The 288358-nt window shown below is 38.5% G+C and overlaps 1 protein-coding gene and 2 long non-coding RNA genes across 3 annotated transcripts; 1 reads left to right on the forward strand and 2 right to left on the reverse strand.

Moving 5' to 3' along the window:
* Window positions 1–41901: 41901 nt before the first annotated feature.
* SPTLC3 (serine palmitoyltransferase long chain base subunit 3) lies at window positions 41902–201577 on the reverse strand. The gene is made up of 12 exons (XM_028524597.2): window positions 200791–201577; window positions 166472–166654; window positions 139590–139744; window positions 138830–138978; window positions 112887–113011; window positions 109723–109816; window positions 92689–92794; window positions 82542–82761; window positions 74674–74800; window positions 53077–53212; window positions 47781–47910; window positions 41902–45942 (listed from the first exon to the last, which is right to left on the reverse strand). The coding sequence occupies exons 1-12, from the start codon at window positions 200905–200907 to the stop codon at window positions 45829–45831; spliced, it is 1656 nt and encodes a 551-aa protein (XP_028380398.1). The 5' UTR covers window positions 200908–201577; the 3' UTR covers window positions 41902–45828.
* On the forward strand, window positions 134391–146212 carry LOC118496789. Its single transcript, XR_004899341.1, has 3 exons — window positions 134391–137154; window positions 138899–138993; window positions 144840–146212. It is a non-coding gene; the product is annotated as an uncharacterized LOC118496789 (long non-coding RNA).
* Window positions 201578–221869: 20292 nt separating the features above from the next.
* On the reverse strand, window positions 221870–229933 carry LOC118496790. Its single transcript, XR_004899342.1, has 3 exons — window positions 229557–229933; window positions 228637–228641; window positions 221870–221882 (listed from the first exon to the last, which is right to left on the reverse strand). It is a non-coding gene; the product is annotated as an uncharacterized LOC118496790 (long non-coding RNA).
* Between the last annotated feature and the right edge of the window lie 58425 nt (window positions 229934–288358).

Below are 288358 nucleotides of genomic sequence, written 5' to 3' on the forward strand. Positions count from 1 at the left end.
GATCTAAAGGCATATTAGAGAAAATATTACTGCATGAAGTATCTAAGATTTTCTGGCCTATTTTTTCCCCTAGGACTTTTATGGTATTGCGACTTGTATTTAAGTCTTTTATCCATCTTGAGTTTATTTTTGTGTATGGTGTAAGTTGGTGGTTGAGTTTCAGTTTTTTACATGTAGTTTTCCACATCTCCCAACACAGGGAGGACATACAGAGGGCCTGAAGACATATGAAATGATTCTCAGCATCACTAGCCATCAGAGAAAGGCAAATTAAAACCACAATGAGATACTAGTTCATTCTGGTCAGAATGGCCATCATAAACAAATCAACAAACAACAAGTGCTGGTGAGGCTGTGGAGAACATGGAACTCTAGTACACTGTTGGTGGGAATGCAGACTGGTGCAGCCACTGTGGCAAACAGTATGGGATTTCCTCAGAAAACTAAAAAGGAAATTGCTTTTTCATCTGGCAATTCCACTGCTGGGATTATATCCTAAGAATCCTGAAACACCAATTCAAAAAACCTATGCACCCCAATGTTTATAGCAGCACAATTCATAATAGGCAAATGTTGGAAGCAACCTAATTTCCCCTCAGTAAATGAATGAATCAAAAAACAATGGCATATTTATATAATGGAATACCATGCAGCAGAAAGAAAGAAGGAGCTCCTACCCTTCACAAGAGCATGGACGGATCTGGACAGCATTATGCTAAGTGAAATAAGCCAGAAGATGAAAGACAAATATGATCTCACCTATAAGTGGAACCTAATCAACAAAACAAACAAGCAAGCAAAATATAACCAGGGACATTGAAATAAAGAATAAACTGACAGTAATCAGAGGGGAGGGGAAAGGGATAATGGGGAAAATGGGAAGGGTCATCAAAGAACATGTATAAGGGACACATAGACAAAGCCAAAGCAGGGTACGATCGAGGGTGGGAGGTGGGGATGTGTAGGGCAGAGGGGAATCATGGAGGAAAAATGGAGACAACTGTATTTGAACAACAATAAAAAATAAAATAAACACATAAAAAAAGACTCAGATGTTACCTTTTTCTTTGCTCTTCCCTTTCTCTTTGTTTTGGAATGGTTACTTTTCCTGGATATTGTATAACTGGGTAATAATATTAAGCAGAAACTAGAATCATGTAATAGTCCAGGCAAAGCCACATAAGAGGGTGTCTGTTTGGTCTGACCATATCAATCCTGACTCATGCTATGGCGAGGGGTGAGATTTTATATATCATTTAGATGAAGTAAAGATAATAAGTAAAAGGAAGCATTGCAAAATGTGGTTTATAAGACTTTATTAATGAATAGAAGATATCTATTGTGGCTTTTAATCTCTTTACTAAGTATTTTTGTGATTGAGCAGTATGTTTTCACTGTTAAAAATATAGAAAATTATAAAAAAAAGAAAATTGAAATTATACATATATTTATCATTAAAGATGATCACTGTTAGCCTTCTGGCATAGGTCTTTCCTGTTTATATACATACATGAGTGTACCAAACACATATACATAGTTCACATACCTATTTAGGCATTTTTACATAGTTTGAAGACATAATAGAAACCATATTGTACATGGTGATTAAGAATCTTCTAAAAGAAAACTTCTAATGGCTGCAATATATGATCTTATATAAATATATCATAATGTATTTAGCCTAACATCTGTATTTGAACACTTACATTGTACAAAATTTCCTTAATTAAAATAACATTAAGAGAGGTATACCCAATGAAATGAGTGCTTATATCAACAAAAAGATGTGTAAGAATATTCACAGAAGCTTTATTCCTAATAGTCTACAGCTGGAAACATTCTGAATGTCTATCAAATTTAGAATGGATAAACAGATTTTGATATATCCATACTAATCATCAATGGGAAAGAACAAATCACTGGCTGCTGCATGTTAACAATACAGATGATTCACACAGATATAATGTTTAATATAAAAAGTAGATACAAAGGAATACAATCCGTATCATTCCATTTATATCAACAAGCACAAATACTCTAAGGTGATGAAAGATCTTGGGAGGGGTGTAGACTAGGATAGGGCCCAAGGAAATCTTCAGAGTACTAGAAGTGTTCTATATTTTGAACTGTGTGCTGGTACATAAATATGTAAAGTTTAATTGAGCTGCACACTTCATTTAAGACTTGTGTGCTTTCTGTAACTTGTACCTCAATAAACAGGTATGAGAATAACAATATTCCGTGATACATCTTTGAAGATAGGTTTTGACCACATCACTTATAAATTCCTTACTATAAGGAATTCCTTACTTAGTACCCATGTGTGGCAGACAAAAAGTTGGAAGGGATATCTAGGAGTCAGGGATCCCAGCCCCACACGAGATGCCAACCCCACAACCCAAGATTTCAGTTCCAGGAAGAGAAGTCTCCATGGCTTCTGGTTGTAAAAACCAGCAGGGATTGAGGCTGTGGAAAACAGAAACTTCTGGAGTCCCAGGAAGTTCCTCTTAAAGCCACCCTGTCCCCCATACCCACACCCACACACACTTATTCAGACTCACTCCCTCTGAGCCTCAGTGCCAGGGCAGGAGATTGAAAAGTGCCAGAAGCATATAGGGAGGAACTGAATTTTCTGGCATCAGGGCAAGAGCTGGTGGCAGCTTTCTCCCAGAGAGAAGTGCTGGCAGAGGCTGTTGTTCCTTTTCCTGAGCCCTCCCCCCACAGAACCAGCAGGTTGGCACCATATCTGAGACTCCATCAACCTGACTCACACTGTTTGCTCTGCCCTGGTAATTCCCTGAGGCCCTGCCCACCAAAGTTTCAGGCCCACCCAAGCTGTTTCCAGTGGTTATTCCATATGAATGTCTTGTGTTAGCCCATGCTTCAGATTTTTTAAAATTCTCTCAAGCAGCAACTGGCTTTGGCAAGCTCCATACCTCTTGCTAAGTTGCCCCAGATCCAGCACAAGTAGCGGCCATCTGCATATCGCTTTGTAGCTAATGCTGTGTGACCCTGGACAGAATACAGGCAGTGGCTGACCTTGGATGTGCCAACAACAATCAGGTCTCAACGATAGGAAGAGGGTATACACAGCCCACACAGTGGGCACACATTGAGTATCCACTGGGGTAGTAGGTGAGGATGTGCCAATGGGCCCTACAGGACATCTACTACATGTAGTCCTTATGTCAAGCCTGGAAGACATAGTAGCTCTACATAATCCATAAAAACAAACACAGGGAGGATGCCAAAATGAGGAAACAAAGAAACATGGCCCAAATGAAAGAATAGATCCAAACTCCAGAACTAAACAAAATGGAGAAAGGCAATCTATCAGATGCAGAGTTCAAAACACTGGTTATTGTTGTGCGTTGGTCACCAGCCAGCAGTGACCACGGAACGCTGTGGATGGCTCGCCAAAAAACACGCGAGAAACAAACACACATGCACAGAGACAGACCAGTTTCTGTGGGGAAGTAGGGACGAGATGGCCAACCCCCTAGCGGGGAGGGCCCTGATTTACCGTCCACACTTGCTTTTATTGGGCTCATTTTGTATAATAATTCAGGTAAAGTACAGTACTTATCAGGGGGAAGTAAGGAACTATAGAAAACAAGGAACTCTGCTGGTCTATTGAGTTGGGGTCAAAGAGCTAGCTGTAAGACTTTGAGGAACAAACTTCCTCCTTGGACCCCTCTCATTCAACTGAGAGCATTCTTAAACAAAGAAGGTTTCACAGTAATTTACATTTTCTTTCTTAGGCCTGATCACCCCGGGAATCCGCCCCTTTTCAGCACAGAGCTGTACCACCCTGTCATTGTTTCAGGCTTAGGTGGGAACTAAGGCAATAAGGAGATTTTCTCCCAGACGATGAGAACTCAGGCTATGTCAAAGCCAAGGAGCGAGGGTCCATCACCCTCTTACGCTGCAGCCCCCAAGTCCTTCCTTTGGGGGGCCTCCCAAAGTGATCGTGCCTGGCTTAGGTCATTCCCCCCATGGGGAATCTTACCCGTCTTTGGCTAACTGACCAAGCTTTTTGGGGTTCAGCAGCAGAAGCAGCATTCCTGCCAGGGAGACAAGCCCTTGTCTCCTTGCTGGCTTACGGTTCCAAGGGCGTTCCCTTAGCCTTAGCCTAGGCGGGGGTTTCAGCTTCTGATACCAGTCAGGGCGGTTCCCAACAGGTTATAAGGATGTTCCAGGAACTTAGTGAGGACCTCAACAGCACAAAAAAGATCCAGGTAATCAACAGTAGAGTGGATGAAGCCTAGAATCAAATCAGCAATTTGAAACATAAGGAAACAAAAAACAACCAATCAGAACAGCAAGAAGAAAAAGAAGCTAAAGAATGAGGACACTGTAAGGAGCCTTTAGGACATCTTTAAGCATAGCAACATTTGCATCAAAGGGGTGCTGGAAGGAGAACAGAAAAAGCAAGAAATTGGAAATATATTTGAAAAAAATAATGAAAGAAAACTTCCTCAATTTGGCAAAGGGAATAGACATGCAAGTCAAGGAAGCACAGAGAATCCCAAATAAGATGTACCCAAAGAGGCCTACTCCAAGACACATCGTAATTAAAATGCTAAAGGTTAAAAATAAAGAGAGAATCTTAAAAGCAGCAAGAGAAAAGCAGTTATTTACATGAAAGGGAGCCCCCATAAGACTTCTAGCTGATTTCTCAAAAAAACCTTTGCAGGCTGGAAAGGATAGTCAAGAAATATTCAAATTATTGAAAAGCAAGGACCTACAAACAAGATTATTCTACCCAACACAGCTATCATTTAGAATCAAAGGATAGATAAAGAGCTTCCTAGACAAGAAAAAGCTAAAGGAGTTCATCATCATCAAACCAGTGTTATATGAAATGTTAAAGGGTCTCCTTTAAGAAGAAGAAGAAAAAATATGAACACTAAAATGGCTATAAATAAATATCTGTCAACAAGTGAATCTAAAAAATGAAATAAATAAGCAGAACAGAAATAGAATCATAGATACAGGGAACATTTTGATGATTGCCAGATGGGAGGGGAGCTTGGGGAAATGGGTGGAAAAGGTGAAGGGACCAAGAAATACAAATTGATAGTTACAGAATAGTCATGGGAATGTAGTAAAGTACAGCATAGGGAATAGAGTAGCCAAAGAACATGTATGCAGGATCCATGGACATGGACAATGGTATGGGGATTGCCTGAGGGAGTGGGGGGTGTTGGGTAGAGGGAGACAATGGGGGAAAAATTGGGACAACTGTAATAGCATAATAAAAAAATACAATTAAAAATACTTCTTTACTTTCTGTAACTTGTACTTCAATAAGCAGAAATGAGAATAAGAATACTCTGTGATACATCTTTGAAGATAGGTTTTGACCCTATAATTCCTTATAAGTTTCTTATAAATTCCTTTGTGTAATCTCATACATCCTAAGAAAATGATATTTGGAATTAAACAGCATATTTTTTTCCAGAAGTCTTCTTTGGACTTCATATAAGTTTCAACTTAATCTAGTGTTGAATATTTGAAACCTGAATTCAAAAGTCATTGTAATTAAAGATGATGTTCCAAGACTGAAGTTTATAGAAAGGATTCACAGTACAATTCTTCATCTTGTAAAATTTTCTAGTACAACTGAGTTATGATACAATTAATAAGCAATTGTTTTATGTATCCAAAGATGTTGTTAATTTATGGAGTGAGATAATATGCATCCCATAATATATTAACTTTATATGTAAATACTCCATATATTAGGCTTTTGCTGTGATAATGTTGCTTAACAAAAACACCAAAATTTCAGTGGATTACCACAACAAACATTTTAATTCACACTCACAAACCTGCAGATAAGCACTGATGAGACTAATTTTGGCAGGTCCAAGATGGACTATGGTCAGTTGCAGGTCTGTTCCCCATGTCTGCATTCAAAGACTAAAGCTAACAGAACAACTACATGAAGTTCATGGTGGAAAGAGGAAACTCCAAAAGGCCTGCCCCAGCCACACAGACACATTTAAAGCTTCAGCTCATGCCACATCCACTTACATCCTACGGGCCAAAGCACTATGGGTAAGCTCAACATCAGTGCATTGGGGATGTGGAAGACTGGGGTGAGTACACTCCATCTTGTATTAGTTATTACTGCTGTGTAATAAATAACCCTAAAACTCATTGCTATAAAACTATTCAAATTTATGATTTCTCACAAGTCTGTAAGTTGATTTGGGTGGCTTTACTCATCTAGGCTGATCTTATTCATGCACCTGTGGTCAGTTGGCAGATGGGCTGGGGACTGGTTTATCCAGGGTCACCTTAACTCTTTTCCGTGTGGTGTCTCATTCCCAGCACGCTAGCTGGGACTTGTTCTCATAATTGTGGCAGGGTCCAAAAGAGAATGGAAACCTACAAGCTCTTGAGCCTAGGCTCAGAACATGTACAATGTCACTTTTGCTGCATTCTGTTGTCTAAAGACTGAGCTGGGCTCAAAATGTGAGCAAAGTGGCTGCACCACCTGATGGGAAGAGCTGCAAAGGCACATTGCAGAGGGTATAGATAAAGGGAAGAACAGGAAATTGTGACTGGCTTGGTAATTTACCATATTGACTATAGTGCAGTTTGTAAGGGTAAAGAGGGAGAGAAAAATCTGGATTTTAAATAGAAGAAAAAATATTTCAACTTTGTTAAATCGGTTTCAACTTAGCTTTCTTCTAACAGGGGGAAAAAACTATACTGCATTGCTTGTCTTATTTTAGGATCCTACTGTGTGCTTTTCAAAACCATTAAGTTTTCACCAGATTATAGGTTTCTTCTACTTAAGGCCTTAGGCTCATACTGAGATCTTGAGGAATTTGTTCACCAGTGTTCCTTATGATAGCAGAGGAAGATGGCACATAATACTTTGTCTAATTTGTTTCTCCGTATTTTCAGTGCCCATTATTCAATTAACTGTAGAAGGAAACTGCATGATCAGAGAAACTGATACTAGAGTAAGTTTTGATAATGAATAAAATTGTGTAAATAGGGTGTGATTTTAGTATCATTGTTACAGAACAAACAAGGGGGGCCTGGGACAATATACTATCACTGAAAGAAGCCCCTGGGTCCGTTATGTCTGCCACCGGAGGAAAGACGTCTCTCAATGCCAGAGATTTGTGAAAAGGAAAGGAAATGTTTATTTAATGCTATACAAACTTAAAGTAGTGACCTAATGTCTTTATCAAAAATCCTAAAGTCCCTTTTAAAACCCCCACAAACAGACACAGTCCTTCCTTCCTTTCCCCTTTGCCCAGTCCAGAGTACCGTATCTCAGGAAAGGAAATAGAAGTCCATGGCTCAGGCAGTCCTCTGGTTATTCCCATCCTGACTGGGAGACCTCCCTGGGTTCCTGGCACCCTCAGCTGAGTCGCCGGGATCTCTGCTAAAGCCAGGTGGTGGTTCCCCCTTCTAAAGCTGTGTGGGTCCCCACTCTGGCAAAGGCATGTGGTCCTCTCTCCCAATGCTACGGAAGAGTCCCCAGTCTGTCCAGGCCGCATGGTTCTCTCTCCCAGGGCCACGGGAGTCCCCACTCTGTCCAGGTTGCGTGGTTCTCCCTCTCTCAGGGCTGCAGGAGTCTCCACTCTGCTAAAACTGCATGGTTCTCCCCTCAATGCTGCATGAAGGGAGAGTCCCCACTGTATCAAGGCCGCGTGGTTCTCCCTCTCTCAGGGCTGCGGGAGTCTCCAGTCTGTCAAGGCCATGTGGTTCTCTCTCACCAATGGCTGTGATCCTCTCTGCACTTCCACAGCCGCATAGTTCTCCCTCTCAATGGCTGCTGCCTCTGGGTTTTAAATCCCCGTGCCTGCCTTCCTCTGCAGCCCCATTTCTGACTCCTCCTACACTCGGCTTCACATGCTAGAACTCACATCCTTTCAGCTTTACTGGACTGCCATCATGAGTCTGGGCAGGTGTGGCCCCAAGTCCTGGAGCCAATCATCTCCAAGCTCCCATGCAGGCGCTGTAACTCGGGGGGCCTGCCCCCCAGTTACATCTTGGTGGGGAAGTTACTTCCATCCCCCTGGCTCAGAGCCTGGCCATAGCTATTTAGCATATTTAAGCAACCAGCCAAAGGCTACAGGTATGCTAAATGACCATGCCATGGATTAGCTGCAAAGCTGCTGCTATGCGAAACAGCTTTCAAAGGCCCTGCACCACATGTCCCTTCCCCCAACCCACACCTGGGGAATGAGGGTGAAGACATCTTAAAATCTCCTGGACACCTTAAGTTCTGGACCCCATTCCAAATGCCTATTTGTGGTTCCCCCTTTTGGCTGCACCCTATAACATCATTCCTTCCATTTCCTTCCCAAGTCTCTCATTTCTCCCTTAGTTGTCTTTGTGGGGACCTTTTGTGGATTGCATTGTTTTTCCCAGTTCTTCAGTGAAGTATATTTTACTACCCCATTGATATTAGGTTTAGCCATGTGGCTTGTTTGGGCTTATGGCATATGGGTCAGCAATGATGTGGTCGTTCTAAGGCTGGGCCTTAAGAGATATTGTGTGTTTCTTCTCACTCTCTTGTGCCTCTGCCCCGGTCAGCTACTTTTCTGAGAAGGATGACAGGTGTGTGGGAAAGAACTGGACCCAATTGCCAGCCTGGGTCCAAGGCTAGCAGGGTCTGGCCTATGTCAGCCAATCCCCCACCTGCTCCACAGATGTGAAAAAATGATTACTGTTTTAAGCCACTGAGTTTTAGGGTGATTATTGTTAGCTACTGTTAACTGATTCCTAAAATTTCCAGAGTGACCTGAATTGTTTGTCTGTGACTCAGGTTCACATTTACAGACACAAACCTGAGTAAATAAATTCTATGTGAAACTATATAGTTAGAAGATATTCTTGTCTCATCTTTACAATTTGCCATAGCTATACAATTTCTTCATTATTATTAACTTAATCTTTTTGACTTAATTTTAAATCAATTATTTAAATCGACATTTCCACTGATCTTTATCTAAGCAATTATGTTCATGAAATCAAAAGTTTGATGTGTTGTTATATTTTTCACATCTGTATACCTGTGTCTATCTGTCTGCATCTGTATCTATCTCTGTGTTAAGCCTTCCTCCCACATGCCCAAATCTGAATCTACTTTAGCCTGGTAAACTCCACTAGCTGTGTCCTGATGACTCCCTGAAACCCTGCCCCACCAAAAGTTTCTTCAGGCCCTGGAAAGGTGGCAGCTGGCTTTGGTATACCACAAGACTTTTGCCAAATGTCCCCAGGCCCAGCGTTGATGCCAATATAAATCTGTATCAGCCTGGTGAACACCACTTGCCCCACCCTGGCAACTCCATAAGACCTCATCACTCAAGTCACATACAGCCCAGTGCTCTTTCAGTAGCTGAGCCTTATGGGAAGCTGGCAGGTGACAGCTTCTGTGTGCCTTTGGTCATTTGCTTACTTGCTCTGGCCCTGGTACTAGTGGTAGCCAGCTTTGGTTGGCTCTTCCCACATGCATTCAGGCCCAGAAAAGGCAGCTAACAAATGTGGATTGCTTTGTAATTCCTAACAGGTAGCCCTGGGCCAGTCACAAGCAACACCTGACATTTACCTCCACCGGTCCCTCCCAAGAGGCACCTGAACCAACACACCTGGTGGTTGATTTAAGACTACAATACACTGCCACCTGTTTAGCTCCATAAGTGGCATACCCAAGGGGAGGTATCAACAGAAACCAGACCTTGCTGGGGCAAATCCCCCTCCATGGGGTCAGCTCCAGCACAGCAGCTTGTATGCTGTGGGCATAGCCTAGCTTTGGAGCCAGAAAGCCTGAGGTTCAAATCTACCCACTGGCATGGCAACAGCAATCAAGCCTCAACTACAATAGGAGGGCACACACAGACCACACAAGAGATACTCTTGAAGCACCTGGCTCATTTTATACAAAAAGAGAAATTAAGAAAACTCCTTATACCATTGAATAAAAAACACTCAGGAATAAATTTTCCAAAATACAAAAGACCTGTACTCAGGAAATTATGACATTGAAGAAATAAATTGAAGAAGGTAAAAATAAATGGAAGCATCTACCATGCTCATGGATAGAAACAACATTGTTAAAATGTCCATACTACCCAAAGCAATATATAGATTCAATGCAATTCCTATCAAAATAGTAATGGCATCTTTCAAAAAACTAGAACAAATAATCCTAAAATTTATATGGAACCACAAAGATGCCTCATAGCCACAACAATCTTGAGAAAGAAAAACAAAGTTGGAGGTGTTATGCTACCTGATATTAAACTACACCATAAGTCACAGTAATGAAGACAGTATGGTACTAACATAAAAACAGACACATAGATCAATGGGAGAGACGAGAGATCCCAGAAATAAATTTATGCCTATATGGTCAATTAATATATGACAAAGCAGACAAAAATATACAAGGGGGTAAAGAAAGTTTTTTCAATAAATGATATTAGAAAAATTGGACAGATACATGCAAAAAAATGAAACTAGACCACTTTATTACACCACACACAATAATAAACTCAAAATGGATTAAAGACAAGTATAAAACGTGAAATCATAAAACTCCTGGAAGAAAACCTATGCAGTAAAATCTCTGGCATTTCTCTTAGCAATATTGTTTTCTGATATATCTTCTCAGGCAAGGGAAACAAAAAAAAACAACAAATGGGATTACATCAAACTAAAAAGTTTTTGCAAAGCAAGGGTACCCTTCCACAAAATGAAAAGACAAACTACTGAATGGGAGAACATATTTGCCCATGATACAACTGATAAGGGATTAATGTGAAAAATATACAGAGCTCATACAACTCAACTACAAAAAAAATGAACAATCCATTTAAAAAATGGGCAGAGGACCTGAATAGACACTTTGCCAAAGAAATAATGACACTTCTTTGAAAAGATATATGCACTGCTATGCTTATTGCATAATTATTTATAATAGCTAAGATATGAAAGCAATCAAGTGCCCATCAATAGGTGACTGGATAAAGAAGATGTACATATAAACAACATAATTTTACTGAGCTATAAAAAATGAAATCTTATCATTTGCAACAACAGGGATGGACTATAGGGCATTGCACTAAGTAAAATAAATCAAACAGAGAAAGACAAAAGCCATATGGTTTCACTTATATATGGAATCTAAAGAACAGAATAAATGAACAAACAAAACAGACTCATAGATACAGAGAACAAACTGAGGGTTGCCAGAAGGGATGGGGTTTGGGGATCTGGGCTTTAAGAAACACAAATTGGTAGTCACAAAATAGTCATGCTGATGTAAAGTACAGGATAGGGGATATGGTCAATAATATGATGATAACTATATATGGTGCCAGGTGGGTACTAGAATAATGGGAAAGGGGTCACTTCATAAATTATATAATTGTTTAACCACTATGCTGTACACCTGAAATTAATATAAAATAACACTGAATGTCAACTGTAATTGAAACAAAAAGAGAATGGTTAGAATCAGCGGTACTGGTTTACTTATTTCTAGATATGGTTCCTGAAATCTGCACTATGCCTCTCTCTCTCTTTCCCTGTCTACTGACTGCATGCAAAGAATATAGCTTAGGATTCCAAGGTTCTTGAAAGTGGCAGAGTCAGTAGAAGGTTGATTTTTAAACCTCCCTGTATATCGGAGGCCTCCTCCTCTGCCGTCTGCATCCTCTCCTACTACCACAACCAGCACTTGACTGTTCATGAGTGAGAAATCACTGCTTACTCTGTTAAGCTACTGAGAATTCAGGAGGTATTTGTTTTAGCATTTAGAGTTACCTGTCTAATAAAAATGTACCACCCTTAAAATTAGAGCATATCCATCTATTTATTCACTAAGCTTACCTTTGTACCTCCTGTGATCTATTTGCCACACTTTGGAAACACAGAAATGATGCAAATTCCCTTTTTACAGTCAAAGAAACTGAGTTCTAGAGAAGGAGCACCTGCCACCCAAGTATGCAGTGAGTTAGAGCAGGGGCTGAAGACTGAACCCAAGATGCTCAAGCTCTACCTCAGACTGGCCATATTCTAGAGATGCTGTCCCCATATTTAGTCCCCTCAGGATTACAAAATAGGAACAGACACTGCCAATGTCCCGTGTTGCTTTGACACCAGTGATAAATGATAAGGACTCTCCATTGTGATCATTTGTGACTCTGCTTGAGGGTGTTCTTTGGTCACAGGGGTACATCCTGCATGCATGCAGGGATGGGTGCCCTGACATCTGCCTCCACCAGTGCACACACAGGAGTTGGTGAGAACATACCCCAATTCTCTTCCTTCAGTGCCTGTTCTATAGTCTCGCAGCAGGTCTTCGGAGAGACTCCACCCCCATTGTCCACAGTGGTAACTTGCCTGCTAATACTCCTCTTGGCTCCTTGCCTCTCACTCTCACTTCCCCCTTCTTTATATGACACGCAGAGAGCTTGACGGAATGCATCTCCAAGAAGGTAAACTCTGAACAGAAACCTGGATTGGAGGAGGGACAGACTAGAAGAGTGTTGTAGGCAAAAGATTCAAGTCTTGGAGGTGGGAAAGGGCTTGGTATGCTCATGTCATAGAAATGAGACCTGTATGGCTGCCACGAAGGGTTAAATGGTGGGGGAAGATCCTAGAGAGGTAAGAAGGCCCAGATCCTTAAATTGTTTGACTTTATCCTGAAAAAAAAAAAAATAAAATGGAAAACCATCTTCCCCATTCCTCAAAGCCTAGCAGTTTTTGTCCTTTAGGTTTTAGCTAACATGTCACCTTCTTAGAAAGGGTCTTAAGCAGAAAAGCCATTAAATCTGATTTATGTTTTTGGAGTTCAATAACAGACTTTTCAGTAAAATGAAAAAAAAAAAAACAAGGCACTGGTCCTTCTGGGCAGGAGACAGCATGGGTACCCAACAGGTTCAACTTTTGAACTCTCTGTGAGGAGAGGAGGGTCCTGATGGTGTCCAGTGCCTCGGTACTTGGTGGGCAACCACCTGCCCTCTGCCTTCTATTTTCACCATGGTCTGTCTGTCCTTCTTCTAGTCAGAAGGGGTTGATGGAGTTGGCCCTGGATGGGAAGGTAACCCCACTGCTTTCTAAACTGACACCTTGGGCCCTCGTCTGTCTTAAAACCTTTAAACTGCCAGCAAATTCATACCAAATCCAAAGTGGAGTTAATTCAACTGGGAAGAAAATGTGAGTCAGGATTAAACAGGCAATGCCCCCACACTTTGTCCCACACAAAATAAATATCTTTTGCTTTACACCCCATTAAAATTATTAAAAGAGGCTCCAGCAATATTTCCAAACCCAGGGGAAGAATTCTATTACAAAGGTGGATAAAATGGGCTCTTGAAAACTCCAACAAGGGACCCTGGAAATGGCAGGGAAACTGTGAGCTGTGGATGTAAAATAATTGACAATAAGTGGTCCAGACAAGCCCAACAGCTCAGCTCTCTGAGGGGAGTCTCTGTCACCCCATTCCCTTCAAAGGTGGGGGATTCTGTTGTGAAAGCAATTAGGTTGTTTGAGACTTGGAACTAAGACGTCTCAAAATTAAAATAAAACTATGGAAATCCAAAACCAATCAGTACTCAAAAGACTGATTAAATCTGTCTTTGAATGTGTAGATGCTTGAGTAATATTATTTGAGTTATTATATTCATGAGGATTCTGAGAAGTCTTATGGTGTTATTAAAGTTTTATGTGAAACGATTTTGCAAAGCTGTTTTGGTGTGAGCCAATGTGACAAGCACTTGGATAAACAGTGTTTTTCCTCTGAAAGGCAGATTTATTGTAGTTTCAAAATGGATGTAAAGGTTAGGTCAGAAAGTGTTTTAAAAGGGGAGCTTAATCTTGTAGGTTTTTGCATTTCTCAGCTTGAAGCTCCCAGCCCCCACCCCAACTCTAAAGTTTGAAAAGATGGTGTGACAGTACAAATTACTTTGTTTTCCATGTAACAGAGTTTGAGGTTTTTATAGTTGTATAAACTATTTTTTAACTCAATCTTTACAAGTTGTGGCATTGAGAGAAATAGTCAATGGATGTAAAAATTGTGTGATAAATCACTACTAATAAAAATGTAAGGATTGACCATGTTAACTGAATCAAATAATTGCTTTTCATATCATTTAAATTAATTCTCCTTTAATCTATAAAGGCATATTTTATTAAACTATACCATTATCTCAAGTGCAATTGAAAATGTAAAGAACTTTTCTGTATAGAAACACAATACAAAAGTATTGTGCATTAAGTATTGATCTGCGCATTAAGGAGAGTGTGAATGAAATGGATACATATGCACATGTATCTTCACAGAATTGCTGACGGAGAGATTTTACTTCATTTTTCTTTATTTATTTCAACCTTAGGGAAAAGGTTGAAATTGTCACATTATCAACCTACTAACCTTTCCTATACTCCAATTTTCCTCATAAAATGTGGGTAATAATGGTAGCTACTTGTAGAGTTGTTACAGGTGTTAATTTAGTTAATAAAGAATCTAAACAGTGACAGACATTCAATACATGCTTCTTATATTTTCCAACCCCCAGCATCTAGTTATTGAGCATGTAGTGAATGCTTAAGAATTGCTTCTCTTTTAATGATTTTTAAAAAAATATATTTTATTGATTATGCTATTACAGTTGTTCCATTATCCCCCTTCATTCTCCTCCACCCTGCACACCCTCTCCCACCCATATTCCCCCCCTTCAGTTCATGTTCATGTGTCATAAGTTCTTTAGCTTCTACATTTCCCATACTATTCTTGCCCTCCCCCTGTTTATTTTCTACCTACCATCTATGCTCCTTATTCTCTGTACCTTTTCCCTCTTTCTCCTCTTCCCACTCCCCTGTTGCTAACCCTCCATGTGATCTCCATTTCTGTGGTTCTGTTCCTGTTCTAGTTGTTTGTTTGGTTTGATTTTGTTTTTGTTTTAGGTGTGGTTGTTAATAATTGTGGGTTTGCTGTCATTTTACTATAATGTTTTTTACCTTCTTTTTCTTAGATAAGTCCCTTTAACATTTCCTATAATAAGGGCTTGGTGATGATGAACTCCTTGAACTTGACCTTGTCTGAGAAGTACTTTATATGCCCTTCTGTTCTAAATGAAAGCTTTGCTGGATAGAGCAATCTGGGACGTAGGTCCTTGCCTTTCATGACTTGGAATACTTCTTTCCAGTCCCTTCTTGTCTGCAAGGTCTCTTTTGAGAAATCAGCTGACAGTCTGATGGGAACTCCTTTGTAGGTGACTATCTCCTTATCTCTTGCTGCTTCTAGGATTCTCTCACTCACTTTTACCTTGGCTAATGTAATTATGATGTGCCTTGGTGTGTTCCTCCTTGGGTCAAACTTCTTTGGGACTCTATGAACTTCCTGGACTTCCTAGAAGTCTATTTCCTTTGCCAGATTGGGGAAGTTCTCCTTCATTATTTGTTCAAATACCTTTTCCACTTGTTGCTCTTCCTCTTCCTCTTCCCCTTCTGGTACCCCTATAATTTGGATGTTGGAACATTTGAAGATGTCCTGGAGGTTCCTAAGCCTCTCCTCATTTTTTTGAATTCTTATTTCTTCATTCTTTTCTGTTTGGTTGTTTTTTTTTCTCCTTCTGGTCCACTCCATTGATTTGAGTCCCAGTTTCCTTCCCATCACTATTGGTTCCCTGTGCATTTTTCTTCATTTAACTTAGCATAGCCTTCATTTTTTTCATTTAATTTGTGGCCAAATTCAACCAATTCTGTGAGCATCCTGATCACCAGTGCTTTGAAATTGTGCATCTGATAGGTTGGCTATCTCTTAGTCCCTTAGTTGTATTTGCTGTGGAGCTTTGATCTGTTCTTCCGTTTGGGCCATTTTTTTTTGTCTTGTCATGCCTGTTATGTATGAGGGGCGGAGCCTTAGGTGTTCACCAGGGCTGGGCAACCCAGTCACTGGGTTGTGACCTGTATGTGGGGGAGGGGTCTGAGAGGGAACAGTGGTGCTTGCTCTGCTCTCCTTTGGGCCTCAGTCCCTTCCAATGCTTCCCCCAAGCAAACTGGGCCTTTCTGGTGCTAATTTCCATGTGGGTGGGCTTGTGCACCTTCTAGGACCCCGTGGGTCTCTCCAACGAACTCTCCTGTGAGGATGGGAGTATCTCCCTGCGCCTCAACCCCCACAGGTGTTTTCAATCAGTGCCCTGAGGCTCCATTTCCCAGTGCTGGGACCCTGGGTTGCGTGCAGTGCCTTGCTTCACAATCGCCACCTTCCTGGGTCTGCCAGTTGCCAGCCCTCGCCCAGGGTCTGCCAGCCACTGCCTGCACACCCAGGGTCCACCCGCTGAAGTCTTGCATGCGCGGGATGCCTTAGGTGCTGGAGTCCACCACTCTTTGTGCCTTGACCCCTCTCTGCCTGGCTGCTCGACTCTGTCCCTCCTACCAGTCTGGATGAACATGTTTATTTTAACTCCTTGGTTGTCTGACTTCCATACAGTTCAATTTTCTGTCAGTTCTTGTTGTTATTCTGTTTCTAAATTGTTGTTGTCCCTAACTTGGTTGTGTGAGGAGGCACAGTGTGTCTACCTACGCCTCCATCTTGGCCAGAAGTACCTTTTAATAATTTTTAATTGTTCTATTACAGTTATCCCAGTTTTTCCCGCTTTGCCCTTCTCTGCCCATCCCAACCCTCCATTCCCACAGTTAATTTCAGTGCTGTTGTCTATCTGTGTCCATGGGTCATTCATACATGTTCTTTGACTAGTCCCTCCCTTCTTTCCACCATTATCCCCCTCCCATTGTCCCCCTCCCCGCTCCCCTCTGGGGACTGGCAGTGAAAACAATTGCTTCTTAATGAATATTAAGAGAAGAGATCTAGAATTTGAATAAGATATGCTGCTTCTGGGAGCATATGAGTAGCATTGTAGGAATTCTTATGAGAACTACGTTTATTTCTTTTTTAATTGATGACAATGTTTAAAAATGTGTAGTAACATAAGTAGCTATGGCATGGAAAATCCAAATGGCATCAAATTAAGTGCTGCCATCCACCTAGTTACTCAAATTTTTCCTTTCCCTTTCCCTCCACTGCCTACCCATTAGCAAAGCCTACTGATTTTCTACCTTCAAAATACAGATGAAATTTACCAACTTCTCATCCCTGGCATCAGCCCCTCAGCAAGACCTCCAACAGTTGTCATCAAGGCACTTCCAGCAGTCATTACTTCATTTTCACTCTTGCCCTTTTTTAATCCTTTTCTTCCATAGTAGTAGGAGTGATTTTTTTTTCAGAACACACTAACTTAATTTTTTCCTATTCTATTATCAAAAATTACTTTATGCCCTGGCTGGTGTAGCTCAGTGGAGGGAAGTGTGAGCTGCAAGCCAAGGGGTTGCCGGTTGGGTTTCCAGTTGAGGCACATGCCTGGGTTGTAGGCTGGGTCCCAGTGGGGGCCACGTGGCAGGGGCAGCCACACATTGATGTTTCTCTCCCTCTATTTTTCCCACCATTCCCCTCTCTTTAAGAATAAATAAATAAAATCTTTTAAAAATTACTTTGTTAAGTTATGATTGACAAATGGAAAGCTGTACATATTTAATGTATATAACTTAATGAGTTTGGAGATAAGTGTATGTTTGTAAAGCCATCACCACAATCTATGCCATGAATGTATCCATCATCTCTGAACATTCCCTCCCACCTTCTTTATTTACTATTATTGTAATAAGAACACTTATACAGTTTAAATTATACAATATAGTATTATTAACTATAGGTACTATATTGTATAATGGATCTCTGAGACTTATTCATAGGAATGATTTTTTTTAAAGAGCAAATGAGGTCATGCCATGCCCATCTTAAAAAACTATTCAGGGTTGTGCATCGTGCTTAGAAAAAAATGCAAATTCCTTGCTATAGCCCTTAATACTCTATTAGAACTGGTCTTTGTCTGTTTGTCCTACTTCATCTTGGGCCGTTCTCCCATTGACTTCCTAAACACCAGGCTCATGGTTCTTCTGACAGCTCCTGGATCACAACTATGCTTTTCTGTTTTGGGCTCTTTGCACAAAAGTCTGTTGTGTAAATCATTCCCATCTTCCCCATTCCCCAAAGCCTAGCTGCTTTTTGTCCTTCAGATTTTAGCTAATGTGTAACCTTCTCAGAAAAGTATTCCTTGATTGCTCTACAGAAAAAAGGTCTGTATCTTTTTTTTTCACTTATTTAATTTTTTGTCATTTGTAAATGTATATTAGTTAATTATTTACTTGTCTTTGTCTGGTTCCCCTGATCCATGAGCTCAGGGGCCATATCTGTCTTGTCTCGTCAGAACATGCCCAATGCCTAGCTCAGTGCCGGATACACAGTGGGCACTCAGTGACATTTACTGAATGAAAGGTGGAAGTGGGGCTATGCTAGAGTTACGTTTTTCAATGAAATGCAAATGAAAATAATACTTACTTTTTTCTTTTGACAGGATAACAAGAATCTGTTTCCCAACTCTCTCATGTATGCCTTTCTACTTTTATGCCTTCACTTGTTCATTTCCTTTACCCTATTATACCTGCTGCCTCACTAATTTCCTTTGTAGATGAGGTCCCATGTCAAGGCTACCCCTTCCATGAACTTTCTTCTGATCTTTCCAGATGGATACGCCCTTTGTTGAATCTCCCTCCTTGTCTCTGGTGCCTTCCTGCATGCTCTTACCTTGCTGAATGTGATGTGAATATGGGCTGTAAACTTTTCAGGGCCCATACAACCCTTCATCCCTGAGGAACTTAGCAGCACGCTTTACAGATAACCCTGCTCTCTGTAAAAGTTGCTCAATTAATTTACTTATTATGAAAAAACTGAAAAATGAGCTAATTATACAAATGTTTCCAAATGTCCAGATGTTTAGTTTCATGTAGAAAAAGCAAAATCCTGAATGACTAATCAAATGTCTTCCTTTTCATCTTTGTGGTTTAGAATTGTTTCAGTGCAGTTTGGTTCATTCCTTATCAGCTTGACCATGTTCTCTCCCTTGCTCAAATAGTCCAAATTTGTCTCCATCTAGGGCTTCCTCTTTAAAAATATATTTAAAAAATTTAGTGCTTCTTTTTCAAGGAAAGGCTGAGAAACATTAAAAATACTAATACTGAATAATAAATATAATGAGGTGGAATTTGTTTTGAGCATATTGTAGGAAGAGCCAAGGCAGACCTCAAAGAACTGGCAGTCTCTCTCTGCTGGGATCAAAGGGCAGGTGACCTAGATTCCAGCCTGATACTTACAACAAAATGTGTTTGCAGCTTTGCCTCTAAATTCCAAAGAAGGTCACAATGAAATGAGTGGGGTTGGTGATGATGACCTTTTATTAACTTAAAAGGCTAAGAGAAGTAATATGCCTCCCATTTTAGAAGTTAACCAACATCCTGTTTTTATTTTTACTATATATATAGTTAAAAATAAAAGATATGTATAATATCTTATATATATAGTAAGTCAAAAATATAAAAGATATATGTATCTTATAATCTGGCTGCACAAAATGGGAGCTGTAAACTTTCTGGGGTGGTGGCAATGATCTCTATCTTGAGAGAGTTCTGGATTATCTATGTGCATACATTTATATGAACTCAAGAACTCATAGAACCAAGCACTTAAAACTTGTGTGTTTCCCCCACTAAGTATACAATGATTTTAAAAAGAAAAGACAAAATAACACATAGGTACTAAAAAAAGTCAAAAAGTCAAGTAGCACAGGATTGGCTAAAGAAAAAATTAACAATAAAACAGTTACACAGGCAATTATCGTACAATGTGGTCCATGGTGAGCGGCATCTATATCATCTGAGAGCTCGTTTAGCCACAAAGACCCTCAGGCTTCACCAGGGAATGTTGAAGCAGAATCCATAGTGTAGCACGGTTCCTCAGGCTATTTGGCCACATATTAAAGTTTGAAAGTTCTGTCCTAAAACAAACAAAACCCACAAAACAAAACAAAAAAATAAAACAGAGGATCACAGTTATGTACATGCCGAGGGTCCATCTTATCAACTGTGCCGCACTGTTTACTTGTTATTTTGGTTAAAATTTAGTCATTTTCTTACCTTCTCTCACTTTGCAGTATCTCTGTTTGCTGTCCCTGGAAACTGCTTAGGTGTCAGACTAGAGCTGGGAACTGTCATTCAGACCTGATTTTGTTCACAGCTATGCACTGGGCAGGCAGAATGAAAGTAGTAAAACCACTTAACTTCTGTTTACTCTTCTTTACAAAAGACATAATGGCACTGGGCTACCTAGAGCTTAAATTAATTAATGTTTATGGAGCACTTTAAGCCTTAGGGATAAAAGCCTCTTTGAAAGTGCCCGTAATCATCATTATGGCTAATGAAGCTCAGTCTAGCCCCTCCCCCTCACTGAGGGGCAGAGAGCTGCCCTGTAGAACATTATCCAGAAAAGGTGGAAATTTAACTCAAATGTCATTTTCCTTCTTTGGTCACTCTATGGATAGTTTTTTTCCCCTTATAAAACTGGATATAGATGAATTAAGTGGGTCAAATCAAGTGGGTTGATAGTAAAATAAGCAAAGCATGTTCCAAATGCAGTGTGTTCCTTCAGCTTCAGACTTCTTTGGTTTGGAAGTGAGATCCAAATTCTTTGATTTGAAAGTGAGATCCAAATTAGCCAGGGAGAGAGGAGTGGGGGTGAAGACAAGTGACTTAAGAGTTTATAGTGTTGGTTCTCATGATGCTGAGGTTCATTATTTAGTCTTGGGGTTGACCAACTTTCAGGAACATAGTTACTGCTCATTGCATAGAGAAGACACCCTCAATAGGTTCTCTACTCTGGGAAAATTACAATTGAAAGAATAGATACACCTCCAAATGGCAAACTGAACAAACTCAACAACTGACAGTGTTCAAAAAAGGACCTGTTTCCTTAACACAGATTTTGTTGCAAATGACATTTAGCAATGACAATTTTAAATTACTCTTCATTTATTTCTATGGTTCTTGTCTTAGATTGTTACTGTTATCTGATTTGAGATCATAAAGAGAGCAGATGGAGAAACTCAATGAAGTAGCCACGGTGCCTTTGGAAATTTATTGTGAAATGATTAATTTGAGTTTTGGGAAATCAACTCATTTTGGTGTATACAAGAGAAATTTGCTACTTTATCTACAGGAATCGTTTTGAAGAGGGACACTTTAGTTTGCAAGGATCTTGTAAGAGCCGATTCACATGTTTGTTAACTAAGCATTATCACTGCCAATAAAGCTATCTAAATGTAAGAGTTCCTGAATCAGGTCTTGGGACTGGTCTGACAGAAAGAGTGAAGTCCGCATATTAGCTGAAGGAGTCAGACTATAGTACAGGCCATCCTTGGAAGAGGAAGAATCACTGACTTGAAGTGCAAGCAATGTCTTGACTTTTAAATCTCTAGATTTGGGTACTATCTTATCTACTTCTTAAGACAGGCTTCACTCCTTAACATTCTTTGAATCCCACAGAAAGTTTTAGGACCCTGCCTTGGGGATGGTGAGCAACTGTTCGCTGCATTCAAGAATCAGAGTCCTAGAGGGAAATGCCTCTAGGCATCATAATATTTAATATAAATGTTAAATTCAGTTATAGGGCATTGGTCAATTCAAGAGGCATATCTGAGAACCTCCTTTGTGCTACAGAATGAAAAGGGTGCCTTGCCCTCAAAGGGCTTGTGAGTTAGGTATAGAGTCAAACATGTTCACAATTGCCTGTTACACTAGAGGAGCTTTAAGAGGGCAGGAGCTGGGTCTGCTTCACTTTGTTTTGGTCTTAGTGAATGGTGAAGCACAGTACATGTTTTTTGAATTCATGGAAGGAGGGAGGGAAGAATGAAGGGAGGAAGGAAAAGGAAGACTGGAAGAAGGGAGGAAAAAAGGCAGGAAGAGAGAAAGAAAATGAAATAAACTATCCATGTTGTTATTCAAATAGAAGCCAATTATGGGCAGGTTTCTGGGAGGAGGAAGGCATTGAATAAACATTCAATTGTAGGAAGGACTTGGAGAAATACACAGTAAAAGAAAGAACATTCTAGTGGAGGGAAATAACAACAATAACAATGGGAATGAATATGTAGGTTTGTGCAATGAAGTGGGGGTTTAATAACAGCAAAAAAAGAAAATAGATGAACAAAGAGTGGGGCCAACTTATAGGCATTTAGATAAGAGGTAGAAAAATAAAATTGCTTTGTATCTTGTCATGTTCACATAGTAATGATAATCTAATTAAAACTGAAAAAAATATAGCCCTGACTAGTATGGCTCAGTTGGTTGGATGCCATCCCACAAACAGTAAAGTGAAGGGTTGCTGGTTCAGTTAGGTTGTGGGTTCAGTACCTGGCCAGGGGCATATAAGAGGTCACTGCTCTCTGTTTCTCTCTCACATTGATGTTTCCCTCCCTCTCCTTCTCTCTCCCTTCCCCTCTCTCTAAAAATAAATAAATAAAATATCTTAAAAAACTGAAAATATATAAATCCAGACATTTCCAAATAACTGAGCATTTGTGGTACATGGAGAATAATATTGTCACCTAACAAAAGGGGGTTTAGCTGTCCATTGTCAAAGAGAGGCATATTCTGAAGACAAATGTAGATAAGGAAGAAAAAATGTCTTTATTAAGATGTTGCACAATTTGGGAATACTGGAAACTTCCGGCTCTGGGCTCATTTTTTCCACAAAACACAGAAAAAAATCCATTTGTTCCCCAAAAGACTGAAACATAAAACCATGCCCAGAAATCCCGCTCCATCCTTATCTGTCCTTCAGAGCACAATGCTGCTAGGCAGACTGCTCTCTGGCTTTAGGCTCCCTGGAGTCTGTGCTGGGGTGCTGGAGCCTGCTTCTTGGCTACATGGCTTCCAGGTCCCACTGGGTCCCATGAGTGCTCCAGCCCACAAATCTGTGCTGCAAATTCCAAAAGAAGTGAAGCTGGAGTCTCTGCCTTCCTTCCATTTAAATTTCCTGGCCCAAACTTCATGCAACTGGGAAGCATCCAGCCCTGCAGCAAATCCCATCCTCTTCCCAGGGCTTTCCTCGCATAGCAGCTCCCCCTTCCGCCATGTACCACAGTGACTAGGAGTGCTTTTCACTAGCCTTGCTCTGTGCAAGGCTTCCTCCTGACACATTCTGATAGGGGGTAGGGAAATGTGTCATCATGTGCCATGCTAAGTTGTTTACCATTGCTTCAGGCATCCTCCTCCTATGGCCTTTCCCCTCTCTGGACACTGTGCCAGAATCAATATCAAGATATTAATTAGGCTGAAATTTACCAAGCTTTTGATAAAGACTGGTGGGGAATCCTAGAGAGGTTTTGCTATTTATATATCAATGCTAGATGACAAGTTTTAAGTTAATTTTTGAAGTAATTTGTGTCTTACAAAAGCTATCACTAATATGTGCATGAAAATCAAACTCCTTTTTTAATGGCAACTAAAGTATTTTTCAGTGGGCATATCCAAAATAAGGAAACAGAAACAGAAAGGGGTTAAAAATTTGTTTAAAACCTTTCTGTAAATCATTGGCCAGAAGAGAATTTGACCTGTAAGTTCCCTGGATGTGACTTGAAAACCACACACCCTCTCTGCTCTTTGAATTTAGAAATTTCTATTCTAGGATAATAAAGTGAAAAGCACAATTTATCACAAAAGCACTGTGGTTGCCTAACCCCAGACTCTTGAATGTCTGTACAAGACAGAGCCTCAGTGAGAAAAGTATAAGTAAGTTTCGACCAGTGTGGACAACATCTTTGAGTCTTCAGAAAGGTAAATCTAAAAATAATAGTAGCGAGTAAAGTGTGAACTGTCCCATTCATCTTAATGGGGTTGTCAACTATGACGTTTAATTATATCGCTGGTACCCATTTGATGGCAGTTATGGGACTCAGAGGCCAGCAATTAATGGTGACTTCTAGCCCAAAGAAGTGCCTCCGGTTTCTTGATTGTTGTAATGATTGTTTGCTAAGCAGAAGGTCAGTTCAAGTCTTTTTGATCCCAGTCAATCACCTTAGTTACTGAGTCATTAGCCTTCTAATAACAGGCAAATCCTATGCTCAGCTAAATCTGTCTTAGGTGTATTGGTCATTCTTACCAATAAGTCAAAGAGCCTTGTATATCTGATTGTGATTTCATAAAGAAAACCACAGAATATAATTAAGAAATGGACAGTGAGCAGGTTCTGTTTCTTTCATGTGATGGCAGTTTCTCTCCCTCTGGAGGATTCTAGTCCAGCTCCTCAAACTGGTGAACACTCTTTAAGGTTGAGTCACTACTGACATGAGGAACTCTCAGGGAAAGGGAGTGCAGAGTTCACTCAGTCCTTTATACTTTCATCAATTCATTTCATAAGGTAGGTTTTTACCTTTATTATTGGCCAAACACTGGTGCAGAGTAAGCTTGACCAACAAGATGTTGGAATTTACAATATACAAGTGATAATTTGGAATTTACTAGTATAATTCAGGTATACAAGTAAATAGTTTAGAATTTACTTGTGTAGGAGTGATAAAGTGCTATGATGACAATAAAGAAGTGTTTTGAGGTCGTTCGGCATTGCATGATAGAAATATCATGTAAGCCAAAATATACCATATATGCCATTTTAAATTTCCTGGTAGTCACATTAAGAAAAGTAGAGAGAAACAAAAGTAAAGAGAAAAAATTGATTTTGTAACATACATTGTAACTCAATATATTCAAAATAAAATTTCAACATGTAGGCAATATAAAAGATTATTGAGGCCCTGGTTGGTGTGGCTTAGTGGATTGAGTGCTGGCCTGTGAACCAAAGGGTTGCCAATTTGATTCCCAGTCAGGGCACATGCCTGAATTGAGGGCCAGATCCCCAGTAGGGGGTGTGTGAGAGGCAACCGCATATTGATGATTCCTCTTTCTCCCTCCCTTCCTCTCTTCCTAAAAATAAGTAAATAAAATTTTTAAAAAGTTATTGAAGTGTTTTACATTCTTTTATTCACAATAAGTCTTCAAAATCCAGTGTCTATTTTATACATATATAGAGTACTTCAGAAATGATTAAATATATAACTATATGTAAATGTGGCTATTATATTGGATGAAGTTTTAAATAGTGGATGAAGAGGGACTTTCTACCACCTAAAAATGAAAAAGAGCCAGCCATGCAGAGATGTGACCACTTGAGAGAGGAATAAGGAAGTGCAAAGGCCCTGAGGCAGGGTCCAGTTTAACCAAATTTGAATTCATCGTAAAATAAGAAAAGCAATATAGCTAAACATTCAAGTTATACTCTATACTCATATGGAGCCTTGCTAAATAGCTTAAAACCAAACTATTCTTTTAAAATGCCCACTTAACACAACAGGCCATCATTACTTACGAGCCTAAATGAAATGATCTGTTCAGTTCAGCTTAATGGCTTGGTTATAATGGAAATAAACTCAGGGTAGAACAGAACTTAAAAAAAAATTATTGCTAAGTGAATGCATCTTGAATATATATTTTTTTCTTTTTGCCTTCAAACATGCAAATCCATCACATTCTGGTGTGTATTTTACTGGAAAATATACTAATTGTATACTCTAGGTTCTAATAGCATTATCTATCTTCAGGACAGGACTTGGTGAAAAATACATCTGGGTACCATTGCTTGTGTTTCATCTTTGTCTGGAGGCAGGCCATGTTTGACCCCTCACTTAGCCTAGCAACATAATGAATTAATTAGAAACAAAGGTATGCTATACATAGAAAATGAAAACTCACACAGAAAACACTTAAAAAGAATCATTAAATACACATTAAAATAAAATGTCTGGCATATACCCTATATGCCAAATAAGCATTTCCATATTCATATGATACTAGTTTGATATATGTCTTCACTGGGATTCCTCCAAAAGCTGACTCTGAGACAAGGATATGAGTGCAAGAAGTTTATTTCAAGAGGATTCCAGGAAGCAGGGAGGAATGAGACAGGGAGGGGAGGAAACCAGTACAAGGTGCTTTGGCAAGCTGGTCACCATAGTGGATAACTGGAGCCTCTTTTAACTGGAATTATGCCACTCTGGAATTTGTGTAGACCCTGCTTCAGAATTATCTCACTACAGGAGCAAGAGATTTATCCCTCAACTCTGTCAGTCATAGGCTGCCTTGCTCCTGTGCTGGGGAGAAAGATTTTAACAACCTAGCATACCCTAACACTTGTGACCTAACTCCTATGTGGGTAGAGAGGGCTCCAATGTCCAGAGAAAATCCTCAGGCAAAGCGATATAGATGTTGGAAGTTAGAAGTTCAATGGTGTGAACAGGATGGGAAAGGCCAAGTGAACATGGGCAAGTCCATAATAGTCTCTGATCAACGTGTATAATGGAAATTCATTCAGTACTTAACTTCAGCATTTAGTAACTTAAGTGTACTTTGCATTGTTGGGCATTTTACTGTTTACAAAGGACCTTCATTTATGTTGTTTTCCTCAGTCCTTACAAGGACTCTGAGGAATAGGTTGAGCAGGTTTTACTATTCATATATTATAGAGGAAGGATCTGAGGTTCATGAGGACACATGGTGACAGAAGGTTAAGAAGCAAAGCAAAGCAGGGATCCGGCTCTGGTGGAAATTGTGATTGCCTCTTCAGTACCCCCATTTATTCTCTATCCCACCGGATGCAACTATGCACTTTGCACTTTGCATGAAGTTGATCCCAATCCCAGCTATAAGGGATGGATGGACCTTGATTGACCAAAGCCAATCAGATCTTTGTGATTTTTTAAATTTAATTTTTATTGTATTTTTCCCATTACCATTGATTCCCCTTATACTCCCCTCCCCCTAACAATCACCACACTGTTGTCCATATCCATGAGTCCTTTTCCCTTTTTGCTCAATCCCTCCACCCCCTAATCTCCCCACCACCACCCACAGCTGTCATCTTGCTCTCCATCTATGAGTCTGTCCCAATCTTTGTGTTCTTACTGATAACTGATTGGTTCAGTTCAGTCAAGGCAAAGTGAAGAACTGCAAATTAATGTCTTGGATAAGATAAAGATATCTCTTGATCTCTTTTTTAATTATGCAAGTGTATGAAAAAATATGTAGCCCTGTATTTATTGACAGCCATCATGTGAGCATGAGGAACCTGGCCTTAGGGTGAAGCTGATGTCATCAATGGCAGAAAAGACATTAAATTTACACAATGGAATACTATGCAGCAGAAATACAGAAGGAGCACCTACCCTCTGTGACAGTATGGATGGAACTGGAGAGTATTATGCTAAGTGAAATAAGCCAGGTTGTGAAAGACAAATACCACATGATCTCACCTATAAGTGGAAACTAATCAACAAAACAAATAAGCAAGGAAAATATAACCAGAGATATTGAAATAAAGAACAAACTGACAGTAACCAAAGGGGAGGTGGGAGGGGATAAGTGGACAGGGAAGGGGGAATGGATTTCAGGAACATCTGTAAGGAATACATGGACGAAACCAAAGGGGGGTAGGATCGAGGGTGGGCAGTGGGGATGGCTAGTGTGGGGAGGAGTGGTGATGTGGGGGAATAAAGACAACTGTACTTAAACAACAATAAGAAAAGTGGAAAAGCCCAAAAGCAAAAACAAACAAACAAAAAAACAGAAAGGGGGCCTTGGTGACATTATTGACTCACTGGGTAAAACTCTGCTGAAATGAAGAAATATTGTTTAAGCAAGCTCTTTGGACTTGGTTCTCAAATGCTTGCAGCTGAGAACATTCTACCTGACTCCTTGCTTGCTGCTCTACACTAAATACCCCAAGTCATCCTAGAATGAAAGAATTTAAACCTGTATGCAAAACTCAGAGGGATTTTACATATCATTTGCATGACATGTTCATATAACTTTAAAGTTTTCCACTTTCACTTGAAATGTATTGATAATTTGTGGAAGCATACATAAGGTCCAGGTTAGAGCTTGAAGACCAGCTTTGTGTAAGGGATTAAAGAGCAAAGTGTTAACTAGATGAAGAAGAAAACTTGTTTCAGTTTTAAGTGAATTTGTGGCTGGTATGCAAAACATTTTTTTATGAGAAATCACAAGTTCAGACAATAAAGGAAGAAAAAGCAGAACTTATGATAACTGGAGAATCAGATTTTCTCTTTTTATTTGGACATGCACTGCTACCACTATAGGGAGTTGGTGTACTTTCTTCTCTTTCATCTATCTCAATTACATAGGTTGGAAAGTAAAATACTCATTTTCCTAGCCTGTCTTGCAACTACAGGTGGTTGTGTGATACAGTTCTGGCCAAAGAGATGTAAATAGGTGTCTTCTGAGGGGATTTCAAGGAAAGCATTTGCTTTCTTGATGAAATAGAACATACACAACCAGCATTTCTCATCTTCTTTTTTGTCTACCTTGAATGATGATATAAAGTCCAGAACTATGGTGGCCATTTTGTGATAATGAGGCAAGAGACATGAAGACAAAAGCCAAGGACAGTAGTATGGAAAGGCAGAAGCAGTCTAGCTCCCTGATGGCACTGGTGAGCAGCAGAGCGCATGCCAGAAATTGCTGTCTCTGGCCTTTCTCTTAAGTGAGAAATCTAAACTCCTATTTGTTTAAGCCAATGTTACTGAGTATGATCTTATTTGAAGTCTAACACATTCCTAATGTCTGTGTGCAACCACCTTAACAACTTTTTGACTATCAAGGGTTACTTCAGACTTTTTACTCTGTGTGATTTTTGATGTTTTGATGGATGTAACTTAAGTCAGGGGATATTCATATATCAAATGTATCAGTGACTTAGTCCTTAAAAAATTAAAAAAAAAATGGAAACACCCAGCTGCTCTAGTTAAGCAGAAAGATCTTTTATTGTGAACTCAAATCATCTTGGGAGCATATCTGGGTTCTTCCACATAACTGGTGTATTTACACCATCCACATTTAAAGTGATTATTGATGTAATTGGATTAATATCTGCCCTGTTTGTAATCATTGTCTTCTCACTGTATTGTTCTTTACCTCTTTTCTCCTTTTAACAGAGCATTTTATATAATTGTTTCATTTTACCTCCTCTTTCAGCATATCAATTACACTTAATATTTTAGTGGTTTCCCTAGAGTGTAAAATACCTTTTATTTTTGAATTAAATAAAAAAACAACCTAAGTCCACCTTCAGATAACACTATAGCACTTCACATGGTGTCCAGGTACCTTCTAGCAAAGTATTTCCAATTCATCTATCCCACCCCTACCACATTACTGTCATTTATATCACTTATCCATATGCTATACTCTCTGTAATATGTTGTTACTGTTATTACTTTGAAAAAGTTATTTAAACTAATTTAAGAAAAATAGGAATAAACTATTTTATTTTATCTTTACTTATTTCTTCTGACACTTTTCTGGTCTTTAGGTAGATTCAGATTTCTTACATACACTATTTTTCTTCTGCCTGAAGAATTTCTTTTAATATTTCTTGTAAATCAGGTCTATTGGCAATGAATTCATTGTTTTTGTTTTTACTCTGTTAGAGTAAAAACAGAGTGAAAACAGAGAAAAAAATCATTGTTTTGTTTGTCAGAGAAACTATTTCTCTTTCATTTTTAGAAGATAATTTCACTAGACATAGAATTCTAGGTTGATGGTATTTTTTCTTTTAACGCTTCAAATATTTCACTTCATTTTTTTTTCCTTGCATGGCTTCTGATGAGAAGTCCACCATAATTCCTATTCTTGTCTTATTGATAAGGTGTGTTTTTCACTCTAGCTTCTTTTAAGATTTTTCCCTTTGTCCTTTTTAATCCTTTTAGTGTTCTCTAAGCTTCCTGGATCTATGGTATTTTAGTATTTCTCATTATTTTGGAAAAGTTCTCAGTCATTATTAGTTCAAATATTTCTTCTGCTTCATCATTTTTTTCTTCCCCTAGTAGGTCAATTATTCATATATTACCTTTCAAAACTGTCCTACAGTTCTTGGATATTCTTCCCTGGGAAGTTTCTGTTGACCTATCTTAAAGTTTGCTAATTCTTTCCTCGGTCATATTAAGTCTACTGATGGACCATTTTTCATTTGTGTTACAATGTTTTTTATTTCTAAACAAGAACATCTGAGTCACATCTGAGTCTGCTTCTGATGCTTGCTTTGTTTTTTTAGACTGTGTTCTTTATTTTGAATGTTTTATTGGGTAACAGGAACTAAAATAAATAAGCCTTTAGTGTGAGGTTTCATGTTTGTCTGGTTAGGAGTTTGGCTCTCTTTAAGGCTTATGGTAGCCGTAAGTGCAAGAAGTTTAGGATTCCTCCAGTGTCCTTGTTTTTGTCTTGACTTCGGGCTTCCCTAAGTATTTCTCCTCAGGGAGAGTCTATTTTGGCTTTCAGATATAATCCACTGTTATTATATCGGAGCCCTATAAATGTGGTGATAAGATGTGGGGGAGGAAAAGTGTTTTATATTTTATATTCTTTCAATTAAACCTCAGTGTTTTAGTCCACCTATGTCTTTGGGCTGTGCCCTTTACAAGTATTTTACTATAATATAGCTATTTTCTGCTTTGCTCCCTGCTTCCTTCCTTGGCTGCAGCATTCCCAATCTATTTCTTTGGAACCCTGCCCCCTGTTGACTATGTCCCCCCTGCTCCATTAGATGAAACAAGAAGTCTAGAGGGGACTGGTGTGGAAGGAATGCCCCTTCCCTAGTTGGTATAGGATCTGCCAGTGTTTTTCTCCCTAGAAAGTATGTTTATGCTCTGGAAAATGTTTTGGACATATTTTTACAAGGGTTAGTTCTCCTCTTCCTGTTCAGAGCTGAGAGGGGATCTTTCTTGGGTCTTCACTGTAAGAACCTATTAGGACTCATGGAGGTAAAACTTATGATGAAATTTTGGCTCCTACCCTGCAAGGCAGGGGTCCTCAAAAATTTCTCATTCTCATGTTAGTCCACATTCAGCCTCTAGCAATTCACCAAAGGTACCATTTCAAAGTTCTTACTACTTTATGGCTCTAACAGCTTCTGTTCCAGGTAAGCAGGTCTTGACTGTGATTTTCAGGGTACCCCTGCCTTTCTAGATTTCAAAGTGGCCATTTGCCCTTCCACCTCAGTTCTCTGATGGGTCCAGGAAAAGTCATTAACTTTCAGTTTGTTCAGCCATTTCTTATTGTAAGAATGGGAGCGATAACTTCCAAGCTCTTCACATAGCAGAGAGGAACCCCAAATCCCCATACTTTCCTCTTGAGTCTCTCTCATTTTATATTCTATAAAGTGAGTTTATTTATAACTACCACCCAATGTTATCCCCATAATTTATGAGTCAACACTCTGTAAGAAAGATTCTATAAGCAAGACTCATCGCAGGTGGTCAGTAAAGTGGTATTCTGTGCTTAAATTTTAGAGTGGATTCCATTGTCATAAAGAAACAAAGTGGAGTTAAACCAAGCATACATTTATTTTATGTAAAATAAAAATTTAGTAAATGGAGAGAACATAATTTAAATAATGTGGATGAGTCTGCGTGTCAATCCATAGTATATACATTTGTGTCCACTAAAAGTAAGGAGCAGTGAAGAGCTGGAAAGTGGAAGAGAGGAGGGAGAAGAAGGGAATGTTCCAGGCAGATGGAATAATGTATGGTTGATGCCTGAGGCAGGAAGATGATAAAAAACATTTAAGAAATATGGCATTGGATCTGGAGGAGGTAAGAGGTGGGAGACAGTGCTGAGAGGAGGCCCAGTGATCATTGTAGAGTTCTTGGATTCTGTTTTAAGAGCAGTGAATTAGTTACTTCAAAACTCAATTTTTATCATTCACATATGTAATAGGTAGAAAGTTGGACCTGGTGCTTTACTACAGATTTATGTTATATTTTTTATTGTTATTAAGTTCAATAGTTTTAATGTGTTTATGTGAAATTATTGTCTCATGTCTTTAATTTATTGGTTCTGATAGTATTACTTTTTAAATAAATTTATTGTACATCATATATTTTTTTTCCTTTCATGTTTGAGGAAAAATTCTTCCTGAATCTTTTGTTTTTATTTGAGTTATTACCTTTCAATTATTTAAAATGTATAGATCTTTCCATCTATTGGTCTGGCAACTCAGTGGTTTATAACAATAAGCATTGATTTCTCATGTCTGTCAGTCAGTTGAGATTCAGTTGGCCTAGACTGGGCACTTTCTATATATGTAGTTGGTGATTTCTCTGGAAAGATGGTCCTATGGGAAGGTTAATGTTTGTTTTCTTGGAGAAAGTTATAACAATGTTATAGTTGTTGACTCCAGTAAGACCATAGGCCTCAAGATTAGATGTTTGTGGCTGAAAGGGAAAGAGGTGCCTTTTTGCTTGGGTTTACCCAACAGCAGACTCAGGAAAAACAATTTTTCCAATAGTTCATATGGGAGATGATTCCAAAAGTATGGTGAGAGAATGGAGAAGGAAGACAGGGATGAGCACTGGTGAGCAATGAAGAATTTACTGATGAGCACATTAACACTGTGGGCAGCTAGAGCTCTATCCTACCGAGGACACTCTGAAAGACTGTGTAAAATGTACCTTTAAATTATGCTCCCATATGACAAGAAAGTCAAAGTGCTCATCTGCCAATTTCCATTGCTCTTGGGGTATCATCAACTCTTGGTCTGTGGGGACTGGGGACTACTGAGTCCAGAGAAAACCCTTAAGCAAAGGAATGCAGGTTCTTGCAGAGGGAAGCTATAAGTGTGCAGGAAAATGTCCACTTAGCTGCAAGTAACCTCAAAGGAGGGCTGAGACAACAATACACTACTAGAATGTGGAGGCTGAAATGAGCCTGACAATGCAATGACTCCCTTTATTAAATACTGCTCTGAAATAAGCTGGTCTTCAATAAGCACTTGTTACTGTGAGTGAACACCTTTCAGGTAAGAATAGAAGTGGTATTATTTTCCTTTCCCAATATTTAGTTCAGAGATGGACACATCTGTTACTCAGTAAATGTTGGTGTAGGGAGGCAGATTAGGAGAGTGGAGACAGCTTGGCCCCTGGGACTGGATAGACTGTTTATAGTCTTGTAGCTTGGTGATTTATGCCACTGCATTCCCATTGGCAAGTTACTTGCTCCTTTTAGTCTATTTCCTCATCTTTAACATTGAAATAGTGATGTGTACTCAAATAGTGCTTCTTACACTATTTCTGTATACATGTGCTTCTACATGTATTTCTGATACAATTACTGATAATTTCCTGAAATGCAAATTTTGAATTACAATATGAAAAAATAGTTACTAGCAGAAGATGTTCTAAAATGATTGGAAATTTACTTAAATTAATAAAGAGGGCAGATGAATTAAAAGCTTCATTTGATACTTTATACCATCAACTGATGTCAATATTAAAATTAAACACACAAGAACAAATAATATAAGACTGTACAAGTTGACAACTTCTATCTAATGTCAATCATGATATATATTTTTTCAGCATGGAATATTTTAAGCTTTTCAACAATCATGTTCTAATAAATAACCCTTGGATAACTATGTTACCGCTTTTCCACATTAAGGTTATCACATGCCATGATGGTCAAAGCCTAAAAGAAAAATTAGAGAATGCCAGGAAAATATTAGAATAAGAAGTATTTTCCTACTCTTCTGATAGTTGCCTGAGATATGGTTTGAGTATATGTCATCAGTTGTCAGTACTGGGAATTTGGGGAACACTTCAGAGTCAGCAGTGATCATCTGGGCAAAAGTTTTCTGTAGGAGACTGTTCTGCATGGCGTGGACCCAGCTCCCACTCAGAGATTTATAGGACCCATGCTCATGGATAGGTTCTCCCATGGGGAATCAGGCCTGCAATGTACGTAGGCTGCTATGAGTCTTGCTTTTTGCTAGAACTCCCTCACCCTGAATTGAGGACATTTACTGCAAAGCAACTTCCTAAAATCCATGCTAAACCTTCCAAGGATGAGTATAACAGGGTCCAACCACTTTGCCTTTTCATTTGCAAATATCCCTCTTCTGTAATGTGATTAGCGGCATTGGCTCTTTGTTTTGTGTAAAAGGTAACCACCTAAGGCGAACCTGTGCATAGTAAATGAGGACCAAATGTAATGTGCAGAGAAGAGAAATAAAGGCCTGTCATGGAAGAGGCCGCAGCTTTTGCTCCCCTTGAGAGAAAAGCTATGCTGTCCCTTGTCCTCCACCCGATTTGATAGTCCATGTAAATGTCTCATTTCATCCATAATGACACAGATGCTGCAGGCCCGTGTCTGCATTAGTTTTCAAGTTTCTTTACCCACAAATTTATCTCTATATCCAGAAACAGTAATTTTTAAGGAAAAACATTTCTGAGGAATTGATATCTTGTTGATGTTAAAGATAGATATATTGATAAATATTATATATAGAATAAAAAAAGAAGCAAATGAGTTAACAGATGATCAGTGGCTCTTCTAGAATTTCTGTATTGGGGGAACTGAAAGCAGATATCAGTCAGGGTGGAAGGGAAAGCAGGATATTTGCAAAAGATTGGGAATACATCCTTGATTGAGGAGAGGCTGGTGAAGCTTAAAGAAGCCCCTCCATACACCCCTTTGGTGATGCCATTGTATCTGGTAGGTTTTGAAACAAGGGCTTGGCAGTTAACAAGGGATTTAATGTAATGTAGATTTTATTATGCTTTAATGCATGAGATTGCCCTGTTTGCAAATGTGCAGATAGCATATTGATAGTGTTTGTATCTTATGATATATAATTCTTATTACAATATAGCTATAATGATGTGACACTTGAAACAGTAAACTTACAGTCCAAGCATAATGAAATCACTACTTTTTCTCTGGATTTCTCTCTTGTGAGTATCTAAGTCCTCATGAGTGACTGTCAACACTTGGAATCAGGATTCAGACTGGGGTGAGGAACCCAATCCAAAGACTGGATGAGTGACAACTAAGCAAAGAAGGTCAGGCATTCTACCCTGAGCACCAAGAATGGCCAGTCGTATTGCATAGGGCACAAACTCTGTAGCATGGGGAACTTGATGGATGGTGGTATTGGGGAAATCAACAAATTCATCCTATAAGACAGAATGAGGTCCAGCCATGTCAGTAACTTCACTATGCTTGCTGCCAGGCAATTGGCTGGGTGTCCTGAGAAACTTGTAACAGGCTCCTCCAAGTGGATGTCTGTAAGAGATAAGGGACATGGTGGCCAGGGACTCCTGAACAATTCAGATGCTGATCCTGAGTGATAAACACTCCTTATCTGATATCCAGATTCCAGTGTGAATGGACCCTAAGACTTCTCAAGAGGCCTCTCTACTCTTGTCTCTGCATGCAAAGTCATATCCTGTGAACAACCTTGATCACTTTCTTTAGGGCTCAGTTCCTAGCCAGTGGAGATTTCAGACCAAGCCAGAATGAAGGAAGAATTGTTCATCTAAGAATAACATTATGAGTTAGTCTAGTATGCTATTTCTCCTATAAAATTAAGTTTGTTTTTTAATTTTGAAAGACCATACACACACACACACGCAATTTTTACCCCCCAAAATTGGGTATAGTTTTCAAGATTTTATTTTTTGTGGATCTTTGTATTGTACATACATGTTTAACTATTTAATTAGTTTTCTAAAGTTATTTATACTTTCAGTATCAATAAATACATTTTGCAGTATCATTTAACTTTGGTTAATTAAACTTAAAAAATCTTAAATAAAAAGCTTAAAAATTAGGACATTAAAATTAAATAAATCTCCTATTTATGGACAGTTATGTTATTTCCAATATTTAGATTTTATAAACAATACTCTGATCCTTTTTGCTAAACTGTTGTGGTATTCTTAATTTTTTCTTAAGCTCTTTTTCATATTTTGTATTTCTATCTCTTTAGGATGGATTTTGCATAATTTTCTTTCTTATAGTTCACTATTTTATTCTTAAGGGATGTCTAAACTGCTGTTTAATCTGTATTTTGAGATTTTACTTTAAATTATTATATTTTGATATTTCTAAAAGTTCTATTTTCCAGATCTGTCCCCCCTTTCTCATATTCTCTGTTAATTTTTTTATGCCTTTAATCATTTAAACATGGTTATTGTGCTGGTTATCCAAGCGTGTCTATTGTCATTGTTTCTGATATTGACTTCTGCTCTTGTTCATGTGGACTATTTCCTCAAGAGTTTTATATTTTTGGACTGTGAACTCATCTTCCATGGGACTTCAGCAGGGATCCTGGTGTAAGAATATTCCCCTTCAGAGAGATTTTATGATAATTTCTGCTAAGTACACATGGGAATTATCAGCTCAGAATACATTTTATGTTAATTTCTTGACATGGGAATTCAAGTGTAAATGTGAATGCCAAACCCATGAGGACAATTCTATGGTTATAAATTATCTGAGTAAATCAATTTTTTTCTTCATCTACATTCTAGGCAGAAAACATCATTGTCATTTCTCTCCTCTTTTGGGTAGATTGTTCTCACTGGCCTAAGTTCTCATCTGTGTTCACAAATGAGCATTGAAACCCAAGTCTCTATGATAATGATTATAGAAAACACCATATGGCCACCAGAGTTTCAGCTCAGCATTTACAGGTTAAGATTTCACATTCCTTTTTATTTTGCACCCCTGGGGACTTCCCTAACTTTCTTGCAGGTTTGGCCCTGTATTTAAAAGGATCTTGCATCTTTAGTATTTTCACTTCACAATGAGAGGTTTTCTGGTTATTTAGAGCATAAAGTTGCCAGCAACTAAATTTCTTAACTATTTCTTTAGATGAATAATAAACAACATCAAAAGCAGTTTGTCCTCATTGGTATATCTTATGAGTATAATTCAAAAGCACAATAACACAAGGCAGCTTTTAAATAATTACTTAGCTCTTTAGTTGGCTAAAAGATTCTGTGTTCAACTTGCCTATCTCTCTTTTAAACATTTCTTTATTAAAGCTTTTAATTTTTTTCCGGAAAAAGAAAAAAAAGTTTCAAAGTGTGAAGCTCACTGGTGCTTTTTTCTTTTGTTAGAACATCTGTCTTATCATAACATTTGGAATTGTAAATCCAAAAGACCTGAACATACATGTTCATGGAATTCTGATGAACAGACATTTTCTAAAAGCATGTTCCCAAATTATTATTTTACCAGGTGAGGGCCTACTATATATAAATTCTATTTCATATCACTCACATGTATTCATGTTTAAGGCTAAATGGTGAAAATAATAGAAGCCACTACATGGGGGCGGGGTAGGAATGAATTGCTGTGCATGCTGTTACTTGTAGTGGCTATACCTCTCCTAGTCCTTAAACAGTCTCTGAAGAGTAGCTTTGAACAAGCTGCAAAACCCTTTAAGGTCATAACCCAGGAGGGCAAGAGACTCCAGGAACATGCACCAGGGAAGATACAGATGGATAAACAAGTCATAAAGTGCACCATATTTTCTCTTTTCCAGCATTTCACTGAAGAGGTGACCTCAGGCTATTAGCCTGTGAAAGAGGAATTTTAAGAGTCAGCCCCAAACAAACCTATACTAACCCTGAGTTGGCTGACTTTCCCCATCACTAATGAAACCCAGGAGCGTCCTGATGTGAGGTGTGACAATTTGAGAGGCAGAGTGAAGATCACAGAGGTGAGAAAACTATCACCTCTCTCTTTACATCCTGAGGAGCATATGGGCCAGGCTCAGCATGCCCTAAGTTCTCTTCGTCCACTGCCTGAAAGCTGCACGCAGATGAACACCCATCTCTGTGGTACCCAGTCCTCCAGTCTGGCCCAGCTCAACCTTTTCAAAGGTGCCTTAGCTAAGAGCACTCAGATCTGCTGGCCACCTTGCACGTATCTTTCCCAAGGAACTAGGTGAAGGCCTCCACATGAGATGAAGTGATGAGACTGAGACAGGATAAGTGACTGGTCTGACCTGCTGACAAGGAGGCTGTGGGGTCACAACTCTGGGCTCTTTGACTGGAGTCTGGATAGAGCTTATAAGGTTTTCTCTATCAATGGGAATAAATAGGGTTGGAGTTGGAGCAGTGTTGGGGGAAGAAGCTCTCTAGTAACTGAGATATTAGGGTATTACTTGCAGCAATTCTGCTTCTCATAAATCTCTGGATACTTCCTTTAGATTATGGAATCAGGGCATGCTATTCTCCTCAGAATGTGTCCAAAGAGTCAGAGTTAAGTCAATCATTAGACAGGAATAAGATGTGGGTCTCCTTCACACTCATTTTTGCTTTCTTACAGGTTAAAATCTTCAGTCTCAACTACACATGAAATATCCAAGTCCTAGGGCTTGGTGGAAGTTTAGGCAAGAAATCAGCTTGGGTCCTTGAAATGCCCTGTGGAGGAAGGTGCTAACCAACCACAGACAGTAATTCTGACTTCTATATGAACAAAAACCAGTCTATCACCTTTTGTTATAAAAGTTTAATCTACTTTAACTAATAAATTAGCATTCTGGGATTTCTTTTCATTGTACTCCTTGATTATTTCTGCTCTTTTCTAGATGCTACATCTTCCCTTTGCTTGGTCGTGTTTATTGGAGTATTGGTCAAGTAATTTTTTAAAGAAAGGTACTGAGGAAATAAACTTTTTGAATGTTTCATGTAGAATAAATGTCCCAATTTCACCTTCCCTTTATTAGATAGATTTTAGATTTAAAACTACTTTCCCTCTGAACTCAAAGGCATTGCTTGATTGTCTTTTAGCATCCACTAATGCTAATGAGACATTCAGGGTAGAACAAGTGGTGGCAAGGGATATAAACAAAAAATGTGCAAAAACCAATACAACAGTCAATGCACACAAATATGTTACTATTAAATGGAAATCAGACATGAATGAAAACCCATTTTCTTTATCAGATTGATAAAGACTATGAAAATGGTAATACTCAGTATTGGCACAGATTGGGGAAGCATTTTTATACCCTGCTGAGAGATGTGAAACTTGGAATGAACTTGATGGAGGGAATGTTTATAATTTTCAGAAACAAAATCTGTTATTTTGACCTTTGTAGGTGAGATTGTTTTTTGTTATTTTACAGCTGGAAACTTTTTAGATTTCCTCTCAACCTTCAGTGTAACAAAATTTCATGAAGATGTGTTTAGGTGAAAATCTATTTTTTAGTTAAACGGATTAAGAAATATAGTTGGCAGTTACAAAACAGTCACAGAGATGTAAAGTACAGTATAGGGAATATAGCTGATAATATTGTAATAACTATGTGTGATGCCAGGTGATAAGTCAAAATGATTCCCTGATAAGTCTACCACTAGACTTATATAACTTAGACATTTAAATAACTTATAAAGTCTACCACTAGACTTATCAGGGTAAGTAATATAAATGTCTAACTATTATGTCATACCCCTGACACTAATATAATATTGCATGTTAACTATAATTAAACATAATTAAAAATATATTTTTATTAATCAGCTTAGCACTTATGGGTTATTTCTACTTTCTGTTTTGTTTTAGCTTAGGAAAATAGTTCTTCTGTTATTTCTTTGATTTTTCCCCTGCCTTCATTTTTTTTTCTGATTCTTTATTTCTCAACTTTTTATTAGATAATGATCTTCCTATATGTATCTGACATATCTTTTAAATTTTTGTCATATTTTTATCTTTTTTGTCCTTTGCTTTATATTTTGAGAAAGATTTAAAATTTTTTCTTCTTTGCTTCCTAATATTTTTTTCAAACACTTAAATATTAACTATTTAAAATTTATGAACTCTGGTTCTTTTTCATATCAGCCTATTCTTGTTTTGTGAATGTGAGAGATTCATACAATCAGGTTGACCAACAAGAATGGTAATCAGAATATTTAAAAAGTTCTCTTTCCCATGATTGTTTCTGTTGGTGAAGGTATTTTTGCTTTTTCATCTTGGCCACTCATTTGGTGTTGCTGGTTTTTCTTAAATACCTGGTAATTCCTGATTGACCATTCTTATTCACAGTTGAGGTCCATGTTGATTAATTTGAGTAGCTGACTTGTTTCTCCTCTAGTTGGCTATTATAAATAATAAGTGCACAGTCAAAAATATAATTTTTAAGAGTGTTGACTTCATTATAAATGAATGAAATTTAATAAAATACCTTACAAATGCATATTTTGAAGTTTTATTTAAGTTTTTTGAGTTAAAATTTCTTCATATTTAGTTGAAAACATTTTAAGTGAACTAAATTATATTTCTAAATATTAACACACTATTTTACATATAAAAGAAAAACCATGTTATAGGTGTCTATAATTTGTGACCATGATTTATTGATGCCTTATGTGTGTAGAGATTTTTTAAAAAACTAGTATAAGGTATATGAAGTTGGTATGGACACTAGTAAAATAGTTGTATGACTTAACTATAATTATTTACAAAATAGATACACTATGGGGAAATCGTGTAGGGTTGGCAACAGAGAATATTTTTTTCCCTTTAAAAAAAATTACAGACTGATTGGCTGAATCAGACTGGTGAAAACTTTTCATTCAAAAGATGCCAAGATCTTTTTCCATGATCTCACATTGCTACTCATTTATTTTTCACACAGAGCCTTATTCATGCTGGGGATTATGGTCAAGTTGTAGGCTACATTGAACTCATCACAGTAAAGCCATTACACTTCTTTTGGTCTTCCTTGCACATTTGCTCCATGCATGCTTCAAATCTGGAAAAAAACATACTTACGGGCTGGAGAAACAAAGAAGCAGCAATTTCCCTGCCTTATTCCTTGGACGGTGATGAAGTAGAGAGCATGATGTGGTGATTGGAGCCAGACCTAACCCTGGCCGTGGGCATTGCAGCCGACCCAAACCTAATTAAGAAAGATCCTGAATAAACTTGGGTGAGAGCCAAAATCACTAGCTCCTTCAATCAATATTTTTTGATATAAAAATTAGCATCTGGGCTGAATAAAAAGGAACACTGTTTCATTCCACAGCTAAAAAAAAAATAAACACCCTCTTGCTTCTACTCTGACCTCCTGATGTTGGATATTTTATTGATTTGTATCTGTGATAGCTTTTCAGAGTGTTGGCTGGCAACCATCAGATTTAAGCCTCACATTTGAAGGGATGCAATGGGAATTAGAGTGACAAGTTCTACTTTAACCTCTAACTGTCACAGGCATCAAACTTTTCTAAATGGGTAAGCTGAGCTCACTTATTCTCCTATTTCTGCCTTTGTTATCCTGAAGACTTATTTTTTCATGAAGTTAAAATAAATTAAGGAATAAGTTAAGATATCTCTACCTTTTAGAGATATTCAGTGAAATATTTACTGATTGAATCTTATGATTTCTGGGTCTGCTTCCAAGTTATCTGGTGGAAATGGGAGTGAAATGAGTGGGGCAAACAGATAAACAAATACTGGCCATGAATTGATAATATTTGAAGCTGGTTATAGGTACATGTTGGTTCATTATACTATTCTCTATGTTACTGTATGTTTAAAATTTTCCATTATAAAACATTTTTAAGTAGATGGATTAGAAATATTTTTTTAAAAAAGGGGTTGGACTGCTGTCAGCTCAAAACTGAGTTCCTCCACAGGAACTACCTTCAGCCAAATAGTGTTGTCCAAGGTAATGCCTTTCCCCACACCTAGCTTGCATCTTGTAACTAGTTGATGGCAGGGAAGACATAAAGTTTTGGCTCCCTTGCATCATTTTTGTGATAACACTAAATGACTATGTCAGTTGCATAGCTTCCCCTGGAATTGGCTAAGGTCTTTTTTATGGTATCACAGTTCAAATTCTTCATTTTTCAATCCCGTTCACTCGCTCCATCTTAGATATTGTACCATTGTACATGGTCTCAGTGGTGTGTTCGTGAAGGTTTAACGCCTAGCTCTTCAGATCCTTAACTTGTTCGCCAGTTTCCATGGTTTAAATACTTGCAACACGACCACTTTTAAGCTACTAACGTGAATGCAGAATTGGGAAGAAATAAGCACGACTGGTATTTATGACAAAATACAAGCCAGCACAAGCCACTCTTGCCAGTTTTCCTCAATGAAATTCTGAAATGCAAATCTCTATCTCAGTCTTTTTTAAAGAATAATCCAAACTAAATTAAGGTAAAATGATTAATTACTTTTAGATCATGAATTTTGGTGTTCTGTTTATTAAACTAATATTTCACAGGCAGAATGAAATGAAATTGGTCACCTCAAATGTTTCAGTGAAACACACACACACACACCACAACACTGTAAGGCAATGTCTCACAATAATTGCTTAGAAACCTTTAAAATATAGACCTTTTCACTTGCTAAACATTACACAGCTGCAAAGGGTGTTCTGAGAAAACAGATTTCAAATACGTTGTTATTACTGAGACCAATGAAAATTGCCAAGAAATCACTAGATAAGTTCAAAATAAAATAGTTACAATTGCTGTAAATAAAAAAAATATATTTAAGAATTAAGTTTTTGTCATCAGAGCTTTTAGGTTAGAGTAGGCCACTTATATTTGCTATCTCCGAAGAAAAATACAGAGGAGCATTGCAAGTTTGAAAAAATGTTAAGACTTTCACCCTATTTACAAGTTCTTGTTGTAATAAATAAATAATCAAAGGTTGAAGATTTTTAAAGGGGTAAGAAGAAAATAAAAGAACAAGACACCACATTCAATGAAACAAGGCAATGAAAGGAAAAGGAACATCTTGTAGTGAATGATAGAGTGAGAGAAGGAATACGTTGTCCATATGAATGGTGGTTATTATTCAATATTGGATACATATTTTTGTAGGAAAAGAAGATACCTAAAAAATGGGAACAAAATGTCCAAGTGAGTAGAAAAAGTTGGAGTAATTCACTTTACTTCAGTAGTATAAACACCCTTAACTATAAACAAAGAATCAGAACAGTTTCTGTTATGCTATTAGAGCCAATTGGTCTATCAAAACAAAAGCTCCAATAATCGTTTCAAATTATGATATGGATTAGAATTCCCTGGGAAGACTCAGGAAAATATAGATTCCTGGGCACTACTGCTACTTTGATTCAGTGGAAGTCTGGTGTGGGATCCAGGGATCTGCATTTTATCCTAGTAAATTCTGAAGCCTGTGGTCTCTGTTAGACCAAAACTTGCTGAAAGGCAATCCAGACAGACATCAATGATACCGCAGTTCCGTGATAACATTAGAAATGTGTCCATGTCATTTTATTATGCAAAACATACTTCTTAAAAATATCAATCTGGATCCTTTATCTTCTGTTTCCCTGAAGATCATTTTTAGGACAATACCTTCCTTCTATCTATCAACAAATCAGATTCCTCTCTCTCTACTTTTACATACTTGCTCTATAAAGGAAAAGTGAGTGTATGTGTGTGTGTGTTTGCAAATGGGAAGTTTGTGGGTAGTAACTTTCTAGTTCTGTAAGAAAATTCTCTTTCCAAAAAGAAGCAACCAAAAAGATATTTTTGGTTCTGCTATAGTTATGGAACCTCAGTAATCCTTATTGAATTAAAGTCATGGTCTTATTAACCTAGCAGTAGAAGACAATTTCTTAGTATTCACAATCATACTCTTAACCAACCTCTTTTTACATAATATCTATTAGTGTGTGTTATGTATAAGTGTGTATATGTTACCAGCCCAATGGGACCTGGATCCCTCCTAATGTGCTCAGGAAGCACTCCACTTGGATTACAGTTGTTCTTATAAGTGTATATTCAACATAGACTCTGGCAGAGATAGGTCCTTATCTTGTACACAGAAAGTAATAAATTGCCCCAGAACTCTTGGATCTTGATGGAGAGAGAATAACCTCCCTTTGCCTCCCATGCCAGGTGGCTAAGTAATTAGTTTCCTATTATGAGTTAGAGTCAAGATCCTCCTTGAAGGTATAATGATAGTTGTTCCTGCTCACAAAGACACCCCTCTCTAGAGGCTTAAAACTCAAAGGGTGGGTGTGAAGATCACAGACATTCAGAATGTTTATTGCTTGCTATGCCTTAGGGAAGGCCCAGACCTTCTGCTGCCCTCTTTGTCTTCTGTTGCTTTTACAGGTCTGATGACATTCATGCATTTTGGAAAACTAACTAGGATCAACTTCATTTAAATGCACATTATCCAAAGAAAAGACCTACATGCCTTCTTGTCTTTATACACTTATACAACATATTTTCTTTGCACAAGTAATGCTGTTTTGGTTCACCAAGGAGAACTGAAATTTAAATGATCAAAATCAGCCATTGAATGGGGCAACTGTATCTTAGAACCCACTTTTTCTCCTTTTAAGCTAATAATGCTTAAAGAATGTTCATGAGGATCCTTATAATACTTAAAAATGTTCATGAGAAACTTTCTTCTTCTGCTAACAGTACTTAAAATGTTCATGATTCATTTTTAAACAGTTGTACCTAGTAGGGATTACAATTTCCCCATAAAAACTTTCCATACAGATCACCTTTATCCTTTAATAAGTTTTGAGTATCAGGGCATATTGCTCCATCCAACACTGGTGCTTTGGGTTGAATTTTTATCTCAGTGCACAGCATGAAAGCTTGGGTCCATCTGTGTCACAAAAAGTCAAACCTCTCTTGAAGTGATTTGTTTATAGTGTCATTTGATGGAGTGGAATGTTCTGTGACTCATTCAAACTATTACAGAAGCTTTGCTAAAAGGTCACCACTGCTCTTTAGAATTTCCAAATCTGGGCACCATCTGGGAGCTTGTTAAAGATAAGGTTTTCCACTGGCTTTTTCCATACCAACTAGATCCAATTAGCAAAGGGGTACTATTCTGGAGGAGTTGAGAGAGAGAGAGAGAGAGAGAGGAGAGAGAAGACACTAAAGTAAATTACATTTAGTTGCCAATAGTGTGCAAATTTATACCAAATTAAAGTGCATGTGGCACACAAAAGTACAATTTAATATTAACTGGCCTAAATGGAGGGGGGGGTGTCAGTTTTTAAAAGGTTGAATAGAATTTGCTTTTAGATGCTTTTGAACCAATTTTTCAAGTGTAATCTTGAGAGTCAACTCTAAATAACATTGAATCTCACCTTTTACTAAAAATTCACTAGGAAAATGACAACGCATTCCTTAAAGTCATGAAGACTATACATGCTAAACATTCACTGTGTGTGGCACCAAAACTGTTCAAGTTCTTCTAACTTTATGGTTTTAGTTTAGGTCTAACATTAGCTTGTGCTTGCTTTCTACCCACTTCCTTAAGAAACAAACATCTTGAATTTTTGGAACCTCAAAAGTTCAGCTGTAAAACTGTAGGAGACCAGTGAGAGGAAAAAGGAAGTTTCCTTCAAAGATGTCTCTGGGCCCTGCTGGCTAGTTCTGCTTTATCCCTCAAAACATCAACTATGGCTTTTGACACTTGTCTTTGGAAAAAGTCCAAATGTGGCAAATGGTAGAAGCAACATTTCTTTACCTTCCTGCCTGAACTTCCTGGGATACGAAAGAGTTCTAGCTGGTGCTTTCACACGGTGAACAAGAAGGTCAGCTACTGCCCACCACACTTGCCCACATCTGCAGATGGAGTAAGTAAACACATAGTGAGATCTACTGAATTAAAAACCAAAACCCTTTCGATTAGAATTCCTGAAGGGGTCTGGACTAAAGAGGTTGCACAGTAGCAGCTTAAACACAGGCTCACTCTGCTATTAAAAACATTCTAAGAAGTGTGTGTGTGTACTTGTAGCAGGATACTTGGGAGAGGAGAAACTTAAAATCTGAAACCATATTTTTGTCTCTGCAGTCCTGAGTGGGAGACATTAAGAACACAACAATGTCTCCCTTGGTTCAATTAAACTGGTTTGGAAACCAAACTATCCTTGGAAAGGGAGAGGATCCACTTAAATTCCTTTTGAAGCAAGGAGAAAGTCTTTCCAGCAAAGTCTTAATTAGGTTCTAGTCAGATCCAGGAAACTTAATCGTCGAGTTCAAAGCTTGTCTCGTCGTACAGTTCAGGACGTGCTGACTTCCTGTTCCGGGAATATTTCAGCTGCAGAAGGTCACCCATCTCATCCAGGGCTTCCAATACCTGTAAAGAGATTGCCTTCCATCAGTTATCTAAATCCCGCAAATGGCTCTGCTCTCCAGCACCTCACAGAGAGCCACACTCTTCTTTTGCCAGCCTCTTAGATTTCAGAGAAAAGAAGAAAGATCCAATTCATTAAGGTGTGGCGCATAAGGCAGCCCTAGAGAAATGTTAGGTGCTAATTCACTTTATTTCATATTCTTTATAGTCTAACTCCACGTTATGAATGTTTCACTTATTTGGGGGGTATGAAGAAAAGAATAAAAGCATGTGACCCATGCTTACCCTTTATTTTAAAGCTTAATGACTTATAGATAAACTTGTGGAAGAAAAAGATAAGGTTGTGAATTACATTTGGATTGCATCTTCATGACACAGCAAATCAACCTGACCAAGAACAAAATGGAACATTGTGGGAGCTGATCAGTATCGTCCTTTCTCTCCCATGTTTGCCCCACACCCTCATCTAGGCTCCTCCTCCCCCAGTTTTAAATACTTATCTCTATGTTCCATAGAATAATAGATTTTAAAACCACAAGGGACCCAGAATTCATCTGCTTTAATTCTCTTAATTCAGGCAGGTAAGTATACCCCCAATTTTATAAATGAAACACCTTAGATCCAGAATATACAAAATATATTTTTACTTTTAGTATATCACTAATCCTATAGTATTGGGCATGACTTTTTATTCTGTTTTGAGCCTGTTTTTCTTAACCTGTCAAATAAGAAGGAAGACAATACTAAGGTCTAATGCTTTGAAAAAAGGTGAAATGGAGCTTATGGACCTTTTAGAAGTCATTTTCACCTTCATATATAATAACTCAGTCATATATAATAAGTGAATATATAATCACATATTATGTAATAACTCATTCTCACCTTCATGCTCCTGCAGTCATCTATATTTCTTTTCTTTTTTTTTTTTTAAAGATTTTATTTATTTATTTTTAGGGAGGGAAGAGGGGGAGAGAGAGAGAGAGAAGAGAAGAGAAACATCAATGTGTGGTTGCTGGGGTTATGGCCTGCAACCCAGGAATGTACCCTAGTTGGGAATCGAACCTGGGACACTTTGGTTCCCAGCCCGTGCTCAATCCACTGAGCTATGCCAGCCAGGGCTCTATATTTCTTTTTCAAGATGAATTTATTCTGTCTGGTATTATCATTGGTTGCTTATTTATTAGTATCTCTTCTTAAACTTTTTGCTCCAGGATTTTTCATATAGTAGACACTCAATTAGTGTTTGCTAAATTGCATTGACATTATAAGAAAGTTCCATCAGCTCCAAACTGATTGAGATGGCTTAGTTCTCTGATATTATTCATTCACATAAAGATTTAAATCAAAGGGCAATGAAATGTGATTTTTAAATGATTAACATCTCAGATAAATGTCTGATAGGATAGATCTATCTTTGATATTTGTTTCCCAACAGGTTGTCAAATTGGGTTATATGTTATGATGATGAATTTGGTGGCTATGGAAAATATCATGATGCAGGCAGTTGATGCTGAAATAGCATGCTAGATTAGCTTTTAGAATTTCTTTAGAATTAGTAAATAGCAAAACATTTGGCTACATAGGCAGTCTTTTCCATAAAGCCAAAACACTGACATGATTCAAGTATTAACTGAACTTATTTCCTTTTCTACCTACTGAGTTAATCATATTGTTGGGCAGTGTTGGCATAACTGTTTTTTTAGTGGTGCTTTTCAAATTACCGTTATTTTCCTAAACCTCACAATAGAGACCCAGGGAACCTTAAACTAGTTCAATAAAAGAATGGGTTCAGAATCCAAGGTAGTGGTACTAGAGATTCCACTGGTATGTGCTATACTCACCTTGTCTAACATCTCTCGTGTATGTGCTGCTGAAACACAGAACCGTGCCCTAGCTTCTGCTAGGGGAGTAGCTGGAAATCCTACGACCACCACCCCAATTTTTCTGTTTAGTAGATGCCTTCCAAAAGCCCTAAAGAAAAAAATTTAAAAAGTAGGTTAACTGAAAGATGAAAAATTATAATGCAAAAAAAGAATATGGCTAATTGACTTTTTCTTTTTATATAACAATTAGTAGAAGATAATAGACATTATTAAACATCTGTCAAACACAATTCACAAAGAAATGGGACAATTGATGGCAGCAATAACTGACTTCATATTATGAGGCCTGACCCACTCATTAAATAATCTTGAGTACTGAGCCTCTGACATTGAGAAGAAAATGCTGATGTACTTAACCCTGATTTAACAAGTCTGCATTGTTGATTTTTTTTGTCTGCAGGATTCCTACAAATAAAAACCAAACAGCTAACACAGAGCAATTACATAAAGAAAGAATAGATAATAAATTCACACCTACATGTTTTAAAAACTTAATACCAATAATATAGTATGAAAATTTCAAGAAGTCTGTACTTAATGGTCATATTGTAATTTGAGGACCAGAATCAGAGGGTCTCCAAGAGCCAATCCCAAGTCACATTCTCACTCCAGAGCCAAGATTTTATTTGCAATTAAACCAAAGATAGGAAGTAGCAAGGATTTCCTCATTTCTTTATGTGTGAATGAGTACATCCAGGTATGTTCAGGGATAGTAAAGCCATTGACTGATTAAAAGGGGAATGGGGCAGGAGGGAGACAAAGGGGAGAATGTGTATGCATGGGGAGGCTGGCCAGTAGATGCAGCTTGTAGGACAAAAGTCACAAAACTGCAAAGCTTTCTGATGAAGGGTAAAAGCTTTTAAAATTGTCTCTTCACTTTTACTGCTTCTAGCCTCTTTCCTTTCCAGAGCTAATCTCAGTAAGAATTCTAGAATATCAAGCTGTCAAGATCTGTAAATTAAATGCCCCAAGTGAAACATCCCCCTTTGTGCTCTTTTGTTCTCTGCAGTAAACTTTAATTACTGAGTGGGGTAAACCTCTCATATCTGTTGTTAGCATTAAGAGGTTGCCAGTGTCTTATTTGAGACTGGAAGCTGATAGCATCATAGGAACCCTCCAGTCACAACTCAGGAAGAATTCTTGAACCAGTTGTGAGAGCAAACCTGCCCATTCATTCATTCCTCTGACCCTTTAGCTGTCTGCCTTTTGGTTGCCTCATGAAGGTTATCAAATGAAGCAATGGAGATTACAAGACCTACTGAACATACAGTCTTTCTGGCCCCCTGTCTTGGATAAGGCAAGATTCACCCTTTGATTTGGACAGGGAAGGGGTTACAAGCAGATGAAGCTTTCTAACTGAGAAAGCTTGAAAACAGAGACCATTCTCTTTCTTGATCACCCTATGGAAGGCTGCCCACGGAACTACACAGGATGAGAGCTCACAATTGTCTGAGAAACAAGTCAAGTGCTTTTATTGCAAAAGTACAAACCACCTGACCCATGATCTCAGGCCAGTTGTTGGGACTCCCAAAGGAGCGTTTTTCACTGTCTGCATGTTTCTCTTTGTACCAGAGGAAGTGAGTTTTGCCAAGGAATGTACAGCAAACTATATGACTGTTTATTCATTAGCTAATCGGAGGCCTCCCTGGAGCACTTTTGAGCTTAACTTACACTACTAAATTTTGCTTCTTTCAGTTAATGCATATAATTGCCCTGAACATTTTATATAATAAACCTCTGGGTTTGTACTCCCCAAAGGAAATCAGAGCTTGTGTAGACTGAAAGAAACTAAATTATGCAATAATAATAATAATAATAATAATAATAAATATTAGCACATATTGCATGCAGCATCACTGCATCTTGTGTCCCATCATTTTCTAAATGTGTGACAAGGACCATGAAAGGAAAATGTAAGACCTGTACCAAATAGTAAATACAATACATTTGTTCTTTTTCATTTCATCATTTTTTATTGTTATTCTATTACAGTTGTCCCAATTTTCCTCCTTTGCCCTCCTCCGCCCATCCTACCTCTCACTCTCACAGTCGATTCCCACACTAAATAAAATACATTCTTGATTATTTAAGTGCATGTTGTGTGGGTGAAATCACATCATACTGAACTCCTGAGAGGATTCCAGCTAAAGCTATGACAGGACATTTTTCAAAAGTTCAACTGGCCAGAGATTATATTTTCATCCTGTAGTTCTTTAATGGAATCAAAGGTTTTAAAATGAGCAAATAAAAGGATTGTTGATACACTAGCTTATATAATTAACTCCTTGTCTCAAAATCTTCTCTACATGCAAACTTTACATTGAAGAAATATCAGAGAAAGAAATCAGGCCAGGTGGCAGGGCAAGCTCTTCCCAGCACCTCCTACTAAAAATAGGTGATATGACATTTTTGTAACTAGCCTGTTCAAGTTAGACAACTCAAACAATTATAGTTTTTTTTCATTGCAGTGACTGATGTCTTTGGATTCATCAAAGATGACTTGAAAGATGGTTACATTTATACCCTGCATTACTTTAATGAGATGTGTATTTTTTCCCTTATGGACTAAAGCTTGAGATGCTGTGATGTGCACTGAAAGAAGGTCTGGCTTAGGAAGCAAATGGAACTGGCTTTGAATTCTATGCTCTACTACCTACAATCTGAGCGATCCTTAGAAAGTAGTTGACCTTTGTGAGTGTTGGTGTCCGCATTTGTAAACTAGGGCTAAGTAATCTACCCTCAATGGATGATCACTGGGTCTAAGAGCCTTAAATAACAGATAATTGGCATTTGGCAATGTTAGTTCCTCATTAAAAACCATCTTAAATTGCCCTGCCTGGTGTGGCTCAGTGGACTGAGCGCTGGCCTGTGAACCAAAGGGTTCCCAGTTCAATTCCCAATCAGGGCACACGCATGGGTTGCAGGCCCAGTTGCCAGTAAGGGGATGAGAGAGAGACAACCACACATTGATGTTTCTCTCCTTCTCTTTCTCCCTCCCTTCCCCTCTGTCTAAAAAATCGTCTTAAATTGAAAGACACTAGATAGTTTGCATATCCCCCAGTGTTCAATATAGCATAATTGATGCAGAGCTCTGTAGGATCTTTACCTGCTATTTTTCCTGGAGGTTCTATTTTTATTAATGTAACTAAAGATTACAATAATTATTTTGGAGAGCCATGCAACCACAGTGGTTCAATCTTGCACTCAGTTGAAACTAGTAATAATCATCACTGTAGCAGAATTAGAAGTAGTAGTAATAAAAATGGCTACCACTGACTGATTGCTTACAGGATACCAAAGACTATTAAGTGCATTGTACATACTATTCACATTATTATTAATAATAGCTAACACTGAGTAGCTTCTACATAAGAGTTAGTACCAAATGTGAATAGAACTCATCTTGTTTAATCTTCACAATGGACCTACTTATGAAATAGGTACTAGTATAATTCATTTCAAAAATGAAAAAATTGGGGCTTCAGAAGGTTGGGTAACTTGTCCAAGATTTCCCCAGCTAAATAGAGGCAGAGTCAAAGTTTTTTTCATTCCAAACATCTCACTACACCATAGAGCAGAACTGTCACATGAAGCTCCCTCTCAGTTCTGTTTTTATTTTTCACTTTTACTGCTGTCCAATCAGGACTCCTGGCATATAAAGGAGCAGGGCAACTCTCTATCTGTTGTTGTGTGGTTGAGTCCTTCAATTTAAATACATTTGTTTTTACTCTTCATAAACTCTTCTCATTGGATTGATCCGTTTCCCAACCTATTGAGATTTTAATTCCAGCTTTCATCATCACAATCAGAACTATCCAGCACACCCACTACTGCCACCTGCCAGCATTGTGCATGCCACACTCTTAAAAAATAAAGTAAGTTGATATTTGGTGTCTTCATTTGAACTAATGATAAAATATTTGACATGAGCTAAATGTGGAGCATTCTTTCAGAACACACCATTTCCCCAACTACTCTGAGTAAATGTGGGACTTTCTCCTTCCAAAATCAGATGGTAAAGGGTTTTGGATTATCTGCTACTTTAAATCACCATTGCCACACTTCCCTGCCATTAGCACAGAGCAGTATCCTGTGTGACCCTTCTGTAGCACACTGTCTTCTTGCCAGTCCAGGCACTGATACCCTGATCCAGATCTGTGAACAGAAGGTCTAGTGGTGGGAAAGCCATGCACACTAAAGAATTCACACATGTGTTTTAACTGCTTGGGATTCTGCTGTGGTGAAATGACACAAAAGTGCACTCTAAAGAATCAATCTTTCGGGAACTGCTAACTTTCTCCAACCCATCATGAGGTCTCAACTAATAGTCCTGGAGCCTTTTTTGTACACCTCCAGTACTTTGCTAATCTATTCAGACAGCCAAACAAAGTTCCAACCATGGGGTTATGTTCAAAGAGACTCAGGACCTCTAGAATCTGATGAATGTGTGTTGAATATTACTTTCCACCATGAGCTTGGTTAGACACACAAATATGCATTCACATTCAGGAATAATTTTTATTAACTTCCTTTTAATTACAGAGGCAATTAGTCCCCTAGCAGGTTGGAGAATGGCACACATATAAAATTGTCTTTGACATATTGAGAAAAATTCATTTTTCTTCTTATGCAGTTGCTATTTATGCTCAGCTTCAGAGTTGCAATCAGTGAAAAACAATTCCAAATAAGCTCACAGGAGAGGTATTAAAATTTGGTGTGAAGAGCATGAGTTTAGGAGTGAGACTAGGATTGGACTGGTCCCTTGGTTTTACTATTGCTTGACAAGTATGGCTTCAAGCAAGGTGTTTAACTGCTCTCAGCCTCAGTTTCCCTACACTTAAAGTGAGGCTGCCTTCTGAGAGTGGCCATGAGATGTCAATGGGCGAAAGCACAAAGCCTGGTAGTGCTGTTTCTAAGTATTAGGGGAAATGGTCTTCAGAAATTCTCTCCAAGAAAGATCTTAGGGCAAGAGGAGGCTCAGGACCATCCTTAATTTACTGTTGAAACTTAGAGGAGGTAAGTGATTCCCCTAAATTCACAGAGCTTGAAAATGGTGGGCCCTGGCACCTGTGAAAAGATCCTGCTGTTGGGCTGGCATGTGCCTTCTGAGAAGGTCTACAAGTGAATTCTGAACTTGGCACCCTGTTCAAAGTGCATGATTGATGTCTATGCTGCAAGAGCTTCCTAGTGTCAAAAGCAGGATCTTAGTCAGATCACCTTGGGGCATTACTCTGAGAGTCTGTTGGATACTCACGCTACTTTAGCAGGTAGGTAAAGGAGCAGGGGAACAACGGGAGATTCCTCATTGCCATAGATAATGAATCCCATTTCATGCAGTCTCTGTCTGAAGTATCTTGTGTTTTTTGCAAGTTGCCGTACTCTCTTTAACCCTGAAAAGAGACAGGCATGAAATCCACCAATTCCCACCAGGAAGAGGGAAGCAAAGGTCAGACTGGCTTGACGAGCATTCCTAAGTCTTTCTGCAGGTCTGCTGCATTAGCTGGGGTGAGGTGGAAATAGGGCAGGGACACATCTCCTGGTGAACAGGAGTGGGAAGTAATGCCTGGGAAATTTCCTGAGCCTGGAAGACAAGACCTAAAGACAATGGTGCTGCTAGCAACTAAAGGCAGGCTAGGTGGCAGCACCACAGTGGTGTAGGGTGGTGGGGAGGGTTTCTAGCAGGAAGGGAGGAGATGGACTATCTTTTACTAGGTATCTATTGTATACGGACTCTGCACTAACTGTTTTAAAAATATTAATTCAAGAGAAGGAGCGACACAAGAAGTCACACACACACATATACCATATCATGCTAGTTGTTGTTAGAGGCCTTTTAGCCAAGCTTAGCTGGCCTATTAAATTGCCACTCATCTAAGTCTCTAATTGAAGAACATGTCACCCAACTTCAATTTGAAGGAGCAGCACATCCCTGGACAAGATAGGTCCAGCTGAAACCAGGACTCTTTTGTGAGGTATTTGCAGGTGGTAGAGCAATAGAGAGAAAGGAAGAGGTGGATCTCTGCTTTCCCCAAGCAGAAAAAAAAATGACAGTGTTGATCCCAAACAGAAGATCAAACCAAGGTACATGTGTCCATTTCCAGGTTATTGGTACTTTTGCTCAAAAGCTCATCCTCTGTCCTTAGCATATGTCCAGTGAGATGTGAGATGACAATGGAATAAAGAGCAGAAATAGTTCTGAAGACATCTGTCTACTCCAGTCCTGCTCCTAATCAGGAAAGTCAGTAAATCAGCCACAACTAGTCAATAAATACTCCATATGGAAGGTTGAATGGGATTGGGTGTTTAAACCCCTTAGGAATCAGTTCAATGTTTGCATTTGATTCAGCAGGAATGTGCTGTTACTGCTGACCTCTGTCCTAACCTCTGGTTAGGAGTCCATTCAAACTGATCAGAGCTGGTGTTCTATCAGTTGTTCAATTTTTTAAACCTCACTCCTGGTTCCCTGTAGTTTTCCGGATGGAAAATGGGTGAAATATTCAGTAAACATGTCCTCTTGTTTCTTCTTAGAGACATGGCCATAGATTGTGCCTTGACAATGGGTTAAGCAATGCACATATCCTGTTCAGCATCTTTACTCCAGGGGACCATAGTGTTTGAGTAGAGTTTGCCTTGCCTTTCCATTTTGCTGCAAGGGTAGCATATGATCAATTCCTAAGCAACTGAAATACTTCATTTACGTTACTATTGGTTCATGATGGAACATAGCTGGGACCTATCAAAGTCTTTCAGATCTTCTGAGGAAGAAGTATAAGAATTAGTTCAGTCTCAAGCTATGTCTTTGTCACCATATGGCAGAAACTTGCTTGAGAAGGACGTCAATCCAGAAGAAAGCAAAGATATAAGTCAGCAAGAGTCTTGATGGCATCATAGGAACTCTTGGGTCTATTCATACCTAAGTGACTCTATTTGTTAGGCTAGCCCTGTTGTGTGGACCAATATATTTCTTTTTCTTATTTAAGTTACTTTGAGCTTACTTTCTAAAACCTATAACCAAATGTGTTCTGAATAATACAGATGGACACTAATTGAGTGAGGTTACCTCTAAAGGACAATAACAACATAAACAACAATAATAACTGTAGCTCACAAAGAGGTAATGTCACCATTGTTATAAGCATTTGACATTTAATAATTTATTTAGTACTGTATTCATGTAGTTGTAATCTCATGTTATACAAGAGGAGCCAAACGGATAGTAGTGTCAGAATTTGAACCCAGGATCTAGAGTCTGTGTTGTTAACCTCTATGTTATAGTGCTGTGTGCAATAGTAGCAATGGAAAATGTCTGCCCAGAGAATGGATGGTGGCCATCGCTTCTCCTGAAGCTCAATAAAATTTATCTCTGCCAGCTGTCAGGGTCACTGTTGCACTAAATTTTTCCAGTAGAGGCAGTTGAGAGGTTGAGAGCTGAGCCATCTTTAGACAGATTCATGTTGTGAGGGATGGGGTAGGACATCAAGGACTAGTGTCTGGAACTTACCACAGAGAAGGAATGGTGGAGTCCCTTCACTTAGGGCAGGGCAACTGAAGGGCTACTCCTGAAAAGTAAGGGTGAACCAGAAGTAGACAGCTCCTGAAAGGATACTTTTTTTATTCAAACCTCTGACATTTTTAATTAGGCTCTATCACTTCCAAAATACTTCAGATCTTCTTCTGGGGATTTTTTTTTTGCTCATCAGGCCCAAATCTACTTAACTTCTGTAACATTTTAACTGTGTTAACAGAATATTCTGAGGAATAAAGAGTTAATGAAGTGGAAAACCAACCAAGGAAAAGGATTTTAAATGCTCCAATTGTCTCTATTTATCTTCTGTTATAACCCTTCACCCAATCCCAGTTCTCAAGGAAGATCCCCAAGTCTGCCAGCTCTCAGCAAGCAGGTTGTGATGAAAAAGCATCTGGATTACTGTACTTTCTCAGAAAAGCTGACCTCTTACCCCAGCCATGCTAATAGATGCAGGACAGTCTTGACCCAAGGGCAGTCCATTTGGGTGTTGCCAAAGAGCTATGAATTGGCCTATCACAGGAACTTTGCCAAAGAGATAATACATATGAATCTTATACCAATAAGATTCTCTCACTGGTAAAGTGTGAATATGAAAAATTTAAAGGGAACCAACAATTGGTAGTAAGACTAGATATTGAAGGACATGGAGAGGAAAGCTAATTATCACAATCTATAAAACAGAGGAAGACACTCCTCAGTAGAAGATATGGTAATCCATGAAGAAGAGAAGTGGTCAGGGCAAGGTTAGTTCATAGCAACAGGAAGAAAAGGAATAGAAAAAAAAGAGCTTATAGTCTAGTGGGAGAGACAATCAAGTCATCATAAATGTATATAAAATTGCAATTCTGATGAGTGCTGTAAAGAATGCTACTTGGTTTTATGAGAGCCCATATTAGATTGGACCAAGTCTGAGGAAGTCAATATATGGTAAGTGAGCTTAGATCTCAAGGATGAACAAATGTTAACCTGGCAAAACAAACAAACAAACAAACAAACAAACAAAACCAGAGGAGAGCATTCCAGGCACAGGAAAGAGAACAGATGCAATGATCCTATGGTTTGTAGAACAGAGTGGTTGAGAACCAGGCAAGATGTAGTTGAGTGTGGGGCATGATGAAGGTGAAACTCTGGGTCGATTGTTTTAAAAAAAAAAGTACAGGGATGGAAGAATCCAACATTTAATGGTTTGGAAGTGGAGGATGAACTTAAAAAACAGATAAATAGCAAATGGGGAGAGAGAACATAGATCAAGAGATACAATAGTGTTCACTGGACTTATCAACATGGCCATGATTGATAACGTTTACTTTCAGGTTCCTGATTGGGACTTTGGTTTTAAAAATTAAGGATTTACAAGTATGGTTTACTTTAATTAGCATAGGCTTTTGTTTTCCCACTCAACTCCTTTTTTTTTTAAAGATAGGCCTTCTCCCTCAAAGTTCCAGGTTTGAAACTTGAATACAAGTAAGGGGTTTGGAGAAGTATAGAGTCATTTGTATAAATTTTATAGACACAGCCTCCTTGGGGCTTAAAAAACCTGTTTTGAAACATGCTGAAGCATCCCTTGGAAACATGTTTTGTTTACAGAGAGCAACCTATGTGAAGGAAAGAACTAGAAATTAGGTAGGAGAATATTTGCCTTTACTTTCAAAAAATTTCAACCATACATTGAGTCTGTGTATTTAGGAAGATGGGAACATAAGAAGTAGGGACATATTGTGGACAGGAAGGGGAAAGAAAAGAGGGACAGAGTAAGACTTGTTTCAAAGGAGATGATTGAAATAAAGGCAAAGATATACATCCCAGCCACCAAAATGTATTCCATATGGTCTGTCCCCTCGTGCATTCAGCTCTTTTGTTGATCGTTAGCAGCCCAAAGAATAGATGACTTCATCAGGCTGGGTGGGTCTGATGATTCCTAAATGACCCCCCTCAAAGACTAGAAGGATTTCCTGGCCTGCAAGTACATGAACAACTTAAATTGCTTTTCCCCATGGCATTATCTTTGCACTTGCCCATAATGATTCATCTATCATTGGGCTGCCCAGCTACTTAATTGGCCCCGTCTGTCCCCTCTGCCTTGATTAACCCAAGTAACTGAATCATCAGCTAATGTCATCACTTTACTGCTTCTAGATCCTTTGGAGAGTTGACCAAACAGATCAGAATATCAATCCCAGGGGCAGCTGACTCTTAAGAACTGAATGTTTTATTCTTGCTCTGTCTTTTCTATCTTTGAACCATTTAGCACAGCATGGATTATGAGCCATTATGACACACTTTGTGGTCACCATGTTTCTCATATAGGTCACTATAAATGCTTTTGAGGTCTTTTGAGTTGGCCAAGATACAGCTCCTTTCAATTACTCTATTGCTCACCCTTTAAAATTGGAAACATTCTCTTACTCTTAAAGGGCCTGGGGGCAGAGAGGAATTTGTTCGTATAAAATGCTACTCATCTAGACAGGATGTGGGTGATTTTATTAATTACATTGTGCTTTGAGATCCTTGCCTGAAGAGTGCTTTGTAAAAATAAAAGGAATTTTTAGCACTTGTTCTTTCATAAAGGGACAGCCATGCCAGGACGACACAGAGACTGGCCATTGCAGCCACATTCCCTTCCCAACCAGCGAAGTCCATCCTTAATTTCTGATCCTTTTTCTACCTACTCCAGGGAAGACAGGAAAGATCCCTGTGCAGATAAATAAGTGAATGAGCTGATCTCCTCTGTAGGATTCTGGAGAGTTTATCCAAGTTTTTTCTTTTGCTTTATTCTGGGTTCTCAGAAGAGGCTGAGTGGAAAGGATAGGCTTCAGGGTTAAATGGTCTAAGAATCAAGTTGTACCTGGACAACCTAAAACCTTAAAATTCTCAATTTTACCTGTAAAATAGAGATAAATAATCTTATCTACCAGTAAAATTTGGAAAAATAAAGGAGTTAATGCACGGAAAATGCTTAGTACTGTGCCTGACATATAGTAGGTGCTTGAAAGGTTATTATTACCTTTTTTCATAGGGCAGCACTTCTCAGCAACCTGGCTGCCACCTGAGAATCATCTGGAGAGCTTTGCAAAATCCCATGCCTGGCCTGTACCTCAGGCCATTTAAATGAGTATCCCTTGGGATGGTACCAGGCATGAGTTCTGGTTTTCTCAAGGTATAGGCAAAGAAACTCAGGCATCTTAAAAAAAGCAGCCCTTACCAGTTTACCTCCAAGGCCATGCCTGGCAGTGTGAGGTGCCTGATTGTGTCCTGGCTGAGTTGTGCTCCCTGACTGGACATAGAAACAAAGTAAAAGATGGGTTTATGTCATAGCCCCTCATTTGGCACAATGACATCCCAAGCAGTTGCTAAGTGCTTAGGTGCTCAGATAGTATGAATTTGTGGGTTTATCTGCTCCTTTGACAGCTATTGGCTCAAAGTGCTCACTTAACTCGAGGTTGACCTAGTGCCAGCCTCACCCCTCCCATGAGGGTATATGAAATCAGGGATGAACCCATCCGAGCAGATGACATGTATGTTGCCATTCCATCCTTTCAGATTCCTAGCCCTGCCGACTTGAGAGACGCGCTAGGTTAACAGAGGCCACAAATACTTTAACCTTCCCTCCAATGCTGTTAAAACAAAAACAGCTGGGGCAAGGGAAGGAAAACAAATAAAACACAAAGCATCCCACTACAAAGCTTTGTAGTCCCCTAATAAAAACAATCGTCTGTGGCCTTTCCAAAAATATGTTTGGGACAACTCAGTCTCCAGAGGGCCAGAAGGAATTGTGGACAGTGGTGACTCCCAGAATAACCTGTCAAAAGCTAAAGAAGGAAAATTTCTTTTCTGTTAAACCATCAGCACGAAAGAGAGAGACAGGGAGAGAAAGGCATTTCCCCCTGTGAGACTAAGTAAAAGAGGCGGATTTGAGTAGCTTATGAGCCAACACCAGTGCCTCTCTCTATTTTCTGCAGATTTTGCAAGCTCATTTTCAGACAGAGGAAACATGAATATGCTCAGATGCCATGGGGTGACTTATTGTATTATTTTCCAGGCTTAAAAATGCACAGGCAGAAATGCATGCTACTCTCCCCGCTTAAATTATTTAGCACACCACCACTGTCTGCATGCAGACTGGATGAACTCAAGCACGCTCCTAGTCAGCACTGCTTGGAAAATGTGGTCCTTTTCTTCAGAGATGGGAAGAGTCTTTCCATAAAATATCTCTCACTGAAAAATCAAATAGATATTAAAGAATGCCTGCAGTGTTCTAAGAATGCCTAATCTCCCTGCCTCTACCCGCTTCTTTGTCTGCCAGGCTAGCCTCGCTTCTCCGCCTGGCATGTGGAGGGGGTGGGAGGCGGGGGTGTTGAGGAGAGACCTTGGAGTAAGGTTTCAATGTGGCAGCAGGAACCTAGCGTCTATTATTTTAAGCTCTGGACACCAGACAGGACATTTTGTTTCTAATACACTGGGATAGAGAGATCTCAGTAAAGATCAAGAGGCTACAGAGTGGCAAGAATCATAAGAATCACATTAGCAGTGACAAGCTTCCCAGGAGGATGGAGAAAACAGTGTTTGGAGTGGTTTGCTGAGAGGAACGCACATTTTTATCAGGCACTGAAGCTCTCCTTTTGATGTCAAATTCCAAGGTTATGGCATATTTTATAGTCACACACACATGTTCCAAGGACACTCCAGGCTGCTCAATTCTACCTCTGTGGAATGCATGCAGGAGCAAGCGGGCCGGACATCAAGGGTAGACAGCTGTCTGCATGGCCTGACTTCAAGGGCCCTGGGGAGACACCACCCTCTTCACCTACCCACCCACTGCTCAAATACACCATTAGGGGTTTAATCCATGTGTGTGTGTGTGGGGAGGGGTAAGAGTGTGCCTCCCTTGTGCACCTAGTATGAACCAAGCTGTGTGTTTTTGGGCCCCCTTTACAGATGAGGAAACTGAGCCTGGAAAATCATTAATACACTACCCAGCTGACCCGGAAACTGGCTATGCCTCTGAGTCTAAGTCTGCTCTTTGGAAAGAAGCTGGTAAACTCATTCCTGATGAGGTGCGAATTCCATGATTCATGGATTCATACATTTCACAAATGAAAAGCACTCACTATGTACAGGACCTGGGCTAGCTGCCAAGGTGGAGTAGAAGATGAAAAATTTCTAAGACTGTTTGCAAATAAATGATCTACTAGTAGAGAGGACAGGTATCAGATAAAATACAATTGAGATGAAGAGCCATAAGACAGATGTAGAAGAAGTTAGCAGGCTTTTTACACACTAGTACTTCATGAATACTTACAGAATGAATAATGATTTACTGTTGACTTGTATTAAATAGAGAGCAATATCATTACAAGTCACTAATTATGGAATTTTACACATTAAATGTGGTAATTTGGAAGGCTAGGGTCCCTCTGGGAACCTTGTAAATTAGTGATTCTTATACAGACCACGGAATCTTTTAGATTTTTGTTTGTTTGTTTGTTTTCCTAGAGTACGCATAGCAGGGCCCTCTCTGTAGAGATCCTGCTCCAGAAGGACTGGAGTGGGCCTTTTAGAAAAACCCTCTGGGTAACTGTGGTGTGCACCTCGGTTAAGAACCACAGCTCCAAGGCACAAATTATATTGTGTTTCTTTTTATTCTACAAAGATAGTAAGGCTGATCTTAATTGAAGATACTGGAGATCAATTTAGTTTCAGTATTTTGCCCTCTGTCAACAGGTCTGTGCATTAAGTTCCATCCGACCTTTTCTTTTTTTCTAGGAAGATGAGCAAGTCACTCATTATCTCTGAGCCTCGATTTCCTACTCTGCTAAATGGGGATGATAACAGTAGCTGCTCCACCCATTTCTGAGGACTTTGGGGAGGATGCTATGTAGCAGAGGGTGTGATCAATGGAGGATTAGAAGGTGGGCATATCTACTATTTTCAAGGAGCTTATAGACTAGAAAAAATCATGTAATTATAAAGGAAAGAGGAAAATTAAATGATCCATGGAAGAAATGCTGTGGGAGTTTGGAGCAAAAACCTAGAGGTGATAGGTTAACGTCGTGTACATGTAATTTCAGAGGCAGGGAGGTGGGTGTCACCAGGGAAATGGATAACTCACTTGCAGAGAATGTTTGGATTACAGTCAGGAGAAAGATCAGTGCAGTCAAGCCACTGAGATTTGTGAATGCTGCCCTAAGAGCTGGACGTTTCTGGTGAGCAGTAGGGAACCATGGCAGCACCATGAGCAGGAAACACTATATTCCGAGGTGATTTAGGAAGAGAAATTCATTGTGGATAGCCTGTGGATTAGGATGAGGAAGAAATTACAGGCGGCAAGACAAGGTAGGAAGCCAGAGTGGCAACAACATCTGTGTGTCAGCAACTGTTCTGATTTTTGGCAAGAAGGCAAAGGAGGCAGAAAAGACCCTGGGTTGAATTTGGGGCCTCTGAAGGGGCTCTGAGAAATGATGGAAATGAAGGTGGCCCCCAGGAAACCCCATCTGTGACAGCTGCCTACATGATTCAAACTTCTATTTTTCAAAGTGTTTGCTGTGGGGTGGGGTGCACTGAGGAAGCCTCAGAGAGGGGCATGCAAGGAAAAATTGAGGGACAGACTCAGCAAATGGGAGATCAGACTGCCCCACTCCCTAGTCTGCCCCCACTACAATAGCAGCATCAAGGCCAAGTGCTCAAGGACTATGAGCCCAATGTCTTGGGTTCAAAATCAGCTCTGCCATTTTGGATAAGGTACTTCATCTTTCTGTATCTCAGGTTATTCACCTGTACAATGGACTAATGACAACAATAATAATAGTAATGCTCATTATATACTCTTCATGAGGATTAAATATTAAGTACTTAGAAGAGTATCTGCCACACACTAAGCCCTGTATAAGTATTGTGAAATTTACAAACTATATACATTATATTATAAAATGGACTTCCACATACATTTCATTTCAAAGCAAATTCTATGGCTTAAAAATATTGAAAACCACTCACGTGAACTAGACTAAATGACTTGGATTTGCCCTCTACAACTGGACCCTGTGATCAGTCAAAGTGACCTGCACCACCTATAGCCATCTGGTTGCTCCTGTGCCCTCCTACATGTGTTTTGTTGTCTGGGATGGGTCTTCATGTGTCTTTTTATCTCCCAGGATTCAGTTTTCACCAAGTAATTTTCATTCTTCATATTCAAGTTGAAGCATATGATCACTGGAAATCTAACTACATAAACTTCTCGAATTTACGAAGGTGAAATAAATTTTAAGGACATTAAGACCTAATCAGGTAAGCCGTTAGATGGGACTGGGCTCTTCCTGAAGGAAGAAGAGAGAGGGGTATCTAACATGAAGAAAATTCTCCATCGCTGGCTTCAGATGGATTGGGGCTACATGTTAAGGAATTCAAGCAGTCTCTAGGAGCTGAGAGGAGCCCCTGGCTGACGGCAGGCAAGGAAACAGAGACCTCTGTCCTGCAACCCCAAACAACTGGATTCTGCCACAACCATGTGAGCCTGGAGAGGAGCCTGAGTTCCAGAAAAGAGGGTAGCTGTTGTTATCTTGATATCAGCTCTGTGAGAACCCGAGCAGAGAACAAACTGTGCCTAGACTCTGACCCAAGGAGACTGTGAGATAATAAATGGGCATTGTTTTAAGCCACTTAATTTGTGGTAATCTGTTATACAGAGATAGAAAACAAATACATTCTCTCTAGCCAAGAACACATGCTGGGCTTCTCCAGGCACAAATCCACCTGCCTAATCCTCCCCAGCTGTGGCTGCTAGGGTAGCTGGTTTTCTCCACAAACTTCTCCAGACAAAAGTGGGGCTGGGGTATGGCCCCTGCTGCATTTGGGGCTTTTGCTGCTTAGCTGAAAATGAACCCATGATGGGAAAAACAAAGATCAATGAGGAACAGCAGCTCCCCCTTCACCCTCAAAGATGCTACAGCTGGAATCATGTTCTTTCTTTCTCCAGTTGTACTGAACCAACATGAAATTCCATGTGTGCTACATCACAACTCCCCCATCTCAGAGTCCATCAACGCAGAGGAAACAAAAGCGAAGAGGAAGCTTCTGCAGGGCTCGTGGTGTAAAAGGATATCTTGTTTGTAGGATGGGGGAAGGAAGTGGCCACACTATCCTTTTGCCCCATTGCCGTCTAAAAGACAAACTGTCTTCTCTTTAGACAAGATGGTAAAGACAAACGGATTCTCTTTACCATCTTGGTAAGGGATAGTTTTTTAAGTCCTAAAAGCAAGTGCAGAATTGACAGAGCTGCCATAAAATTCTACCCTTGGCTAATGGTTAAGGTGAAGTAAATAAAGGGACAGAGGTTGTGGAACATTTTGCAAATGATTTCTGCACAACAGACAAACTCCCTCTTTTAGCTAGAATTCAGTTTGCTGGCTAGTTCTGTGTTATGGGGTAAACCCAAGTCATCCTATAGACAAACAAGCAGCAACAGGGAAGAGAGGCAAGGCCTGTCACTTCGCTTGCTAACCGCAACCTTAGGTCCACACACACAAAAAGACCAGGTAGAACTTTTTTACCCCCCAGCACAGGTAATTAATCATGGATGGAGGCAGCCCCTTAGTTGAAGGCCAGCGGAGCGTAGCACCCGCCATCTGTTTTGTATTAGTTATTGCTGAAATGCCAGTGGCCTGAAACCATTTAGAAAACGCAGCTCTCCGTGCCCTGTGTGTCTCTCTCTGCCTCTTTCTGTGTCTCCAGCTGGTAACCAAGTAGCAAATATACTTAGGAAGCAGCAGCTAATTCCTTCCTCAACAATGCCAGGGGCCTTCAGTGCCAGGGCCTCAGACAGTGCATTTGGGTGGAATTCTCTGTGAACTCCTCTTGCATTCATTGAAGGACTTCAGAGAGACAGAACTAACAACACTTGCTGGGTCTGTGGGGGTGTGGGGTGGGAAATAAATTGTAGGAAGCCAATTTTGTATTCACTGAACTCTACGCCAAGGTAGGTAGGTGCTGAGAAATGCAAGGACTTTTAAAACCCCGTGTCTAGTTATCATGGTTTTATCACCCCAATCACAGTCAATTTTGGTTTTCACTGTCTCTTCCTCTCCTTGCAGAAGAGACAGAATTTCAGATGACGAGTAAATCAGCAAGAACAGTTGCAAGAGAAACTTGATGTTGCAGATGGATACGTGTAGTTTGCAGACCCCAAAGAGCCTGTGCTGAAGAGAAGCAACATCTTATGAGAAAAGTTTGTGAGTGTATCTCGTGTCAAATATAAACAGTAGGAAAGTGAGAAAATTCCACTCTTGAGAGCGAACTGCTGTCACCCAGTGTATTCCTTTCTTTCCTCCCTCAAAGCCCTAAATCTTCCCAGTTAGTCACTTCTGTTTTTTAAACCTATCAAACTCAAGTGCAAAAATATGTGTGCCCTGTCTCAGGGACCAGAGCAAAGGTCCAAGGTCACAGCTGGAAGGCACTGGTGCCACTTTCTCCAAGTCCATGTTGGGTTAGAGGCAGGGTTAATGCCTCACCTGCCAATCTCATGATAAAATTTCACAAATGATCAGAATGAATGAAATAATCCAGATGAGATGATTTAAAAATCAGGCATGGTTGTATTTTCCAGTGCTAATGCATTCTATGTCTTACTTCCTGCCCTCTCCTACACCCTTATCTTATATTTCCTCTGTAGAGAGTAAAGAAAAGAAAAATGATGGAACTTCACAAATGAATGAAGTTATTTGAAAGATGTTGCCATTTCATAGAACTTCTCCTAAATAGTTGAATAAGCAACATAAATTAAAGCCTTTGAAAAAAATTAAATGGCTTAGATATGGTACAGAATGAATTATCTGGAGTGAACTTGCCCATGTGAACATAACAACAGAGCAGACAGTGTCAGTGCTCCCTAAAGCAGATGAAATGCTTAAAGTGATATTGATGAGGGTTGTATTTTCATATGAATTTAATTTTGATATGGAGTTACTAGTTTTCTTTCTACTAGGGCTCAGAATTCAGTCTTTTCTTGTGACTGCTTACCTTAACAAGTCAAGTGCTGGGTGCTGACCTGATGAATAGCTGATGAATATCAGAGGTTCAATCCTTGTTGGAGCCTCTTAGCCTCCATTTAGTCCATGGTCCCCCCAAAACCAAAGTGTGGCTGAATAGGAGAGCTGGGGTGACTCAAAACCAACCAATCCAATTCAGATAACTGGCCTAAATGTCTATGTTTTTAAATTGCATGTTTTAAAGTGCAATTTACAATTTTCTGGCAATGATGCAATTCATAATATTCTGTTTTATGACAACCCCCCTTCCCAAAAAAAAAGTCCTGAATGTCTGAGAGTATGGTACTATTTCCAAAATATACATTCTCTCCTGTTTTGGCATTACATCCAGAGCTGTTCCAAATTCATGTTATTTTAATTTCTTCTGGGTAAGCATTATGCCCAGGGTCCATTTTCTCCCTTCAAAAAGTGCACAGTATTGGGAATTTAGCAACATAATAATGATAATGATCTCAATCCCTGCCATGGCCTGGGACTAGGTTCTGTGAAAAAAGAAGCAGAAGTGGTTGTAGTAAAAGCCAGACGAGAAGCCCTGAGAATCCCTATAAAAAGAGAAGGAATTAATCTTCAGTACTTTGGGTTTTATTTTTCTTTTGTCCTTAGCTACTTTTATTCCATTCCAGGTCAAGAGTTTATTTACTAAGTCAACAGAGAAAGATTGGGAAACTGTCTAAAATACAAAATGTCTTTCTACAGTAATACACCCATCAGAAAGTGGAGGGGAAAGAATATGCTGGACTAAAGTTAAGTACTAAAGCAAAGATTGGGGGGCTATTCACCAAACCCATTTCCCTGGCTGAGGCAGATAGCTAACTTTATTTCCCGGGCTCCTTTGTGGTTACGCAAGGACATATGGCTGAGTTATGGTCAATAGAATGTGGACAAAAATAAAATGTGTATTTCTAGTTATGGCCTCTGGAAACATCACACACACATGATCTTCTGTGCTCCTTACCACATTGGTGACAATCTTGGAAGTCATATGTTCAAGCTGGAGGAACCACAAGAACAAAGGAGGTTGGGTTCCTAGAAGAGGAACCCGCTTAACAAAAATACCCATTCTGGGCTTGGTATGAGCAAACATTAAATTTCTATTGTATGAAGCCACAGATATGTTGGGGTTTGTCTGTTACGGCAAATAATTTACTGATATATTTTAAATAATACTGGCCTTATAAAAATATACCATAAAATTCTCAAGGATTCAAAATACTAATGCTCTCTACTTTTCATTGGCTGTATGGTATAAAGGGAAACTCACTTTTTCTGTGGGAATTTTAGATTCTCAGCCTCTCATTACTTGTCACCATATAATGTCATGAAAACATTTCTTGACTGAAGAAAATCCTAAATGCAAATCATCATCAAGATGGGGAAGATGTGGGAAGGAAGTCCCTCCAGCATACTCAGTGGAAAATGGTACTTTCATATACTTAAGAATCCACCTACTCTCCTCTATTTTAGAAAAGTACTTCAACTTGGACAGAGAAGATTAGTTAGTGCCCAGTCTTTGCTGATTACTGTTTATGAAAATATCAAATGCACCTCTGAGTTTTGGATAGTGTCTCCATGGGAAAGCTTAAGTGAGGCATTCGGCTAACTGCTTGGATAACTAAAGGAAAAACTCCATTTTTACTTCTGCTATTTGGGCATTGTTGGCTTGAATTATCCAGCTTAGTCACCTGTCTATTAGACAGTATTTAGACATAGCTTTAGTATATATGTAATAATGTAAAACCATTCATTTATCTAAAAAACAGAAAAGGAACTTTAGATTTTGGCCTATGTGTGTACCCACCAAGGAAGTGATTATAACTGTAGTATTTGAACCACAATAATTCTATAAATAACCTCTGAAGAAATTAAGATCATGATTAGAGTCTAAGCTTTGTCCAGGAAATCTGCTTCAAACACTAAATCAGGTCATTCCATATTCTTTCATTCACTCATTCATATATTTGATTCTTAAGGCATAATTATTTAACTAATCACTGCCTATTTGAAGGGCTAGGGTGGGGTGTGTAAGACTAACATCATAGAAGCAATAGACTGCATGAAAGTGAGAAGAAACAGATTATTTTTTCACTGTGCCCATTGAGACAGGGCTTAGAAAGCTGAACAAGGGCTTAGAAGATAAAGAATAGGTATAGTGGGTTGTGGGGAGAGATAAGGACCATCCAGGTAGAGGAAATACAACGAGCCTGCATACTGGAGGTACCAATACCTGTTGGGTAGCTGATGGGATATGGCCAAAGCTTACAGTGAATGAGGTCATTCACTCAGCCAACATTTGCTGCTTGAGGTTGGAGGTTGAGGACAGTGTCCCCACCTTCATAGCATTTGTATCCTCCTGGAGGAGATAGACAATGACCATGGAAACAAGTACATAACCTCAGGTGATAATAAGTGCTATGAAGAAAAATGGTGAAGAATAAGGGAGTAGATAGAGTAGCCTACAAGGAAAGGGGTGTATTTTAGAAAGGGTAGTGAGGGAAGGTCCCTCTGGGTTGGTGACAGGAGCTAGGAGGGTCACTAGAACATGAAACCCCATTCCAAGCTGTTCTGGCTCCACATGTCATCTGAGCCCCAAGTTTCAGTCTGGGCCTGTTCTAAGAGAGGAGGTCAAGCAGCAGAAAGCACAAGGGCATTTGTGTATGGGGTCAGGAGCAAGAAAGGTCTGTGTGGTGGTGAAGAGGTCAGATATGAGGGAAGTTGACAAGCCACTGGAAAATCAGAGAAGGCCCCAACTGTTTTCTTTGATTTTGTAGAAAATTTGTCTCTTTGTTTTTGGGGCTAAGGAAAATTTTATCAGTGACATTTTTGACTTATCTGTTTTTTAATAGGATTCGAACTTCTTCAGCTACCAGAACACATGCCCCCCTTTCCATTGCTTGTTCTTTGTTTTGCATAGAAACCACAGTCATCTTTAGTACCTCAGATATTCTCAGTTAATAGAACCAGGGAGTTTGCAATGAAGGGACGGAATATTTGGGTTTAATAGGCAACATAACCATAAAATAATGACACCATAGTATAACCAAGTGTGGATTTTAAAGGATGTCCCTTCCCCAGGTCAGGAACAGAGAGTCTTCCTCCTAGAGCCAGATACTTAGAGGAGAAAAGAATAATCCCATTGCTGAGAGCCTTAATTCTCCAGACTTGCCAAAGGCAGTACGTGAAGTGCAAACAGAGATCTAGGGCCAAGGTAACAACTTCTTCACAGATGGAATGTTTTGAATTTGTCCCAAGTCAAGCAAGAACTAAAACCTCAGAAAGATTTAATGTGAGGAGGCCCTCTGTTGGGGAGTGTGTCTGTCTAATACTGCCCCCTCAGATCCTGGCCTGGTCACATTTTTAATTTTCTAAAGGGCGAAGGGAGCTTGGCTTAGGAAGAATTGCTTCTGCTGGGACATGCTGAAGGTACTTAGTTATAATTTTCAGGCTCAGTTTCCTCATCCTTTTCTAATTGACCTTTCTGTAGTTCCTCAAAAGCTGGATTTTTAGACTCTGAAAGGCTTAGTAAGCTTTTCTTTAAATTGAAAGTGGAGAATTGAGGTAATGTATGGGTAATATCCACATTTGATTGATAATACCTAAGATGACTGAGGAATATGAAATTGAAAGTGTAACAAGAATCTTAGTATCTGATCTTCCATAGCGGCATCAGGCAGCATAGACCATTTTTTCTTAGAAAAGTACCAAAACCATCTCAACACTGTGTTATCAAAACTGTAACCATCACAGCAGGAAAAAGAGTAGCCAACAGGAGGGTGATAATTATAGTGTAAAGTCAAGCAGACCCCACATAATTGTAGGAAAAGCCATTCTTTCTAAGTTATGAATTTATCATAATTTAACTTAACTTTAATTTATCATAATTTAAACTTAGCAGTACTGTGCATTGGGGATTTCCTTGCCCACCAGCTGGATTCCACCTGTTAAAGATGCACTGAAGGGAGAAAGAATTTACCAGGAGGCGTGAGGTATCAGAGAAACGGCAGTATCTCTGCCAGATGCCTACTATCAAATCAAATAATATAATCAATATTGTGGCTATAAAATACTAATGACTCTACAAGCTTTAAAAAATGATAAGAAAGCACATGTTTAAGGGGACTCTGTTGTGGGGAACATATACTTCAAGAAGACATAAAGTTCTTGGCTATTCCTGATATCAGAGTGGTCACAAGCACTGGGGAGGCGCAGGGAGGTGCTTGCAGTAACTGAGTGGACTGGATTGAGGAATCAGGGGGGTTAAAAAAAGTAGATCAAAATATGTTTTAAGCTCCCTCTCCACCATGGGTTTTCTCTTATTTTCATCTGTACTTCCTCCTCCTATTCTGCTAGTTCATCTACCCCTGCTTGCATCTGCCAGATTCCATACTCTTTCTCTTTACTTTCTGCTGTGCAATACCCTCACCTGTTTCCTTTCCTTTACATAGAAATATGCTTCTAGAACTTGAGCCTGTATCAGAATCACTTGCAGGGATGGTGAAATGAGACTGCTGACCTACCCTCAACACTTCTGATTCAGGAATGCTTGTTGCAGTTTTCACTGTGAGAACCACTGCTGTTAAAATTTGCAGTCATTTTCTCTTTCCCATCAGGTAATCCCTGCACTTCAGATGGCTGGGAACGCATGGGCAACTTTTTCTGACATCTGTGGCATTGTAATTAGCATATAAATATAATGAACAAAACTAGTCATGAACTTAGGCAAGAATTTTACCCCCTCAAAAAAAGGCTGATCTTGGTGAGCAAGTTTAGTCTCTGAGATGGCGAGTACCAAGTGTTGAGAGATTCTGCTAGAGTCTTTTGATGAAAAGATGACACTAACAGATATTTTATCTGCATCTGAATCATGGCAATGCACAGTTGGGGGCTGGAACATTTCTTTTTAATTCAACTTGAAAATATGTATTGGAGGCCTACTATGCATCAAGCACTATGCTGATCATTGGTGATATGATAATGGTCTCTCTCCATAAGAAATGCACAATCCACTGGTGCCTGACAGGAGAGGATAATTGATTATGAGGTCATCATACAGTAGTGGTTCTCAAAGTGTGGTACCTCAACCAGCAGAAACAACATCACTTGGGAGCTTATAAGAACTGCAACAAGAATTTCTGAATCAGAGGCTCTCCAGAGAAGGGTCTCTCCAGGTGACTCTGATGCATACTCAAGTTCCTGAGTGTTTACTATGTATCAAGCATCATGCTAAGTTCAGTACCTATATGGCATCATTGAATCCTCCTGAAAACCCCAATTTATGATGAATTAACTGAGGCTAAAGAAGGTAAGCACCTTGCCAGTCATGGAGCAAATAGTAAGCAGGGGACTGTGCTTCAAGCAGCCCAGCTACAGAACACACATCCTTAACCCTCCTTGTGATTTGAAAACTGAAAGGGTACCCAGAACTGGGGAAAGGAAGGGTGGAAAGGCAGGGACAAAATTGGGAGCTCATAAAGAACATTGACTTATTAATGGAAAAATATTAATCAATGATTAAATAAATAAGAATTTTTGACAATGCTTGCTTTAGGGGAGTCATTGGTGTGGTTTGGGGCTCACCCTCCTGTGGTTGCTTGTACCATGTCTGTCTAGAAGAAAACAACTGTGCTGCATTCTTTCTGGACCTCTTTGAAAGGTATGCCAATTACTGAGGGGTCCCCTCAGCAGCCACAACTGGTGTGGAATTGATTCCTGGCTCCTAGTCCTATGAGATAAACATCCCCTTGATGTTGTTTAGCATAGCACTGACACTGAAATCGAGTAGGCTGGTGAGTTGGAAGTTGAGTCATGATATATTTATTAAGCTGAGCACTGGCTTTAACACTCAGAAGAACACTAGATTAATTCAAGACATATTTCTAGGCCTCAAGGGGCTTACAGCATTGGTTTTGCTGGTGGACCACCCAACATCCATTAAGATGGAGAAACCAAATCTTCACTTTGGGCTCATTGTGCTGCACAGTGACAGAACTGGAGATGAAAAGGGCCTCGGTGCATGTGGAACGCACGCCCAACGGACCTGCAGCCCCTCAGCCTGTGTGCATTAACCCCACAAGCAGCCTGGCTGCAGGGTGAGGTGCTTGTTTGTGCATAAACACTGTCATTTCACTGGGACTGCTATTTCATCTTTGAACCTTGGCTTCAAAGGAATACTGACCTTATTCCCGTAGCTTGTCTTTCTTTGAAGCGCATGGCTTTGCATTGCAGATTAAAGTGAAGACATTCATCAAAAAAGAGATCTGGCCAACCGCTCCCCAAACTCAACCCCGAAACAAAGCCTTGAAAGGCTCCAATCACAGTGGCAGCGGAGTGGGCCGAGGATGAAGGCTTGGAGCCGGGTTCTCTCTCTTAGATCCTGTAAAGCGGCTCTGGCATGACATAGTGCTTCCCTTTGAGTGTGGGGCAACTTTACCAGGAGAGTCTGTCTACATCAGCAGAAAGGGGTGAGTTACCATAATATTCCTAACCTGTCCTGCTCATTTTATTTAAAGCAGGCATTGTTGTAAATGAGGCCAGCATGATCATTCAGTGCATGCCTTTGAATTCTTCAAAAGAGGCATCAGGCAGAACCATCTGAAACTTGGCTGATGATTCTCTCAATTTTCTTTCCTCCTACTTACTTTTGTTCATTCCTTTGAAAAGAAACTGTCCTTTCTTTCTCTGTGGTTCTCCGATCTTGGCTCTAAGGAGACAGGCTACCCACATAGCCTTCTCTTATATATTTATCTCTTTTCTCTCTTAAAATGGCAAGAGTAGTGAAGGGAGGAACTTTAACTGGGAGGTTAAAATTAATAACCAGATAATTCTTTAACTTTAATGCTAAGAGAGAAAACCAAGGAAATATCTCCAACCTCAGAAGAATAAATATTGATGATAGACAACTATCAAAGGAGAAGTGATTATTGAGTACAATTTTTCTGCAGATCTTCAACTGTGATCAAATACACAGAATGAGTTCTCTCTGGGATGAAGTGGTAAAGCAATCCAGAGGAAAGAAGGAAATGGTTGTCAAGTTGCATACATGTAAATCATCTGACTCTGATAACACATACATAAAAGGGCTTAAGAAATAGGCTAATTTTCAGAGTAACTTTTTTTTTCTAGTTATTCATTTCTAAAATAAGACCAAAGGATAATTCTGGTAATTGTAAGGCAATTCACTTAACTTGTTCTTTAACTTATGTCTCAAATAGTTGTTTTCCATTAGGAGATGCATGAAGTTCAAGATCATTAAATGGCTTCATGAGAAACCAGTGGTGCTAGGCCAGCTTTTTCCACAACATGACAGCTCACGTGGTCATGGAAAGCTCTATTCCTAGCTTTAGTTTTAAGAGATTGAAACAAATCTACTTATCCATATCATATCCAATTTACTACCCTCCTCAAATTTGGGTGTGGCTATGTAACTAGGTTTGGCCAGTAGATTGTGGGCAAGGTGGTAAGTGTCACTTCTGGGCTGATGCTCTCATTCTCTCTAGCCAATGTAGGCTACATGCTGAGATGGCCAGCATGAGTCACTGTCCCCATGGAGGCCAACTGTGCAGAGTTGTCTGATTTGTATCAAATGTGGTACAAACAAGAAATAAACCTTGGTTTTATTAAGCCACTGAGATTTTCAAAGTGTATTTGTTATGTGGCATAAGTTAATTTATCCTGACTAATGCAGGACCTTGGAGTATGTGTAGTCTTATCTCACTTCCATCATAAGAATCTTTCCTATAGCAGCCCTGAGACAATGGTTGAAATACTTCTTGAACACCTCAGGAAAAACAGCAAATAACATGGTAAGCAATTATATAGTACTTACTATATAATTGTTTTCAGACATAATTTTAAGCATTTTATATGTCTCATAAAAACCTTAACTCATCAATAAAATTTCCCTCCTTTTACAGCTGGATGAACTGAAGCACAGAGAAGTAACTTGCTCAGGGTTAAACAGATAAGTCACTTGCCTCAGGCTACCTAGTATCCTAGGTGTCAAAATCAAGCAGCTGCTTTCAGTCTATGCCCTTAACCATCGCACCATGTGGCTTCTCTAGATTGGATTTTCATTTCCTTTTCACACAGACTGTTCAATAAAACACAGAATCATAAAACTCAAAAGACAAGGCTGGACGGGACCTTAGAGATCAATCAATCCCTGCATTTTACATGGAGGAGAAACAAAATCTCTCTGCAAGCCATTTTCCTGCTTTTGTGAGAAAGATCTCCCTTGGGGGTTTTCAAATTAGTGACCTGGGGATTACTAGAACTCAGCAGAAAGGTTACAGGAGCTGTCAGTTTGGAGATTAGAATGACTAACCCTGTTCTAATCTATTTTGTATAGTAGGCTTCTGGGTAAATTTGTATGTGAACATTCTACTGCTTTGATAGATTTTGAAAAAATGATGAGTTTCTCCAGACTTCCCCTTAGGTAGTAGGCTTGTAAGGTTGAACTACTTGTAAGGTAAATAATAGGACCTCATATCAGCTGGGAGGTCGGGTGGGACACAGGGAATGTTTATCCTAGGAGTCAGTTCTGGCCCAGGATAATTTGCTACTTCCACAAAAAGACTCACTAGATTGTCTGGCAGCAAGAACGGACTTATTTACTACTGTTACCTACTCTGTAATATGCAGTAGAAGTTCTATAAACTATATGTGAAAGAGAGAAGGAGGTTCCCAAGGGTTTTGATGAAACAATTTTTCAAAAAGAAGATTAAGTTCATTTGGGTTGAGCAAATCAGCATGTTTTGGCTGTGGTGACCCAATGGTAAAGAAATGGCTAGAAAGCTATTGTGTGCTGTTTTGTCTATATATTCTCAAATGGCCAGTGGTGGATTTCCTCTCCCATGAAAGAAAGAAAGAGAAAGAGAAACAATGAGGTAGATATATAAAAAAAATGTATATTAAATTGACAGCTCTGAGAAAGCACAGGCAAACACACACCTTAGCTTGATTCATTTTAATGCAACTAGTTACACAAAACTAATGAAATGTGCTGATCACATTAAGAGGTAAATGAAAAACTGTTCTTTGCCTTAAAAAAGCATTTCTTTTTTGTGTGTACTGACAGCAGTTTTGGTACATTTATGTACCAGGTATGATGTGTATTAGGGTATGATGTGTATGTGCTATTTATGTACATGTGGCTTGATTTACAAATTCAGATACTTTAACTCAAAGGTATATATTTTAGAAGAGGGAACTTAATGGGGCAAGAGGACACAGGGAAAGGTCTAGGAAAGGATTTTATGGGAGCTGTGCTCACTGCAGGCCCTCTTACCTTGTGTGGTCCCATCCAGTCCCATGATGAATTTCATTGATCTGATGACTTGCTCTGCTATTGGGGGGCTCATGGATGTAGCATAAGCAGCACTATGTGAGTGAACCCGTAAATAATCCACCAGGTCCTTTAATAAAGGAGGAAAATCCAAAAAGAAGGCAATTAAATCTCACTGTTGGTGGTGAAAATCACCTCTTGTCCCAATTTTGTTCATCATAGCATAAGACATTTGATTCTTGAATGTGACCCTGTTTTCAATGGGCATTACCAAACATTTGTCTATCCCTTTTCTTAGTTTCTCTCTCATAAACTAAGAAAGTATCCAGTAGAGGATGTAAATTTGGAGTTGAGGTCTATAAGGCCAAACCAGATGTGTAAAAAAAAATTATTTCCCAAACATTTGTTGAGTACTTAGTGTATACAAACACTGGCTTAGTATTCAGGAGTATCCAAAGAACACAGGATGTGATCTTGTCATTGAGGATATTACATTAAATTGTGCCCATGGAAAAGTAATGGTAGGAAAAGTAACAAGCCATACAAACTAGTATATGCAACAGGGCTACAGTGTGCAGAGGAAAGAGAGTGGGTATGTGCTAGTTGGAATAGATAGGGAAAGTTCCAGGAAGAAAGTGAAATTGATTAAGTCTTGAAGAATAAAGACAAATATAGAGCAAAAGAAAACTTGGGTGGGAGAGCAGAAGGGAGAGCTCGTTATACCTTGGGCAATAGGAAACTACTGCAATTACGTGCAACACTATTTGGGATTCCAACTCACTACAGAAAGCTGGTTTTCAGTGTCAGTGGGAGGAATGATTCTCTACCTGTGTATTTGACTCCTGAAGCTAAATGCAAGGTCCCACATAAGCCTGCTGGGAGCCCAAAGAAGCTCTAATATCCTAATGTCACAGTCAGGAGGGCCTCAGAGCTGGCATCTGGAGGCACTCAGCTCCAGCTGGGAATACCATCTATTTGCCCACTTGTACTGGCTCATTACCTGGGACCTTCAGGGTGTTCTGCAGAAAAGCTAATGGGCTGATGATAGCTCTCTATATTAGCAGTGGGATCTGTAGAGGATCAGTCACCTTCTCTTCTAGGACAACAAGACAATTTAAAATCCCACTTAAGTGTCCTTTCCAATTATTCCCTCTTGTAGGTGAACTGGGATGGGGGTAGCTCTGCAATGGGCAGACCCATCTCTTCCTAATCTTTGCTTCATTGGCTACATCCATTCCCACCTCTGAGCCTGGTACTGTGCCCCACCCTCCACTTTTCTATCTCTCTTGGGGTCTTGATGGCATGGTTGTTCATAAATATTTTGAACATTCATTGCTCATCTTCTTCAGTAAAGAGAGTTACCTGCTTCCCAGCTGGTTGGTGACATGATGCCTATACCTGGCCCATGCAGGGAACCAGTAGCTCCATTTTGTCCTTCCTGTCTTCTTCAACATGTCCTTCATTCTAAATCCCATCTTCCATGCATTCTTCTTCCCTGAAATCCTTTCTTCCCTTTCTCCTTCATTTTACATTCTTTTTTCATTCCTTTTTTGTTTCTTTCCTCCTCTTTGCTTTTACTCAGATTCCCTCCCTCCTTTTAATTTCAAATTCTCCACTTAATGTTTTTCTCTGTTTCTATTTCCTCCTTTCCTCCTTTTTTTCTTTTTCTTTTCTTTCCCCACCCCTGACCCTCTACCTTCTGGCTCTGGGCTATATTCTGGGTGTGGAAGTCCAAGAAGAGAAGAAGAATAGAAAAACTAGTTATTGGCAGCCATTATCTACTTATATTAAAATTAAAATCCGATTCCTGTCTATTCTTTTGTTTGGTGAATCTCTTTTGTTTGGTGGGGGTTTCACCATATTTGAAGAGTGTATGTCTGATGACCTAAGGCACTGGGAACATAATATTTGGGACATTCACTTTGGAGGACAGCAGGGTGGGGGTGTTGCTCAAAGAGAGAGGCAGCCATTTTCCAGAGTAGCTTCAGCAGAGCTGTCCTTCACAGCTCTATGCTCAGTGCTCTCTTTGGGCAGCAGCAAGGGTTTTCTTTCTCAATTAAGAGCCGGTACCTCCCAGTATGATGTTGAAGAAGCCAACTAGGAGACATGGGAGGGGCTCCTGTGGAACTGAGTCAGGAAAGGGCTGTTTCAGGGAGGTAATCTGGCCTTGAAGAATGGGTAAGTTTGGATATACGTAGAAGAGGGGAAAGGCAAGGATGTGCACTAAAACTAGGGATCGAGATGGCATCTTAAGCAGCTAACAATGGAGGAGTCAATTAAGAGTAGAGAGAGAAGCTAGAGCTTCCAAGAAAAAGTGATGAGGGGTTGTCTTCTTGAAGGGAAGTATGACCTTGGAGCTATGGCACAGGCTGTGGATTGTTTGGGTTCAAACTCTGGCTCTGCCACTTACTGGTATGTGACCATATGCAATTTATTAAACCTCTTTGTGCCTTAGTTTTCTTCTGTGGAAAATGAGACAATGATAATATCTCAGAGTCATGAGGACTGAATGGGTTAATACATATATAGTGCTTAGAATAGTATCTGGTAAAATATACAGTGAATAACTGATGCTGTTGGCAGTTATCACTGGGTTTTCAACACAGAGATTCTTAGAACTGGGAGAATGGGTGGAGGGAGGGGACCAAAATATAAAAATTCCTTGGAGTCCCTTTATTCCTCATTTTGCAGAGGGTAATGTTTTAAGTTTATGCAACTACACATTGGACCCAGACACCACACTAAAGATTTTCAGTCCAGTACTTCCTCCATCCTTATTTGAGGGAAAAGAAAGGACAACGGAAACTTTAAAGAAAGGTGTGTACCCAAACCTGACAGATTGCTTGACTCTGAAAAGATGGCATAGCTGATATAATCACTGATATATCTACAGCTGAAAATCATTGGCTGCTTGAGGCTCTATTTTAAGAACTTTATGTGTTATCTCATTTTAGCTTCATAATAACTCTGTGAGGTAGGTACTATTTTTATCTCTATTTTATAGATGGGATTGCTGACTCATAGAAAGGATCAGAAAATTATCCAACCTAATAGTGGTTAGATAATAAGGATATGGACCCAAAGAGCCTGGCTCAAGAGTCTGCACTCTTAACACCACACTTATTACTTCTTCAGACCAGAAGAGGGGGGACCAGGAGGGCAAAGAGAAGACTACCTTCACTTCTACTTTTTCCTAATCCACAGGGATTGTTTCTCTTTTTTAGGGGGGAGGACAGGATAATTCCTTATATACTCAAGTATTTATAGTACTAAGCCATAGATTGAATTGTATGAGTATCGAATGTTTCATGTCTATTAATCTTATATCTCCAAAGAGACTGAAATCTTGAGAGTAGGAAACAGAGTTATACACTTTACTGAAAATGCTGAGTGGTCTGTTAAATACTGATGGTCTAATACTGATGGAGAATGGGGTTGTTTTAAGGATTAAGGAAGGATGGTGAGGGTCCCTGAAGTATATAGGGGGACACTAAACTGCTTTCTTAGGGGAAAAAAAAGTAGCCTTGTGGCATCACTGACAAAGATCAGACAAGGAAACAAAACAAGGCTGCCTTTGATCCCCAAAAGGCTCTTCTCAATGTCCTTACCCCCAATTTTCCTTCAAAAATTTAGAAATTTCATAAAACCAAGGCCATGTGCATTCTTAGTTTGAATTAAATGCCTCATCAGTGCAATATCACTTCCTTTTAAAGTTAAGCTTATCTTGCTCATAATCTTCTTCTTCTAGACTGAGTCCATTTTCTATTGGAGTCTGAGTGTATAGACATGGACTAATTTGCTTGTGTGGTTAGAAAAGTGGGGTTCTTTGAGTAACTTCTGCAGAGCATCAAGGAAAGCCTTGTTTTCTGTTTTCTTTAAAAAAATTCCATTTTAGCATTCCCCCATTGGGTGCCATGAGCCATGAATTAAGAGTTGGCTTTGGTCTTTTGCAAGGCGAGTCTGGGTTGTGTCTTCCTTCAGGGTAGGTTAGAGGTCTTCTCACACTGAAGTTTCCATGTCCATTTGTACGTTCAAAACCCTGATTATTTTCTCTACCCATAGGTCTGGAGTTCAAGGACAAGGGTGGCTTTTCTGAGAAAATCAGATGGGAGACTCTTAGAATAAACATCTTGGCATTCATTCCATGACCCCCATTTACTTCAAAGGGCTGTTAAATACAGCCAGGGCTGAGCATGCGGGGCAGAGCTGGCTTCTGCAAGGGGGCTGCCTTCGTCTGGCACACAGGCTTGTGAGGATAATGCTCACTCCAAACTCGGCTGCTCTGTCCCATATCCCTCCTCCAGAATCCCAGCCCTGCAACCTATCAATCACGAGGGCTACATTTGCTTTATTCATTTGTAAGTCTCTGGTCAGCCAGTGGAGACTGAAAGACAGTGTTAGCATTATCTAGGTCAGCACTAGGCATGCAAGAAAACTCAGGATCATACCTGAGAAAAATGTGGACCGCAAAACTGGGTTTGCAATGTTGACCCATCTCCTCAGCAATTGGATCCATAAAAATTAAAAAATAAAAATAAGAAAACTAGCCACATCATCTCAGACATTCTTTAGAAAGCCATTCATGGCATGGAACTCTGACAGGTGAAGATAATTACCTGACATTTTACTTCAAAAATCTTAAAAGAACAGATTGTTCCAAGTTGGGTTGCTCACAGATTATCTTACAGCCACTCCAAACTCAAGGTGAGCAAAAGAACAAAATCTTGCTGAACTTTGAGAGCCTTTTTGGCAGTTTCTCTGAGGTGGGGAGAGAAGGTTGAGGTCACAGCAGTAAACTCCAATAAGCAGAGATGACTTTGAAGGACACTTTGTCATGGGAATACCCAGGCCAAGATGAAATCTCTACTCTGCGCTAGTATCTTAGCACCAAATCATTTTTTAAATCCTGTCGTTTATTTCCAAATATTTTTTCTTACATGATGCATCTGATTGCTAAGGTATATAGCTCTCACCTTGACCAGCTCCACAAAGATTTCTAGAGCCTTCTAGTAACTGTTAGTGAGAATATGTATAGTCCCCCTATAACTAACCCTAATATTCATATTTAGAAAGAGAGGCAGGAACCAGTAAGTCACCTTTTTCTAGCTTTTTAGACCCAAGTGATATTTTAAAATCTCCCAAGTTTTACTAAGAACTCAATGAACATAGTAAAATTTAAATTATTAGGGTTTCAGAAAAATGCAAAGTTCTAATATGGGCATGCTAACATTTTTTTTATGGTTAATTTTGTTGCCTTTTAACCTATTGGTTTAGAATACTGTATATTTTTGCAGTACCCATCAAATTGAGACATAACCTGAAAAATATTCGGGGAAATTTATATGGTGAAGTCCTGAAAGCTGTACTCTACTTAAGTAGATAAGTAGCAAGATTTTTTTCATGCAAAAGCATTAGTATTTGTCCTACCCTATGTCCCATCAGTTAAAAAAGCAGTTTAAAACAAACAAAAAGTGAAAATTCTTCACAAAGTTATTCAAAGTCTAGGGAAATAAACACAATGATTTAAATTGAAACTATACATAACTTAAAGTTAACATAATTTTAAAAATTGAAGGTAAGAAAAGCTGATATAGAAGTTTCATGAACTTGGGCTCATTAGGCTGGAAGGAAACCACAGTTTATCTGGGTTTGTCACAGTCTGACCAAAAAATACCTTTCCAGACAAGTGTGTATCTGGCTGATTTTTAAATCACCAGGGAATGACACATACATACACCTTCTCAAGTGACCTCCTATCTCCTGCTCACTCTTCATGTCTTGAAAACCTCCTTATGTTTTCTAGGTTTTGCATCTTGCTGTTTCAAGGCAGAGTCTGTACAGGCTAATGGATCTCTGCCAAACACTTTCTAATTCTTGCTGCCATCTAGTGGTAAACTCATAAACTGCAGGGAAACATGAGGGAGGAGAGAGGTAGAGGTAGAGGAGGAAGAAAGGGAGAAGGGGAGAAGAGGGAGGAGGAAAGGGAGGAAGAAAGGGAGGAGGAGGCAGAGGAAGAGGAATGATTCAGTCCTCTGTGTCCAAGTACTGTATGCACAAAATGAGTATTTTAAAGAGCAAGAAAACAAATAGATCTGTATACATTTTCTGCATCCTGATTAATGTAAATAATAATTTTCACAATTGCTCAGTATCTACCCCAGATGAACAGAAGTTACATGGACAAGAGCAAGTACACCTTTAAAATAGTCTACTGACTTTGGGATAGAGAGTGTGAGAGAAAACTGTGAGCTGGTCCTTATTTTGGGGTTCATGAACCTTTGTTTAAAGTGATATCAAATGAAGAAACTCGAAGGGGGAAAATGTGACAACTGGCAAATTTGACAATATTTCAAGGATCTGCTTGCTTCAGTTTATTCAGGTGCCTTCAGTTCAGGAAACAGAGTTATGCCTGGTTAAAATTTCTCTAGCTCAGAACTGCTGCTAAAGTAATCACAAAACCACAAGCTCACAAACTACTGTAGCCTAGAGAAGGGGACTCCTACATCTGAGACCTTCTGATCCCATTGCCTTTTCAGTCAAGGAAGGGAACATTTAACCTTTCACCAGATTTAGCTGAATTTCGTAGGATCCTGGGCATTCCGAATGTTTTTAGCATTACCCAGCTAATTCCCACAGGATGAAAAACAGTGCTTGGAGCTTGGACAAAAAGTAGTACTTATTGAAGGGTAAAGACCACTGAAAACTCTGAACATTTGAAGCATTTGTGCAATTCATGGCAGGGCAAGTGACCACAATGAAATAGTTGTTTTAAATAACAGGATTTCGATGACCACACTGTTTTCAGCTGTCCTCCCTGGTTTTTCCAACTGGCTTACCATGAGTCTGAACTCTTGATCCTGCTGGTCATAGTAAGCAAGGAACTCAGAATTTTAGGTAAGCTGTTGATGCCACCTGCACACATTAGTTTTGGGTGTGCTGTATCTGCCTGGGTGAAGCCAACACCACTGTCACACAGTCTCTTTGGGACAGGCATAGGGCTGTGTGCAATAGCTATCAGGATGTAGATAAAACTGCCATACAATGAGGCAGGCAACTGTCTTCTTTATCTCTCAAACCCAAGTTTTGAATATTTCATTTTCTTTTCTGCTTCCCTCTTCTTTAAAATTTCTTTTAACATTTATTGGCTTATACTGGCAACCCCCTTGGTGATATTGGCATTAGAATGACCCTAGTAACACTCACTTAACAGTCTAATCTCATCAGATCAGAATTTTTAAGGCATATAGGTATTAGAGGATGACAAGATTTGATCCATGAATTATCCAAAACTGTGAGAGAGAACTATTTTTGCAGAGGAAATCCCTTAAAAGGAGGTTTCTAATCTTGTGACTACTATTTTGATCAATACTCTTTAAGCCCACATTGTAGCACAGGTTCGTTCACCTCTTGAATATCTGATCTTTGCCTGCACTGTTGATTTGTATTTTCATGCTACGAAAACCACACTGCTTACAGTTTTGTAACATCTCCTTATCATTTCTGGTTTGGTTTGGTATACAGAAATATAATCCCCCATCATTGGCCTATAGAACTGACATTCATTCTAAGACTTCTTCCATACTGCCTGCAGAGTTCATCATCCCTCTCCTTTGTGCTGTCTTTGCCTGTGTATACCTCTAGTGTAATTTTATAAAAATGTGATTACTCATCACATGTTCCTCTGCATTGTCAGAGAGTGAGCTCGTTGACATTCTGGGGGCCACGTGGCTGTGAACCCCCTGTCATGAGGCTGCAGTGATCAAATGAGGTGTGGTGAACTGAACTGAAGCTCTCATGGAACCCAGTTAAGCCCTTCAAAACATCCCCAGGTTGTTCAAGTTTTAAATAGACACAAGGAGCCCCTCTCTTACCTTCCTTCCAGCTATGTAACCTCCTGAGGCTCCAAAGCTTTTGGTGAATGTGCCCATAAGCACGTCGACATCTCCAGGGTCCATTCCAAAGAATTCCACTACACCTCGGCCAGTTGGACCCACAGACCCAATGCTGTGAGCTTCATCTATGTAGAGGTAAGCCTTGTATTTCTTCTTTAGAGCCACGATCTGGGGCAGATGCACAATGGAACCTTCCATGCTAGGGCATAAGGAGAAATGTTCGTCACTAGTGTGTACCCTCCTAGGAAGCTCTGCGTTACTCTCCCTTTCAATATTTTGCAGACAGCCTCCCCTGACACTAGTCAGGGATGACAGAGATGTTTCACTCTTTTCTTCTTAAGGGATATTTTTTTTCAGTCTGAGACAACCTTCCTTCTCAGGCTAATCTGACAAGGCTAATCTGGCAGTACTTTACAGGAAAAGAATAAGTTACATTTAGTGGGTTTAAGTGCTTTGAGTTGTTGTAGCTAATTCCCAAGTAAACAATTAGCTCACAGTATTGTTGACCAATTTATTTTAAAGATGACAAGTTTAGTTAGACTGACAACTATGGATTTTGGGTATTTGTGAGTTTTAATTAAATTGCTCCATGCGATCCACCCTTATCAGCCTGTCACTCTCTATTTGGCCAGTTCTGGCCCTCTCTGACCTAAACTCAGTGCTTAAACTGCTGGAGATTGAAAGAAGGAATTAAAAACACACAAAATAACTTTATTTTAGGACACATAGTATTAATTAAAGCACAATAGAAAGTTCTTAGGATCTGTTATGCAATACAGTCATCCCCACTCACCTTTGGGGGCCATGTTCCAAGACCCCCAGTAGATGCCTAAAACTAAGTATAGTCCAAACCCTATATATATTGTACTTGTTTTTTCTATACATACATATCTGTAGTAAAGTTGAATTTATAAATTAGCATAGTAATACATTAACAACAATAACCCAATAAAGTACAGTTGTAAGAATATACTGTAATAATTGTTATGTGAACGTGGTCTTTCTCTCTCTCTCTCTCTCTCTCTCTCTCTCTCTCTCTGATAACTGATAGGACCTGATAACTGAGATAACCGCTGAGGGACTAATGGTTCAGGGAGTGTATACAGTGTGGATACTCGGGACAAAGGGATAATTCATGTCCTGAATGGAATGGTGAAATTTCATCACACTACTCAGAATGGTGCATACTTTAAAACTTATGAATTGTTTACTTCTGGAACTTTCAATTTAATATTTTTGGACTGTGGTTTGCCACAGGTAACTGAAATGGTGTAAAGGAACACCACAGATGTGGGAGACCTCTGTACTCACTGGAAATCAAGGGTTCATGTGAGGCATCTGGTGGTGTTCCTTCTTTCTGTTCCTTCAGGGCAATGGTTGTCAGTCTTGAGTGAACACCAGAATCCCTTGAATGGTTTACTAGAGCACAGATGGCTGGGCCCCTGCCCCAGAGTTTCTAATTTAGTAGGTCTGGGATGGGCTGAGAATATGCATTTCTACTAAGTTCCTAGGACATGCCCATGTTGCTGGTTGGGGACAACAGTTGAAGAACCACTGCTGCAGATAAACTGTTTTGTTTTAGCCCTAAGTGCTTACTTTTTCATGATATTATAAATTGCAAAAACACCTCAGGTTCTCCAGTAATGAGAAAAACATGAAATAAATAAATAAGCAAAATTATCATTTATATTTACATGGCAACTCTGAAAGTCAATGACTTCAGTCAGTTCTCAGAACACTTGGTAAGCTGTGTCTGCATCACACACAGTTTTGAGTCCACTGACAGGAGAGTCTTATGAGAACACAGACTCGCACCCTCACCCCACAAAGGAGTTTGTCAAACAATTCAAGCAACCTGTCAATTTAGTTCAAGAACTAATTAACTGACACAAACAGAGTTGAACTTTTCCTTTCTTCCTAATTAGTTTATTTATTAAAGTTAATACATTTAGAAAAATAAACCTAAGTGTTAGGTCAATTCAATCAAAACAGTCCAGCTGGTTGTACAATTACCCAGACCAATGGTGTTGGTTTGGAGGGAGTATGATGATCAAGGGTAGCATGTGTATGTGTGTTTAAAGGACTTTGTTTTTTAGAGCAGTTTTAAGTTCACAGCAAAATTGAGAGGAAAATACAGAGATTTCCCACACGTTCCATGCCTCACACATCTGCATAAACTGCCACCATTGTCAGCTTCTCCCACCACAGCAGCACATTTGATAAAGCTGATGGGCCCACATTGACACATCATCACCTGAAGTCCCTAAATTTACATTAGGGTTTACTCTTGGTGTAGTACATTCATGGGTTTGGACAAATGCATATATAATGACATGCATCACACATATTCATCATACTGCCTATTTTCACTGCCCTAAAAATCCACTGTGCCCTGCTTATTCTTCCTTGCCCCCACCCAACCCCTGGCAACCACTGATCTTTTTATTGTTTCCATACTTTTGTCTTTTCTGAAATGTCAGTAGTTAAAATCATACACTACGTAGCCTTTCTAAATTAGCTTCTTTCATTACTAAAGTGCATTTAGTTTTTTCCATGTATTTTCATGGCCTGATAGCTCATTTCTTTCTAGTGCTGAATAATATTCCACTTTTAGATGTGCCACAGTTTGTCCATATCCATTCACTGACTGAAAGCTTGCTTCCAAGTTTTGACAATTATGAATAAAGATGCTATAAAGATTTATGTGGATGGTTTTGTGTGGACACATCTTTCCCTATTCTTTAGGTAAATATCAAGGAATATGATTGCTGGATTGTAGATAAGAACATATTTCATCTTGTAAGAAATTACCAAACTGTCTCCCAAAGTGGCTGTACCATTTTGCATTCCCACCATCAATGAGTGAGAATTTCTATTGTGACACATCCTTGCCAACATCTATTGTTGGCAATGGTCCAGATTTTGGCCATTCTAATAGATCTGTAGTGGTGCCTCATGGTTGTCTTAGTTTTCATTCTTCTGATGCTATATGATGTGGAACATCTTTTTACATGCATATTTCCATCTGTATATCTCTGTATATCTTCTTTGGTGAGTTATCCATTAAGGTCTTTGGCCAATTTTTTTAATTAATTGATTTGAAAGAGAGAGAGAGATTGATTTGTTGTTCCACATGTTTGCACATTTATTGGTTGCTTCTTGTATGTGCCCTGACTGGGGATTGAACCTTCAACCTTGGCATATCAGGACAATGCTCTAATCAACTGAGCTACTCAGCCAGGGCTTGGGCTCACCTTTTAATCAGGTTGTTTGTTTCTTTATTATTGAATTTTAAGAGTTCTTTTATCTTTTAGATAACAGTTCTTTATCAGGTGTATCTTTTGCAAATATCTTCTCTCCATCTATGGAGAAAAGATATTGTCTCCTAATTCCAATTCTCTTGACATTGCCTTTTGCAAAACTAGAGCTTTTTATTTATCTATTTATTATTATTTTTCATTGTTTAAACTCTTAGTTTTAATGAATCCAGCTTATTGCATTTGTGTTTTACACAAAGTTGTTCTGAATGGCTGTTTTTAGATGTCAATGAAATGAAGACCAAACAGAGTCAACTTCTCTTAAGTTTGTGAGTTAATTCCAACATTTTCTTAGATAAATTGCTTGCTAAAGTTATTTCCATTGAGGAGGAGGTGGTACAGCCATCTAATTACCTAAGCTCAGGTTGTAGCCATACCACTTACTAATTGGGGGTGTGAGTAGCTTACATGATTCTGTGCCTCAGTTTTCTCATATGTAAAATAAGCATGATGGTGAGACCCTCCTTAGAATATCCTTATAAGAATGACTAGAAATAATGCTGATAAAGTATCTCACACATAAATGAGTGCTCATTGGGGTGTTGCTGTTCTTGGGAGAAAGTGGTTGCGATGAGGCCTAACTTGAGAGGTGGGAGCCCTTGACAATGCTCTGTGTTGCATCTTCTAGGAAAGAAGCATATGGGTGTCACACATAATAAATGGCTGGATGCCCTCAAAATTCTAGATTTTCTTCTCATCTTCAAAATGTTTTAAGTTGGTAACACAAATATACTAAAAACATAACATGTCACAAATAACCATTCTTTGTTCTGGAACTGAATTTGGCAGGAGCCAGAGTTAATGTTGAACAATTTGCAGACACTCAGAGCAGCTAATTAGCCATCTGTCACTGCGGCTGGCTTAGCTGATGTTAGGAGTCTGCCCACCTGGTTTATATTTCTCCCTGTAAGATTAATGACTCTACAATACTGCTGATTTCTGGAGTTAATGCAGGGCACACATGAGTCTAGGGAGAGCTCAGCATTTATAAAGAGTTATATTCACTTGCACTAAGTCTTCAATTTCTTATTGTGACCTAATTTGAATTGAACCTTTCCCTATAGTGGGATAATGAGTTTGATGCATGCATACAGACGATCTATGCTATTCTTGCGCATATCTGTCAAAAACAATGTAGACAACAAGGAGGGTGTTTAATTCTTTCTTTCAGAATGGAAAGTTGTGATTTCTTTTGACTTCAATAGAAGAAATCAACTAAAATACAACTGCAGGTAAAGATAATGCCACCAGTTAATTTGAAGCCCTGTGAAGGGATCTGAATTATTCTTAAACCAGTGAGCCAGTGATTAATTTCTTTATGTCTTCTCTATTACATAATGTATTAGCTACGTGACAAGACTTCTTTTTGAAGTCTTCTCACCACCATCTCCTCCACATATAAACCATATTATCCACTAGCAGGATTGGGAATTAAACCAGTGGCTTGCCAACTTACATGGTGGAAAAATCTCCTTGGTGGTCCCAAAGTATAACCCAAGGGAAAAGAAGGTGGAAGGAGAGAACAAAAAGAGCTAAGACTAATTAATAATGGAGTTACTAGTGCTTCTTATTCTTCATCTTTATTTGTTTAAATGCTAAAGGTATAGGTTAGAGATTACCACTGAAGTTTTCAGTGCTTAAACCCACAGTATTTTGAAGAGAATGGCTTATATTTTTAGGGAAAATGGCATTCAGAGACTTCAGAATTTGCCATTCTCTCTCTCTCTCTCTCTCTCTCTCTCTCTCTCTCTCTATATATATATATATATATATATATTTTAAACACTAATGCCAGGTCTTTCATTACTGACTTTCTTTTCTTTTAAGATTTTATTTATTTATTTTTAGAGAGGGAAGGGGGAACGAAAGATAGAGAGAGAGAAACATCAATGAATGTGTGGTTGCTGGGGGCTGTGGCCTGCAACCCAGGTATGTGGCCTGACTGGGAATCGAACCTGCAACACTTTGGTTTGCAGCCCTCACTCAATCCACTGAGCTACACAAGCCAGGGCTTATATATAGATATATTTTATATATCTATCTCTATATTTTTTTTCTTTTGGAAGGGCTGGATGTTATTTTTGGTTAATTTTATTTTAAAAGTTTGTGGTCCAGCTATGCTAGTTTATATTTCATGTTATCTGGGACCCCTCTCTCCTTCTTTAGTCTATTTTTGAATAATTTTGAGATTTCTCAACCACAATGAGTCAAAAACTAGACTTCCCAGAGACATAAAATTAGAAGAGTGTGATTTCAAAGTAATACTTAAAAGAAAATACAAATCAGAACACTAAAAATATTACTATTGTACTCTTAAACCAAAAATCACGGAGTCATGGAACTTTAAGCTTTAAGTTTCAATCTTCCTATTTTACAGATAAAGAAACTAAGCCCTAGTTAGGCTAACGCTGAGAGTCAAATGGATAACCTTACAGTTCCCATGTTTACTTCATTAAATGCGGACACATTAGCTGACTCTCCTGTTTATATTGGGCCTCTGTCTTAACAGGGCTACCTGATTTGAATCCCAGCTCTGTTTTGCCTCAGTTATCTGCCCTGGGGCAAGCTATCCAGGCCTCAGATCCTCAATATCTTCATCTTTACAATAACCTCAAGAGACATAGAGAGGCTTACTACTCAAGATGGCACATGTGAAATGTTTAGCAAGGAAATTAATGTGATTTCCTTCCTCTGACACCTCCTTTGGGGTGGGTGAAGAGCTAATGAAGCCGCTTGGCTACAAGGGTGATTTATTTTCCAAGTTGCAACTTTCTCATCTGAAAATAAATTTAGTGACATTGGGTGCAAGCTTACTATGGGAGGGACTTCGGCAAGCACTGGCTTATATGACCTCATTTATGTAGAAAAGAATGTTACAAAGGGTGGCAGCTGTAGGTGGCAACAACATTTGAATCCAAATCTCAGGTCTCCCTTCAAGTCCTGGCTATTCTACAGTCTATGTGTAAATAATAGTACATAGGTTATTTATAGATGTGACATTGCTATTATTTTTGTTGTAATTATTATTATCTAACTGCGTTTGTGGCACTTACTGACTTCTTGGCTTTGGTATTTAGCCTTTTCTACATTGATACCCGCCTGAAACTATCTAATTTGGTTGACTGTTCTCTCTGGAGTTATAAAAACATTGATTTATGTGAGCTTTCTGTGGTGGGATAATGTTTTCCATGGTGGGAAACCACAAGCAAGAGATAAAAAAAAACCCTGGGGGTGAAAGTTTAATGGATGCTTTGTGTAGATATCAACAAGGTAGGGGTCCATATTACATCTCTAAAAAGTAGAAATGAATTAAACTGTTGATTTTACATTCTTAACCCTGGCCCTTTGGAGAATCTTGTGGGAAAGAATTTCATTTTCTGGTGACAGCATCAAATGAGAACATCCATGTTCCAAAACTCTATCCTAGGCTAGCTGTATTTTACAGTTGGGGAAACTGAAGCTCTAGAAGGTGCTGAGGCCTAAGACATGCTTTGTCTACTGTGTATGAATGAAGCCTGTTAGTCACAGTCTCATTTAAAGACAAGATTCCTGTGCAGGAAAGATAAAAGGAACTTATCTATGACCACACATCATGGGAAGTGGACACTTCACTCTGTATACCTGCGAGGTTAATTGAGCCATTGGGGTAGACCCACCAAAGATGGCTGCCTGCAAGTCTTCCCATCCCTGTCCACTAAGCCAGTTTTCCCATCAGGAGGTGGGCTCTATTTCCCCTCCTTTTGAATAGGGGCTGGCCTTGTAATGTGCTTTGACAAATAGAGTGTGGCAGAAGTGGTACTGCACAAGTTCTGGGCCTGGCCTTTGAAAGGCTATCAGCTTCTGCTTTCCTTCTCTTGGAATCAGCTACCATGCTGTAAGGAAGCTCTGGCTGAATGGGACAAGACTACACATAGAGAAAGCACCCTAGTAAAGAGGAAAGAACAAAACACTTCAGTCAACAGCCAATGCCAAGAGCCCAAATGAGTGAGTAAGGTCATTTTGGATGCTCCAGCCCCTACTGGACTCCCAGCATAATACAGTCCCATGAATGATCCCTAATCAGCACCGTATGGAGCAGAAGGAGAACTGCCCAGGGGGTCCAGACAGCCCAGAGTAGCATGGGAAATAACAACTCATTGCTGCTGTGTGAGCCATTATATTGTGCAGTGGTCTAGAAGGGGGATTGCAAAACATTGGAATGTATTTATAAAAATTGTGGGTTTATTCTTACATGTTTAAACTCCAATCACCTTCAAAGTATTCTCCATTTGATGTAATATACCTATGAAGACATTTTCCACTGCTCAGAACAATTTTTTAACTCATTGATTTTGATGCCTTTTAGTGTTTCTGCCATTTTTTGTTTTACCTCTTCCAAATCAGCAAAATGTTTCCCTTTGAGGTTTTTTTTCATCTGAGGAAACAATAAAAAGTTGCTCTGGGAGAGAGCAAGTGAATGGGGAGGGCAGGGCAGGAGGGTCATATCAGTTTTGGCCAAAAACTGCTTAACATTCAGTGTGGTGTGGGCAGGTGTGCTCATAAATCACCCATCATGAAATGGGTAAATGCATCAAAAGTCTTAAAAACAATCACTGAAGCAGAAAACTGTCTCTAATAACAATGCCAGCTGGTACACTGATACAGATGGATCTCTAGAACACTCACCTGGCAGGGGAGCCTGTACTACAAGGGGCCCACCCTCCAGAAGATAATTCTGTTTTTTTGGGCCCCCCCTCGTATTATGCAGTGATAGATAACAGAACAGTCATCACTACTAGTGAAGCCTAAGTTGTGGTTTGGTGCCATGCTGGTCTAGAGCCAGAAGTCCACACCCAGCTCCCCTGTCCTCCTGAGATCATGGTAGGAGGCAGGTCCTGTGGAGCCATTAACAATGCCTGCTGCTGGAGTGATTTCTTTTATTACTGATGGAATATTTGAGAATAAAACACTGGTGGCCCACTTAATTTCAGCCATGATCAGTGTGCATACAATGCAATTTTACTTTAGTGGAGTCAAGTTTTATTTCTTTTCAGTTGGATTTTGTTTACTCTGGTAAATGGAGATGCCCCATCTGCTCTCCCCCAGGTGATACATCCTCCCGATATTCCAGGGCTGAGTAACAGGTGTTTAGATAAGGGCTCCCCTCCCAGACTGGCAACCGTCGAAAATCACACAGGAAGAAATATCTATGCTTGTGGCATGATAGCCCAGAGGCAATATGCAATTATTTCCTAAAAGTAGCAAGTTCAGGGCCAGTGAATAGTCCAAATATGCTACAGCCAGGGTTTTCCAACCTCAGTCCTGTTGACAATTGAATTGGATAATTCTTTGTTGTAGGGGACTATTCTGTGCATTGTAAGATGTTTAGCAGCACCCCTAGCCTTTGCCCACTAGATGCTAGTCTGTTCTGCAGTTGTGACAATGAAAATTGCCAAATGTGCCTCAGATTGGGGTGAGTTTTGGGTAAGAATTAACCCTGGTTGAGAATGCTGCTCTAGGGTGATCCCAGAGATTTAATAAACAGGACACACTCTCAGGCTGACTGAGGAGTTCCCGATAGGTGATGCAGGGGTAGCCTACTAGAAACTTGAAATGCCAGCTTTGCAACCCCACAGGAGCACTGAGAACACGAAGAACACCAACCATTGGGGCAGTAAGTACTAGATAAAAAGAATAAAGTGATGCTAGGATGATGATGACGATGCTGCTGCTGCTGCTGCTGCTGATGTGATAATTTTAAATTTGGGAGAAGGCACTTCTTTTTTTCCAAAATGGATAGAGACACATTTCATCTGCTGCTTGTTATTTAATTAAGGGAAATAGTGTGCACTCTGGGAACAATTGGATTAGTTGGCTTAAAGAAATGCTACTTCTGTTCTCAAGTCTCCTTTGTGGACACACTCCTCTTTTTTGGGAAGTTGAGCCCTCATTCTCCTCTTTTCATATCTTTCACTTTCTAATAGTTATCTCATAGGAAACATCTTCCTCAATTCCTTTATTATTAGGACTATTTGAGAACTTATTTAGGAGTGAGAAACTTCTGAGATAATGTTTCTTTACTCTAGGACTAGTGTATCTAACAGAAGGAGAGTTTGGAGAACATTTCCACTTCAGTAATAATCAATTCAGACATGGAATGAGGCAAACTCTGTCACAAGCTGCAATATAAAAGTATAGCTCTGAATAGCTTTAATGGGTGTTTTGTCTGCTCAGCTCAAAAAAGGGTAGGAAAACTCAGGCTGGAGCATACCTTCGGAAGCTATGACTGTTCCCTCTCTCACCCTCCCCCAGTTCTGTATGGAGAATTGCACTCTAAATTGGAGAAAATGAGCAGGCCTTTTGTATTTTGATACCAGCTACCAACTACTGGCCAAGTTCAGCAAGCAACTGGAGCTGGATTGCACTATCCAGTTAGAAACATCCAGGTTCCCATGAGCAACATCTACTAGAGTTTTAAAGAAAAGGAACATTCTGATGTTGAATCACCCAGCCGCCAAAGGCCTTTGAAACTGTGAGACAGCCAAAGGTAGAGGGAAAATACAATGCAAGTCAGTAATGCCCTGTGAGGATATTTCTGAAGAAGACTTCACAAGGATGCCAGCCTCCAAGGTGCTCCAACATATGTATAGTCATTAAAAAGACAGGTGACCCAAGGCCTGCCAGCTCACATAAGTAGCTCTAGCTCAGATCCCTCCATAATATCTGTATTTAGCCCATTTTTCTCTTTAGCTAGGAGAGTTCAGCCTTTTTCCATTTGCCAGCTTGCTGTGGGCTTCAGAGTATTCAAATGTCTCTGGTTATTTACATACCTGTAGACGCCCTCCACCAGGATGAGAATCTTTTTCCAAGCTCTGTGGGTTCGAGGCTGGCCGTAGATTACAGCATCTCTCAGGAGCTTCTCTAGGCTTTGCATGTCTTTAAATAATACAAAAACAAAAACAAGAACAAAAAAACAAATCCCTGAGTCATGAAAGGGGTTTTCTTCCTCCCCTATTATCATTTTTGGGGAGGCACCAGATTTTTTAGGATCAGGCTGAAACCTGAACTTTTAGAAAGCAAAGTTAGAATCAGAGAACACTTGGGGGGACACAGGGGTCCCTTTTTTAGTAAAATTGAACTCCGACAAGGTGACTAATTGGGTTTCTGTAACGGAGAGAATAAACCTCTGCTGGAGGCACATGGCTTCATAGGCTCTTAAAAGGCTCTCCTTTCCTGCCTAGGAGATGATGAAATTCTACATTAAACATCTCTTAGGCATAAGGTTTCCAGACAAGTTAACATGAACCATGAGAGGTAAAATGAACTAACACTAGTTTTTAAGACATGAACATGTTAATGTCTAGCTGAGTTTGTGTGGAGTGGCAGCATCGCTGGTAGCTGTCTCACTTCCTATACTTTGGGACTTTTACTTTTGGAATCCCCCAACTTTAGAGCTGTCAATGCTTAAGGGCAGTGGGACAACTTTGCAAAATATCTGGAGACTTCTGGACACATTAATAATAGCTTAGAATTATTGAGCCCTATCTGCATTCCTTCTAAGCACATTCTTTGTAATAACTCATTTACTCCTCTCAAAGACCCTAAGGAGGAGGTATCTGCATTTTATGGTTCAGAAAACTGAGGCCTAGAGGGGTGTGGCAGGTTGCCTGAGGTCTGTGATCGGAAGCAGCAGAGAGCCAGGATTGAAACCCATGCAGTCTACCATGACCCACATTTGTGACCACCACCTTTTCTGTGGGAGCCACTGTCTCTTCTTATTCTCCACAGTGATGTAGAATGAGCAAGAATGAATGTCTGCTAGATTTATCTTGTTAACTTTTGATGTCAAATATAATTAATAGTGACTTTTCATTTATCTCTAGTCAGAGTAGATGACTGGGCTTTGAATGGGAGAGATTTGTCCACCAACCCAGCTGTGTGTGTGTGTTTTACCTGCAAACCTGCATATTTTTCTACTCATATTTCTACTCTATTTCTTTGTACTCCCCAAGCTTTCCCTTTTTTTAGAATCTAAGACTGAAGTCTTTTAGAACTAGAATCCAATCTTAATTTGAAAAGATAGGGATGCTACCGAACTGCTTGCTGACTTGACTATTATATAATGGTCACTGGGCATCAGAGATCCCATTTAAAATACTCGCCAAGAGAAATGTAGCAAAGATAAGCCTAAAACAGCACAGTCAATATTGGTTTTAGCCACTGCATACATGCTCTCATGAGGCAGGTATTCATAGATTCATCACGGGTCTAGGCTCGCTAGCTGAGGTTGTAGGTCTCAGTGGAAAGCCCTTCAACTTTGTCTGGTAGTCCCCAGTCTGTGGTTGGATCTGCTTGAGGGTTACCCCCACAGCTGGGTGAGTGCCTCAGTGGGCACATTTACTTTTCCACACTGCCACTCTGCTATCCCCAATGAGGCCACAAGTATTTCTTTGAATTAAAATTATAGAGGTACCAGTGGCATTTTTTAATTAATCAAGTACATTTGAGTTAACCACATTCACAATGGCACACAATTTAAAACTTGTGAGTTGTTTATTTTTGAATTTTCTATTTAATATTTCAGATCATGGTTGACCAAGGGTAACTGAACCTATGGAAGTGAAACCATGGCTAAGGGGGGACTGCTGGAGTTACCTAATGCAGTCTCCAAGGCTCGTTCTGACCTAGCCCCTGTCTTTCAGCGTTTTCCAACGCACAGCCTCCCAGCTCTCCTTTACATGTTTTTCCTCTTGTCTGTCTGGAGAATTCTAACTCATCACTGAAGCTTCAACTCAAGCCCTACTGGCTGACAATACAGATTTTCTTTCTTCTTGGCATCCCTCATGACTCATCTATTATTTTTTAAAGACATTTATCATGTTTCTCATTATTTGATTTCATGTGTCTCCTCCATGGAAGTCAGGGACATTATTTTATTCATCCTTATAGCCCTAGTCCTAGTGCATAGTATTAGTACATGAAATAAAATGTAGACCAAGGAACAGGAAAGAGAGTAATACTTGGGAACTAACTATGAATTATTAGCAAAGCCTCATGTCTGCAATAATATTTCTTTAATTAACTGTGTTTTTGCTTTTGCTTTGAAGAGTCTGTCTTCACCTATGTAGTGTGTTTTACTGACACTATATCATTAACCACTAGATGGCAGTCAAGGAAACAAAAAGCAGCTTTCTTATTTTGAGAATTTCAGGAGTAATAAATCTCCTGCATTGACATCTGGTTTTCACTTTTGCTTTAGGTTGGGCTCTGAAGATGTTGAAGGAACTTCTGTGGCTGGGGGAGCAGCTCCCTTTTCCATAATCTACCACAAGCCTGTTTGTGATGGAATAAAGAGATGATGAATACAAGCATTCTTGTTTAGTGCTTTTTCTTCTGGGACTTGGAATTTTTAAGTTTTGTATAGAAATGGCACATGATGAGTGTAGTTCCAATGCCAAAGTAAAGAAAAATACCCAAGTGAACAAAATTAGTGGTATTAAGATGAATATTATAAGATTTTGAAAAATCTGTTCATGAAGATTATTGTATTGTTTATGCAATCAAAAAGATCATAGGCATACTACAGACTTAGTCCAGGATTAAATTTAAAATGAACACCTCTAAAAAGAAGAGAAGTCTCTCTCTACTTTTTAAAGAACAAGCAAGACCTGAAAACAAGCCTTTAAATGGCCATGATGTGATTGATGCATTTTCGAAGCCAGAGGAATCCCAGGCCCTTCCTTGGCAGGGGACTCAATGTGTTTGAAGTGAAAGAAGAGTTCACTCTTCTTGTGGGGATAGGCTTTTGGTGGAACTTCACAAAACCCCTGGTATCTACAACCTGGAATCACTGAGCAGAATCTGCCATTTTTTTCTCTGTTGGGGACAAACTCACTGACCTCTTAGAATCACAGACTCTAGACAGGGAAAGGGATAACTTCACTCAGCATGGGATTCTGGACCCATGTCAGCATCTGGTGGTTTCTAATTTTTATGGTCTTGCTGTATCATGCTACAGTATATGGATCACAGGCCTATGGGGTTCAGGAGATTGCGGCTTATGTTCTGCAGGCCTTAATGAGCTTCTACTGTTTTAGTAAGCCACAGACTAACATCTGCAAGGAATTTTTAAATACTGATGTTTACTAAAGCACTTACACTTGCATTATGTTAATTCTCCTGACAGCTTTGAGAAGTAGGCAAGAATGATTAGGTGTTTGTTTTTTCAGATGAATGAACTAATGCTCAAAAGATTTATAAAATCAACAACTACAATGACTCTTTCTCCCCCAAAACAAAAACAAATCTCAAACCCAAACAAACCACTTTCTTGTTGGAATATAAAGAAATCTCTGAAATGGAAATTAAAAGAATAAATTTGATGCGATCAAAGTGCATATACACAGTGCTATTGTATGATAAAGTTATAAATTTATAACGATACACTATGGACTTGTAATCGCCACAAATTTGAGTATGAACAATACCTTAGACATTATTTGCCACTAAATCTGACTCACCCAGGCTGTTTCCTTTAGTATGTGAAGGGCTGAGAGGAGCAAGGAGCAAGTGAATGCACAGCTATCAAAAAGGAAAGCGTGGAGACCACATGTTGGTCCAGAGCTGGTCCTGGTCTGTCACTGGCATGGTTACTGGATTACTGAATTACTAGATACCCAGAATAATCTGACTAAGGGCCAAAACCTAGAATCAGGCTTAGGTGACAAATATACTTTGAGAGCTTATTCTTGGGCCTCCTCTAAATTCAAAGTCTCTGTGATCTAGGAAAGCTACAGATAAGGTCCTATGAAAAAAAGAGCACAAGGAAACAAGGGATCCAGCCTCAGTCTTCTAAGCAGAAAGGTTGGGTGTAGTTTGAAGAGTATCTTCCAGAAGATAAGAACTGGATAATTGGCTTTGTCCTTCCCTTGCTGTACAGTGATAACACTGTTTCTTCTGCCAAGGTTTCTTCCTTCCTATTCTCTTAGGCAACTGAGCTTTTGTTGAGACATGAGCATATCCCTCACTGCCCATCTCTCAACACCCTTTTGCTTCTCTGGATCCAGGGTCTGTGGTTCTCATTGGGATGAATGTCAGCTTCCACTTTCCATATGCTGCCCAATGTCATTCCAAGCTCCACAAACCTTACCCTTAACTGTGTTTAAATACAACCTTTGGTTCTCTATTCCATGTGCTGAGTGCCAAAAAATTTTTCATACTTACACATGAGAAACACTCAACAGCTACTGCTTAAATAAAAATATGATTAGATGATGAAGAAATGCTACTTATTTTTTATAATTATTTGGTCTCCATCTTTTTTCCCATTCCTTTTGTTTCTACAGAGATACTCAGTTTCATCCTTCAATATCGAGTCCAAAGGTAAAATATTAGGCAATAGGTACTTAAATAACTATGGACAATAATACATTTTTTTAAATTTTGAGACTACCCATTGTTTAGCATTTGGGGAAGCCAGTTTTGGCAAGCAAAGCAAATGTTTTTCTCAAAATCATATTTACAGATGCTCTTTTTCACAAAATCAGTGAGGGTATTTCTGATGCATTGAAAATTTGATGCTTTACATTTTGCAAAGCAGTTTGGGCAACTAATTTATGGTTCATATTTCTTTGATAGCTCTATAAATATGTGGACAGGTGTTACATGGCCTTTGGTAGGTCAAAGAAGCAAATGACTTTCTTGGAAGACTGCAAAAAGCAGCTGGGAGCAGAGGAACTAGGCTAAGTTTGAGAGTGAGGCAGGTGCTAGGGCAAGGTATGTGTATCCTGGGGAGGGAGTATGATACCCACAACTTCTGACCTGGGGGACATGAAATGAAGAATAGGCAAAGCCTAAGGCATGGGCACAATGTGTCCCACGCACTTAGACTCTGGGCAGCATTTGAGGCTTTAATCCTCAGAAAGGGGGCTGTATAATTAGACAAAGTACTGGATGGGATCCCTAAGTGAGTGGGGTTAATGCAAGAAGGTAAGATATGATTCAAGAAACAATATGAAAGCTCAGAGGCCAGTGTTGGGATCCTGAGTGTCAGGTCAAGGTCTGAGCAAGGGCAACTTACTGGTCACATCTGCTGGACCCAGCTGTCCTGACTCAAGGACAGTTGCATGGGAGATGGAGGCTACTAAGAATTGTCCATGTCAATTTACCCTCAAGGAGGAGGCAGGGAGTGGAAAAGAGTGAGAAAGGCGGTAAAGTGCCTGGGGCTTAAAAATAGGAATTCTGGAGTCAGAGCTCCTTGGTTTAGATCCCACCTCTGCCTCTTTCTAGCTCTGTGTTTCTAAGGACATCATCACCTCACCACTTTGTGCCTCTGTTTGTTCATCTATAAAAAGTGCATAATTATAGAAATTGCCTACTTGCATATTTTTGAGGCTAAAATCAGTGTGTGTAAAAGGCTCAGATAGCAAGGGTTCAATACCATTAGTTATTGTTAAAATATATAGAGGCAATTGCTGTATTTATTAAAGTAAAGAACATAGTTTGGAACTCAAGTCAGACATGGAGACCTAAAAGGTCATAGCTTATAAAGTAGTCTAAATGTTTATAGATCTGAACTTCTATCCAAACAGCCCTCATGAGCCCTTGTGGTGCACATGAAACTCAGAGTTTTCCCACTAACACTTCACCCTTTGTTCTTCCTCCTCTTGGACTTTAAATGCCTTTAGGGAGAGTCTTGGTTCTTCTTCTCCACCTTTTTTTTTAAACCACTCCAAATTCCTGCACTGACCTCATGGCAACTCTCTTAGCTGAAAAGACTACTTCTCCTCTCCAAGGCTAGCTCAAGAAGCCCTTTGTGGCTCACTTGAGGATGGAGACAGCCTGCAGCCTTGCTGTTTCCTGTGTGGTCCTGCGCCAACAGCATCAGTGTCACCTGGAAACTTGTGAGAATTTCAGAAACTCAGGCCTCAGCCCAGATCTACAGAGTCTGCATTTTAACAAGATCCTCAGTGACTCCTGTGTACATCAAAGTCTGAGAAACAACATTGCTCTAGAATCTAGATCATATGCATTTGCCAGTAAAATAAGCAGATTCAGGGGGGAAAATTACTCAGTCTTGATATAGCCAAATGTCTAACAGAAGATGTTGACCTTTCCAGAGAGTCAAATCTTACCCAAGGGTCTGAAGTCCTGGCATGCTCACAGTGTTAATACACTCAGCCCAGAGTTTGTGTTTACCAAAGCCAGGCAAGTACCCTAAGGGGCTCTGGCCTATTTCCTCTAATACACTAAAATCCTAATGGAAATCAACCTTGATCCCTGGTTGGAGCCAATGCTTTAGCTTAGGGTGTGCAAAGGTTGGAGTATCTGTTTTGTGCCACCAAATGAGTCACAAAAGCTAACTAAGGAATGGCTATTTCATTAAAGCTGCCCATAGTAGAAAATCCAAGGAGATATTCTCAGCACTGAGGAATTCAGAAGTAAAACTTCAGCATTCTGGGTTGAAAATCAGGCTACTAACAGGATATGCCATCACACAAGACTGATTTTTACAAGGACCCACAGCCCTCTGGGTCCTGCACATGGCCTGGCAGTAGCTGGAATTAGCTAGTGGATAAGAGCTTTAGCAAGTGCTGTGCATATCCTGCCTATATCCCTCAGCCCGGCTCTTTATTGCAAACATAGGCCATTCTTGGTCCAAGAACTTTTTTTTCAGGATATGAAAGCAAACTAGGCCTGAGTGGGGACAGCCTTCATCCACAAATGTGAATTGGTGGCTAAATACTCCAGCTCCCTTACCCTAAAATGGGATAACACAGATACACCTACATGGCTTCCCAGAGTTTCCTAGTAGAATTGAGCTCCACAGTCTATTGTGGTAACTTGCTAGACAACGTGCTCTTTACTGACTGCCTTTGCTTCTTTGTCTCCATTCCCTGCTCACCTGCTGGTGCTTCCTGAGATCTCTTCCTGAATAAGCAACTGGGAGAAATGAACCAAGATGAGAGAAACAGACTTGAGTTTGGATTTTGACTTTCATCATTTATCATCTGTATGACCTTGAGTGGGCCATTTAATCAATTTGATGATCAGTTTTCTCTTAATAAGTGTGAATAATGAAGAGAACTACGAATCCGGGTTTTTGTTAAAATTAAGTGAATGAATTATGTACAGGGTTTAATGTATTTCCTGGCAGCAGCAAATACTGAATAAATGACCATTATGATCTCAGTAATTGTTTACATTTGATACAGGGTGCAGCCAAGAGGGGGCCCCGAATAGGGATTTGGAATGGGGTTCAGAACTCAAGGTGTCTAGGAAATATTAGGATGTCCTCACCCCTTTCCCCCTCAGGTGTGAGTTGGGGGAAGGGACACATGGAGCAGGAACACACAGGGCTGTTTTGTACAGCAACAGCTTTACAGCTAATCCATGGCATGGTCATTTAGCATATCTATAACCTTTAAATGGTTGCATAGATACGTTAAATAGTTCTGGCCATGCTCTGAGCCAGGGGGATGGAAGGAACTTCCCCTCAAGATGTAACTGGGGGGCCGGTCCCTGAGTTACAGTGCCTGCGTGGGAGCTTGGAGAAGACTGGCTCCATGACATGGGGCCACACCTGCCTAGACTCATGATGGCAGCCCAGTAAACTTGGAATAATACAGGAATGCTGGCAGATGTAACTGATTGTAGGAGGAGTTGGAAATGGGGGCACAGGGGAAGATTGGCATGGGGATTTAAACCCAGACATCACAGCCATTGAGGGGAGAGTACCATGTGGCTTTGCCAGAGTGGGACCCCCTCCCTGCAGCTTAGGTGAAAAGGGAACCATGAGGTTTCGCCAGAGTGCAAACCCCCGCAGCTTTGGTAGAAGAGGACCATGTGGCTTTGGGGTGCTCCCTTTGACCGCGTGGCCTGGGAAGCAGGAGAGACTTTGCCTGGAAGAAGGGTGAAAGAACTCATGCCAGTAGGCCATGAGAAGGTGCCACATGGCTTTGGATTCATTAGAGATCCTGCCTGGACAGCGACACAGCTGATGGTGCCCGTGGCCTGAAACACGGAAGTTTGCTTCTTTTCCAGAGTTATGGTACCCCGAATTAGGGCAGGGGGAGAAGGAAGTACTGTGGGAGTCTGAGGGTATCCAGAAAGGACTTTGATATTTTAATGAGCATATTAGGTCACTACTTTAATTTGTATAGCTTTAAATAAACATTGCCTTTCCTTTTCACAAATCTCTGGCATTGAGAGATGTCTTTCCTATTGGCGACAGGCAATAAAACCTGGGTGGGGGGGTCTTTTCGGTAGGTAATAGTATATTGGAGTACCCCCTTTGGTCCCTTATTCTGCAACAGTTTTTGGCATTCCTGGGTGGGCCAATAATTGCCCCCCCCCCCCCACCATCCCTGGTCTGTTCTGTAACACATTCTCTATCCAGGAGAGCTAATCCAGAGTGATAAAGGGTTCTGGTACCCAATTTTTAATTTATCACTGCTAAAAATGCACTTCTGAGTTCTTAAAGAGTAGCTTTTAATTGTTCTGATTTTGTTTCATCTCAGAAGTTTTCTGGGAAATAAAGAAAGAGAAATGATGAATAACTTGGTCAAGCCTGTTTACAAAGGACTCAGTTTATTATGGTGGTCTGATTAAATGAACCTTAGGTATATTTTTCTGATGCAGAATTTCAGAATTCAAGGGTTCAGAATTTTGATTTATTTAGAGAGGCTCTAAATAACAAGTTATCTGCTGGTACTGATTCCATGAAATAGAACTCCCTCTCTTCCAAAAGATAAGGGTGTATCTTAAGGTGTAAGCAAAGGACATAAAGTGGACAAAAGTCCAGGGGAGCAGAATGTGTAGAGGCGTATGAAACTCCATGATCCTGACACTTGAGAACGTCATTCTGGTTTAGGTGACCATCCTCAAGAACACGTCTCTCAAGTTATTAACTTCTCTTTGGGCTGGTTGCCTACCTCATACACACACAGGAAGGCAAATTTTCACCTCTGCAGATCCTTACACAATCTCCACTTTATCATTCTGATCTGTGTGGATGCATATTGTGGATTAAAGCATTGTTGTTTACTGAGGTATTTAGTATTTCCTGGCTCCAGCAGAGCAGGAAAGAGAGCCAGCAGCCACTGATGCCATACATTTTGTAACTCAGTTTAATTCTTTCCCCTCCATATACACTCTAACTTCCTAACTTCTTAAGTAACAAGTCTGGAGGTAAGGACCCTGGAGGTACTCCTGCTGTCAAAAGTGGCTGTTTTTGTGGTGTAAATGCAGCAGTAGTGAAAATATGCTCATGTGTAAAAGTCCTATTAAGCACATATGTGAGTGGGAACAGGCTTTGTGTATCTGAGGATGAAAGAGTATTAGTTTTCTATTGCTGCTGTAAGAAATTAGCACAAATTTAGTGGCTTAGAAATAACTTCTTTTTTTTTAAGAGAGAGAGACAGGGGAAGGGAGGCAGAAAGAGAAGGAGCGAAATATTGATGAGAGAGAAACATCAACTGGCTGCCTTTTGTAGGGCACTGAACCTGCGACCTACGTATATGCCCTGACTGGGAATTGAACTGGTGACTTTTTGGTTTGTGGGATGATGCCCAAGCAACTAACCCACACTGGCTGGGGCAACAACACAGATTTATTATCTTACAGCTCTGAAGGCCAGAAATCGAAAATGGGTTTTCCTGGGCTAAAATCAAGGCTACGGGCTGGGCTGCTTTCCTTTCTGGAAGTTCCGGAAGATAACTTGTTTTCTTGCAACTTTTAGAGTACAGGTGGCAAACATAAGGCCCATAGGCTGAATCTGGCCCTCCACCTTGTTTTACCTGGCCTGGCACCTTGTTTCTACCCAGCGGCAGCACTGAGTTCCTTGCCCCTAGTTAAGGAGTAGTTACATTTATACAGTCCTAAAAGTACATTTGGCCCTTTGAAAGCAACTGAGGTTGATATGGCCCCTGGTGAAAATGAGTTAGACACTCCTGTTTTAGAGGCTTCTGGCATTCCTTGGCTTGTGGCTCTCTTCCTTCCATCTACAAAGCCAGCCATTAAAGTCTCTCTCATATCGCATCTCTGACATTCTTCTTCTTCCCTTTTCCACTGGACCCATGCAGATAATCTCTTTACCTTAAGGTTAGCAGAGTAGCAACCTCAATTCCCCTTTGGCCCATAATATATCCAAAGGTTCTGGGGATTAGGATGTAGGAATCTTTGGGGGTCATTATTTTACCCGCCACAGAAGCAAAAGAGTAACAGCATTTCATATCTAATAGTTTCATGGATTAGATGACAGACTTCTGACCCTTGACACACACAGTTCCTCATTAGCTGGGAAGGCCAGAATTTTTACAGGCAGTTCCAGGCTTCACCACTGAGGATTGTATGATTCTGGACAAGTGGTTTAATATCCCTAATCCTAGATCTTTTCATTTTTAAACTAGTACTTACATCATTGGTTTGTCCACAGGGTTAAATAAGTACATGAGAGAAAGCCATTACCTCAGCATCTGGCCCAGAGTACATTCTCAATAAGCACTAGTTGCTGGTATAAAATAACCACAGGTCACATTCATTATAAATATTATCTATTTTCTGAAGTACAAAGGGAGGGCATGAGGCATAAATTATTGAACGTTTTAAGAGCTTTGTAAACTTAGAAGATAATATTAAACTCAAGTTATAATTTTAGCAAAGAACTAAGGATTTACAACAAAATTTTATATGGAAATAATTTTAAACTTATAAGAATAAGAATACTACAAAGAATACTACAAAGAATAGATGACTCTTAGAGTCATCTATTAACACTTTTTATCATTTGCTTTATCATCCTATCATTTATCTATCATCAATTTGTCATCTATCTCTGCGTATAAATATGTGCATGTGTACATTGTTTTTCACATTTTTTTCCTGAATTTGGACTAAATTGCATACACCAAGGCCTTTACTCCTAAACACTGTAGTGTGTCTTCCCTAAGAATGAGGGCATTCTATTACAAGAATCCAGCAGGGGTCAGCAAAATTTTTCCATACAAAGCCATATAGCAAGTAATATTTTAGGCTTTGCGGACCACATATGGTCTCTGTAACACATTCTTTTTTATTCTTTATACAACACTTTAAAAATGTAACAACTATTCTGGGCTCACAGGCCATAGTTTGTCTGCCCTGGACTACAGTGTGGTTATTCACTTCAGTATACTTAACATTGGTACACTACTCTTATCTAGTATTACTAACCTACTGTCCATATTATAATGTTGTAATTTGGCCCAGTAATGGCCTTTATAACATTTCTCTGTCTCCTTCTGAAGCCAGTCTAGGATCATGTATTATACTTAGTTGTCATGGCTGTTGAGTTTTCTTTAATCTGGACCATCTGCTCAGCTTTTCTGTGTATTTTATGGCATTAACATGTTTAGAGAATACATCCCTATTTTATTTTTTAAGGTAGAACACTCCTACTTTGGATTGTCTAATCATAAAATTCAGCATTTTGATCTGAATACTATGTAAGTGATACTGAGTCTTTCTCAGGGTATCACATATAAAGACACACAATGTTCTTCTGCTCCTCAATGATGACATTGGTTTTTACCATTTGTCAAGATGCTATCTGATTTCTCCTTGATATAGTTACTATGTTTTCCTTCGTGTGTAATTTTACTGGAATTTTTTTCCTGAGGTTGGAATCTAAAGGACAAGATAATAAACATAGCTGCATAGGGTGTCATGGGCTAGATCATGAACAGCAGGTTGAACTGAAGCAATTTCTGAGTAGTAGTAATGAATGGAAAGACTCAGTATGTGGCTGAGCTTCATCAGTTTATTTAAATATTTAAAATGAAATTGCTTTGTAGGGCTCTGCTTAAAATATTTTCCCATTATATGGTTTTGGCTAAATTAATTGTATTTTGTATTTGTGTTTGAATACAATGTGGAAATAACCTGCACTGACATGTTCACATTGATGGCATCCACTCCATACATCCACAGATAAGAGCTATATTTTTTATGACTATTTGTAGAACTGGAAGGTGGGTGATGATTATCCCTTGTCTTCATATTTCAGCTTTTGCCAATAGCAAAAGAACTACTTTGAGCCGCTTCTGCCTCATTCCACCCAGAAAAGGGGTGGCTAACATGTTGAGTCAAAGCCTGATGTTTGGCCACAGGAAACTTTGTCTCAGGAAGCAGTAGACAAACCTTATTTCACTTCCTGACCTTTGTGCTGCAGGCTCTTGAGTTTCTTGTCCCATGTAGACCAAGAATGGTTCTGTTCCAATTTGTTTTATTTTGGCTTTTTTGCCAGGGAGCAAGTGGATAAAGGAGTTGGGTTGAAAGGCTCAGGCTTGGCTGAACCATTCATTTTAGAATGAGCTATTTATTCTAGATTCCAAGAAGGGGGAAGTAGAAAGTCATGCTCAGGTGTTCCACTTCTGCCTCAGCAACAGTGGCCAGAGAAGTATATAAGTTATCTATTGTTATGTAACAAATTATTGCAGAACTTAGAGGTTTAAAGCAACAAATGCTTATTATCTTGCAGATTTTGCAGGTCAGGAATTTGGGGACATTTACTGGGTATTGTGGCTTAAGAAACTTCTGCAACATCCTTATAAGTGATCCAAGAAAGGAGAGGCAGAAGCCACAATGTCTTTAAAACATAATATTAAGAGTGACATATAATCTCTTCTGCTATATTCTTCTGATCACACAAACCAATCCTGAGACAATGCAGCAGGGGACTGCACAAAATCATAAATACCAGGAGGTGGTGGATCACTGGTGGCATCTTGGAGGATTGCTACCCAAGCTGGAGGGTAGAGATGCTTGGTTAATAATAGATAAGGCTTTCACTTAGTCGTCCAGTTGGGTATGTGTGCATATATATATGTCCACCTGCCTATCTTGCTGACATATAGATATCTGTAACTATCATCATCATCATCATCTCTACAGACTCTCCAATACTAGTGAATAATAGAATTTAGGCTGAATTTCAAACAACAATAAATGTAGGAGAGAGGAGTTGTAACAGTACAGCTATAAGGACAGCCAATCTTTACAATCCATAAGTAAATGGTCTTTCCATCTGTTGCTGTTTAAAGATTTAATTTAACCCAAAACTTGTACATCGAGTTTCATCTCCACTGAACATATGAGAAGGCTGCCAAATACTTTGAGCAAAGCCAGTTCACCTAGGGAACAGAATAACATAAAGCCGACTGCCCAGGTAACCTTTGTTGCTTCTTGGAGTACATACATCTTAGCTTATTTATACATTGTAGCAGTTCTACACTAACTAGCCAAGGCCTTATTTTTTAGGCTCTTCTCCAGTAGTTCAGCCCTATAGTCAGGTCTCACTGGAAGTCCTGATGCTCTTCTCAAACTCCAGATTATGTTCTGATTGAAACATCCACTCTCTCATTCCTGATTAAAATTCTCTTAATCTTTCAAAGTCTAAGGCAAATACTATTTATGTCATGCAGCCCCCCAAATAAAATGATCCCTACATTGTTCTGAGTCACCATAATATTTTCTATTGTTCTTTAGTGGTACTGGTGATGCAAATGATGAGGATAATAATTATAATAACCCAGCAGGTACAAAAAATTCAGGAGTTTCCATTACCAGCCACTGTGCTAAATAAGCACTTTATATGCTTCCTCCAACATATCAGGAATCAAGTATTGTAATTATTCTCATTTTTGGAATATGTAAATTGAGATCCAAGACAGTTAAGTACTTTGCCTAGAACAACATGCTAACAAGCTCTAGAACAAGAACACAAATGCTTGGGTCAAAACCTATACTTGTTTAAATACCAAATCAATGGTTTTAAATTTATATATGCTGTATGATCATTATATTTTTAGGGCAATTTATTTATAAGGAAATATACAGATGTTGTGTACAATTCAATGAATTTTAATAAGATTGTAAGCATCACCCTATTAAAGTATCAAGCATCTCTATCACAGCAGTTTCTTTATGCCTTCGCTCATCAGTTTCCTCCCCCACAATAAAAGGCAAGCATTGTTATGATTTCTAGTGTCATAGGTTAATTTAGTCTGTTTTTAAATTTCCTATAAACAAACTTGTACAGTATGTACTCTTTTGTGTCTATTTTTTGTTATACAATATTTCTTTAGAGTCATACATGTTATATGTATTAGTAGTTTATTCCTTTTTATTATAGAGTCATATTCTATTATATGAATAAAACATAATTTTTTCCATTCTCTTATTGACAAATTTTGGCTTGTTTCCAGTTTAGGGCTATTATAGAGCTGTTATGAATGTTCTGTACAAGTCTTTTTGTTGACATATGCTTTCATTTCACTTGGAAATTCCAAGGCATGGAATTTCTGGGTCATAGTACACAAATATATTTAGCTTTGTGAGACTTTGCCATTGAGTTTTGCAAAGAAGTTGTACTATTTAATCTTTCAGCAATGGATGACAGTTCTAGTTTCTCCATATTTTTGCCAACATTTGGTGGTATCATCTTTTCTTACTTTGGCTCTTCTAGTGGGTGTATTGGCCAAAGCCTGTACTCTTATTCTGATATCCCCATGGCCTTATTGTTATTTGCTTTAAACCATAATACAGTTACTTTCATACATATCTGTTTCTCCTACTAGATTGTAAACTCTCACATAGCTAGGATATTACCTTATCATTTTTATATCCTCTAAAGGCTGAACACAGTGATTGAATCAGAATAAGTATTCAATAAATTTTGGCTTGGAAAACTTTCTCTGTATTTTTGACCCCCTTTATCAACTTTAGATGAGGAGTGTTAACAGCACTAGCCATGGTGAGAGGAAGAGTGATGATAGTTATTAACATGGCAATGTGTGTGTGGTGATACATCCCAGGATGCACTGGCAAGATCCAGTGTCAGCCTAAACAAAAGGAGGTTAGAAAATAAGATTCTAAGGTTTATAGTCCTCACTGTGCATCGCGATCATATGGGAGAGTTCTGCAAAAATTCATCTGCCTTGATTCCAACAGAGATGTTTGGATTTTATTTATCTGGAGGTGGGTCCTGTCATTGATCTTTTATAGATGATCCCTAGACACCTCTACTGTGAAACTAGGGTCATGAGCCACTGCCCTCAGTAGAATGGAGTGAAGAAATGACAGGTTAATCCTGATCATGATCTGGTTTATTTGTTCCTTATAGATCACAACTGAATATGTATGCTTCCAAGAATAAGATTATTACATTTAACCATACCAATGGATAGAACTACAGTTGAATAACTGTCAACTATGCTTTATCCTTCCCCAAGTAGATGAAATCTTTGATCACCAATCATTTGTCATGCCAAAGAGCCAAAAAAATATAGTATAATTTTGCTAATACCAAAGCATTTTCTGTGGTCTCTTAATAAATTCCTTTCTCTTAATAAATTCCTTTCTTGAACATATGAAATGTTTACTCCAAACATGAATTCCTAACATTGTCAAAATAATTGGAGTCTAGATGTGACAATCAATGGTAAACAAAACAGGGCTGGAGGAATGTAACTTATAGACTAGCCAAGATCAAGTGTTTCATGCAAAATTAAGAAATGGGGTCAACATATTTTGAATTAACACTGAGCTGGCTGTCATAATTGAGCTAGGTCTGAGACACCTGAAGTCTAGTTCTTCCGGAGTATTTGGTTCTGAACTCCACTCCAGAGTATTCATATTTACACAGCTGCTAAAGGCAGTTCAGCAAGTCATGGCAAGACTTTGCCCCATTTGGTGGCAGCAGGAGTTTTTTTAATTAGAAAAAATCTACAATTTAGAAAGCAGATTCACTTTAAAACTCCCCCATTCATTTGATTTTCTTCCCATGTGACAATTATTCTTTGGTTGAGATTCTTGTGAAGTGGACATAACAACTGGAACAATTCCTCTCAGTTCTCTGTTACTTTTCTTCTTCTCACTTTAGTCTTTGTTACTCCCTTGAAGCACAGATAGTAGTGCCAAGGAAGAGGAAAAGAAAACATAGAAAGGAAAGGAAATCAGGAGAGAAAGCTGGAGAAAAAGAAGAGAGAGGAAACAAGAGTGTATGTGTTTGAATGTGTGTGTGCACATGTGCACACACAGAAAGGAGAATTTTGATGATAGTAATGAAGAATTACAATGAGAAAATGAACCAAGAAGATCCTTGCACATCAGGGAGTTCAACACTCTTATTTTACAGATAATAAAACTGAGTAAAGGAATGGTAAAAGGATTTACACAAGGTGATGCGACAAGTCAGAGGCACAGTTGGACAATAGAACACAGTTGTCCCCCACCACCTGTTTTAAAAGTATTCCCTAATATTTACCATGCTGTACCATCAAGTCTTTAAGGGTAAATAGCCTCTGCCTCCTCCTTATAATCCAGCCATATGGCTCAGAGCCTGAAAGAGCATTTTAATACAGTTGAATAGACTGCTTGTGTGTGGGGGGGTGTCTGAGCATATGGTGAACAGGGTAGTGAAAAGAAGCATTATGCTGAGGAAGATCTCTTTTTACTTGACTATGACATGCAACTTAAGTCTTCCTATTTTCCGAAGGCAAGTAATAGAAAAGGAAGAGTTGTAACACTTGTGATAATTAAATGGTAGTTCTAAGAGATCAGTCAGATCTTCAGAGACCATATTGCAAGACCACTAATAACATTAACACTAATGTGTTTGGGTTGCACTTAACAATCTGAGTGTTTAATGCACTTCAACCATTTGTTCTGGGTCAGCAGAGGTTAACAAATCATTAGTGTATATAAACATAATTGTGTTTCACTAGGCCAAGCTCTCAGTTTGAAGAGCAAGAACAAAGCCCCAACAGTCATTTTTACTTTCTTCTAGAAACAAGCAGTACATGTTGGACAAATATATTGACACTCACTGTTGTGTTTGAAGATCCTTATGGTTGCACCTGAGAGTCTGGCTCCAAGCACGAGAGATGCATGGTTTAATTCATCACTTAAAATGAGGCATCCCTGTTAAGAAAACAAGCATGCAAAACACAGATCAATAAATAAAATTAAGGAAGAACAACATGTGGAAGCAGGAAGATGTTTGAAACTTGAAACATAGATCTGCAAACCACTTCAGTTTTAAAAGCTCAAGAGTTTAACCTGGTGTCTATATGAATAAAATACTACATAACATTTAGATGATTGAGATGGGGATTGTTTTAAGGGACTACATCTTTAGTCGTTTGTATATAATTTTCTGCAGAAAAGGTCATTTAAGATCTTTGTTAAGCATCAACTATTGTCTAAAGAATTGATGTTTGACAGGAAAACTGATATACTTTTGAGTGGGTTGTGGACTTGTTGGGGCCCTTCCATCCCATGATGGCTTATTTGGGACCATTTTGGTGTATTTCTTCTGAAAGGCAGGGATCTATTTTATAGGAAAATTCTAACTCTTATTTTTCAATTCTCATTCTTTTTTCCTTTTTATTGAATTTATTGGGGGTGACACTGGTTAACAAAATTATATAGGTTCCAGGTATACAATTCTACAACACATCATCTGTACACTGTATTGTGTGTTCACCACCCCAAGTCAAGTCTCCTTCCATCACCATGAAACAGAATAGAGAGCCCAGAAATAAACCTTTGCCTTTACAGTTAATTAATATTTGACAAAGGAGGCAAAAATATATAATGGGTAAAGATAGTGTAGTATTCAATAAATGGTTTTGGGAAAAATTAGACTGATATGTGCAAAAAATGAAACTAGACCACATTCTTACACCATACACAAGAATAAGCTAAAAAATGGATTAATGACTTAAAAGTTAGACTCAAAATAATAAAAATCCTAGAATAAAACATAGGCAGTAAAATCTTGGACATCTCTCACAGCAATATTTTTTTATGATATATCTCCTCAGGAAAGGGAAACCCAAAGAAAAATAAACAAATGGGGCTACATCAAACTGAAAAGTTTTTACACAGCAAAGGAAATAATCAACAAAATGAAAAGACACCCCATTGAATGGGAGAACACATTTGCCAATGATATATCTGATAAGGGGTTAATATTAAAAGTTTATAAAGAATTTAAACCAAAAAATCAAAACAATCTAATTAAAAAATGGGCAACAGAGGGACCTGAATAGACACTCCTTCAAAGAGGACATATTGACAGTCAATGGACATATGAAAAGATGCTTAATGTCACTAATCATTACAACCACATTAAAACCACAATGAAACATCTTCTCACCCCTGTCACAATGGCTATCATCAATAAATCATCCAGTGTTGGTGAGAACGTGGAATTACTGAATCTCATTCTTCACTGTATGGATCTCCATATAACAACAGTACCACTGCTTTGCAGTTAAAATATACTACATTTGGAAAAATATGAATGGCAATTCACTTGGAGGCAGGTGGAAAATCCCAATTTAATCTACTGCTTATAAATTACAGCTTGTAAAATGATTTTGCATTTTTAATTAAAAATTTTACTTTATGAAATTGCTCAACCATACCAAAACTGAAGATACAAACTATGGTTGCCATTTGTCTTTCATGGCCACCCTGAATCTATGAGTTCTTCCTTATATTTTGGAAACATAACATGTTTTAAGTTTTTGAGGCAGGAGCCAGAAACATTGCATATTCTATATTCCTGATGTGTGCAAATTTATTTTTTTGGTGAACATTTGAGAGTTACTTGTAAACCTCATAATACCTCATCCTGAAGTTCTGCAGCATGTATTGATTAAGAACAAGAACATTCTACTACAAAATCACAATGCAATATGCAATACCCAAGAAATCAAACATTTATATAATGCTATCATTTAATATACTGCTCAAAGTTATATTTCCCTAGCTGTTCTAATGTTGTCTTTATGTCTTTTACAGATGTTTTATTTCCCTATGTTTTTATTCTTAGGTATTTTATTCACTACCAGCATCTGCTAGATAGAAAAGATTTAGATAGAAATTGTGAATCCTATTCACTGCATTGACTCAGTCATTTATAGTGCTTTTTATATATGAGAACCAATCCTTGTGATACCTTAAAAATATTGGTTCTGAAGAACTTAGTCTAGTTCTAATATTTATTTATGTATTTATATGTATGTATAAACTTATTTATGTGTTTATGTGTGTATGTATGTATTTTTACATTATTTTTAAATTTTAAATTTATTTTATTTTTATTGTATTATTTCTTTCTATTTTAAAATGCATAATGCAATAAAAAACCATATACCACAGTTAATTGTCATGAGTCAACTTTTTTTAAAAAAACGTGTCTGGTTATGACACTTGCTTTCACTTGAAGTGAGCCAGCCAACTCCCCATTTTTTCCAGAAGAATTTGGAACATTTTAATGATTTGTACTGCAAGACTTTTTGCAATTTGGCCTCTGCCTTTATTCTGGGCTCTTCTTCATCTACTACCCTATACTCTAGTTTTTCCCAAACTGGGCTTTTATGCATGCTGTTTTTTCTTCCTTGTCAGGAGAAAATAACTTACCTATCTTAACAGATAAGTAAAAGATTCAGTTCTAATGTTACCCACTTTACACAGGCTTTCTCAAGAACAATTTGGGGGCAACTTTTTGTCCTTCCCCATGTATATACATGCCTGTTCTGTTTTAGTCATCCTATTTTATTTGGTGTGTTTTTCTCTCACTAGAATGTAAACTACGTAAATTTACAAGGCACAAGTCCTATTCATCTTTGATGTCCTGTATCTTACCTCACAACTGGTATAGTAGATTCTCAATCAGGGATTTATTAGATGAATTAATAAATAAATTAATGGTACAAGCACAAAGTTTTATTCAAATAAATGCATAATATGTTTTGGCTACATTACAGATGGTCACTTGAGAGCTTAAGAATTTAATTGGGTTTGATAAACCATCATGGAAGATGAAATTTGACTAACATCTGGGCTGTAATTCTGTAACCGGAGTATGTTTTTCCTCAGAAAAGGACCTTCTGAGCCATACCTCTAACAAAGGACCCTCTTAGAGTTATAATTCTTAGGAATAATACAGCAGAAAACAATTATGTTAACAAATTCTTACCTTTCCTACTAGAGCAGGAATATTCATTGAGTTAGTTGCAAATCCCATCCCAAAGACCATGGCGGCTTCTACATTCAGGAACTTAGCCACAAGGTCCTCCAACTCTTTATGCTTATTCAAGGTTCCTGCACATGAAATAATATGATGAGCGAGTCTTCCTTCAACAAGTCCAAGAATGAAAACTCAAATCTCACTACATACCCATCACCAAAATACCTAGATAAGAGTGTGCATGGCAGGTATATTTGCTATAGTTCCAATGTAAAACAACCCAAATGTGTATCTACTATAAAATGGATAAATGCATTGTGGGGGTATTTATATAGTGGAATTCAACATAGCTATGAGAAAGAACAAATTACTGCTCCATACAACAACATAAAAAAGTCTAAGTCTCACAATTTGGTGATTGAGTGAAAGAAGTCAGACACATATACAGGCTGTATGAGTCTATTTATGTAAAATTTACAGATACTACTAACTCTAGTGTTGGAAGTCAGGATGGTGGTTTCTTTTATTGGGAGCATGAGAAGAGCTTTGAGGCTCTCTAAGTATTTTATTTCTAGATGTGGGTGCTCATTTCACAGGTGTGTTTGCTTTGTGAAAATCCATTGAGCAGTATACTTGTGATTGGTGCACTTTTTCTATTAAGTACCTTATAATACAATAAAAATTACAGAAAAATGCCACAATTTCTCTCTCTCTATACTCTACATCCTGCAAATAATTAAATTACTCAAAGGTTCCCCACACTTAAATGTAAACAGATCCGTGACTTGCGTGAATACTAGTAACATTAGTTATACCTTATTGAATCTTTGGAATGTGTCAGATTTCAAAGCTCACTATTTTAAGTTATATCATTTAATCTTAATAGCCCAGTAATGCAGGTAGTATTACTTTATAATTAAGAAAGCTAAAGTGTAAAAAAGGTAAAAGAAAAAAGCAATGTAGATAATCTAGTCTAACTCCAAAGTTCATGTGTTTACCTTCTGCTATCTTTTATATGCTTACTCTCTAACCCTTTTTTACACACAATCCCCTCCTGCCTTGCTGAGAGTAAGCCTAGTGCTCCCAGTTTTCCGTGTGCCACCACTCTGACTTCTAGGTCTGCAGTGCCCCATCTGGTAGCCTCTGATTATGTGTGGTTAGTGAAATAGAAACACTGAGTTTTAAATTTTATTTAACTTAATTTAAATGTTCATACTGAAGCATTATAAAATACAGGGTCCAGCACAAATAACACCCCTTTGTTATTGCAACATCTTTATTACAAAATCATAAGCATGTAATTCTGTAACATAACACTATCATACTCAAGCACACCATATGTCATTTTAGGTGAAATGTTCAAATTAAAACTATAAATTATTATACCCATATTATTACCCTATCAACCACACTCAAGCAGGTCTTCTGCTGGACCCTGTATTTTCCACTAAATGCAACTTTATTATTTTGTTTCACTTTGCTCAATGAAAATGTAATGTCTGAATTGAGATGTGCTATAAGGGTGAAATATACACCATTTTTTAGGGTGTAGTACAACACAAGTAATGTAAAATAGCTCATCAATATTTTTATAGTGATTACATGTTTAAATGATATTATTTCAGATCTTTGGGTAGAGAATATAAAGATGAATTTAAAACTTTTAAAAATGTCTTAAATTTTCTACTAGAAAATTTTAAATTAGAGGCAAATTGCATCATATTTTTATTGGACAGTACTGCTTTAAATGATACTCTTTTTTTAAAAAAATATTTTATTTATTTATTTTTAGAGAGGGAAGGGAGGGAGATATAGAGAGATAGAGAGAAACATCAATGTGTGGTTGCTGGGGGTTATGGCCTGCAACCCAGGAATGTACCCTGGCTGGGAATCGAACCTGGGACACTTTGGTTCCCAGCCCGCGCTCAATCCATTGAGCTATGCCAGCCAGGTAAATGATACTCTTAACAGAACAGAAAAATGTACAAGTGGAGAGATGCTGTAATTTGGAATGTAGGACCAGATTTAACTCAAATTTAAGTTAAAGCAATATTGTTAGCATATTCAGAAATATTATAAACATGCTTCTTTAAACATAATGGTCAACATATTTTACTAAACATAATGTGATATCAGAAATTACTTAAATTGGTAAATTAGCTTGCTTACTATGCTCAAATGGTGAGGTGTTAAACTGTAGAAGGCACTGAATGGTTCAGTTTAATTTTGCAGTTAATATGGAAATTGACATTTGATGTTCAATCTTTGTCTTTCCTGAGAAATCACACTGTCATCTAACAGATGGCTGGAGGTCTTTCTTCTCAAACCATAATTCTTTTTTCAAGTGTCAGAAACATTAGTAAAGCAAGTATTCCAGCAAAGCCCAGCAATTTTACTCAAGTTTTGGGGGGAAATGTTAAAACTTTAAATTGTAATTTGAAACTTTTTTATTATCAAAGATATACTATGGAATAAAAAGAGAAACTGAAATTTAAAGATAAACCATGGTCACATAATTATTTGTCAGATTTGTTTTTATCTAACAGAGAATGCATCCCAAATGAAGTGTCCCCAAGAATACATAATGAAAAGACCACTGTCCTGGACACAAGAAGACTTGGGTTCTTGTTTCAGCTTTTTTACTAAACAGCTGAGTGGACTTGCATTTTCTGGAGAGTTTGGGAAAGGTGCCGTTGTAGGTTTCCCTGACATTGGGCATACTCTTTCCTCCACATCTGTCTTCTTGCAGCACCCACTCACTCTTTGAGGTCCACCAAACAATGACCTCTTCTCTGGGATTCTGTTCTCAGCTTTCCTAGACAAACTTGGTCATTATCTCTTCTGAGATCACATAATGCTTATAGCATTTATTAGGTTGAACTGCAGATGTTCCAGGGGCAATCTTCTTTATTACAGAAGATCCCTCAGGGTATGGACACTGTGTTTAAAATATTCCTTTTGGTGACCACAGTTCCTATGCAATACTGACACATAATAAGTGCTTGTTGAGTTGTATTCTGTCTTCTGATGGAGAATGAAGACCGAACTGAGCCTAGAGTATTTGATGGCACAGGGGAGAAGGCCAAGAACCATGTGACACTAGGGCAACAATGTGGCAAGGCAGTGAGCACCAGTTTGAAAATACCTATACCTGAAAAAGGCCTCCAGCAATGCAGGTCAATAACAGTCAGAGATTGGTAGTGACAAGGGCTCTGCAAATTGCTATGTTGTGCATATATTGACACTTGTTCTCAGCCTGAAGGTTTATCTATCCAATGGGACACTGAATAAAGGAATAAATACAAGCTCGGTGTATTCTCTTGAGAGTTCTCAGCGTTATTTCAGGTGCCAAATACTGAGTTTGCTACTACCAGTCAAATCAATAAAAATCAGATTCAGGATAAAAGTACGAACACTATGCTTATGGATGATGTACTTCTGCTGGATTTTGCTGACATCAACTGGATAATAAATTTTAGTTAGAATGTATAGATTTCTATGTTGACACTTGATTAATAGTAAAGAGTGTGTCTTCATATTGACACAGATTAATAGTAAAGAGTGTGGGTATTACTAACAATCTTGTTTCACAGCCACCATTCTTCCTGTGTGGCACATGTGAGAATTATCTTCAACACTGTGACTGTAGTCACTTTTTGTCCAGAGTATTTTGTTTGTCCCTTAGACTTGACCTAGAAGTGGGTTATTTATCATGGCAACTGGCCAGCTGGATCACCTGGCTGTCCTAGTTACACTGTGATGATCAGCACACATCTGAGCCACTTGTGCTTGAGCTGGTGATTCCTGCTAAAACCAACATCAATGCTTCTACCTAAAGAATCCTACCTTCCAGCTCATCACTCAAAAGCTCTTAGAATACCTTGCTTTCTTTCTTATTCCACTCTGTCCAGTCTGGTGTGGGTTATAGAGCTACCATGCCTCTTTAGTAGCTTTGTTTTTCTGTGAAACATTCAGAATAAGTGTGAAAAAGCCACATGTGGTATCTGAAATGGGTCTAGAACATGCTTTTATACTGTACATAGGCCACTGCTGTGTGGTTAAGAGAACTCCCATTCTTATGAAATAGAATAAACAACTTTTGTCTGCCCACCCAGGCCTTCATTTTAAACAAACCATTTTCCATCTCTTGGCTGGTTAAACCATTAGTAATAATTAGAATCTGATACAAACAAAAAGATTAAGTGAGCCATGGAAATATAATCATTATGACCCTTTCTGCCACAAAAAATCCTGATAAAAGAAGAATTTTTAAATAGACCAAATGATGACCTCTACCTCATCTCTGTTATCATGCTCAATAAATTCATGTTCTTATCCTTCTACTTTCTTTTTTTATGTTTTATTTTCGTGTAATTTCAGACCTACAAAATAGTTGTAACAATAGTACCAATAATCTCTAGATACTTTTCACTCAGATTTCCCAAATGTTATTATTTTACTATATTTTCTTAAATATATCTCCCCCTCTGTGTTTGCACATATGTCATATATAAATGCACACACATATAAATGTACATACATATTACATATATATGTATTTTTTCTGAACTACTTAGTATACTGAAAACATGATGTCCCATTTACCCCTGAATATTTCAGCATATAATTCCTAAAAACAAGAAATTATCTTATGTAATTATAGTACTATTATCATCGATACAGTAGTATTATTTATTGTGTAGAACTAATTCAGATTTGATTCTCTCACTATTAAATCCAGCCCCTAGAACAAAACAGGTAGAAGAAAGTATAATGAAGTAACTTATAATGTGTATCCACTAAGGTACCATGATCGTTTAATTACTGCACCTGCACAAAGTCTATGAAATAGTCATCCTTGTTCTTACTTTATCAATGAGAAAATACATACAGAAGCAATGTCACTCGTCTAAAGGACACAGCTAATAAGTGCAGGCTACCTATTTAATGACATGTCAGCCTACCATGATATATACTTCAAGATTTATCTCAGCTAAATGTCATACAACTTTTTGAGGGTAGTTCTGCTATTATCCCAATTAAGCAGATAAGGACATCAATGATAGAAACTCCCCCAAGGTTACATAGTTAGTAAGCCAGAAACCAAGATTCAGATGCAGCATGCCCAAGTCTAGAGAAAGAACTCTTTGTCACTGTTCCATGGCAGTTTCCAGTCTGGCCTAAGGGGTCCTAAGCATCTGTATGTTTATAAAGATTTATTGCTAAGGAAATCATAGGGCAATTTGAAATAATAACTCATACATGTCCTTCTTAAATATCTCTTTTTCTTCCATTTTTTTTTGTAGGTAACCAGGAACTATTTAACCCTGTGTTTCTGGAGAGGTTCTTGATACAGGGCTCACAGTGAAAATTGCTTCCTTCCTGTCTTTGGAAAAAGCTTACACAAATTGAAGAAGTTAGACTAGGTGTACTTAAAAGAAAGAAAATATGGTATCTGAAAAACAAAGAGGGTAAGAGACATTTGATTAGGACTGGTATTAGTGGATACATCTGCATCTCTTGGTGGCAGCTTGGGGAAATTTGCAAGGTGCATAAAAGTAGCTTGAATGCTGGACACTGGGTTTTCTATCCACACCAGCCATGCCACAGCCCTCATCATGGGACAAAAATATCTAGACTGCTGGAAAATGAGGATTGTGTTCACTGAAACAGCAGGCCTCTCAACAGGAGACCAAAGACAGTGGAGACAGCCCTGATGTTTGGGAGCTGCATAATACCATATAATGGGTGTCCAAACTTTTGGCATCTCTGGGCCACCCTGGAAGAAGAAGAATTGTTTTGGGCCACACATTAAATACACAAATACTAATGAAAACAAAAAAGGCTTCATAATGTTTTAAGTAAATTTATGTTTTGCGTTGAGTTGCACTGATAACCATCCTAGACTGCATGCAGCCTATGGGCTGTGGATTGGACACCCCTGCATGTTTGCTCTCTCCTGATGAATGGGAGCCCCAACATGGACTGAAAATGGAATGGCTAGATTGGGGCCTTAGAGTTAACTTTAGCTTATTTTTATTTGAAAGAACTTGGACACTACTCTCACACTTGAGTTTGTGAATGACCTGGCCTTTTCATTTAAGAGCTATGTGACTGGGAAAGTTATTGAGACTTTTGGATTTTGGTATGCTTTTTTATATAAGGATGTTAACTTAAACACTAGGGTCCTTGTCAACATTCAGTTGTGATCTCATGATCCTTTTTCAATTTTATCTCCATGAAAAAGCAGAGAATTAAATCTGGACATGGTGTATGAAAAAAATGGATAAGTTCCACCTGGTAGCATGGATTTGAAATTAATTTATAAGCTCCTGTGTAGTCTTTCAGTTCCCACTTTTTATTTGTAGAGCTTATCCTACTCCTTCTTGGCTTACTAAAATATACTCACAGTACACAGTGGGCCAAGCTGGTATATAGTTGAAGAAAATATAAACAGGTCTTTGCCCTGAAGAAGTAGGGAAGACACACAAAATAGGTAGAAAAAAACCCAGAAGAAGTCTTCATAAATTTCTTGACTCTGCAACTTGGCTTCTTAATTCTGCTAGTCAGCACTAGGTAAAAAGTTGTATCTAGGTTTTGTCCTGTGCATTAGAAGGAACACGAGTGCCAAGATGATAAAAAATGGCTTTAATAATCCACCATCTAACTCTTTTGCATTCTAAAGAGGGTAAAGAATAAATGGGTTCTGGCTGGCGTAGCTCAGTGGATTGAGTGTGGGCTGCGAACCAAAGCATTGCAGGTTCAATTCCCAGTCAGGGCACATGCCTGGGTTGCAGGCCACGGCCCTCAGCAATTGCACATTGATGTTTCTCTCTCTCTTTCTCCCTCCCTTCCCTCTCTAAAAATAAATAAATAAAATCTTTAAAAAATGAAATATTATTTTTAAAAATAATAAATGGGCAAGTATCATAGTTCTGTCAAGTAGTACTTTTGCCATCTCAAATGCTCCTATTCCCATAGACCATCACCTGAATGTGGGAAGTTAGTAGTCGACATTGACAATATCCCTGGTCTTCCTCAAGTTGATATTAGTGGCTTTCAAGGATATATTCAAGTGCCTATGTCAATGAAAATTAATCCATACCCTTAGTATATTTAGATGGAACAGGATTTTTAGTCTAAATAAAGTCAGTAAAGGAGACTAAAGTTTGATATATGCTGATATGCATTGGATTAGGAAACCTGGGCAATGGTATTAAATCTACAGGACTCTTTTTTACAGGTTGCTGTGATGGTAAGTACTTAATCTATATCAGCAAACTTTGTATGGAGTGACAGACACAAAATATTTGCGGTTTTGTGGGCCATTTGGTCTCTGCTGCAATGATTCGATTGCCATTATAAAGTAAAAGCAGTCATAGACAATACACAAACAAATGGGTGTGGCTGTGCTTCAATGAAACTTTATGGATCCTAAAATTTGAATTTCATAAAATTTTATATGTTTCAAAATATTATTCTTATTTTTATATTTAAGCTACTTAAATCTGTAAAAATTATTTGTAATTTGCAGGCAATACAGGAACAGGGGCAGTTTGGTGAGCCCTGATGTAGATTGCTTCTAGTTTAAACTATGAACAGTAGGGGATAGGGTAGTGAAGACAGCTCTTCAATGAGACTCAAGAGAACTAGTGTCTAGTTTTCACTTCTCAACCTAGTAACTGCATGGGCATTGACTGAAGCCATTAACACATCTCTAGACTTCATGTATATCATTTTATGGTGTTTGTCTGGCTGGAGGGAAGGTGGTAGATGATCTACAAATTCTAAAATTATATGAGATAAAACTTTGTTCAATCAACTCAGGTATTATACTCATGAAAATTGTTGGCATATCTTGTTGAATTCTTATGTTTGCTTGGCTTTGTTGAACTTACAGGGCCAAATTGTACATTTACAAAAATATCCCTGCTAGTTGAAATTTGGCTCGGCTATAATTTCTACCACTGTCAAGAGAAGGGTAATTACCTTGTTAGAACTCTAACAAGTATCAGGAAATTGCCGAAAGGCTTTCAGAAACCAGGATACACTTTCATTTTCTTACTCCCAAACAATTCCTCTGTGAGTCCCTCTCGCCTTACTTATACCCTTAAAGGAAAATAAAAAGGCTTGAGAGAAAAACAATGAAATCTTATTAACCAGATTTTACAATAATTTGGTATGAGAAGAACTGGCTCTGCTTATGAGGAAAGGTTTTTCTGTGCAAATTAAGAAGGTAAAACTGAGGTGGGAGGTTTATAGCCTATTTAATGGAATCTACTGCTTTAAAGCATGTTTATAGCACTGATTTGCATTAAAATGTTACTTAATATTGCTTTTCTTAAAGAAAGCAAGATCTCTACTTGGTAACAGTTTCTTAGAAACTGCTCATTTTCATAAACACTTGAAGGATATGAGCTGATATTTATTTGAAATAGGCTTTAATTTCAACATTTTGCAAATTCAGGTTGGTTCCTTATTTAGTAGTTCAGGTTAGCAAGACACTACATTTCTTGGGTCTAGCTACAAATATCTGAGAGAAAAACATAGTAATCTTGATAATCTGAATTAAATGATAGAGAACTTGTCTAGAAGATAAAGAGGGAGACAAACTATCTAATGATTAAGGACAATGTTCTCAAACTTTGAAAACAAGAGACATTTCAGCAAATTTGCATATTACACATAATATGAAAATCACAGCTGAAACTCAAGAAAGGGAAAAGAGTTTCCTACTGTATTCACTTGCATTGATTCCTAAGTCAATGTGTCCTTTCTGATATTTTCAAGATGAAAATATTTGAAGGCTGCTTCTTGAAATTCAAATTATAGTTTGAAGGAATATTAAGTAGTTTTTAGGCATGCATACTATTCAGGTTTCCTTAACAAATGAATCAAACATAAGGCTTTCCTTCTCCAAGGAAGAAAAATGTACAAGTAGAGGTGGGCTTTCATTGACACAGTGTTAGTCTTGGGGCACTCCATGAGCTCTTTTACTACAAGTGAACTTCTGACAAACAGTTGCTGGGTGAAGTTACGGCTACACAAAGGGCTTACAGAGTATACATACTCAAATAATGTACTGTTACCACATATCTACTGCACACCCTTGTAGAATAAAAGTGGGATGGGGAAAGAAAGGGGAAAAAAAGCTTCTTTTCAGTTTGCTGGAGTTTAACCTGTCTTGATTTTGGAAATTTGGACAACTTGTGTCAGGTAGGCTATGTTCAGACATCAAAACCAGTGTCTTCACCGATTTTCTGGGATGTCTATTACTTTTCAGTTTTTTTGATAGACTCCATCTCCTAAGCATTTATGTATTCACTTCACACAAAGTAAAATACATCTTGAAAATGTTTAGACTAATTTGGTCAAGACAGTTTTCAGAGGTTCCCAAAGTGTGGTCTTTAAAGCAGCAACATCACCTGGGAATGCATTAGGAATGCAAAATCTTGGGTCCTATTCCAGACAAACTGAATGGGACACTCTGTAGGGAAATCCAACAACACGTGTTTTTCTGTGCCATGCAGGTGATTCTGATGTGAGGTAAAGTTTGAGAACCACTAGTTTAAGCTTGAGGAATAGAGTGAAGAAATAAAAAATGAGTCATTACTGTTAAGATGCTGAATCAAGTAGGTTGAGGCTTGTGGATGCAATTCTATTCTTGTTTTAACTAGCCTGAGAACTTAAACTTTTGAACTTGCCATTCTTGTGTCAATGCTTGGATATACATCAGATCTCCAGATAACCCTCTGATTACCCTGAAGGAGTAAGGAAAGAATGGTCACCTATTCAGACCACCTGATATCCATTATCTAGACCACTGGTTGTCTATAGGATTACCATTTTGGATCAATCCAGAGGCTAAGAATGCAGGATTGATTCTTCTCAAGAATGTTTTTTTTTTTTTTTTTTTTGCTATAAGAGTCCTTGGCTTTTTTTTTCTCCTTCAGAATACTCTGGGTATTCCCTGTTACATTTCCAGTTTACAAACCTTAAGACTCTTACATAAATCTTTATCATTTATTTCTAGCCAAAGCCTCCAGACTCTTTTTGAGTTCATTGGACAGGCTAAAGAATCCACACAGCCTGTGTCAGGATCCCCAAAGCAGACTGAAAACTATGGTCAGTCTGATTCAGTGACCTCTCAGAAATACCAGAACTATTTTTTATGATGGTGCCTTTACTTTATGCTCTTGTTGACTTTTAAGAAAATAATTAACCCCCAAAATATGAGTTCATTGTGGAAAAATTAGAATGTGCTACAAAGTAAATCATAACTCCCCTCTCAATGCATATATTCATGTATTTTTTAAAAAATGGTCTCATAATTTACATATTGTTCTATAATTTGTTTTATCCTTTTAACAATGCATTTTCTATTTTAAAGGCCAGAAAATTGGGGACTAGGAAGACATGATATATAGTTTATTTCAAGCCCTAGCTAGTTAAAGGAGTAATTAGGATTTGAACCCAAGCAACTTAATCCCAGAGCCTTTGTTCTCAACCATGGTACAAAGCAATTGCATTATAATTTTTCATGACTAGATAATAACAATGTAATTTCACACAACTAATTAATATACCAAGTAGATCTGTTTAATTTCATATTCCTGGAAACTCACTTATTTCTAAATAATAATAATATTAAACACATTGCAATAGTTATTCTTTATTATATACCTTTCATCACTTATTTAAATCTTTAAGGCACAATTTCTCAAAATGAAACTGTTGAGTTCAATACCTTGCTGTTGATACATTTCAAATTGCCCTCCAATTTACTCTATCAGCAGTCTATAAGGATGCCCTTTTCTTCACTCCTTTGGGATATTATTATTTAACTTTTGCCAATTAGGTGAAAAGTGGTAACTGTGTATCAATAACTCTTTGGCCACAAATGGGGCAGAGCATTTTTCACAGGCCCATTGGCCACTTCCATTTCTTGTTTTCTTAACTGCTCATTTGTGTGCTGGATCTAACTTGTCATAAAAAATTTATTCCACTATAACATACATATAGAAAAAGAAAACAATTATAAGTATAGGGCTCTTAGAAATTTTGTAAAATGAACACACATATAGCTGCATGAAGACAAAAAATAATATAAATAGTAACTGGGAAGTCCCTTTGTGACTCTCACCACCCACCTCCCCCATAAGGTATCCACTATTCTGTGCATTCTCAGTAAGGGTGTTATTGTTCCCAAAGGGTTGAAAATTGTTTTTATGCTGGGATATATTACTCTACTTATTACAAAGCACAAGTATTCATGTACTACATAAACAGATAAACCGTATATCTGTGTTATTAAAACATCATGGGAGGAGGAGATAATAAAAAAAGCTTGAAAAAAAAGATTGAGAAACATCATACTATTCTGACTGTGCAGTTTTGCCTGTATTGAAGTTTATCAAAATCCTGGTCCATTTCTTAAATTGGAATGATCTTTTATTTTGATTTGTAAGTCTTTACACATTAAGAATTTTAATATTTTTCCATATACATTGGAAATAACTTTATCTAATTTTGTTCTTTGACTTTTAACTTTGTTGACATTGTTTTTATGTGTGGAACTTTAAATGTTTGCTTTTACTGACTCTTTCCCCTTAAATTTTCTGGGAGTGCTCTCTCTGGTTCCTTAGAGGACTAGAACACAGTAGATTACTGCCTTGATTAGGCTTGAGAAATCTGAAGGGAAAACAGTCATTAATGGCAGTTAGATTGAAAGCAAGCTGGCTTTCCTGTAACAGGGAATAGTCCCGGTGTTCCATGAACCAGGGTGGCCTGAGTGGTATATAGTCAGCCTGGCGGGCATTTATAATGGCTCTGCTCCCACCTAAGGGGCATTTATAATGGCTCTGCTCCCACCTAAGAGGGATCCTGCTAAGTGAGGTGAGTTCTGCTGCATAAAATTGGAGGTCACTGAGGGATGTACAACTGAGGGGTGGTCATAAGTAACAAACTACAGTAGAGGCTTTTATGGTCTGAATGTTTGCATTTCTCCCCAAAGCCTAAAATTCAGATGTTGAAAACCTAAAGCCCATAGTGATAATATTAGGAGGTAGGGCTTCTGGGAGGATTAAGTCATGAGGATGAAGATCTCATAATTAAAATTATAGCCCATATAAGAGAGGCCCCAGCGAGCTAACTCATTCCTTCAACCATGTCAGGATAAAATGAGAAGTTTGCAACACAGAAAAAGGCCTGCCCCCGACCATGCTGAAAACTTGACTTGGATTTTCAGCCTCTAGAACTGTGAACTTCTGTTGTTGATGAGCACAGTCCATGGTATTTTGTTACAGCAATTCAAACAGGCTAAAAAAGAGGTGTTGCTCGCATCAAGGGAGCACAGTCTGACATTGCCAGCCAGGCACTGGCAAGGAACGCACACAAATGCATTCTGCGTTTGAGTTGTCTGAGTAGTTTTATTCTGCTCATTTGTTCATTCATTCTTCAGTTCATTCATTCACTCAACTTCAATTTTATTTATAGAGTTATTTCTGGTGGTGGTTGCTCTTTTTTTTTATTTCAATTCCAAATACATTTGCAATTTACCTAACTATAATTTACCTAGAGGTAAAATGTGAGGTAGAAATCTAACCTATCTCCTGTATGTTCATGAAGTTATCACAATACTAATTCCGATCGTTTTCCAACTATTTGAGATATTGTTCTTACTATATACAAATAGGAGTTTGTGTCTGTCTCTAGACTTTCAGTTTATACTACCCCTTACCCTGTCTATTTGAGTCACTGGGATTGTATTCAATTTAGATATTCATTTGGGGAAATAATGAGAGAATTACAATACCAAGTCTTTTCCTTCAGAAGATATGATATCTCTCTGTGGTTTTTTTTACATTTTCATTTAAGATTTTTTTAAAGAATTTTATTTTTATTTATTTTTAATTTATTTTTAGAGAGGGAAGGGAGGGAGAAAGAGAGAGAGAGAAACATGAATGTGCGGTTGCTGAGGGCTGTGGCCTGCAACCCAGGTATGTGCCTTGACTGGGAATCGAACCTGCGATGCTTTGGTTCGCAGACCGCGCTCAATCCATTGAGCTATGCCCTCCAGAGCTCTCAGTTAAGATTTTTAAATAAAGTTTTAGCATTTGCTTCAAATAGGTTCTAAATATTTTCAAAATAATTTTATTGCCAAGGTGTTTGCTATTTTTTAGTGGAAGTCTTTATTTAATTCTTTATTGAATATTTATTATTTCTAGTAAATGTTTTGTTGTTTACTTATGGAAAATAGAAGAAATTGGACTAAAACTCTCTCCTGCTCAACTCCCTCTCATCTCTACGGTGGCTCCAAAAAAAGCTCCTTCAGGGGTCCTCGTGCTACTCACAGATGACAGCTTGAAAGCCAGAGAGGTGAACAGTCAGATCATTTACCAATAATGGTTAGTTTACCTTTTATTTTATTATACATATACTTCTTACTCTGTCACATGGCAGTTATTAATAAATATTTATTGACTTAAAATGAAAAATAAGGACCAGGGTGGCTGCAGCCCCAGGCCCTGTGCCTGCTGGGTCTGCCACTGGGCTCTTGGGAGAGAGCTGGGTCGGCTGCTCCCTCCTGGGTCAAACAGGGTTTGAGCAGCACCAGGAGACACCTGGCGGCTTGAAGTTGCAGAGAGGAGAGTAAGGACTAAATGGAAAACACACGAGGCTGTGAGCACCCACACATAGCCGGGGGAAGAGTGAGCAGGAAGAGTGAGCACGGGAACCGTGGGACCGGAGGCAGCCTGGCCAGGGCATGCCCTCAACTAAGTAGACTGTGCTTTGTGGAAAGCCTGGAGCCCATATCCGTGGACCTGGAGGGAGTGTGCTCTCCACAGGAGGCCCGGGGCCCGCCCCTGTAAATTGGGGCGCAGGGGAGCATGCTCTCCCTGGAAAGACCCAAGTCCACACCTGTACACCTGAAGAGAGCGCTCTTAGGAAAGCCTGGATCCCACACCCAGAGCCCTGTAGAGGGGCACCACGCTAGCCCTGGGGAGAGTGCAAATGAGGCTGACTGAGTGCTGAACAGGAAGGGAGATACCAGTTTCCCCTCAGCCAGCAAGTCCAGAAAAACCAGTTTGGCTAGTTTGAAACCAGCAAGAGGTTTGTTGTTGTTTGTTTTTGTTTTGTTTATTTGATTTTTAAAGTAATTTTTATTATTTTTTTATCTCTCAATTCCTTTTGCTTCTCTTTCCTTCTTTCTTGTTTTATTCCTTCTTCCTTTCTTTCCAATTTTATCTTTTCTTCCTTCCTTCTTCTGCTCTCTTTTCCTTTTTTTCTCATTCTTTTTAAATACCCACAAGTGAGACAAAAAAATCTGGAACTGTGAAAAGACCAGAGTTGGACCCAAAGAGGGGGCATCCCAACAGTTGAGACAGTGACATAAATTTCACTTTGCTATTACAGGAAAACTGCAAGTTATTGCACATTTGTATTATTATTTTTTCATTATTCTTACGTCTTTCATTTGAATAGTATTTTTGTATCCCTCTTTTTTCTGTTTAGTCTTCTGTGCTTGGCTGGTTATATTGTATCATTTGACAGGTTTCCCCTATTCTCTCATTCATAGTGTATTGCTAATTTACTGTCCTTCACTTATGTTCCATTAGCACACTACTCAAGATCCTATACTCCCTATTCTTGTTGTCTAGATTTCATAGATTCTATCATATGATTGTTGCTCTAACATGATTGTAAATAAAAGCTGTTCCATACTATCGTAAATACTTCACAACACCCCTCCCAGATCTTGGCCCACTTCATGGTTTTCTGAACTCTATTACTGTAGTAGTTAACTCTATTCTCTCACACACTACACCTACTTACTATCCTTTACTCTCACCCTACCTCAGATTCTGACCTCCCACAATCCTTCCCTCCCCAACAAGAGTCTTATCTTCTTTTCATCCTTTCTAAAAAGTGGCTAGTTGGGCAGAAGATCATGGTTAACACTATACATAGCCAAACGACCTCCTATCTCTTCTCTACTGGCTGCTATTGTAAATATCATAGAATACTCTCTCGCTGTCTTAAACTGTTTTTCCTTATCCCTCCAACTGACCACAAAAAAGCCTAGGTGGAAGCTGTGAGCACCAGAATACCCAAAGGAGACTGCACCACTGAATCTCACAGGTATTCTACCACAGAAGTTCACACCATAAACCCAGGGAGCCAGAACAGATCAATTTAAAAAGCTGAGGCAAACAAGAAGAGTCTCACAAACAATGGGAAGACAAAGAAACAATCCCCAAATGAAATGAAAGGAGGAAGCCTCAGAAAGAATGCTAAATGAAATAGAGGCAACTCAACTATCAGATACGGAGTTCAAAGCAATGGTTATCAGGAAACTCAATGAGTTCTCAGTGAGCTACCAGAAACTACAGGGAAACTACAATGAACTCACTGCAAACTGTATCAACATGAAAAAGGAAATAGAAACTCTCAACAAAGGCCAAGAGGAAAGGAAGAATACAATTTCTGAACTGAAGAACACAGTAGAAGGAATCAAAAGCAGGATCAATGAAGCAGAAGATTGGATCAGTGAGCTGGAGGACAAACTAGAAAAACACACCCAGAAAGAGCAAGAAAAGGAAAAGAGGCTCAGAAAGAATGAAGAGGGATTAAGAGAAATGCAAGACAATATGAAACGTAACAATATCCATATAACAGGGATACCAGAAGGAGAAGAAGAGGAGCAAGGGCTAGAACACCTATTTGAAAAAGGAATGATGGAAAACTTCCCTAATTTGATGAGAGATAAAGTCACACAAATCCAGGAAACACAGAGGGTCCCACTCAAGAAGAACCCAAAGAAGCCTACCTCAAGACACATCATAATTAAAATGGCAAAATTCCAACACAAAGAGAGAATATTAAAGGCAGCAAGGGAGAAACAGGAAGTAACATACAAGGGAGCCCCGATAAGCTTAGCAGCTGACTTCTCAATGGAAACACTCCAAGCCAGAAGAGAATGGCAAGAAATATTCCAAGTAATGAGAACCAGAGGCCTGCAACCAAGGCTACTTTACCCAGCAAGGCTCTCAATCAAGATAGAAGGCCAAGTAAGGAGCTTCCCAGACAAAAGAAGTCTGGAAGAATACACCTCCACCAAACCAGTTCTGCAAGACATGCTAAAGGGACTGCTTTAAGGAAAGGAAGGAAAAGAGGGAGACAGAGAGGAACACAGGTATGAAAATGGCAATGAATAAGTACCTATCAATAATAACCTTAAATGTAAATGGATTAAATGCTCCTATCAAATGACATAGAATATCTGAATGGATAAGAAAGTATGACTCACACATATTGCTACCTACAAGAGACCCACCTCAGGACAAAAGACCTACACAGACTGAAAGTGAAGTGCTGGAAACAAATTTTCCAAGAAAATGAACAGGAAAAAAAATCTGGGGTAGCAAAACTCATATCAGACAAAATAGACTTCAAAAAAGAGGCCATAAAGAGAGACCCAGAGGATCACTTCATAATACTCAAAGGAAGAATCCACCAAGAAGACATAAACATTGTAAATATATATGCACCCAACATCGGAGCACCCAAATACATAAAGAAAATTTTAGAAAACTTCAAGAAAGATACTGACAGCAGCACAATTATAGTAGGGGATTTTAACACTCCACTGTCAAAAATGGACAGATCTTCCAAACAAAATATCAACAAAGATATTGTGGCATTGAACAATGCCCTAGATGAAATGGACTTAACTGATATATATATAGAGCCCTTCATCCCAAAGAAACTAAATACACATTCTTTACAAATGCACATGGAACATTTTCAAAGATAGAACACATGATAGGACACAAAACAAGCCTCAACAAATTCAAGAAAATTGAAATCATACCAAGCATTTTCTCTGACCACAAGGGACTGAAGCTAGAAACCAACCCCAAGGAAAAAATATCCAAAATGCTCAAAATCATGGAGATTGAATAGTGTGCTATTAAACAATGAATGCATCAAGAATGAAATTGGGGAAGAAATCAAGAAGTTTCTGGAAACAAATGAAAATGAACTCATAATAACCCAAAACTTATGGGACACAGTGAAGGCAGTCCTGAGAGGGAAGTTCATAGTGCTCCAGGCCTATCTAAAAAAGAGAAACATTTCAAAGAAACAACCTAACCATATGCCTACAAGAACTCGAGGAACAACAACAAAGGCAGTCCAGAGCAAGTAGAAGGAAGGAAATAACCAAGATCAGAGCAGAATTAAATGACATAGAGACTAAAAGCAGAATTCTAAGGATCAATGAATCCAGGAGCTAGTTCTTTGAAAAGATAAACAAAATTGACAAGCCTTTCAGCAAGGCCATCAAAAAAAGAGGGAGAGGACCAAATAAACACAATCAGAAATGAAAGAGGAGAGATTACAACTGATACCACAGAGACACAAAATGGATAAAAGAGTATAAGAAATTACTATGAAGACCTGTATGCCAAGAAATTTGAAAACCTAGGTGAAATGGACAAATTTCTAGAAAAATATAATCTTCCAAAACTCAATGAAAAAGAAGCAGAAAGCCTGAGCAAACCAATAACAGCAAAAGAAATTGAAGCAGTAATCAAAAAACTCCCAGCACAAAAAAAGCCCCATACTGGATGGTTTCACAGGGGAATTCTACAAAGCATTTAAGGGAGAGCTAACCCCTATCCTTCACAGACTATTCAAAAAATTTCAAAATTATGGAAGACTCCAAACTCTTTTTATGAGGCCAACATCCACCTAATCAAAAATCAGATAAAGATGCAACAAAGAAAGAAAACTTCAGGCCAATATCACTGATGAACATAGATGCTAAAATCCTCAAAAAAATATTGGCAAACTGCATCCAACAATACATTAAAAAGATCATACACCATGACCAAGTAGGATTCATCCCAGGGATGCAAGGATGGTTCAACATTTGCAAATCAGTAAATGTCATACATCACATAAACAAAAACAAAGACAAAAAACACATGATCATATCAATAGATGCAGAAAAAGCATTTGATAAGGTACAGCACCCATTTATGATAAAAACACTCAGCAAAGTGGGAATAGAGGGAGTATTCCTCAACATAATAAAGGCCATATATGAGAGACCTATAGCCAACATCATACTCAATGGGCAAAAACTAAAATCTTTTCCACTATGATCAGGAATAAGACAAGGTTGTCCACTTTCACCACTTCTATTCAATATAGTATTGAAAGTTTTAGCCACAGTGATCAGACAAGAAAGGGAAATAAAAGGCATCCAAATGGGAAAGGAGGAAACAAAACTCATTGTTTGCATATGACATGATAGTGTACATACAAAATCCTATAGACTCCACCCAAAAACTGCTTGACCTAATAAATGAATTTGTGAAAACAGCAGGATACAAAGTCAATATCCAGAAATCAAAGGCATTTTTGTATACCAACAATGAAACAGCAGAAGCAGAAATCAAGAAAAAATCCTATTCGATATAGCAAAAAAAAAAAAACAAAAAACCTAGGAATAAACCTAACCAAGGAGGTAAAAAACCTGTATTCAGAAACACTGAAGAAAGAAATCAAGGAAGACACAAACAAATGGAAACATATACTGTGTTCATGGATTGGAAGAATTAACATAATCAAAATGGCCATACTACCCAAAGCAATTTATAGATTCAATATAATACATATTAAAGTACCAGTGGCATATTTCACAGACATAGAACACATACTTCAAAAATCTATATGGAACCATAAACGACCCTGAATAGCTGCTGAAAGTTTGAAAAAGAAGAGCAAAGTAGGAGGGATCACAATACCTGATACCAAACTGTATCACAAAACCACTGTAATCAAAACAGCCTGGTACTGGCATAAAAACAGGCACATGGACCAGTGGAACAGAACAGAGAGCCAAGAAATAAACCCAAGACTTTACAGTCAATTAATATTCAAGAAAAGGGACAGCAACATAAAATGGAGTAAAAATAACCTCTCCAACAAATGGTGTTGGGAGAATGGGACAGGTATGGGGAAAAAACTGAAACTCGAGCACCAACTTACACCATACACAAAAATAAATTCAAGGTGGATAAAAGATTTAAATATAAGTCGTGACACCATTGAAGTCCTAGAGGAGAACATAGGCAGGAAAATCTCAGATACTTCACGCAGCAACATTTTTACTGATATGTCCCCTACAGCAAGGGACATAAAGGAAAGAATAAACAAATGGGATCTCATCAAATAAAAAGCTTCTGCACTAAAGAAAAAAGTATTGAAAATACTTTTTTTTAGTACTATGTTTTACTAAAAAAGCTGAAGAAAATAGTACTAAAATAAAAAGAGAACGAACCATATGGGAAAACTTATTTGCCAATGATACCTCAGACAAGGGTTTAATCTCCAAAATATATAAAGAACTTACATGACTCCACTCTAAGAAGACAAGTAACCCAATTAAAAAATGAGCGAAGGACTTAAACAGATACTTCTCCAAGGAGGACATACAGAGGATCCAGGGACACATGAAAAGATGCTCAATATCACTGTCAGAGAGATGCAAATTAAAACCACAATGAGATACCACTTCACACTGGTCAGAATGGCCATAATAAACAAAGCAACAAACAACAAGTGTTGGAGAGGTTGTGGAGAAAAGGGGACCCTAGTGCACTGTTGGTGGTACTGCAGACTGGTACAACCACAATGGAAAACAGTATGGAACTTCCTCAGAAAACTAAAAATGTTTTCTTCTTTTGATCTAGAAATTCCACTGCTAGGATTATATCCTAAGAACCCTGAAACAATCCAAAAGAACCTAGGCACCCCAATGTTCATAGGAGCACAAGTTACAATAACCAAGTGCTGGAAGCAACCTAGGTGCCCATCAGTAAATGAATGGATCAAAAAACTATGGTACATTTACACAATGGAATTCTATGCAGAAGAAAAAAAGAAGGAAGGAAGGAAGGAAGGAAGGAAGGAAGGAAGGAAGGAAGGAAGGAGGGAAGGACTCCTACCCTTTGTGACAGCATGGATGTAACTGGAAAGCATTATGCTAAACAGAATAAGCCAGGCAGTGAAAGACAAATACCATATGATCTCACCTTTAACAGGAACTTAAACAACAAAACAAATGAACAAGCGAAATATAACCAAAGACACTGAAACAGAGAACAGACTGACAGTGTACAGAAGTGAGAGGGGAGGGAATTTCAGGGGAAAAGGGGAAGGTTTTAGAGGAACAAGTATAAAGGACACATGGACAAAAACTAGGGAGGGGGTGGAAATGGAAGGGAGATGGGGAGGGCTGGGTGGGTAGGCTAGGATGGGAGTAAAAGATAGAAAACTGTACTTGAACAATAATTAAAATAAAATTAAAAGAAAAAAGAAAAATAAATAATTATATTGTCTAGTATACTTCCAAAGGATATTAAAAATGGTAATAGAAACACATCCATCTTTTTTTCTGACTTTGAAGTGAAAGTTTCTAGTGTTTCATCACAAAACATAGTACAATCTCTTTGTTTGAAGTAGATATTTTTATTTCCCTCAAGAATATCCAATTTTTATTTTATTAAAATTTTATAAGGAATGTATATTGGATTTTATAAATGCTTTAGCAATATCTATCAAGATAATATGTTTTTTCTTGATCTTTCAATGTTGTAAATTCTTATTATTGAACTAACTGGCTAGATTCTGTAGCCCATGGGCCATATGCAGCCCAGGATGGCTGTGAATTCGGTCCAACATAAAAACATAAATTTACTTAAAACATGAGATTTTTGTGTGTGTGATTACATGTCATAATGTATTTCATGTGTGGCCCAAGACAACTCTTCTTCCAGTGTGGTGCAGAGATGCCAAAATTTGGACACCTCTGGACTAAAACTAATTGATCATGCTATCCTGTTATTTGGATACACTGGGATTTGCAGTGCTAATAATAATGTTTTTCTAAGTAATACTGCCTAATAAATTTCCTTTTATTAAATTCTTGTTGGATCAGGGTATGTGAGCTCAGGGGTTGCCAACTCTGGCTGCTTATCAGAATCATCTCTAAGTGACTTATTAACATACAGTTGGCTCAGCCAACAGTAATTATTCTTCTTTAATTCTTAAGTGTGTTTTTATCTTTAATAATCTAAGATTTTTGCTTTCCTTTTATTTCTTACTGCACTGAATGCTTAACTTATTAGCTTCAATCTTTCTTCTTAATAAAGAACATACCTGCTTCTCTGAGTACAAAACTCCCTGGATCCCATGAGGTTCCCACAGCTGTTAGTTTTTTTGTTTTTTTAAAATTTTTTTAAAGATTTTATTTATTTGTTTTTAGAGAGGGAAGGGAGGGAGGGAGGGAGAGGGAGAGGGAGAGAGAGAGAAACATCAATGTGCGGTTGCTGGGGGTTATGGCCTGCAACCCAGGAATGTACCCTGGCTGGGAATCGAACCTGGGACACTTTGGTTCCCAGCCCATGCTCAATCCACTGAGCTACGCCAGCCAGGGCTGTTAGTTTCTAAATATGATGTAATTGTAAATTTTATTCCCTTTTTGATTCAAGGGCCTCTTAGGAAAGGCCTCTTAAATCCTTCAATTGATTTTTTAAAAAGTGTTTGTTTCTAATTTTGTTATTAATTTTTAGCTTTATTTCACTCTGATCCAAAAATCTACTCATGTAGATTCCACTTTTTGAAATTTAATGAGGTTATCTTTGTGGCATAATATATAGTAAATGTTGGTTAAAATTCAGTGATTATTTAAAAATATGCAGTATGCCAGCAATATATTTTAAGGTTCAGCATTTAATACATTTTTAATATTAAACTAAACAATTACACTGTTAATGTCCTCTATGTCTTTCTTTATTTTCTTCTTTATTTTTCAAGGACTAGGAGGTACTTTGTGGTCTCCTTATCACTATTTCATTTTTTTATTTTTCTTGCCTTTTTTCTTATCAGCTTGTGAACCTTGTGAAATTTTAAATTGAGCCACATGATTTTCAGAGCCTCTCATATTCATTATCCTACTAATTTCCAGTTGTACAAAAAAAAAATAAACAGCTATGTATATCTCTGCTGTGTTACTTGATGTATAGAAGATATAGGAGTTATATCTATCTTCATTATGGGCTCTCTGTATAATTTTTCTAGGATGAATATATTTAATAATTAATAACTTAAACTTAACTTCTGCTTTCCTTCTTATTCCCATTTGCACCACACATTTAGGCTGTTGAGTATTTGTTTTTAAGTTTCAGCTTTTTATTTACTTAAGCTTAATTCATATGCAAGAAAAACAAGCAATTATGCATTTAACACTTTGCTCATGGGTTGCTGCGCTATGTCTTTCATCTTTAAACCAATATATTCAAACAAACGTCTTCCACATACAGAAAAATTAAATAGTTTGTTCAGATACAGAAATTCAAAGATCAATGTGGTAATATCTTACATAATAGAGATATTACTGATTATTGTTTGATGTTAATACTCAGACATTATGAATAATTTGTATATGCTTTTCAATCCCAGTGCTGAAAGTCTAAAGATCTGTGTAGTTTTAGAATCATCAGTCATTCTAGTGACTTTCCAACTAAAAATATGGGGACAAGTCACCTTAAAAAGAGAATACCGAGTATCAGTCTCTACCACTTTTGATAAAGTGTTCACTCTAGAATTTATGAATTCACAACACAATGTTACACACACACACACACACAACCCTCAACAATTTCTAATCTTTCACAGTACATTAACCAAGTTATTAGGATAAACTACCCTATAATTACCAAAGATGTCACACATGGCATACCCACAATTTGAAGAAGACAGCCTAGATCAGGGACCATTCTAACAAAAAACAACATGAGTATAGAAGATACAAAATTTAAAATATCAGCCATTTTAAGTGCTTGATTATGACTCCAAATTGCCATTTCACTCTGCTTCATAGTCACAACATAAAAAATGCACAGCCCTCCCAGCACCATCAGCCTGTGGATTGTTATATTGACTGACAAAAGAGTCAAAGCCTCCCTTAATTGTGTACCCCATTACTTTTAGTTGTACCTCAAAATGAACAGTACACATCATTTTGGTTCTTAAATATAGCACTTGCAATTCTGTAATATCTGTCTGGAAATGTGTTGTTTCCAATATATTTTGGGCTTAGTGTGAACATTTGCAGGTACAGATTTGGCAAGCAACCTTACTCTTGGACTCCTTTGTGGCTCCTTCCACTAAATCGACCTCCCTCTCGGGCACTGAGGTCTTTTGCTGGTGGTTGCAGAAGAAAGGCAGGAACCAGGTGCCTGGTTGGGACCTATCTTTCTACTCTTATCCTTTGGAATAACTTTAATTTAATTTCATTGTATTTGTTTGATTACAGCACATAGTTAAATTTAGGTTTTCGGTCAAATCTTAGTTCTTTTCTTTCAACAGGTAAATATGTTCTAGTTACACATTTTTTGTCAAAATAATATGTGTGGTCTTCTATCTCTTTATTATGTTTTAAATATTTCCTCTAGATCTTTATTTTTGCTTAATTTTCCTATTTTGTAATATAATTTCAGTGTTCTTTTTCTCCCCAGGACACTGGAAACTATTTTTAAAGCTATTGGAAGTATTTTTTAAGTTATTAAACACTCTTAAATTTTACTTTTGGTTCCTCAGGAAGTTATTAGGTTACTAAAAATTAAATCTCTGTAGCCCCAATTTTTCATTGTTAATCTGCTGTCACTATTAAACATTTTCTTAAGACTATATAATTTAAGTTTTTCAAAAGTTACTTATGTTTCTTGAAATAAATGGCATTCAAAATTATGCTACTAATTCTTCCATGTTATGTTCAGGTTACTATTTATGGTGCAGAATTATTTTAAATGTACCCTATTTACTCATTTACTTTGGATTGCTTATATCCTTGCTTTTAGTCTTGTTACTTGCCTAAAATTAGTGTGAATAGCTTCTGTTTGGCTTTTTCACTGTTTACTTGAAAGCTATTAAAGTCTTCTTAGAGCTTGAGCTGGAGAGCTCAGTGAAGCAGGTAAGTATTAAAACTGACCTTTTTAGAAGGGCGAGTAGGAAGGGAGAGAACTGAGGTTGCAGGCAGTCCTAACTAGGATCTTCACCTCTGCTTGGTTCTCTGGGTTTGTTGGGCCTGCAGGATCAGGGACCTGTATTCCACATGGGGCTTCCACTGGAAGAAAACCATTGGCTGTGTCAAGCTCCTGCTCTTCAGCTTCTGCGGGCCGTGATGCGGAAGTGTTCTGTCTCAGTAAGTTAAAGCGTGCAGTTCATCATACTCAGGAATGCGTTTTCTGTCTAGTTTGTTAATAGTCCTGGTGTCGGGTGTCACTACCACTAGAGGAAACATCCCCAAATGTTACTGACACCATGTCTCTTATGACCGAGGATCTTCTTCCAGTCTCTGCCCTATTGCTAAATGGGGCATCTTGGGCAACCCAGTTCAACTGAAGTAGAACTTTTTTTTCATATTCAGTTTTTCATACCTCCAGCCCTCATGTCTCAAATGAAGACAAGAAAGATGTCTTTCTTCAAAAATTTGGGCAACCACTTATACATTCTGGAGCTTTAGCTAAATATTTACTGGTTACTTGAATTAAAAATTTACTTTGTTCAATTTGATGTGCTATTTATTGCACAGATCTAAATAATTACATGTTTTTAGAGCCCTTATTCCAACTGGTTACCTAAACTGTGACTCATTTTTCACTAATGGTAAATCTCTTTTTAGCATATTTATGATTCTAGGTCCTGAACTGATCTGGGTGACCCGCATATATTATCCTGGATGGGAAACGGCTGTAGTAACAATCACTGAAGTACACTGGGAATTAAGTAGATTAAAAAGGCATCACTTAATCACTATCATCCTTAGTTTATTTCTGTAGAATATGGGAATAACACCAACTATGCCGCCTACCACAGCACAGGATTTTTGTGAAGAATAAATGAGATGATATGCAAGAAAACCATGTGCCATAAATAGCAAAGAACTCTACAGGGGGAAGCACATATCACTCTTCCTCCCTGAAGTGGTGTAGTAGTTTCCTTCTCTCTGATTTCCCTCCTCTAAATAAGAGAGAAAGTTTCAGGTAAGAAAGAAATAAATAAGCAGTTTGTTGTACCTTGCCTATTTATGGTATTCATCATTCACTCATTTATTCATTCATTCAACCCAACAGTCAACAGGCTACTACTTCTTTCCTTCAGAAGCTGATACTTTAGTAGCAGAGATAGACAATGAACAAATATAAATGCGAAATCAATGATGGACATCATTCAAAAAAGCGGGAGAAAGAGCCAAACCTAAATGAGAAGTTACTGTTTAATGGGTGGAAAGTTTCCGTTATGCAAGTGAGTAAGTTTTAGATATCCGCTGTACAACATAGTGCCTGTAGTTAACAGTACTTTATTATGAACTTAAGAATTTGTTAAAAGGTTATATCTCATGCTAAGTAGTACTCTTTCCACAAAAACAGAACATGAATATACTTTCTGAGGTGATAAATACGTTTACTACCATGATTGTGGTGATGGTTTCATGTTGTCTGCATATGTGCAAACTTAGCAAAGTGTATATATAAAATAAATACAGTTTTTAAGTATCATTGTACCTTAATAAGTCTGTTTTAAAAGAGAAAAAGAAAGGTACCAAGCAAAAGAGGCCATAATTATTATTTTAGACAATAATGGTCAGGAAAGACACATTTTTTATATACTGAAGAACTAAAATCTGTAATTAATCAACTATTTGGTGAAAGCATAACGTGTGAAATTTTCATGAAGACTTTCACATACCTTTTCCCTTTTGCATTTTATAACAGCTTTTTGGGGCACATAGTCTAGATATGATCTAGATTTGAGAAGTAGCCACATGGAATCTCAGACCCAACTAGACAAAATTTCAAAATAATGAACATACATACCCATTTCATGTCTGGTACTGGCCACACCTACACCATACACCTCTAAAACATCCTTCACTGTCTTCATAGTTTCATCGTACCTGGCTGCCAGACCAAGGAAGTTATAGGAGCCCATGTTTATGACATCTTTGATGATTCTTCCAGTGAACCTGCAGCGAGGACAGGTGAGCACACAGGGCTTTGTCATTTAATATCATCCTAGTGCCCCCCAAAAGACTCTCCCAAAGAGATCTTGGGTCTGGTCCAAATCATATATTTTCTTTTAGACTTGTCACCACAAACTGGTCTGCCCTCAGTGGAAAGTATCCCCAATGAGGAAGCTGAATAGAGTATTACAAAAAGGTATCCCAGCCATGCAATATTATTTAGCTCTGATTTGCCTTGAGCACTTGCTTTCATGACACGTGCACTCTGGTTTAAATTCCAGCAAGAACTTTCTAAATGAGAAAAACACAATCATCCCAGTCTCTTTCAGCAAGAAGTAGGAGGGTATAATTTGTCAATAAAGCTAAAAAGGGCTTTTCCTTGCTGGCTCTGTGTATCTTGCACTGTCTGACATGGGTCTCACTTAAACTGCAATATAAACAAGCCACTTTGGCTGCATAATTACTGACTTCCCTCATTAGCATATGAGGGCTTGCAAAAGCTGAATGATGGGAGACCAGTTTCATCCAAGCTTTGGTTTCTCAGATCTGTAATCTGATATCCACAACAGGATTTCCTTGAAAGGATTTTCTTCCAACCAAAGTGGCTGCCTCACCTAAATGTCCAGTTGTAGTCATCCGACACCCTCTCCATCATGTCGAACAGGGGTCCTGGGGCACTGCAAATGGGTCGGTTCCAGTTGTCCCTGACTCTCATGTAAAGGTTCCGTGTGTAAAAATTCTCAAAGTTTTGATACAGCGGCACAAAATCCTGTAAAACAGTAGCAGAAGTTTACCTTTTGTCCACTGCTTTTTGTATCTCATTTGTAAGTGAAGGCTAGGAGAAGCCCTGGAAGAGCCATGGAAATATTCCATCTGCAAACAGTTTTTGAGCAAGGGTTTGTGGGTGAGGGGACAGGTAGGGTCCATACATAACTATGAGAGGACTCCATGCCCAAAGAACTCACATTTTAGTGGGTAAAGTAGACAAATGTAGCAAATAAAGGTAATAAAGATGACAGAGCAATATAAAACAAGTCCCAAAATGTGTGGTGGAGACAATGTATCCCTGCAAAATTTTATCTGAAGAGTGACAATAGGTATTTATGTCCAAAGCAGTTTAGTTGGAAGAAACAGGTTGGGTGATAGTTTTATCTTAACTTTTTAAAACATGAATACCCCCCACTCATTGCGCACGTAGAAATGTGGATGGATTTGAACTTTGGACCTGTTGGCAAAATTGTTTGCTGGTATATGCCTGTCATATAGGCAAGGGCCTAGAAATTGAGTTAAGTTTGTGGAGGTACCTGGCTTCTCTCACAGTTGAAATAATAGCACTGTTTTGCTGCATAAAATATAATCCAAGCCTGAGGGATTTGCAGTTCTGCTGAGGTTCCAAGCAAACGTATCTATTGTTGTTATCTAACTCCTAATAGTTAATACAAGGCAGAAAATGCAAACCTAGGCCTAAGCCAAGTACTTTGGGTATTAGTAAGACTAGAGCACTTGCTAGAGGGAGGGACACATCTTGCTGGAGGAAACAAGGCGGCTCTATGTAGGAGGGACACCAAAGGTAGGTTGTGATTGCTATTGGCAGAGATGCTTGGACTCTGTCAGGGTAAATGGGTCTCTGTGATGGAACTGTACAATGCATTTGAGAAGAATGAATAAGAATAAAATGCTTGCAGGACACTTGGTCATGTCCCAAATGTCCATGGAGACATTTGGTCTAAACCAACCCATCTGGCCTCATCCCATGTGTCATTACCAGCTAGTCTACTGAGGTGAGACAGGCTATTATTTGCACTACAGCTACAGCACAATTTCAGACCAGTAAAACGTGATAGTGTTTTTTATGTATGAATCCAATAAACTAAAAGTAGAAATAAATGTTATGGGCTGTTTGAACCGAGGGTCATTTTCTAGGCATGAATGTTTTGGACAGGACCAAATGATAAGGAAATCTGGCATGGACAAAAAGTCTCTGTAGACTTTTGAACAAGACCAACTGCCTGTTAATTGAATAGCACATAAGGCAGCTCTTGTTACTCTTTCCCCAGAACCTGTAATGGCTCCCACCTCACTGGGAGTCAAAAGCAGGGTCTTGACTGGTCTGGCTCCCTGTTGCCTTTCTGATCCTATCCCTTGCTATTTTCTGTGATGTGGGTGAATCTGTAATGTCAGCTGGTACAGAAATTGGAGCCTTAAGTGTCCAAATGAGGAACTCACATGTTACCGTGGAGGTAATGGGGAGCCACTGAATAATTGGAAATGAGCTTTCTCATCCTCCTGCTCATCCTCTTTTAATTCTTTGTTCTCTTTTCCCTTATGAAATGGAGCTAATTTCCTGAGGGAACAGGAGAAGCATGGGAAAAGGTTTTGTGGAAGACCTGGTACTACTGGTTGGGCCAGTCATCTCCTGACTGGTCCATCCCAAAGGAAAATATATAGAATCTGCAGGTTTTAATGGCTGGTGACTGCATCCAAGCCATGGTCTTTTTTTGTAACTTTACCCTTCATTTTTTCAGTGACAATGGCATCATTTCTGGCTTTTGATTATAAGACAGAATGTTAATTGCCACATACTAGGGCAATCATGTGAACTTGTGAATTTGAAGGATGGTTGAGCTAGTATAATAGTCATGTCTGTTAAGTTGAAAATCTCAAACCAAGTGCATTTGTTCTCAGATAGCTAGGTATCCTGATGTAGGTTTTATTATGACTTAAATATACAAGGTTGTGGTAATCAATCATACTCTTTTATGTTCTAATGGAGAAGTAGACATATTTCTGAGAGAAAAGGAGATTGTGTGTAATTATAGGAAAATCTTTTCCAAAATATTTCCCCTTTGATTTAATAATATTTTTACAGACTGTTTACTGACCTGCAGATTGTGCTATATCCATCCCCAAGTGTTATATCCTTCTATTTCTAATTGTTTAATTTCTTATTTGAACTATATCATATAAACTCATCCTATCTAGAGGAAATAGACAAATAGGTCTTTAAGTAATATTAATGGACTCTGAATGAAATTATGGTTTTAGATTTTATGAGACATTTTACTAAAAATAAAATTAAAGTTGGCTTAGGAGAGAACATAACAGTTGATTAAGGAAAACAGTTGGTATTAGGTCAAAAAGAACCAAAACATTATCTCTTCAAAATTAAAACAAAATTAATTTCAGACATGGAACCACAAGGTGCATAAGATATCAGGGCAGAGGGGTCATGGAAATCATAGTTCAAACATTCATTTGTCAAGTGAGGAAAACAGATCTAGAAAAGTGACTTGAACTCAAGATAAACCTCCCACTTCATCCACTTTCTCAGTCAACACTTTAGGGTAACCTCAGGCTGGCATCTGCCCTAACTTGTCCAAGCTTCCCTAAGCTTCCTTCTAAAACACCAGCAATGACAAAAAAATAACCTACAATGTGGAAAATTAAGGTAAAGAGATCACTGTACTATGAAGGAGTGTCCATTCACCATAAGGAACTTGCCATTGACTTGAGAAAACAACTTGGGGCTTCCCATCATTGATGACTTATAAAGATGTACCATCATGGCCCCAGCAGGGAGGTGGGAAAATACTCCATGCTGTTCCATGCTGCCAAACCTCCCTAGCTTCTGGCTCAGAGATCCAAAATTTCTATGTATGAGTAAACCAGAAGCTAGCTCTTAATTGGGATAAGTGTTCTGAGGGAAAAATACAAGGATTTTACCAATTCTGTAAGATAAAAGTTTCTGCTAGGGAACGATCTTTACATTTAAAAGAACTTTTATTAATGAGGTGCTTAAAAAGCTTCTCTTTCAAAGGCATGGTCTTTCTCTTCTCTTCTCTTCTCTTCTTTTCTTTTTCTTTTTTTTTTCCCACAGAGAGTCATTTCTTTGTGGTGGTATGTGCACTAGCCCAGATCTGAAAATCAAGCTTGGCAGTCTACATGTTCCCAAGAGACACAACTGAACTTGGAAACCGAATTAAAACTCAAAATCTGGTCAAGGGAAGAACTGCTTTGCCTTTGGCACCTCCTCTTCCTCTTCCTCTGTACCTGTGAGGAGTCTTACCACTGTATGGGTGTGTTGTCACCTCACCCCATTCCTTTGAGCATCAATGAGATTTTTTTAGGAGCAATCAACACCTTGTGAAGGTCAATGTCCTCTAGTCTCAGTTAAGCCTCCCACAGCATTTTAAGTATACCAGAAAATGAAACTGGACTAGATATTGCAAAAACAAGCATTGCAATAGGATAACGTTGCAATAGCTTTGCCATATATTTATCCATCTGTAGATTTAACTTGTAATTTGACCTACTCACTCTTTATTTTTCTTCCTGACACAAATGACTAGATGTGAGAGTATATCTCAGTCTACAAGGACAGAATCATTTTAGTGGTAGGGTGCAGGAGGAGTCAGCCAAACAGCAAAACCTAAATGTGCAGCTATGAAAATGGCTTGTTTCTTCTGCAATACAACAATTTTTCTACCTTTAAGCTTGTAAGGCACGTCATAATTTTCCAAGTGTTACAGGTATTACTATTCAAGTTTTATGGATAATTAACTGAAAAGCAGAAAATTTGAGTGGACAAATTGGGAATTGTACTTTGTTCTAAAACCAATGCTTCTTTCAATAGATCATGCTGCAGGGCTAGGTGTTTATAAGGAAGTAAAGAGGACATATCCATGGCCCATTGTAGAAAAACATTAAAAAATTTGGAAGCATATTCCTTCTTATTTGACTTAACTACATGTCCATTCAATAGCAAATCGAATCATGCATTTGGAGAGAGAGAAAGTATCATTATCAAGCACCATTATTCATTTGTTCCTACATTGACACTTCTGGTCTCACCTAATTTAATTTTATATCATTATTTCGTTTTGGGAAATAGCTGTTTCTCTTACCAGGTTTGAGCTCAGAATAAGAATAAAATATGTTTGTGTTTTCTTTTTTGTTGAAAAGGGGTAACTATATTATAAATAGTCCATTGAAGTATGAGAAACACAAAGAAAAATGGCTAACTTTAATTTTTCTTATTAAAAAATTAGAGGGAGATTGAGTAAACATGGTGGACTCAGTGCTTATATGTGTATTCTACTATTCATCTAAAAGTCTTGTGAAATTACAAAAATATGAGTTTAAAAAGAAAATAAATTTATAATTGCCTGACAGAGAGTCAAGAGTATCATAATTCAGAAATATTGAAGTCACAAAATATAGAAAATAAATAAGATCTGATCAGTGGAGAAATAAAACCATAGTGAACTATAGCTCTAAAACATTTTCAGAGAAGACTGGTATGGACATAAGCTACCTGTAGGGGAGCTTCAAGGTATGAGAGTCAGTACCTGGAAGAAGTTAATACTCAGGGTGAATAACTGGGAAGGTAGATCTCTTTGTTCTCCTTGTACTGAGTTAATAAGTAAGAAGCAAGACAAAGCATTGTGGTGGGGAGCAAGAGCTGAACAGAGAAGCAATGCCCCAATATGGGGAGCCCACACAGCAAGAATATAAGCTACTGTTCCTGGCAATTCATTCTATTTCTTTCTACAGTCATTCAAGATAGATGAACACATGGGCAAGTAAGAATTCTAAATACAAAAATGAGCATAAAACAAAGTGTCATGACTACTTAAGGAAAACTAGTGCAAGAGGCACCAAATTTGACAGAAAAATGAACGTCTAGAAAAAAGACAATAGAGCAAAAGGAAGAATTATTTATATACGTGTATATATAAGTATGTGACATCTTTATAGAAACAACAAAACAATGTATTCTGTAAAAAATTAAATATTTAAAAATATAATTGACACAACTGAAGAACAAATTAATAAATTAGAATAATAATCTGACTAATTTTTAGGAATTATTGAGAAAAATCAGAGAAGTGAAAATATGAACAAAAAGTCAAGAGATATGAAGGACAAATTCAGAAGATCTAATAGGACTTACAAGATTGAAGAAAGAAGAGGAAGAAAAGGTGAAGGAGAAGTAGGTGGAGAAGGAGGAGAAAAATTCCTAAGAGGAAGAAAATGTAATGATCTACTAGGAAAGAATGGAACAAGTAAGTAAAAACCAAAATCATTATAAATCCTGTAAAACTTCAGATCTTTAAGGATTAAGGGGAAAATCTCAAAAGTATTCAGAAAAGGGGGAAAGGCAGTTTATATACAATGGAACAAGAATTAGATAGCTTCAGACTTTACTTAGGTAGAAGTTATGGGAAACATTTGAGGGAAAGTTATTTTAAACTTAAAATCTTATACTCATCTAAGCCAGCAATCAAATGAGAAGTCAAATAAAAATGTTCAATATCTAAAAGAAGTCATGAGTTTAATTCCCACAGGACTCTTCTATAATAATTGAGTGTGCAGCTCAACAAAATAAACAATGAAACAACTAAGGAGGAAGACAAGAGATGCCAGGAAAAATAGTGAGTGAAGGCACTGATGGAATGTTGGTTAGCCCGAGGAGTTTTATTTATGTAGTATGAAGAAACAGAAACTAAAAATTAATAAGTAAATGACAACCTGGAGAATGGGTGTCTGGGAAAAGAAGAATGGGTGTCTGAAAGTTTATTAAATTTTTCTTCTGGTAGGGGGAGACTCTAGTTACTGAATAATGATATCTAGATTCTAAATATATGTATTAAATATTCAAAGAGACCCATTAAAAATAGCTGGGGAAATATTATGTAGAACTTCCTAGCAGTGATAAGGAGAAAAATCCAGAAAAAGAAAACTAAATTAAAGGTACCAAAGGTACAAAAGAAGAAATAGTTAAAATTAAAAATGAATAAACAACAGAAAATGTGAATGTCAAATATAGATAGCAGGAATAAGTTGAAACACATGAGTGATTAAAATATTAGGTTTAACTATAGGGAGTTGCCAATGTTTGACGTTTTGGCCTATACAAACATCAATTTCATATGGTTTAAGTAAGTAATTGTTTGTAAATTATATTATCTTATTAAAATACAAAAACTTTCACATTTTTTGACAAACCTATATATTGTTTATATGACACACACATTTTCTGAAAACAATGAAGGGTAAAAATGAAGAGATAGCTGTTGACAAAAAAGCAGATGTACCTGTCAGACAAAATAAATTACAAAATAAAAGCACAATAAAAGAAAAAATCCACCAAGAACTGTAAGAGCCATGGACTTTTAAGTATGTGACAGTTAAATTGGAATACATAAGAAAAAAACCTAACAAATATATAGTCACAGAAGACATTAATACACATTTCTCAGAAACTGTTAAGTTTGAATAAACAAAAATCTTAGAGAACTCAAATAACATAATTAACAAGTTTGTTGTAATAGATTTAAAGGAAAATTTATAGTTTTTCATGGCACACAAGGAAAACATAAGAAATTACAATACCACTCAGAGTTTACCCAGGTCTAGTTCTGTCCCCTGAAAGTAGAAGAAGATTTCGTTTGTCTTTCCTAAACCCTATTAGCTCCTGCCCACCAGAACACTGATCTTAACTAAAAGGGCCTTTGAAACTAGCCAGGAAAATGGCTGTTTTAAAAATAAATTGTTTCTGTGGGACCTAGTTCCAAATAACATACCTATCCACCAACACCTAAGTTCCAGGTATGGGATGTGATTTCAGCACTCAAGAGGCTGATACTCTAATTAGGGGAATAAATTGTACGCATAAACCATGAATGGTCAACCTGTGATATAATCAAGTGCAATTATACCAACATACATACTCAAGATTATGAGAACAGAGGAATCAAGAAAAGTGAGATGAGTTTGACCATCTGTGCTGGTCAGACACGTCTGAAATACTGTGTCCAGGACTGAGTATCCAATTTCAAAAGGCCTTTTGACAAGTTGTGCCCAGAGAAGGGCAGCCAGGATGGGGAAATATCTGCTCGAATGACTCTAACAGGAAACATGTCCTATGATGAAGGGTTATATGATGAAGGTGCTGGGGATATTTGGTCTGCAGAAGAGATTTGTTGGTTTAGGGCAACATATAGTTACAGGGCTTTGGAGTGAGACAGACCTGACATTGAACCCAGCTTCATTTTTTATTTGCTATATGATCATAAACAGGTCAATTAATTTCTCTAGTGTTCATTTCCTCTTTATGGAGATAGTAAGGCCTATCTGTGGTGAAGATGATTGGTTACACATTAAAAAGCACAGTGCCTGACAGATGCTACAGTGCAGACTTAGAGTGAGCATCGTTAACATAGAGGGGGGTGAATCTGGCTCTGCCACTTAATATTCGTATGACCTGTGGCCAGTTTTTCTTAGTCCTCTTGGGTTCAGTTTTTTCATGTTTTAAATGGGAATAATGACTCTTATTTCACAGGTGCCTGGAAATTTCAATGAGAATTCATGTCCAGTACTTTCACAGAGTACTCTGTGAATTCAGGAAAAAAAAAATTCAATTTAAGTATCTGAGAAACTGTGACAACTAAGGAAAGAATTCATTAAGGGTAATAAGACTTGAAATTAATATGAAAATATCAATAGATTTCCTATATGCCATTGATAACTAATTAGAAGATAGGGTAGGGAAAAAGATAGTATTCAAATAGTACCACCATAAAAAAATCATAGCCAAATAGTAATCAAAGGGGAAATGACAGAACTTTAAAGGAAATTTAAAAATGTTATTAAAAAACATAACAAATAGGGATCTAAGATGGCGTCGGAGTAGGAAGGAGCAGATTCCTACTCTGCTCAGGGGAGAAAATCCTGACTGATGTATGGAGTAGAAAGGCAAGCAACCAACATATTTCAGCATTTTTGAAAACAGAGGACCAAGGATTGTGGCAGAACTGAAAGAACAAAGAACAGATCCTAAGGGGAGTGCTGCAGCAAGGTAGGGTCCCAAGGTAGGGTCCCAAGGCTGTAGCCCCAGGCCCGGGGCCTCTGCTGGGTTTACCATAGGGTTCTTGGGAGAGAGCCAGGTCAACTGCTCCCTCCCCAGCTGAGCAAGGTCTGAGCAGCTCTGGGAGGAATCCAGGTGCTGGCAAACACACGGGGGCGGTAAGAACCTTTTGGAGGCGATGGACACCAGAGGGGCTGAGTCGCGCAGCGGACCCGGACTCCCAAGGTCACCGGTCTGGCTGGAGCTTTGGCGGTGGGAGAAGCCAGGCCACTGTGGGGAGTGGCGGGCTTGAAAGGGAGGAACTTCTCAAGAGGAAGGAGTGAATAGGCACAGACACTGTTTGGGGAATTCTCCTAAAGTGATCAGTGGCTACAGCCTGTCTGCTACCCAGCTGTGGGCGCACTGGAGGACCGGGCGCACCAGTGGATGGTGGCACCGGCGGCGGTCGGGCGCACCGGTGGTCGGGAGCGCCTGCAAGGAGAGCATCCTCGCACACCAGCCCACAGCAGTAACACTGGGGAAAGACCTGATTCCCACACCCAGGGCCCAAAGCTGAGGAGCCAGTGCGAACTCCACTGGCCAAGGAAGAAAAGCCAAACAAATCATCCTTCAGCCTGTCTCAACCAGCAAGAGCAGAAAAACCGGTTTGGCCACTTTGAAATCAAGAGACTTTTTAATTTGATTCTATTTTTTTAACAATTTTTAATTTTTTAATTTTTATTGTTTTTATTCTCTTTTGATTTCTTTTTCCTCTCTTATCTGATTTCTTGTTTTATTCCTTCCTCCTTCCTGTCCTCCAATTTTATCTCTTCTTCCTTCCTTCATCTGCCTTTTCTATTTTTTACTTTTTTAAATTTTTTACAAAATACCTACAAGTGAGACAAAATCCTGGATCTGTGAAAAGACCAAAGTTGAACCCAAAGAAGGGGCATCACAACAGATGGGACAGTGAGATAAATGTCACCCTGCTATTACAGAGAACCTGCAAGTTATTGCATATTTGTATTATTATTATTTTTCCAGTGTTCCTACATCTTTTTTAACAGTATTTTTATATCCCTCTTCTTTTTGTATAGCCTGCTTTGTTAGGCTGGATATATTGTATGACCTGACAGCTTTCCCCTGATATCTCTTTCTATACTGTATTACTAACCTACTGTCCTTAAACTCACCTGTGTCCCATCAGCACACTACTCGATGTTCTGTACTCCCTATTCTTGTTACCTAGATCTCATAGACTCTGTCATATGAATGTTGCCATAATATTATTGTAAATAACTGCTATTCCATGCAATTGTAATTACTTCACAACATCCCCCCCACCCAGATCTTAGCCCATTTCAAAGTTTCCTGAAGTCTATTACTGTAGTGGTTAACTCTATTCTCTCACACACTACACCTATTTACTATCCTTTACTCTCACCTTACCCCAGAATCTGACCGCCCACAACCTCCCTGCTTTATAGATCCAGCTCACAATCCTTCCTCCCCCAACAAGAGTCTTATCTTCTTTCCATCCTTTCTAAAAATCAGCTAGCTGGGTGGAAGACCACGGTTAACACTATACATAGTGAAAGGATCTCCTATATCTTCCCTACTTGCTACTACTGTAAATAGCATAGAATTCTCTGTTGCTGTCTTAAACCATTTTGCCTTCCCCCTCCAACTGATGACAAAAAAGAATAGGTGGAGGAGGTGAACACCAGGATACCCACTGGAAGAGGAAACCCAACAACTAAGGAACCACTAACAGATAACAGCAGAAGAAGGTGAAGGAGGGAGTAGTAACCACACAAACCTCAATCCAGGACTTACCTGGAAATACAACTAAACAGTAGAGACAGTACCCAATACAAACCACTGAACAAGATTTCTTTAAACCTTGTACACACAGAAGAACCAGCTTCAACACAACCTGCCCTCACCAGCACAACAAAATACAGGAGGTGGTGGACAGAGTGACCCTCATTTAACCAGCTGGTGGGAAGGAACCACCAAAGAAGGACTCAACAACAATCAAAACCCAAAGGCAAACACAAAGCCACCTTAAATGACAGCCCAAGACCAGAGAACTTGGGAGATCAAGGAAACAGCACCACTGAAACTCACTGCTTTTCTACTAAAGAAGTTGACAACATAAACCCAGGGAGACAGAAGAGATCAATATAAGAAGCTGAGGCGAACAAGAAGAGTCTCACAAACATGGGGAGACAAAGAAATAATCCCCAAATGAAAGGAAAGGAGGAAGCCTCAAAAAGAATGCTAAATGAAACAGAGGCAATTCAACTATCAGATATTGAATTCAAAGCAGTGATTGTCAGGAAGCTCAATGAACTCACAATGAGCTACGAGAAACTACAGGGAAGCTACAATGAACTCAATGAAAACTACATCAGCATAAAAAAGGAAATAGAAACTCTCAACAAGGGCCAAGAGGAAATGAAGAATACAATTTCTGAACTGAACAACACAGTAGAAGGAATGAAAAGCAGGATGAATGAAGCAGAAGATTGGATCAGCGAGCTAGAGGACAAAGTAGAAGAAAACACCCAGAAAGAGCAAGAAAAGGAAAAGAGGCTCAGAAAAAATGAAGAGGGATTAAGAGAAATGCAAGACAATATGAAACGTAATAATATCCATACAATAGGGATACCGGAAGGAGAAGAAGAAAAACAAGGGATAGAAAACCTAGTTGAACAAGTGATGATGGAAACTTCCCTAATTTGATGAGACAAAAAGTCACACAAATCCAGGAAACACAGAGAGTCCCAATCCAGAGGAACCCAAAGAGGCCCACCTCAAGACACATCATAATTAAAATGGCAAAATTCCAACACAAAGAGAGAATCTTAAAGGCAGCAAGGGAGAAACAGGAAGTAACATACAAGGGGGCCCCAATAAGGCTAACAGCTGACTTCTCAATGGAAACACTCCAAGCCAGAAGAGAATGGCAAGAAATAATCCAAGTAATGAGAACCAGAGGTCTGCAACCACGACTACTTTACCCAGCAAGGCTCTCAATTAATATAGATGGCCAAATAAGAAGCTTCTCAGACAAAAGAAGTCTAAAAGAATACACCTCCACTAAACCAGCTCTGCAAGAGATGCTAAAGGGACTGCTTTAAGGAAAGAAAGGAAAAGAGAGAGTGAGAGAGGATCACACGTACATAAAAGGCAATGAATAAGTACCTATCAATAATAACCTTAAACGTAAATGGATTAAATACTCCAATCAAAAGACATAGAATAGCTGATTGGATAAGAAAACATGACCCACACATATGCTGTCTACAAGAGACCCACCTCAGGATAAAAGACCTGCACAGGTTGAAAGTGAAGGGCTGGAAACAAATTTTCCAAGCAAATGGACAGGAAAAAAAAAGCCGGGGTAGCAATACTCATATCTGACAAAATAGACTTCCAAAGAAGGATGATAAAGAGAGACCCAGAAGGTCATTTCATAGTACTGAAGGAAAGAATTCACCAAGAAGACATAAATATTGTAAATATATATGCACCCAACATAGAAGCACCCAAATACATGAAGAAAATCTTAGAGGACTTCAAGAAAGATATGAACAGCAACACAATTATTGTGGGGGATTTTAACACCCCACTATCAAAAATGGACAGATCTTCCAAACAAAATATCAACAAAGATATTGTGGCATTGAACAATACCCTAGACGAAATGGGCTTTACTGATATTTACAGAACCCTCCATCCCAAAGAAGGTAAATACACATTTTTTTCAAATGTACATGGAACATTTTCAAAGATTGACCACATGATAGGACACAAAACAAGCCTCAACAATTTCAAAAAAATTGAAATCATACCAAGCAATTTCTCGGATCACAAGGGACTGAAACTAGAAATCAATCCCAAGGAAAAAAACCCAAAACACTCAAACTCATGGAGATTAAACAGCATGCTATTAAACAATGAATGGGTCAAGAATGATATTAGGGAAGAAATCAAATGGGTTTTGAAAACAAATGAAAACGAACTCACAACAACCCAAAACTTATGTGACACAGCCAAGGCATTCCTGAGAGGGAAGTTCATAGCGATACAGACCCACCTAAAAAAGTTAGGAACATTTCAAACAAACAACCTAACCCTACGTCTACAAGAACTTGAGGAACAACAACAAAGACAGCCCAGGGCAAGCAGAAGGAAGGAAATAACCAAGATCAGAGGAGAATTAAATGACATAGAGACTAAAAGCACAATTCTAAAGATCAATGAATCCAAGAGTTGGTTCTTTGAAAAGATAAACAAAATCGACAAGCCTTTAAGCAGACTCATCAAGAAAAAAAGAGAGAAAACCCAAATAAACACAATCAGAAATGAAAGAGGAGAGATTACAACAGATACCACAGAAATACAACGGATTGTAAGAAATTACTACAAAGAGCTGTATGCCAAGAAATTTGAAAACCTATATGAAATGGACAAATTTCTAGAAAAATATAATCTTCCAAAACTCAATAAAATGGAGGCAGAAAGCCTGAACAAACCAATAACAGCAAAAGAAATTGAAGCAGTAATCAAAAAACTCCCAACACACAAAAGCCCTGGACCAGATGGCTTCACAGGAGAATTCTACAAAGCATTTAAAGAAGAACTAACACCTATCCTTCACAGACTATTTCAAAAAATCCAAAAAGATGGAAGACTCCCAAACTCCTTTTATGAGGCCAACATCATCTTAATTCCAAAACCAGATAAAGACACAACAAAGAAAGAAAACTACAGGCCAATATTGCTGATGAACATTGACGCTAAAATCCTCAACAAGATACTGGCAAACCGCATCCAACAGTACATTAAGAAGATCATACACCATGACCAAGTGGGATTCATTCCAGGTATGCAAGGATGGTACAATATTCGCAAATCAGTAAATGTAATACATCACATGAACAAAAGCAAAGACAAAAACCACATGATCATATCAATAGATGCAGAAAAAGCATTTGATAAGGTACAGCACCCATTCATGATAAAAACACTCAGCAAAGTGGGAATAGAGGGAGCATTCCTCAGCATAATAAAGGCCATATATGAGAAACCTACAGCCAACATTATACTCAATGGGAAAAAATTAAAATCTTTTTCACTAAGAACAGGAACAAGACAAGGATGTCCACTTTCACCACTTCTATTCAATATAGTACTGGAAGATTTAACCACAGTGATCAGACAAGAAAAAGAAGTAAAAGGAATCCAAATCGGAAAGGAGGAAACAAAACTGTCACTGTTTGCAGATAACATGATAGTGTACGTAGAAAATCCTATAGACTCCACCAAAAAACTGCTTGACCTAATAAATGAATTTGGCAAAACAGCGGGATACAAAGTCAATATCCAGAAATCAAAGGCATTTCTGTATACCAACAATGTAACAGCAGAAGCAGAAATCAAGAAAAAAATCCCATTTGAAATAGCAAAAAGAAAAATTAAATACCTAGGAATAAACCTAACCAAAGAGGTAAAAGACCTGTATTCAGAAAACTACATAACACTGAGGAGAGAAATCAAGGAAGACACAAACAAATGGAAACATATACCGTGTTCATGGATTGGAAGAATTAATATCATCAAAATGTCCATACTACCAAAAGCAATTCACACATTCAATGCAATACCTATTAAAGTACCAATGGCATATTTCACAGACATAGAACAAACACTTCAACAATTTATATGGAACCATAAATGACCCCGAATAGCTGCTGCAATTTTGAGAAAGAAGAGTAAAGTAGGAGGGTCTCAGTACCTGACACTAAACTATACTACAAGGCCACTGTAATCAAAACTGCCTGGTACTGGCATAAAAACAGGCACATGGACCAATGGAACAGAACAGAGAGCCCAGAAATAAACCCAAGCTTCTACGGTCAATTAATATTTGACAAAGGAAGCAGCAAGATAAAATGGAATAAAAATAGCCTCTTCAACAAATGGTGTTGGGAGAACTGGACAGCCACATGCAAAAAAATGAAACTCGAGCACCAACTTACACCTTATACAAAAATAGATTCAAGGTGGATAAAAGACTTAAATATAAAGTGTGACACCATTAAAGTCCTAGAAGAGAACGTAGGTAGGAAAATCTCAGATATTTCACGCAGAAACTTTTTTACTGACTTGTCTCCTAGAGCAAGGGACATAAAGGAAAGAATAAACAAATGGGACCTCATCAAAATTAGAAGCTTCTGCACAGCTAAAGAAAACAGTATCAAAATAAAAAGAGAACCAACTGTATGGGAAAACATATTTGCCAATGATACCTCAGACAAGGGTTTAATTTCCAAAATATATAAAGAACTTACACGGCTCCACTCTAAGAAGACAAGTAACCCAATTAAAAAATGGGCAAAGGACTTGAACAGACACTTCTCCAAGGAGGACATACAGAAAATCCAAAGACACATGAAACGATGCTCAATATCGCTAGCCATCAGAGAGATGCAGATTAAAACCACAATGAGATACCACTTCACACCAGTCAGAATGGCCATCATAAACAAAGCAACAAACAACAAGTGTTGGAGAGGCTGTGGAGAAAGGGGGTCCCTAGTGCACTGTTGGTGGGACTGCAGACTGGTACAACCACTATGGAAAGCAGTTTGGAACTTCCTCAGAAAACTAAAAATGGATCTGCCTTTTGACCCGGCAATTCCACTGCTGGGACTCTATCCTAAGAACACTAAAACACCAATTCAAAAGAACCTATGCATCCCAATGTTCATAGCAGCACAATTTACAATAGCTAGGTGCTGGAAGCAACTTAGATGCCCATCAGTAAATGAATGGATCAAAAAACTATGGTACATTTACACAATGGAATTCTATGCAGCAGAAAGAAAGAAGGAGCTCCTACCCTATGCAACAGCATGGATGTAGCTGGAAAGCATTATGCTAAGCGAAACAAGCCAGACAGTGAAAGACAAATACCACATGATATCACCTTTAACAGGAATCTAAACAACAAAACAAAACAAAACAAAACAAAACTAGCAAAATATAACCAAAGACACTGAAATAGGGGATAGTCTGACAGTGACCAGAGGGGAGAGAAGAGGGAATTTCAGGGGGGAATGGGTAGGGTTTACAGGAACAAATTTGGAGGACACATGGACAAAAACTAGGGGTGGGGGATAATGGGGGGGAAGTGGGGAGGGTTGGGTGGGTAGGCTGGAATGGGAGTAGGGGGGAGAAAACTGTACTTGAACAATGATTAAAATTAAAAAAAAAACATAACAAATAGATAAGTAAATAAAGACATCATATTTCTAAATGGAAAGACTAAATATTATTAAAGTGTGAAATATTTCAAAGTTAACGTATAAGCTTAATGTATTGCTAATTAAAATAATTTTTTTCTTATAATACCTGGTAAGCTAATTCTAAAGTATACACAGAGAGAAAAATCTTTAAGAATTACCTAAAACTTGTACACTTACTTAAAAAATAGATAAAATCAGTGGGTAAAAAAACCTATTTAATTAGTGATATTGAGACAATTAAAAACCTTTTAAAAAATAGTCCTCCTCCTACCTCACACAGCAAATATAAATAAAGTCAAAGAGGATTTGTGGATTCAATATATAAATGAACACATGAAATCATATGACTACTCAATTAAATTATAGAAAAATTTGTTATAACTTTGATTAAAAAATGGCTTCCTAAACAAGATTAACTCCTCATCCCAAAAGGAAAATAAGTAACAAAAAAATAACAACACAACAAAGAGAACATAAATGAAATGTATGATACATATGACTTAAAAATTAAAACTGTATGTGTGGCTAAATATAACATAGAAAATGTTAAAAACTGAATTAGATAAAGAAACAGAATTAGATAAATATTTAAAATACATTTAACAGACAAATTATTGGCATAAGGACATATAGAACGAGTTCTTATAAATCTGTAAGAACAAATGATTTAATAAAATATGAGCAAAGGATATGAATAGGCAATTCAAGAGGAGTAAGTATAAATGACTAATAATCATATGAAAAGGAGCTAAGTCTGATTCTTAATCAGGAAATGCAAATTAGACAAGAACAAAAATATGTTCTATCAGACTGGCAAAAAAAATGCTGATAAGGGATAAGGTCAACACATCAAGAACTAGAAAGGAAGCAAGAACTCTCAGGTATTTCTGGTAAGTCTAGCTAAGCAAATTACTTTAAAAGGCAATTTGCCAGACTTTCAAAAGTTAAAATGTACATTTTTTGGACCAGGAAGCTACTTTTAGGCATTATCCTCAAATAAACGTATATGCTATTCATTGAATAATTATATGCAATAATAAAAATATGGTAATATAATAAATAAACACATATCCATATTATGGAACACCATAAGATGCAATTATTAAAAGGAATGATGTAATTCTGTACTGGCATGTAAAGATCTCTAGACACACAGTTAGGTTAAAAAAAGTAAGGCACACATGTGTATAATATGATCTCATTTAAGTTAAGGAAAGGACAGAGTAAGTGCAAATGAACATATGTGTAATTAAGTGCAAGAAAAAGACAGAAAGGATGCACAAAGATACTGTTGTTGTCCATTATTTCTATAATAAGAAAAAGGAAACAAAGACATGAGTTTGAGGAAGGGTTCTTGATTAGTGCCAGTGATATACCACCCATTCTTCATATTGGTTTAGGACTAGTTGGAATACATTAGCAAAGCTCTACCTTATAAAAACCAACCAACTCTGCTTGTTATCATTGATTCTTTCTTGCGAAAGAAAGTATATATACACATATATGTGTGCGTATGTATAATCACTGCATATTCACTGTGGGGAGGCTGTGATCTTCTAATTTTACTTTTATTGATAGTCTTATTCTACAAAATATTTTTTAGAACTTTGATTTTGGAGTTGTTTGGATGACCTATGGGACATAATCTGCTAGATACAATTGTGAAAAAAATTCATCCCTTGTGAAAGTGCATGTGCTTTGTAGAAACAGCCAGAAGGTATTTGCAACCAAGCTTGGTTGAAGAGATTGAAGATTTTACTGGCCAGTGATTCCTCTTATAGTTAAAGCTATTGACTTCTTAGTGATACTGAAGTCAAGGAAGCGAGAGTGAGTCATGCAGAGGAAGGATCTTGCCAACCAGAGGGGAAGGAATGATAAACCCCAGAGGAAGTATAGGTGAGCTCCTCTTGAGGAAGAGTAGGTGGTCCCAATGGTTGAGGCATAGTGAGAGAGCTGAGCTGAGAAGTAGAGGAGATGAAAGTGGAGATTTAGAGGGGGCTGCACTCTGTAGGGCCTTGGCTGGCTCTGGCTCTTACTCTGAGTAAAAAGAGGGCATTAAAGGGTTTTGACTAGTGATGTTCAACTAGGTTTTAAAGAAATCATGTTGATTGTTCGTTGAGAAAAGACTAGAGGGATTGAGCATGTAAAAAAGGTACATCTAGGCAAAAGAAGATGGTTGTTTGGACAAAGTTGGTGGCATCAGGGGTAGTAAGAAATAGTTGAAAACAAATATATTTTAAACATAGCACTAATGGTGTTAGGGGACAGATTTGACTTGGGGAATAAAAGAAAGAGAGACGTCAAGAATGACAGGTTTTTGGCCAGACTACCTGGAATGATAGAGTTGCCATTTACTAATCTGGGAAAGATCGCAAGAAGGACAAGTTTAGAGGGAAAGCTCAAGTGCACAGTTTTGAACATGTCAAGACTGAGTAATTGCTGATAAAAGGCATCTGGTGTATAGGTAGATTGGACAGTGGCCTGGACAAGAGCCCAGGCATCTACTCTATGGTCATGAGAAGTGGTGGGGAGGCCAACTATATCAGCATAAGTTCATGTAAGTGGTGACTGAGGAAGCATATGGAAGTTCTGGTCTTTTTCTATTTCTTCAATGAAATAGGAACAAATTATTAGCTGAAAGTGAGGAGGGACAAAAGTGTTAGAAGTTTGGAAAGAAAGCAGAAAGTATCAAATGGTCATCTAGAGGAGCTAGTGACTAAAGGTACTACGATAATATAATGGGTAGATAGTATCATAATTTAGCTGCATTCTTGGACATCCTGGTCCAAGAATTGTTTGTTGGTGTGGGGGAACACCCCATATTGAAATTGAGTCTCAGGACATTATTTATATCTGAACACAGGTGACAACTGAACTTCAAATTGAGAACCTCTAGAATAGTAATGCTTCTTACACTTACACTCTAATGTGTCCACATCACTTGAAGATCATGATAGAATAAAGACTTTGCTTCAGAAGTTGTGAGCTAGGCCTGAAATTTTGTATTTCTAACAAGCTCTCATATGATATTGGTGAGAAGGATCAACTTGTGGTCCCTAGACCAGCAGCACTGGCATCACCTGGGAGCTTTTTAGAGATGCAGAATCTTGACCCAATCCCAAAGCTATTAAAGGAAAATCTGCATGATCTGTAGACCATTCATATACATAGGAAAAACTGAGAAGCACTGCCCTACAACACTGGTTTCTGCACATGAGAATTACCTGGGAAACTTTTTATGAACCCCATCAAGCAGTGTACACCACAAAACAATTAAATCAGAATATTTGCAGATAAAGCCCACATATTAGCAGCCTTTAAAACTTCTCAAGTGATTCCAATGTGCAGCCAAGACTAAGAAGCTCTGCTCTGATATTGCCATACTACAAGCTGCTGACTAACATGCTATGTTCCCCAAGAAGAACCAATAAAGCTCTCTGAGTTTGGGCCCACCAGATCTAAATAGGAAGACCAGTGCTTGGGCTGTCTGTTTGTATTAGACAAAATCATATCTCACACCCGGTGATCTTAATGGACCCCATACTTCAAATTACTCAGAAGAGGGTGTCTACTGAGAGCATCCGGCCAAGGTGGAGGTGTAGGCAGAAACACTTCACTTCCCTGAACAACCAAAAGAAGGATAACAACCAATTTAAAAACAAAAAACAACCAGAACTGCCAGAAAATCATTTGCATGGAAGTCCAACAACCAAGGAGTTAAAGAAACATTCATCCAGACTGGCAGGAGGGGCAGAGACAGGCAGCCAGGGTGGAGAAGACATGGGGCAAGGCAAGGCAGTGGACAGCACAGGCAATCCCACATTCGAACATAGATTACCCCCTAGGAACAGTGGTGGAGTGAGACAGACTGGGAAACCCAGGTATCAGCACAGGAAACTAAAGCCTCAAAACCCCTAGCTATAAAAAAATCTGTGGGGGTTGTGGTGGCGAGAGAAACTGCCAGCCTCACAGGAGAGTTCATTGGAGAGGCCCACAGGGTCCTAGAATGTGCAAACCCACACACCTGCAAATCAGCACCTGAAAGAACACGATCTGCCTGTGGGAAGCAGCAGAAGTGACTGAAAGCCAGAGGAGATGGGAACAAGCAGCATTGTTCCCTCTTGGACCCCTCCCCTACAGACATTGCCACAACAAAGCAAACAGCATTGCCCCACCCTGGCGAATAGCTAAGGCTCTGCCCCTTAGTACGGAACAGGCATTCTGAGACAAAGAAATATGGCCTAAATGAAAGAACAGGGACAGGTTAAAACTCCAGAAAAAGAACTAAGTGTTAAGGAGCTAGACAACCTATTTGATGCAGAATTCAAAACACTGGTAATCAGGATGCTTACAAAATTGACTGAGCTTGGCTGCAAAATGAAGGAAGAAATGAAGGCTACACGAAATGAAATAAAGCAAAATATACAGGGAACAAACAGTGAAGGGAAGGAAACTGGGACTCAAATCAATGATTTCAAACAAAAGGAAGAAATAAGCATCCAACCAGAACAGAAGGAAGAAAGAAGAATGCAAAAAAAAATAAAGAGATGCTTAGGAGAGGATGGGAAAACTTTAAGTGTTCCAACATCTGAATGATGGGTGTGTCAGAAGGAGAAAAGGAAGAGCAAGAAACTGAAAACTTACTTGAACAAATAATGAAGGAAAACTTCCCCAATCTGGCAAAGGAAATAGACTTCCAGGAAGTCCAGGAAGCCCAGAGAGTCCCAAAGAAATTGGACCCAAGGAGGAACACAACAAGGCACACCATAATTACATTAGCCAAGATTAAAGATAAGGAGAGAATCTTAAAAGCAGCAAGACAAAATGAGAGAGTTACCTACAAAGGAGTTCTCATAAGACTATTAGCTGATTTCTCAAAAGAAACCTTGCAGAGAAGAAGGGGCTGGAAAGAAGTATTCAAAGTCATGAAAGGCAAGGACCTACATCCAAGATTACTCTATCCAGCAAAGCTAACATTTAGAATGGAAGAGCAGATAAAGTGCTTCTCAGATAAGGTCAAATTAAAGGAGTTCATCATCACCAAGCCATTATTATATAAAATGTTAAAGGGACTTATCTAAGAAATAGAAGATCAAAAACTATGAACATTAAAATGACAACAAACTCACAACTATCAACAACTGAGCCTAAAAAACAAAAACAAACTAAGCAAACAACTAGAACAGGAACAGAATCACAGAAATGGAGATCACATGGAGGATGATCAGTGGGGAGGGGGAGAATGGATGGAAAAAGTACAGGGAATAAGAAGCACAATAGATACACACAAAATAGACAGGGCAAGGTTAAGAATAGTATAGGAAATAGAGAAACCGAAGAACATATATGTACAAGCCATGGACATGAACTAAGGGGGGTGGCGAAATGCTGGAGGGTGGAGGGTGGTGCAGGGAGGATGGGGAGAAAGGGGAGAAAAACACTGGGGTAACAGTAATAGCATAATCAATAAAATATACTTTAAAAATTTCTCAGAAGAAAGTCTTTGGGAGAATCAGGCTGTTGCATCAGGATGCAAAACAATAAATTTTTATTCATGTGACCATTTGGAGATGGGTCTTAAAAATTCCTATAGCTACAACTTGTTGAACCCTCTTTCTCTTATGTGGAAGTAAAAATATCTGAGGATGGGCTGGAAATCCCAAGTAAAAAGGGATTTACTTGCTGGGGCACTGAGGTATATCTGGATCTAGTGTGAACACAAAATTCAAATTAAGATGTTTTATAACAACAGTTTGTTGTCATTAGAATGAATCTTGATGAACCTGTTAATAAACCATAAGAACTGAGAAATGTGACTATGCATGAAAGTTTTTTTTAAAAGATTCTATTTATTTATTTTTAGAGAGGGAAGGGAGGGAGAAAGAGAGAGAGAGAGAAACATCAATGTGCAGTTGCTGGGGGCTGTGGCCTGCAACCCAGGCATGTGCCCTGACTGGGAATCGAACCTGCAACACTAGTTCGTAGCCTGCACTCAATCCACTGAGCTACGCCAGCCAGAGAAAGTTTTAAATTTCTGATGACGCTTGATGTTTATTTGATTATATTTGCTAACATCTTTTTGGTTTTGAGAAGTTGGGCCATTACATAATTGAGAGAGTAATCATCTAGGGTAATTTATCATCTTTAATAAATTGCAATTCAACTCTAAAGTTGCCTTTGATTTTTTTAAAAAAGACATGGTTTCCCAAAAATTAAGAGTTAAAAGGAGAAATTAAGCAAACATATTTAAAACTTGTATTGCCCTGGCTGGATGGGTCAATTGGTTGGATTGTTATCCCATGCACCAAAAGGCTGTGGGTTTGATTCCTGGTCAGGGCACATACCTAGGCTTATGGGTTCAATCCCTTGTCAGGGAGTGTACTGGAGGCAACAGATCGATGCTTCTCACATCGAAGCTTCTCTCTTTCTCTCTCTCCCTTCCTCTCTAAAATCAATGAAAACATAGCCTCAGGTGAGGATTAAAAAAAAACAACTAAAAAACCCCCCTTCTATCTGTGTTCTTTTCCTTGCCAGTGCTTTCTGATTGCTGGTGGAGTCTATGGGAGGTACCAGGGCCCTGGGCTGGGGATGTTTTTAGTACTCTCTGGAAAAGAGATTTTGATTTTTGTATTCTTTTCACTTAATTTATGCTAATTAATCAGTAATAAAGTAATTCAGAAAAAGTTTTATCAGAGCCTTCAGGCTTTGGTATCAGTTTCAGGGAGTTCGGGCTAGAAATCAAAACAGAAAAAAGAGATTCTAAATTTGGGGCAACCCTTTAGTTTAAATGGATAACTTTGGTATGCCAGAAGTCATCCCAGTGAGAGAGAAAATAAAGAAACTGGATTAATAAATGCTCATTTCTGATTAAGAAAAAAGAAGGGAGATGGACATGTCCATTAGTTTGACTGCATTTTTATACACATTTTACTATGTGTGTAAAAATATCATGTTGTACACCTTAAGTATATATAATTTTATTAAAAATAAGATTAAAACATTAAAAAATGAACAGATTCAAAGAGTATAATAAAAATAAAAACATCCATTTATGATTTTTTTAAAAAACATAGTAACTCTTGTCCACCACCACTTTCTAGACGTGCTTTCTTTCATGGTGTCATTTTGTGCATGGCTGGTTTGTCTTATGGGACAATCTCTACTCTCAGTGACCAGCTTTTAGAATAGAATAATGCTTATTTCTGCTAAAAGAGCCAGGGGTTGTTGAAAAGCAATATACTCCATGTTTCCAGCCAGGGACTTTAAGATGTGCCTCAGGTAGCTTATTAACACAGAGCAAGAATAGTGCCAGAAGTTCATGGTGGGGGGCAGCATTAAAAGGATGAAGGCCAGACTGGAGATAGAGTGTATAGTGAACTAGTTCCATAAAAAGGTATGTAGTGATTGCAGCCATTGTAGTTTATTAGTACCTGTTATTCTGAAAGCTTCTAAACCTCCAAGGGGGCTCAAAAGGAAGAAAAATTTGAAAAAGTATGCATATAAAAGGAATATCTACTAAGGTGAGTTAATTGACTGATGCTGCCTACTTCAGAGAGATCAAGTGGGTGGGAAATTATTTATTTTGTAAAGAGATACAACACACTGATTTGTTGATGTGATGATGTCTTTCCCCTGAGAATTGGTTCAAGTGGTTTTTGCACTTGACAGGTGTCAAATAGTGATAGACAGGGTATTACAGACAGGCTACTATGCACTGCTCCTCTCCCCTTGTTCAGGACTAAAGCACCCTTTCCGCCCTGCTGCTGGGATTGTTGAAGCTGACAGCTTAATGAAGGTCAAATTCCCCTCTGGTGGCAGTTCCCATCTACCAATCCCCTTGCCTCAATGCTTCTGAAGGGTCCTCCCATCTCCTGAGCACCCTCTGGGATCCACAGAGGCCTCTGCTGGGACTGCATCACAGTTCACCTGCACCATCTTGCTTCTTCACTCTCTACTCCATAGCCTTCCTGCCCTCAACCTGCCCTCTGCATCTCAGTCATCCGCTGCGCTGACAACCCACTTGCATGTATGTAAATATGTTCTGTTTGAAGTGTAAGAAATATTTTATAAAAACCAAAACAACTAGTCACTCTGGGTTGATAGAGCAAAAATATTGAAACAGGTTAGAAAATAGATGGCAGATCTGAAACCTAAGCCTTCCAAGAGATGCCACACCTGAGAAATTTACATTTGACTGACCCTTTTTTCAGCAAATATTCCAGAATATGCTGATTTACTGTGCATATTACATCTACCCAGAGTGCAGGCAGATTGCTGATAAGCCTTTCTAGAACAGACCAGCTGGTATCAGGTGTAGGCTGTGGAGATAGATCCCTGTGAGAGTAGCCAATAAGAATGTGCTTTTTCCCAATTTCCCAGTTTCATTATCAACTCTGCTGGGACCTGGGAAACCTGCATAATTCTCTGGGAGCCTGCTGGACTTTTTCCCGTTTGATTTAACTGCTTCGATCTCCTTTACCATTAAAATCTTTATATTCTCAAAACTGTCTCTGACCATCTTTTTGCCAAAATAAGACCATTTCATTCTGATGGATATGCCACTACTGTCCTCATGTCTGACCAAAGTAGAAATTTGGCATTCTTCCCACTATGTTATTTTCTGTACTTATTTCAAGACTTGCTGATTTTATCTCCTAAATATCTCTATAATTGGTTCCCTTTTTTTCATTCCATCTACCTCTTCCCCAGTTCAAGCACAAATTATCTCTTTCCTAAACCATTATAAGGTTTTTCTATTGTTACTTTGCTTCTAGTCTTCAATTGGAATTCCATCTCTAACATCTATTAAATTCTCTGAAGTTACTTGTTCTCTTCTCACGATTCCTCTTTTTTTTGTCTCTATAAACTTTCCTTGGGAGGTCTCATCTATATCTGTGGGTCTGATTAATGTTGATATGCCCAAGATATACTGAAAATGCCCGAATATCCATCTGAGACTTTTCTCCTGAGGTTTGGACCTCTGTATCTAGCTGCCAATTCTTCAAACTCAACTTGTCAAAAAAAGAGTTGACCACTCACTCTGCCCCTCCAACTGGATTGTCCTCCTCTATTTCCCATTTCAATGAATTGCACCACTTTCTTTCTACTCAGTTGTACAAGTCATAAGCCTAAGTGTGGTCTTCAATCTATAATTTCTCAATTCACATCATTCATCTCTGTCTTCTTAAACATCTCTTGGTCCTGTCTGTTATCACCATGACAATTATTGCTAACACAATCTCAGCCCAAGTACTCATCTAGAATATTTTTTAACCTGGATTTCTGCATCAGCCTTTTAACCAGTTTCTTTGGTCTTTGTGTTATCTTTCTGTAATCCCTTTTTCATAGGATAGTGAACATGATCTTTATAATCTTCAAATCTACATTCCTCTGCCTGAAACCTTTCAATGCCTCACCATTGTTCTTATACCAAATATCCATGGCTTACAAAAACTCATTATGGTTTGGCCCCTACTTGCCTCTCAAACAATCTTCTTGCCATATGCCACCACTCTCACAACACTTCAGTCATTGGAGTATCTTAGTTCTTTGAATGTACAATGTTTTCTCTTACCTCTGGACCATTTTGCACCATGCTTCCTCTCCCTGAAGGCTCCATCACTCCCAGTTTGCCTTCTCCTTTGCTTTACTACTTATTCTTCAGTCTTCCAATCTCAATTTAACTTTCACTTCCTCCCAAAAGCCTTTACTGACCACCAAGTTTGGTTTAGATATTTCTCATTTTTAGCTCTCTTGACATCCTCTTACTACCTCTGTGGTAACTCTTATGAACTTCCATTGCAATTGCTTTTTTATGGTTAGCTCTCTGAGGGTAAAAATCATATCTACCTTTGTTATTCTTGTATCCCTAATTGCAGAACTATATTTGGCACAAAATACATGCTGAAAGAGAATCTGACTTGATTGATGAGTTAATGAATACCTTGGCATGAGCAATGCCCTTTTCTGAGAATGTCATTCTTTGTACTCTTGCTCACTAGGCAAATTCCTGCTAACCATTCAAGCCCCAATATCATGCCTTCTTGACATCCTAGGAGAATCATAGAACCCAAATTTCTGCTTCCCATTATCACACTCCTCCCCATCATCACTTTTTGTCAAATGTTTTGCTCATGAGTCTGTTTTTGCACATCAGACTTCAAATTCTCTGATGGCAGGACCTGTCTTTAATGTTTGTTAGCACCCATTACCTGGTATGGAGCATGTGCTCATATACTCGCTAAAGGTAGAAGTAATTGTAATAATGAACCTGGGCCCAATTTTCTTCTGAAGTTGATACATTTGACAAGGCAATTCCAAAAAAATACCCCACATGATTTGTTCATGGAAGTATTATTATAATGAGTGTTTATCTTATCATAGGTACTGTTGCTAAGTTATAGGATTTGAGGTTCTCTCATTGCATTGAAATTCGTGTCTCACTTAGCTTTGCTTAGATGTGTTTATGGCTCCACCATGTCGAATAATCTATGCCCACACTCATAGTATTCCAAATAAAATTTTAGGCAAAAAAGATTCCTAGCATCATAAATCATTTGAACCAGTTTGAGAATCATGTTAACAAAATGCAGGCTCTTTGCCTATCTCTGAATATTTTTCAGGTTGATTCTGTTAGCTCTATGTGAAAAGAAGATGATATACACTTTTATAGGTTAACTATTGAAAATATTTAGATCAGTGCTTCTAAAACAAAGGTCATTTTGTAGTCCATAAGACATTTGGCAATGTCTGGAGGCATTTTTAATTGCCACAAGTGTGTGGGAGAGAGCTAATGGCATCTAGTGGGTAGAGGCCAGGGATGCTATTAAAAATTCTATGATGCACAGGGCAGCCTCCCACACCAAAAAATTATCCAATCCAAAATATCAATAGCACCTAAGTTGAGAAGCCCTGATCTACATGAAATAAAAATTTCACACTTCATTTAGGTATACTTTTCTCTACAACTAGAAGACCAGAGTATACAGTCCCATCCATGTGCCTTGTTCTTACATTATGATTTGAAAAATTCTCTAAAATGGTATTGTAACATCTATCTCATAGGTTGTTATATAAATTAAATATGGTAATATATGGAAAAAATCTTAGTTCAGTATCTGGTAAATAGTAGGTCACTCAATAAATATTTGTAAAAACAAGTCTGTGAACACATAGCGGGTAGGGTCTAGGAGTGAAAATAAATAACATTTACCCTGAGTTGTTCCTGAGCTCCTCACCCTTTTTAGGATCTGTGCATGTGTCACCGCTTCTGAGGATAGTTTAGAGAGGAATAGCATTGACAAAGATCCAGGGAGATGCGTATACATACTTTTTGTTCTTCTCGCTCTACAGCTGCATTGCATTTTTCTATTCCCCAGTTTCTCAAAAAGTCTCTGAGATAGCCAAAGAGGGTTCCAATTCCATATCCCATGTAAGTGAAAACCATAACGTGAAGAGGTGCTTCCTCAAAGGATTCAACAATTGGCTTGTAAAAATGTGGCTTCCCATTTTGCTGAAAACACAAAAAGAAAATCAAAGGTTAGCACTCTACCAATTACAATAAAGTATGATACTTAAAATTTTGGACTTTTAGCTATTTGGAAATAGATCATCGAAAAGGAAATCAGAATATTTTTTATTCTACAACCCCCTAAAGAAATAATTGATTAATGTAAAAATTCTCATCAGATGTTAAATCCATAAGTGAACAGTTAATGAGGAATTGGGTTTTTATAAGATGACACAGTATCACGCACAGGTTACTACATAATCACAAACCCGGGGTTACTACCTTAACCAGGTGATAAAATTCCATAACAAATGTTGGAACAATTAGACACTTTGCGATCTTATTATATTGTAATATTCAATATATCAATGAAACATTTCGGCAGAATTTAGTCAAGCTCTTATATCTAATTTCCATTTCACAAGTAATATCAGGATAGAGGAACATGGTAAATTGCTTCATGAAGAAACAATCAGATAATCCACAGTATGGAATTCTCTATATGACAATTGGCTTGGCCTTTAAAAGCAAAAATAAATAAGTAGGATTACATCAAACTAAAAACTTCTGCACAGCAAAGAAAACAATCAACAAAATTTAAAAACAACCTAGGAATAAGAGACAATATTTGCAAACCATATACCTGATAAGGGGTTAATATCCAAAATATATAAGAAACTCATACAACTAAAAAACTAAATAACCCAATTAAAAAATGGGCAAAGGATCAGAACAGATAGACATTTTCCCAAAGAAGACATACAAATAGCCAACAGGTACATCAAAGGTACTTAAACATCACTAATCATCAGAGAAATCTAAATTGCATTGAATAATGCAATTGTGAATAATGAGATATCACCTCATGCCTGTTAGGATGGCTATCATAAAAAACAAAAAAACAAGAAATAACAAATGTTAGCAAGTGTGTGGAGAAAAGGAAACTCTTGTGAACTATTGGTGGGAATATAAATTGGTACAATCATTGTGGAAAACAGCATGAAGTTGCTTCAAAAAATTAAAAAATAAAAACCCCATTTCTGAGTATATATCCATACAACATTAAATAAGTATCTTGAGGAAATATTTACATTCCCATATTTATTGCAGCATTATTCACAGTAAACAAGATACAGAAACAATCTAAGTACCCACTGATGGCTGACTTAAAGAAAATGTTATACACAAACACACAAGAATATTATTTATCCATTAAAGAAAGGAAATCCTGCCTTTTGCAACAACATGGATGAATCTAGAGGACATGATAGGATAATGAAATATGGGGGTATGGGAGCAGAGTGAATGTAAATGACCATGATATAGGACAAAAAGTAAATGTCATAAGAGTCACACAGATGGAAGGACCACATCACATCAGGTGATCAGAACTGGAGTCCTGAAAAGTGTAGAATTGGAGCCTAGTCTTGATGGGAGATATAGCATAAAGGTAGAGAGCACTTGCATGGGAGTGAGACTGCCTGGGTTCAAATCCAGGCACTTTCATTTTATGACCCTGCCCTCGAATGCCTCAAGTGTAACATGGAGCTAATAAAGGTTGTTTTGAAAATTAATGGAGCAAGTAATATATGCAAGGCACCTGCCATAGAGTAAGAACTCATGAAATGTTAATGGTCTTCATTGAATCTGAATAGGGATGATAGATGAAACTGTTAGAATGGATTATGCTGCTTTTAAACAAATTTTGGAAAGGAAGAGAAAGAATATGTATAGAGCCCTGGACAATCTTACACATAGAAAGAAATGGGAGAATGAGGGTGCACTAGGAAAGAGCAAGGAGAAGAGAGGAAAAAATGGGAGGTTGAAGAAGAAAGAGTGGTTGGTGATGGCTGAGAAAGACCATTGTATGTGGGAACTCTCACAAGAAAACTGGACTCCTCCTTCACAACATGCACAAAAATGAACTGAGAATACATCATAGACCTCAATGTCAGAGCTAAAGCAGTAAAACTCTCAGAAGAAAATATAGAAGTAAGTATTCATGATCTTGAGTTAGGCAAAACCTTCTTAGATACGACACCAAAAGCACAAATGATAAAACAGATAAGTTGCACTTCACCCAATTTAGAAGTTTTTGTGCTTCAGAGGATACTATTAAGAAAGAGAAAAGATAACTCACAGTACTGGAGAAAATGTTTGCAAATCATATATCTGCTAATAGTTTAGCATCCAGAATACATAATGAACACGTGCAGCTCAATAATAAAAAGACAAAAAACTCAATTAAAAATGAGCAAAGAATCTGAATAAATATTTGTCCAAATATATAAAAATGGCCAACAAGCACATGAACACACAAATTATTATTCTTAAAGGTAGGTAAAATGTAAAGTAGCTCTTTCCTCAGTAGAATTCTCCACTTTTACTCTAAAATGTTTGAATTGCCATTTATTTCTCTTCTAAAATACTTTGGACTGTCATTAGATATGGTTGAAGTTATACAAATAAAGCAATGCCAAAGCTCATGAAAGTGAAGTGATAAAAGAATGATGAGAGTACACAGTTCTTCCTTATTTGGAAGAGTATTCAATATCTTAAAGTTGTCTGGGGATTTTAAAATATAAGTATTTAAACCACAGCCTTGTCATGTATTTAGAAATGCTTTATGAAATATAGATTTTACCCCTGGTATAATTAATATTAACTTATAGGCAGACCCTGGAAAATGATGTTCTACATGATACACTCCAGGTGGAAACCTCCTATCTATGAGATCCCATGATCAGTTAACTCAAATTGTTCAGATTGCTGAGATATACTAATACATGAAAACTTCAATTAAAATTTAGTTTTTTGCATTGTCTTAAAGCTCAAGCATTATATCTATCTAAAATATTTTTATTGTTATTTTATTACTATTTCAACACTAAACCAAACTTTACTGAGTGTCTGTTTTTCCAAATGCTCTGCCAGAAGACAGGGTGTTCTTACAGATAGACTACAGGCTGACAAATAGTAGCAGAGAGACATTTACAGTATTGTGGGTACTGGGAGGAAGATGCATTTAACAGTGGTTGGAAGCAGTGTGAAGCTTTCATGAATAAGAAGTCAGTTGACCAAAGGCTGGAAGTAAGAGGGCTGGAAGGATAAGGGCAGTAGGAATGCATAGAGAGAAAGATCCCAAGATAGACTGAGAGCATCTGGGGCAATGCTCATCAGACTTTCTCCTAGGCCACTGTAACCACCTTCTGGATGGTCTCTTTACTCCATCCCCACTACCCAAATCTTCAGTTGCTAGAGTGCTCCCTAGAGATGCTCATCAACAAACAAGGTTATGGAAAGGCTACATACCTCTGCAACTTTTGGGTATTCTTCACAGTGTACATAATCTAGAATGTGAGAACCAAGGTAAATATCTTTCTTGCTCATCACTCTCTCCTCATTGCAAACATGGTAGGTGCTAAATAAGTATTTGCTGATTGACTCAGTTTATTGACTATTACTAAAATACTGAAGAGAAAATTCACTTAACTTTGGGAAACCCAGCACGTGTATCAAATGTATTTATTACCTTCTATATACATTTACCTAATCCATGACAAATCTCTATTCAGAAGTGTTGGTTTTCAGCATAAAGTTAAGTTTTTTAGCATAGGAGACAATGCTGTCTGAAGTCCTCCGATTTCCTGTTTTCCATTTATAGCTTAAGCAATATCAAACTGCTTTTATTTTGTAATAGGGTACAGCCAGGGTCCCCCAAAGAGGGATTTGTAATGGGGTTCAGAACTTGGGGTGTTGAGAAATCATAAAATATAGGATATCCTCACCCCTACAAGTCTGAACTGGGGGATGGGACACAAGGAGCAGAGCCATTGAGAGTTATTTTGCACATCAACAGTTGGTCAGCTTCATACCTGATATGCAAAAATGGTTATTTTACATATCTATAACAGCTAGTTAGCTTCATAGATTTGGTAAGTAGCTGTGGCCTTGCTTTGAACCAGGGAGATGGGAGTGACTTCTGATGTAACTGGGAGGCAACTTCCCCTGGTTATGACACCTGTGTGAGACCTTGGAGATGGTTGCTCCACACCACAGGGCCATGCCTGCCTGGACTTACTATGGCAGCCTAGAAAAGCTGGAAAAATGGGAATGTTGGCAGGTGTAGCTGATTGTGGGAGGAGTTGGAAATGGGGCTGCAGAGGAAGATTCGTGCCAGGATTTAAACCCAGGTATGGCAACCATGTGGTTTTGTGGTTTGAACATTGCAATTGTGGGGCTCCCTTAACCATGTGGCTTAGGAAACAGGAAAACAAGATTGTAGTAGCCATGCAGAACTCGCTCTTAGCAGTTTGGAAGAGTGCAGGAGAGACATTGTGGGAAGGAAAGGGGTTAAAGGACTCTCGCTGGTGGCCAATGAGAAGGTGACCCGTGGGTTTGGATTCAGAACTATAGATCATGGCCACACAGCTGATGGTGCTGGGAATGGTGGGAGGCCTGCCAGCCAAGCATGGATGACTGAGAAGAACCAGGAGAAGTGAGCTGCAGACTTCTGTTTTTTTCTTCTGGAGGACGAAACTTCTGATTGCCAAGTTCTGAGACTGGCCTGCCAGGGCAAAGGGGAAGGAAGGACTGTGTGTGTTTGTGGGTGTTTTAAGGGACTTTGGGATTTTAACAAAGACATTAAGTCATTACTCTAAGTGTGTATAACTTTTGAATAAATAGTTTCTTTCCTTTTCACCAAACTCTGGCATTGAGAGCCATAATTTCTAAGGGGAGCAGGCAAGGTGAATCTAGTACAGAGGGAACCCAGGAAGAGGGGTCCATTCAGTAACAGTAGCTTACCACATGTCTTTTCTATAACAATTTTACACCCTGATTTTTTACACCCTGATTTTTATCCCCTCAAACCTTTACTCATACTGCCACTTCCGTAATTTCTTCAGTTTTCACTCATTTTGCTAACTCATCTCTCCTCTACTCCACATACATATTAATATATTATTTCCCTGCTTAACATCCACTGTTTAAGACCCAGCTCTGGCTTTAAGTTCCAAAAAAGTCCAGGCTAGATGTCCTCACTGTATAACACTATCATTACATTTACACATGGTATTACAATAATATTTTTAAAAGACAAATCATTTGATAACAGGACAGAAAATAAAGGATCACTTGTAAAAATAATAGCTTTCATTATCTGTCACTCAGGCCTTTCAAATATTTCAAATATTTTAACCTTATTGTCCAGTGTGGCAAAGACTGACTGTTCGTCAAACCCATTTTCCTTTTCCTTTTCTCTCAGCTGGACCACATTTCCCAAAATCCTGGCTGACCAATGTGGCCACATGACTGAGTTCTACCAATGTGAAAGGGGTGGAAGCAAAATGTGCCACACCATGCCTGGCCCATAAAAGCCTTTCTCATGATCCATCTCTTTCTCTTTTTCCTCTGTTGCCTTCTGGAGGCCGATGGCCAAGGTAACCTTAGGAGCCACATATTAAGGATTGCCGAGTTTTTTGTTAGTCTGGTTCCCTGAATAACTGTGTGAGGCCAAGTCCTGACCATCTCACTCTTCAACACTCTATCACTGCCAATTAGACTTAATATAAGTGAGAAATAAACTTCTGTTTGGTGCCTTTTTCTTATGACATCTAGTATTACCTTAAAGAATACATACTACAGTAACTGTGTTAAAATACTTTTACTTCTAATCCTTGCTTAGAAGCCTTTGAAAGAAGTCTGAGAACCTTTTTACCTTCCCAAGGAATCATGTATCAGGACATGTCTGGGCAGACCACAATTCAAATTTGTATCTGGGAAAGTTTACGCCAGAAAATGAACTGAGTCAAAGGTCCAATTCTTGATTTATCAAGCTGTTCTGCAAGTTAGGCAGTGCATGATGAAAAAAAAAAAAGAAGTATATTACAGGCTTTAGTGACCACAGAAGGCAGAAAGAGACATATTATAAACATAGAAATATTGATGGGACCACTTCTTTATATATTAGCTACTCCAACCCTTTTTCCCCCCATTGGTAAACAAGTTCAGATGTTGATAAACAAGTTGGTTTCCAGTTGTGTTGGATCTCTTTACAACCTGAAGAGTTAGCTAATATGTCACAGCAGCTCACGAAGAGAGACACAGCCTTCCACAGGACACACCCAGATTGAGAAGTGAAGGATTAACAGAAAGGACAGGATTGCTTGAACAGGTCTACATAGAGCCCTTAGCAGAGTGCCAATAAATGAATGAGAGATAGGGAGGGAGGGAAGGAGGGAGAGATAGCAAGTGCCAAGATTGAGAAAAGTCAAGAAAGGAGGTGAGGGCTTTTCTAGAAAAAAAAGCATCGACATAAGCACTTGTTAGTGGCATAAAACAAGAAGAACAGGGTCTTTCATGGACCTCTGGCTAGACCTCATGTGTTACCTAATTGGAGATGGGCTGTTTAAAACCCACTGGAACAAAATAGTCTTTCTATGGCAGGTCAGCCAGACTATCTTTTTCAGATAGAAGTGAAGAAATGTGTACTTTTCATTGGGATGCCCCCTCATCAGAACTGCTGGAGGAATGGAAGGTAGAAAGATTTGTAGGATGCTATGATCCTACCTGGGATGACATCTGGGGTGGAGACTCTAAAATCAACTGAACATAATTCAACCTTGGAACAAAGTAGCTGTCTCACCACCCTGCAATGATGGAATTCTTTTGATCTTACTTGCAACTGGCTGACTCACTATAGGATCACAGAGCTTTCAGTAAGTTATCCTGATAAATCAGAGAAAACAATGTACCAATGGTTTAATATCACTGAGAATAACTACATCCTACTATCTTCTTGATCAGTTATAATGTGTCATGTGAAAACAGTGCTCAAAGCTTTTGTGGCCATGATCTTATTTATTTACATAATATTGCTAAGAGGTAGGTGATGAATAGCTGTAATAGAATTAGAATTATCTTCACTTAATAAAACAGACACAAGGCATTAAGCAACTTCCCTAAGGTTGCAAAACAAAAAAAAGGCAGGACTATATTGAATTTCTCACCTCGAGAACACCAGAATTAAAGCAGAAAAGCTTAAAGTTAGATCCCTGAGACAAGATGGGACATATTTCAGAAATAAAATAGACACGAGGCTGAATTTTTCTCCTTTCCAGGTGGATATTGGTGGGACCAAACACTGTGTGGGAAGGCTGACTACCATGTGCATATACCTCTGCTGGTCACTGGAAGGAGCATTCAGGCAGTGTCTCTTATAGCTCTCATCCTCATGGAACTAGTTCATGGGATGATGGGGAGATAAAGTATGCATAAAAAAATATAACATTTTGGCCCTGGCCAGGTTTTTTGGTTGGTACATCATCCCATACACCAAAAGGTTGACGGTTTGATCCCTAGTCAGGGCACATAACTAGGTTGGGGTGTGTATGGGAGGCAACTGATATTTTTTTCTCTCATTTTTTTCCTTCCTCTCTCTCTAAAGTCAATAAACATATTTTAAAATATATAACATTTGAGTCCTAGAGAGCAAGAAGTATCAAGTCGCAATATCTAATTAAATATATAGCAGTGAAAGTTTGATAAGTCACTTCATATTTATACATTTGTTCATTCATTCAACAAACACATTTTGAGCACTTACTCTGTGCTAGCTGCTGTCCTAGGTCCAGGTGACACAGTGGTAACTAAAAGGGACCCAGTTCCTGTCCTCACAATGCTCATGGTCTATATGTATGCTGTTCAATACAGTACTCACAGCCACATGTGACATTTATATTTAAACTTAAATAATTAAAATTAAACAAACTTGGAGATTTATATCCTCAATTGCCCTAGCCACATTTCAAGTGCTCAATGACCATATATGGGTGATGGCTGCATCACTGGAGGAGACAGAAATACAGTATTTCCATTATTACAGGAGTTTCTGTTGTCTGAAGTTGGCAATTTGTGGTGCACAGACCAGATCTTGCTCACCACGTACTTTTGCAAATAGTTTTATTGGAGCACAACTACACCCATTTGTTTTTGTATTGTCTACAGCTGCTTTCACTCTATAATGGCAGAATTGAGTAGTTGTGACAGGGGTGGTATATTTAGCCCAGAGAGAAACAAATATTTACTATCTGGTACATTACAAAAAAAGTTTGCCAATCCCTGGTCTAGACAGAAATACAGATGCAGAACAAATACAAAAAAAAAGTGATGAATAAGTAAGATTGTTGTGGAGTGGACAGGATCTGACCTAATTCAGGAAATGACAAAGGCCTCTCTAAAGAAGATGGCATTTAAAATAAGAATGGAGTAATGAGTGGGGATTTACCAGGCAGAATGTTTCTAGCAGCAGGAAGAAGCTGCAAATCTGTGGGGAGGGGAGGGGGTTGTATGGCTGGGATAGTGAGGGGGCAGGTATGGCCAAATATCAGTTCCAGGAGGGGAACTCCATCTGTGTTGTCTCTTGCTAGTGCTCCAGTGTCTAGGATGGCATCTGATGTGAAGTACATATCCATTAAATGCTTGATGAATGATCGAATAGGTTGGGAGGTTATGCAGAGCTCATAAGCCAAGTTTAGAATTGCAACCTTGATTCTAATAAGGGAAGCCATTGATGGGATTTATGCAAGTGGTTGCTTATAATTTCTGATCAGATGTGTGTTTTCAGAAGGGCTCTTGCAGGGCTGTGTGAACACTATGTCTTCCAGGAGCCCCTACATTCAATGATTCACAGTGATTCAGGGTTGAGTGGTTGGTGATTTTAAAGTCTCTACCATTGTAGAAGGGGATTTGATGAAGCAAACACTTATTCAGTTGATTTTGGACCTACCACCAAAAATCATAAGTATCTTCTAAATGTCTTGAGTGAACAAAAAACAGGCATGCTTTGACATTACAATGAGGTGTGCTCTGTGGCATTTCTTTACCATGTCAGGCAGCTGTGACTCATAGGTGAGTTATAACAAGGTGTGGCTCCTAGAAGCACACAAAATGTGGTTCTGACAGTCACTTAGCTAAACTTAGTGGATTGAACTTGGAATACAAACAATAATTTTTTCTTTGAGTCAAATTGAAACAATTTCTTCTTGCACCTCAATGATCCTGAACTCCACCCAAAACTTTCTATTCTGTAAAGCTAGATCAAACAGTTGCCAGCCATTCAGGAACACGAAGAAGCAGAAAGCTTTCCTACGTAGAAAGAAACTGGCTAAGCATTCAGTTATTGTTCCTTTTTTGTGTCCTTTAAGATTTTGCACATACTTATTCTTTTTGTTTCTCTGCCTGCCACCCTATAAAAACACACACATTCATGCATGTCACGGGCAGTCTAGGAGCCCATACCTTGGTTTATCTTTTGCTTACCTTTCAAGATAGAATGTGTCCATAAAGAAATAATGCTTAATTGGACATATTCATATTTCCTGGCTGGAGTCTTTTGTTTTCATGGAAGGCAGAACATGGCATTTTATTTTCTATAAAAATCTTTTGCTCCTTGGAAAAATAAGCTCCTTGTCTCTGTACAACCAAGTCATCAAGAATATTATATCACAACAATTTATTTCTTTGCTTCCAAAAAAATCTGCAAACATTCATGGTCACAGTCATAATTGTTGGATTAACTTTTATTATGTGGCACATAATATAGAAAAAAAAGTAACTTCTCCAAGAGCAATGCTAATCTTGACTGGTTTTTACCTATAGTTTTGAATCAACCACATTATGGATCCAGACATTCTTTAAAATTTATTTATTTATTTATCTATTTATTTATTTAGCCATTCTAGTTTCTGACCACTAAGTAACGGATGGGTGCAAGACATGAGTCATCTGATGGGTATAATGATTAATGCTACATTTAATAAAAGAAAACTGATGTTTGCAACCTACTTATTTCAGTTTTTGAGTCATTTTCTTAGGTCACCATGTGGAGCACTTCTACTTATTTCTCAGTTTATAGGTACCTGATTAAGCAGTCTTGCTAAGAATGACCAATGGGAAGCATGGCCGGCCCCTTAGAGAAAATACCAGTCTCTCTTTCATAAACTAACAAACCAACTCATGGGGTACCTCAGTTGTGGGATTTTCCCAGGTGTCTCAAATTATTTGGAAGGTTTGGCAAAATGTGTTAGTGTCAACAGCCCTTTTACCTGTTTTTGGTTCCATGGTGTGAGAGGTGGTGCTCTGTAGAAGCGCTAGCAACAGAAACTGGTGGGTCACAGAGTGTGTCTTGCCTATCTCATTTTGAGACCTTGGGAAAATGATGGCACTTATTTGAGTCTCAGTTGCCTATTGATAAATGTGTCACTAAGATCCAAAAGATGAGATAAAATGCTTCTCTGAGATCTGAGATCAGTTCTGCCATTATTATTCAGGTGTTTGAGAAGATCTGGAGCCTAGTTTCTTTAGGCGAACTATAGGATTAAGTGACTGACAAACAGCAAGCTGCAAGAAACCAGGAGTCCCTTATCATGTCATCAATGTTGTTGCCTCTGGCAAGCTCAGCAGAGTAACTAAGAAGTGAATTGACTATGTTCCCCACTAGACCCAGAAGCAAGCATTTATGATGTTATATGTTTGAAAACAGGGTTGAAACTGACCAAGGGCTCACAGAAAGGTGATTCTAAGGAATACTTATGCTACATAACATAAGAAGAATAAAGGCAAACAATTTTTAAACAATGATTAGTAGAAAATTTATGTCATGTAAAAATTACTTTGTCACATGGCTCTGGAAATCTAAGGTAGAAATTAATATTTTTCAAGGCTTTCAGAATCTCATGGATTAAAAATGTTTTTAGTAATACTGGTACCAAAGCTGCTCTTCTGAGCAAGTACAGTAACAAAAATAACATTTTTTTCTCACTGTGAATTAAACTATTGAAGTCAGAGGTCCTGATTTTTTTCATCTCCTACCTGTTCTTGTAAGGAGCAGCTGAAGGGGTTGAATGCACTGAATAAGGGCTTGGGAGGTGTCTAGTGCAGCCAATTCTTTGAGACATTTTTGAACAAAAGAGTCAGAATTTCTGGGAATGTTTTCCCGTTTGTCCCCTTCATCCATGTGGCTTTGGTATCATTATTTTTCTTAGTCCTGGTTTTTTCATCCCTAAAATGGGTAAATAGAAGCTGTTCTGTCTACTTCATAGCAATGCTTTGAGGGTCCAATGAGATCCTGGATATAAGGATCATTGTACAGATAGAAAGATCTTTGTAGTTTATGCTGAAAATGACAGGGGCCGATAATTGGTTAAATTTAAAAGAAATTTTTTTCTTAATTTTAGGTTCCCTAGAAGTAGACCCCGAGTAAAGGATTCAAATGCAAGTTGTTTATTTAGAAGGTGAGCACTGGTAGAGGAGAGAGAGGAAAGGATACAAAACAAGTGCATGTTGTGCTATCACCCATTTACTACTGTGGGCAGCTGGAGCTCACTTCTGGTGGGGACTCTTGGAAACAGTGTAGAACATGCTCAGAGTCACCCACCTGAGGGGTGAGGGGGTGTGGGTGTTTATCCTCCTGCTCCAATCAGTCAATGGTTGAGGGCTATTCTTGGAGGTGTTGATTTTCTGGCACTTGTAGCTTGATGCACACTAGGTCAGAAAAGCTTCAAGGGCCCGGAGAAAGTCCTTGGGCAAAGAACATGAGAGCTGGTCTTTGGAAATAATGCTTTGTACACAGAAATGGTAAAAGCTGACCCTAGCTGGTATGGCTCAGCGGATTGAGTGCTGGCCTGCAAACCAAAGGGTTGCTGGTTCAATTCCCAGTCAGGGCACATGCCTGAGTTGTAGGCCAGGTCCCCCAGTAGGGGGTGTATGAGAGGCAACCACACATTAATGTTTCTCTCCTTCTGTTTCTCTTTCCTTTCCCCTCTCTCTAAAAATAAATATATAAAAATCTTTAGAAAAAAGTAATGGTAAGAGCTGAAAGATGAAGTGAACATGGCGCCAACAGGATCTGCTACTGTCATCATGATTTCATAACTGAATCACCTTAATACTCAGCCTTCACCTCTTCATATTATTATTCGCTAATATTCAGTTCATTTTCATTTCAAGACTTGCTGGTCTTTTACTCAGGTATTTCTGACACTGTATTAAAGGCTGTGACAATATGCATTCCAATATACATCTTCTCTTTGTTTTCTGGCATGGTTTCATCAAAGAAAGGCTAGGGATAGAAATAGGCAGATTCCTGCAAGGGCCAACGTTAACAAGAACTCACATTTATGGAGAGTTTCTTTTGGTCACTGGCACTCTCCTAAGTCTTTGGATGCACTACTGCATGTCACTTACAACAATTCTATTGGGTAGGCACTACTATTATCCTCATCTTCCAAATAGGTAACTGAGGCACAGAGATATTATATCACTTACCCAAGGTCCCAGAGCTACCAATGTAAAGCTGGAATTCAAACTTAGGCACTGCCATGGGGAAGCCCTACCCCCAATTTCTATGTGATGATTTAGTTTATGAGGGCAACAGGACTGTGGGAAGTGACAACAGGTTATATATACTAGGAGAAGGAGAAAATCCCGGTTCCACTACTTTGCAGCCATGTGGGTGACTGACCTCTTTATGATCCTTATGTGTGAAATTTAAAAGCCTATTGTTGATTAACAATTATATTTCAAATAGCACAAACACGTGGTAGTTTTCCATGTGTAGTGGCAATCATCACTTTAATTAATATTGATTTCTCTGACATGGTGTCCTAAGAGATGCAAAAAAGGAAGTTCTCTGCATATGAGCTCTTATTTTGGGAAACAGGAAAGAAGATGCCTTTAGTTCTCACATGAAACAAATGCAATTTTATAATATCAATTTTGAAATCGAGACTAAAGAATTTGTAATAGCAGATACCATGTTGAGTCTTCAAATATGCAGTCCCTGGCTGTTTGCTTTAAAAACGTAGAGTTTTCACAAAAAATGCTACTTCCCAGAGAGAGTCTTGGGATTGGGGACAAGAGGCTAAAGGAGTATCACATTGGTGTGACTTTGGAGGCAGCTACTTAGGTTTACTGAGTTTTATTTCTCTATATGTAAGAAGACAGGAGTTGGAGTGAAGTTCTAAGAATTTCTAAACCAAGTTCCCTTACTGCTAACTGGATTATACTAAAGACCAGAAAGGAAAATAGCTCTTGATCACTTTGGAATTAAATGTGTACAACAGGGAAACTTCTCTGGTGAGTCAGCCTTCCCTTGAGCCCTTCTTTTCCCTCATTTGATGCTAATTTACATATTACTCAGTCCCTTTATCCAGAAATTAAACTCTCCAACATTAAGTGAACAGTTTTGTAATGTCTTTCTGCAGTCAAAACTGTATTATGAAACTCTTTCCAATAAGAATAATGAAAAGGTAGTGCAAGGTCAAAATTCATTGAATAGTATACTTATGATTTGTGCATTTCATAATATGTAAATTTTGCCTCAAAGAAAGAAGAAAGAAACTATAAACAAAAATTGAAGTTTAGTTAATGATATGTATGTGGAAGAGTTTAGGGGCGAAGTGCATTGATTCCATAACTTCCTTTGAAATGCATAAAGCACACGAACTGATGGATGGAAAGAGGGATAGATAGATGGGTAGACATGAGATAACAAATATAGTTAAATGTAGAATTTATAGTTAGAATCCAACTATAGAATTCAGGTGGTAGGTATATGAGTATTCATTGTAGAACTCTCTTAATTTTTCTGTAAGTGTGCATATATTCACAATAAGATATCTGAGGAGAGGCATTTTTTTTTCTAGTGATAAAAACATAGATCCTGGGGCAAGCCTGCAGTACTAACTAAAGATTTAATCTTAGGAAAGAAAATTTATCTAACTTTTTATAATCAGTTGCCTCATCTAAAAAATGGGATAGTAACAGTATCAAATACATAAGGATAATGTGAAGACCACGTAAGTTAGTATTTGTAAAGTTTTTAACATGTAGTGTGATGAAAAAGTTTGTTAAATGACATTTTAAACATCATATCATATACAGGGTGATTGGTGGGAAAGCAGATTGTACTGACTTTACTTGGACATTCAACCCTGAGAATGAAGAATGTTATTAAAACCAGATGACAGGCCTGTATACCTTGAGGTATTAGTCATTTTCTCTCTAATCCAGGCATATTTCATCTCCTGCTAAGAGGTAACAGAATGATCAGGATTAATCAATAACACTTAGTTTCTATTTTCATTTTCTTCAAAAAATTTCACTTGCTTAAAGCATGTTCCTTGACACCAGGCTTGGAGTATACACGATATCTGAATATCAATATAAACTGTGAACTATTGTTGGATTGTAAATTAGTGCAGCCACTATGGAAAACAGTATTGAGGTTTTGCAAAACATTAAAACTAGAACTACCATATTACCCAAGAATTTTACTTCTGGGTATTTATCCAAAGAAAACACAACACTAACTGAAAAAGATATATGCACTGCTATTTTCATTCCAGCAGTATTTACCATGGACAAGGTATGGAAGCAACCTTGGTGTCTATTGACAGATGAGTGGATAAAGAAGATGTGGTGCATATATACAAGGAAATATTATGTGGCCCTAAAATAGAATGAAATATTGCCATTTGCAACAACATGCATGGACCCAGAGGGCATTATGCTAAGTGAAATAAGTCAGAGAACAGCACATAGCTACTGATTGCATAAAATAATCTAGTGCTTTAATGATTTTTAAAAAGAGGGCAGTGAATGTTCTCTAATAAAATTAGGATATCTGTAATTTAAAAGAGGTTATATACTATGAAATTTACAAAGAAGCCTGTGTATCATGTGTGGGGACTTTTTGTCTTTTAAAGATCTAGGCTTGTAGATAGCAAATAGCAATTTGAATAACAAACCAAACCATCTGAAATGAGAGTTGTCACAAGCAATAGATTAATAAAAGCATGGTTTTATCCATTCCACAAATATTACTGAGCACTGACTAAATACAGGCTCTGGCCTATATGCTGGGGATTCAACAGAGGATAATATAGAAATTCTTGCAAATGCAGAGCTTACTTGCTAGACAGATAACAGGAAATAAATTTGTGTGTGTGTGTGTGTGTGTGTGTGTATGTGTTTGTAGAAGGTAAAGTTCTTAAGTACTAAGAAAACAAGCACGAAAGTGAGGCAGGAAGTGAAGTTTGCCAATTTAGGTAAGATTAAGATTACCTTTAATAGAGAAGATAACATTTGAGTAAGCACTTGAAGGGAGGAAGGGCACAGGCACCTGGATACCTGGGAAGTATAAATGGGAGAGGAAGTGCCAATGACCCCAGGTGGATGGATGCATGGCACTTATACCAGTGTGACTGGAATATATTGAACACTGCGAAAAAGAGCAGATGAATCAGGGAGGACCAAACCATGGGGCCTTATGGCCCTTGTAAATTTTGGCTTTTGCTTTGAATGAAGTGGAAGCCACAGGAAATATTTGGGCAGAAGAGTGACATCATGATTTTATTTCATAAGATAATTTTGCAGTTGTGTTGGGGACAGTCTTGCAGTTCTGCTGGTGTGGTCGGTGGAGGGGAGAACAGGGGCAAAAGAAGGGTATGGTGGTTTAAAAATATGTTCATTAATTTTTTGATACTCTTCTCATTGAGAGGTGGGATGGTCCCTTCCTCTTGAATTTAGTGGGCTTGTTTGTGTTGACTTCAAGCTATAAAGCAGGGTGGAAGTGAAGCTGTATTTTGAAGCTAGGTTATAAATGACCATGAGCCTTCTTCATTTACTGGAAAATTCTCTTCAAGTTTCTATTGCTGAAGAGGATGCACGTGGCAATTTGGTCCATAATCCTTGCTTGTCTTGCCTGTCAGCCATCCCAGCCTGGATGCCAGGTATGGGACTGAGGAAGCCATCTGGGAGGCAGATCCTCCTGACCCAGCCGTTTTGGACCCAGCCAACTGGTTCATCCTAGCTGAGGCCCCAGGTGTCATGGAACAGGGAAGAGCAGTCCCCCTGTGTCTGAACTTCTGTGTCTGTTTCTGAATTTCTGACCAGCAGAATCCATGAGCATAGTAAAATGATTGTTGTTTAATGCCACTGAGTGTTGGGATGGTTTGGTATGCAGCAGCAGATAACTGGGACACACAGAGAAGAGAGGAGACTCCTGAAACAATCCAGGTGAGAGATCATGGTAGCTCAGACCCATGTGGTTGCTGTGAGGTGAGTGAAGGGTAGTCAGATTCTGGATACACTGTGAAAGTAAGATTATGAATTTTCTGACTGATTGAATGTAGACTGAAAGAAAAGTCATGATGATGCCCAAGTTGCTGGTTTCAGCCCCTGGAAGGATAGAGTTGTCATTTGCTGTGATGGGAAAAACTATAAGGAGAAAAGGTTTGGGGACTGAGAAAGTGAGTATCAGGAGCTCAGTTTTAGACATGTGAAATTGGAGATGGCTTTTGATTATCCAAGTGGAAGTATCAAGCAGGCAATTGGAAATGATATATACATAGAGAGATGAGACAAGATCAGATGATCATGGTAGATATGCAGTTAGAAAAGAAAAAGAGTATAAAGACTTAGCGTTGGGTCACTCCATTGTTTAAAGGTCAAGGAGATGAGGGGGAACCAGGAATAGAAACTGCAAAGGAATAGCTAATGTTATAGAAGTGTCATATTCTGGAATCTAAGAGAAGAAAGTGCTTTAAGGAGGAGGGAGTGAGTGATTACTTGTGTCATATGCTGCTTACAGGTCAAGTAAAATAAGAACTGAAAAGCCACCATTGGATGAGAGAAGTTGAGGGTTTGAGATGATAATTTATTGAGCCCCTATTACATGTAGACATTGTACTGCATGCACACTATTATAACAGCAGAGAAAGAGATGGCTGCAGGCTAGTATTAGTAGAAAACAGCTATCATTTATTGAATATCTGCTATATATCTGATAGTTATTGGGAGTATTATATATACTATCTCACTTCATTTTCATCTTTGCCTTGTGAGATATATATAGATGAGAGATATGAGGTTACCTGCTTGATGTGACACAGCTAGTAAGCGGCAGAGCTGGGTCGTAAGCCCAGTCCTATCTGATGTCAAAGTGAGTGGTGTTCCTAATATCAGTCTTCCTCAAGTGGTTTTCTGGGAAATCTTGAGGGGTTCTAGGATATGAAAAGTCACTAGGACAGAAATACCTTTCTGGGAGTTCATTTTTACTTAAAGTTCTAAGGGATGGGGCATAAAGTACTTTTATGGTAAAAAATAGAAATATATTTTAGAGTAGAATGCAAAATTCTAATATGTTTTTAAATAAATGAGTAATACATGTTCTCTGCTTGGTGAATCAATTTATGAATACCTTATCTTATCTCCTCTGGAGAGGTTGATGTGCTGGTTTTTCTGGTCAGGTTGTGAGAGCAGATGTAGCCTAATTAGTAAAGGCATTCCATGACTGAGGTTCTTAACCTGGGATCTGAGAAAGTCAGAGAATATATGAACTTTCTACATGAAAAATTTTATGATTATGAACACATTTATTTTTCTATAAAAAGTGTTTATCAGCTTCTCAAAGGTCGTTGGCTTTCAAATGGTTAAGCCCCACATGGCAGAGAAAGAACAGTCAAGTATAACTTGTAGTTAACAGAATAATTATGATTTGCACATAGCCTTCTCTTGGGTAACTCTGAAGGCCCAGTTACACCATATCTAGAGAACAATAATGGTGACCAAACTTTATGATGCATTGTCTAACAAAGGTTTGTGTTCACTTCCTGTGAAGTCTGAGAGATGAAGTTTGACTAGAAAAATACTGTCAGTTTATGACATTTTGATGAATACTTTGGTACTTAATATTTAAAATTAGGCCTAGTCAAGGAAATCTAGTATATGTGGTCGGTAATAATTATTTCTCAAATTTGCACATTCCAGGATCAAGAGTTAATATAACAACTCAAGAGAATGAAGATACATTTTTATATCATCTATTTTTTTTAATATAAAATAAATTTAAATTAAGAGGAGCCAAATTCTCTGAACCATTCTTCTTAAATATGTATGAGAAAATAGCACTTCATCTATCACCTCTTATTTTTCTCACCCTTTTTACCTGTAGTTGAGAGATTACAGATTTGTGGTTGGTAGGACTATTTCCTTGGAATCTACACTATTTGAATTTTTTAAAGGTTAAATGCCAACACTTAAAGATGAGGAGATCGTCTTCTCCTCCCAACTCACTTGGATTTCCAACTAAAGTCTGTCAGCACAGGACCTAATCTCCCTCAGGCCAACAAAGAGCTTTATTAGGTAAACCACTTCTTACCACTTCTTATTGTTCCATTCCAGGCCCTGCCGCCCTTCCAGGCATTTGCAATCTCTGTGTCTGCTGTAATCAAATGATCTTCAATGTGACAAAACTATTGAGTGGAGTAGGATTCAGATGGTGCTGTGATGGATAAAATAGAGTGTGGAGAACAATTTTGAATAATTCTCTGAGTGATGCCAATCATGGTTTTTCCTCTAAATGTTTAACCAAAATTGTAAATTACTTGGCCAATGTATTGGTTTTTAATAGGGTGGCAACAGCTCCTTCTCACATTAATTTACAAGTTGGTAAACTTTAGAATTCCAGTAAAACTGTATTAATTCAGGCCAACTAAGACAAAGCTGACAATATTTAGTCAAAATATTAAATTCAGAGTATTTAAGAAATAAATATAGATTCCTTGCAAACATTTAAATTAACATTAATACACTTCTAACAGTGTTTCAAAAATGTTTTTTAAAGAAACTTTAGCAAATAGATAAAATTAATTTATAACTGGAAGATACCAAATATACTTAAAAATCTGTATTCTTTTAATTAAGAAAACATCTGCACCTGAACACACACACTCTCCTGCTCCAGTTATCCCTTCATAGATAATACAATAAATTACAGGCCACAGCAGGTTGAATACTTACACTTCAAATTTGGCAGCATTCAGATGATTATGGTTTTGCACTGGTTTGAGTTTGGTATTATGGTAAAAATATTTGAGTTTGTTGTATTTGGCTAAACCAACTAGACATTCATCTTAAGCATATAGTTCTTATGCCAAAACACAAAACAAATTGAAAGCAAATGGATGGCCACACAAATTCTTCCCTCAAAATGTAAATGTCAGCACTGAAAATGAGTATAATGAGATTGAAGAATAAATTTTCTAGACATGTTAAAGAAATAGAATATCCATGTGTTCTCTTACTTATTGCTGTTTAACAAGCTGCCACCACACTTAAAACAACAATCATTTGTTTGCTCAAGAATCTGTAATATGGGCAGGATTCTGCAGGGCAACTCATCTATTCTCCAGGAAGTATCAGTCAGAGATGATATATCACAGGCTGGAGGATTCATTTCCAAGATAGCTCACTCACATAGTTTACAAGTTGGTGCTGCTTCTCAGCTAGGAGCACAAGGATCCTTGGTTTCTCTCAACTTGGGTTACTCCTCCAGGCTGCTTGGGCTTCCTTCAAGCATGCTGTCTGGGTTCTAAGAGAGACTGTTCTGGGAGGACTGGGTTCAAGCTATAAGAATTCTTTTAATTTGAGTCTCAGAAGTCCCAGATAGTGCCTTCTGCCACATTCTATAGGCCAAGTAAGTTATTAGGTCCAGCCCAGATTGAAAGGGAGTAAAACAGATTTCAGTTCTCAATGGAAAATATATCATATAATTTGCAACTATCTTTGATTTACTGCATTGCAAATCTAAGATATCACAATTACCAAGAAATGCTGTGCATGGTGAACTGGTTACAGCAGGGTGACCATGTGCTCATGAAGAAAGCTTCTGAAAGGTGGATTATTGCTAGAGCTCCATCTGGGGCTCAGTGCAGGTTTTTATGACTCAGGGTTACTGGTTTTCTTTAACTCAGAGTAGTTTAAAGTAAAAAACAGGTGAAGACCAGTACACCGATGCAGTGTGTCTGTGAGTGAACAACATTGCATAGTGAAGGCTCTGGTATGTGGTAGTTTGGAGTCATTTGCAATAATAAGCTGAAATTTTCACTAACAACAGTGAAGCAAGCAAACAAAACAACCCACGATACCTTTAATTCACACCGGCTCTGCCCTTTAAGGATGAGTTTAGTTTACCCCTTCTTTGTGGAAGTAGGTATGAATCTCATTTCTGCTAACATCTTGTGTTTAGAGAGATAGCATGGACTAAGAAATACACACTTGAGTTTTAGAATTGGGGAAACCAGGTTCCAACACTCATTTTGATGCTTCTGAGTTCATGACTTTGGTTAACTTAATAAAGCTTTGTTTCCTCATCTCTAAAATGGATCTGATAGAAATAATATCTACCTTGTAGGAATGTTGTGAGATGATGAATGCGAAGCAGTTAGAATGTGTGGCACTTAGAAAGAATGCAGTATGTGTTAGGAATTACGCAATATGTAATTATTATTTTCTTGGTTACTTCCTAAGGTTTTTAACTATAGGCCAATATATTAGGAGTTAGAGCTTGATAGTCTGGAATATTTGTGGTCACAATGAAAGCACGATCCCCTTTCATTTCTTATGTGTATTGGTACCTTTGTCAACTGGAATTTTCAGTTCTTGAAGAGTTTCTAGGTCTATTTTAGTGGGAAGCAGATAATACCATGGGGTCCTGGTACTAAAAAGAAGTTGGGCTAAAGTTGTATAGTCTAGAGTTCATGTTCCAGTTCTCTTATTGCTGGGTGATCTTGGGGAAGTTATGTTTTCAGAGCTCAATTTCCTCATATATGCAGACAAGGCTGAATATTATTTAGCACAACTGTTATGAGAATAATATGAGGCAAAAGAACCTGGCATGAAGCAGCTACCAACAATGCTATTTATTAGCCTTAACATTATTATGGAACTGATCAAAATAATGAGATTATTCTAACTTTCAACTTAATTTCATGCTTTATAAACACGACCTAAGAAAATGGACCTTTTTTCCATCTTCCATAGAAGCTGATTCTAGCTAATTCCTTTCCTTCACTTTCTTTACTTCCTTTCCTTTTCTTTACTTTTTAAAAAGATTTTATTTATTTATTTTTAGAGAGGGAAGGGAGGGATATATATAGAGAGAGAAACATCAATGTGCGGTTGCTGGGGGTCATGGCTTGCAAGCCAGGCATGGTCCCTGACTGGGAATTGAATCTGCGACACTTTGGTTCACAGCCCGCACTCAATCCACTGAGCTATGCCAGCCAGGGCCTCCTTTTCTTTACTTTTTATATTTCCATTTCTACTTCCTTCACATATTTAGCCTATTATTTTCTAATTTTCTCTTTAGTTTCTGGGTGTTTTCTGTATTGGTTTCTAAAAGTTGTTTTATATATTAATATATTTGCATTTTGTGATATGAATTGCAAATACTTCCTAGTCTGTAATTTGTCCTGTGATTATTATTTTTGTTGTTGTGTTTTGCCATGGAGAAAGAAATGTTTGACTTTTATGCAGTCAAAATTTTTTGAGCCTTTCTTTTATGGTTTCTGCATATGATATCTAGTTGTAAAGACTTTTCCTATGCACATATTATTTTCAAATTTATTTTTTGAGCAATGTCATGGATTAATTTTAAAAATTAAAAATAACATTCACCGGTTCACATGCTGGTACTGTGACAGGACATAGCTGAGCAGTAGCTATTCTTAGGTAGGAGCTGACCAGCAGCCGTTCCCAGACAGCAGCCATTCCCAGATAAGCAGTTATCTCAAGGTCGTACACTAACCCCATTTTAGCAGCTGCGCTCCTTCCCCTCCTCCTTCTGCCTGTGTAACAAGCCTATAAAGGAAACTCCAGCTTGAGCTCATTGCTCAGAATTTGGAGTTCCATTGTCTCATCTGAGCCCGCGCGTGTAATAAAGGGTCGTGCTCTGCCATCTCTACCGCATGTGAGTTATTCTTTCCCACAACATTTTGGTTCCCTGACCAGGAAATGACTCACGCGAAGCAGGCATTTTGTCTCCGATGAAGACGAGTGGGGGCTCACCAGGGGAGCCCTGTCACAGGGGAAGGAGCATGTGCCCCAGTTGTTTCAGGCTTCCCGGGACGGAGGCTCCCGTGCCGCATACCCGGACGCTCTAAGACCCGGGCGGAAGGGGAGAGATGGACCATGAACTGTTGGAGGTGCCAGATCAGTAAGTGCCTCGGGGACTAGACCCAAGACCAGTGAGAGGCTGATCACCTCTCAACCAGAAATTCAGGAGTCTGGACCACATTAAGATAGGGCTCAGACCACCGTACTCCAGCTTCGGGGAGGAAAAGTTATAAACTCTGCGTGACTGAGAGTGTGAGTGTGAATGTGTCTGTGACTCCATGAACCGAATTAGGCTTATGGAGTCTGATTGGGTCCTCACCTGTGGTTCCTGGGTCGGTCATACGGCATAATGGCTGAGAAGATAACCTGAATGACTACACGGGCAGCCTTAGCCAAGACGGGGCAAGGCCCCGAGAGGGGCGAGGCCAGGCTATATAAGAGTCTTTTCCCTTGTCTGTCAGCGCTGATCGGGAGAATTCATCATGGGAGGGTGGTTCTGCCACAGTACTATATTGCATGCATGTTGGAGATTGGACAGCAAGCTATGTGGGTACACCGCCATTTTGGGTAAAATGGAGGACGAGCCACGTGAGTGCCCCACTGTGAAGGGTGGAGCGTGCATGGTTGTTGTCATCTTGGATGATGGGTCATGTGAAAGCCCCTCCATCTTAGAACTGGGCAAGGTGCCAAGCTAAGGGCTCTCTTCAGATTATAGGCTGTATGCTGCTGCTGTGTGGGCACCACATCAGTCTGGTTCTCTGTGTAACTGGTTCTGATAAGAATGGCTCTGGTTCTGAAGAACATGAACTGAGGTCCAAGGGTGAACATCTGACCTATAGGGTGTTTTCAGGGTCTGAGCTTCAGAAAACTGCATGATATCCCTGCAAATCTAGGGAATTTTAGTGGAAGGTACCTGCTGTGCCAGGGACTTTCAGCTGCCACATGCTGAGTTTAAGTATAGTCCTTCCCAGTGTGGGAAAGGAACCAGGATTAAATAAGAATGATGGTTAAATCTGGATGAGTAAAATTATGTATAAAGAATGTAAAGTTTTAAACCTGGAGTAAAGGAAACCTCAACTATTTGTTTTCTGGTTTTGTGGGAAAAGAGCAAATTTCTGACATTGGTGTTGTTTCTGATCAGAAACCCTTTGTACTTGAAGACCTGTTTAAGGTCACCTGTAAGACCTAAGAAAGGTCACCTGTAACCTGTTGGGGAGAATGCCTTTGCCACTTGGGACCCAAGAAGGGTCATTTGGGGCTGCTGAGTGTTTCAGCCAGAGGCAAAGCAACATGTATTTGCCAAAAGACCGGGCCTGAAGGAGCATGTCTCTGTGAGGCACCAATGGACGCATTGGTGCAAGAGAATGCCCCTACCTGTGTATTGTTCTGGAATTCTATGTTTTGGATTTTGCTCTGTATCTGCTCTAAAAAGGAAATTGAGGATTCCAGGGAAGGTTGAAACTTCACACTTTGTAGGAAAGTAAATAAAAAATATTATATATATATATATATATATATATATATATGAAGAAGGTCCGTGGGAAACAGCAAAAATAAATGGAAAAGTAACAGTTTTAGGAAAGAATTACATGGTATTAGTTAATAATAGAAGGTATAAGGCATGGGGATACAATCTTGGTGGATATCAGAAGCTGTATGAAAGAAAGAATAGAGGGTTTGTGAGTGTTGCAGAATGTCTGGAAGTGAAGGTTTTGAGAAGCCCAGTGGATATCAGAAGGGAAAGGATTTTCCTTCAGGCTTTGTATTTTTCTCCCTACCTGATCTCTCCAGAATTTGGCATTCTGAAGGAGTGAGTGAAGACATAGGGTTTCTTTGCATAAAACCAATAAGATCAGGTGCTAATAGTGGTTTCGTTAACCAAGACTTTGACTGGAATGTCACGCCTGAAGGAGGCATGTATGGGTTTTGGTCATCACCAGAAAGCCCTGAGGAACTGGGATTGACTTGCAAAGCTAGTGTAAGCCCATGAGAAAAGCCTGGTACTTTGGTTGGTTGTGTAGTTCATGGCAGTCTTTCCAGGGAAGGAATGAAGGTTGCTTTCATGAAAGGTGGCCAAAAAGGAACCTGTGGGCACAATGGAAGCCTCAAGGATCTGAGTGAAACAACTGGTACAGGCGAAGCCAGATGGTGGATGTGTGGCTCTGCTTCTGTGCCCGGAGGGGAGAATTGAGAAGTCAATCTAAAGGTTCCCTGTGTGAGTTCCAGCAAAGCGGAATTAAAGATCATAAGTGATCCAGGCTGCTCTTGGTGTGTTTATGCAAACAGTCAAAATGAAAAGCGGAACTCAAGGTAGTCTTTTAATAACAGTGAGGGTGATCTTAAGGAGAAAAATTGTGGTTCAAGGAAAATCACAATGCTCAGTATTGGACACCAGAAAGACGCAGCTAACTGTCTTGAAAGCGTCTTTTTGTTTGAAAGTTGAAACTGGTTTTGTAATATCATCAAAGAGTTACAGGAGAACCTGTCAAATTGCCATTGCTAAATGTCATTGCAGGAAGGACCTTGCAACTGAATGTCTTCCCAAAAGACAGTCTCACAGGCACAGAGACTGGTTTGGAGACTATTGTGTGAATTAACCTGTGTGTTCTTCTGTTTTCATAGGATGTATGCCTATGACTTCATTACCTGAGTGATTGGTTGCAATATAGGTCTCACTTAAGGAGCCCATTCTTCATCATCACCCCCTGAAACTCAACAGTTTGGCTGAACTGAGTGGTTGGGTTGATGAACAGTTTGGGTGGTCTGTGGGCTTCACTTTAGAACTGATTTTCCCTTTTCTGTCTTGATGGCTTGGACAGGAAGGGTTCAGATATCTGGAAGGAGGGAAATCCTAATATATTCCCCTCAGCCCGAGTGAAGTATAACGGGTCACAAGAGTTTTGGATAGGTATAGCATGCCTTCCTCCAGATAAGCCATTCTTTACTTAAGTTCCTGCCTTTGTCACTTAGTGGTTATGATTTAATTGGGCCTTCCAACTCTTTCCAAATCTGTCATCTCCAGAATATGACCAGGATGCCAACGGTCCAGTAATGCCAGTCTTTGGACACCGAGCCTGCGACTTTCTGGTGACAGCCAACTGACCAGGATTCTGTAAGGTCCTTCCCCTTACAGGAAGGACTCCCTCCATGCTGCACTCCTTCCCCCTTCAGGGCACCCCTGACCCACGGGTAGGTAGGACAATGTCCATTTCCAGTCAGAAGTAGTTACAAGAAGATAAGACCTTCGTTCATTGTCCTTTAAAGGAATTTAAAGTGGGTGTATATCTGAAATGAGAGATTGTTGCAGGGTGCAGCCAAGAGAGGGGACCCCAAATGGGCATTTAAAATGGGGTCCAGCACTCAAGGCACCCAGGAGATTTTAAGATGTCTTCACCCCTTCCCCCACAGGTGTGAGTTGGGAGAGGGACACACAGAGCAAGAACATGCAGGGCTATTTTGTACAGCAACAGCTTTATAGCTAATCCATGGCATAGTCATTTGACATACCTATAGCCTTCGGCTGGTCACTTAGGTATGCTGAATAGCTGTGGCCATGCTCTGGGCCAGGGAGATAAAGAAAGACTCCCCCTGCCCAAGATGTGACTGGTAGGCAGGTCCCCTGAGTTACAGCGCCTGCGTGGGAGCTCAGAGAAGATTGGCTCCATAACATGGGGCCACACCTGCCCAGACCCATGATGGCAGCCAGATGGGAGTGGGTATCGGCCCGTCCAGGATCTGTGGGCTGTCAACGAAGCAGCTGTCACCCTCCACTGGTTGTCCTGAACCCGTACACCCTCCTGAGCCAGCTTTCCCCAACAGCAAAGTGGTTTACCTGCCTTGATCTGCAGGATGCCTTCTCCTGCATTCCTGTGGCACCTTCCAGCCAACCTATTTTTGCCTTTGAATGGAAAGATCCACACACAGTGGTCAATACTCAGTTGACCTGGACTACACTGCACCAGAAGTTTAAGAACTCTCCAACCTTATTTGGGGAAGCCCTAGCAGGAGACCTGAAGCCCCTCACTAAGGGGGGGGGCTGGACCTGACAATTCTGCAGTATATAGACAACCTCCTCCTGGTGGCCCATCCTAGGAATGGTGCTGGGAGGGAACGCACACACTGCTGAAGCACCTGGTTGAATTAAGGAAAGAACACCAGAAGCACATCCTGAACACACTCCTACTCTTCACGTCGAGTTGCAGAGGGCACATGCTGTGTATCTGAAGCGCCCCCACAGCCGTCCTCGCAGTCCTCTGTCATGGCCCTTCATGGTGCTCCGTCAGGTTCACCTGCCCCAGCAGCCTATGAGCTTCCTCGGGGTTCTGGTGCATCACCCAGTGCAACACTCAGCAACCAGGCTTGTCAGAAGTACTCATGGTATGATCAGGGGTGCGGATGGAAAATGGAACCTTAGCTAAATTCTACCAGGAAACTGGACTGCCCTGGACAGACTTACTGCTGCTAGCATTGCCTAGGTTGCAGGAGTCACCCCTTGGGTCCACTACAGCCAGGCCAAAACAGCAGCAGATTCCGAGGACCCGAGGACTAGGCCTGCACCTAGAATACCTATGCTGAGGCACTGGAGGACGCCAGCCAGTAAAGAAGACACCAAGGAATGGACCATTGTTCCGCAGGGTACCTGACTTTAATTGGCACCTTTGCGGGAGCATTGGGAATTGGACTAGTGACTGTGACCCCTGCAGAATGGAATCCCATGGAGTGGATCACCCTAGTTTATGTCTTTTTGGTCTCTGCATTTGGGTTTATTGTATGCTTCACTTAACAAATACGGCCCCTGTCTCAGCCCCAGCCTACAAATGTAATACCCCCGGGCATAGGATTATGCTCAGCAGTAGAGTGCTCTTTTGCTATCTCTCAAGGTCAGCTTTCAGCTCCTCCACTGACATGCCATCAGTTTGTGTTCAGCCACGGCAATCCCTCTGCACTTGGGGAGGGAAGGTATACTGGACTGGAGTGATATCCAGGACCATAGGATACCAGACTCGGAGGTGTCAGGCATATGGGACCCTGCATCTCCCGGACCTTGGTCCAACACCTGGGGCAACAGTGACTCATAAGGCATCCGCCAAAGTGTTAGCCCTCCAGTGGTACCAACAGCTGCAACCCTCTCAAGGACCTCAGCCATATAGCCAGGTATATAGTGATGCTAAAGGGATAAAAACACCTTATAGCATTAAAAGGGGGACTGTGACAGGACATAGCTGAGCAGTAGCTATTCTTAGGTAGGAGCTGACCAGCAGCCATCTCCAGACAGCAGCCTTTCCCAGATAAGCAGTTATCTCAAGGTCGTACACTAACCCCATTTTAGCAGCTGCGCTCCTTCCCCTCCCCCTTCTGCCTGTGTAACAAGCATATAAAGAAAACTCCAGCTTGAGCTCATTGCTCAGAATTTGGAGTCCCATTGTCTCATCTGAGCCCGCGCGTGTAATAAAGGGTCATGCTCCGCCATCTCTACTGCATTGAATTATTCTTTCCTGCAACAGTACAAAGCCTGTCTAATTCTTATGCTATATAACATGGTTTAGTAGTTGGCAGGGCCAGTCGCCCCTCTGAATAACTCTTTTAAATAATTCTTCTGTTTTAACCTTGTTAATTTTCTACATCAATTTTAACATCACATGTCTGGTTCATACAAATTATGGTGTTTTATTTACTGGACTTAAACAAATTTATAGTTTAACTTTGGCAGAATTAACATATCTTTCATCTTGAGTCTTACTATCCATGAGTATTATATGTCTTTTTACTTATTACAGTTTCTTTCATGTCCTTTTGTAGCATTTTAACACTTTTCATTTAGATTTTAAATTTACATTTTTCATCTATTCCTACATACTTCATGTTTCTTATGCCATTGTAAGTGAAGTTGTTATTTCAATTACACTTCTGATTGATTTTTTTCCATTATTCTTTATGATTTTTTATGTAAATAAAACAATTATATTTTTCTTCATGGTTTCTGCTTTTTCACTTTGTTGGAGTGCAAGGGGAACAAATCATGGTGACAATATCCAGCCTTGACATATCCTGCATGTTTCCTCCATTGCTAGACACAGGTGGTAGGCTCTATTTATGTTGTTTAATAACATAAACCAGTCTTACACAGTGATTAGCCCATTAGGCCAGAGCTAATCCATAAGTCATGTTCTGAAAATCACCAGAGATAAAACCCACACAGATGTGGCTGAGAAAGCCACATCTGACCATGGAAATTCTCCCCTCAAACCTTCATCACTCATGAATATATTGCATATTATGGCAGACACTCTTGATGCAACATCCAGATACCCTTGCATTCTGATAATTTATTTTTTAAAAAAGATTTTACTTATTATTTTTGGAGATAGAAGAAGGCAGGGAGAAAGAGAAGGAGAGAAGCACTTATGTGAGAGAGAAACACCAATCAGATGCTTCTTTTATGAGCCCTGACTGGGGACCGCATCTGCTACCTAGGCATGTGCCCTGACCAGGGATTGAACCAGTGCCCTTTCAGTTTGCGAGATGATGCCCAACCAAGTGAACCACACCAGTCAAGGCTAATAATTCTTACTAAAAATATCTTTAGATAAATTTTATGGCTTTCTCTAATGATATATAAGCAGGATAAAAGTGCTATATGGTTAATCTTCCTGGGAGCATTCCTCAACAGATGATAGGAGTTGCTTGATAAATGAGGATCCTCCCCAAAATGGAATTTATTTATAAATAATTGTGTATTTATTCCCATATGTTTAAACTTTAGTCACCTTCAAAGTACTCTCCATTTGATGCAATACACCTATTGAGAGTTTTTTCCACTGCTCAAAACTGTTTTTGAATGCATCTATTTTGATGTCTTTTAGTGCTTCTGCCATTTTTTGTTTCACTTCTTCCACATCAACCAAACTTTTCCCTTTGAGGACTTTTTTATCCAGGTAAACAAGAAGAAAGTCACTCAGGGAAAAATTGTGGGAATAGGAAGGGTGGGGTATGAGGGTCACGCTGTTTGGTCAAAAAACTGCTGAACACTCAGCAGGGTATGGGCAGATATGCTCATAAGTCACCCATAATGAAGTGGACAAATGTGTTGAAAGAGTCTTCAAAAACAATTCACTGAAGCTGAGAACAGCTTCTCACAACAATGCCAGCTGGTACACTATTGATATATATGTGTTCCTAGAAAACTCACCTATAGGGGAAGCCTATGCTACAAGATGCCCACCCTCCAGAAGATAATTCTGGGTTTTTTGTGTCCCCCCATATATCTTTTTTACTTGTGCCTTAGTTGGGACAACTTTAATGATGATATATGTTCTACATAATCATTTAGATATCTTCAAAAGTCTGAGCCCCAGTTTCCCATAATGGTAACCTATTCATGAATGTATTGGCTTCCTTCTCTTCTGTGTCTCACTTCACAGTTACCCTAATTCCTGGGTTCAACTTTCAAATAAATTTCTTGCACTAGAATCTTTATCTCTGGGTCTGTTTATTGAGGAACATAAAATAAAACAAAGGCATTTTACAATCTTATCCCACCTACTTTTACAGCCCCTTTGCCTTTTTCTATTGAGCATCCTAAACTTTGTCTCATTAGCCCAAACTCCAATGCCCAAACATGTCATGTTCTGATGTTTTGTATCTTTCTAAGAGCCTTTCCTTCTGTTAGGATGCCTTTCTGTGACTGTGTACCTGGGTATTCTGTTTTTTAAGACTTGGTTCAAAGGTCATTCTGTCTAGAGTGACTTTATCTTCCTAGCCAGGGCCAAATGCCCTCTCCTCTATCCTCCCAAGCATGGTCCATATATCTCTGTCATGATGGACGGTTCCCCAAAACGGTCACAATAATCTCACCAATCCCTCACAACCTTTTGCTATGTGACTTTGCAAATACTCTCATTAAGAAGCAGAATCTAGCCCAGGCTAGTGCAACTCGGTTGGGCATTTTTCCCTCAAACTGAAAAGTCACTGGTTTGATTCCTGGTCAGGGAACATGCCTGGGTTGCAGGTTCAGTCTCAGGTTGGGGCACATACAGAAGGCTACCAGTCAATATTTCTCTCTCACATGGATGTTTCTCTCCCTCTCATTTTCCCTGCTTTCCTCTCTCTTTGAAATAAAAAAATCAAAATTGAAAAAAGAAAAGACCAGAGTCTTTCCTCTACCCTTGCATCTGGGCTGATCTTGTGACTGGCCTTGATGACAGAACATGGCAGAAGTAAGCCTATGCCTTAGGAGGACATGCATTTTCCATTTTCACTCTTTTGGAAGCTAGCCTTCATGTAAAGAAGCTTAGGTTACTCTGCAAATAAATAAGATACCACATGGAGAAGGTATCATTGTGAAAGAGATACAAGGTGCCCTGTGCAACAACCAGCACCAAGGTCTCAGACATGGGAGTGGGTCCTTCTTGGACACACATCAAACACCACGTGGAACACAGATGAGCCCTGCCCAAGTTCCTGGCCCACAAAAATCACGAACAATACAGTAGTTGTTTTAAGCTATTGAGTTTTGTGGTGGTTGTTATACAGCAATAAATAACTGCAAAGTCTATCATAGAACTTACCATTAAATACTATAATTACTTGTTTACTTGTCTGTCTTTCACACTTGTGAACTATGCATAAATGGGGACAGAATATTTTCATCTTAATAGCTGTAATATCTGACACAAAAGAAAGTTTTACAATGATGATCCAATAAAAATAATGGGGGCTCAGCAGGGAGGTCACAGATAAAACTTGTTACATTGGGATTCCTTTTTTTTTTTTTAGGAAATGAGAACCCAAAACCAAATATACTATAAAATGGTTGTAAACAAGAATGAGATAAAAATTCAGAGTAATTAAAAGGGATTTCCAAGGCATTTTGTTTATGAATTCTCTAAGACTTGGTGAGATTCTTGACCTCTATTTCAATCAGTATGCAGCCTAGATGAGACCTACAGACACTAGTATTCACAGGAGCCTGTCAGGCAGTCACTACTGTATGCAACTGAACTGTCAGTCATGGTTCTCAATGTCCAGGAGAAGCTTATGTCATAACAGAGAAGCAGATGCACTAGGACCCTGCAGGTCTCAAGAGAATATAGTAAGGTGTGGAGAACAGGAAGGTGAGCTTCAGTGGTTATAAGTTTTCTGCTAATAGGTAAATTACAAACCTTTAAATATGTCTTCACATGTCTCAAGGATAATAGATTCTTAATAAATACTGGTGCCTGAATGAATAAACAGAATGAGCAGCTACCATTTAGGAGCTTTGTCATGTTACAACGTTGAGGGTCAAGAACACACTGAATTAGAATAATTCTAACCCCAGGACATTTTTGTTTGCTAAGAAAGGAAGTGATCAGGGAAAATTTTAACAGGTTTCTTTCATCTCTTCAGATCTATTTCATAGAAGAAAATGCAGACTCCATCCCATGAAGATACCTCTGAGGAAATGCAATATTAAGAGCACCAAAGACACAATGACTACCTTCCTAGCTTCAGGCTTTCCTAATAAAATTTATGGCCAGGTACAAAATACTGAGTGGAAGTGACAGAGCAATTATATGGAGATTAAGTTAATGAATATAAAATTAAAGAAACTATCAAGTTTGGATGAAGGCATTAAGGGTCCTCTGTCTGTTACATGGGTATGCTCATGAGAAGGGAGAACAAATCCTCTAGGACAACAACTCCATCCATTAGGAGTAAGAGGTAGGATAACATATTAGAAGTGGACAAAGAGCCTTAATCAGTGATGAAAACCAATTATCAGTGCATCCTCAGATCATATGAGGTTTAAAGAGAAAAAGAAAAGACAGTACAGTCAAGTTCCAAAAAAACAGAAAGGAACTCTAGGTTTCCAGAATGGAAAGAATCTGGTTCCCTTGACAATCTCAAGGTTGGAGAAGTGAGCCTGGCCCCCAGTGCTAGGGTGTGGAAGCAAGGCTGTGTGGGAACAAAGGAAAGGAGGGTTCCTGAGAGATTGCCTAACACTATTTTTTTAAATTATTATTTTTTATTCAGGAAACCTTGTGCTAACAGAATCTTACAGGGTACCCCAATATATAACAGAGACAAATGTATTGCCATGTGGTTGCAAGAAAGCAGGAAAAGTAAGGGGATCTTCAGAGGAGCTGGTAGGAGTTTAGATGCTGCTTCATGGGACACTAGGCTAGCAGAACGTACTTGGAAGACTACTGGCCCAGGACATCTGTAAGCCTTTGTGGATTGCTTGTCTACTGTCCTGGTTTTTGGTCAAGACCCAGTTTGTTAAAGGGCCACTTGGCAAAATGGACTAAAACTATAAATGAAGATCATAACAGTGAAGACAACTTCATCCACATCATGGCAGGGAAGAAGGCCCTTATCTGTCCTTCTCACTAAGGTCTCAGCATGGTTTATTCTTTCTGGAAAATATTTTTCGAGCAATGATTGAGGCTCTCAGTGGTTGCCAGTTCCAACTTAGTAACACCTAAATTTATCTGACCCAATAGGTTCTGGATGGCCCTTTGGGAAGAGATGTTGGAAAAGGTAACAGCACCCTTGATATTTCCTGTTGCTCTCAGAGAAGCCTCAAAGTCAAAGTCAAAGTCTACTTAGTAATGAAACTTTACTTAAGGAGCACTTAGTAATGAACCTTTAAGATACTAGCTTTTGTCCTTACTTAGGAATGGTTGTAACCATGTAGCTAAGTGTCTAACCTCAGACACTAGAGAGTGGTTACAAACCCAAGCTAAGTAAAGAGAGAGAATGGCCTTGAGGGCATCTCAGCCCAAATGAGAGCCCTTAGGGTCAGAACGTTTCAGAAGGTGAGTAGGAAAGTATCCAGTGTCACAGGCATTTCAGAGACAAGGAGCATCTTGGGTGATAGTCTGAACTGACACAATGACAAATAGTACAGATTATTATGACTGCCCTCATACAAATGGCGGAGCTGAGTGTTTTTTCGTTACATTGTACTAGGTTTCAGATACTCAACTGGAGAGTCTAGGCCTCAGATTTTCAGTAGACACTTTTAAGGGTAGGGTAATGCCTTTTTTAAAGAGGTGACCACAGCCTATTTACATACAGCCTATGCTCCAGAGTGCCCCCTCTTCATTGCCCCTTTACCTCTTCCAACTGGAGGCACAGACTCAGTGTACTGAGTGGGGGACTGGCTCCCAGCAAGCCCAACCTGTCTTGTGATCTTACAGCAATCTGACCTTTCCTCTGGGCTGGGTGGATGCTGGTGTTCTGAGGATGAATGAGTGACGGAGGACTGCAAAAGTTCCCTGCCCAGCTTCTCATTTCCCAACAGTGAAGCTACCTGTTTGACTATGTTAATTTGCTTCTGAAGCAGGTGAGCTCACCTCTGCTACTCAGACCAGTGAGCGAGGGCACAGTGTGGGAAATGGGGAACTGCCTTTTTACAAGTAACTCACAGAGCCCAGCTCCCTCTTTGAATAAGTGGATGGTATTTCCTGAGTTCCTTCTTCTCCTCAATATAGCCCCATCAAACATTCTACCATAGCAGGAGCCAAAAATTGTATCAAATGGGAAAACAGAAGATTGTTTGGTTCCTGTGTGGAGCAGGTAACAATAAGCCACACTTTCTGAAGTGTCTTCAAAAGGAAAGCCCCGATGTCAACTTTCAGAGAAAGGCTCTGGCCCAAAACCAAAGTGCAAGCTACAACAATGCTCCACTAAACATCAGAAGTAATTTATCTTTTATCCAGAGAGGCATTTCTCACGTAGAGGGAGAAATGCTATTCATACCACATAATCTCAGACTTTCAGTTTACTTTAGTTCAGTTTACTTCCTCTTTTTCTTACCAAGCATAATGAACGTAGCCTGTGATAAATTCTTGATGGACTAAAACTTAGCTGAAAAGTTTGCACATTCACAATTCTGCCCCCCAAAATTCTGTCTCTGCTTGAGAGACAATAAAAGTCAAATAGGTACTTTATATTTTCAGGAGTTAAAAGGCTCTTGGGGCTATGTATGCCCTCTCTTATACAGAGAAGAAATTCTCTCATTAACACACACCTAAGCTATTCAGTAGCCAAGCATTTGAAATGAGCTGAAGTGAAGAGTCAAAACACAGAACACTTCATAAAAAGGGCTTTCAGCTAAGACAGCTTCAAAAAGCTTTACAAAGAAATATTGAAATAGTCTGGTCATTCGGAGTCAGGGAATGATTGCCTCTTACCTGGGCTTCTTTCACTATTCCATTTTTTGTACAGTTTCCATTCTGTGAGCTGTCACTCTGTTTCTTGTGATTGGGTAGTTTTCCATTGCAAACAGCACCACCTCCAGAATTGGCCATCTGTGTGAAATGATGGAACCCAGCAGTTTTTTCTCCAGTGCGTCTCCCCAAGCTGCAGTTTTGAAGTTAGTGAGGGGATGGTATAAAGCACTTGGGGCTGAGTCTTTGGAGGAATCCTACCAATCAGGCTTTTCCAGAAGAAGAGCAACAATCTGTCTTTTGGTCAGATCTTTTAAACTAAAAACAAACGTTACCTTTCCACTCCTCAGCTCAGAGTGTGGCTTCCACAGCAACAAACTAGCTCCTGAAGCTGCAGAGAGATTGCCCAAGGACTGTGGAAATCAGGAGACTGCAAAACCAGTGGTAAACTATGAGGGGGCGGTCTGGGAGGAGGAAAATCTTTTAAAGGCACACACACACACTCACCTGGAGTCTTCTACATACATACAGTCAGTACTGAATTTACATCTATTCCCCACCTTCCCCTTGTGCATTTAATTACATTTTCTTGGTTGTAAATCAAGCTCAAAGTCAACATTTCTTTTTGCTGTAAAATAACATTCAGAAGTTAATTACCAGGAGCTGGAGGAAGGCGAGAATAGGAAGTTACCATTTAATGGGCACAGAGTTTTAGTTGGAGAAGACAGAAAAAGTTTTGGCAATAAATAGTGTTAATGGTTGCACAACAATATGAGTGTACCTAATGCCACTGAACTGTACACTTTAAAATTGTTAAAATGGTAAATTTTATGTGATGCATATTTACTACTATACAAAAGTGGCAAAAAAAGAATATTCAGAACACACCTAATGTTAAATCCACCTAATATTTAACCTATGTTAAAATCAATGTTATAATGAGAGGTACTAGCTCACAGAGAATCCCTGTAAGACAGAAGTCTAGGAGACAGAATATTTGGTTTCTTATCCTGGCTGCATTACCTTCATTTTGTGACCTTGGGGGAATTTTCTCTCTCTATGCCTCAGTTTCTCCACCCATAAAGTGAGATAAAAAATATCTCATAAAATGAGATATTTTTGTGGGCTAATGCCTGATGAGTGGTAGGAAAACACAACACTGGTTTTGTTTTGTTACTGACACAGGTGTTGTGAAGCAGATGGTGACTGCAGCATCCCAGTCTGGATCAGTTCCGGTTTACTTGTTAACTCAGTCTCTCAATGATGGATGTCAGAGGTCTGTTTTCTCTTATCAAATGGCATTGTAGTGATATGGTTAGCAGTGGTAATCATTTAAAGTCTATTGAGTCCTCCCAAATCCACTTTCATTGTTTTCCTGAATCAAGGATTCTTTAACAACAGACACTTAGAAAAGTAACCTATTTATTGGGTCAATGGACAAAAACAAACAAAGGGAAAACAAAAACAAAAAGGAACAGTCCGTGATGTCACAGCCTCATTTCCTGGTTCTTGGCTTTGGAGAAGGTTTGTTTCCCCTCCAGAAAGAGGTGGCTTACAGAGGAGATGGTGATCAAGATTTTCTTAACCACAATTTGCATGCAAGAGTTAATACCAAGTTAATACCCTTTGTGTCTCAAGCTCAGAATTTATATTGCATCTCTCTTAGCCATTGCTGTGAGAGCAGACTTAGTTTTTTATTGGTCTCTCTCTTCCATCGTTTATTACACTGGGACTTGGAAGCTAAACCTGTGTTGTTGGCTTATTTCCTCTAGAGTCTAGACTTACCCAAAAGATTGATGGAAGAGTAGAAGAGAGCACTGATACTGTTGGCCTGACTGCCTCAGCTTACTGAGAAAGACAAGGTGAAGACACTGTCATTTTGAACTTTACTGACCTGTATGTAGAAAGTCATTTTTAACCTGAGGGTTTTAAGATAAAACTAAATTCTGAACATCAGATATGTCTATTCCTTCTCCTTTTCTTTTCTTATTTTCCCTTTCTCCTATTTTTCCTCTCTCCTCTTTTCTTTCTTGCTTTCCTTTATTTTCTTTTTACAAAGGACAAAAACTATACATAAAAAAATCTCAAAACATAGATGAAATCTGCTTCCTTTTCTTTTCCTAATCACAAATTGTCAAGGTTAGATAATCACACATAGACATTCAGGAAACGTCTACCACATATGCTACACTTGAAACTCTTCTACTTGCCATATTGATATATGCGAATTGCTGTGTGCACAAATTCATCTGAATATCCCAACCATTCGACATCAGATACTGAGGATGGGCATATCAATGGTGGTTCATTGTTTTATACCATCTCCAGTGAAAATAAATGTGGAAGCCTGTTTGAGTGAGTGGTAGCTTGGAGTGTAAGAATATTGATTGTTTCTAGTCTGAATGTTTATGTTCCCCTCAAAATTCTTACGTTGAAATCTTAACTCACAAGGCAATGATATCATAAGGTGGGGTTGTTGGGAGGTAGTCAGGTCATGTCATTAAGATAGAGACCTCATAATGGAATTAGTGCTCTCATAAAAACGTGTCAAGAAGTCCCCTTGCCCCTTCAGCCTTTGAGGTTATAGCAAAAAGATGCACCTTTAGGAAGCAGGTCTTCACAAGACACCAAATCTTCTGGTGACTTAATTTTGGATTTCTTAGTCTTCATAACTGTGAGGAATAAATTCTGCTATTTGTGATCTATTCAGTGTTTGATATTTTGTTATAGCAACCGTAACAAGCTAAGACATTGATCAACAGCAAAACACAGACCAATTATTATGATCTGATGCCTCTGAATAAATAAGTGTATTTTAAATCAACCAGTATACCCAACAATTGTTTGAATAACTATTGTATATTAGGTTATTTGCTTTCATTAGAACAATGAATAAGACATAGGCAGTCTTCACCTTCATGAAACTAAGAGTTAACAGCACCTGCATATCTTCTACTCAAGATCTGTCATTATTAAAGGTAAAAATAAACCTTCCCTTTAGTGTATTAAGGAGGAACATCAAATCAGTTAATGACCTTGTGGTATTCTCTGAAGGGACATTTTTGTCCAGATACCAGCTTCTAAGGGTAGGCAAGAAAGGGAAATTCAGAGGCTTGGTAATGTTCTGAAAAAGCTTTGGGAAACACTTGGAGATGGAAAGTTGATAGTAAAGAGGAAATGAGCAAAATCAATGGTCAGAATTGTACAGTGTCTAGAAATCTATTTGGTGAATTAATCTTTACTCACATGATGGAGGGTAACAATGGTGCAAAAACTAAAATTCCAGCAAGTTAAGTGACTTTCCAACGCTGCAAGAATGTGTGGCAGAAGTAGGTTATGAATGCTAGGTCTCTGAGTCCAGAGCAAGTCCCCTTTCCCTAATACCATGATTTCTGTCCCTCAGCTGTTTTCTTGAATGCATTGATCAAGAAGTAAAATAACAGAAAGTGATATGATTTGGGAAATTTCCTTGAATTGGCCAAATAACAAAAATAGTTTATTTTGCCTTTCTGATTCATTAAAATCATGTCACCTATTAAATAAAAGCAAAGATCTAATGGCATCTCAGTATCTACTGGGCTTTGATTGCCTGGGATTCCTCTACAGGTCAGTGTGTACATTTTCTAAAAAATTTAGTCTGCAAAATTCCCAGTGTAAGATGATTCAGCTCAAAGACTTTTTTTTTATCAATAAGTTACAACTATCATGACATAGAAGGCCAGATACCAATGTTACAGATATCATGTGTCAAGGTTTTTCTTCTTTTTTTTCAAAACATGGGCTAATAAGATAGCAGTGCTCTTTTAAATTAAAAAAAAAAATCATGTTATCAATGACTACCGCCCAAGGTCAGCAACAGTGGAATATTTCTGCTTTTCCTCTAGGAACTAATGTCCATGTAAGCCCTTTTGTAGCAATTACCTTCAGAATGTCTCTGAGCAAAGAATAGGGTTTTATACTACTTTGGATGTCATAAGTCTTTGCCTATGAAACTGAACATCTATTTTAAAAATAAGTCCAAGATTCAGACTTTCCAAATATAGAGCTGGATACTTCTAAGAAGTACTCAAGAACCACTATTATCACTTTACTATTCTAGAGGTTTGAAGATGAGCTTCTTGAAACCAGTATATTTTGAGATAGCAATCTGACTTTGTTAATTCACAAAAGCACTTTTATACCTGCCAAAATTACTTTATTTCTTTCCTTGGGGGAGATTATTTGTTCAAAGCAATGATGATTTATTTAGGTGGTTTTAAATTAATATTTGGTATGGTACAAAACTGACAACCTAGTTAAGTTCTACCCATAAATCTTGTTATAACTTCTGTATTAATTAAGAACAATTACTTTTGTGATTGGTAACTGACGTGATTAACACAAGTTGAGTAGGCTAAATTCTCCTTAAACAAAAGTGACATTTATAAACTTAGTTAATGCATTTGCCTTAAAACATTTTAAATTTAGCTGGTTAAATGCCTTTAAAACTTAAAACATCAACTCTAGTGATCTATGGGGTGACAGATGTTGCAGCCAGATCACCCCGACATCACAACAGCATGGATGGGACTGGAGAGCATTATGCTAAGTGAAGTAAGTCAGGTGGTAAAAGACAAATACCATATGATCTCACCTATAAGTGGAACCTAGTCAACAGAACAAGCAAGCAAAATATAACCAGAGACATTGAAATAACGAACAAACTGACAGTAACCAGAGAGGATGGGGGAGGGGAAAAAGGGGGGGGAGAGAAAAGGGTCATCAAGGAACATGTATAAAGGATCCATGTACCAGGCCAAAATGGGGAAGGATTGAAGGTGGGTGGTGGGGGTGGGTGGGGTGGGGGAAAGTAGTGGCAGGAAAATGGGTACAACTGTACTTAAACAACTATTATATATATATACACACAAACACACATATGTATACATACAAATAATAAAATAAAAATAGAATAAAAGAAAATTTAAAACATAATAAACTATAAAAATGTTCCCTGAAAGTAGGGTCAAGTCAAGGAACATGTATAAAGGACACATAGACAAAGACAATGGGGGAAAGGATTGAATATGGGATGCAGGGGGTATATAGAACAGGGGAGAATAATGAGGAAAAAATGGGGACAACTGTAACTGAACAACAATGAAAAATAAATAAAATTTAAAACATAAAATCACTTTAATATATTTTATTTTCTTTTAAGAACTTCAAATGGCTACTGAAACTTCTAACCCTAATAAGTAAAACCTTGCTAAGCACAAAACCAACTCATGTAAATTTAATAATTTTAAATAAATTTGTCCTGGCTGGTGTGGCTCTGTGGATTGAGCACTGGCCTGTGAGCCAAAGGGTCACTGATTTGATTCCCAGTTAGGGCACATGCTTGGGTTGTGGGCCAGGTCCCCAGTAGAGGGCGTGTGAGAGGCAATCACACATTGATATCTCTCTTCATCTCTTTCTCTCTCCCTTCCCCCCTGTCTAAAAATAAATAAAATCTTTTAGAAAAACCCTAAATTATTAAGAGAATAATTTTAAATACATTTATATGGTAAACACAATTTTACCCAATTCTCAATATTACCTATAAACTAGTTAATATTCTCTTACATGTATTTAAAATTATAAGACTTCTATGTGAAAATATCTTAAATGTTATAGGTTATTCAGGTCATTTGTACACATAGATTATATCTAGACTTAATAGGTAAGTATTAATACTATGGACTTAATTTTTTCTTATTTTTTGACAGTCAGTGTGGCTTCTTTTTATCTTTAGTTATTGAGTTCTATTCAGCTAGTCTTCAACTGGTTTTCAAGAGCAGTTGCTCTATTATTTAGCTGTAATTTTCATGTGGTTGTGGGATGAGGCCAGCACACTCTGAGGTCCCGGCCATAAGTCCTCTGGGCTTTGTTTTCTTTATCATTTCCCTATTACCTTCAATATTTCCAGGACTGAAAATACAGTCACCCAACTCTAAGGAACAGGTGTGTCCTCTAGATGAGGTTGAGGTACTAATACATTTGTGTAGCCTGTCTTTCACTTTGCTAGTCACTTAATTTGAACTCCAAAGTATAACTGGGTCATTTTACAGCCTTGCTGGGTGGGCCTGGTAGAGTGTGTGCCTTTTCATTTATTTTCTGTTTACCATTTTATGGAATCAGGTTGCTGTGGGGACAATTGGCATGGAGAATGACAATGTCTTTGGTCACTGACATATACCACTGAGTATCTTCTCATTATGCTCTTCTACCTTTTCCTCCTCTAGTGGATTTCTCTTTGCTATGTAAGAAAGCAAAGGAACCATTTTGCTCTCTCCCTGTCAGGCTAGAAATCAGGGATCTTTGCTAGCCTGCCTAGAGCTTCATCTACCCAGACTCGCTGTAGCTATTTTGTCTCCAGGGACTTTCCCCCTCTAAGGTGCACTGCCTGGGGAGCAGGGCAAGACCCTCCTACTGCCACCCACCTGTGCCTCTGCTTTTATTATTTCCCTTCCAATTTCCTTTTTTCCAACCTGGAATCATCTCTCTTCTAGCCTCTGAGAATATACCTCTCTCCACAAACCTGTCACTGTCACTCATGTGAGTCTTCTCTTCCTGAGTTTTGGAAAGTTATTTGTATTCTGTTCCCTCTCCTGGTGCAACAAGAATAGAGCAGCATAACAGCCAGGGTAAGGAGGGCAGCAAAGATTAATAATGCCCATCAGTTACTATATTAGAATAATATTCTGTAACAGCAACTCATCTCTATCCTTACAACACACACACGTAATACAAAGAAAGAAGCAAACGTTTTGGTCCACTGTAACATTTCAAATGAATGTGTATGAGCTTAAGCATTTTAAATTGTTTCTATTCAACTTCATATACCAGTGATTTTCAAATGGTATGCTAGAAGAATTTTTAAAACATGCAATGCCTGACTATTCAGTTAGGGCCACTGACCTCTTTTCCCTTAGATTGTCAAATAAAAAAATGACAACAGCCAATACAACAATAGTCATTCACTGTGAATGAATCAAAATTACACCTATTTTTTGTCAGATTGGCAAAAAATATTTTTGGTATGCCACAAAATTTGAGTAATTAATTCATGTGTGCCATGAGATACAAAAGGTTGAAAATTACTCACAAATACATGTACACTGAGTTACACTGTGGATAATTGGGTAAGAAACTGTTGTCCAAGACTTGGAAATGGGCAACAGAAATGACAAAGTGTCTTTTCAGTGGAAGGCAGCACAAAGTATAGTGAAACATTCAGGGTTTATCTGATTCTGTGAGTATGCGCCCTTTGGTTGGTTTTCTGTTGGCCATTTACATTTCTGTGGGGACAAAAGTTAACGTGCAGAAAACTGATAGCAATGCTAGTGACTCTTGTGGATAGAAATGCAGTTTAATTTTGAATGGTAGAGATACAACTGGTTTCTGCCAATTTGAAAAGATAATCCCAAACATTAGAGTGCATTGCCATAGTGGACACTATCCAGTTTTATATCCTATATTAGAAAATTCATTTGTTGCATTCCTCTTTCTCTCTATATATCTATCTATATTTGTCTGTTCTTCAAATTTTCCTTTGACTTAGTCTTAATATATTACTGTTGATTAATTAATAAAGTGAGTAAAACTTTGATGTGTTCATTTTATGTTTGTCTAAAAGTGAAGTTTTTTAATTTTTGAAAACTACACTTTATTAAGTTGTAGAATGAACTATTTTGTTGGATTCTACACTGCCACTATAATCTTCTTGCTTTATCAGCAATATTCAATAGTTTTGCGGGTTTTTTCCACATTTTAGTGTCATAATAATCTTCACAACAATAGATGGCAAAATTTCCATTTTATACATTTAAAACTGAGGCTCAAAGAATGATTTAACTGTAGGTCCCAAATAGTTAAAAACTGCTCTGTAATGTAGCTGAGTTTTCAATATTTTTTCATTTTGCTTCAAACTCTTTACCCTGTGTTACCCTGAGCCATTTTAAAGTAAAAATTACTCAGAACTACATAGCATTCCTGTAAAATTATAAGTATTGGAAGACCTGAGGGTCCTCATTTTAAGCCTTTTCAAGAAAAAGCAAACTGTTAACTTTGGAGGCTTCAATGCAAAACAGCATTTGGTAAGATACCAAAACTGATGTTTTAATTGGTAATTCAGCCAATTAACTTTGGAATCCCAACTTTATAGAGGGTGGCTTGCAGGACATTGGATAATAGATGTCACTTGTATTAAGGAACATGTGCTATTTAAGTAACTAACATTCAACAATCTATTTGTGAAGGCAGGGCATGGACATGTAAAGTTTTAAAAAATCCATAAAATTAAAAAATGTAAGCAACATTTTTCAGAAAAGAAATAGATGTGACATCACAAATAAGTAGCAATTGGTTATCAAATGAATTATCTTTCTTTGTGGAAAGAAAAAGGCATAAAGGATAATGTTTTATATTAGCTTGGTATTTGGGTTCAAAATTCAGTTCATCTTGATTATTTTTCTCCTCTACAAACCACAAGAGAGGTATCATTCAGATTTGAATGGTACCACTACTTGAGGACCTATACTGAATATAAGAATTCTTACTTTCTTCCGATAGGCTTGTCTTCATTATTTTTAAAATAATTTTTTAAAAGATTTTATTTATTTATTTTTTTAGAGAGGGAAGGGAGGGAGAAAGAGAGAAAGAGAGAGAAACATCAATGTGCAGTTGCTGGGGGCCATGGCCTGCAACCCAGGCATGTGCCCTGACTGGGAATCAAACCTGCGATGCTTGGGTTCGCAGCCTGCGCTCAATCCACTGAGCTACGCCAGCCAGGCTTCATTAATTTTTTTTTACTGTCCTAACTCATGATTTATGATATCTTATGGAGATGTAAATATTTTTTCTTGAATTTCCTGACAGAAAATACAGGATGAGGCAAAAGTAGGTTTACAGTTTTTCATATGGAGAATACAATAATTAATAAATAATACAGGATTAACTGTTTCATGTACTCACAACTGTAAACCTACCTTTGCTCCATTGTACAGCAGGACTAGCTACCCAATTTGCAGGCCTGGTACAATATTAAAATGTGAATCCTTTGTTCAAACAAGAAGCAGAACTTTGCAGCATCCTGGAACCTAGCTCAGGCTCCTTCCAGTCATAACTCTTCCCAGATTAACCATTATGCCAAATTCTAACAGCACAGATTAGTTTGGCCTTAAAAGATTTTTTATATCAATGGCACAATGCAGAATATACTTTTTATGTCCAGCTTCTTTTGCCCAACATTATGATTGTGAGACTTTTCCATATGCTTACATGTAATTGTAATTAGTTTATTCTTATTGAATAAACTTCATTGTATAGATTCTTAAAATTGTTAGTACTAGTATCATAGTAAGGGTAATTCTCCCCCCCAGAATTTTCCTCATACATGAACACACATAGACATACCTGTGTACATAAAGACAGAGAGACAGACAAACAGACACACACGTTATAATGAATTCTGTCACCCTGAATGATGGTGGGGAAGGGAGTGTTGCATACTAACTGGGTTTTGACCTTTGAATAAGGTGTCTGTTGCCCAGAAAGTGAAATGTGTTCCATCCCTGAAAGACGTTGGCTGACACGTTGAATCACATTGTCTTCTTTTCCAAAATGGCTACATTTTTTTTATTCTTTCTATGAGGGAGCTAGTGCCGGGAAACTTTAGCTGAAGACATGCCAAATGTATATGTAACCTGTTTTTCCAGTTCTGGGAACCTGACAATTTTTCCTCACTCCATTTCCCATTAGTTGGTTTTTATTTTTTGCCATGAAGAAATCACACATATATAATGACTTGTGGAAAAATTCATAGAAACAGCATGCAAGGAAGATATGCATCAATTACACTTTAGCTTGTTTTGAATGCAGGGGAATGCCATCAAATACTTTCTTCTGTTTTTGAAATTTCCAGGATTGATCTTTATTATTTTTAATTGAGCCACTAAGATACAATTCATATACCATACAATCCACTCATTTAAAGAATACAATTCAATAGTTTTTACTATACTCACAGAGTCATGTAATCATCACCACAATTTTAGAAAATTTCATTACCCTAAAGGAAAGTACATTCCCATGAGCACTCACACCTCATTTTGCCTCCCTCTCTCCTCCCTTCTCTTCCCTCTCTCTCTCCTCCCTCCATTTGCCCCTAGCTAGATAACCACGAAAGTAATTTTTCTCAACATTTTTACCATTGTACTATTTTGGAAATTTTGTATCAGTAGAATTATATACTTTGTGTTCTTTTGTGAATGGTTTCTTTCACTACTTCATTCCTTTTTATGGCCAAATAATATTCAGATATGTTATATTTTGATGGATAGCAAGACTGTTTCTACTTTTTGGTTATTACAAATGATGCTTCTGTGAACATTTGCATACAGGTTTTTATGTGGAAATACATTTTTATTTCTCTTGGGTATGTACGTAAGAATTGCTGGGCTATATGTTAACTTAATATCCAACATTTGAGGAGCTACCAGACTGTTTTCCAAAGTGGCTGCATCATTTTATATTGCAAACAGCCATGTATGAGGGTTCTAAATTCTGCATATCATTAAAATTCACAATTATCTGTCAGTTTGATTACAGCTATTCTAGTAGGTATGAGGTAGCATCTCATTATGGTTTTGATTTGCATTTCCGTGATGCCTAATAATATTGCACATCTTTTCATATGCTTATTGATTATATCTGTGTCTTCCTTGGAGAAATCTTTATTCAAAATCTTTGCCCATTTTTAATTTGTGCTGTTTCTTTATTACTAAGTTTTAGGAATTCTTTATATATTTTAGCTTCAAGTGTCTTAATAATGTGATTTGTGGATATTTCTCCCATTTTGTAGGTAGTTTTTCTATGTTTTTTTGTTGGGGAGATGATTTTTAAAAAAAATCTTTGCCTGAAGATATGTTCATTGATTTTAGAGAGAGAGAAAAGGAGAGAGAGGTAGAGACAGAGAGAAACATCAATGAGAGAGAAACATTGATTGGAGGGTTGCCTCTTGTACATGCCCTGACTGGATATTGAACCCACAACTTAGGTATGTGCCCTGACTAGGAAACAAACCTGCAGCCTTTTGGTGCATAAGACACTCCTGAACAGTATATATATATTTTTAATTTTTCAGTTACAGTTGAAATACAAGGTTACATTAGTTTCAAGTGTACATACAACTCAGTGGTTAGATGTTACATAACTTACTAAGTCATCATCTGATAAGTCTGGTAACTCCCCTCTGACACTGTACACCGTTATTACAATATTATTTACTATGTTCCCTATGCTGTGCTATACATCCCCACTTTTTCACTTTCTTGATGGCGCCCTTCGAAGCACAAAAGTTTAATTTTGATGAAGTCAAATTTATCTCTTTTTCTCTTTCACTTGTGCTTTTGGTGCCATTACTATTATTCTTAAATAAGATTTCAAAGCATTTTTGAATTGTTAATGCTTACAAATTAATTGTATTATTTTCCTGGAACTTGATATCTTTGTTATATTTTTAGGGAAGGACTTTTGATGGCAAACCAGTTGATGATATTCTATGTTTTGGGGAGGTTGGAATTCTCACTTGTTACCTAGTGCTAGGCTTAAATACAAAAAAATCTTAAGTGGAGTTTTTTTTTTTTTAACAAGGAATTTAAGTTTGACCTGCAGATGAATGACCCTGAGATCAGCCACAGGATAAGCATGTTTGGTAGCTGATTGGCATCTTGGCAGACAAGATAAGATGATATGAAGACAGCAATTTTCAAACTTTTTCATCTCATGACACACATGAACTAATTACTACAATTCTGTGGCACACTAAAAATATATTTGTTGCCAATCTGAAAAAAATAGTTATAATTTTGACAGGCTTAAAAAATATAATAGTAATTACCTACCCTTTTTGTTCCAAGTGACTTTTTTAAAAATCAGGCATTTATTATTGTATATAAGGATTTCTGTTACCAAGAATTAACCCATCAGACACAACCTTAATATGCTATATGATGAATAAGATGTGGCTCTATTATGATCTATGTATTTATGGTTCCAGACAGGTCATTCAATCTTGATAGCTAATTTTGTATTGGCTGTTGTCATTTTTTAATTTGACAATCTAAGGGAAAAGAGGTCAGTGCCTCTGACTAAACAGTCAGGTATTGCATTTCAAAAAAAATTCTTGTACTTACTGATTGAAAATTGCTCTTCTGAGGTAATCAGTCTAGTAGTACATACTTACTGAGTCTAGGCCCCAGGCCGATCTAAGTGGTGTGGGAAGCTGATAAGTTGAATGAGCTCTGCTTTGTTTAGGATGTTATAAACTAGGTGTAAGATATATATCTAACATAAGGAGCAATTTATAAACAATCTAATTCCCAGCATATCTGGTTTAATGCTTTTCAAGTAAGTCCTCAATAAATATTTATTTAATTAACTAAAATATAACAGAATCAGGGACTAAATTTATGTGGTATGGATTATAATCATGGTGTGATCTTGGGTAAGTCACTTCATGTTTCTGATCTTTCGTTTATTCATCTGTAAATGGGGACAATAATAACGCTTAGCTCAAAAGGCTATCAGGAAGGGCAAATGAAACACTGCGTGTGCAAGTGTGCATGTAACTGTGAGACATATTGCTGTGAATTCAGGAGCAGAGGCAGCACAGAGGAGTGGTTCAGACATAGGGTCTGGAATTAAACGGAACTAGGCACACAGTATCTGTGTGCTCTTGGGCACATTTGTAAAACCTGCTTTATGAGATTGTTGTGTGGAATATTTTACATGAGATAAGGTATGCAAAATACTGAACACAGGAGGATCTTTTAGGTTAGGGGTATCAACCTCACTTTCACCGGGGGCCACATCAGCCTTGCAAGGCCACATTAGCCTTGAGGTTGCCTTCAAAGGGCTGAAATAATTTTAGAACTGTATAAATGTAACTACTCCTTAACTGTTAAGGAGTTGAAATTACATTTGGCCCTTTGAAGGCAACCACAAGGCTGATGTGGCCCCCTAGGTGAAAGTGAGTTTGACACCCTTGTTTTAGGCGAAGAAGGCAACAGGTGCAAAGCATAAAAGCACAAATTTTCCCCAGAATGGTAGTATGTGTTGGAAGGTAACCAAAAAGCAGGTCCAGGGACACCTCAGGAAAGGACAAAAACAGAATCAGAGAACTGAAATCAGTCCCCCTGGGAGTCCACTGAAGAATTTTAATCAATAGCTATTTTGTCTGATGCTTATCTCAGACAGAAAGCAGCCTGCTGCAGTGGAAAAAAGCCCTGTGATGGTAAACTGAAGATCTGGGTTTGGTTATGGCTCTGCCACTAGTTAGTTAGCTGTGTGCCTTAGACCAGTCATTTAACCTCCCTGGACTTTCTCACCAGGCAAGTTCTTCAAAGTTAATTTTGAGAAAAAATAATATCCAAGTTGATAGATCTGGTTTTCTTTTTTTCTTTTTGCTTAATTCTCACCTGAGGATATGTTTATCAATTTTTGGAGTGAGAGAGGGAGGGAGAGAGAGGGAAAGGGTAGAGAGAAAGACAGAGAGAAAGGAGGAGAGTGAGAAGAGAAGAGAAAGCGAGAGAGATGTGAGAGAGAAATATCAATGGGTTGCTTCCCATTCATGCCCCCACTTGGGACTGAACCCAAGAACTTTTGGTGTATGGGATCATGCTCCAACCACCTGAGCCACTCAGCCTGGGATAGATCTTGTTTTCTTAACATACACAGGTAGACTGCTGCCAAAGTTCAGAAAACAAAGAATGTCTTGTCATCTTGGATTTGAAACAATTTTCTAATACCCACAGACTTGGTGTTTTGAAACATCTTTGACGGTTTGTAGCAAAATATATGAGCATACATAGATATGCAGTTCCAGTCCAGAGTGGTGTTCTGCAAAATGTTCCAGATTGTTCATGTATGTCTCTGCAATGTGACAGACACTCCCATGAAATCACCACAATGCAGTTCTTGAACATTTATTGATATATAACACACATAGAGAAAAGTGCTGAAATCTTAAGTGTCTTGCTCTCCTAGTTTCCACAAACTGAACTCATCTAACCGGTTCTGAAATCAAGGAACAGTACACAACTTGGGCCATGGAATCCCACGTGCTCCCTGTCAGTCATGATCTCCTGCAAGGGTAACCATTGTTTACCATATCATGGAATAGCTTTACAATTAAAATAAATAAACAGCCCACAATAACTCATTCAGTGTAAAGATGGCTGAGTCTTTATTTAGAGATATTTAAATGTCATTCAGAAATCTAATCTTTTGCTTGTACCTGCATGAATTATTTCCTACACTTTTGGAAAATAATTTGGCAATATGTCTCAAGATCCATTGACACATTTATTCCATTCTGTTTTTGGTAATCTATCCAAAAATTCTGCTTAAAATGATTTTATATTTATGAAGATTTTCACAGTTATTGGTAGTTATTAAACCAGAAAGTAATTCAGATATCCAACATGGATAAATCATTAATTAGTTTATAGACACTAACTGTGAAACATTAAGCAGATGTTAAATGGGAAGACTCGATAAAAATAGGGAAAATAATTATCTGGAAATGTCTAGTAAAAACTGAAAGTGCCAAATTGCACTATGCTAGAACCATTTCTTTATAAAAATCTAATGCGTGTGGACAAGAACTGGAAAATATTTATGGAGGGATGTTGGTTCCTTTCTACATGTTATGTTGTAAAATTTTTACAGTAATAAAAATCTGATGGGCAAAATAAGAACATGTAAGCTTTTCTATTTAAAATGAATGTCTCACAACAGTAAAGTCAGGACTTTTAGAGTACAAAGGAAAAAAATTATAAACCTGATATTTTTTTAAAATTTAAAAGTCAACTGACAGCTATGAGAATGAAAAAATTATTGAACTGCAGCAACCTATGTTGGCAAAGGTTCAAGGAAATGAGCATTTTCATATATTGATAGTGTGTGTAAAATTTCCACAATATTTGGAAAACAAACAAGCAGTAGCTGATGAAATAAAAATGCATGTGCCCTTTGACCCAAAGGACAGATCTAGGAATCTGTCCTGTGTAAATTAAAGTACCAGGACTCAAAAACACCTGCATCAAATATACCAAATTGTTCACAGCATTGTTTGTAGTAGAAAAAAAAAACATGCAGCCACAAACAAACCTGAACACAACCTGAATGTCCACTGGCTCTGCAATGATTGGGCCAACTGTCACACATCCTTAAAACAAAACATTCTGAAGCTATGATAGGGAATGACTTAGATCTATCTCCAAGATCGACTTGGAGAAACACAAATGATTGCTAAATGAGAAAAAAAGAAAGACCAATGTGAACAATAAAAACTTGTTTTGTAAAAACTTTATAAATGTGAAGCTATTTTCTGGTTAACCGAGGAAGTATGAGGATGAATATTAACTTTTCTTAATGTATCAACATCAGTGAGTTTGAATAGGCACTATTGTGTAATTTCTGAAAAGGTATTTAATAAAAAATTTTTTAAAAGTCAATAACTCTCCCAAAGCACTTATAATTTAATACTGATCAATAATTTCTCTGATGTAACAAAGTGTGGACTTATTACTAATGGGGATATTTCATCTAATACTAATTAGAATATAATGATCTACAAATGGTTCCTCTTGTGCCATTGCATGAAGAATTCAAACACTTCTAAAATACAAATTTTTTTTATTTAATACTCAGTATTTGTGCTATGAGAACTATTTTTTAATGTGTGCTTTTTTGAAAAAGTAGAATGATATAGTATCCTTAACATTTTCACTAAATATAATATTTTCTTGAATATTGTCCAAGAACAACTTTGTGGGATAAAGTGAAAGACTGAGAAGTCCTATTGAGGAGCAGGACTCCTGTCAGCATTGTCCCCAGGAATCATCTTCTTCCTGGTTTCAAGTAGGATAAGAGCTCTTAGTTATTCTACAAATATTATTGCAGAGCTATAAAGAGACCAGAAGAAACACTTCTTAGATGCATAGAAAAAACTGGGTACTTAGTCCCAAGGGTTTATTACTGGCAATGGTCCTAAGATGCACAGGTTTCTCTAGCCAAAAAATCGTCTGATCAAAAATCTTGTGCAGCCAGCCAAGTGGGCATATGGCACAGTGTTGATGCTCCAGAGAAATCATTACCTATGGGCACGAACTTAGTTAATTTTTTTCTTAACGTACATTTTCTTCAGTATTTACTATCCAGGTGAGAAAACTCTGACATGTGATTCCTACCTCTTTATTCTCCAAACCACAGGGCCCAAACTTCTTTTGTGTATTATGCTGAGTTATGAAGTACCTGAATTACAGAAAAGGAGATACTCCCTCAGATCTCAGTGTATATTTGACCTAAACTTCTTGTCTCATTAAATATCCTATAAAGACTATTTTTAACTAATGATAAAGCTTAGTTCCCAAAGTTTATTTGTGATTTACTTTGGCATTCAGCATTGCAAAATTTTAAGTTGTAAGAGGATGTCATCCTAAAAAGGCCCGTTATTTACCTTTTCTCTTTAAAAATATGTATCCTCACCTGAGGATATATTTATTGATTTTAGAGAGAGATGAAGGGTGACAGAGAAGGGGAGAGAGAGAGAAAAAAATATCAATGTGAGAGACAAACACTGATTGGTTTCTTCTCGTACACTCCCAGACCTAGGTATGTGCCCTGATCAGGAATTGAACTCACAACCTTTTTGGTGTATGGGTCAGCACTGCAACCAACTGAGGCATCTGGCCAGCGTTTACCTTTTTTGTATTGTAGTAAGAACAGATAAGATGAGATCTGCTCTCTTAACAATTTTTAAGTGTGTAGTATAGTATCATTAAGAATAAGCACAATGTTATATAGCAGAACTCTAAAACTTATTCATCTTATATAACTTAAACTTTATTCCCCTTGAATAGCATCTCCTCATTTCCTATCTTCCCCCAGCGCCTGACAATAATCATTTGATTTTGCACTTCTTTAAGTTTCACTGTCTTTGATTCCCTCATATAAGTGGAATCATGCAATATTTGTTCTTCTGAGACTGGCTTATGTCACTTATTATAATGTTCTCAAGCTTCATGCATGTTATTGCATGTGGCAGAATTTCCTTCTTTTCTGTGGCTGAGTGATATTCCACTGTGCATATAGAAGACATTTTCTTTATCCATACATTCATCAATGGATGTTTAGTTTGTTTCCACATCTTAGCTATTGTGAAAAATGGCACATGAACATGAAGAAACTTAATTCTGGTCAAGAGCCTAACAATAATTTTTTAAAAGATTTTATTCATTTATTTTTGGAGAGGGGGAGGGAGGGAGAAAGAGAGGAAGAGAAACATCAATGTGTGGTTGCCTCTTGCAAGCCCCCTGCTGGGGACCTGGCCTGCAATCAAGGTGCGTACCCTGGCCCTGACTGGGAATCAAACTGGCAACCCTTTGGTTCACAGGTCAGTGCTCAATCCACTGAGCCACACCAGCCAGGGCAGTTTTTTTTAATACATACCCAGTTTGAGATTGTTGGGTCATACAATAATTCTATTTTTGATTTTTGAGGAAGCCCCATACTGTTTTCCATAGCAGTTTCACCATTTTATATTCCTATCAACAGAGTACAAGGATTCCAATTTCTCCACATCCTTGTCAACATTTATCTTAAATTTTTTTCAATGATTATCCTCTAACAGGTGTGTTCATCTTGAGCACTATAACCTCTTAATATGAGCTAGACCTTTCCTAGAGCTATTTTATCACTGTGAAATATGTTTCTGTGGGGTTAAGCATTGGGATTTCTTATTCTGCCATCTTATTGACATTACTCACCAGTATGTTACCAGTACCCACTTAAGTTTTAAGTGAAAATTTCTTTTTATTAAATTAATTGTAGTTAATTGAAGTTAAGTGGAGTTACTTAACTTCACTTAAGTAACTCCAGTGAAGTGAAGTGAATTGTAGTTACAATTGAAGTTAATTGTAATAAAATAGAACTATATCCATATTATAATTTCTACTTTATGCGATGATATCTTACAATACTTCTATGAGGGAAAGGCAAATATACCATTTGAATGACCTCAAGAAGAAAGCGTTCCAATATCTGAGCCACTGGACATCTGAAAATTACCATCTTGGAACAATCCAAGGGGGATGAATGCAGGACTGATGCTTCTCAAGAATGGACTTTTGAAACAGAATCACTCTGGGTTCTATTGCTTACCACCGAAAAACTGTGATTCCCAATGCCAGGGTCTTATGGGAAGGAAAGGAACTATTTATTTAAAAGTCACACAGGTTCAGAATAATGACAGAATTCTGTTTTTAAGTCCCAAAGTACTTTAAAACTAAACACCTCCCCATACACAGTCCTGCCTTTCCTTGCCAAACCAGGTGCATCAGAGGTACCATCTCTCAGGAAAAGAAATAGAAGTCTGTAGCTTGACTAGGGAGATTCTTGTTTTAACATTTCAACTTCTCTCAGTCATCTGTGATCAGCTTGGCTCCTAGTCTTAAACCAAAACTGCATGGCCCCTCCTCATGGTGGGCTGGTAGGGGTCCTTCTGCATTGTTTCAAACTGTGTTTCAAACTGCGGCCAAGACATCATGGCTGCCTCACACTTGAGTTTAAATCCTGGGCGGATCTTCCTCTGCAACCCCATTTCTGACTTCTCCCACAATTGTCTACACCTGCCAGTACTCTGGTTTCTTCTGCCTTTCTCTGCTGCTGTAGTTAGCCTGGGCAGGCTTCTTCCAGTGATGTGGAGTTGACCATTTCCAAGCTCTTGCACAAACACTGCAGCCAGGGAAACGCCTCATGACTGTATCAAGAGTTGGGTTAGTCACACCCATCTCTCTGGCTCCAAGGGTGGCAGGCACAGCTAGCTATTAGCATTACTAAAAACACTGGCCAAGTTCTTTAGATATGCGAAGTTATTCTCAATGGCCCTGCTCAGATTCCCTTTTCCCCAAGCCAGGTTAGTGGGGAACTTCTCCATTTTGGGGACCTCTTACATTCCCTGTTACATTTTTTACCACAAGAACCCTCAGCTTTTCTTTTTCCTTTGAAACACCTCTCTATGTTTTTACCTAGCTGTATTTAGTTTCAAACACTAAGACCCTTGAATAAATGTCTGTTATCTATTTTCTAGCAAAGTCTCTTGACTTATTTTGAGTTTGTTTGACATCATACCACCCCAAAGCTTGTAGTTTTCTAAGAATACTCCTTTTGAGCATTTCTAAGAATGCTCAACTGTTCAATCAGGTTATGTCCCTCCAGTATAAGTGGCATTGCAATATAAGCTTTGAAATATTTCTTTGAAGTTCTCTTATCTTAATATTTAAAAACATTCCCCCAAGTTTTTTCCTTGATGCTCACTAAATTTGCATTCATTGGGCTTCTTCCCATAAGCACCTTCATAAACAATGTCAGACCTGAGTGATCTCATTTAAATCTTAAGTGTTTTGATCACCATTGCCCCAATTATTATTATCCCAGGTGTGGATGGGGCTCTGAGTGTTCTTGAATAATCATTTGACTTCTTTTAGCTGATTCTTTTTTTCTCACCTAGTGTGTAGAATCCTATGGAAGACACACAATACATGTTTGACAAAGGTGTGCTGAATGAATTAATAAGCCTCAGTTTCTTCATCTGTGAAGTGGGTAATTTGGAAGTAGCCTATTAAAACTGTCATCCAGCCCAAATATTTGAAAATTCTTGAAGTTTGTATCATCACAGCTGCTAGGGAACTGTGCCATAAACAAGTTAGACATGACAGCACCCTGCAATTTGTTCTCTATTTTAATCAGAAGACATTGATGTGCACATATAATTAATGTCATAGAATGAAGACAAGTTATACACAGAATGAGCTTCAGAATAAAAGTTTTCTTTTGAGCCCTGGCTGGTGTGGCTCAGTGGGCTGAGCACTGACCTGTGAACCAAAGGTTCACTGGTTCATTTCCCAGTCAGGGCACATGCCTGGGTTGCGGGCCAGGCCCCTGGTGGGGTGGTGGAGGGCACATGAGAGGCAACCACACATTGATGTTTCTCTCCCTCTCTTTCTCTCTCCCTTCCCCTCTATCTAAAAATAAATAAATAAAATCTTTAAATGACAGTTTTCTTTTGAAAAGTATACAGATATTCTCAAAAACTTCTTTAAGATAATAACAAAAGATAATAATTTTTTTGTGTTGAAGTGACCAAAGCTTAGTTAGATTCATCCATCAACATCTTCACTGCTTTATCCAATCACCTTCAAGGTGTGTTGGCTGGTGTCTTGAACTGTTATTTATAAGCTTTCAATGAGAAAAAATATGCAAATGTGTTAGGGAGCTGGTTCTGATTTGAGATGTTTATAACTAATGTGAGACAAACTACACAGCTTTGGAAGCAGACAAATATGTGCTTGAATTCTAGATCTAAATCTGCTCCTTACTAACTGAGCTCTCAGCCTTTCTGAGACTCAGCTTTCCCATCTGTATTATGTACAATAATTGTACTATTTCTTCTATGTTTCCAGACTTTTGGACACTCTGTGATGTATTTATTATATTTTTCTAACTAATAAACACAAAGTCCTTTAAATTTCATACCTAGTATTTTTGAAACAAAACCAACATACTATTTTAAAATAATTTTACCCTATCATTTCTGTCTTGTCAGATGCACTTTAGAGGCAAAGAGTTTTCATTTATGGAAGTAAAATGCATGTTATTGGCAAATAAAATATTGTTCTTAAAGAGAGGACACAAACCCCAGAAACTGACTCAGACATGCTCTGCAAAGGGATGAGTGTTTAAGCTTCCGTAAGCTAGAAAACAGGCCATTGAGAATAAAGTGCAAAGGAAAGGTAAGCAGGATTAATAATGATTGGCGAGGAAGGAGGATATCTAGAGCAACACTGAGAGCTCAAAACTACCACCTGCCATGGCCAGGTTAGAAAGCTCCAGATGTAGCAAAGGGGGAAGTCACTCTTTGCCTACTGAAACCCTATTGAAGCTGCCAATTTGGTGCTGTTTTCTCTATGTGTCACTGAGGAGTCTCATGATTTACTGTGGTGAATTATGCAACCTGGATGTAGAACTCTGTCCTCAAATAAACTAAACCAGGTTGGTTTTTCTCCCCCTCATGGGATGACTTATTATGTGGCTCCAGCAGCATGGAAACAGTATCTTCAATTTGTCCCATTTCCTGGATAACTCAACTCAACCTTCCCTATTAGACTGCAATAAGGGATTTTGTGTGTGTGTGTGTGCAAGATCTAATAAAAAATTAAAATAGAAATGGCTATTTTTGATGTTTCCCAGGTTGTGAGAGTTTATGACAATTATCTGGGGTGTGTTTCTAAGTTGTATTAGTTAATTTTGATGTAGTAAAACCATCTCCTTTTTCAGCTGGAGAAAGTGAGGCCCAGAAGAGTTGACTGACTTGCAGAGAAGATCACCTCTGGCTAATGGCAGGGCTGAGGCAAGAACTTGTTTCTCCTGACTTTGAGTTCAGTGCTTTTTTTTATAGAACTATGCCTATCTTATATAACTGCATAGAGAATAAATATTCACCCATATTCTTTAAAAAGAAATAGAAATTTTGTGTGTCTAGCAGAAATAACTCTGGGAGTGGTCCTTCTGTGGATGGGTATAGAGCTGAATGGCTGGTTCTCTGAAGTTGAAAGGAGAGGTTCAGTGCCACAAATAACAAAAACAAGAGGCTGCATGGTGAGGGCCTCGCTGTGAACACATACTGGCCTTGGCATGAGTTCATGAAGCTGGTCTGAGTCAAAGCTAGCTCATTAGGGCTGGTAGGCCAGGCCATTGCAGCTGAGATAAGATTTGTCCTAATGAAACCTTCTGGGGAGTTCCTCCTGCCACTTCCTGTGCTGTTTATAGTTTTGAGTTGTGTAATTGCATAAACTATGCTAGATCCTTTGTTATGCCCTAGTCAGGTGGATGACATACATCCACAATTCTTTACAAAAAAAAAACAAAACAGGCCAGAAGCTTACTTTCAGAAGGAAGACTGGTTCTCTTTTAAACTTTATTTTATACTGGTTTTTTTTTTTTTTGCTTTGGCTGTAGCATTCTTAATCATGTAGCCAAATTCTCCTCTCCTGCTTTATATGTAATTCTAATAATTATACCTCTTAAGAGCACTTTTGTATGGGTGAGTGTCTTTGCTATCCAATTAGATAGCTACTAATCCTAAGTGGCTATTTGAATTTAAACTTAAAACAATTAAAATTAAATGAAATTAAAATTTATTTCTGTAATCACACAAATCACATTTTTAGTGCTCAATGGCTACAAGTAGCTAGTGGCTTCCATTTTGGCCAGTGGAGATACAGAATATTTTCATCATCACGGAAAGTTCTATTGGGCAGCACTGGTCTATTGTTAAAGATTGAAGCAGAGTTTATAACTTGCTAGATTATATTATATATGCTGAGTTAACCTCCCAAATGAAACAATAAAAATGATGAATGAAATATTTTTTAAAAATGTGTGTCCAAGAGCTGGTACACTAAAAAAAAAAGAAGGAATCTGCAGCCTCCAAACTAAAGCACAGGCAAGAACCCTGAGAGTTAGGTTAAATGCCACACCTGGAACTTCTCCAGGAGTTTCTAAGAAACTTGGGGAACTTGAACTTCTGATTTGGCTCTATGAGATAAGAGGGCACAGGAGGCAAGTCTTAGGGCCTCCCCATAGCCAAAGTCTGTTAGGCTTTCTCCTCATAATTCTGGGATTCTTAAGGGCTCTGCCCCTGGGTAAGGTGAACCAGATAGAAACCTCTCCCTACAGAAGGAAACATCAATGAAACAGGTATTTTTTGATCTTGGTACTTAATAGAAAAAAATAATAATCTCCTGTAAAATTATGTAATCATAAGCCAGTTCTCACATGGGCTTTAGTCCATGTTCACACTGGGTTTGTGGTCTGGAGAATTTCAATCAGATCATGTAAGTGACACCATTTTGATGATGGTATAAGGCACCTAGCAGATGAAAATGCATATTCTTTCTGTCAAACCTCAAATTGAAACACATTAAGAAACTTTCACAAAATTTCAGGTAAAGTGAGTGACCCACAGTCAAAAAATCATAAAGCACAAGGAAATAATGTTCAAATTCATTGTGAGAATATTAATACAAATTAAAACAAAAAAGGGACACCACTGCACCCTATCAGTTTGGTAATTTATATTTGGTGATATCAAATGATCATTAAGATATAGCAGAACTAGAATATTCATTCATTCACTGTTGATTTGGGTTTGATAATGGTACAACTTTGGAAACCAGTTTAGCATCAAATATGGTATTGAACCTATGCACTTTCATAATATAATAATTCACTTCAAGAGACAATTTTTCAATCATGTAACAACATATTTGCATAAGAACATCCAGAGCATCATGATTTATAATAGCCAAAACCTAAAAACAACCTAATTTTCATTAAAGTAGATTGAATTAATAAATTATAAGATAATTTAGCCAAGAAAGTAGGTAAATGACAACTATATGCCTAAACACTGGTGAGCCTCAAAAACATAATATATTAATATCTTAGAATAGTATTTATAGCATAATTCTATTTATATAAGTTCCAAACTGAGCAAAAACAAATGTATATCCATATATACCTTATATTATATAATTATATATAAATAATATAGATCTAATATAAATATTAAATATACAAAAATAGATGGTAAAACTTAAATGAACTGAAATAAAAGAATGATTACCACAATTTAGGAATGAGAGAGGGATGTGATCTGGAAGAGACGCAGAGAGAGGGCAGCTTCTAGAATACTATGCCTTCAATGTCTTCAGTTGGGTAATGAAAACATATATATATATGTATATTTAATATCCTCTTATAAATTTGATCTGTTAAATAATACTGAAAGATCTGAATATAGTAAAATTCCTGGTAATAAATGACAGTGCTGGAGTTGCAACCCATTTCCACCAAGTCCTTGTCTTCTTCTTGTACATATGTTCCTCAGCATGCATTCTAAGAAGATTTTCCTCATTGCCTCTTCCTCAGTCATCAGTAATCCTTAATATATTCTCCATCTTCCAGAAATGTCTGGACATCTCTTGTCCTTTCACCATAATCTCACTCCCTGTTCTTTTGTTTTAGGATAATTCAACCACACACACACATGCACACACTGACCCTGGAAGACTTAGAGATAATCGGGGCACAAAAGAGAGTTTAAAGACATACCAGTTTAAGAATTTATTGTATTCACCTCTCCCCTAAAAGAAGAAGAACCTAAGTATCCATAAAGCATACATTATATAGAAGAACAAAATGTATACAATAATCTTTTTCATTAAAAAGGGGGAACATAAAAAAAATTCTCAAAATGTCTAGAAACAAAAAAAGGATATGGAACATTTTAGAGATATAGTAACAGACATACAGGGTCTATCTAGGAGGTCCAACAGGTAGTGAGTAAATAGTGCCAGAAAGATAAAACAAAGGAAATACAAGGGTCAAATGATCTAAGAAGCACTCTAAGGATATTTTTTCAGATATGAAGGGGAACAGAATAGAAAAGACACACATGTAAATCTTGATTATGAGATTTCAGATTAAGAGAACAAAAGACATTTTGGCAACAGAATTACATGGGAAACATTAGATACTAAAAAAATAATGGAACAATGCCTTCAGATTTCTGAAAAAAAATAATTTCCCTTCCTTTCTTTTCTTTTTATTGTCTTTTCTCCATTCATTACTCCATCCACCCATCCATCCACCCATCAATGCATCCATCCTTCCATATTAACTCATCTTTTCTGAATTTTCTTTTAGTCTGTTCATTTTCTTAAACATTTCTTAAGCTATTTCTTTAGATGTCAAGTTTTCCCTCTTAAATTTGAATATTATTGTTAAGTCTTCTAGTATGACATTGCTGGCTTATTTTCATATCTTATATTGGGGTATTCTCTTTTGTGATTTGTTTTTACTAAAATGAATAGTTACAACGCACATTATTCTGAAAATTGCTTTTTCTCATCTAACATCTTAACATAATACAATGTCAATATGTATCCAATTTAATCATTAGCTAATAGTTCCTTGTAGAGATGTACCACTATTTATTCAACCATTTAGCCAGTAAATATCATTCCATTTATTTCCAGTAATTAAGTTCTAGTTATTTATCCAAAGTGGGGAGTGGAGAAGACCCAAATTATCATAATGTATTTCAAGAGTTTTCACTTAGTTTATCACTCTCTAGTCTGTATCTGATTTCTATACAGAACTATCACCTGCTTATCACTGGAAAATACACCGCCAGGTAACAGCTTGTCTTTTCTTCTTGAGAGAGATACGTGAGTTGCATACAGTGAAGGCTACATTTTCCTTCTCAAATGAACTTTCAATTTAAACCACTTTTGCTCCCCAAGCACGTCACCAGAATGACGGTTCTATAGATATCTATCTTGCTTTTAAACAGGAAATGTAATTTCTGACTCCCCAAACAGGTAGTCTTAAGTATACACTTCTTAGAACTTATCTGGGTGAGTTCTAAGTAATTTATGGTGAATAGTAATTTAATTTTGCTTCCTAAGCTAATTACATAAAGCTACATGCTGCCTTTTTCACATGAGCTCTATCAGCCCAACAGGTTGGACACACTTCAGTACACACTATATTACTTCTCAGTGTGAGAAATATATGCAGTAAGTCAGTTTTAATTGCAAAGTAAATTTTATGAGCCATGAACTTAATTGAAAAAATATTCCTTTAGAAGTGTTCACAATAAATACTTTTAAATATATAAATTCGGCCTTTGAGCATAATACTGACATTTTCTGCAATGGGGCTTTAGTCTTTTTAATTATAGATTTTTACAAGACACACCACTGCTTTATCTTTTCTAACTGACTTCTCAGAATTTTTGGCCATAACTTAGCATTTGAGATATAGGCTATCATTAAAGCATTAATTTTATAACATGTATTATATCTTATTAAAATGATTAAATTAATTGAAATATAACCATATGGTTTTTATCTTTGCTATAGATTATTATTGGTTTTATTGCTCACTTCCATGCTTTTTGAACCATCATTTCAGCTCTTTCTTTTAGATTGATTTCTCAGTTGATATGTTGGAGTGTTTTAATTTGTTAGGTTTTGTTCTCAGAAAAGTTGAGTGGGTACTACATTTTTAGGGCCCTAGAAGTTTTTTAAACAAGGTATAATTAACATAAAATAAAATGCAAAGCATCACATGTTCAGACTGATGAGCTTTTGACAATGACAAGTGGTATACAGAGCACTTGTACCCTCCAGGAAGTTATCTCATGAAAGTTTCTTGTCCATTCTCCCTTTACTTTCCTCCCCCAACATCTGGTATTTGATTTTTATTGCCATAGATGAACTTTGAATAGTTCACTTTTTTTATTGTTAATTGCTATTAAGTTATATGAATATATTGAATTTGTTTATCTAATTTTTTAATTGATGGGCATGTGATTTGTTTCTAGTTTTTTAATATGTTGAGTGAGGATGTTGGAAATACTCTTACACAAGATTTTTGTAGATATTGTGTTTTCATTTCTCTTGGGTAGTGCCTAGAAATAAAATGTTGGGGTCATAAGGTAAGTTTAAACTTTATGAAAAACTGCCAAACTCTGAAAAGTGATTATACTACAAACAGCAGTGTACAAAGGTTCCAGTTGCTCCACATCTTTGGCAGTATTTTCTTTTACAATGCATCCCATGGTAGCTGTAATAGTTGCCTGGTTGTTCTAATGTTTGTTTACTTTTTTAGTTTCTCTTCATTCAATTGATCTTACATGGTGCTGCAAGGCTCAGTGTCCTCAGACTCAACTCTAGGAAAATAATACTCAGCTCAAATCCTTTCATTAGTGTTCCAGTCACTACCTTAACACTGACACTGAAGGTCCTCTGTGATCTGACCCTTACTTGAATTTTTCATTTTATCTCCCTATCTGTAATGTATAAATTCCACACAATTCACATTCCAGCCAAACTAGTTATAGCTGTCTGTTCCCCAAACCTGCTAGATGATTTCTTGCCTCTCTGCTTTTCTTCATGCGGTTCTCCACCCTCCAGTCCCTCCCTGACATCACTCATCTCTATGGCCGCTCATTCCTGACTCAGTTCAGATTGTAATTTTCTAGGACAACCACTCTCCCAAACAGGAAACTGAACTTCAGAATTCCTTTAAAATTTGATTCTTGCCTTTGTTCTAGGCTATTTCACGTTCATTTCCTGTATGGTTTTAAGCCCCGTCCTAGTTGCAAACTACTTTGAAGGTAAGGTTATATTCCGTTTCTTTTCTATTCACGGGATCCTCAGTAACTCTTTACTGAAGGAATGAATAAACTGAGTGAATTGTGAGTGGGAATGGTGAGTGCTGTTTATGACTGGTGGTAGCCGTTCTTTTTAAAATGAATTTTACCTTGGTGTCAGCTCATTTACAACTAGTTATTCAGAGAGATTATCAGACCCACTTACCAGATATTATTTGCATACAAAGCAGTAGAAGTGGTAAAAGTGTGGGTTTAGAATCAGACAAATCTGTGCTTCTGTCTCATTTACTAGCTGTAAAAAAGTCACTGAATACTTTCTGTGCTTCAATTTTCCTCATTTATCAAGTGAGGATGATATTACTTCATTGTCTTGATGACAAATGAAATAAAGTACTGAAAACATGTTAGAGTTTTCTTTTTTCTTGAATACAGCATACCGATCCACACACCAAACTTTAAATTCTCTTTAATAATTGTTTTATATGTAAAATTTAAAAGATGTTGAGGAGGACACTCACTGGCCCATACTGGCAATGATGAACCAAATCTAAGGATCAAGTAAATTACATAGCCACCTCTAAAAAGAGCTGCAAACTGCCCCAGACTTATCAAGGGAGACACATATTCTCTACTATGCTTTGCACTTCCCAGGCTATAAAAAAGCATTGAGAAAGTTGGGGGATTCCCAGGAAGTATGGGTGTCAGCCTGCTGAAAAAAATGTTCATGTTAAAGATGGTTTCTCATCTCCAAAGCCAGGTGATAGGATCTCTAAGAGACTCTCTCAAAGAGACTGGGGGTGCCTGGAGAAGGGAAAGGCTGGATCTCTTTCTGAGATGGCCATTTTGCTAGGCAAGTAGGCTGATGGGCTCATAGGCCCCAGAAAGTAAATAAAGAGAGCAAGAAGAGACAAGGAGGTGGGACAGAGAGAGAAATGTTTGCACACCCACAGCTGGAATGTAGAGTTTTCCACAGCATTACAGAAAACAACCAATCTTAATGTCACCTTGTCAGTTCTCCTCTGAACATGGCTATAAAGTTTGCCTACCGGGAATAGGTTTAGAGAGTTTTCTACCAGGGAAAGGAGATCGGGAAAGTGGAAAGAGATTGAAGTGAGACACTACCTCAGCAAATTGTAGAGAGGCCCCAATAAAGCTTTAAAAAGATTTTGTGGTTGTAACATGTGAGAGATCCAGCTTTTGAATGGTTCTTTCATTGGGAAAGTGTTGATCGACACTTTGTGGTAATGTAGAAGCAACCACCACCACAGAGAAATGAGGACAAACTTGCTTGGTAAAAAAGCTTTTGACCGTTTTCTCCATTCCCTTTACTTTCACCCAACTTCTGAGGACTTGGAAGCTAAAAGAAAGAACACCAAGAGGGATTCCAGAAGATGAACTGTGTCTTCCCAGTGACCAGCCTCAAAGTGCTGGAATGGAAGAAAGGAAAGAGTAGAGCACGGACTCATCCATCCTGAACATTCTGAAGGGGGAGCCTTTGCCTGGAGAAGGGGAGAAATAGAGATTTAGAATAAAATTTTAAAATAAATAGAACCTTTGTAATTGAAAGTGACTAGCAAGTTATGGCATCTGCCCAAGAGGCCCCTAAGGGACCGAATGGGGAGGTCCAGCAGAGCTCCAACGAAAGCAATAGTGGGGGAAATAGAAAGCCTTTGTTTTTACCCTAGTGTACTGAGACTTAATGAACTGGCCCATAATTCATTCAAAATAATAACATTTTCACAAATTATCTTTGTAAGTAGTCAATAGACCTACACAAATCTTAAAAGATTTCAAGCTACCCGAACAGTATGTTTTTTAATTAAATCAACAGTTTTTTGATTTACTGAGAAAAAAATATATTGTCATATAGATTTTTTGCATGTCCTTTTTTCAGTCAGTTTCTTATTTTGTGAAACAGATTCTGCTAGCTGCCTTCCCAACAGCCTTGGTAATGGGGTCCCATTTTGCTTAAGTTGGGGGAAGTGCCATGCCCCAAGGGTTGGATCTAACCAATCTATACCTATCAACACATCCCCACTCCTCTTCCTGGTGGCCTTTTCAGGGACAGGCTGGCCAGTGTGCTATAAGCCTATATATGCAGGAGTTGCCTGGAAGAGATTATTTCTGCTTCACAAAAATTTATGAGGGAAGAAAAGGACCCTCCCCTCTTCTTTGTTTTATGGCAAGAATGTGATCCTTAGAGCTACCACAGGCATCTCACACCCCTGTGGTCCTGCTGACACACTGGGGAGGACAGGTTGCAAGTGAGAAAGTCATTTTCATTCACGAAGGGATCACCTAGCTTCTGAGCCAGCCCTGGAGCTGCTTCCCTGCCCCTTGCTGGATGTAGGCACACGGTGTCCTCTCTGCGAGGGTCAGGACCAATGTTTCCTGTTCTTGCACAGGAAAAGCCTGTGCCCTCCCAGGTTTAGGGACTTCTGTAGGAAGGAAAGGTGGGTCTTCCGGAGACTGTGCAAATTGCTGTTGGTAGAGGCCCTTTTCAAGTGACTGGAATTTAAGGCAATCAATTGTTATTTATTTAGAGCCCACAGTCAAAAGATCATCCGCCTGCTCAGAGCCAAAGGGTCTCATTCAGGAAGGACTTCCAAGAAAAGTGACTACTGTGGTCACTGTACCTGATCCTGAGAGAGAAAAAAGAAACTTACTCTGTGGTCCAGGAAAATCCCAAGATGACTGAGCTTGGACTGACATCTTCTGGTTGGACTAAAAATAGGCTTCATTAAGAAATGATTCCCACATAAGACTATACTTTCAGGGACCATTTCTATGGTTTGTTAGAAATGATTCTCACAAACTGACAATGGGCTGGGAAGAAAGGTGGCTGTGAGAATACAAAAAATAAAAACAAATTCATTTTTTATTGTATGATGATATTCTTTAGTTGTACTTAAATAACATCAATGAGAAAGAATATTTATAATAATTTATTATTGGCTAATTCAAATGTAACAGGTAAGATTATTCATAAATATGACCAATTCTCTGTCCAATTAATTTCCAGTACATGGGAGATCCCCTTTCCTTTACTGTAATCTGAGTTCCCTGTGGATACTGTATTTCTGAGATCTCTGAGTGATAGAATGTTCTCCAGGCCCACCTATGTTCCTCTGCACTTCATGCTCCAGGCTAAGGCTCAGTTCCTTCCCTCCCTCTCCTCCTGCAGGTCTCTGACCCCTTTTCCATGCTGTAAATTTTCTCTGGTCTGTTTTGTCAAATAATGTAGACAAAGATGAGCCCTCCAATCATACCAAAAGGGCTATGAATTAAACAGACTTTCTTGACACCTGAGAATAACATTAGGGACCTGTCTTGCACAAAGACAAACAAAAATGCACCTTCAACTTTATTTTCCTAGAATTTATCAGCTGCCATTTCCCTTTACTTTCTCTGCTAGCCATAGTTCCTAGCACGTTGTCATGTTACTAGGGACTGTGCTTTGCCCCAAGAAGAATTTAAGTTTTTAACATTTTCCTGCCTCTGGTTCCTATCTGAAGAGGCAAAACATGAACCCTGTTGTATTATATGCTCTGCAGTGGTGAGCCCACCCACAATCATGCTGGTCACATTTTTAAACAAGACATTTTAAAACATTTAAATTGAGAGTGTGTTGCCAATCTTCAGAGTTCTCCAAAGAATAATGGGCCCTTGTTATTGATAAATTTCATGACAAAAGTGACTCAGAAAGATGGTTCTCCAAATCAAGAGAGTCTATCCTAGCCCCTAATTTTAACTTGTACTTGCAATGCTGCATGAAAGAAATATTTTAAAGTAGGTTTGTCACCATGTCACTCTATGCAGATAGCAGAGTTTAATCTCCTGAGACCTCCAAATGAGGATGGTAGTATGTGCTCCATTGGTTGAGGATAATTACAGAAAAGCATTTTATAAACCATACTACATAAACATAACTGTCTGTTGAGTGTTATATTCAGTCTTCTTAACCATACTCCTGAAGCTAGTAAATTAGAGTTCTTTTGTCCTATGATTTTGTATTAATGCAGGGATATTGGGGGAAAGTGCTATTTTATGTTTCCGGATATATGGCTTTTATCAGCTTAAAGTACCCTGTGGCTTTGGGAAGATGGGTGATGTGGGGGGACTGCAAGGGTGGGGAAAGATAAGAATTATTATAGCAGAAATTCAAGGAGAACAGAAGATAATCTTCTGATACATAAAATTGTTGTTGTTGTTTTTAAACAAGAGTTTTAGACAGTCAGTCTTGCTTAGGAGAGAAAGGATCTCCTAAAATTCTTTTAGGTTCCATTAAACAGATCAGGACTTGGACTTGGGGGCTCATAGATATTCTTCCATGTCCCTTCAGTCTATGACACTAGGTAAGGGGTAAACAAATGTATAGTGGAGAAAAGAAAAGCCCAAGCACGGGTTACTTACCTAGGAAAGCAAAGCCTGAAGATTATTATATTAAATACTCAAAGTTTGCTCTAAGGAGAGGAAATAAAAGAGATGCAGGGGAAGGAACATACCCGTTGTTGAAGTTCTTATTCCTAGTAATTTAACAGCTTTTTCTTAAGTTCATACCAATAGGTCTGGGGTAGCCTGAGAGTGCTGGAGCTGTGGTCTGCTTCCCTGGGCACCTGTATGGAAGCTGCAGGTCTCCAAGAGAAGCACTGCATCTGGCCACTTTCAACCTGGCAACAGGCAATGGTGCTTCTGCAAGGACGACAGGTGATCAGACATGTCTGAGATCCCTTTCAAGACCTCATTCCCATTTATGACCCTGGACGAAGAAAGCTTCACAGTGATAGAGTCAGTGAAATGTACTTCAACACAAGGAGAGGGCTTAAAAGTGGGTGTTACCAAGCTGTCTTCAGTTCTTATGTGACCAGAATGGAACCCAGGTGCTCTCACATGCCCCTTAAGAGGAGAATAGAGATCATTGGAAGCAAGGTCATCATGAGAGAGGAAAAAGTGCCATCTTGTAACTGTCTGGTCTAGGATATAATGGGAGGAATTCAGAACAGCATTCAGAGATGAGGTGTTGATGGGCCCTGGTCAGCAGGGACAGTGGCTGGGCACTGCTCACTACAAGAGTGACACAGAGGCCAGAAACTGGTGACAGCAAGGTGAGCATAGACTTTTGTGCCAGCACCAGTGAGGATTCTAACTGTAGATCTGAGACCCTCCTGCCTCCAAATCAGAAGAACACATCTACCCTATGCCCTCTGTACTCAGATGCTCTCTTGCTGAGGGCAGGGAAGGGAAAAAGGTGTGCAACCTGGCAGACTGAATATTTTACATAGTGAGTGTTTTATGCATGGTTCAACATATTGAATCAAATTAAGGTTATCAGATTGAAATATATCCGTTACTCCTCACTCCAGGTTTAGTAATAGGGAAGTAGCATGGGGTGGTTCTGGGGTGCTGATAATGTTCTAGTTCTTGATCTGGGTGCTCACTCTATTGGGTGTGCATTATTTGTGAAAATTCATGCAACTGTACACTTAAAATATTTGTATGTATGTTATGTATGTTATTATTCAACAAAAATGTGTGCTTCAAAATTTGAATGCCTCTGAAATTCTTTGCACATTCCTAAGGACGTGCATGTATCACCCAGCAGGTGGCACTTGTGAGAAGCAAAAAGTCAGTTTTAGAAAAATAAAGATGCCACCCTTCTCTATAATTTGAGTGCAGTGTGAGCAGAAGTGTAAATTTACTTCATGTGCTTTTGCTAAAGAAAGTGGGTCAAAAACCCACACACCTGGAAGACTCCCTGAATACAGTGGCAGTAGTGCCTCAGGAAAGACTCGGGCTTGTTCTGTATTTAATACTCTCTGGAGTAGTAAATTATGTAGAATTAATTTCAGGTGACAGAACTTAAAAAAAAGATTTAGTCATCATATCTTCACACCATTACTTCAGATGTGTTAATAGATGGAACTCATTTCTTATTTTTTATTATTTTGATATAGTGTTGCAAGTACCACATACATTCCAATGTCTTTGGAGGAGTTACATGAACTTTAACTAAAAATTTCCACAAATTGGCAGTAGCCTTGTAATATAATAATGTACAGCAGAAAGGAGAAAAGAGAAAGAAGTGAGTTAAGTCCTTACCTCTTAGCAATCCTAAAGTGAACCACATAATCTCTCAGGCTGCCTCCTCACCAGTGAGATAATCCTTACATCTGACCACTCACAGCCTTGTGAGAATATAGGAGATGCTGCACATCTAAGACCTCTGCAAACTGCATGAATAGGATATCTCTTGATGATTTTAGGTCAATGTTGAGAAATGACAGAATAGGCCTGTGCTCTGTATTTCCTATGAGAGCTTCGTATTTCTAGTGCTTTAGCACCTTGCTAGATGGTCTGAAGCAAGCAGCATTGGCAATGTTAAAATTAAATTAATGTTGCATAATAATCTGCCACTCAAAGTGATGTATCTGTAAAATAGCTTGTGCCACATGGAAGTCAAGTGCTATCTGAGGTATAATACAAACCAGGAGTAAGATAATCCTTTCTTTATATTTAACCCTGTTGAATATAAACTGTAGCATACACTATTGGTGCCCACCCTACTCCCTCCCTCCAACCACTTCAGTGCACACCCATAGATTTCAACTGCCAGCTCCTGGTCAATGTACTAGGGAGCTCTCTTTGTTGTGTGAGGCTAGCTTTGCCTGCTGTGGAAGGGGCTGAAAGTGTCAGAGAGTTAATGCCCCTCAAAGTGGCAATCAATCAATATCCTTGTTTCTTTGTCTCTAGGGAGACACAACCCTGAAGCATGTGGTCTACACTGACTCTTAGGACACTCCAATGTGTCTGAGCTGCAGTTATTGCAGTTATAACTGGCCTGATATCATTACTGGGTGACTTGTCTGTCTCATTTTCCCACTGTCTTACTCACTTTTTATTCACCTCCTAGATATACTGCTTCAAATCCCTGTCTTAACATTTGCCTCTGGGGTGATACCAAACTAAGACAATGACAAACAATATTGGCTCCAATTTTTGCCCCTTGGATTTATTGCCTCATGGGGCTCCAGACCATGGATCAAAGGGTATAAAACTGATTTGGGAGTGGGATATTGGTTTATTTTAGTAGATACATCATATAATCATTAACATACCTTCTAAAATTAATCATTATGTTTAGGGTCATCTGGGTTGCTTCTCCTACCCAAAATACAGTTTAATTGGAGTTCAGTAAATGCCAAAGAAATAACTTGAAAATATGTTAAAGATAACAAAGATGTATGTTCCTTTAAGAAAAACATAGTTCTGAATGTGTTGATTTGTCAGAGAGAAATAAAATATTTTAACAGATCAGATTCATTCTACCAAGCAATTCTTCTGTCTCTTGCATCAGTGCTTTTCCTCTTTCTTTCCCCTCCTTTTATCTCCCCACTTTCCTTCCCTAATCCTTTCCATGAACCTCACTTTCCCACCTGACTTTAAAAGGAAAGTAATAAGATGATTATGTCATAAACCTCTCACAGGACAAACGCAGTCACCCAGATAATGGCATGCGAGTCAAGATGGAGTCATAGGTAAACCCAGCTTGCCTCCTTGCATAATCACAGAAAAAATTACAACTAGACTGCAAAACCAATGATCACCCATAATTATCAGAAAATTGAGCTGTATGGAAGTGTGACAACCAAGGAATTAAAGAAGTCACATTCATCCAGATGGGTAGGAGGGGTGGAGAGGTGCAGAGATCTGGAGGCATGGAATGGGCAATCTCACACTATGTGTGGTGGATAAAAGTAGCGGGGAATACCTCGGGAGCAAGTGATCCCAGCTCCATATCAGACTACCCAGCCCAGGGTTCCAGTGCCAGGAAGACACATCCCTATAACTTCTGGTTGTAAAAACCAGTGAGGGTTGGAGAGGCAGCAGAAACTGAAGAATTCTCAGGATTCTCCTTTTAAAGGGCTCCCAATGGATTTAGGATATGTTCAGACTCACTCTCTCTAGGCTCTGGCATGAGGACAACAGCTGAAAGGGCACACGTGGCATATGGGGAGAAACTGAAGTGGCTGGCATCAGGGTGAGTGCCAGGAGTTTAGGATCTTCTTTCCAAACAAAACTCCAGAGGTCAGGCAGCAGCATTGTCCTCTTTCTGAGCCCTCTACCACACAGAGCCACAAAGTGGAAACACCATATTGGAGACTCCATCAATCTGGTTTACATGAGTTGCCCCACCCAGGTGATTACCTGAGGCCCTGCGCCATCCAACTTACTGATGCACTTTTCTACAATAGGCCATGCTACTAAGACAGGGAGTCAAAGCAGTTCTACCTAATAAATAGAAATAAACACAGGGAGGCTGCCAAAAGGAGGAGAAAAATAAATATGGTCCAAATGAAAAAATAGAACAAAACTCCCCCCCCCCAAAAAAAAAACCTAAACAAACAAAATGGAGATGAACAGTTTAATACATGCAGAGTTCAAAACACTGGTTATTAGGATGCTCAAGGAACTCATTGGGTACTTCAACAGCATAAGAAAGATTGAGGCAGAAATGAAGGATATACTAACTGAAACAAAGAACAACTTACAGGGAATCAACAGCTGAATGGATGAAGCCAAGAATCAAATCAATGATTTGGCACATAAGGAAGAAAAAGATATCCAATCAGTGAAGCAAGAAGAAAAGGGAATCCAAAAAATTGAAGATAGTGTAAGAAGCCTCTGGGACAACTTCTAGCATCCCAACATTCATATCATAAGGGTGCCAGAGGAAGAGAAAGAGCAAGAAATTGGAAACCTATTTGAAAAAATAATAAAAGAAAACTTCATTAATTTGGTCAAGGAAATAGACATACAAGTCCAGGAAGCACAGAGAATCCCAAACAAGATGGACACAAAGAGAACCACACCAAGGCCCATCATAATTAAATTGCTAAAGGTTAAAGATAAAGAGAGAATCTTAAAAGCAGCAAGAGAAAAGCAGAGAGTTACCTACAAATGAGTTCGCATGAGACTGTCAGCTGATTTCTCAAAAGAAACTTTTCAGGCAAGAAGGGACTGACAAGAAGTAGCAAAAGGGGTGAAAAGCAAGGACCTACAACCTAAATTATTATGTAGGATGGGATGGCAGATAAAGTGCTTCCCAGACAAGGTACAGTTAAAGGAGTTCATTATTGGCAAGTCATTATTATATGAAATGTTAAAGGGACTTGTTTAAGAAAAAGAAGAAGATAAAAACTATTAATACCAAAATGGCAATAAATTCACAACTATCAACATTTGGATCTAAAAACAAATTAAGCAAACAAGCAGAACAGAAACAGAATCATACATATGGAGGACATTGCAATGGTGGCCAGTGAGAAAGGTGGTCTGGAGGAATTGGGGATTATGAAGTACAAATTGGTATTTACACAATAGGCAGGGGATGTTAAGAGCAAGTATAGGAAATGGAGTTGCCAAAAAACTTATATGCATACCATGGGTATGAACATAGAAGATGGACATGAACATAGAAGGTGGATCACTGGTGGGAGTGGGCAGTGTTGGGTGAAGGGTGGCAAATAGGAAAAAACTGGGACAACTGTAATAGCATAATTAATAAAATAATCAAAATGACACCTGACACAAAAGAAATACAAAGGAATGTAAGAAAATATGATGATCAATTACATTCTAACAAATTGGGCAACCTAAATGAAATGGATAAATTCCTAGAAACATACAGCCTTCCAAAACTAAATGAGGAAGAATCAGATATCTGAATAGATAAATTACACCTAGTGAAATTGAAGCAGTAATAAAAATAACTCCCAAAAAACAAAAGCCCTGGACCTGATGGCTTCACAAGTTAATTTTACCAAACATTCTGAGAAGAACTAACACTTCTCCTTTTCTTTCTTTTTTTTAAAAAAGATTTAATTTATTTATTTTTAGAGAGGGAAGAGAGAGAGAGAGAGACAGAGAGAGGGAGAGAGAGACATCAATGTGTGGTTGCTGGGGGCCATGGCCTGCAACCCAGGCATGTGCCCTGACTGGGAATCGAACCTGTGACACTTTGGTTCGCAGCCGCGCTCAATGCACTGAGGTACGACAGCCAGGGCACACTTCTCCTTTTCAAACTAATACAAATAATTCAAGAGGAGGGAAGATGCTCAGGCTCATTTTATGAATCCTGCATTATTCTAATTCCAAACCAGATAAAGATATTACAGAGAAAGAAAACTATAGGCCATATCCCTCATGAACATAGATGTTAAAATCCTCAACAAAATACTAGCAAACTGAGTACAACAATACATCAAAAAGATGTATTCTGGAAATGCAAGGTTGGTGCAACATTTACAAATGAATAAATGTGATATACCACATAAACAAAATGAAGGATAAAAACTGCATGATCATATCTATAGATGTAGAAAAAAACATTTGATGAAATCCAGGACTTATTGATGATAAAAATTACCAGCAAAGTGAGAATAGAGAGAACATACCTAAACATAATAAAGGCCATATATGACCCATCCACTTCCAGCATCATACTCTAAGGGCAAAAACTGCAAGTGTGACTTCTGGCAAGATGGAGGAATAGGTGGACGCACCGTACCTCCTCGCACAACCAAGATTAGAACAACAATAATTTACAACAGTAATTTACAGATAGAATAACGCCCAGAACCGATAGAGGATTTATCTGAATGGAAGTCGGACAGCCAAGAAGTTAAAGTAGACGTGTTCATCCGGACTGGTAGGAGAAGACGAGCCGGGTGGGCGTGGGGCTGGCGCGGGTCGGCGGCACGCGGAGGTCGGGGAAAGTTTGGCGCGAAATTGGTGTGACAGCCATCTGGGGTGCAAGAACGCAGCGGTGATCCCTAAGTACGCTAGCTGAGGCTGGCAGACCCAGAGGGGCAGCGATTGTGGACCAGGGCAGAACTCGAAGCCCGGGAGCCCAGAGAAGGGTCTGAGCCCAGGAGAACAGAACTACCACCATTGTTCCCTCCCGCCCCTGCCCCCACATATAATGTCACAATCTAGCTACTGGGGTGCCCAGCCCCGGTGAACACCTAAGGCTCTGCCCCCCCCCCCCCACGGTAACAAGAGCGACCAGACCTGGAAAAAAAAAAAAAGGAGAGACAGGGAAAAATATGTTTTCAACAGAGCAGATGAGTCCTCCAGGACTCATCCTTTTGAGCGACCAAGAAATAGCCAATCTATCAGATGTGCAGTTCAAAACACTGGTGATCAGAAAGCTCACAGAATTGATTGATTTTGGGCGCAATTTAGATGCAAGGATGAAGGTTACCATAAAAGAGATGCAGGAAGATATTCAGAGGAGAGCCAATAGTGAAAGGAAGGAATCTGAGTCTCAAAGCAGTACAGTGGACCAGAAGGAAGATAGAATCAACCAAGCAGGAAAGCATGATGAAATAAGAATTCAAAAAATCAAGGAAAAGCTTAAGAGCATCCAGGACACCTTTAAACATTCCAATATCCGAATTATAGGGGTACCAGAATTGGAAGGGGAAAAGCAACAAATTGAGCATGTATTTGAACAAATAATAAAGGAGAACTTCCCCAATCTGTCAAAGGGAACAGTCTTCCAAGAAATCCAAGAAGTTCAAAGAGCCCCAAAGAAGTTGGACCCAAGAAGAAACACACCAAGGCACATCATAATTACATTAGCCAAGGTAAAAACGAAGGAGAGAATCCTAGAAGCAGCAAGAGATAACGGGACAGTAACCTACAAAGGAGTTCCCATCAGACTGTCAGCTGATTTCTCCAAAGAGACCTTGCAGGCAAGAAGGGGCTGGAAAGAAATATTCCAAGTCATGAAAGACAAGGACCACATCCCAGATTGCTCTATCCAGCAAAGCTCTCATTTAGAATGGAAGGGCAGATAAAGTGCTTCTCAGATAAGGTCAAGTTAAAGGAGTTCATCATCACTAAGCCCTTATTTTATGAAATGCTAAAGGGACTTATCTAAGAAAAGAAGATAAAGAAAAGACATGTATAGTAAAAGGACAGCAAACTCACAAATATTAACAACCACACCTAAAGCAAAACCAAAAGAAACTAAGTAAACAATTAGAACAGGAACAGAACCACAGAAATGGAGGGCACATGGAGGGTTAGCAGCAGGGGGGTGGGAGGAGGATAGGGGGAAAAGGTATAGAGAATAAGTAGCATAGAATGTAGGTTGAAAATAGATAGGGGGAGGGCAAGAATAGTACGGGAAATGTAGAAGCTAAAGAACTCATAAGTATGACACATGGACATGAACTAAAGGGGGGAAACATGGGTGGGAGGGGGGTACAGGGTGGAGGGGAGAGAAGGGGGGAAACGGGACAACTGTAATAGCATAATCAATAAAATATATTAAAAAAAACTGCAAGTGTTTCCTTTAAGATTGGGAACAAGACAGGGATGTTTGCTTTCACCTGTCTTATTTAATGTAGTACTGGAAGTCTTAGCTATAGCAATCTGACAGGAAGAAGAAATAAAATGCATCCAAATTGTAAATAAAGAAGTAAAATTGTCATTATTTGCAGATGATATGATACTGTAAATAGAAAACCTTAAATGCTCTACCCAGAATGTACTAGAAATGATAAATTCAGTTAAGTAGCAGGATACAAAATTAATATCCAGAAATCAGTTGTATTTTTATATGCCAGTAATGAACTATCATAAAAAAGAAATTAAGAAAACAATCCTATTTATGGTCACTTCAAAAAGAATAAAATACCTAGGGATAAATCTAACCAAGGATGTAAAAGATCTATACTCAGAAAATTATAAGACACTAAAGAAAGAAATAGAAGAAGATACAAGTAAGTGGAAACATATGCTGTATTAATGGATAGGAAGAATTAACATCATTAAAATGTCCATACTACTCAAAGCAATCTATAGATACAATTCCTATTAAGATATCACAGAACTAGAACAAATATTTCAAAGATTTATGTGGAACCACAAAAGGCCCAGCATAGTAACAGCAATCCTGAGAAAGAAGAACAAAGTTGGAGGAATCATGCTACCTAATAACAAACTACACTACAAGGCAATAGTAATCAAAATAGCATGGTACTGGCATAAAAACAGACACATAGACCAATGTAAGCAAATTCAGAGCTCAGAAATAATCCACACTTTATAATCAATTAATGTTCAACAGAGGAAGCAAGCACATATAATGGGCTGAAGATAGTTTATTCCAACAAATGGTGTTGGGAAAATTGGATAGATATTTGCAGAAAAGTGAAGCTAAATCACCTGCTTACACCATAAAAAAGAATAGATTCAAAATTGATTAAAAACTTAAATGTAGGACCTGAAATCATAAAAATCCCAGAAGAAAAAATAGGCAGTAAAATTAGTAATATTTTTTTTTCTGATATATCTCTTCAGGCAATGGGAACAAAGGAAACAATAAACAAATGGGACCACATCAAACTAAAAATTTTTGCACAGCAAAATAAGCCATCAACAAAATAAAAAGACAACCCACTGAATGGAAGAACTTACTTGCTGATACATCTGAATAAGGGGTTAATATCCAAAATTTATAAATAACTTATAAAACTCAATACAAAATAAACAAGCAATCCAATTAAAAAATAGGCAAAAGACTGGAATAGACACTTCTCCAGGCTCTGATTTTTAGTTTAGACTTTCCTTTTGGTGTTTAATAAGCCTATAAGCACTGGAAAAACAAAGACATATTTGGTGTGTGGTCTACCCTTTGAATAGTCATATGCCAAATATTACTTTGAGAGTCAGTAATATTTGACTAAGACATTATACTGTGTTCTCAGTTTCCATCCTCTGTGACCTCCTTGTTCACCCACACTTCTAAGACAGAATTTACTGTGATCTCTTTCTTATCTGAATTATTATAAAAATTAACATATGAATATATATTTATCTCAATAATTTTTTTTACTTTTTAAAAATATATTTTATTGCTTATGCTATTACAGTTGTCCCATTTCCCACCATTTATTTCTCTCCACCCTGAACCTGCTCCCACCTAAATTCCCTCCCCTTAATTCATGTCCATGGGACTAACATATAAGTTCTTTGTCTTCTACAGTTCCTATACTATTCTTAATGCCCCCTGTCTATTTTCTACCTACTATTTATGCTTTTTATTCCCTGTACCTTTTCTCCCATTCTCTCCCTCCCCCTTCCCACTGATAACCCTCCATATAATCTCCATTTCTGTGATTTTGTTTCTGCTTTAGTTGTTTGGTTAGTTTGTTTTTGCTTCTTTAGGTTCACTTCTTGATAGTTTTGAACTTGTCATTTTACTGTTCATAGTTTTTTATCTTCTTTTCCTTAGATAAGTTCCTTTAACATTTTATACAATAAAGACTTGGTAAAGATGAACTCCTTTAACTTGACCTTATCTGGAAAGCACTTTATCTGCCTTCCATTCTAAATGATACCTTTGCTGGATAGAGTAATGTTGGATGTAGATCCTTGCCTTTCAAGGCTTTGAATACTTCTTTCCAGCCCTTTCTTGCCTGTAAGGTTTCTTTGGAGAAATCAGCTAATAGGAGGTCTTTTGAGAACTCCTTTGTAGGTAACTCTCTCATTTTGTCTTGCTGCTTTTAAGATTCTCTCCTTATCTTTAATCTTGGGTAATGTAATTATGACGTGCCTTGGTGTGTGCTTCCTGGGTCCAACTTTTTTTGGGACTCTCTGAGCTTCCTGGACTTTCTTAAAATCTATTTCCTTCACCAGACTGGGGAAGTTCTCCTTCATTATATTTTCAAATAAGTTTTCAATTTCTTGCTCTTCCTCTTCTCCTTCTGGCACCCTTATGATTTGAATGTTGGAAAATTCAAAGTTGTCCCAGAGGTTCCTAAGCCTTTCCTCATTTTTTTGAATTCTTGTTTTTTCATTCTGTTCTGGCTGACTGTTTATGTCTTCCTTTTGCTCCAAACCATTGATTTGAGTCCCGGTTCCCTTCCTATCACTGTTGGTTCCCTGTGCATTTTCCTTTAATTTGCTTTTCATAGCCTTCACTCTTCCTCTATTTTGCAACCATACTCAACCATTTCTGTGAGCATCCTGATTACCAGTGTTTTGAACTCTGCCTCTGATAGGTTGGCTATCTCTTCATCTCTTAGTTGTATTTTTCCTGGAGTTTTGGTCTGTTCTTTCATTTGGGCCTTTTTTTTTTTTTGTCTCAGTGTGCCTGTTATGTATAAGGGGTGAAGCCTTAGGTATTTGTCATGTTGGGAAAGCCCACATTGCTGCATTGTGGCACTGTATGTGGGGGATGGGTCCAAAAGAGAACAATGTCACTTGGTGGGCTCTAAGCTGGCTTTCAGTGACTTTTGCTACTCACAAGAAAATTGGACTCTTCTGGTGCTGATTCCTGCATGTGTGGGTTTGTGTATGCTCTAGGACCCTGTGGGTTTCTCCAATGAACTCTCCTATGAGGCTGGGAATTCACCTGTTGCCACAACCCTCACAGGTTTTTTCAGTTAGAAGTTTTGAGGCTTTATTTCCCTCTGCTGCAACCCTGGGTTGTGTGGTCTGTCTCACTCCCCAGGAATTCCTCCTGGTTTATCTGCATGCTAATATGGAACTGCCCAGCCTGTCAGCTACCACCTCACCCAGTCTGTGAGCTGCTGCCTTGCCTGCCCCGGTCCTCCAGCCGCTGCCTTGTGGTGAGTCCTCTCTGCCCCTCTGGCCCTCCTACTAGTCCAGGTGAATGTTTCTTCTTTAACTCCTTAGTTGTTGGAGTTCCATACAGTTCTATTTCATCAGTTCTGGCTGTTTTTTGTTTTTAAATTTGTTGTTGTCCTTCTTTTGGTTGTGCGAGGAGGCACAGTGTGTTTATCTACAGCTCCATCTTGGCCAGAAGTCCTCAATAATGATTTTGAAACCCAGTTTTGAAAGTCTGACATTATTAAGTGCTGCAAGAATATAGGCCAATAAGAATTGTGTATACATGTAATAATGGAAATTAGTGCGATACTTTAAGGAGAATTTGCTATATCTGATAAAATTAAAAATTTTCATATTACATGACTCTTCCACTGCCCACTTATGTTTTCTGTATCCATAAAAGGAAAATAATAGTTACCTATCTCAAAGCATTGATGTGAACATAAAATAATTTAATATATGTAAAATATTTAAAAATTACATTTTTAGCTTTCAGTAAGTTTCAGATTTGATTTTTAGTGGTAGTAATATTGTTATTAAATATCCCCTAGAAAAACTTGCACATGTCCACAAGGTGACATGTGTTTGAGTGTTCACTAAAATCTTATTTGTAATAGCAAAAAAGTTTTTGAGAAAACTTTAATAAATAAAAAACGGAATGGATAAAAATATGCTATATATTTATACAATGGAATATTATAGAATAGCTGCATGTATTGTTAACCTAAAAATAAAAAAGCCTTCTCAAAGTGAGAGGTAAACTAGCATTTATTTGAAATCATAAATTTATTTATTTATGAGAAATAGCTATTCAGGAATCATTAATTCAGTGGAAGCCAAAGCAATGTTCCAATTAGGAGACAAAGGCAATAGGTATTGATGAGCAAGGGAAGGGGAACTATTACCTCAATAGAAGGAAGGTATTTCTATTGGTGCAGATAATATAATGTAGAATGTTAATTCTAAACCATGTTCTTAATTTTTAGTTCAGTCATCATAAGTCTAGTAGTTAGAACAACTGCTTTCTTATTATCTTTGCAGGTGGTTGTCTTTGCAAGGCATAAGATTGCTCAGGTCAAGTCCAAAAGTTATTTTGCCCTGTTTTTAACATTCTAAATTTTGAGGTATAAGATGTGGAAGGTGGTTCCTCTGCTATGGTAGCTCTGGCTCCATTTTAAAGTGATTCTGATTATGTTTTTGCCTATAGTATCCATATAGATAACAGTCAAAACTATACTGGGTGAAGTAAAATGATTCATAAAAAGTACCTAAATTATGATACCAGTTATCTGTAGGTTTTAAGTATGTAGACAATATTATATATTTCTAGGGATACATATATATGTTAAAGTATAAAAAACACATGGTAATTAAATCACCAAGTTTTAGGGAGTTGTTACATCTAGAGAGGAGAAACAATTCTATGATCAGGGATGAGATCACTAGGAACTTCAGTTGGATTGAAAATGTTTCATTTGTCAAGTTGGTTAGTGTGTAAATGAATGTTTGTTGTGTCATTCTTTATGTCTTCCAGAAAATATTAAATATTGCATAATAAAATAAAAAGTAACAAATAGCAAAAGTAAAGAATAAATAGCATTAACATGAACCAAGTTTTTATATACCTATTGTAATACATTATTTGTTAAAGTGACCCTTTGGCTTGAGTCTGTGTTTTAAATAGGGGGTTTTGATTCAGTTTGAATCCTTATGAAGGACACGAAGACAAGTGAAATCCAAATGCACTTTGAAATTCCTGTAGCAATTACCTACAGATAGGATTAATAATGGCAAAATAGTTTACTTGAAGTTAATTGCACAGAATGTAAATAAGACTGCAGTGAAGCTAGTCATTTTGATTTTTTGTTGTATCCTGCCCAATGCTGCAACTCTCCCTTACCCTATGGTCATAGTGAAGATCTTTAGCAGGATTAAATGTTCATTTACATCTGGACTATTTTTATGCTGTAGTCTGGATGCCCATCACTGAATACCATTGGGAGTATTTTCAATATTTAACGTGTCTATAGGGCTGGAGTTCAACTGAAAGCACCCATCCATCAGAGCCCACTCATTCATCCAACAGACATTTAATGAGTGACTATTATGCCCCTAGCACTGCACTACACAGTGACATAACCCCTGTTAATTGAGTCTTTATTAAACTACCTCAATAAGAGATGCCGCCTAGACAGGATAGAAAGAGTAACAATATTCTGAAAGACCTTTGTTTGATGCTAAAGCTTTGGGTCCTTTGTCCTTGCCAGCCTTCCTTTAATCCCTAAGTGTTTGTGCCTTCTGTATTTTTAAATGTTTTCCCCAAACCTGGAGCCTTTTATAGCAATCTATAATACAGATAACATTTGCCATCCATGGTTAATATTAAGAAATATAAGAGAACACTTGATAAAGAGTGGGAACCAGTTCTTACTTAGATAAGCTTCCTTTTCCACTGTGCATTAGCTAAGGGACTGATTTAGAAAGCAGTTTTAGGCACTCTAACTTAATTGTTCAAGCCCATAAAATCCACAGGAGCTAACAATGAGCTTGTTGAAAGAGCATTTTCTATGTGTGATAGGTTGTGCCCGTGCTGGGGCCTTGTCACAGAACCACAAATGGGGTTTCTGAAGTGGAAAGTTGCTATCAGAAAAATCTCTACTGTCAGGGTAAATGTTTGCTTGTTTGTCTTCTTCTATTAGCTCAAATCACCCCTAGTAAAAATGGCAGTAGAAAAGGGAAAATTCTGGAAAATGAAAATATGGTAATTGTAGTGGATTATCTAGTTCATGGTCTGCAAACTTTCTGTAAAGGGTCAAATAGTAAATATAATAGGTTTTGAGGGTCATATGGGTTTGTGTCAACTACTGGACTTGACTGTTGTTGCATGAAAACATTCATAGACAGCACACAAATGAATGGGCTTGAATGTGTTCCAGTAAAAGTTTATTTTCATAAAAAAGCACAGAGCCAGATCTGCACTGCCAGCAGTCATTGCCAACCACAAATCGTTGGGTCCTTAAAAAAAAGAACACTAATGTGCCAGCAAGGCCTATGTTCTTTGGTGTGGTCTAGGGAAAGTTAAGACTAAAAGAAGCAGCAAAATGAGATAGAACACAGTAGCATTTACTAAAATTAAAACATATGCACACTTTATAACACACACATTTTATATAAACTGATATAAAATGAAAGACATGTTACATATATAGAGATTTCCTTTGGGGGAGGTTAGAAAAAGGGGAGTGAGAAATTGTAATAAATAAATTAAGAAAGTAGTCTTGGAGGGATTAACGATTACACTGTGCTTTGAACAGAACTTCTGATCAACTTGACCCCCTGTTACTGAGTTCTCACCAGGAAAAGACACACTCAAAAATAATATAAAAACAGCCAATGTTTCATTTTGATTTGAACCCAAAGAAAGACTGCCTGTGTAAAAAGGCTTCTTGGATATAGAAGATCATGAATGATCATGAATATAATGATATAAACTCATTGTATAATTCTAATAAATACTGAAAGCAATCTAAGTATGGGGCATTATGACTTACTATGATTTGTGTAAGCTATGAAAATGAACTAAATATCATGTATAGAAGCTCCCCATCTTTTGGGAGAAATTAATGTCTAAATAACTGTGGTTTGTGGACTTGGAATTTAAAGTAGCTGAAACTTGCTTACTGTCATCATGGAAACACCAGTGAGTGTGCTGGAGGGTGCTTTAAAGGGGCAGGGTCAAATGTTTGGGGCTGAGTCACAGCTGCTGAGTGGCCCCACATCTCTGACCCAGACCCAGTGCTTCTCAGCAGCCTGTCTGCTTGGCTTCTCAGACCCAGCTGGCCCCTGTGTCCAACTATTGGCTCATGAAAACTTGGGGTATCTACTTCTGTAGTAGTTAGATGGACATAAGATGGGTGAAAGGAAAGCAAGAGCTAGGAGACAAGCATTATTGGATGTGGCTCTATGGAGCAGGGGCAGCTCAAGGGGACCTCCTGGGATATACTCCTAAGTGGGGAAGGGGAGTGTGAGGTCATAAGGGTCTCACTGTGACCTGCCACAACATGCCCTGGGATTAGCCAGGCAGGAAAAAGGGGTTGATAAGAGGTGGGTTGCTAGGGCCTGGGAGACCAATAGAGAGAAGCCAGACATGAAAGGATGGCATTTGGGCTCCTGCTCTTCCTTGACCCTTTACCCCATGACCTCCTTTTCATGGTTCTCTGTCAAGGACCCCTCTCATCCACATTCTCTCTCAGGTATCAGGCTCAGACTGTGGGCCACTGACTCCTTTACTCACATTCCCCAACTTCTCCTCTTGGTTCCTGGCTACTGCAGTCCTGCATCGATCTATCCACCCAGCATCCTTGGCTTACTAGGTAATCTTCCTCTGTGTATCCTGTCCACCTAACATCCCAAAAGCAGCTTCAAAGGCTTAGATTACTGTGACAGTATGGACATGTAAGTTTTCTGGATCACTCTCCAGGTGAGAAATGTGTCCCTTCAGAGGGAAGAGTTAAAGCTTCATGGCAAAGTCAATTTGAAGAGGGGGCTGCGGAAGACATAGCTCATGTAGCATTAGTGTGTGATATCACAAAGGTACTGCTGTTAATAAATCCCTGCAGAGGTTGTAGATGTTGCATTGGAGGGAGATCTCAAATACATGGCCTGTGTGCTGGTGTATTTAACCCTGGGGAAGCCCTGGCCCCAAGGAGGGTAAGAAGCCTTCAAGGCAAGAAGGTGTCTTGCTGGTCACTCAACTACTAGGAGAAATTGATGTCATGAAACCTTGAAAAGTCAGAAAGTGACTACATAAGAGGCACCTCTTTGAAGACAGCAGAACTCAATGTAGATAAGGGGCATTGTTCGTAGGAGGAAAACAGTGGGTACTGGAACATGCACAGATACATCACACACTGGAAGAGTTCTCGACACACAATGACTGCTATTTTATTCCTGACATATCTGCTCTTTATAAAGACAAGACATGTTTAAAAAAAGACAGAAGGTAAACATATTAAGAGCTATCCAAACAACTCTTAGCACTATGTTAAAATATTTTTATAAGAATTCTGCATGGTGCTTCAAAAAATTAAAAATTACAAAGAAAAGTGAAATAAGAAAGGATCAGATGATATCTAAAGTACAATGATCAATTTCAGGAATTAGAGGAGAAATTATAACAAACTAAGTAATTCTATAAATTCCACATCAGTACTCTTAATAAGAAAGCTCACATAGTTTTAATTGTAGCCTGGACTGCAGAAAGAGCCCTTCATACAGAGAGAATGAGAGAGGTCATTAGAAAATATACCCTTAGATAGCTTAGCTTTTTGGCCAACCCTAGAAACATATATAAGTTCACCAAGTGTTTTCACAAAAATGGCATGGCAGCCAAGGGGGCCCCTTGGCCTTCACATTAAACCTAGGGAAGTTTTCTACCATCTAAGATGTCCCATCTTGTGAGGTTTTTCTCTTCTGGAAAGGGAAGTTTGGACTTTTACCTCAGGAAGGGCGTACAACTGGTCTTAGTGAGTAATCAAAAGTTTTTAGTAAATAATGACCTCTGAGTTGGGCCCTCTTGTGCCACATCTACAGCCCCCAGAGCAGCCTAGACTCTTCTGGAGAGAAGTGATGTCTTTCACACTGGTGCCCCTGATAGCATGTTTTTGTTTTTGTTTTTTTCTACAAATACCAGCATGATCTCAACAACCAGAAATGTTCATCCATTTAAACCCTGTCCTCACTTGTAGGAACCTGATGACCATCCAACCAACCTCAGCGTATTGTTAGGTCATATCCTTAAAATGTCTTTCCTGGGTTTTCACAATGGGAAAGAGAAAAGCAGCCCCACATATCTGAAAGCTGGTCTGGTACTGTTATCCTTTGGTGCTGCCAGGAGGTAGCCTGATGTTCTCAACTATAGCAGTGGTGTTCTCTTGTCAATCATGAACAAAATAACATTAAATTCTACTCTGTGATAATAATGAAAAGAGAAAATAATCACTCTATAATCATACTGAATAAAGACAAAAACATGAAAATTGCTTAAACCACAAAAATGGCCATTCTTCTCTCCTGGTTGGAATATGAATAATTGCTGTTTTTGTTTTTGTTTTTTAAACCAAACACAGCATCAGCTTCACTATGCCATCACTTTCTTGTTAAGATTTATGAAGTTGCCTAATCATGCAGTTACCCCCACTTCCTGATAGCATACAATGCAGACCAAAGCCCTGCTTCTTTGAATCCTCTTCAGACATACCTTACACAAGACCACTCCTATACATCTTTTTTTAATACCTTATCCCTGTAATGGCTAGTAGTTCCTTAGGGTATGTGTTTTAATCATTTTAATGAATCAGTAAGCCAGATGTTAAATTCCAGGTGTTTCCTTAGGGTCTTTGCCTATAAGGCATTGACAGAAATGAATGTTTACCAAGGTCCAGCTGAAACTAGCTGAAGCTTTTACTGCCTTGGACTGGAGTCCTTGGCTCAATAAAGATGTGCATATGAGATCTTCTGTGTGTCTACCTGTTAAGGTACCAAATTGCCTATAGCTGGGTGGAAAGTTAATGTACAATAAGCTCTAATAGTCACTGAAGCTCTTTTTGTTTTATTTTTTCTAATTTGAAGTTCCTCTGGTATTTATCTGATCAGATATGTATTATTTCTCATTGAATTTATTTCCCAGTGTAACACTGGCTTCTGTAATTCCTCTCCTTATCTAGGTCTTGTGTGTTTGTAAGAAATTTCTTTAGGGAAAAGACTTGCATAAGCCTGATAAGAAAAATTAACTGAGCTTCAGAGATGAGACCCATGGGACAACATTAAATGAATATAAGTAAGTGTAGTTGGGGAAAAAAAAGAGATAAAGAGGAAGAAAAACCATTTCAAGAAATAGCTAAAAACTTCCAAAACATTCTTGCCACTTTCAAAACAATACAAAACATTACAAAACATTAACTTACACACCCAGGAAGTTCAACAAACACCAAGTAAAATAAATACCAAGAACACACACTTAACATGTGGCAGTCTAACTTTTGAAAGACAAAACCAGAAAATCTTGAAAACAATAACTCATTATGTACAGGGGAGCAACAGTGCCTTAATGGATGACTACTCATCAAAAATGATGGATGCCAAAAGGCAATGGAATAAAATATTCCAAGTGCTGAAAGAAAGAAATAAAAAACCCTTATATACCAATAACATTATCCAGCAAAATTATTTTTAACATGGAAGCAAAATAAAGACATTCTCAGATAAACAAGGGCTGAGAATTTATTTTCACTAGACATGCCTAATAAGAAGTATAAAATCTTTCAGGCTGGAAGCAAGTGATGTCGGACAGTACTCAAAAGAAGAAATGAAGAACACCAGAAATAAATATGTTGATAGATAGACATATAGGTGTATTTCTCATTTCTAAATGTCTTTAAAAACAATAATATACTGTGTTATTGCCATTTTAAAATATATCAATGTAATATCAAAGGTAATAGTAGCACAAAGAGAACAAATGGAGCTACCTTGGAGCACATTTTTATATTTTAGTAGAATTAAGATAGTACTAACCTGAAGTAGACTGTGATAAGAGTTATATTTTAAATCCTAGAACAGCCACTTAAAAATAACACAAATATAGTAAAAAAACCCCCAAGAACTAAAATATTAGAATGAAAAATATTAGACCAAAAAGAGCAGTTAATAAAGATGAAAGATAAAAATTACAAGGTGCATGTAGAAAACAAAGGAAAAATGATAGGCATAAATCAATCATTTCACATTAAATATAAGTGATGTAGATACTCCAACCATGGAGAAAAGACTGACAAACAATGTGAGAGCATGATTGGACTATATGATATTTCCAACAGGCACACATGAAATTTAAAGATACAAATGGATGGAAAAAAAGATATGCAAGTAGTAACCACAAGAGAGTTGGAATGGCTGTATTGAATACAACAGGTATTAAAATATAGACAAAGAGGACATCTCAATGATAGATTTTTAAAGTTATTGTTCATTTACAGTTGTCCCAATTTTTCACCCATTGCTCTCCTCTGCCCTATCCACCTCCTACTCCCTCAGTAAGTCCCCACTCTGTTGTCCATTACCATGGGGCCTCCATACATGTTGCTTGACTAGACCCTTCCCCTTCTTTCCTGTGTTATCTGTCTCCCCACTCCCCTCTGGTCAATCATACAATTTTAACACATCAGGAAGACATAATTATAAATGTATATACTTAATATACAGCCTAGTAATATATGAATAGAATTGAAAGGAGTAATAGAAAATTCAATAACTATACTTTAAGAATATAATACCCCACTCTGAATAACTGGTAGAACAATTGGACAAAAAACTAACAAAGATATGAAATAACTGAACAACACTATCAACCAGCTTGACTTCATGAAGTATGTGGAACACTCCACTCAATGACTACAGAATACAAATCTTTTCAAGTACACATGTAACATTTTCTGGGATATATCATTGCTAAGTCATAAAATCACACTGTTGAAAATGATCTAAATCCTACAAAGTATATTCTCCAACTAAAACAATTAAATTAAGAACCAACAGAAAGAAATCCATGAAATCTCCAAATGTTTAGTAATTAACAACATATTTCTAAATAAGTGTCAAAAGAATAAATCACAAGGATGTTAGAAAATATTTTGAACTCAGTGGAAATCAGAACCTAACATTAAAATATATGGGATGCATCTAAAGCAGATATTAGAGAGTTCAAACACCTCCATGAGGAAAGAATCAAAGGTCTTAAATTCATTTGAATTGTACATTTACAATGGGCAAATTTCATGGTATATAAATTATGCCTCAATAAAGCTGTTAAAATGTGTAAAGAAAGAAGAAAGTTCAGTGGTGTTTCTCCTAGGGACACTTAGACATACTTACATGATAAGCCTTTGTTATACAGTTCTGAACTAAGAAGCAAAGGCATTTGGTTGAAGATGAAAGGAATGATTTGGACATGGTTTAGTGGTTAAAAATCAGTTTACCATATAAATATGGCAGGACAGTGTTTTTGTTAGGTAAAGACCAGGGTAAAATTTTCCATCATTTAAACTTTATAAATTTCTTATATTAGATTTTTTAATTATATGAATTAACCACTATTTACATAGCTGATTTAAAATAAAAATTATAAGTATAAACTTAAAATTTATATATACATAATGAAACGGAGTGATAACCAAAATGATAATGATCGATGTATTTTTAAGATTTTAATTTTATTATATTCTTGCAATCAAGATTCAGTGTATTAACTAAATTATAAGTTTTCAATTCTTAACTGATTTTAAGATTTTAGACAAATGAATCAGTTAATGAATTTTAAAAATCTGGAAAGTTTCTAAGTAAAAAGCAGACACAAAATACTAATAAGCAAGTTCAAAGATGGCTTTGCTTGAGGGAGTGTGATTCTCTTCTTCTGGGCAGGGGAGAGAAACTCGCGGATCGGTGGAGGAACAGAGAAAGTGTCCTAGGTTACCGAAACATTTTCGAAAACAGGACATCAAAAATTATAGCAGACATTGAAAAACCAGATGGTAAGGAGACTGCTTCAGGAAAACAGGGGCCCAGGGATCAGCGCGGGGACCAGGGGGGTTGCAGCCCCCAGGCCCTGTGCTCCCAGGTGTGCCTCAGGGCACCTGGGAGAGTGGAGTCGCTGCTCCCTCGCTGGACAACAGGGGTTGAGCAACACCAGGGGAGACCTTGTTGCCTGAAGGCACAGAGAGGGGAGTTGGACTGGGAGACAATCCTGCGGGGACTGCGAGCACCCACGCATAGCCCTGGGAGGGGTGAATGCCTCCAGCTGGCAAGATCAGGGGCAGCCTGGACGTGTGCACACGCCCCCAGCCTGGTGGGAGTGTGGATCTGTGGAAAACCCAGACCTCGCAGCCCTGAACAAGGAAAGGGCCCGGGTGTTCTTGTATTTCTGGAGCCTGCGGTGGTGAACTTGGGGAAGCGTGTACCCCCTCAGGGAATCCTGACTCTCGCACTGTGAACCCGGAAGGGACGAGGTGCTTTGGGGGTTCCTAGACCCAGAAATGGAGAAATTGGTGGAAGTGTGTGCCCCTTTATGATCCCCAGAGCTTGCACCATGAAGCCAGAAAAGACACGGGTACTTCCTGAGAACATAGCACCTGCTGTGCATTGCATTGTGGAGGTTCCTTTTGTAACTTATTCTGTTAAACCTTAGTGCATTTCTTACACTTTAATTAGTTTTTAATAAATCCTTTGTTTTTTCTTAATTCAGTTATAACAATTGTTTTTTGTTTGTTTTTACAATGCCTAAAATTATTTCTGATTTTAGATATGACTTGTAAGCTTTTCTTCTACAGCTATCAGTCTTTATTTTGCCCTTCCAGTATTCAGAATAACAATTTTGTTCTTTTACACTACAAGATAAAAAGAATAGAAATCATAGGTTTGCTAAAATTCTTTAGGTTTTAATTAATTTAAAAGTATAATGAGAGGATTTGTTCTCCAATCTTAGTATTTAAAAGCAAATAGAAAACAAAAACACAACAAATTCAAAAGAGAGTTTATTTTCTAGGTGAATTGTATAGAAGTAAAATGGATTAATAGGGGTATTTTTAATAATTGGATTTTTTTCATGTTAACCAAGTATGCTTATGTTTAAGCATAAATACTAAAACAATAACTGCCAATCAAAAGTTTTTTCTCCAGGATTCTAGATTCACAAATTTCTTTCATTTTTTATTTATAAAAATTCTGAACAAATGATAGGAGTACTAACTCAGTTATGTGGGAATTATTAGAGGCCTTCTGCTTGTCTCAGTGTTTTGTTAGATCCAGTGGCCATGCCCTGTTAATTTAATTAAGATGTATGACAACAATAACCACTGCTGTACCCACTGCATTCAATGGTTTCTCATCTTATACAGACTCTTGTATTTTCATATTTAGAAAAATTGCATCATACTTTAGAAGATATAAAAATATAAAACATTTGATTTTTTTAAAGATTTTATTTATTTTATTTTTTTTAGAGATGAAAGGGAGGGAGAGAGAGAGAGAGAGAGAGAGATCAATGTGTGGTTGCTGGGGGTCATGGCCTGCAACCCAGGCATGTACCCTGGCTGGGAATTGAATCTGCGACACTTTGGTTCACAGCCCGCGGTCAATCCACTGAGCTAAGCCAGCCAGGGCTACATTTGAATTTTTTAAAAAAGTTAAAAGACTTTAAAACTGCTTACATTTTCAGCATTTTCCTTTAGATATATTTCTCTAAGAATTAACAGACTAAAATCAGACCTCATACTAGATTTATCCATATTGCAAAAACAAAGGATTAATTCCATGAGAAAACAATTGAATGGAATATATATGAATATTTGCTGCTCTTAACACACCCCAACTATGGCAAGCCTTGGGTTAGGTATCCACAGGCAAGCCAAGTCATGCTGTGATTTGACTGCTACATCACCCATCCCTGTACCTTTGCACTAAATCCTGGAGAATGTAACATGCAAACCCACTCAGAGATTTCTCAGTGATAAATTATACAAATGCCTACGAGTGGTACCTGGCTCTGGGAGCTTTTGCTCTGGGCATTAAGAGGTCATGAAGCAAAATCCTATGTGGTGGTGGCACTGCCAAATGTCCTTGATACAGTTAAGTGAACATTTCACCCAGGAACTTTCTTGTATCTACAATAATTTTCAGTACCCAAATTGTGATAATATATGAATTCATTGATTTTTAAAACAAAAATGTTCTTAAAACATATATTTAAAGTTATTGCTATTTGAAAGAAGCCACAATATAAAAAGGTGTCTGTGGAATAATTTCAAAATGCACACTTTTTACTAGAATGTGTCAATACTTAGCTGATGAAAAAGCATGACTTTAGAATTCCCAGAAATAATGACATAATCCCATACTGACAGTCTGAATACCCATTAGCTAATTCTTACAAGTTTCCATTTTCTATGGAAACCTGTAAGAAGAGGAAGACATTGCATCTTTTTTATATAAGTACAGCAGTTTTAAATCAACAAAATTCTAGTCAAGACAGTTATGAATTTAATCAATTTAATTACCAAAACACAACAGATTACTGAGAAGCACAGTCATCAGAGAACCACAAACAGCAGTCAGCCCTTAGTGTGCCTTTGAGACATGCGACCAATCTAGAGCCAGCCTTCAGCTGAAGATGGCCACTGACCCAGCACCAAAGTGCTTGGACAGCAGAGGATCAGTCTTAGCTACTTAACTCTCAGAGGCCACCCATAAAGTGTGGAGAGGTGTTGGATATTGATCACTACACCTGGAGATACATAAACATTTTCTCACGAAGTGGCTTTACATGGATGCAGAGATCAGCTCTTTGAGAATTCAGTTCTCTGCCTTTATAATTTGGTCTTTTAAATTAACATAATCTTGATACAAGGGTAGAGGAACAGATTTTATTTTATTTTTTCTCTCTCAGATATTGAATGCAATAAAACATGTTGACATCCTGTATCTGCTTGAAACCTCTTCTAATTTGGAGGCTAAGTAAACACAAACCAGTAATACATGCCCCATGGAATGTTTCTCGAAGACTTGGTACTAAAGAACCACATGACCAACACCTGTAGGCGATAGCCATGTCCACATGCTTTCCCCTTCAAACATCTTCACCATTACTGTCGAAACTCTAAATCTAACCACCTTCATTTCTATACCTGAAAAAAGAGAACCCAGAAATTAACATCATTTTGGGAACTACCTATGACCAGTATGGACCTTCTAAATGAGATAACCCTGGTTTTATTATGGCTTTATATGGTTAATACTTAAAAAGAAAACCAAAAAACTACTAAGCTGGGTATGCTATCAGAAACTTGAATCTAAAGCTTTATTCAGAAAGTATTTCCAGATAGCTAAATTAATTGCTCTCACCCAGACCTGTCAGCTGACAAAAGATAAGTAAATATTTATCCTGTTAATAAGTATGGTTTTAGGGTATTTCATGACTTTGACATACTTTAGGAACAAAGAGATGTCGGGCCTCTTACAAGATGGTGAATTAGAGACATTGAGATGTTTTGCGGTTACCTGAAATTTAATAAGCCATAATGGAAGTAGAGTTTTGTAAAAATGCCTCATATTATCCACAAAAGCATGCAGGTATTACTGAGGATAATTTTGAGTATGTGCCATCTGCTGATGACACAAAAAGTCCATAAAGGTGAGACATGGTGATAGTTGAGGTTTTTCCTTCTGGAAAGCTATGGCAATTTAAGATAGGGGAAAAGTATTGCTTGGTTTTTCATTCCTGACTTGAGTAATTCTAACTCATCTTTGCAGTAATGAGGACACATATTTCACTGGTAGTATTATTAACTCTGTAAATGTTACCTTTTATTTAAAAACTTCATTTTATCATCCATAAATCTCAGGGAAAATAAGTAACTAATGGATCCTAAAACTGTACTGATCAAAGCTTTCAAAACCCCTCAAATCTCTAAGGTGTTACTTCCATTAATCTTGGTGTAAGATCAGTTCCTTCTACAGTTCAGATATCATCTCCTCTGTTAATAACAGGGTGTCTCAAAATTTTTAGAATGACTTCCAATTCCAGATTCTACTCTATTATAAGCTAACATGAGTAATTACTGCAAGATATTCATACAATCCCTCTGGCTTTATCACCAACAGGTACAAACAATTTATAAAACAGCTACCAAAGCCAACACTACTGAAAAAGGCATCAGAGAAAAATCGCCCTTGACCTTCAATGAAAAAAGACTCTATCAAGTACTGTTACTGACTGACTCATTGAAACTCCAAGGTATTTGTCTTTAGGCTTATGTTTCCCCACTTAAAAGACAATTCATTTTCTCTTGTCTACTGGATGCCCACTCCATCAGGAGTCCAGAACTGAAGATTTTAAAGAAATTCTTCAGATGTTCTTGAATACAAATGCGGATAGCTTTCATCCAAGATGTCTGAATAAGATAAAATATCTGATTCATCAGCATTCCCTTCTCTACTACTAATAAAATCATTCCCAGTTTTGCACTTTATTACTCTCTCAATGTTATCTTCCTCATTTTCATCCTGTTACTTTTGACCCTCCTCTTACCACTGCCCCCCTTCCATCCCAATGCCATGGACTTCTTTACCTTAAGATAAGATAAAACACTTTTGGGTATTCTTCTGAGACCAGAGCTTCTGAAGAAAAATTATTAACTGTTCTTTTAAACACTCAAGATAAAATTTTCTTGTACAGATTTTTTTTGGTACATGTGTCTCTAACATAACTGATTTAAATTTTAGTCTGATAAAAATTGAACCTTGATTCATGTCAACAAAAATGCTTGTGCTTAAACCATTACAACCTCTCAACACAGTTCATGCTATACTAGAATCTGTTGCAATGTGGCCATCAGGCTTAACCTGAATACAAGGATAATTTAGTACATATTGTGGGCCACATAGTAATCCTGAGTATTTGGGATAATTGTCAGAGACTTTTAGATATTTTAAACTATTGTCCTCCCAAAACAAAAAATATCTAGAAACCTCCAAACAAAAAATATCTTGAAACCTCCAGAAAGAGGCAAGCAGTATCTAGTTGGGAGAGGTCCAAGAAGGATAACTCATTCCCCCACACATAGTGTATGAGTGAGAACTACCATGGTAGGGATAATGCCGTTGGAAAAGTTGCATTAAGTCCAAACCTTATCTCTGACCCCAGCAGATGTCATGAAAGGCATAATTTCTTTTCTGGAAGCCCAACAAGCCAGTTTGAATTTATTGACCAGACTTGACAGGGATAGTCACAAAGATGTTAATTTTCTTGTAAAGAACCATAGCAAACACTTCTCGCTGCATCTACATACTCCATGCAAAGATAATGGCCTGTGACTAGGCTTCAAGAAAAAGACACCCACCTCTCTAACACCAACTCTGTTGGATTTCAAGACATGTTTTCTCACCTTGGTTTCATGATTTAGGTCTTTGCAGACCTACCTCAAGAACTAATAATATTTTTTGTTTCTAGTAACTGCCTACAATATAGTTGACAGATATATCTTATCCAGTCTTCAGTGCTACTGGGCAATCATCTCCATGTCAGGTGATACAAACACTCATCCTGAAACAAGGAGCAAGAGAAACTAACTAGTTCCTTTACATGCAGCATGCTCTGGACAAGCACCATCTCAACATTAGTGATCATTGATATAAGTCCTGAAGCCTGATTTTGGCCTTGGCCAAAAAGGGGTACTGAATAAGAGAAAAAACTTCTGACATCAGGAGCCTAGCCTGGCAATATCTTTTAGACCTTAATGTTACTAGGAGCAGACTTGGCCCTCACAGCTGGGCCATGATATTCTCCTGTTGAGCATAAACAATTCTACAAATTGCCAGCGTTAGGGTCATACTGTGGAGGATAAACACAAAAAGGAACAACTCCTCAGTTATGTCTGAACTCAAACAGAAACATGAATATTGTCCAAACCACAAAATATATGTTTTTTAACTATATATTTCTTTGTATGACTTTTTCTTTCTCTTCCAGGCAGTTTTATTTTTAGAGCAGAGAAATGGTGTGGGTGACAGATTAGGATTAAAATTATTATAGTAGATATTTAAAAGGAAAAAAAGTAACATTTAGCTCTTGACATGAAATATAGGGTCCTCTCACCATTCCCACAAGGGAAACATCTCGAATATCAAGATTTTGGGGGCCAGGAAGTATTCTCTAACTTTGGAAGACTCTGATCATTGATTTTCTTCCACAGTAGAGAAGATACCCTTTTTGTTTATGGCCACTAGGATAAGAGACAATAATTCACAGAGAATGAAAGAAAAGCTCAACTAGGAGAATTAATGCCTTAGACTAGATGGATTTGAGATGGGATAAAGGAAACTTTGAAGACTGCTGCTTTTAGATGCAAAACATGGAAGTAAAAGGAGGAATGATAAAGAGGGAGTAATAGGTTTGATGCCTGAAATCTCTTCCTGAGCTGATGTTGGATCTGGTAATGGGGGCCAGTTTTTCTTGGGCTTAACCACCTGGGTATACAGCAGCCCAAGAATGTTGGGGCTGGGCAGGCTTCTGAGGGCACACTAAATGAAGTCTGCAGCCTTTGTTTCTGCCTAGGGCTATTGCCAACATGGCACGAAGACATGGTGCTGCTGCAAGGGCAGAAGAGCTGAGGGAAGTCAGCAGGTATAGATATAACTGACTATCTTCTTAGATCCCCAGCTACTTCTTAGAATGCCTTTACTTCAGCCTGTCATAGTCCCAACTCAGAAATTTTCATGGTGCAGTCTTATTAGAAGTAGAGAGAGCTCGAGTTTGGTATGGCATGGATGGGATCCAAGAGTTCCCATCCCCCTTACTCTGTTTTTCAAAGAGGATACAGAGAAATAGTTGTCAGAGTGGTAGAGGGTTCTACCAGAAGGTGTTCCTGTGGTCAGGCAAAGGGATTGTGTCCTGGAAAGTCACTAAGTGACCACGTGAGACATAATCACATAAGAGTAATTCCAGTACTGATGGATAGGGGGAGTTTCATAGCACCTTCATGGGGTCCAGTCAGAACAGATGACTAATGGGCACTGCTCAGTTATGCTGGCCATAGATGTCAGCACCTGGTGGCAGCAGTATGACATCTGTATCAGAGACAAGCACCAATGACTCTGAATGTGGTTTTGGAAGTCTCTATCACCTTCCTAATATCTTGACCAGGAAGGAGCTACCAGGGAAGCCTCTGAGGTGCTGCTTATATTCTCTTTCTTGATCTAAATGCAGGTTGTACGACTGTACTCTATTTGAGGAAATTCACCCAGATGCACACTATGACTTGTGTGTATTTCTGTATATATACTATACTTAAAATAATTTTAAAAAATCTATGTAAATCATCTGCACTCTAACCCACAAAATGAGATACTACACACATACACACATCTATAGTTTGTGAGAATCAAAGTCAATAACCAAGAAATAAAAACCACCATTTTTTCCTGCACATTTGAGATTAATGTAAGCAAAAGTATGACTTTACTTCCTGTGCTTTTGTTTAAAAAGTGAAACAAAGGTCAGCGAAACTGGAAAACTTCCAAAATGTGATAGCAGTGATACCATAAGGAAAAACTCAAGCTGACTTGGTTGTTAATTTGAGCATTATCAGCCAAAGTTCTCTACATTTCAAGATGTAGCAGTTTAAGAACAGGTTTAGGCATTGTTGCATCTGCATTTATAAATGGATTATTTGTTGAAACAAATTTTGTATATATTTGTAGTTATTTTATTACATTTTTGGAAATATCACATACCTCATAATATTTTTAGGTGCGTTAAGCCAACTTTAACTACAATCTTCCTTGAGCCTAGCTTGAACCTTTTCTGGCATGCTAGAATTAAGCAAGGTGTAGTGGAAGCACTTATAATTAGGGCAAGGAGGACCTGAGCTGGAGTCTGTCCCCATGTGACATTTAGAGAATCTTAGATGAATTGCATAACTTCTTGGGCTGAGGTATATAATTATGATTCTTAACTACCTGATGTTAAGTCAAATTTCACAGGTTAAGGGCATGAGTACTCTACAAAAATTCATGCACTTCACACACCAGCCCCAAGGTTAGGGATTCCCAGGCCACTTACACTTCTGACCAAATGGTTACAAATTTAAAGGTTCTCCTGCCTCATAAGGTTTTATAACTTGCTAAAACAACTCACAGAACTCAGGAAAGGGCTGCACTTTGTCAGGATGGGCAGGGTAGGACAAAATGGCGGTTGAACTACAACCCAGAAGAGACTGCTGATGTCAAACCAGGTGCAAGGAGAACCACCAATGATATGTTGCTGCTTTGTTCTGAGGGGGCGAATCCCCAGCTCCCATGAAGAGAGCCTACTGGAATAAAACCCCACAATATTCCCTGCTGGTGTGGCTTTCTTGGCCGGAAAATCTTGCCCGGGTGCACAAACTCCAATAAAGCTCTAGACTGCCTAATTTTGTGGCTAATTAGCATTTATTCCTCAGCGGAGTCTAAGAAAACCTTTCACACTTATCATTCATTGCAGTTTTGCCATAAAGGATACAAATGAGGAGCAGCCAAATGAAGAGATGGCCAAACTGATATCTGGGAGATCCCACATGTGAAACTTCTTAAGACATATCACCCTCCTGGCACATCCGTGTGTGATCTCTGGCCAGAGAAGTTCTTGAAATTCGGGTGGCTAGATTTTTTATTAGAATTTCATTATCTAGGCATGATTAATTGAATCACTGGCCTCATGTTTGAACCCAGTCCACCTCCCCTCCCCTCCTAAGAGTTTGGGATGATATTATCTGACCTTCTAATAACATCGTTGATCTTTTCAGTGTGGTCAGCCCCTCTCCTGAAACTATTGAGGGGTCTACCATGAATCACCTCATTAACATGAAACTCAGGTATGGCCCAAGGAGTTCAAACCATGCACAACAAAGATATTCCTATTACTCAAGAAATTTCAAGTCCTTAGGAACTCCCTCCCAGGAATGATGGGCAAAGACCAGCCGAATTATTTATTATGTAATAGGCTGTTTACCTACAAAGTGTTGATATGAGGCTTCTAAGAAATGAAGAAATACAGAACACAGGACACATTTGCATGATTCTAGATCCATCCTGAGAATGAAAAGAACAAGCATGCTCTCTTTGCTGCTTCTCCCGTCCTTTTGTCACTCCATATTCCTCCCCTACACTTGTTTTGGCTCCCACTCATCATATACACTTTAAAAAGAAGACAAGCTTAGGATGGCTTCTCCTGACATTGGCCACTGTAGACCATTCTGCGTGGCATGGGCCCAGCTCCCACTGGGAAATGCACAGGACCTATGCCCACAAATAGGTTCTCCTGTGGGGAATCAGGTCTGCAATGTACCTAGGCCACTTTGAGTCTTGCTCTTGCTAAAAAAGTTCCTCACCTGAATTGAGGACATTTACTGCAAAGTAAATTCCTAAAATCCATGCTAAAGCTCCTAAGGATAAGTGTAACAGGTTCAACCACTTTTGCCTTTTCATTTGCAAATATCCCTCTTCTGTGATGTGATTAGCAGCATTGGTTCCTTTGTTTTCTGTAAAAGGTAACCACCTAAAGCAAACCTGTGCATAGTAAATGAGGACCATCATGTAATGTGCCGAAAAACTCAAAGGCCATTCATGATAAAGGCTAAGGCTTTTGCTCTCCTTGAGAGAAAAGCCATGCTATCCCTTTTCCTCCACTGGACTCGGTAGTTCATGTCAATGTCTCATTTTATCCATAATGATGTGGACACTGTGGGCCAGTGTCTGCATCAGGCCACATGGTGATGCACTTTTGCATAACACATCTGATATCTTTACTTCTTGCAAAATTATTTTAAAAGACATTTGTCTTCTGAAGAAAGAGTTCAAGTACTGCTAGTTAGAATATTATTTAGAAGTCATTAGATGTTCTTAGAATTATGAATTATAGCTGTAAGTTGTGAGTTATATAAGAAGCTTCAGACATAATTTCCGTAATGGAATATCCTGTTCATCAAGAATCAGATTGAGAGAAATATCTTTTAAAATGACAAATGGTCATTTTTTTTTTGTTTGAAATAATGGCAGATTTTATCTTACTTCAAGTGGCTTTATTTGAGGGGGAAAAAAGACTAGATTATACTAGCTAAATATACTGAAAACTCAGTAACCAGTGGTGTATGATGTGACATTTACTTTGCTTCAGAAAAGAGGGAGGGACAAGACATTCTTTGCATCCCTGAGTCTAAATGGTTTTGTATGGTACAATGACACCAAATCTGGGTTTCTCTTTGAAACTGGAATGCCAGGACAAAATATTTCTCTCAGTATTTTCCACTGCATAATCCAGGATGGTATTTTAAGCACTCAGATTGTTTCACAATGGATGGGACTGAAAGAAAAAAATGGGCAATATTTGGTTACTGTTGGTGTTGTTTGCTGGCATTGTAAGATTAGAGGAGGTGGTTGATAACCAGTAAAATTCTTAAATTGAATAGGGACCTAGAATTTTCAGAGTTCTAGAATTCTCCCTTTGAGAATTAGGGTATAATGTTTCAAGAAGGTGATAATACCTTGAAGATTTTCTGCAGAGAAAGAAGTTTTCCAAAGAAATGTAGGATGTGTAACTAAAATATAATTTTTGTTGTTAGAGCTTTTCTTGACTTTTTATGGCCTGAATTTATTTATTTTTTTTGTAAAATGAGGCTATCTTTTTATCAAGTTAAGCATGTTTCCATAGTTCTCTTACAAAAAAGAGCCCAAATTTCTGCCATCTGTTCAACACAGAAGGTCCTTTTATGAGGAAAAAAGTGGCAATAGCTGTGGTGGGTAGTTCTCTTCCCACACTGTGGGAATTTTCCAGTTGGTACCACTTGAAAGTCCCTGTGGCCTTAAAGGGTTAATACTAATGAACTAATGAGAATTGCCATCTCCCAAGGTCTAATAAGTTATAAAGGTTTCTTTGGAGGTGTGGGGGGGGGGGTGGTTATTTATACTAAAGACTTTTAGTTTTGTGTTCATAGTTTGGGTGCATTTTTTCATCAATCAATCATGCATAATAAATATATCTCCTTAGAGGAGACAAAGGAAAATGAATGAATGCTGGCAAAGAGTGATAACTTTAGGTTGAAAAGAGTGTTATTGACTTGTTCTGTGGTATATGAATTATTCATAACAAAAAAGAAAGCAGATGGGGCTTAGGGACACAACATTTATTAAAGAGTCATAATGTTAAAAGTACAGAAGAATTAAGAGTTAGAGATAAAGGGACTTTTTTGTTCAGATATCTCCTTGTAGTCTTCGACAACCAAATGAACACTGGGTAAAAAGAACTGGCACGTGTATAGCTCTATTGCTTGGATAGGTGTGCATAGGACTATCAGTTAGGCTTAAGGCCACAGTTTTTTACTGCAGCATTTACTCAGTTTTCAACTCCTAACATCTGTGGCTGCCTTTCCTCGGCCCAGAATTATACCTTTCTTTGCTCTAATTAGAAAATTTCTAATTTTCTTTTCTTTGTCTCCCAGTTTCTCTCTTTTTCTCACTGTTTCTTGACATATTTCTGAACAGTTAGTGAATATACTCTTCACATTATCAATTCTATATACATATTTGAAGAGAAATTTTAAATGTGACAGTAGCAAATTTTGATGAGAATATAAACTTCTACAATTTGGTCTATTTTATAAGGTGGAAAATTTGCATTCTACTCATTAATCCCTCTCCAGTATTTTTCTTGTTGGTAAAAGGGAGTTAATAATGCATCTACTTCATATAGTTCATAAAGTTAAATGAGTTAGTAACCATAAAACAAATAGACTAATAACAGTTACCTTTTGTTATTATTAGTACTAGTAGTTATAGTAATGGTAGTAGTGTCTTTACTATTCTTGTTAATTTGCACTATAGGAAACTTACACATAACCACAAGGAAAACTATAAGACCATTGTTTATAATACCAAAAAATTGAAACAATTAGTAAATAAAAAAGAGCAGATAAATAAAAGGTGTATTCATATAATGGTATGCTATACAGTCAGTACATGTAGCAATAGGGATAAATCTCAAAAATATGTCCTTGATTAAAAAATAGCTTTCAGAAAAACAAAGTATGATACCAGTTATACTTACACTAAAATATGCAAGCAGTATTGTATATACTATAAAAGGAAGAATTACAAATATTTTAAAATCTTAAAGAAGATATGGAAATAATAATACCCATAATCAGTATCCGAGATGAGAATGCCGCTTGGATGATTGTGTTATTTCTTACATTGGGTGTTTACTTTCTCATTCTTTTTTGTCTTTTGCTGTATTTTAAATATTGTGCCAAAATAAATTTGGAAAAAAGCAACAGAAAAGAACAAACTAGTGAATCTAGTACTTATGTATTTCCTGTGAGTAATAGTTATTTCTTAATTTAATAACACCCTGTAAATTGGTTATCAGAAGTGTTGATACACAGAAGCCTGGATAGAGCTTGAGTCTCTGTTAAGATTAGAAAGAAATCCAACGTTCACCAGTGAACACTCATAGCTTTACAGAAGACTGGAGAGTTGACCTGAGAACCAGAAAGTGATTAGCTTTTCCAATAAAAGTGAGCTAAATTGCTTTTTCTATCTTAAATTTTAGAGATCCTCCCTTCCGTTGTCCTACGATAGGTTTTGTCTATTTATATCTAAACTATTTTTATACTGTTGTCTGGATGTCCTTTATAATATCCATGCCAGTACTTACTCACATGTTTACATTTTTAGAGGGTGATATTCTGTCTGAAGCACATATCAGAGCCCATTTGTTTATTTAATAAGTATTTATTGATAGTCTGTTATGTGCTGAACATTGCTGGGTACTAACTAATGCAGCTCTTTTAGATTGAGTGTTTAATGAATGATATTTAAATCTATCTTTCTGAATATTAATTACCCAAATAATAGATGTTATCTAGGTGGCCCAGAAAAATGGGGATGCTATGAGGATCCTCTTTCTGATGCTTGATGCCTTCCATCCTCACCAGGTACTCCTTGACCCCCAAAATGGTGTTTAGCATGTTTCTAAAAGACCCTGCCCAGGGCAAAATGTTTTACATTATGCTGAGGTTATTCATTATTATTATTAAAAATAAAAAGTGTTACATTTTTACTAAGAAATAGTGAGAGATTAACTTATTTTTTTTTTCATTTAGCATCAGTCATAGGGCTGATTTTAAAGCAGTTTTAAAGTGTTAAGTATGGTGGCTTAACAACAGTTCAGAGGAGTAGACATGGGGCCATGCTGAGTGTTGAAGGCTTTCAAATGACTAAATGGCTTCTGCCAGCACCAAGGGTGCTGTCACATAATGGCCAGAAGGCTTTCTGAGGTGGAAATTTCCCCTCAGAAGATCTCTGCAGTAATGGATTTCTGCAGACATGGTGTATGGTGATTTGTTTGCTTGAACCAGCTCATTCACAGCTTCTATCCTTGGCACAACATCAATGTCCTTTTATTTGCATTTACTCACAGAGTTCATGATAATAATAATTATTACTTTTTTTACTGCAGATAAGATTAAATGAAGTATTGCCATATGCCAAACTCTGTATTAAGCACTTTAAGTTGTTCCAGCTCAATCAGCCTACAACCACCAGGGACAAGCCTCTAGTTTTACTGAGTCAGATTACCGAGTCATTGCAACATTGCAATGAGGAAGGACACACATCAGAGGAAATGTGGTGCATCTTACCAAAGAAATAAAAATATGCCGTCATCACAGGATTTTGGAGAAGAGTGGAGTTTACATGAAATTTAACTGAAGTGGTACTTTGATGGGTTCAAAGCAAAGCAAGTTTGTATGTAAGGGATCAGCATTCCACCCAGACACAAAGGGAACACAGGGTTCTTTTCCTTTGAAGAGTAAAGGTAAGGTGGATGTGAAATAGCGTGGCCAGCAACCCCTTGTTTGTAGGTCCACACAGAGGTTGGAAGTCTAGCCTGTTTTCTGTGTCAGACTGATTTAGATTGTCCATGTAAGAATGGGTTGCTTTTGTGGGAAGCCTCTAGGAGCAGAAACTAGCCTGGCTAACAGACGGCAAAGAAACAGAACATTAGTTGCATAACTGCAAGGAACCAAATTCAGCCACCAACATAAGTGAGCTTGGAAACCTCTTCCCCAGAGCCTTCAATAAGGAGCACTGCAGTACCAACACTCAAGTGGTTTTTTAAAAAATTATATTTTATTGATTATGCTGTTATAGTTGTCCCAGTTTTTCCCCCTTGGCTCCTCTCCACTCGGTACCCCCACTCCCTCAGGCAATCCCCACATTATTTTTCATGTCCATGGGTCATGCATAGGTCCTTTGGCTACACCGTTTCCTTCATTGTACTCTACATCCCCATGGCTATTGTGTAACTACCTATTTGTACTTCTTAATCCCCTTACCTCTTTACCCATTCCCCCAAACCCCTCTCCCATTCAGCTTTAAAAATACTGGAAATGTTTGTGTCTAGCTCCCCTCATCTCATTTACTATAGGGTTGACAAAAACTTCCTCAGCTGTAAGTAGTAGAGTCCCCTCTCTTTGTGTGGGTGATTTTTTTTCTGTACCTGGGTCTGCTTAGGGATTTGGTCTTTCCCAAGTGCTGGGAATCTTGGTTGACATTACACTGATCATAGCCTGTGTATAATCTGCCAGTGTCAGGCCAGTATCAGGCCTGCCTACACTTGCCACCAATTGCAGGATTCATTCAATTCCTCTCCCACCTGTGAAGACTCAAGGCTCTTTGCTCCTCCTTCACGTACATACAGTAGTCTTTTTTGTTGGTTCCCTTTTCGTGGTGCTATGAATTTGCTCTTTGAAGCCTCAGAGGACCACCCTGTGACAGTGCCTTGGGTAGCACAGCACCCCAAGTGGAACTGTGCTCATTAGCAGGCTTGTCCGGCCCCTCTGCACAGGGCAGATATTGCAGTAGGTGGATAGGCAGAATGGGATCAGAACCGAATGGTGTCCAAATTATCTAACTTTTCTCCTGGCAGAAAGGTCCTACCCTTGACCCCAAGTGGCAGCCTGCAAATTGGCCTTCAGAGTCTCCTTGGTGGTTCAAAAAAGAATCAAACACTGCAATTAAGTCCAGGCCAGGCATTCAATTATCCTTGTGCTCTTTCTACGGCACCAGACACTCCGGAGTAATGGCAGTCCCCGTGTGGCCACAGAGGACAGCCCCAGCCCTGATTGCTTTGCTTGGAGGGACAAGTTGCTATTTGATCCTTGAATTTTTTTTTTTGATGAGTTACTTTTCAGGTAGCCATAAAATAGTCTTCATTATTACACTAGGCTGTGAATGTGAACCCTTCCTTCTTCAAGTATGGAGAGGGAAACAGGAAGGCTCAGTGTGAGTACAAGGCATTTGTATTTATATTCATCCTTTGAGAGTTCATTCATTTCTTAATTTATTAAAAAATATTTATTGAGCCCTGGCCAGATGACTCAGTGAGTTGAAGCATTGTTTTGTGCACAACAAGGTTGTAGGCTTGATCTCTGGGGCAGAGCACATACCTGGGTTGCAGGTTTGATCCCTGGTCAGGATGCATATGGGAGATAATGGATCAGTGTTTCTCTTTCACATCAATGTTTCTCTCTCCCTCTGTCTCTCTCTGGCTCTCAAATCAATAAACATATCCTTGGGTGAGGATTTAAAAATACATTTTAATTAATTAATTAATTAATTGCCTGCTGTGTGCAGAACTTTTCTAGGTTCATTATGCTATTCATCAGTAAATATAACAAAGACCCTACCCTCCTGGGTCTTAGGTGTATTAAGACACATTCAGAAGGAAATACTTCACATTGCCACATCCACACTCTTAGGACCAAAAGCAGGGCCATATCCTCCATGCTGAGTCCAGCATCCATTAATAGTTGCATACCCCTGGTATCTCCAGCAGCTCACTACCTCAAAAGGCTGAGGAGAGGGCAGTTCCCATGCCCAGATGTTGGGCTGCACCAGAATACCTTTTGTGGCACACAAAAGGTGTGTGTTTACTCCCTGTCCTTCAATTTTGGCAAGTCATGGGGGCAGTTTGGAACCTGCTGTAAGGGTTCCACCTCATCTCCTCTTCAGTTTTCTGCGCAGGGTTGTTTTTTTCTTTCTTTCCTTCCTTTCCTTCCTCTCCTTCTTCCTTCCTTCCTTCCTTCCTTCCTTCCTTCCTTCCTTCCTTCCTTCCTTCCTTCCTTCCTTCCTTCTTTCCTTTTCCTGAAATGGAAAAGGCTGCTCAGCCTGCCTTTAAGCAGGGTGTGGACATGGCCGAGTTAATGACCCTTAGCCAACAGTCAACCAACACTCAACCACAGATAGGATTTATGGATAAATGTGCCAGCCTCAATCAAAAGGAAACTTCATAGGCTTGTTCTGTGTCCCCAGAGCCCCAGTTGCTATCACAGTAACAGCTCAATCATGCACATTTTGGCAGCTTCTCTCTGCCCTGTCTCATGCTCTCCAGCCCCTCACTTCTGCTTCAGGGAATCACTGACTAATAAACTGTACTCAAGTTCATGTCTCAGACACTGTTTCTGTGGGAATTCAAATCAAGGCACCTCTGTCATCTGTCTTCTCAAGGAGACTCATTTGAAGGCAACCTAAAGAGTGGTGGAGACAATAACAATGACATAAGCATAATATATCATATAATATAATAGCTGGCCTTACCTATGTGAGGTCTTCCAACTTGACAGGTACTGTTCTAAGCACTGGCATAGACTGACATCTTTCATTGTCACTGCTGCTCTTTGGGGTATCATTATTACCCTCATGTGAAATGTGAGGAAACTTAGACACAAAGTAATTGGGTAATTTGTCCAGGGTCACCCCGTTACAAGTCAAAGAAGTGAGGTTTAATTATAGGAAGACTGTCTCTAGAGTCTACTACCATATTATAGCTCTCATTTCAAGGAATTACAGATCCCAAACTCAAAAGTGAAAAGGCTCTGGGCCATTTTCAAGTCAATGAATGAACTTGTGGTGGTGCCAGGAAAGGTGTCTCCAGTGTCAATGAGGAAAAGGTGGCAGATTTGTAATTTCAAAGATTCTCTACCTGTCGATCTATCTACTACCTATCACATGCTATGTCACATACCCTTTGTATAATGTGATACTCACTCCTTCTTTTGAATTTGGGGGACTTATTACCATAATAGATGTGATGGAAGTGATGTCATGTGAGTTCTGAGGCTGGGTCAGGAAAGGTGATGGGCTTTCACCTGGCACATGTGTGCCCTCTCTCTCCCTCTCAAGAAGAGACTTGGGAATCCTGAATCATGTGTAAGAAGTCTGGATACATGAGTGTCACATTTGTTAGAACTTGTAGAGAGACCATATAGAGACAGAGTTGTCCAAAGAGTCCCAGCTGCCCAGCCTATGTCTGGTTGGGATGATCTCAGAGTCAGCCATCCACTGCCTGTACCTTCATGAGAAACCTGAGACAGAGTTGCTCAGCTGAGATGTTCCCAAATTCCTGACCCACAGAAACCATAAGAGTTAATCAATGATTATTTTTGCTTTAAGCCACAAAAATTTGATGTGATTTGTTATATAGCATTCAATAACTAATACAGAAAGTTCCACACAGCCAATATTCACTATTGTCTTTACTAATTGCAACCTCTTTTGTTTGCATGTTTAAGATTTGTGTAGTAATAGTACTAGATAACTTCTATTGTGAACTTGGTATGATCAGGCACTAAGTTCATTGCTGTATTAACTGATTTAATTTTTATGACAACCCCATAATCTCACACAATGTGAAATAAGATGAAGAGCTAAAAAATCAAATACATGCATTACTCCATCAAATCCAAAATCATGCAGAGTTCACACAGAATCATTTTTGAACTATGCCAAGACTTTATAATAAAACTTTATGAACAAGCACTGCTACTTGGAAAGGAGAAAATGACATCAGCATTCCTCATTTTGGTGACACTTCAAATAAAAATAAAAATAGAAATACCCAGGAATTTTGACCAGAATTTATCTTACAAATGGATGTTGGTATATTTTTAATGAATAAGACTGGCTCCACATTTAACATGCTGGTATAAAGATTAAGCTTGTGCAATTCAGAAATTATTATTCAGTACACACTTAATAATGACCAACATTTGTCTTTGGGACCAAAACATAGTTCATTATCAGAAACCAAAACATAATTCATTATAAGAGATCAAAAGAAAATTAAAATAATTATAGTATTTATTGATCACTTAGTTGATGCTTTTATCATTTTATCATTTAATTCTCCCTAGAATTTTAGATCTTATTGATCTTATTTTACAGATGAGGTTAAAGAGCTTGTCCAAGGTCCTGGAGCTAGGCAGTGGCTGAGCTGGAATTAATCCCAAACTGGAGAGATGTCAACCAACGTTTTAGAGTTGCCCTCTGCTTCCTTTGCCCTCTGCTTCCTAGAGGTAGGAGACAGCTGATCACACCAACATTTCACATTTGTAAATGGAGCTTTCTCATTCACTGGGAGCAGTTTAAATGGTTTTTACCTCCATGGGAAGAGAGAAAGAAAGATGATTTTAAGCAGATACTATCTTTCTCTATTCCTGCTGCTGACAAGTTTGATCTTTTTAACCCTTCACAAGGAGATAGATTTCCTTTTCATACTTTTGTCTCCTTACCTAGAATTCTCCTCATCAATCTTACTCCAACCAACTCCCCAGCTATCTGGTTCCTTTACAACTTTGTTGAAGAGTCAGCACCTCTGAGGGCCTTCCCTGACCCTCCACATTGCACTGACCACTCATTGCTTTCTGTACAATGTCAGAATAGCCCATTTTTGACTTTCTGCACCACTGACCTGGGAGCTGCTTGAAGGTAGAGACTATGTCTGGTTCACTCCTGTGTCTTCAGGAACTAGTTCAGTTTCCAGTACATAATAAGTGCCTAGAATGTACTTATAAACTAAATAGATACAAATGAGTTTTTAAATAAAAAACATTATGTATCGTATGGCTTTGTACTTCCATTACTTAACTGTGTCTGGTGTATAGCAAGTACTCAAAATGTTTGCTAAATGAAGTGTTTCAACAGATTAGAGGTTTTAGCCAGAGTCCTAAGCAGTAGCAGTTTTATAGAAAACCATAAGCTTAAGTATTCCCCAAATTAACACATTTCTTTTAAAGCATCTTTAAGAAATGAAATGCCCTTGCATTCCAGAGAGAACAGAGATATTTTTATTTTATGCCTAATGAGGGATAAGATGTACTTTTGGCTTTTTCCCATTTGAAAGCCAATGCATTCACCTACAACATTGACCTACCAGTTGTTTGGAAGTAAAATTAAGCTTACAGCTATATCTCTATTTCTCTGGCCCGTATTTCTTATTGAAAAAAAAAAAGAATTTTTACTCCCATATTTTCATACATGCAGATCCAGTGAAAAGCCCTGAGACTGAAGGTCTACCTTTTTAAGTAGAGAGCAGGGAAAGAAAGAGGCTGGTCACTCCAGTCTAGTGATGATCAGAGTTTGTTGTTCAGGGAAACTTACCTATGAGACATGTCTTGAGTGGCTGCAAGATGAAATGGATCCCCCCATGTCACTTAGCATATGCCAAAAAATTATACATGGTAAAAGCAGGGAATAGTCACAGGTACTAATATGTGAACACTACCAGGTATGGGAATTTAACTTTACACAGTTGACCAGGTCAAAACTACTTGTTCCAGAAGCTAGCACATAGCAGGACACAAAGGAGGGCTGCTGATTTATATCATAATGAACATCAATTATGATTGGACAGTCTCTCAGAGAGGTTTGTAGAAAGCAATCTCTATTTAGTTTGGGTCCAGCTTATGGGACAGATAGCAATCACATCATGGAACAGTCTTTTCTCTACACTGTGTTCAAATTCCCAGGTAGATGGAGGCTTGGTATGAGGAAGGGGTAGCCATGTGGGACAGATGGAATATATTTACTCAACTTCATTGTCATGACAATTTAGCTGGTGTCAGATCATTCAAGAATAGGGCTAGTGATACACGAGGCCAGGGAGTGACTCTCTTGTCCAGTATTCTCATTTCATAATTGAGGGAAATGGAGACCCAGGGATGTGAAGTTTTTTGCTCACAGTTACACAGCCCATGGCAGAGTTAGAATTAAACACCAGTTCTTTAGAGTCTAAGTGTCCTTTTCATTTTCAACACATTATTACTGTCCATAAACTATTGAATGAATGTACTACAGGTTTATTGAAAATAATGGCAGTGTTTCTCTCCTCTACTTTCTTTTTTTCTGATATCATAGAACAAGGTCTACATATCCTGTGCTCAGCCAATCCTGGGTCTACCTGGAACAACACATGAGGATCCCCATCACCTCCAAGCAGTGCACATAGGAAGAGCACGTCTCCTGGGTACCTGCTTTTCTGCTTATTAAAGATTTCTCTCGAGTCCCACATGGTCAAGTTCTAGCTTAGTCATAATCATGACTAAACATAATCATGTAGAACCATGAGGTATGCCTAGACATTGCTTACCCCAAAAGGGCTGATGCTGGCAGAGGAAGGCATATTGGATGTCCTGGAGCCTTATATTTGAAACACACTGAAAGTTCATATTTAACTAAGCCTCCCAAGTGTCAAGTCTATTTCTTTGCCTTTCTACTTTCAGGGCATAGTTTCCTTCTTGTTTTTGAAAGGTACACCTTTAATCCTTCCCTAGTTCTCTATCTGTTAAGTTAGTTCTTTGATGGCAAAGTTGGTTAACCAACTTTGGCTAACTAAACAGTAAGTAATTCTCTGGTAGGCCCCTAGGGGCTACTAGGTAGGTGGGGACTGTGAGATGCTAGCAGGAACAGTGTTGTTAGGAGGCTGTCCCAGAACCAAGAACTAGGGGACTAAGGTCCCTTGTCTCCATTTCAGGTTCACACTCCAGGCCGAGACTATCTGCCAGATCTGGCTCTAGTCACTTGATTCAAGTGAGTGATTCTAAGCTCAGATCATATTTTATGTTAGCTTGTGTTTCCTGAAAAGCAGACCATGAGATGATAATTCAAGTACAAGTAGTATATTTTGGGGGTGAGGACATTGGGATGGTGAGACAGGAAAAGGAAGGCAGCCAGGTGCCTAACCAAGTCAGATGCCACATTAGTCACCTGAGGCTTAAGCCCACAGGGGAACTCAGAACCTATGTGGAACCCACATTGCAGAGTATCCCACCTAAGGAGAGAGGGAGCTGGGATTTCTATCCATTGGATCTCTTTAGTGATTGTTCAATAGCTGTTGGGGACTGGTGTTAGAAGTCCATCCTCAGGCACTTCTGAAAAACCACAGGTAGGAGCAAAGTGATCTGAAAAAGAGAAATAGAGCCTGGCAGGTAGAAGCCAAGCTAATGTGATGTATTAATTTCTGTCGTGGCCACCGACCAGCAGTGACCATGGAATGCTGCAGATGGCTCGTCGAAACACAAGAAAAACATACACAGAGACAACCGAGTCCTGTGGAGAAATGGGGATGGAACGGCCACTCTCTCTAGTGGGGAGCGTCTTATTCCCCCACCCTAGCAGGGTTTTATTGGGTTCATTTGCATAAGAATTCATGTAAAGCTCATTACTCATTGCCAGGGTGTAAGGATCAAATAATAGATAACAAGGAAGTCTGAAGGCCTATTTTGAGTCAGGGTCAGAGAGCTGTAAAACTTTAAGAAACAAATTTACTTCTTCCTTGGACCCTTATCATTCAATTGAGAACATTCTAAACAAAGCAGGTTTCACAGGATTTTACATATTCTTTCTTAGGCCTGATTACCTGGGAACCTGCCCTTTCCAGCACAGGGCTGCATCACCTTCTGTCATTGTTCCAGGCTTAGGTGGAGCAAGGGAAGTAAGGCAGCCAAGAGATGAGGAGATTTTCTAGCAGACAATGAGGACTCAGGCTATGTCAAAGCCAAGGGGCGAGGGTCCATCACGCCCTTTTGCTGTAGCCCCCAAAGTCCTTCCTTGGGGGCCTCCCACATAATCATGCCTGTCTTAGATCATTCCCCCCTTGGAGAATCTTACCTGTCATTGGCTAACTGACCAAGCTTCGGGGGCCAGGCAGGGTGAAGTGAAAGGAGCAGAAGTGGTGCTCCTGCCAGGGAAATAAGCTTTTGTTTCCTTGGTGGCTTATGGTCCAAGGTCATTCCCTCAGCCTTAGCCTTGGCGGGGGTTACAGCTTCTGATACCAGGTAGGGCGGTTCCCAACAAATTTCTACCATTTCCCTATTAATTTCCTGATTACCACAAACTTAGAGGCAAAAGATACAAATTTATATACTGGAGATCAGAAGTCTAAAATCAAGGGGACAGAGTCAGCATTCTTTCTAGAGGCTTTAAGGAAGGATCCACTACTTCCTTACCTTTCCAGCTTCCAGCAGTGATCTCCATTCCTGGGCTCACAACCCTTTCCTCCATCTTTGAAGCCAGCAAAATAGCATTGGCTCCCTCTGCCTCTGCCTCTTTCCCCCTCATGAGTCTTTCTTTTCCTCTGACTCTGACTCACTTGTTTTCCTCTTATAGAGACCCCATTATTACATTGGGCCACCAGGATATTGCAGGAGAATCTTCCCATCTCAAGGTCCTTAAGTTAATCACCTCTGCTAAGCCCCTATCTTCTATGTAAGATATTATATTCACAGGCTCCAGAGCTTAGGACGTGGACACCTCTGAGGGACAGTTATTCAGCATACCACACAGGGTAAGTCCTCAGGCTGTCAGTCTTTATCTGGGGACAGGTGGGGCTGGAGGGGACGTTATATGTCCTTCATTGACCAGCCAAAGAAGGACACATACTTTCTACAGAAAAACATTTTCTCCTTTTTTCATAGAAGTTGTCCTCTTTGCTCTCTCTATTTGTTTTCAAACAAAGTCAGATGAAGGAAAATAAAAGCCCTCACATCTTTGATCTCAGACCTGTGGGCTATGAGACCCACTAAAGACCCTGCCAGATCCTCAAAGCGATGCTCACACAGGTGGGAGCAGTCCAAATCACTCACACCCGCCTTGCCTAACTGGAAGCTTGTTTACACCCATTTCAACCATCAACTCCAAACTGACAACTTGACTTCCAGACCAAGTGCTTGTAACACACATGACATAGGAGTTCCCTAAATATTCACTAAAAGAAAGAAGGTAGAAAGCAGAGAAGATGCAGACAATGATGGAGCCCTGTATGTGCATGTGTGCATGCGCTGACATTTAGCTCCTCTGCATCATAGTAAAACCCTGTATATAAACAAAGAGGCGCAGCTGGCCTGGAGTCTTTAAGCAGAACTGAGGAGCCCTGAAATTTATTTCAGGTCATCCCTTGGCAGACATAATCATTCTATTCTTCTCCCAGGCTGCTGATGTGCACAGTGCTGAGGGTGGGAATCAGGATCCAGGGATCCCAGCCCCTAGCCCTTTCTGACCTTTGGTGCTGATCTTGCCCTAGCCCTAGGCAGGAGCAGAGCCTGCCTGGAGGAAAGTCCTGACCCCATCTTGGTGGCCTGATGGGCCTCTTCCCAAAGGCCTGGTATTTCCTGAGAGACTGAGTTTCAGCTGCAAGGCAAATCTATCATCCTGGGTTACTCTAGGAACAAATTATAAGAATCACTTTCCCAAATGCCCTCCCTTGATAGAGTTTCCACAGTCAGAGAAAGGAAATCTATCTCAATCAATCCCACTGGCTCTGGTGTCAAGCCCCTAAGCCCTTCAGAGGCTCCCACACCACAGCTCCCAACTGCTCTTCAAACCTGACTTTTTCTGTGTTCCTACTGAGGGAGCTAAATGAAACATGTTTAAGTTGTGTGTTTATTTACAAACAGAAAGCTGTGCTGTCCAGTTAACCAAATTTTAGCTAATGGCAGTTTCTTCCAAATATAACATTCCAGGTAGGTGGAAAACCCATAACCCTTTTTCCCCAGAAAAAACACTCTTGCTCTGTTGATAATCTTTTTTTTTTTTTTTTTTTTGGTACTGGCTCTAAGCTACCATATGGAAAAAACCTGAGGAATGAACGACTGAAACTAAAATAGATTTTTTTCAGTTATATTTTCTGTGGGAAAAACCTTTTCATCTTAGTTTTCTTATTACTAGGACTCCCACAATACTTCACAATGTCAACTAGACCTTTACTTTCCTATTTGCTCTGCTCATTTGTCTAATGCAAACCTAAAAAGGAGATGAAGATTTAAGTCACTTTCCCAACTCCTCACAGTAGGCTGGGTGCTGACCCTGAGTCTTAATTATGAATCTTCACTGTCTCCTTAGGTGATTTTATTAAATGGCTTGGCATTGCTTGGCCAACCAAGTGGTCTGACAGAGGAGGAACTTTATCCCAACACAAGGATGTTTTTTCCCTGATTCAGTTTTCAGAAAGCACAGGTAATGGTATTAGGCATAAGAGGGGCCTGAGTACAGTCTTTGCCATCAGTGCCTGCCTCAGCCAGCTGCTCCTGAGATTCCCCAAAGCTATTTCCATTCTCTGTGGGGTGTGGCCAGAGGTACTGCATCCACCCTCAACTTTCCCACTTACTGCATTTGTAAAGATTTAAGTGCATTTGAATGTGTTTCAGCTTGACACCCACCCCCTTTCTCTGTCCAGGGGGATAAAGCTCACAGAAGGATGTGGGATTTGAAGCAGTGCCCTGCTCCCTGGAAGCTTTCACGAAAATCATTGCAGCCAAGCCACATGTGTATAGGGATGCCTCTTTAATGGCTCCCTCTGCTCCTGGGATACAGTGGTAGCCCTTTCTGTGGCTCAAGAGGCTCTGAAAACCCCAGTGAAATTCTGCTTCTTAACTCCCATCACACTTAACCTGCTTTGTCAATGTCTATCTTGTCTGCTTGTTTTTAAGCTCTGGGAAGAAAGGGACCATGTTTTTCTCATTCACAGCTGTATCCCCAGGGCTTAGCAGTGTTTCTGACACATAGCAGGTGAGCAATTATTGTTTGTTGGAAGAGTGAATGGGAACAAATTACATCTTTAGTTGACTGGAGTACTAGACAAATGTCTGAAGCCCAGAGGATTTGGGAAAGCTCAGATCACCAGCCTTGGCCAGACCAGTACTGTGGAGATGGAATGTAGAGGCTCTTGCTGTGCTGTGTGTCCAAGGGTGCTTAAGGGAAAATGATTTAACACACCTAGAGGCTGAAGTTTCTTTCTGTTGGTTTATCTAAGCGCATGTGGCAGAAGTGGGCACCACCTGTCTTCAGACCTGGTCCACAGCAGATACAGGTGGATAAATATGGGTCCAGTTTCTTTCCTTTTCTTGGAACAGAGTTATATCTAATCTCCTTTTTTGGGTAGTTATGCTGGGATGGGCTCAAATCAGGTAACACTGCCTTCTAAAAGGTTGAAGAAGCACATTCAATGACAGCTCACACACTGACTGTCCCCGCCCCCTGCCACCTTTCCAGGTGCCCATCTGCCCGCAGACACCTAGACTCAAACTCCAACAACTGAAGCAGGGACACAGAGCCCTTCTGGGTTATGATCTACTTCAGATGTTCTCAGGGAAGCAGAAGCAGGCCTATGACGCCCAGGATCCATTAGATGGCTGTATTGCCTTTCTTTCCAGTAACACGTTGCTTCTCCCAGAGCAGAGAGCTCTGCAGTTGAAGGCAGCTGTCTGTGCGTCAAACAAACCCAGAAAAATCAGTGTGAGGCTTTGTATCTGACTTGCATGGAACACTGTGTGGTTTGGGTTTCATCCATACTTCTCTGTCTGGGAGTATGAAGATGTGCTGGAATGTTCCTCTGGAACACAGCTGGGACCAAGCCTGTTGGCTTCCAGACTATGTGGAGACACCTTGGTCTGATGCAGAGGCACTGGGCTAGTTTGTCAGGAGACCTGGCTTTTGTCCCATTTCTTACATTACCTGAGGACAGTGAGACTGCATTACATGGCCATAGTTCTTCCTTCCTTCTTCACCCTTGTCATGGTTCACTAGGGGTGCAGTATCCTGCCTGCCTCATTGGCTGTGGGCTTGGTCATGTGATTTGCTTTGGCCAAAGCGAGGTGGACATGCTAGGATGCAAGTTATAAGCTAAGGCTCAAAGGGCCCTCACAGCTCACTGCTTTTCTGCTTTTGTCAGCACCATGAGAAGAATTTGCCCTGGGAGGCTGCTAAAACCTCCAAAGGAGACAAGTCTCACAGGACTACTGGCCAATCTGCATGCCTATGAGTGAGAAACAAACTTCTATCGTTGCAAGTCAGAGTTTTGTGGTTGCTTGGCACTAGGCATTATTGCAGCAATATCTGATTAATATAAAAACCTTCAAATTCCTTAATTTTACTTGGATTTAGTGGAGTTTCATTTGGTCTGAGGTATGATTTGTGTGCAATAAAATGAAAAGATCTTACAATTCTAAACTCTATTTAAGGAACTTCAACAGTGTTATATGCAGCAACCCAAACAAGATATTGAACATTTTCTATCATTCTAGCAAATCCCTTCATATCCTTCAGAACAGTTTGGCCTTCCCCACTGAAGAGGCAACCACTTTTTGCTTTCTAGCACTGGAGTTGAGCTTTACCTGTTCTTGAGTTTCATACAGTATAGCCTCTTTGAGTCTGGCTTCTTTTGATTAACATAATTTTTAAAAAGATTTATTTATGTTGTGTAACATAAATTTATTTATTTATTTATTTATTTATTTATTTATTTATTTATTCGTTCTCTGTATTGCAGACTAGTATTTCATTGTATGGATATAGTACCACAATATACCACAATTTATTTTTACATGTATCTGGTGACAGACAACTGAATTGTTATCAGATTTAGGATATTCCTAATAAACTTGCTTTGTGTGCACATGCTTTCAGTTTCCCTCTTTATATATCTGGAAATGAAATGACCAGGTAATAGGGCAACCTGTTTTCCAAAGTGGTCAACCACATTACTTTAAAAAATATTTTATCGATTATGCTATTACAGTTGTCCCATTTTTTTCCTTCCCTTTATTTCCACCCCTCTTCCTTGTACCTCCCCTTCTACCATCATTCTCCCACCTTAGTTCATGTCCATGGGTCACACACATAAGTTCTTTGGCTTCTCCATTTTCCATACTGTTCTAAACCTCCCCCTGTCTATTTTGTACCTACAATTTATGCTTTTTATTCCCTGTAACTTTACCCCCACTTCCCCCTCCCACTCCCACTGATAACTTTCCATGTGATCTTCATTTCTGTGATTCTGTTCCTGTTCTAGTTGTTTGCTTAGTTCATTTTTTAAAAATATATTTTATTGATTATGCTATTACAGTTGTCCCATTTCCTCCTTCACTCCCCTCCACCCTGTACACCCTCTCCCACCCATATCCCCCCCTTTAGTTCATGTCCATGTGTCATACTTATAAGTTCTTTAGCTTCTACATTTCCCATACTATTCTTACCCTCCCCCTATCTATTTTCAACCTACATTCTATGCTACTTATTCTCTGTACCCTTTCCCCCCTCTCCTCCTCCCACTCCCCTGTTGCTAACCCTCCATGTGATCTCCATTTCTGTGGTTCTGTTCCTGTTCTAGTTGTTTGCTTACTTTCTTTTGGTTTTGCTTTAGGTGTGGTTGTTCATAATTGTGAGTTTGCTGTCCTTTTACTATACATGTTTTTTCTTTATCTTCTTTTCTTAGATAAGTCCCTTTAACATTTCATAAAATAAGGGCTTGGTGATGATGAACTCCTTGAACTTGACCTTATCTGAGAAGCACTTTATCTGCCCTTCCATTCTAAATGAAAGCTTTGTTGGATAAAGTAATCTGGGATATAGGTCCTTGTTTTTCATGACTTGGAATACTTCTTTCCAGCCCCTTCTTGCCTGTAAGGTCTCTTTTGAGAAATCAGCTGACAGTCTGATGGGAACTCCTTTGTAGATAACTGTCCCCTTATCTCTTGCTGCTTCTAGGATTCTCTCCTTCATTTTTACCTTGGCTAATGTAATTATGATGTACCTTGGTGTGTTTCTTCTTGGGCCCAACTTCTTTGGGAGTCTCTGAGCTTCCTGTATTTCCTGGAAGTCTATTCCCTTTGCCATAATGGAGAAGTTCTCCTTTATTATTTGTTCAAATGTGTGTTCAATCTGTTGCTTTTCCTCTTCCCCTTCTGGTACCCCTATAATTCGGATGTTGGAACATTTAAAGATGTCCTGGAGGTTCCTAAGCTTCTCCTCATTTTTTTGAATTCTTATTTCTTCATTCTTTCGTGTTTGGTTGTTTCTTTCTTCCTTCTGGTCCACTTTATTGTTTTGAGTCCCACTTTCCTTCCCATCACTATTGGTTCCCTGTGCATTTTCCTTCATTTCTTTTATGGTAACCTGCATTTGTTCATCTAATTTGCACCCCAAATCAACCAATTCTGTGAGCTTCCTGATCACCAGTGTTTTGAACTGTGCATCTGACAGATTGGCTCTCTCTCAGTCACTTAAAATGATGAGTCCTGGGGCATTGATCTGTTCTTCTGTTTGAGGCATGTCTCTCTCTCTCTTTTTTTTTTTTGGGTCTGGTCACTCCTGTTATGGTGAGGGGCGGAGCCTTAGGTGTTCACCAGGGCTGGGCACCCCAGTCACTAGATTGTGACGTTGTATGTGGGGGCAGGGGTGGGAGGGAACAATGGCAGTAGCTCCGTTCTCTGTGGGACCTCAGTCCTTTCTCTGGGATCCTGGGTTGCGCACTCTGCCCTGCTCCACAATCTCTGCCTCACTGGGTCTGCCAGCTGCTGCTTGCGTACTCAGGGTCCACCTGCTGCGATCCTGTGCGCCCCAGATGCCTCACGCACCCCCCAGTTGCCTTATGTGTCCAACTCTCTCTGCTCTCCTCCCCATGACCTTCACCACAACCCGCACCTGGCTGCTTCTCTCTGCCCCTCCTGCTGGTCTGGATGAACGGGTCTAGTTCAACTTCTTGGCTGTCCGACCTCCATTCAGATAAATTCTCTATCAGTTCTGGGTGTTATTCTGCCTCTAAATTGTTGTTGTTCTAATCTTGGTTGTGTGTGGAGCTACGGTGCATCCACCTATGCCTCCATCTTGGCCGGAAGTCCCATTTTTTTTTTAGGTTTGGTTGTTGATAGTTGTGAGTTTGTTGTCATTTTACTGTTCATATTTTTGATCTTCTTTTTCTTAGATAAGTTCCTTTAACATTTCATATGATAAGGACTTGGTGACGATGAACTCCTTTAACTTGACCTTATCTAGGAAGCACTTTATCTGCCCTTCCATTCTAAATGATGACTTTGCTGAACAGAGTAATCTTGGGGGTAGGTCCTTGCCTTTCATGACTTTGAACACTTCTTCCCAGCCCCTTCTTTCCTGTAAGATTTCTTCTGAGAAATCAGCTGCTAGTCTAATGGGGACTTCTTTGTAAGCAACTGTCTCCTTTTGCTGCTTTAAGATTCTCTCCTTATCTTTAATCTTGGCTAGTGTAATTATGATGTGCATTGGTGTGTTTCTCCTTGGGTCTAAATATTTTGGGACTCTCTGAGCTTCTTGGACTTCCTAGAAGTCTATTTCCTTTGCTAGGTTAGGGAAGTTTTCCTTTATTATGTTTTTAAATAAGTTTTCAGTTTCTTGCTCTTCCTCTTCTCCTTCTGGCACCCCAATGATTCAGATGTTGAATCACTGTGACAGAGGTTCTTAAGCCTCCCCTCATTTTCTTTTGAATTCTTGTTTTTTTCATTCTGTGCTGGTGGAATGTTTCTCCAAACCATTTGTTGATTTGAGTCCTGGATTCCTTCCTTTCGCTGTTGGTGCCCTGTACATTTTCCTTTATTTTGCTTTTTATTGCCTTTACTTTTTTCTCCATTTTTTGACCATACTCAAGCATTTCTGTGAACATCCTGATTACCAGTGTTTTGAACTATGTATCTGATAGGTTGGCTATCTCTTCATCTCTTAGTTGTATTTTTTCTGGAATTTTGATCTGTTCTTTCATTTGGGCCATATATATTTTTTTTTGTCTCAGTGCACCTGTTACATGTAGTAAGGTGTGGAGCTTTAGGTATGCACCAAGGTGGGGCAACCCACTTTGCTGCATTATGGTGCTGTATGTAGAGGAGTGGTCCAAGGGGGAATAATGCTGCTTGCTCAGCTCTTGACTAGCTTTCACTCGTTTCCTCTGCTACCCAGAAGCAAATTGGACTCTTCTAGTGCTGATTTCCAGGTGGGTGTGTCTGTGTATGTTCTAGGACCCTGTGGGTCTCTCCAACGAACTCTCCTGTGTGGCTGGGAGTTTCTCCTGCCACCATAACCACCACAGAATTTTTCTGTCAGAGGTTTTGAGGCTTTATTTCCTGCACTGGAACCCTGGGTTGTGTGGTTTGTCTCACTCCCCAGTTGCTCCTCCTGGTGTATCTGCATGTAAATGTAGCACTGCCTGCTCTGCCAGCAAGTCCTCTCTGCACTGGCTGCCCATCTCTGCCCCTCCTAACAGTCTGGATGAATATTTCTTCTTTAACTCCTTGGTTGTCAGACTTCCACAGTTTGGTTTTCTGGCAGTTCTGGTTATCTTTTGTTTTTAAATTTGTTCTTGTCCTTCTTTTGGTTGAGTGAGGAGGCACAGTATACCTACCTATGCCTCCATCTTGACCATAAGTCAACCACATTACTTTTGATTAACAACGTATTATAATTCTAGTGCCTTCACACATTTGTCAACATTTGGTGTGTTCAGTCTTTTTATTTTTCACCCTTTCAGTGGATGTGTAGAGGCATCTTGCCATGGCTTTAATTTTTATTTCTCTGATGAGTAATGGTGGTGATCATGTTTTCATGAGCTTATTGGCCATTACTATAGCTTCTTTTATATGTCTGTTTAGGTTTTTTGCCCATTTTTAAAAATTGCATTTTTGGTTTTATTATTTAGTTGTAAAAGTTCAGGACAAAAGTCCTTTATACATTGCAAATATTTTCTCCGAGATTGGTCTATCAATAATAGAAAACTGAATGTTGAAATCTCTGACTATTATTGTGATCTGTTTATTTCTTCCTTTAGTTATATTAGTTTTTACTTAATGTGTTTTGAAGTTCTGTGACTCAATACATCACTTATTTAGAATTGTCTCCTAGATATATTTCTTCTTTTGCATTATAAAATCTCCATTTTTTCTCTTGTAATACTGTCTGCCTCGAAGTTTTCCTTGCTTCATATTAATATAGCCACTCCAGGTTTTACCTGCTTATTGTTTATATTTTTCTACTTTTACTTTTAACCAGTTTGTGTCTTTATAGTTAAAGGGTCTCTTTAGACAGGAAATAGCTCAGTTTTCCTATTTTATCTGGTCAGATACTGTCTGTTTTTCAATTGTATATGGCTTTCTTGTATTTTTAACTTAATATAATTATTGTTGTAGCGGTTTATGACTACCATTTCATATTTATTTTATTTTCAGTTTGCCCATCTGACCATCCTTCCTTCACTTCTCCTTTTCTAACTTCTTATGGGTAAATCAAGTATTTTTTTTTCAGTATTCTATTTTATTTTACCTCTCAATTTCTCTTAGCTATATCTCTTTGTATCACTTTTATCCATTGAATTGGATTATAATAAACATTTTTAAATGATCACAGTCTACTTTTATATATTATATTCTTTCTCACTATAAGAATTTGTAGCTTCATAGTTAAATTTGCTTCCCTACTGCCCTCTATTCCCTTGTTGTCATTTATTCTTACCATTATATGCTATAAACCCTACAGAGTACTTTTAGTATTTTTGTTTTAATCAACAGACTTTTAAAGGACTTTAATTATAATATGATAACTTAAAAAGTATTTTCTGTTTATCCATACATTTTTACCCTTTCTGGTATTCTTCATTTTTTGCTAGGGATCCAAGTTTCCATCTGATATTTTTACACACTGATATTGAATCTATAAAACATCTTCTATCTTCTCTTATAATGTGGGTCCCTGTTTATAGAGGAGTCCTCTGCCTCCACCACTGTGCTAGGAATGACAGCAGACACAAGATTTTCTTCTCTCCTACGGAAAGATTGTTACTTTCTACATTTAGCTCATTTAGGTTTCTTTGTGTCCTAGGTTCTCTGATAGGTTTGGAAAAATATTATAAAGATTATTCCTTTTGCATTCTTGGTTAGGGTGGGAGTGACACTGTCTTGAAACTTTCAAAATATGAAACAGAAGGTCAGAATTTAGTTTGTTCTTATAAAGTGAGAAGTTTAAGCTCTATTCATCTATTCAATCAATAAGCATTTCTGAGCAGCTACTCCAGAAACTCAGCATCCAAATGATAGAGAAAAATAAAGTTTGGCTCTCAGTAATTTTTAGGATAAGTTTTACATTTTTAATATGATCCTGACCATCACATTTTTACATGCTATTTTATAGTTTGCACTTTTCTATCTTGATGCTTGATAATTCTTAAAACTTTTTATGATTTATATTTCTGATTGATCCTTGGCTGCATACAGGGATGGTCCATTCATTTTGAAGTGGGTGATTTTCCTTTCATGTGCATCACTTCTCCCCACCCTCCCTTCTACCCTGAGATTGCCTTTTCTCCCATGATCCATGACCTTCTCTTTTTCCACTCTTGAAGGCACCCTGAGACAACTCTTTACTCCACTCCATCTCAAAATCCAAAAAGACCCATCATTTGGACACATGTATAAATATTTTTGGTTTATGTCTGAAATATTTAACTATTACAAGGTTTGAGTATAGTAAGTAAATTCCTAGATGCCTTTACTGCTTCTGAATGGCTGGTGTTCATTTTGATTGGTTAGTACCTATGCATTATTAGTTACTAAATATTTTGTAAATCACTTCAGCAGGATTATCAGTATTTTGCATGGCACCTACCTCATAGTATACAAGATACTGTCCAGAAAGTATCCAGCCACATGCTATGAAAACTAGAGACATTTATTGAAGAAAATACAAGATATAGGAAACATTGTACACAGGACTATGAAGGCTCAGTCCCCTTCAAAGTAGGAACCTTGAGACCTCACGCAGTTCTCTCAGCTGCCATCAGCTACTCCATCATATTTTCCTGAATCTTATCCATGGTCTGAAATCTCTTCCCTTTCAAAGGTAATTTTAGTTTTGGGAAAATCCAGAAGTTACAGGGTGCCAAATCTGGCCTGTAGGGTGGCTGGATCAGCTGGGTAATTTGAGGTTTCACCAAAAAACTCTGCACAAGACGTGATACGTGAGAAGGCATGTTGTTGTGATGAAGCTGCCATTCACCAGTTGCCCATAGCTGCAGCCTTCTGAGTCATCCAAATAGTTTCCAAGAGGAATGTTCAAGCTTAATGCAAAATTTGATGCAGGTTTGTTGCTTTACTTGCTCAGTCATTTTGAATGTGATGGCCACACAATACACATGCTCACTCAATGGTGTCTACTGCCCCCACGGACTAGTATTGTGAAGTCATCATTGTTCACACATGCATAATCCAGTCCACTTTTCTTGGCTGCCAGGTTACATCAATGTCACACAAACTTGTCTCGTTATGTTAACAATGGCTGGACCTTTTCAGGACAGGCCTTGTATACTCAATACACATTTGTTAAATAAGGTAAGTGTCTTCAGGGTGGCTGCATGGGATGGTACAGTTTTTCCAGCTGCTAGGCCCTGTTCTATGCACTGGAATACAAAGATAAATGATGCCCTGTCCCTGGCCTTAACTGGGATCCATACGTGTATGTTTCACTCCATATCCAACCATTTCAAACTTTTGTTTTGGCCACTGCTATGGACACCTGCTGCATACCAGTGTCTCCCAAGTATATTTGCTATACCCCATAGCTCTTGCTTTTCACAATTATTGCCAATACTCCCTGAATCTACCCTTGATCATTGGGGTGAAGGGCCCAGAGAGTAAATACTCTTTATTTTGGTAGGCAGACAGCTCTGGCACGCTTTATACAGTCCCTTAGAGGATCGCCACTGGATAAAGCCCACTTACTGCATACGGTATTGATCAGCTCACCTCTTGGATTGCCTTTCCCTCCTCTTATATTTCATTTTTCCCAGCCCCAACTCTTGTTTCTTGGAATCACTTCCCAAAGTAAAGTCCCTGGATGAGAGTATTGTCTCTGCCTTTTGGGAGTCCTGGGTTGAGCTAACTTGTAAGCAAGTAATCACAGTACAATGTCATCACTGTGTTAATCATCAAGACCATGAGAACCATAGAGTTCTTTACCAAAAAATTACATTTGAATTTTACTTATCCTTAAAGATGAGTAGAAGTAAAGCAGACAGATGAGACTTATGAGGGCATTCCATGCTGAGAGAACAGTGTAGGAAGGCAAGGATGACAGGCGGCCTCCAGCATGGCCCCCAGTGATCCTCACCTCTTGGAATTCACACCCTGATGTAGTCCCCTTTCCCTCTCTTATTGTACCAGGACTGATCTGTGTGACTTACAGGATGTGTGTCTTACAGAATTAATGGTATGTCTCTTTTGAAATTTTGAAATTGGGTTATAAAAGACTTCTGCTTCCATCATGGGTTCTGTCCTTCTTGGGTCATGTACTGTGGGTGTATACAGCTGCCATGTCATAAGAATATTAGTGCTACTTATGGAAAGGCCATGTGGTGAGGAACTAAAAAGTCTCTGGTCAACAGTCAATAAGGAACTGTCAGCAATCACATAAATGAGCTTAGAGGTAAGTTAGCCCCAGGCAAGCCTTCAGTTGACTGCAGCCCTTGGCCACCAGCTTGACTGCAACTTGTTTGGGACCTGAAGCCAGACAATCCTGCTAAACTGCTCCTGGACTGAGACAAAAGATGTTTGTGATAATTTGTTATGCAGCAATAAAAAAAAACCTGTGCCGAGAGGAACTATGAGAAAATGATGCATTTTGTAACTGTTAAATGGTTTTTTTTCAGTCGTTCCCACTCTGAAAATAAAAGAAATACATTGTCTTTGGAGACACACTACCCATAGTCCCTCTTCTAGTGTGTACTAACTTTCTGGTATGGGGCAATTTGCTTGGCTTTTAAGCTTTAATTTTCTCATCTGTAATATGGGAATATAAATCATAACGATCTCATATAATCCATATAATTGTGAGTTAAGTAAGATGGTGCATATGAAACTG

Source organism: Phyllostomus discolor, chromosome 9 (genome assembly GCF_004126475.2).
Source record: "Phyllostomus discolor isolate MPI-MPIP mPhyDis1 chromosome 9, mPhyDis1.pri.v3, whole genome shotgun sequence".
NCBI lineage: Eukaryota > Metazoa > Chordata > Mammalia > Chiroptera > Phyllostomidae > Phyllostomus > Phyllostomus discolor.

Excerpts from the sequence above, each read along its gene's own strand:
- SPTLC3 (XM_028524597.2), bottom strand. The coding sequence starts at position 200,907 with ATGGCCAATTCTGGAGGTGGTGCTGTTTGCAATGGAAAACTACCCAAT. Across the intron at positions 113,012-138,829 it reads CAGTACCAGACATGAAATGG|GAACCTTGAATAAGCATAAA; the intron begins GTATGTATGTTC and ends TTTCATGTGCAG. Across the intron at positions 53,213-74,673 it reads ACTGGATGGGACCACACAAG|GGTTAAAGAGAGTACGGCAA; the intron begins GTAAGAGGGCCT and ends GTCTCTTTTCAG.